At 47.3% G+C, this 288,358-nt stretch overlaps 4 protein-coding genes, 2 long non-coding RNA genes and 1 pseudogene across 23 annotated transcripts; 3 read left to right on the forward strand and 4 right to left on the reverse strand.

Annotated features, from left to right (window-relative positions):
* Positions 1-12,992: 12,992 nt before the first annotated feature.
* On the reverse strand, positions 12,993-14,807 carry LOC119086331. The gene is made up of 2 exons (XR_005089579.1): positions 14,182-14,807; positions 12,993-13,436 (listed from the first exon to the last, which is right to left on the reverse strand). It is a non-coding gene; the product is annotated as an uncharacterized LOC119086331 (long non-coding RNA).
* A 438-nt stretch (positions 14,808-15,245) lies between these two features.
* On the forward strand, positions 15,246-27,957 carry Rnf139 (ring finger protein 139). Its single transcript, XM_028871869.2, has 2 exons — positions 15,246-15,507; positions 25,879-27,957. Exons 1-2 carry the CDS (start codon positions 15,294-15,296, stop codon positions 27,702-27,704), a joined length of 2,040 nt encoding a protein of 679 aa, XP_028727702.1. The 5' UTR covers positions 15,246-15,293; the 3' UTR covers positions 27,705-27,957.
* Positions 27,958-28,549: 592 nt separating this feature from the next.
* Positions 28,550-62,364, reverse strand: Tatdn1 (TatD DNase domain containing 1). 3 transcript variants are annotated; one of them, XM_028871870.1, is made up of 12 exons: positions 62,279-62,364; positions 53,264-53,329; positions 50,552-50,601; positions 47,895-47,958; positions 45,847-45,990; positions 45,709-45,751; positions 40,152-40,237; positions 39,854-39,894; positions 37,433-37,509; positions 33,261-33,331; positions 32,135-32,261; positions 28,550-28,648 (listed from the first exon to the last, which is right to left on the reverse strand). In XM_028871870.1, the coding sequence occupies exons 1-12, from the start codon at positions 62,298-62,300 to the stop codon at positions 28,552-28,554; spliced, it is 888 nt and encodes a 295-aa protein (XP_028727703.1). In that variant the 5' UTR covers positions 62,301-62,364; the 3' UTR covers positions 28,550-28,551. The 3 variants fall into 3 exon arrangements, with proteins under 3 accessions (XP_028727703.1, XP_028727705.1, XP_028727704.1); XM_028871872.2 differs by lacking the exons at positions 50,552-50,601; positions 53,264-53,329; positions 62,279-62,364 and having other exon boundaries at positions 47,820-47,908; XM_028871871.2 differs by lacking the exons at positions 28,550-28,648; positions 32,135-32,261; positions 33,261-33,331; positions 37,433-37,509 and adding an exon at positions 37,516-38,448.
* On the reverse strand, positions 46,270-46,367 carry LOC114694861 (annotated as a pseudogene).
* Positions 62,365-62,380: 16 nt separating the features above from the next.
* Ndufb9 (NADH:ubiquinone oxidoreductase subunit B9) lies at positions 62,381-69,338 on the forward strand. Its single transcript, XM_028871875.2, has 4 exons — positions 62,381-62,543; positions 65,630-65,822; positions 66,658-66,771; positions 69,121-69,338. Exons 1-4 carry the CDS (start codon positions 62,443-62,445, stop codon positions 69,250-69,252), a joined length of 540 nt encoding a protein of 179 aa, XP_028727708.1. The 5' UTR covers positions 62,381-62,442; the 3' UTR covers positions 69,253-69,338.
* Positions 69,339-70,772: 1,434 nt separating this feature from the next.
* On the reverse strand, positions 70,773-220,656 carry Mtss1 (MTSS I-BAR domain containing 1). 16 transcript variants are annotated; one of them, XM_028871855.2, is made up of 17 exons: positions 220,005-220,656; positions 197,461-197,522; positions 193,795-193,868; positions 109,263-109,347; positions 107,793-107,884; positions 104,298-104,372; positions 98,597-98,608; positions 86,375-86,532; positions 84,719-84,826; positions 83,505-83,602; positions 81,235-81,445; positions 77,731-77,850; positions 76,720-76,914; positions 75,500-75,673; positions 74,974-75,181; positions 73,299-73,652; positions 70,773-73,190 (listed from the first exon to the last, which is right to left on the reverse strand). In XM_028871855.2, exons 1-17 carry the CDS (start codon positions 220,074-220,076, stop codon positions 72,952-72,954), a joined length of 2,337 nt encoding a protein of 778 aa, XP_028727688.1. In that variant the 5' UTR covers positions 220,077-220,656; the 3' UTR covers positions 70,773-72,951. The 16 variants fall into 16 exon arrangements, with proteins under 16 accessions (XP_028727688.1, XP_028727684.1, XP_028727687.1 ...); XM_028871851.2 differs by having other exon boundaries at positions 70,773-73,652; positions 220,005-220,655; XM_028871854.2 differs by having other exon boundaries at positions 70,773-73,652; positions 75,019-75,181; positions 220,005-220,653.
* A 57,464-nt stretch (positions 220,657-278,120) lies between these two features.
* On the forward strand, positions 278,121-279,109 carry LOC114694859. Its single transcript, XR_003734766.2, has 2 exons — positions 278,121-278,333; positions 278,784-279,109. It is a non-coding gene; the product is annotated as an uncharacterized LOC114694859 (long non-coding RNA).
* The last annotated feature ends 9,249 nt before the right edge of the window (positions 279,110-288,358 follow it).

Below are 288,358 nucleotides of genomic sequence, written 5' to 3' on the forward strand. Positions count from 1 at the left end.
GACAGGCTCCAAAGCTGCACAGAGAAACCCTGTCTCAAAAAAAAAAAAAAAAAAAAAAAAAAATAGCCTTGGGTTGGAGAGATGGCTCAGCGGCTAAGAACACCGGCTGCTCTTCCAGAGGACCTGGGTTCAATTCCCAGCACCCACATGGCAGCTCACAACTGTCTGTAACTCCAGTTCCAGGAGATCTGACACCCTCATGCCAGTGCACGTAAAATAAAGTTAAATAAATTATATTTTAAAAAAATAGCCTCTTACCAAGGTGCTTAAAACTTAGCAGCAGAAATTACACAAGTCCTCAGTGGTGGAGTAGATAACGTGCTGGAGAGGTGTAAAGGAGGGGAAGGAAAGTTCTGAGAGATAAATGGGAAGTCTGCAGAGAAGTGGTATCTGAGCTGGCTCTTGGAAACTGGGTAAGAGTTTGAAGGATGGGGGAGGAGGCAGAGCTAGGACCCAGAGTTTCAGTGCTTGGGAAATGAGCCGTTGCTGTCCGTTTGTAACAGAGGACGTGGTGATGTGTATGTTGGAGACGCGGACTGCTGTGAGCAGTGTCTTGTATGCAGAAAGCTCCCGGGGAAATGTTAGCTAGCCTGTGAGCCTGCTGCAGAGGCCTGCCTGCTAACACCCCTTTCCAGGGACCTTCCTGTCTTTACCTGAATTATGCCTCCTCTTCACTTGCTCTGTTCCTTTTCACTGGGTGCCAGCTGCTTGCTGTATTGGAACTTAAATGCCAAAGATGCCAGCCTGGGGCTTGGATGAGAACGAGGGAGATGAGTCAGAGAGCAACATCTGGGGACTGAGGAATTGGCTTTTGTCGGAAGCTGTGAACAGGCAGTTGGTGAAATGTCCCAGTAAGGCATGCTAAGATGGGACTACAGGACGTCTCACTTCTTAAGGAAATCCTGGATCAGCTATGCCAGCCCTGCGAAGTCTTTCTAATCTCCATCTTTGTCATTAAAAAAAAAAATCTGCAAACCTTCTCTCCCACCCCCCCCCCCCCCCCCGCCCCCAGCTGCCCAAATTTGTTTATGGCGAAGTTGGGATTTTTTTTCCTTATAGGCAAGAAATGTTTCTCATATTCTGAATAGTGGACTGAGTGTTAATGACATATAGGATAGATAATAATACATAACAATATAATGACACATAAATGGCAGCATGGCAGTAATAACAGCAGATCATAAATGACAGATAATCAATAAATAGCAGCATGGCAGTGCTCACATCTGAAATCGGGCTCTTGGAAATCAAGTTTTCTTCATTTGCTTTTCATGCTGCCACCTAATGGAGAAGCCATAGAAATAAAAACTCCATCTTAAACTGTGACTGGAAGGCCTTTCCCAAATATCACTGAGACCAACAAGTACTGACACTGGACTAAAACTGGACAAAAGCAGAAGCAAACCCAGACTCCATGGACTTTCTACACTAGTGAAGGGCCAAATAGTCATCAAGCAGTCACACAACACCCACACAACCTTCCATACAACTCACATTCCAGCAAATCCTGGGAGGAAAGGTTCTTGGTATAACCTATCATTAAAGGCACATGCCTTGAATTTCAGCATTTTGGAGGTAGAGGCAAGTGGGTCGCTGTGACTTCAAGGCTAGCCTGGTCTACATAGATCCAGGACAGCCAGGGCTATGTAAAGAGACACAAATGCCTTGTGGAAGATTCTGAGGGACTAAAAAGTTTGTGTGTATGGAGGGTAAAAGGGGGGGGGGCGAAGACAGGGTAATGATGGGGCAGAGTACATGTAGCGGCACGTGCCTATAGTCCCAATCCTTAGAAAGTGGAGACAGGCTGAGCAGTTGAAGGTAAGCCTTGATCATGCACAATGCTAAATGAGTTCCCGTCTTCAGAACATCTAAACAGCAATGGGACATTATTGGAGAATCTCAGAGTGAAAATGTGACATGGTTAGTATGAATTTTAAATTCACTAAAATCCTACTAAGGTTTTCCCCACCTTTTTTTTCTTTCTTCAGAGTCTCTGTGTCATCTAGACTGCTCTTAAACTCATGAGCTTCTCAGCCTTCTGAGTTCCGGGATTATAGGTATGCACCCCCACATGCCTGGCTCTCGGTGTTTTCAAATGTGCACCAAGGCTGGGGAGATGCTTCCATGGTTAAAGCTCTTGCCATGCAAGTGTAAGCTCAGATCTCTAGAAAACGCTAAAGTCAGAGTAGTGCACATCTGTTAGCCCCGTGCTCTTAGGGTGAAACACGAGGTGGAGACAGAAGATCACGGGCCACCTGGCCTGGCCTATTTGGGACATTGAGAACCATCTCAAGTAAGGTAGGAAGCAAGGGGGACATCCTAACTTGTCCCCTGATCTTCATACATGCACTGTGGCACATGTGTGCCTGCATTCACACAAACACGTCACACACACACACACACACACACACACACACACACACACACACGCAAAGAACTATGCACACTATACTCACCCCCAAGATGTGGTCCTTCCCATCTGGCCACATTTCTCACAGTTGGTAATGGGTGGGTCCTACAAAGGAACCAGCCTTTACTAGAACATGGTGGATTTTTTGTGTTAATGTTAGGGAAGTAGTGTTGACCTCATGGATGATGAGGCCAACAGTGGGATATATTCTTTCTTCCATTTTCTAGAAAAGTTTGAGTAAAATTATTTGTTTTGTTATGTTTTCGAGACAGAGTTTCTCTGTGTAGTTTTGGTGCCTGTCCTGGATCTTGAGTAAAATTATTATTCTCTACACTCTAATATTCCACCCCATGAATACAGTTGTATTGGCACCCCAGCCTGGTCAACCTGAATTCTCTAGCCCCAGGCCAGAGCTGGACACTTTTGTCCAGGCAGTAGTAACCTGGAGTAGTTTTGACTCACCTAGGTTGCTATCCACATCTCATGGACTATTGTCCTTTCACTGTCTATGACCAGTGCCTTAACAGCCATTTATGTCCAGTTTTAAAACACTAATTAGATCATAGCTTATAGTAACTTCTGTACACAAATTTTCTAGCTTTAATAATTGTGCCTGAGGAGATTCACTTCAATAATACATATATTATTATATGTGTATTATATCACTTCAATTATACACACACACACATACACACACACACACACACACACACACACACACACACACACAAATTCCGTGCTCCTCCTTATCCTGTCCCCTCTCCAGGGACTAAACCTAAACCTCTCCAGGCCAGGGCTGAGTTTACCTTCCCCCAGTTTCTCTTTACTGTATAAACCCAGCCATGTTGGCCGCATGCTATCTTGGCTCACTCTTGGCCTCTTGGTTCAAGGCTCTTCTCTTCAACTGCTCGCCAGTGCTCCTTCTTCCTCTCTCATGGCCTGGTTCAGTCTGGACCCTTCCAGATGCCTCTGGCTGCTCTCTCCCTCACAACAATACCCTTCTCAATCACTAAAAATTAAGAAAAAATTTAATTCTGTGCTCTAATCATTGAGAATGTTTATAAAGCAAACAGTGCAATATTAACAATGTGATGGCATTTTTTTTCTGGTTAGATAAACCTGCAAATTTGCTTGATCATTGATCACACAATTTCAGAGACAAAATAGATGTCTCTGGGTTTTTAAAGGTCAAACTTTGCCTTCAAGACAAAGGCAAGCATAATTCTGAATAAACATGAGGCCAACACTGAATTGTGCACTCGCATACTCCAGCACTAGGTAGCCAAATAGAAAGGGATTGGTAGAAGGTTGACCTAATTTTTATCTTTTGGTGATTTTTATTTTTAAGATCTAGGTTCACATAAGTTAAAAACTGAAGTACAGGTAACGAAGCCACTTATGAAAAGGAAAACTCCCCCCAGTCACCTCATTACGATGAAGCAGCTCCCTCAGCCTTACTCTGTGTACCGCTTCTCAGCAGCTTCCAGGGAGCCTGTATGCCGAAGGAAGCTGCAAGACGGAACCTGTATTCCCCAGCAGAAGCCATGAGGGCCCGTGTAGAACTAAGTCCCCAGGCCGCCGGAGCACAAGTGTGATTTTATGTTCAAGAAACATCAGTGCATGTGTCTAGTCTTGCCATCGAGTTATATTAACTCTCCCACCTTCTAACTAATAAAGTCTGAAGAGATTTAGGTCATCTGCGTGTGCTACGGGGTGGTATTGTGCTGACTGGGTTAGATAACAATACATGGCATATTGTATGTCAGAGCAAAGGAGATAATCCCCCATAAGACCAGCAGCCTGTTATGTCAGTGAAAGTTTCCTTGGCTCCAGAAATATCTCCCTCATAATAAAAACCAACTATTGAACATCATCCACTCATTTCACCAGAGTTATTCCACCACCAAAGAAGTATATTGAGCTCTGTAGGTCTCTGTGGTAAGCTGTAACTTGGAAATCATGGTTCTAATTCAGAAACTAGACGACAAGGAAACTTAACAGTTCTCAGTGGGACCAGGGGAATACGAAGGCTCTCTGGCATGTCCAGGCCGCAGTGTGATTTAGCCCCATTGTCTGGGACATTCAACCCAGGAGATTCTGTGGTAGATAAAGTATTTGTGATAAGAATCCATGAAAGTTCGTGGTGAGCTCTAATGGGAGAATCGTAAATGGACCACTAGTGTTCCTACAGCAAGGCCAGGCCATCTCTGCAGGAGACAGCCACACAAACAAAGAAGGCAATGTTCTATGCATGATGGTGGGAACAGTGCATCTTATGGATTATCAGTGCCTATACAGCCAGCTGCCCATGGGTTTTGTCAGACCTACCAAACAAATCCATGGAAACAAGAGGCACAAGTTCAAACTCCTGTGTCCTATCGGTAAATCTCCCAGTGTCTCTCCCTCAGTTCACAATTACAGCCATTTGGGAGGGCTCTAGCCACTCTACACACACCATTTTATTGTACTGTGTTCCATATAGATAGACCACTGTGCATTTGGGGATGGTAAGGAGATACATAACTCCCACAATGACAGGTTGAATAATGGCTCTGAACAAGTTCATATCCTACTATCTGGAACTTATAATGTTACAGTAAAGTAATGATGTCAAGATAGGGAAATTATCCTGGATGATCACCACGCTTATTTAAGAGAAGCAATGTGGTCTTTGAGTGAGAATGGTTCCCATTGGCTCCTACGTTTGATGGAACTGTTTGTGAAGGATTAGGAATCATGGCCTCGTTGAAGGTGGTGAGTCAGTGGAGATGGGATTTGAAGTTTCAAAAGCCCATGCCATTTCCAGTTACTCCCTATCTGCCTGGTGCTGTGGATCAGACGTCAGCTCTCAGCTACTGCTCCAGCACCGTGTCTACCCTGTTGGACATGGACTCATTCTCCAGAACTGTGAGTCCCAATAAACGTTTTCTTTTATAAGATGCCTTGGTGATGGAGTCTCTTTACAGCAATAGAAAAGTAACTAAGACACCCAGATGTGAGGGTAACAGAGGCAGCAACAGGGGGCAGCAGCAATAGGAAATGGACACATCCATCTCTCCTAGTAAGTCATGAGGGAAGCCTGTGATTTTCATTGTAACTTTGTGAGTCTAGAGGGCTTGATTCCTAACAGGAACTAGGTCATTAAAAGACACAATTAAAAAAAAAAAACTTTAAACCTCCTAGGGTTCCTCAGGGGCACTTCAGGTCCCTTGTGCCAAGAGACCAACAGGCAAGGAGAAACGACTGCCTAGTTGTGGTAACTCATTTGATGGGGAGGACGTAGGGCTACTGTCATACTGCAAGGATACTGTCATACTGCAAGGATACGTCTCATACCTACCACATGCATCACCAGCCTCATGCACCTTTCCTACCCAATGCCAGGAGTAAAATGTCACCTTCCAGAATAGCTGAAATATCTTCTTCATAAAAGCACATTAAAATGCTGTCCAAACTGTCAAAGTGAGCCTTTTATGAACCCTGAAGGTTACTGAAGACTCAGAATAATCTGAAGCATTTATTCAAGAAAAACAAATTATAATAAGCAAGGAAGCTTTTTAACTTACTCCACTCCCCCACCTCTAAAACAGTGCTAAAAAGTAGGGGCAACAGTGGACAGCCCCGGCATATCCCTAACTAGGGAAATTGCTCCTAGAGCAAGGCTTCTTTTTTTTTTTTTTTTTTTTTTTCTTTTTTTTTGGTTTTTTCGAGACAGGGTTTCTCTGCGTAGTTTTGTGCCTTTCCTGGAGCTCACTTGGTAGCCCAGGCTGGCCTCGAACTCACAGCGATCCACCTGGCTCTGCCTCCCAAGTGCTGGGATTAAAGGCGTGCGCCACCACCGCCCGGCAAATTTTTTTTCTTTTTTTGGTTTTTCGAGACAGGGTTTCTCTGTGTAACTTTGCGCCTTTCCTGGGACTCACTTGGTAGCCCAGGCTGGCCTCGAACTCACAGAGATCCGCCTGCCTCTGCCTCCCAAGTGCTGGGATTAAAGGCGTGCGCCACCACCGCCCGGCGAGCAAGGCTTCTTAAACTTTTCTCTTGTCATTTTCATTTTGTTTAAGAAATATTTATGTAAAGTCAGTTATATAGCAATATAAGGGTTACAGAAGTCAAACATTTACTGATAATAAATCATAAGAAATGTAAGTTTTGTTAAGTTTCATATTAATTTTGTCCTATTCTCTATATAACTTCAAGCACCTAAATTATTTCCATAGTCCTCAAGAAATGGGTAGAAGTTACAGAATGATACCCTTCCCCCCCCACACACACATACAATTTTAAAAAGTTGCATATTTTGGTGGGTCCTAGAAGTTAAAAAGTTCTTAGGAAACAGAATTTTACCATTTATTAAAGACAAAAGCAAGTCTCTGTACTAGTGTTTATTTTTACATAAAGAATTAACCCTTGGTGGGCCAGTGAGCTGGCCCAGTGGGTAAAGGCACGTGCTGCCATGCCCGAGGATACTGCAGTTCACAAACTCTTCAACGTTTTTCTCAGTTGACTGACAGTTTGACTTTGTAATTGTCAATTCAGCTTTCCACAAATACAGTATAAAATGGCAGGTGTACGTTTATAAGCATTTGAGAAATGGTTGACATTCTGTCCTAGTATCACGCCAAAATTTACCTAGTCACTGTTTATGAAACACGAGTCAGCAACTCAACAATGTTTAAAGCCAATCACTCCAACACAATACAATCCAAAGACAGACAAATTTGGTAATTCACGCTGGGGAATGACCGTGGGAGAATTATTTGTTGTTTTGTTAGTTAACTATTGTGTTCCGTAAGATAAAAACCTTTGTGTGTCCCAGTGAAAATAATGCCACTCATATTCTCAAATCTGTCTCAAATGTGAGCCCAGATGTTTCAGGCAGTGTTTGATGGTCCCACGGGGCATGTGCCACACAAAATGCACGTGTGTGCAGAGCCAAGGTTGCAGTGAAATCCTGTGATGTACAATGAGCCCTTCAAGAAACACCTTGTTTTCATTGCATGTTCCATTTTGAATTAATTTCTTGCCGAGGACAATTTCAAGAGCCATGCCATATTGCCTGCCTGAGTTAAGTTTCTGTTGTCCAGTATTGAGCCCCTAACCAGAAACTTTTGACATGCCTGGACAAGTCCTGAGTTATTAGAAAATAATTTAATTTCCTTATCTTTCTGCTACAATGACCATTAGTAACCATGTTTTGTGGTTGGGTTGCTTGGCAACTCAACAGTCCCCTGATCTTTTCCCAAAGAAAGTTTCCTGGTCTGCTTACTATAAAACCCACCTGAGAAAAATAAAATTTTGCAGCTTGATCAGAATACTGTCTTGCTGTCAATTCTTTGTGTCTCTTGTCCCTTCATTCGCCATTCCACCTTCTAGGGTCTCTGCTGAAGATCCCACTGGCTGGGGCAATTTCTGGTCCTTCCATGTTCAGGAATCTTTCACTGTGACCAAAAACTTTCACAGCCCCCTGCCTCAGTTATGTAATCTCACGTGGGATGGTGAGTCACAAGATGGACTGACTCTAGGGGCTTTTAAATGACATGCTGTCCTTCACTAGACAGGATCCACTGTCCTAGTATTCACTTGGGGGAAACCCATTCTCCATTGGACTGTAATGCACTCTCATCATGAGTTGATAACTAACCATATGTAGGGCTTTCCCTGCATATTCTGTTCCATGGGCTAGTTTCTCTAGCCACACACCATTCTTTATTGTTATAGCTTTGGACTAGGTCTTGACGGTTTATGTTTAAAAAGTTCTTTCAACTTGATTGTCTTAGCTATTGTTGGCATTGTCCATTTTCTTATGAATTTTAAAGTCAGTTTAAAACAATGAACCTATTTAGATTTGTTTTTCTAAATTGGGATTATTTTGACTTTGACTTTAAAGGGTTGAAGTCTTTGCTACATTGAAGTGTCTACCTCAAAGCTTTTATTCTACTCAGGGGCAGCTGTGAAATGAGAAGTGATTTGTCAGAAATTTGTACTCCAGGATCCCATTTATGGTGAAGGGTCCTATATGTGCATCTGAAAGTGGGTACTAGTAATATAGTAGTACATCGTGTCATATAATAATGGGCACAGTACTAGAAGAGTATACCATCTGGGTGTGGTGATGCACACCTTTGATCCCAGCACTTGGGAGACAGAGGCAGGTGGATCTCTGTGAATTTGAAGCCAGCCTAATCTACAAAGCAAGTTCCAGGACAGCTAGGGCTGTTACACAGAGAAACCCTGTTTTGAAACACACATACCCCTACATACACACACACACACACACACACACACACACACACACACACACACACACACACACACAGTCTACCACCTAGCAACAACACAGCTACCTTAGTTTGAGCTGGGTTTGCACAATCATGAAATTTCCTAGCAAAGTTTTTGAGTATGTACCCTATCATTATGGATGCATGATCATCCACTGTGAGCTTTTTGGGCCTTGACACAATTTTAAACTAAGTATCTTAGCTCACATATTATGGTTGACCATGACCCTAGACTAACATATTTTAATCACTCATTTCTATTACATTGAGCTCTACTAGATGGTTACCATCTGTAACAAACTGTCTTTACCAAAATGGAATGTTGGAAAGAGTATTGGAATAGCATAGTAGCTCCAATGAGTATTTTCCCTAAAATTTATTTTTGACATACCATTACCAAGTACTTACAATATTTGCTCTTGTTTTATTTTCAGTATTTTATGGTGGCAGTGATCATTCCCAAGGCCTGCACATGCTAGGGAAGTGGCTCTAACACACAGAGACACTCCCAAGCCTATAAATTATTCTAAATTTTGTTTGTTGACCAAGGGTCTCACTATGTAGCCCCAACTGGCCTCAAACTCACAGAGATCACTTACCTCCTTAGTTCCAGGATTAAAGGTGTGTGCCACCACACTCAGCTTGATTTAATTTTTCTTTATTTCTTTCCTTCTTTTTTTTGTTTTGTTTTTCAAGACAGGGTTTCTCTGTATAGTTTTGGTGCCCATCCTGGATCTCACTCTGTAGACCAGGCTGGCCTTGAACTCACAGAGATCCGCCTGGCTCTGCCTCCCAAGCGCTGGGATTAAAGGCGTGCAACACTGCCACCCGGCGATTTAAGTTTTTGTAAAAATAAAACATAAAATTGCGTGCAGAAGAACAACCTCATGCTGTGGAAAGAGACAAAGATAAGCTGCAAATCTGATTCTATCACAATAGTTTCCTGGGTCTGTGTCCTTCAACAAGTCAGCTAAGGACTGACCTAGACGGTGTGTGTAACGATTTCATTTCTCATCTTCATGTTCTGTCTTCCAGATGAGCATGCTGAGAATTAGACAAGTAAAGAAGAGGGATGGTAAACCGAGAGGCACATGTGAAGTTCTCAGGCAATGCCTAATGAATAACCAAATGTCAGGCAAGGGAGACTCAACATACACTCCAAACACCACTATAAACCCTGTTGTTTCCTTTGTTAACTACAAAAAGCCTGATTGGCTTGACAGAACCAGAAAAATGTGATTAGTTGCATTTTGATGGGCATATCTGAAGTCTACTTTAAAGAAAAACACCATGACCAAAAAGCAAGTTGGGGAGGAAAGGGTTTATTCAGTTTACATTTCCACATATTGCTGCTCACCACTGAAGGAAGTCAGGACAGGAACTCAAACAAGGCAAGATCCTGGAGGCAGGAGCTGATGCAGAGGCCATGGAGGGGTGCTGCTTACTGACTTGCTTCTCCTGATTTGCTCAGCCTGCTTTCTTATAGAACCCAGGATCACCAGCCCAGGTTAGTGTTCAATGGGGGAGGTCCCAGACATCTAGATTTTTAATGGGTCTGGACTCAGGAATCGGAGGCATGCAAAGAAGGTCTGAGGCATTGAGGTTGACCCACCCGTGACTTGGACAAAAGGCCAAGAGCAATAATAAGTCAGTGTGGGGAACAAGAGGCTGCCGTGGATCAGTGCCTAATACTCTTAGATGCGTCCAGCCCCGCTGGCAGCACTCAGAGTCTGAGGAGGGAGGATTCTGGATTAAGCAGTCACTGCGGAACATCTGTTCTGAGCTTCAGCTCATCCTGGACAGCGTGGCCCATCCCATAAGCTCTTGGGGCAGAGGAACCAGTAAACCACCCCCACCTGGACTGAACTGTCTCTCAGACCTGCCTGAGCAGTGACTGTGCATCCTTCACTGATCTGTGGGGTTTCCCGGTAGCTCCCCATTCAGCCCACATTCTGATTCACCCGAGCCATCCCATGCCGAGGGTATAAGAATCTATCGCTGTCCAACAGCGGAGCAGAATGGAAGGGCTCTGGTGGTAGGTTCTGCATGGTACATGTCCTTTCTTTCCTTTGGTCTTTAAATTAGTTTTGATGCAATACATGTTCATTATTGAAAAAGCAAAACATGCAGATAAAGTTGGACTAAACTCCTCCCCTGTCTTCACCATCCAGAAATAATAATAGTCTGACTGTTTTGGTTTACATCTCCTTTGGGGAGGGATGGTGCATTACGAACAGCACAGGAAGGAGAGGGAAGTTTAAGAACTCCAAGGGCCCTGTGTTTTCTGAGAGGTGGTAAAGCTGTTCTATATGAAAGTGTACTCTGTTATAGCTCTTAAATTTTGTGTGCATGAATGTGTGTGTGTGTGTGTGTGTGTGTGTGTGTGTGTGTGTACGGGCACACTCCTGCCATGTAGAAGACAGAGGACAACTCTCAAGCTGTTCTCTCCTTCTACCATGTGGGGTCCCAGGGATCAAACTCGGGTCCTCAGGCGTGGAGGCGAGCACCTTTGCCCACTAAGCTCTCTCTTCACCCTGAAAGTGTGCTCTATACTCAGAGAATGAGGGGCCGGAGAGACACTGGCTGCTCCTGCAGAAGACTCGGTTTCAGTTCCCAGCCCCCACACGGGCTCACAACTCTAGTTCCAGTTCCAAGGGGATCCAGCTCTCTTCTCTGGCCTCTTCCCCCCAAGCCAGAGACACATACATGTCTCCAACACATGGTACACATACACACTACAGGCAAAACACTCATGCCCATAAAATAAAAAAATAAACAAAACCTTTCAAAAAGAGTAAGTCATACATATTTATACCTATAAGGTAACCACAGAAAAAGTGGTTAAAAAAAGAAATCACCTATAACTACACACACTACATGAAGACTGCCAGTGAAGTAAAACAAGTAGTTACCAGAAGGATCTAAGGCTCAGAAAAAGGAAACACTGTGGCTATTTTGTGCTGGTTAGGGTTTCTATTGCTGTGATGAAACCCCATGACCAAAGCAATGTGGAGAGGAAAGGGTTCATTCCGTTTAGGCTTTCAAATCACTGAAGAAAGTCAGGACAGGAACTCTCACAGGGCAGGCACCTGGAGGCAGGAGCTGATGCAGAGGCCATGGAGGGGTGCTGCTTAGTAGCTTGCTCCCCATGGCTTGCTTAGCCTGCTTTCTTCCAGAACCCAGGACCACCAGCCCAGGGTGGCACCACCCACAATGGGCTGGGCCCTCCCTCATCAACCACTAATTAAGGAAATGCCCTCCAGGTTTGCCTACAACCCAGTCTTATGGAGTCTGCCTTAGGGTTTCTATTGCTGTAACTCGAAGCACCAAGACCAAACAGCAAGTCGGGGAGGAAAGGGCTTCCACATTGCTGCTCACCACTGAAGGAAGTCAGGACAGGAACTCACACAAGGCAAGATCCTGGAGGCAGGAGCTGATGCAGAGGCCATGGAGGGGTGATGCTTACTGGTTTGCTTTCCCTGGCTTGCTCAACCACCTTTCTTAAGGAAGCTGGGACTACAGCCCAGGAATGGCACCACCCACTATGGGCTGGCCCCTCCCCCATTGGTCACTAATTGAGAAAATGCCTTACAGCTGGATCTCATGGAGGCTGTTCCTCAACTGGGGCTCCTTCCTCTCTGATGACTCACACTTGTGTCAAGCTGACACACAAAACCAGCCAGTACAGGCTTAGAGACTATCGCTTTAAAGCAATTCTCAAGGATGTAGAAGTTACAGTATTTTAACTATCAATTCCCACTCCTCTTACCACCATTAGCATCTTCCATCTAAAGGAAATATGTCATACCTTGCCGGAAGGGGTGGGGGCCCGGGGAAGAAAGCTCAAGTGCTCATTTCTCATTGTTCCCTCCACCTAAGGAAGCGAGGGAACTCCAGCCAATTTCCTTTTGATAGCCAAGAACCTTTTTTTCCCACTTTGCTTAACAAGGCTTGACTGATGGATATCCTGAGAGAAGTTAACGTAAGTTCTACACATCCTACTTTTAAAGTACCTTAAATTTCAGAACTTGGGAGGCAGATACAGGTGGATTTTTATATAGAAAGAGTGTGAGGCCAGCCTGGTCTACATAGCCAGTTCCAACTAGCTTGAGCTATACAATGAGACCTTGACAAAAAAAAAAAAAAAAAAAAAAAAAAAAAAAAAAGAAAGAAAAGAAAAGAAAAGAAAAAGCAAGCCACTAAAAGCCTTCGGAATCGTCAATGAACACAGTTATTTTATGTACAGTTGGTGTGTCAGTGTGGAGACAGGCTCCACTGTTCTTAACCAGCGAGACCGGTGTGTATTAGAGTTTGTACTTCAAGATTATATTTTATTCTCTATTTTTACATGATCATAACATAATTCTACCTCTCTCCTACCACATTTTTACTTTAGTGTTCCTGGGTCCTTTTCTCCATACTGGCCTCACTCTTTTGACTTTAATTAGACTTAGGGCATGCTGAGAGAGGGCTGAGCAGCTAATTTACTCCCTGAGGTTCCATTCCTAAGGTCGTGTCCTTCTCTGTCTGCTTTCCCTTGGGAATGCTGTCATAGCCACGGGGTTATTCCCCAACTATGGAACCAGCGTTAGTAAGGAGACACGAGGCAACCGTAGGAGAGCATCATGGCGAACCAGAACGACGACAAAGGGGTCTTGAGTTAGGACGGTGATGGTGGCAACGAGGAGGAGGAGATCGGGGCAAAACGCTGTAAAGGCAATAGTGATAGGATCTGGCTGCAGAATTGGCTGTTGGGGAAAAGAAGAGACAAACCAAAGTTTTGAGCTTTAAGTACCACTGGGTTCAAACCCTGGTTCTGTTTTTTTTTTTTTTTTTTTTTTTTTAAATTTTTAGAGACAGGGCTTCTCTGTGGAGTTTTGGTGCCTGTTCCGGAACTCACTCTCTAGCCCAGGCTGGCCTCGAACTCACAGAGATCCGCCTGCCTCTGCCGCCCGGGTGCTGAGATGAAAGGCGTCGCCCCGTTTGGTTCTGATCCTTACTAGTCTGGGACCTACACAGCCCACCTCTTAGTACCTTTGTGATCTTGCAATTTATTTTATCGAGCCTTCAAAATTTTCATCCTCTATAAAACAGGGAGACTAATACCCATCATAATAACTGACATAGAGGCTTCGGTAGACGATAAGATCGTGGCCACAGTGCCTTGTATACAGTAAGTAGTACACAGATAGGGAATGTGAGAAAACAAAGACAAGAACAGAAGCCTGAAATAAGGACCCTGGGTGGGGGTGCAGTCTTTACTACAAATACCTTCACCCGAACGAGTTCTGTTAAAGTCTGATCATTTTACTTACAGACCTCCTCCCCGGGTGGGGCGGGGACGGGGGAGGGAGGTCCTACTTCTGGAGCCCCTCTGTAAACTAATGTAAAATGATGCACTTTGCACTAAGAGCCCAAGTCAACCACGCCTCTTGTTTGCTATTCTATGTTCCTTAAACTAAAACAGCTGAGTCTACAAGTTGAGCTTCTGACCTTCCACTCTTCATTTGCTGGAGAAGGACAGGGTAACGACAGCCAGGCCATACCAATTCCACTGACAGGCAAGAAAGTGCCAGAAAGGAATGGTCTCAGTGCGTTCTGATTAAAGGATTAACCAGAAGCGTTTACCCCAAGGACGAAGGTAAATCGAAGAACCCAGACAGGCCGGGGGTTCTTGCTCTTACGTCAGGCTCTTAAGCCACTAATAAAACGTGCTCACGACTGTCCTCAGTTCTGTCCACATGGACAGGAAGGGAGGTGTGCAAACCACAGGAGCGGCGCTTTTCTTGGCCAGTGCCAGGTCTGGCTGTGCTGGCCCTGTGCTCCCGCAGGTACGTCCCTGGCCATTCTCCAGACCCCGGCCTCTGGCGGGGACCGGGCGGGGACCGGCAGGGCGGCGTCCTCCGGCGGCGGCTTGTCATCTCTCAAGCCTTCGCAGGAAGCACGTTCCTGGGATGCTCGCTGGGCTCCATAAACATCTAATAACTACCGGTCCACAGGAGCCCAGAGTCCCCGTCGGGGTCCACGCCCACGCCGAGCGGGAGTGGGGGGGAGGGACCCACTCCGGGGCGCCAGGGCGCGGCAGTCCCGCCAGGCGAGCGCCACCCGGCGGGCGCGCACCGCCGAGGCCGGCGGGAACCATGGCAACGCACGAGGCTCGCCGCCGCCGCCGCCGCCGCCGCGCGTGCTGACGCCGACGCGGCGCGCCGGATTGTGACGCAGCCGGGTTCCGGGTTCTCGAGGGGCCGCGGGCGCTGCCTCGGGGGGCCCCCTCGCAACGGCAGCAACGGCCGAGGCAGGCGGGGTCAAGATGGTGGCTCCGCTGGCGGGGGAGGCGCTGGAGGGAGGAGGAGCCAGACCCTAGCCGGCCGGAAACACCGACGCCCGGAGGCCTCCCGGGAGCCGTTGCCGCCGCCGCCGCCGCCCCCTGCTCCATCGAGGGACGACGCGAGCGGGCGGCGGGGCGGGCCGGGACCCAGGACAGGAGGGCGGGCCGGGGGGGCGGAGTCACTCTCCTCGGTGCCCGCCCCGGCCGCGGCCCCGGGCCTCCCCCCACCCCCGCGCCGCCCTGCCCGGCCCGCCCAGCCCCGGTGTGGCAGCGGCTCATGGCGGCGGTGGGGCCCCCGCAGCAGCAGCAGCAGCAGCAGCCGCAGCCGCAGCAGCAGCAGGTGCGGATGGCCCAGCAGCAGGTCTGGGCGGCGCTCGAAGTGGCGCTCCGGGTGCCCTGCCTCTACATCATCGACGCCATCTTCAACTCCTACTACGATTCCAGCCAAAGCCGGTTCTGCATCGGGCTCCAGATCTTCCTCCGGCTCCTTGGTAAGGAAGGACAGCGGGGCTAGCCCCGCGGGGCGGGCCGAGGCGGGCCCCTGCCCCGGTCGGGACGGGCGCGGCAGGGCACACTGGTGGGTACGCGGCTTGGGGAACTGCGATTGGATGGTTCCCCATCAAGGCCTTTTGGCGGGGTGCGGGGACCCAGGGTCCTCGTGCCAGCGTTGACAGCGGAGCGGTTCTGGCGCGTCCGTGTCCTGTTCAGTTGGCACTTGGATGAGGCTGTGCGAGCATGCGGCTCCCTGCCGGCTGTTTCTCTTGGGGAATGACTGACTGCTGGCTTACCGAGCGCGTCCTATGCGACAGCCCTGGGGAAAAAACAACTGTCCCGGTCTCGCCGTCTGTGTGTGTGTGACCTTGGACTGGAGCCAGAGCTTGAGCCCCCGTGTGCCCCTTCTCACGATGGTGGAGTATGTTGTCACTTCTGTGTCTTGGCGTCCCCAGGATCGCGAAGTGTTTGGGAGAAATGGGCAATACAAGCCACGAGACAGGTTTGAATGTCAGACCTTGAAACCATTTCCGAAAGTCACCGAGAGGAAGGTTATACTTCAAACGAACCCTAAAAATCTTCCTATGAGTAAATAATAAGGTGTTGGATGTGACTTTGAAAACTTGCCCCCAGGGTGATGAGACATTTGCAAGAGACTTAGGAAAATCTTCATTTCATATGGACTGAGTACTAAGAGCATTTTATTTTTCACTTTCTATTTCCCTGTGCGCTGCATTACCAGGGTGAAAAACACTATAAAGGGATGTTTCTTCTAATGATTCGTTTGACAGATTTTGTTGATGAGGTAGTTGTTAAGTGGGTTCTTGCTTTTGAAGTATTGTGGGTTGCGGGGAGCAGGCCGGTAGTGAGGTCCTCACCAAGACTGTCCCACGTACAAGCATCTGTTGCCTATTCCCACAGAAAAGGAGTGTGAGTAAAGGCAGAATTTTGTTCTTAAGTAGTTTACTTTTGCAGAGCATTTTCACAGGTAGTCTCTAATCTGCCAGGCACCCCTCAAAGGTGGGTAGTGTTGTTGTCACTTCACAAGCGAGGGAATGGGGTTGGAGAAGTGAAGTGTGAGATTTGGTGCGCAGCTGGTAAGTGCTTGCCAAAGCCTCTGAAGCTCCTCTGGCAGCGGGGAGGATTACCGTCTTCCTCAGTGCTGAAATACAGTGCAGGGCAGTATGTTAACTGTCCGTGCTCATCTTAACAGTAGGAAGAAAAAAATGGAAGTGATGTTCTGGGAGCCTAGGACTTGGGAGTGATCTGCTGGGTACACAAGTTCAGCCAGCCTGCTCTTCTCTGTAGAAGTTCCTGCCGCCGGTCTCTGGTAAAATGAGCGCTGTATGTGAGAAGAGGCTGCATATTCATTTCAGAGATAGTCTAGCCACTGTCTTGGAGGTCTTCAGGGCATAATAACTTCAGGTTCTGGCAACTCTTTGGGGACCTGGTGATTAAATGCACAGCCCTGTTGAGTACCCACCACTAGCTAGGTCCAAGGGAAGTAGTTTTCCGTAGTTAAGTCGTTTGTAGGAAGCCTGTTAAGAAAGCAGCTGTCCCCCAGCCCCCCACCCCTCATATATGTGTGTGTGTGTGTGTATTTTTTCCTTCACTGAAGTTTCGTATTTGGGAATTTAAATAAGAACCGCTGGTGACTGTTCTATGCTTTGGCTTTGTTATCTTTACCTTTGTAGAGATGGACAGTGATGGTATTGTCAACACAATAACACAACTTTCACCTCAAATGGGATAAGAGATAGCTTAGTCTGGAACCAAATACCAGTGACTGTGGCCCAGGAACACTGATTGAGGTTACCCCAAATTCCATGGTAACAGTTTGCTCAAGTTTTTATAACAAAGCAGAGTGTCATGAATCACTTTAAAACACATTAGTGGAAACAGTAAGTAGTTGGGTCAATGCAAAGCCGAGACTCCTCTGTCTGCTATGGACCCAGGGTACTATGTGAGGGCACGCCAAGCCTGTGGTTGTTGGGAATGAAGGCTTAAGTTAATGTATTTCTGATAGTTTTTATCTGTTAGTCACTGGATGCTCACTAAGTCTCACTCTGACTTGGGCAAGGAGTGACTAAGGGCTAAACATAGTCTAAGATAAATCGTAATTAGGTTCTAGACCTGCAACATTCCAACCTCTCCACGGCCATTGAAGGTCTCATCACTCAGCCTCTCAGAAGGCACAGCTTCTTTTCGGAACTTCTATCCACAGTATCTATCACAGAGTTTAGGACAATAACACGGAGTTAGGGTAATAACCCTTTGAAACATCATTGGGCTCTTCATGTGTTCGCTGTTCGTATGATCACTTTCAAAAAAAGTTTAATGCTTCAATTAAGACTGTAATTTTTACAGATATTTCATCCTTTTGAAATCACCAAATATTTATCAGAAAAATTTTATTCCAGAATATTGAGTCAGATTTTATGAGCAATTAAAAATCAGCTTCTAAATTTATCATCCAACTATTCCCTAAATTGTAGCAGAATATTTGTGCTAATATTTTGTTTGTAAGAATGAAAAATGTGTTGGGTGGTGGTGATTACCTTTAATCCCAGCACTCAGGAGCAGAGGCAGGGGGATCTCTGTGAGTTTGAGGCCAGCCTGGGCTACAGAGTGAGTTCCAGGACAACCAAGGGATACACAGAGAAACCCTGTCTCAAAAAACCAAAATAAATAAATTTTAAAAAATGAAAAAAAATGAGTTTTTGTGATTGAAAATAAATGGCCTTAAATGAAAGTAATGACATGTTGTGTATTAAAGGTCTGCGTGGAGACTAGCTGGAACTTCCCATTATTATCAGCTGTACTGCTCAGTATTGCCCAACACACCCTTTTCAAACATTACTAACTTTATGTGCCAGTGTCTGCAGCTTGACTCCCTCTTGGTTCAGCAACTGCATTTTCATTTGGTATCCAACCAATTTGAGATCAAAAGGTCAGAAAGTAAAGCCTTTCAGTTTAGAGATATAAAGAAAACCATAGCAGTATGTACATTTTGGAACATAAAACTATTTCTTAGGAAGGATTAAAAATATTACCTGGAACTCATCCCACAGCAACATAATGCTGAATTAGCAAATTTAAACACAATAGAGAAGATGCGAGCGTAGGAGCTCGTTTTAATAGTATTACTCACATGGTGGTAATTCATTGAAGTGGCAAAGGGTTTTCTAAGCATAAAAGAAAACCCAGAAATTACAAGGAACAGTAGTAAGTCTGCGTGTTTGGAAATGAAAAATGACTTTATTGCAAATTTTTTAAAAATGACAAACAGAAGAAAATGTTTATATCATGTAGAGTAAGCCCTTAAAAAAAAAGCATCTGTTCCATAATAAAGTGGGCACTTTACAATAGATAAATTTCGGGTGGCCTGGAAAATAAAGAAATAGTTTCTAGGGACTGGAGAGATAGCTCAGAGGTTAAGAGCACTGGCTGCTTTTCCAGAGGTCCTGAGTTCAATTCCCAGCATCTGCAAGGTGGCTCACAACCATCTGTAATAGGATCTGATGCCCTCTCTCACATGCAGGTATACATACAGGGCACTCATCATTTATATATACATACATATATATGTAAAAATATATGTATAAGCTTTACTTATAATGATGGAAATACAGTTTATCTGTTAGATTAGTAAAGAATTGAAAGTATGATTTAAAATTATTTGGCAGAGGTGCTTACCTATTTGAAATGGGTAAATTTATATAATTTGGTAAGCCATCACCTCTGTGTAAAGCATTTGGCATTATCAGTTGATACTGATTGAGAGAGGCAGGGTCTCATGTAGCCTAGGCTGGCCCCAGATTGAAGAAGACCTTGAGCTTTTGATTCTCTTGCCTCCACCTCCACTGATGAGATTACAAGCATGTACCACACTGGAGCTGGTTTTACAAGATGCTAGTGATTGAACCCAGGCTGTCAAGTGTGCGAGGTAGGCAAGTATTCCTGCCATCTGCGCTATACTCCAGCCTCCCAGTGATATTTACTATATACCTTTTGACTCACAATTGCAGTTCTAAAGACTTAGATTTTAGTTATACTGCACTATGAGCAAGGATGTTTGTTAGTTACAGCATTATTGAAAGTAACAAAATGGCAGTCTTCAGACTTACTCTAAGTGTGTATTAGTTGGGAATCTGTTCATTGTAAAAGAGTGAGAATTTTCTTTGATACTGACTGAGATCATTGATTCAATAGAAAGAAACCTGTGATATGGGAAAGCAAAATGAAGCAGGAGTGATTGTGTCTGGCTGAGGACTAGACTGAGATTTCTCAGCAGTAGCTCTGTTGACATTTTGGACACATAAATATGGGGATAGGGCACTATTCTCTAAACGTACAGTTTTTAGCCTTCTGTGTCTCCTACCTACTAGATATCAGTAACACCCTTGACCTCAGTTGTTACAACCAAATTTGTCCCTAGATTCTGCCAAATGCCCCTAAGGAGGGAGGAATCTAATCCTGGTTGAGAAATGGACAAATAGACTAGGAATATAAAATACTTAGCTTAGAAACAGACACCAGTATAATAGAAACTTGATGGGTTTTGGAGGGAGAATTGAATGCAGGTCCATGGAAATAACTCTGAAGTATTTAGTGATAATTTACTTAATATGGAAAAATTGCTCATTCCCTTTCTCTTATTTGTATGAAGAATTAATTTGTAGAAAGTAAAAGATTATACATTGAATTTTTAAAGTTAAAAACCTCTTATAATAAAAGAGCATCTAAAATATAAGGCTGGATGTAAACCTGGACATTATTTATGATCAACAAATAATTTATGTTGAGAATATTTTAATTGCACATAAATAGGGAAAACTGCCAGCACCATATTGTGTTAGTCATTTTGTTGTGACAACATACCAAAGATGGACCTGTAGGAAGGAGGAAAGGGTTATTTGAACTCCAGGGTTCAGAGAGTAGTCCACGGATGCTTGGTTCATTGATTTGGGGCCTGTGGTGAAGCAGAGCATCATGACCAAAGGCCACAGCAGAGAAAGTGCTTATCTCATGGCAGACAGGAAGCACAGAGAAACAGGAAGGAGCCAAGATGACTTATACCTTTAAAAGCATCCCTTTCAAAATCCCACTATCCCCACCGCCCCTGCAAGGGACCTGCTGCCTCCAGCTAGCTAGGCCCCACCTAGTCCATTCAGCTTTGAATTCATCCTTGGATTAACCCATTGTTGGAATTAGAACTCTGATGATCCAGTCTAAACTCTCACCACTGCCAGGGACTAAGTCTGATTCAGCATAGCCTTTTGGGAGGACACTTGTCCAAACCCTAATAAATGGACAAAAGGTAAAGGGACATTCACAAAAAAAAAAAAAAAAAAAAAAAAAAAAAAAAAAAAAAAAAACCCTGAATAGTCAATAGGAATGAAAGAAATTAATCAGTGGTCAGGAAAAAGTTTATCATTTGAGGGGATAATTACCCTGATTACGCATTGTTCATAGGAACCCTTATCATAAGTACTAATGTGTGTCAATTAAAAATAATGTGGGGGACAGGTGGTGATGGCACACAGCTTCAATCCCAGCATTTGGGAAGCGGAGGCAGGCAGATCTTTTTAAGTTCAAGGCCAGCCTGATCACTTTGTAGAGTGAGTTCCTGTACAGCCAGGCTAGGACTACACAGAGAAACCTTGCCTCAAAAAAAGCCATTTCTAGAGGAAATGTTCTCAGAAATAATAGAAAAGAAATTATAAAATATTAAATAGATTCAATGTTACAAATGTAAAACCTCAAAAGGCACTGTCCGTCTGCATCTCTGTGTGCGTGTGTGTTTATACTTGTCAGGGTGTATGAGAAATAAAGTTGTTCCACTTCTTTGGTGTCAGTTAGACAGTATGATGTGATGATAGGAAAAAGGCGTTTTTCTTTCTTCTTCCACATTCAGTCCAGAATGTTTCTCCTCTGGTCAACAGAATGTGTGTGTGTGTGTGTGTGTGGGTTTCCCCCACCAACAGCCAGTTCCATGGCAAATTCTTCGGTGGGTAGCACTGCTTGTCCTGTAAATTAGTTCAACACTGATATCCCATTTTCCAGGATGAGAGTTGAGTCACACAAGACCGCCCCTCACTTCAGATGCCAGTGTTGAGGTTGTGTGGCCTGTGCCTCTAACGTGCGGTCTGCCCTTCAGGGTTTCCCTGACCTACCCTTTGTGTTCCCTTAATTACTAGAACAGCAGACAGAATCTGAGGAAATGCCATATTTGTCCATTCAGTACAAAGGACACATGTGGAAGAGGTAGATGTATGGGGTACAGTGAGGTGATGAGGGGAGGGGACTGTACGGAGTCTGTGTCCCATCAGGTTTCCAACCTCAGGAGCTGCAGGTTCCAGAGCTGTCTGGAGCTCAGAAGTCAGTCCTGCTGGGGTTTTCAATGCTTCGTTGTGTAGGCATGTTATTACATCAGCCTCTAACTTAGCTACTCAGTTCTGTCCCTCTCCATCCTCAGAAGTAGGCCTAGGAATGAGACCAAACCCTGTAACAGTTGGTCTCAGTCCCGAGGCGATCCAGAAGCTCCAAACTGTCCTCCATGGCATTCCAGTTCACGACAGTCTTATCACTGTGCCTTCCACAGCTTTTAGAAGTTGTAAGTTTGGAATCTGGATGAAGACCAGACAGATAGTTCATATTATAGATGGGGAACAACTCTTCAGAGCAGGGTATGGTGGCACATGCCACCATGGAAGCAGAGGCAGGCAGATCTCTGAGTTCAAGGACAGCTAGGGCTCTGGGGAGAGACCCTGTCTCCAAAACCAAAACCACCACCTCTTCAGGGTTTGACTTTTTAAAATCCATGTTCACATATGTTAATACAATCATACTTGTTAAAACTTTAATTTTATGAATAAAACAACCTAGGATACCATTCTTGTTTTGTTTTACCTAAGATGAAAGTTTGATAGAATTTTGTTGTTTTAAGATAGGGTCTCATGCAGCTCAGCATGGTCCTCCTGTCTCAGTTCCTCAGGGCTTGGATTAAAGGTAGGTGCCACAATGCCAAGCTTAGAAAATGTTCTCTTTGGTATAATTTACTTGTCAAGTATGCTAATAGGTTGATATCATTTTGCAATGCTTTGCTTTTTCCTGGACATTCATTGCTTTTGAAATAAGGGAGAAATGTATTTGTTAGTGTGCTGCCTTGCTGTATTTCACATTCTATAGCCTGCTTTCGAATGCTTTAAAGGTACTCCGGGATCTGCCCAGGTGTAAACGTTACTTTACTTCCTTCTAACTGTGAGTCAGAAGTTTGCAGAAGAGGTTAGGAATGAAGACACTGTAAAGGGCTTGCACTCTGGTGAGGCCCTCCCTTAATCTTAGCCCTTTGGAGACCCAGGTGGGAAGGCACAAGTTGATGGCTAGTTTGGGACACACGCAGCAAGTCCCTGTCTCAAAAACAAAGAGTTCATGTTGTCCTGTGTGAAATGCATGGAGTTACCCCTCCTCTCTTTTTTATTTCTTGGTTTTAGAAATCTAATTGAAAAAGTCCTGAACTCTTTGGTGAATTCAGTTCAAATATTAATTCAAAGCTCCTGATTGGACTTTTCTACCTTGCTAACCTTAAACACTCTAATTACAGAGTCTAGGACTGAAATTCCCAAGTTGTGGTTTAATTCAGTTCTCTTTCTGCATCCCAGGGTGATGTTTTCAAAGGAAGTGGGGTCCCTTATGAGCCCTAATGAAAACACCCCCTGGGCTTCCTTAGACTAAGAAGGGACCTCATGTCTGAAGGAATGTAAAAAACCTTAACAGTGCTCCCCAAAGATCACCAACTGAAACATTTACTTTGGAGACTTATTATTTGGGAGTTAGTATTTTTTTCTGTAAAGTGAGAGTTGGTTTCCCCATAGAAAAGATCTGTCTGTAGACTTTGGGGAGGAATGAGAACAACTGAGGGCTACTTTTGGAGTGTTTGTTAATTATACACTGAGAGTGTCATTTTCCACAGGGAAGAGACGTATCAAGCCTAGGGGTGGTGGCAGATGCAATCCCGGCATCTAGGAGGCTGAAGCAGGTATAGGTTGGAGGCCAGCCTTGAGTATATAGTGAGGCCCTGATTTGGAGGGAAGGAGGGATCAGGTTACTTGTCAGGCCATATCCAGACTTGGAGGTTGAAATGTCATTATAATACTTACCCTCTTCTGCCATTGGCACTTGTTTCTGTACAAGCATTCCTAATAGCCAAGCCAGTCCTCTATTTGTGTGTATAAATAAGATTCAGAGAAAAAGTTACTAGGTTTTAAAAAAAGACTAAAAGTTTAACTAAGGTCATGACTAGTTAGTGGTGGGGGCTGATACACTACTCTGAATAGCAGGTTGACACAAAACATTTTAGTACTTGTTTTACTTTCTCTAAGTGGCACAAAATAGAACTTAAGTTATTTTGATGTTGACTCAACTTAGAAGATCTTGCAGGCTGAAGTAGTGCCATCTTCCATTCTAGGGGAGAACTGCTAATGCTCTAGACAATCCAATCTTTTGGGGGAGCAGGCAGAACTTACTCAGATTTACATATTTTCAGGTGCGTGCGTGCGTGCGTGCGTGCGTGCGTGCGTGCGTGCGTGTTCTTTTTCACAAAGGACCTGATGTTTAGGCACAGGTAATCCCTTAAAGGAACTAACCATTGTCCCAGCCCTACATATATATGTGCATAGGCTGCGAGATACAGCCTTCTTCTTGGTGGCACACTGAAAGGAAAGCTACTCAGTGTTTATGGCTTCTTAGCTATGTCTCTCCCCTTTCCTAGATTTCAGTTTTCAGTCAGGCTCTCTCTAAGAGCATAATACATATGGTACTGAAACATTGCCCCAATAAATAAGTCTTTCTTTTGTATAAAGCATTGTGGGATCCATTTATTTATAAGGCAGGGATATAACTATGTAATAAGGTGATACCTTCTTGGATAATTACAGATTTCATTATCTGGTAGTATATACACAAAAAGTTCTGTGCGGATGCCGAATGAGCAGTATAATCTCTAGGATAGGTAGGATTTGAAAAGTCAAGGGTGAAGAAGTGTGGGGCTATCATTCTAAGGAATATACCACAGATGTAATTATGGTTGAGGAAGGAGCATTTGGCACAGTAGTGTGTGTTGGGAAGCAAAGTTTGAGGGTGTGGAGCCCAGAGCATCATCAGAAGAATAATGGTATCTTTCTTGAAATTAGGTTCTAGAAAAGGCAGATGAGGTTTGCAGTTCGAGTTTAGGAGAACTAGGTGAGCAGTTTTATTTCATTCCTGTACTTTAAACCTAGTACAGTCATGTAGTCATGGTGATTTCACTTAAAAATACATCTGTTTAGGCAGAGTACATTGGTGGCACTTGATATGGATCATCAGACCATTTCAAGTAGTTACACATGGAAGAGTGGGAGTGACGTTTAGAGCCATCCTTTAAAATGTGGTTTGGTGTTTCTGAGGGTTACTTGTGATATCTGAAGAAGTGATTCAGTAATTTGTAGGAAAGGGAAACTTGGAGGCATTTCCAAAATGTGAAGGAAAGTAGTTGGGACCTGAGTTTGGACTCTTAGAGAATACGTATGTCTAAGAAACAAGAGCCTTCTAGTTCAGTTGGAAGAAAAGGAGGTACTGGATAGAAGTAGAGAACTTCACCTGATTGCCTGAAGAACATTTTAGGAAAGGATTCTGAAGCCAGGTAGGAACAAGCCTTTCATTCTAGTCATTCTTTTTTTTTTTTTTTTTTTTCCAGAACTGAGGACCGAACCCAGGGCCTTGCACTTGCTAGGCAAGTGCTCTACCACTGAGCTAAATCCCCAACCCCTGTCATTCTTAACGGTCTTATTTTTGTGGAGTACATTAAACTTTTTAATCATTTTGAAATTTTATATGCAGTGTCCTTTTGAGTTTTAAAACTTACCAAAACATGTATATTATTACAAATTTGTCTTAAAGGTAATTTAGTAATCTCATGCTGGGATATATACCATGACAAACAGAATTACTTTAGAAACCAGAAAATATGGGGCCAGGTTTTTTTTTGTTGTTGTTTGTTTGTTTGTTTTTTCAAGACAGGGTTTCTCTGTGTAGCTTTGCGCCTTTCCTGGGACTCACTTGGTAGCCCAGGCTGGCCTCGAACTCACAGAGATCCGCCTGGCTCTGCCTCCCGAGTGCTGGGATTAAAGGCATGTGCCACCACCGCCCGGCTCGGGGCCAGGTTTTTTAAAATGACATGTTTAGTTGGTCTGGCCTTTAGAACTCTTAAGTTGCCTTGAGGTTTAACAACTATGAAAATACCATAATAATTAGGAAGAAAGTTCTAATTGCTAGTATGAGAATATGCTTAAGAATCTTTCTTTTGAACAATATTTTCTTTTTTTCTGTAGGTATAATTGTGTCCAGTATTGTTCTGATCTTGTCACAGCGATCACTTTTCAAGTTTTACATGTACAGCTCAGCCTTCCTATTAGCTGCAACTTCAGTGTTGGTGAATTACTACGCTGCTTTGCACATTGACTTCTATGGTGCCTACAACACGACAGCTTTTGGAATCGAGCTGCTTCCTCGGAAAGGGCCCTCGCTGTGGATGGCACTCATCGTCCTGCAGCTAACCTTTGGAATTGGCTATGTCACCCTACTCCAGATTCAGTCCATCTATTCACAGTTAATTATTTTGAATATCTTGGTTCCTGTAATCGGCTTAATCACAGAGCTACCATTGCACATCAGAGAGACTTTAGTTTTCACCTCTTCTTTGATCCTCATATTAAATACAGTGCTCGTCTTGGCAGTGAAACTTAAGTGGTTTTATTATTCCACACGGTACGTTTACCTGTTAGTGAGGCATATGTACCGAATTTATGGATTACAGTTATTGATGGAGGACACATGGAAGAGGATTCGTTTCCCAGATATACTTCGGGTCTTCTGGCTAACAAGAATTACAGCTCAGGCAACAGTGTTAATGTACATTTTAAAGATGGCAAATGAAACTGAGTCCTTCTTTATTTCTTGGGATGATTTCTGGGACCTCATTTGCAATCTGATAATTAGTGGATGCGATTCTACACTCACTGTACTGGGCATGAGTGCTGTAATCTCTTCAATAGCCCATTATTTGGGCCTGGGAATATTGGCCTTTATTGGATCAACTGAAGAAGATGACAGGCGGCTTGGCTTTGTAGCCCCTGTTTTATTTTTCATTTTGGCTCTTCAGACTGGTTTAAGTGGGCTGCGACCCGAAGAGAGACTTGTTCGCTTAAGTAGAAACATGTGCCTTCTATTAACTGCAGTCCTCCATTTCATCCACGGAATGACAGACCCCGTACTCATGTCTCTCAGTGCCTCCCACGTGTCCTCATTCCATAGACACTTCCCTGTGCTGTTCGTCTCTGCTTGCCTGTTTATTCTTCCTGTTTTACTCAGTTATGTTCTCTGGCATCACTATGCACTCAACACATGGTTGTTTGCAGTCACAGCCTTCTGTGTGGAACTCTGCTTGAAAGTGATAGTTTCTCTCACCGTTTATACGCTGTTCATGATTGATGGCTACTATAATGTCCTCTGGGAAAAGCTTGATGATTATGTCTACTTTGTCCGCTCGACAGGCAATATTATCGAATTTATATTTGGAGTAGTAATGTTTGGGAATGGGGCCTATACCATGATGTTTGAGTCAGGAAGTAAAATCCGGGCTTGTATGATGTGCCTACATGCATATTTTAACATCTACTTACAAGTAAAAAATGGCTGGAAGACATTCATGAATCGTAGAACTGCTGTTAAGAAAATCAATTCACTTCCTGAAATAAAAGGGAGCCACTTGCAAGAAATAGATGATGTATGTGCAATCTGCTATCATGAGTTTACAACATCTGCTCGTATTACACCGTGTAATCATTATTTCCATGCGCTCTGCCTTCGGAAATGGCTGTACATTCAAGATACTTGTCCAATGTGCCATCAAAAAGTGTACATCGAAGATGATATCAAGGATAATTCAAATATCTCTAACAACAATGGATTTATTGCACCCAATGAGAATCAGAATCCAGAGGCAGCTTTCCGAGAAGACGCTGCTGGATCTGACCGGGAGTTGCACGAGGACGACAGTACGGACTGCGAGGACGGTGATGGTCAGCGAGAAAGGAACGGAGGGACCCCGCATACAGGCGCGGCGGCGGCGGCAGAATTCAATGATGACACTGATTAAAGTAGCATTTCCTAATCACTGAGGTATTTGTTTAAAATTCAGTTCATCCAGAATGGAGTGCTATGCTTCATGTCAGTGCGTAACCAAGCACAAAAGCAGTATCGCTGTGGAAACTGTGAATGATGTTCCGTTTACTGTGATGTGCGACTGTAAATATACCTCTTTAATTACTTCTGGTCTCTTTGGTGACCTATTTAAATTTGTGTACATTATTGTACATAGAATAAAATGTTTTCACGTTTTTATGACAAAATTTGAACAAATAACTTCTTAATAGAGATAATGATCATACGGTGCGTCAGCTGTGCCAAAGATTCCTCCATGAAATTAGAGTAATCTAATGCTGGACCCTAGTTTTTCCTTAAAATGAGTGGGAAAATGAAAAGTATAAAATTACAGATAAAATAGTTTGGAGTAGAGAGGCTATTAATTTTTTTTTTTTTTAAACCAAGGAACAATAACCTGCTAGAAGCAACTGAGAAACTTTAAATCTGAGCTGCAGCTTAGAGCTGGGTTCAAAAGTCATGGGTCAGAGACCAAGAATTGAGAAATAGGCTTGTTATCAACTTAACTTTGATATAAACCAGGATGTGCTGGGTAAGTTTTAGGGAAAACATCACTGTCCTTTCAGACTTTTGATGAAATTACACAATAAAAAAGGTTGTTGTTGTTAACTAAGACATTAACAGCCTAAACAGTGTTGATCCAACTTTCTGGGTCAAAGTGAAGGGTGTAAGTTATAGTGTTAGCGTTTTAGAGAATGACGGCAAAGATTTCCTTAAGGAAGGAATCTTCAGGTTTACTATGAAATTCCACATCATCAAAAGAAAACACATACAAATAAGTATCAGGAAAAAAATACTTTAATAGTGTTGTTATATAGCGTGTTGGCTAATTCCAGCGGATCTTCTTCTCGGACTGCTGCCATTATCTCCAATATTTGACTGAAAGAGAACAAGAGGAGCAACTTTCTAAGAATATATTGTTTTAAAGATATATAATCACCTTTTCCCGTGTAAGAAGAAATCTTGTACCCTTCCTAAGGAAGTTTAAGAGTTATTAAAAGTTATTATTGTCAGTAATATCAGTAAGAAAACATGACCAATTACTGGCAATCAGAAAGCTCTGGAGCTACCTTGCAAATAAAGAAAACTGAAAACCAGGGTCATACAAGTGCAGGACTAACGGAACTGCCCAGGAGTGAGAGTCCTTTAAAACTGCAGGTCATAGCACATCTGTTCCTGGCTAATGAGCATCTTAAAAAGGAACTGTATGCTGCACATCGTACAGGTCAAGTACCTTTCTGCTTTGGGTTTAGTTGTATTTATATTGACACACATATAATGATGGTATTGGGGAGAGCCGGGCCAAAAACTTGAAAGGTACCGCTTGCTGAACTGTCTTTAACAGACAGCAAGGGATGGTTGTGTGCACAGTAAATACAAAATGGCAAGTTCAGAAGCTGTGGCGGGGGTGGGGGTGGGGGGGGCAGAGGCCTCTTTGTTTCTTTGCACAGAATGATGACCAACAGTAGTGGTTTCCTAGCACTATTATCTGTAGGTAGTTTTTAAACACGGATTAGAAAGTTGTAGTCCAAATTAAACATTGAAATGTTCCTTGTCATGAGCTTTTTGTTCCCTTGATGAGTATCCTAACTGAACACCACCCCAAATAAATAGGACAGGGCTTTAAGATGAGCTGGAACTGTAGAAATTGCTCCAGTATGACAAAAGCCAGCTTGACACAGATACCGAACAGAGGAACTCCGTCAATACTGAAATTCTAGAGTGCAGTTGTCTGCAGCCGCCAGCTTGCAGACTTGGTGCTGCTGCTGACTGCGGTGGCCCAGGCACAGCTGCTCTGCTAAGACCCGTGCAGCAGTCGTCTTACTATTCTGAAATTTGTGACAATCACTGGTGCTTAGTGAAGCGTTTTGTTTAGCGAGCCGCTAATAACATCTGGCAACCTGGCCAGGCCCTTTGTATCCAGTATATTTCTCTGTAGCTTCAGGGGCATAAAGCTGCAGTTATTTGTTTTTAAATATAGCATTTTGGGGGATTTAACTGCTTTTGCTTATTGTGACAATTTTTTTCAATTACTTGTGTGTGTGTGTGTGTGTGTGTGTGTGTGTGTGTACATAGGTGCAGGGACCTGAGGAATCAGATTTCCCTGGAGCTGGAGTTACAGGTGGTTGTGAGCTGCCCAATATGTGGTGCTGGGACACAACTCAGGCTCTCTTGTGCCCCTAATCTCTGAGCATCTCTCCAGCCCCTGCTGTGTGTGACTCCCTTACACTAGGCACAGGCATTGAAGTCTTGCAGTACCTACTCTTCACCTTTCAGTATTCCCCACAATGACAAGCAGTTAACTCTTGAAGAAAAAAAAGGATGTTGACATGGTGGTTCAAGATTAACCCCAGTAGTTGGGAGATTGAAGCAGGGGGACTAGGGATTCAAGGTCACCCTCTGCTGGATAGCAGCTTCCCAAACTGCCCAGGCTGCACGAGATTCGGACTCAAATAAAAACCTCCACTCTCCTGCTTCTAGTCTCTTTGGGTCATGATGGAGTCTACACTGCTGCCAGACAAAAGCCCCAAGGGCCTGGTCTCACTTCGCTGTCCTAGATTTCTCTTCTTCCACTCACCTCATCCTACTTTCTGCCACACTAAACTGCCAGGCTCTTCTACAGTCTACCTCTGCTCAACATGTTTGTCTGTCCGACCTGACTCCCAGTCGTGCTTCATAAACTGCTAAAATTGCTCATTAGGAAAGCACACTCCTGGGACCTCTCAGGGCAGACATGTTAACTCCAAGGCCCAGTCATCAACTGACGCCTCCGAAGCAGCTTACTATCTTGAATTGTGTTTGTTTGTTCGCTCCCTTATCCAAAACTCATGCCACAGTGACCTACTCATCCAGTGGGTGTATGATCATAAGAACTACTGATTCTTCTAGGTAGCCTCAGTAACCACACAATTCCTGACACAGCAGGAGCTCCAAAATATGTCTCAAGAAATGGATAGCCTAAAGGAAAGGAAGACCTGCATGCAAACAGTTAAAACAGGAAACTCAGTGGAGTGGAAGATTATAAGCAGCAGAGGCACCTCTATCGGAAATGTTGACCCTTTCAGCTAACAAATGCTGATTTCCCCAAGGTCTGCCACTTAGCTAACTACAGGACAGGCTAATACACAAGCTTTCAGTTCTTAAGTCTGTATTAAAAACTTGACATTTTGCCTTGCAAATTTACAGCTACCACCAGCAGCTATGATTTTACAGAGCATTAAGTACAGAAAACTAAGTTGGCACTACATCCTCCAAGTGTATGTGTATTTGCCAAGTGGTTGTGGCAAAATAACAGCTTCTTTATTGTCTTGGGATCTCTAGTGTCCCTTAGATTGTCGAATTATGAGAAATAATGTCTTCTAATTGAATCTGAAAACTCCTCCACCACCACCACCCCAGGCCAAAACAAAACAACAAAATGCAAGTGGTATTTTACAAGCAGAGTACAAAGAGCCCTCACCTGGGGGTTTAAGCATCAGTTCAGTACTGCCAGAACCAGTGTGTTAAAACAAAAGATCCGTATGCATGTGTAAAAGGACACTTTAATTGGCTTTTCTGCCTGCTGAGTTTTAGATCTGGCTTACACTCTTTATTACAAACTTGTTTAAGGCATATTTTCAAGACATTACAGTCTTAACAGAAACCCTGATAACTAATCTTTGTAAATGTCAGGGCAAGCCTACAGTGGCAAACCACATTAAACCAATATAATCTAGACTTTCTCTGAATAGGTGCCCATAAAATGATAGGACCAACCTTGTTTGCCAGGAGATTGATTCTTCTTCACAGCTCTCTACATATAGCCTATTCTGGATTGCTTTTTCTTTTCCCCAGGGGACGTTGAGGAAAGAACATCCTGTCACGTATTTCACTGTGCGGCTTAAAGAACTGTGTTACCTCCCTGGAGTTGTTGCTGTTGTCCATATTTAACTTGCAGACAACCATTAACTAAAGGTCAGCCAACAGGTTATAAACAGTAGCAGGGAATGTGCACTGGACTGATTCTGTGGCAAGCTTTAACGTCTTTTCCTTTTCCTACAAAGTGACAAACGACCAAAGCCACAGATTCTCACCAAGGCAGTCCAGTCATCTGGATGAAAGGACGTGAACCTAGGAGATGACACAGCTATTCAGATGCACATATTTCCAAACCACTGTTCAAATGGTCTTCGACCTGAACTTAAACTTGACCTTGGGTCAGGTGCCAATAGATGGCGTATCACTAACCGCAGTGCACAACTCACTTGTTTGAACTAACCTGAACCTGACTGGAATGCCAGAGGACGTTCATTCTGCCCCTCCATTCACTAAGTGGCCGTCAGTGGTCACCTCTGACAGCTGTGAAGACCAGGAAAAACAACTTACATGATATGGCAGGGCTCGTTTCTATCTTTTAAACAGTACCCGTTTTCCCATTTCTTTTTGGTAGGAAATGAAGTTTTTATGTGTTTTGATCCAGCATGTGTACTTTTAACTCCACACCAAGGTGCATCTAGAGTTGGGGGAAGAAGAAAGAAGGTGTAAGGAATTTAGATTTCTAAATCTTTTTTATGAACATTACACTAGAATATAACCTAAAATTATGAGCCATTTTCTAACTTCCAAAATGGCAAAATTAATGTAACAGAAAAGAGTTCAAAGGAAAGCATAATATAAAGTTCCAAGCTGCACCTTGGAAAAAAGACTGGTTTTTATCTATTTCATTTCCTTACTAATGTGGCTAGTGTGTGACATGTTTTGGGGGAAAAAAGACCTAAAGGTACAAGAAGTACCACTGAAAGGCTTCAACATTGAAGACTGCTCTGTGCTGCTTCTACTGCATGTAAAAGCATGGCTGAGAATCCTGTCTGTCTCCCAGGATCAGGATGCCAGGCAAACGTTCTGTCCCTGAGCCATTTCCCTCTTACTGCTTTTCGAATGGCTTGCACACTATACAGGCATTGTACTTTGAATAAAATCGTTTTCGTGACTGTCTAAGGACATAAGATTAATTTCCCTAGAGTGGCTCAGTCTACAGACTTGAACAAACAGCAATCCCTGAGTTCCCAGGTTAGGTCAGAGCCCCAGCCTTTAAACTTGTTTTAAGAGAGGACATTCTAAAATCCTCACACTGAAGCATTTGATCTCATTTGCTGCAGTTTGTTTTGAAAGGGCTATAGAATTAATCTACTCTAACAGAGGTAGAGGAGTCGCTCCAAACCCTGACATAAACTGCTTAGAGGGCTCATTAAATATTCTTAAGTACAGACTGGTTATTAGATTCTGTCACTTTTTTAAGTTTTGAGGTTTAGTCAAACTGAAAATAAAAAAATCCATGTAACTACTTGTCCATTAATAACAACCTCCAAAAATCTAAAAACAAAAAAAAAGCCACATATTGAGATTGCAACTAGAAGTCAAATGTCCTCTAATTTTTTTGGGGGTGGGGGAGCGGTTGGGAGACATATTAGAGTTTAATATGAAACTTGAATTTCTGGAAACATCTACTTACCTGTTTCAATCATTAGTTTTTCACTAGGTATTGACTTCAGAACTTCCAAGTTAGCTTCTGTTTTCAGTGAGCTTGAAAACAATATTTTAAAATGATATTTGGTGAGTAATTTCTTAATATAAGACACTTATTTTAAGAGTTAAAAAACCACAAAGAATTTTGTTCTCATTATGCTTTAGAAAGTATACATTCTTATCCTGCACAGAGCCCAGACTGTGGTCAACTTCAAATCTACCTCTACTTTTGTCCTTTTGTAACATTTACAAAATACTATTTTTACTTCTGTGTATATAGGCATGCATGCACACTGTGTGAATGTCTTGGGTATGGGTACCCCAGAGCCAGCAGATTCCTTGCAAGCCACTCAGTGTGGGTGCTGAAAACCAAACTTGGGTCCCTTGGAAGGCAGCAGGTGACCTTAACCACCGAGCCACCTGTCCAGCCCCCAGATACTTCTTCAATGTGAAGGTTTGAGGTAGCATACTGATTATTCGTGTCTTTAGGGGATATCCTTTTTCATACTTACCAGTTGAACTTTTAATAAACTTTATATATTAGCCTAAGTAAAATTTAGGTTAAGAAGTATTTGTGTAACTTAGAATGGTCATGAGGCTCTTAGCTTTGCCTTTTAAACTGATTTTCAGCCGCTGAAACAGACTTGCTGCTTCCAAGTCTTTGCTGTCCTATAATAAGACTTACATATTTGCACCCTCACTGCAAGTGGCCAAACTCCACTCCATGAATGTGCCTTTGGCCTCAAGACTTGCTTTGGAATAATGGGGTAGCATGGCTGTAAGCAATGCACTTCTGGTGGTTAGAATAGTGTCTCAGCAGCATTGCTGACAGTTACCCTTTCAACTAGGTGCCCAGAAAGAAAACCTGTCAGCCAGACCCAGCTCACCCAAGACCTGTAAGTGGGAATGGACATGCCTTTAACTTGCCAGCAAGTTTTGGAATGATTCAGTATTCAATGTGATGAGAAGTACTGTCCTTGTATTTAAAAAATATATAATCACAAATTCACTGGGAAGACATTTCAGAACATTTTTAGGTTCATAGCTAAGCTGAATAGAAAGCAGAAATCTCACACACACACACACACACACACACACACACACACACACACACACACCTCCCTCATTCCCCTCATGTAAAAGCACACACTAAAAATTCTGCCACAGTGGTTATATTTGTTAGAATTGATACACCCACACTAACACATCACCACGATCCAAAGTCCAGGTTCTAATCAAGCTCACCTTCTAATCAAGTACCTTCTATGGGAATGACGTCTCTCTTACAAACTGGTTTACTGTCTACAAGTATTGTATATTCATCCCTACCTTCTTGATCCTGGCAACTACTGCACCTCACCCACATTTTTTTGGTTAAACTAGTGGACACCTGTTACCCCAACTCTTCGTAGTAAAGCAAAACACAAAAGGAGAAACAACAGCCTTTAAGTGCTAAGTGACTTAAATGTTAAAGGCCCAGAGAAAGAGACTCGCAAACCAATTCACCCAAGCAGTACCCCAGAACTAGGTACCTAGAATGCTGAGCTAGGCCTGGAATGGGAACTGAAATGATCTGCAAAGTCTGGGCAGAAAAATGATAAGGTACATGGATTACCTGGGACTCAGGGATGCGGTTGGAAGGACTTGGGGACAGCCAGCACAGCAGGGCAGGAACATGGGATTGAAGGTGCAGATTGAACTGACAGTCCCTTCTTTTATCTTACTCTGCTCTAGAATGCTGGCCTGCACATTTATAAGTCCCTTGCCTACTTTTCTAGCAAAGATCATAGGACAGCATTCTAGAGAAAATCAACCCAGAAAAGGGTCTCTACAAAAGGACACCTGGGAATCCACTGTGGAAAAGTCCAGCTCTCATCTGAGCCTGGCAGTTGATTGACTGACTCACATAGAGCTTCCAAAGAGTTGTTTGTGACAAGATTTCATATAGCCCAGGCTGGCCTCAAACTTGCCTTCTAACTGAGGCTAGCCTTTTATAAATTCTTACTTCAGCTTCTAGGTAGGCATGTGCCACTATGTCCAGCTTTTTTTTTTCTTTCCTTCCCAAACAGCAAAAGATTGCCTGGCATTTGAAGAAAGTCCCCAACAACATTAGGGACCAGAACTGAGATAAAAGCAGCAGACCAGTGAGAAAATGACTTCCAACTATAGTGTCTTCAGACAGAAGGCACTCCATCTGTTAGGACGTTAGAGCTAGAAATGAAAGCTGAAGTATATTTCACTTTAAAAAGTTGAAAATAAAGCAAATTTTGGAAGGTGTTAAAGTAGGAATGGAAATTATAGAAAAGATGATACCAGTTACCAATTCTGAGATGTCCCCAAAAAAGAAAGAAAGGATATTCCCAAAAGTGATTTAAAAGGGGGGGGCCAGTACAGGAGTAGCAGGCTGTGTGGCAAAAATCAAGACGTGAACCCCACACCAACCAAACCCTACACAGGAAAGGACTGGGGCTCTGCTAGCAGTCACCTGTCACCAGCACTGGAGCCTCTCAGAGACTCAAAAGTGGGTCCCCTTCCTTCCGTTAACTAGCCAAGCTCACGTTATCAATATATCCACTTCCCATGAACATTTTCTCAGGAAGCAGAGAATGTGTTCACCACACCAACGAGATGACACCATGGTAGTTCACACCTGTATCTCAGCACTCCGAGGCTGAGGCAGGAGGAGCCACACAGTTCACAGCCAGCCTGGTCTACATGAGAGTTCACCTCAGAACAAAACAAAACCTACCCCAGAACACATGAGAGCTGGAGAAGTGAAGACTCGGGGTTCTATCAGAAGAGACAGGAGTCCGGATAAATAGAAGGGCCTGGAACTAACCAACTATCTAAATAGGCTTTCTCATGGAGAAAACCAAGTAAGACATTTGCATGGAGCTACAGAAAGTGCCAGAAAGCCTCAGCTTATCTTGTTTTGTGAAACAGTGACTCACTGTGTAGCTCAGGCCAGCCTCCAACTCACTATCCTCCTGCTTCAGCTTCCTGGGAGTTGAGATTACAGGCCTGTGCCGTTATGCCTGGCTGGGCTTCAAGTTTTACAATCAAGGAAATAAAAATATGAGGCCAGTTACTCAAAAGCAGAAGTGTCACATGAAAAGACAAGTGAGCAAGTCCACCACATGGGAGCAGTGACTATAGAAACAATGACAACCACATGACCCAGGTCCTGAAATAACACTGGAAGGAAGACAGGGAACAGCGGAAGCGGGGGTCAGGGTGGTGTGTATCTTAAGGACACAGACAAAGGAGGCACCAGAGCTGGAGTAGGTAACATGACATCGATGGCCAGCGCCAGAGAGCCAAGTGCTTGTAAACTGACTGGGGTGGAGGCTGCTAGGGGAGGAGCAGTAACCGCTGCTTCTGGTCTTTTAGTGCGCTTGACTTCATCACTATATGTACGTTTGACTATCAATTTATAAATGTAACCATTTCGTAGGAAAGAGTCATCCTGAGCTCTGCTCCATAGGAATAAGCAAGACCACCATTCTGTTTCCCTTAGAATTTATACCTAATGTCACCAGTGGCCACTATCAGGGCAACACTGAAGAGGGAGAGCAAGTCACACTCTAGTCTGTAACTTCACTGGCTTCCTAAGGACAACCTGTAGAAAACACTGGCAGACAGATCTGGCAGAAAACAAGGCCAGGACCTTGCTGTGCTGGCTGCCTTGTGAGGGTGTCTGAGGTTCAGTGTGGAGTTACAGAGGAAAGGTCACGGGCATGAGCCAGAGGACAGGTTCTCACACTTGGGGTAACTGTACACCTGTTGCCTGACTTGTGTGGCCTACAGAAGTACACAGATGACTGTCATAGAATACTCTTTCCCACGGCCAACATGTGAGCCTTACATAAAATGCTGTGAACTATGTATACCTATGAAAAGCAAGAGACAACCTGAGAACAGACTGGATTGCTAAAGACAGTCAGTGCTGACCTCAACACAATTGTTTCCAGTATCAGAATGCAGCACAACAGCATGTAACTTTTGAACACTGGCCCGTGATAACAACCTACTACATCATGTCTTACATAAGTAGTTGCTAAAATTCTCGGACAAGGATCACTGCAGAGCATACAAACGTTAGTAAATCTTCTCATATAATAAAAATCAGGGAAAATAGAAAACAGCCTAAGAACGTACCAACCATTAAATCCTATGTAAAGGTCCAAGTCAATCAAAGCAGCAGCTGCTTCCTTTGTACCATCAAATGAATGCACCTAGGGATATACACATATAATTTTAGTATAAAGATCTTAAAAGCTACAATAGCATTGATAGACTTTCTAAACAAAGCCAGAAATATAGGTAAGGGTTTTGAGTCACAGTTTTTTAATGTGGTAGCACATACAATCAATGCTCTTCTTTCCAACCAGACTTGGTAATCACAACCTGTCATCCTTCCCGGTGACACAAAGCAAGGAGTTAGCTGCCCAAGGTTTCTCTGCAGCTCCAGGGGTGGGGGTGGGGTGTCTCTACTTCACCCTCTCTGCAGACTCTCTCCGAAGGACACAGTAAAGGGAGCCACATTCTTACACAGGAGGAGGAAAGGTCCGAGAACACTCATTTAAAATACAAGATTTCAACAGAGTATTTAAAATATACTGAAAATCCCATTGCATTTCTCTGCTACAGGATACTTTTCTTTTAGAGGAGAAATGATTCATCCTTAAGAGGTAAGTTTTAAGAAGCTCTATACAGTGGTGAGAACGTTGCTTTTAAAATGTCACTTACTGGTCCGGAAGGGTGGCTCAGCAGTTAAGAGTGCTTGCTGCTTCTGCCGAGGGCCTGAGTTCAGTTCCCAGCGCCCACGTGGAGTCCTCTAGATCACCTGTAACTCCCGCTCCGGGATCTGATGCCCTCTCCTGACCTCAGTGAGTACCTGTGTGTGTGTGTGTGTGTGTGTGTGTGTGTACAAAATAAAAGTACATTCAAAGACAAAAATGGCAACTGTTACATTATCCACATGAGCGACACAGGCAGGAAGGGCTGAGATCTTTGTCTCCTGCTTTAGCTCTATGTATGTAATACAAAGCAATAACTAACAGTAACACTCCCTTACAGCTCAAGTCGTCACCACTGTCCAGGGAGAACATGTTCTCAGCTGTGTTATACAGCTGCCTGAATGATCTGATCCTTCCCTCAGCATTTCCAGTGAACTAAAAAAAAAAAAAAAAAAAAAAAAAAAAATCTTCCAGCAATATAAAGATAATTTAAAATGTGATTTCTTACAAGTCAGTTAGAGCACTTGTTGTTAATGCTTTATTTGGCAATTTCTTCTATTAAAGCCAGGCATTTCGGTTGGCTTTGCTGTTCCTGGTATGAACTTTTGGAAGTTACAGACTTATCAGCATAAAGTTTTACTTAGAATTGGAGGAAAGTGAGTGAGAATGGAGTCTAGAAAGTACAATAAATGCCATCAGTAATGCCTAGGTCATTAATTAAAACCTTTCTCAATTCCTAAGTAGAGCTCCCGGGGGACAATTATAGAGCACAACACACTTAGTAAACTACAGAGGAGATATGCAAAGTAACATTAACATGTCAGCAACATGGAAGAACATACACCTATCAGTGGCAGTGTGAAACACCAAGCAGAGGAAGCCTTGGAAACTATGGAGGCTCAGCAAGATGGTCCGCTGGGTGAAGGTGCTAAGCTGATGACCAGAGTTCAGTTCCTGAGACACCCACTCGGTGGGAGGAGAGAACCGACTTCTGCTGCAGGCTGTCCTCTGACCTCCACACAAACACCATGGCACATACGTGTTCATGTTCACACACACGTTAAATGTAATAAAAATGACAAGTGTGTTCCTTAAATTTTCAAAAAAGAAAATATGTAAAAGGGTCCAAGCAAAGCCCTAAGTCTTACAGTAAATGCTCAGGGTTAGGCCCTACTTCCTAGACTGGAACAACGGAACTGTGACTTAGATACCTAAGCAACAACCTTTACCTCAAGAGATGAATCTCCTGAGACTGTATTTCACATTTTGTATATGTGAGCAGTTTTTAAAGGCGGACTATCTCCTGGAGCCTATGATCCCAAACAACTAGATATCACTGTCACAGACCCCACAGCCAAGTGGTAGTAGAGAGTATTTATGGGATGTTTCAAGAGTAATGACTGAAATGAGCACATGAGGAACATATAAGAACAGAAGGCACATCGTGGTGGGGGAGCTCGAAGCAGAGTGAAGAGTGGCTACTCTCGCCTTAGGAAAGAAAACCGGAAGGGCACGGTGGACTACTTGAAGACATTGCAAACACTGGTGTGTGTCTGCCGGACCACTACACAGACGAGCCCTGAAGGACGTGGTAGGAAGAATGCAGTGATAGCACGTGTCCATTCCCATTGTTTCTCCTGAGTAGGCGTGGGTACTCACTCTTGTACTTTGACAAAAGAAGTGTAACTAAAAGTGGTGTTATAAATCTAATAGTAAATTTACACGTCTTTCAACTAAGAGACTCAGTAACCTCACTTTTGATATCCGAGTCAGCCGAAGCCAACCTTAATATCAAAGGCGTATTTGAATATCCCATATTAACACAGCTATTGATACTTACCACTCCACCTATACACCGGTCTCTATTTCTTCTCATTATGTCTGTGAATGAAAAAAACAAACCTTTCAGCTACTTTAGCCTAACTGCCACACAGTTCTTAAATTGTAAAGATATGAACTGGGTGGTGGTGGCACAGCCTTTAATCCCAGCACTCGGGAGGCAGAGGCAGGTGGATCTCTGAGTTTGAGGCCAGCCTGGGCTACAGAATGAATTCTAGGAAAGGCTCCAAAGCTACACAGAGAAACCCTGTCTCAAACCACACCCCGCAAAATTGTAAAGATATTTCATTTTTACTCACCCAAAAACTCAGCATGTGAGTTTCGACAATGAAGAAACATTGGTAATTGTGTTTGTTCTGACAGTTCAAATTGTTTTTCGAAATATCTGCACAATGTAAAAAAATTTCCACACTAAAATTTTTATGTTAGCATAAGACATATAGCAAATAATTTTTAACTGAAGGAATTTTATTATCTAGAAATGGGAATATGAAAGTGAAAATAGTGAATTCAGACATTAAAATCATCAGGTTCATTTCTGCCCCTGAACTTCTGGAAAGGGGTGCTTCATTTGCTAGGATTACACACTTATTTCTGCAACGCCCATCAGTCTCCCATCTGAAACTGGTGCTCTATGCCTTTATTAACTCATGTTTGGGTCTAAACCACCTTTTCAGATTCTGCTGCACAAGAATAAGCAAAAGTAATTTTGTTTCAGTTAAAGTGAGGACATTATGCAGGTTATGAAACAAAAACTTGGAAGAAAAGATTAAGAATTACTACCAGTAGTGGGCTGGGCTGGGGACAGAGCCGAATGGGGAGAGGCCTTGCCCGGCACGCACAAGGCCCTGGGTGGAGTCCCGGCACTGCATGAAAGTGAGTGTAGAGCATCAGGACTTGGGAGGTGGAGACAGCCGGTCAGAAGTTTAAGATCTTCAGCTACCTGATTAGTTTGAGGCCAACCTGGGCCACATGAAACCTGTTTCAAAAACCCCAATACTGCAAGCTGCCTCTTCCACAGGTACTGAAGTAGTACATGTGTCAACATCCAGTGTGCTCTGTCACTGTGTACATGTGCCAACATCCAGTGTGCTCTGTCACTGTGTACATGTGCCAACATCAGTGTGCTCTGTCACTGTGTACATGTGTCAACATCCAGTGTGCTCTGTCACTGTGTACATGTGCCAACATCAGTGTGCTCTGTCACTGTGTACATGTGCCAACATCAGTGTGCTCTGTCACTGTGTACATGTGCCAACATCAGTGTGCTCTGTCACTGTGTACATGTGCCAACATCAGTGTGCTCTGTCACTGTGTACATGTGCCAACATCAGTGTGCTCTGTCACTGTGTACATGTGCCAACATCAGTGTGCTCTGTCACTGTGTACATGTGCCAACATCCAGTGTGCTCTGTCACTGTGTACATGTGTCAACATCAGTGTGCTCTGTCACTGTGTACATGTGCCAACATCCAGTGTGCTCTGTCACTGTGTACATGTGCCAACATCAGTGTGCTCTGTCACTGTGTAAATGGGACCATGCAGGTGGCTCCAGCTATACGCTGCAGGCAATGATCTCTCCAGGGTGCTCATCATGCATAACTCCATGGTTCAGCTACACGACCAAGTCACTATCTTATAGAACTAAACAGTTTAGAAAGTCCCTTTCTGTCACCGTATAGGCAAATGTATAATTCATTAAAATAACAGAAGCCCATATAATGTGCCCAGAGAATTTTATATAATTCAAGAGAAGGAAGATCCCTGGGTTCAAGCTTAGACAGGTATCATTAAGAGGTCATGTGGGAAGCCTGGCAGTGGTGGCGGCGGCGCACGCCTTTAATCCCAGCACTCGGGAGGCAGAGCCAGGCGGATCTCTGAGTTCGAGGCAAGCCTGGGCTACCAAGTGAGTCCCAGGAAAGGTGCAAAGCTACACAGAGAAACCCTGTCTCAAAAAAACAAAAACAAACAAACAAAAACAAAACAAAACAAAAAAAAGAGGTCATGTGGTATGTGTGTGGAGGTGGGGTGTGAGGTCGGGGATCTGGAGAAATGACTCAGTGGTTCAGAGCACTGGCTGCTTCTCCAGGACACAGGTTCACTTCCCAGCACCCACACCTCACAACCATCTGTAACTCCAGTTCCAGGGGATCTGATGCCCTCTCCTGGTCTTTGCTGGTACTGCACACACATATGCAGGCAAAACACTCATAAACATAAAAATAAATGTTTGAAAGGTCAAGTGAGGGCTGGTGAGATGACTCAGCAGGTAAGGGCATCTGCTACATGATGATGAACCTGAGAACGAAGTCCACACCACCGTTGTCCCCTGCCCTCCACTGGCATGACATGGCATGCCTGCTCCCTCACAAAAATAAGAATCTTGAAAAGTAAAATTTCCACGTGGCAAAACCAAACCAAACTCCCCCAACAGTGCAAACCGAGGAGAGCAGGTGTGTAACCCCAGATAACTGGTGCCTTTACAGGAAAAACAAAACCAAGCACCAAATGACATCAGCTCTGGAGCAGGGCTGACGAGAGTCGGAAGTATGTTTCCTTTACTTAGAATGTCTTCCGGTCATAAATGAATCATCTTGATCTACATCTGCCCATCTTGTCAAAGCTCCGTTTTACTCAGGTTGAATCACTGCTTCTGACCACTTGGGGCAACACTAAGGAGAGCTTGAAAAGGTCAGCGTCATCGGAGCAGCTGTCACTAATTAGGACGGAGGCCTTCCAAAAGCCCAGTGTGCGACACTGTGGGCGGTAATCCTCTCAGCTGGCCGACAGCCTGGATGGCCTCAACTCTTCCAGGGTGCCTAAGTATCCTCGGGGTCGTTTTGAAATCTGAAATCTTTCTGATACCTGCCTTTTTTTTTTTTTGTTTTTGTTTTGGTTTTTTGGTTTTTCGAGACAGGGTTTCTCTGTGTAGCTTTGTGCCTTTCCTGGAACTGACTTGGTAGCCCAGGCTGGCCTCGAACTCACAAAGATCCACCTGGCTCTGCCTCCCGAGTGCTGGGATTAAAGGCGTGCGCCACCACCGCCCGGCAATACCTGCCTTTTAAAAAAAGACCTACATAATATTAACATTCTAAAGCACCAAGAAAAATGCCCAGAGCAAATTCCCCCGACACAAGAGAACTGAGCTCTAGTATGCAAAAGGAAAGAGTGCAGCAGGGCAGTGAAGTTAGAAATACTGCTACCACTCAAAAGAAAAACTTTCCATAGCCACGGCAGCCCTTTTCCTTGTTTCCATTCTTTGCTTCACCTTCTTGGTCTTTAGAAAAGCGTGTTCCAAGGCTAGAGAGATGGATAGTTCAGTGGTTAAGAGCTGCTTTACCTTCTTGGTCTTTAGAAAAGCGTGTTCTAAGGCTAGAGAGATGGGTAGTTCAGTGGTTAAGAGTGGTGGCTGCTCTTGCAGAGGAACCGGGTTCAGTTCCCAGCAACCCATGATGGATGATTCTCACCATCTATAACTGCAGCTGCAGGGGATCTGACGCCCTCTTCTAACTTCCTTATGCACATACATGGACACAGTGATAGCATTTTTTAAAGCACTTCTCAGAAACCCCCAGCAAAAGGCACAGCTCGTATTTTCCTTTATAAGCTGTAATTATTGAGTACTCAATCTCAGTCTGTCCAGGTATGCACTGTGGGCTTTACCCATCATATATTGAGAAGGACGGACAGTGGCACCCTCATGCTAACAATGAGGGCACTGATGTGTGTAAAGGAATGGACAGCCAGGGAATAGCAAGACTAAATCACACCTCAGCCTGCTCATTGAAGACAGTAGACTTCAACCCCATTACAGGTGCATCTACTTACTATTTCTCACACACAATACCAATTGTACTTTTTAAAAGGAAAAAAATGGTTTCTATAAAACCAACAAATCATATACTAGGTTAATATTTCACACGCTACAAAAACAGTCAGGTGTGGTGGTGCATGCCTTTAATCCCAGCACTCAGGAAGCAGAAGCAGGATTTCAGTGAGTCTACATAGTGAGTTCCAGGTCAACCAGGCTATAGGGAGACCTTGTCTCCAAAAAAAAAAAAAAAAAAAAATTCCAGAGGGGCGGAGGGAGGGAGAGAAAAAGGAAAAGAAAGGAAAAAGAGCGTAGGTCAAGGGGCTGGGGAGGTGGCTTGGCAGGGAGAGTGTTTACCATGCACTCATGTGTTCCTGAGCTTGATATCCAGCAACCATGTAATAGAAGAGTCCCAGGTCCCAGTTAGGAACTCTGTCTCAAAAAATAAGATGGACAGCTCCTGAGGAATGACACCAGGACCAACATCTGGCCTCCACATGCACACACGTGTGTATGCATGTACACACACGTACACAAAGTACAGATCAAGATCCAAATTCTTCCAACAGTAAGTTCAACAGCAAAACTCTAATTGTAGCCCTTCTATCCATATAGGAAACAGAGTGCCTCCTTCCTTAACTAGACACCAAGGGAACTACATGAGCAGACCTGCTCTATGCCTTCGACAAGCTGGAAGACACTAGTCTGCCATGTAGCTTCAACGTACTTAGGTAAGTATACTGAAATGGATGGACACAGAAGAGGTCAGCCTATGCCAGGGGAAGGCAAGATGTCCTGGGGCATCTGTCTCCTTGACAACAATCCAAACGAGATTATTACTTCTACAGACATTTTTAAATCTCAGGTTAAAAACTGCCAAGTGATCTTAATAAATATTTTCGCTTTAGTTTGTCCTCAGCCTATCCTTTTTTGAAGAGACCTATATCATGCTGTCATCTTAGCAAAGACATCCCAGATTCCTCTAAAAGGGCTGTCCATCCATCTCTTATCCATACACTTTGTTGTTTTTAGTGGTGGTGGTAGGAATTGAACACAAGTCCTCAAGTGGATACACCTTCCTGTCAGCACTTACTAGCCTACTACAATTATTTATGGGCTCTCTTGTCTATAAAGGCCAAAGAATCCAGCCTTAGTCTTAACACGCTGAAGAGGTACTCAGCAGTCATTTACAAAATAGACTGAGGTCCACTCTAGTACAGACACTTGAACATGTGTTACAGCTTAATTACATATACCCTGTTACACATACTAAGTTCTAACACTGACTGCTGATGGAAGTTTATCTTCAGAGAAGTAAATAGAACCCACACTATCAATACTTCCATGGAATCAAAATCTGGTCTGCAGTATTTAGGTGGCATAAGGGAATCACTCTGAACTCATTCTAGAAGAAAAACCATATGGGCAAGATATCCTGTGGGACTCTGCTGCAGCACTTTTCATGATACAGTCTGTGGCCCAGACAGACACTGCAGTGGAGGGATGGCCTGAGAAGCTGGTAAAGCAACCGACTTTGGTCCCAGTGTGAATTTGACTTTTCAGGTTTAGATGAACTGATTACATGGTGTTCAAGAGACAGACCTCATAGCATCTCTAACATTCTTGGAAGGTATAATGTGAGAAGTCCCTCAGGTCACCACATCAGCTGTCACAGATGATGACAAAATTTATTAAGAGGTAATTTGATCTAGATTGCCTTCATGCATAAGAAACAGTGGACCAAGGGTAGGTGGTTTGTGCCTAAATATATCTCTTGCCACCACTGCCAAAAAGTCTGTATGATATAAAATGCATCCCTTTGCTTTACCCTTCAAATCAAATCTAGTGGTTAATCAGTTGGAGATGATTAATCACATGCAAAGATGTGTGGACTTTGTTTCACTTAACTTTTGATATATGCCAGGGAAAGCAAACACACCTTGATAGCTAACCCTAAATGTTCAACTGATGTTACTTTGAAAAAAAAAAAAAAAAACCATTCTTAGGAGTTTTCAACCATTTTTAAAATCAACGAATTTCCTTACTTGAGCTGAGTTTCTTTGGGGCAAAACTGCAGCCGGTCAAAATCTTTAAAAGAGGAAGAATGATCAAAGTTATTCAGGATCTGAACATAACAAGCAGTTATTTTCAACAGGACGCTAAGTGTGCAGGTTGGCACTTACCAAGTCCACACTCCCCTACTGCTACAACTTTCCCCTTGTTATTCTCAGCAAGGTTCAGCAATCCCGCCAAGTAACCGTCAGGGCCGTTCTTGTCAAACTCATCACATCTCGTGGGATGACACCCAACTGTACTGAAAAACATGTCTAACAGAAAGCCACATCTTAGGGTTATTTTCAGAGTATTGTTCGTGTTAATAGCTAACATACAAAAATGAGAGGAAAAGGTAATTCCAACTTATGTTTGATAGCTATAAGCAATTCAAGAAATTCATATTTCTAAATATGTTAAAAGTGGGATGTGCATATGAAAGTTATCAATTCAACTCTCTCCAAAGCTGGTCATTTACCAAGCATATGAGAATGGAAAGTGAAATGATCTCTTAAAATATCATCATCTAATTTTATTTATATTTATTTATTTTTTTTAATATGGAACGCTTCAGGAATTTGCGTGGCATCCTTGCGCAGGGGCCATGCTAATCTTCTCTGTATCGTTTCCAATTTTAGTGTATGTGCTGCACGTGCTGCCAAAGCAAGCACCCAGTTTTATCTTTGATATTTACTGTTTATCTGACTTCACAATTCACGTGTTTAATAAACCACCACCACGTCCTCCCTGGCAGAGGCTGACAGCAGAGATGGAGGTGTTTAAAAGTGCCCACTGCTCCTGCAGAGGGCTAGAGCTTGGTTCCTGTCTGGTCAGACAGCTCACAACTGCCTGCAGTCCAGCTCCACAGGGATCTGGCATCTTTGGCCTCTGTGGGCACCTGCAACAGTGGGAGGGGAGGTTTCATTTACTAATAAAAAACAAAGCGCACTATTTGGAGGCCAGACTTTTAGCAGCTTCAACAGTAAGGAACACAGACCAGAAGTCTGGTGACCAGGGCTGGGAGAAGGGCTCAGGTGGAGTGCTTGGCCATCGATCACATGCCCAGTTTTGTTTGCCTTAGAACTTCAACAGGAACTTGCAGCTGCACCCATGGAAGGGTGCAGAGCCTTCCTCGGGCTCTCCCACGGGTAACGAACAGGAGGCAGGAGACATCTCTTCAAAGAGTGAGAGGAAGGACAAGAATAAAGATGGGAGAAGAATTTTAAAACCATAGCTGTTCCGGAATGCAAAGCATGGAAGAAAATCTTCCTCCATACTTCAGAAAGTCCTCGGAAGATGACTGTTTTCATGTTTTTAACATTGAGAGTCAATACAGCCTGAAGACAAGCATGCATTTTATAAAGACGTCTATTAAAAAAAAACAGCTTTTGATAAGATTTTTATACATAAAAGAAACATGGCTGCATTTTGAAAAAATTGTGTAGAATGCCTAATCTCTAGGTTTCTAGTAAAGTATACATGCAAAACAGTTATAGGAATGCCAGCTAAGCTTTTAAGATTTTAAGCAAGCAGGAAAGTATGAGCATGAAGTGAGCACTCGGAGAGCAGCACATTTTAATTTTGTTAGTGTGTGTGTGCTGAGGAGTGCCCATGGAGAGCAGAAGAGGATGCCTCATCCCCTGGGCTGCGGTGCCTTGTGGGCAGCTGCCCCTTGCTGGGCACAGAACTCGAGTCCTCTGCAAGAGCAGCAAGTGCTCTTAACTGCCACGTCATCTCTCCAGCCCTAAGAGTGGTGTATTATATTATTACTTAAACTCCTGGGGCCTTACACAAAGTCGGATTCACAAAGTAAATGGTCAATAACAATGATCCTTTACAATTTAAGAGATTTTAAAGAAAAACAATTCATACCAACCATTAAAATATGCACCTAAATTCTATATCAGAATTACTTGAAGATAAATTATGTGTGTGGGTAACTACCCTTACTTACTGAAATAATAATCTTTGTTAAGTACTACAATGTTTTATCAAACATCTCATACACCGAAGGGTACTCTAAACTTTGTTATCGTAACCATGTTCCACTGAAATCAATCTATTTTCCTGTCATTTCTACAGTCAGGATGTACTGTATTTGTACCTTAGGCAGTTCTCAGAAAGACTTCTTCATAATTAATTAATTCACATTTGCTTTGGTAAAAGTAATGAGAGGTACCATTTGTCTGTGCCAACTGCAGCGCGTCTCTGCTGTCCTGTAGACTTCCACCTGTGATCATAAACTGAAATGGGAAGAAGGGAAGAGGCTGACTTCCACAGGCCATCAGCAACTGACCCAGACGGCCACCATTCACTGAGGGCGCGTCACTCCCCCACCCTTACCCCCTCCTTCCTTACACTCTCCCCCTTAAACTCCCCCTCCTTACACCCTCCCTCCTTTACTGTTCATGGGGAAGATCATCTCTACACAGAGTGCTACCCGACTCCTGTCCACACACACCCTCCCACAGGATGCCCGTGTTAAATAGTAATGTGCATCCACATGTTTGTCTCTATTAGACCCCACGTCTCTTGAGGACATGATTTATATGTTATAGAAGACAGAATAGCTAAAGACCTGTAAATTCAAAATTCTGTTCACTGAAATCAATGATCATGTCAATCAGTAAATGAACAGTGTTGATGAATTTAACAGGTCTCCAGTATTGGCTGGAAACTCCCAGGAGGTCAAAACTACTTTTCTAAGAATATAATCGGCTTCTCATCTTTTTCAGTCTCATTCAATCTCAAGTGTTCAGGAAGGTCACCCAGATACTACCTGACGTATAGTATCACAACAGACTGACCCCAGAAAAGATATGCAAATGCAGCACTCTCCTTAGTCATTCATAGACGACACAATGTGACACAATCCCTTGCTGCTAAGGTTTGTTTAGAAAATAGGTATTTTCCATTAAAATATACTGTTTATGTTATAGTTTATCATATCCTAAAATGAGTTAATACTTAAAATATTTCTGCTTTAATTCCTAATATATATAATACACACAACCCACACAAAAGCGTTTTAGAGAGTCTGTCATTAGAAAGTAGAGGGGTTCTAAGACCAAAAACTGTGATACTGATGTAGTGACGAATCTCTGTAAAACGAATTCATGGCTCTTGAGAAATCAGCATACTTCAGACAGCCATTGGAGTGTTAAAGGTGACTACCAAGGCAGTGCTATTTAAGGTACAGTTTTGTAAAGGGTGATTTGGACACTGATGACCTACTTTTTAAAACATTGTAAAGTGTCTCTAAGCTAAAGTAAGGAATTCATTGTAGGTGCACACCAAAGAGACTGCCCACAAAACAAAGGTGGAATTGCATATGAAAAACAGATACTGTCAGACAGCCACTTAAACTTCTGGTGTGACCAGCCACCGAGCCTCTCTACAGGGAATACACGGTCACAACTAAAATCTCAAATGCCCATAGAACATAGGAGTTAAGAAAATTTTAAGATATCAGGAAAACTGTTCTTTACTAATCTTTCCTAATTCTTTAAACTTAGACCAGCTGGCCACATACAAAACTGTAGAACAGTTTCTAACCAAATCTACGTACATTACCTATACCTCCTCCAAATGGCCTACAAAAGGAAGGGCAAGCCTAGGCTATGATGTACAATGCTCCTGATCTGGCAGTGGTGATGTCACCACATACCTCATGAAGACTCGTTCATACTCAGTATTTTCTTTAACCCACATAACAACTGTCTTAAATACTTTAAAACACCCCTTGTTTATGGATGAGAAAACTGAAGTCTAGACTATTCCAAGTTTCAGAGCTAGAAAGGAGGAAGCTAGGACTGGAAGGCTCGTCTGCGATGCCAAAACCATGCTTCTAATCACCACAACGTAACTGCTGGGAAGGAGCTCATAGGTTCAAGTGAAATCTGCCTCTGTCCCGCTGTTTCTGCCCATCTCCACACATGTGTGTGCTTGAGCAAAAGTGAGCACAGTACTCCTGCTGCCATGGGGATACCTCGGCATTGCAGAGACACATTAGATGGGATGATCACCACCAGGGAGTGAACATAGGATGAGAAGTTCAATGCCTTTGCTCCTCCCTCATTGCTTCTGAATTGTCAATATACTCTTGGGCTGGAGACTGCAGAATTTGACTAGTTGTGCCGTGTTTTAGAACTGAGGGCGTTTAACTCAGAGGCAATAGTTACAAAGTGAATTGATACTATGCTCTGGAATATAACTATATCTCACATGTGTGGGCTAATCTGGCATTTGTACACTAATTTAAAGAAATCCTGGAGAATTTGACATAAGCCAGTTAATGTTCAGTTTCTTTTAGAGGAGGAGTGGATGGGGGTGGGGTGGGGGAGAGATGGGAGGAGAAGAGGGAGGGGAAACTTCAGTCGGGATATAAAATAATTAAGTAAATTAAATAATAAAAAAGCTCTAAAAACCTAAAGAATTTTATAACTATTAAAATTAAAGCATGTTCTCAGTTCTCTAATGGTATACCCACAGCTAACTAAGTATGGTAACACGTGCATGTGTTTTTGACGACTCTTTTTAACACATGCCAAGTTAGATTATAACATTTATTCAGGGTTGTCTTTTAAGTCTAGTACTTGTTAGAACTTTAATTTTTTCCTAGCACAGACATCGTCACATTTCTGACCACACACCTGAGGACTGTGCAACATGAAGAGCTGCAAACAGAATGATTATGTCTATTAACTTGCTTATTTTACGTGGAGAAACACACACTAAGGGCGTGCCACTGGCTCCTTCTCTTTTCCTTTGCAGCCTGTTAACTAAAATTTATTTTAGAAACAAAGAAATTCAACAAGAACAAAATTCAGATGTTACCTTTTTAACACCAATCTGGACAGCTCTCTCTATTACATCTTGTAAGTCATCTGTGTAAGAAAAATCATGTATTAAGAAAACCTAGTAAGTTGGGGATTTAGCTCAGTGGTAGAGCACTTGCCTAGCAAGCGCAAGGCCCTGGGTTCAGTCCTCAGCTCCGACAAAAAAGAAAGAAAGAAAGAAAGAAAGAAAGAAAGAAAGAAAGAAAGAAAGAAAGAAAGAAAACCTAGTAAATATATATATATAGATATTATCTATAATTATGCATCTGTATTTTTTCTCTCAGAGTAAAAATGCATAAAAATAATCATATATTAAAACACAGCCAAGTCAGTGCTATTTAGTTGTAATATAGTAAAACTAGAGTTGCAAAACCTTAAAAAAAAAAAAGTAGAAAACAAGAAACTGAATAATTAATAATTTAATTGCACTTTTATTTTTTTGATCACAATGGAGAAGTCCAAATTAAAGATGAACTCAATGGCTACAAATCAACTAATGTGCTGTGTATCTGAAATGTGCATTTGTGTGTACATGAGAGAGTGTGAGCGAGTGTATGCCTACGCATGTGTATAGGCTAGCGGGCAATCCCGGGTATTCCTCTATCACTGTCTAGTGCATATTTTGAGACTCTCACTGTTTCAGACGGACTGCCTGGTCAGCAAGCCCCGGGGTCTGCTTGTGTCCCTGCCACACACTGGGCTTACAGATTCACGCTGCTGCTCTTAGCCTTCACATGGGTGCCAGGGATCTGACTCGGGACTCAGTGCTTTGCAGAGCAAGCACTTCATACCCTGAGCCAGTCCCCAACCCGGTGTTAGGTCCAGAAACAAATGGGCAGCCAAGTAAATAGAAAAACTCCATTATTCAGAGAAAATGTAAATAGGATTCAATTACTGTTACTTCTAAAGTAGCTACAAAATAGGAGACAAAAGTCACCTTAGTTAATTTATACTCAACACCTAGGATGGCCAGATTATAAACTGCAGAACTGTAGTAGTGATAACTGACCACTATATAATTTCTGTCATAAACACATGTACAAACACACATGCATCTATGGTGATATTTTGATTGTGCTCTAGCAAATAAAGCTTGCCTGGAGATCAGAGTGCAGAGCTAGCCACTAGTTAACCACAGAGGCCAGGGAGTGGTGGCACACACCTTTGATCCCAGCACTTGGGGGGCACAGGCCTTTAATGTCAGTTCTAGGGAGGAGAAAACAGGAAGTGATACGGCTGAGTGGAGAGAGGAATACAAGGTGGGCGGCGACAGGAGCTCAGCCCCCCTTTCAGGCTGAGGAGTGGGCAAGGTAAGAGGTGGCTGTGGCTTGCTCCTTTGTGTCTCCGGTCTTTCAGCATTTACCCCAATACCTGGCTCCGGGTTTTTATTAGTAAGACCAATTAGAATTCACGCTACATGTATCTACACATGCAACAGCAAAACATGAATCTAAGTGCTACAAGGGCAAGGAAAGCAGAATGTAACTTACTCAGTAGCTAACTTCATTATATAAGTAACATATAAAATATCATCCAAGTGTCTAAATGGAGTAGAGTTGTTTAGTGGTGAGACCCGAGAAAACATTTATTTTCTTGTTTCAGGAAAGCTGCCCACCTCATCTAGAGAAGCACAGACTGTTTCTGACTTAGCCTTCCTTACTGCTGTACGGAACTCTCTCATACTCAACCACAAAACCAATATTCCTGTTTGCACGTACATAATGAGCACAGGCAGTCTTCTCAGGCAGTGTGCACAGACACGTCTGTTGCAGAGTCTGCTTTTAAAATGTGGTGTCACCGCCGTTTCCTGCTTAGTCATGTCTCAGCTAACCAAACAGACCTCATCAATGAACTTGCACGTGGGAGACACAGCCTAGTGATACAGCACTTGTCTAAGTTTGTATCAGCCCCTGGCTGGTATTCTTAGGACTGGAGAGGAGAATGAACTTACGTGGTAATACAAAGCACTTGCTTCTGGTGAAGCCTATGTTTAATCTCTAAGATACAACTATCTGGTCCCAACTATACACTAGGTCTCTAAATAGAGACACAGAAGGGAGGGGGAAGGGAAGACAGGGGAAGAGACAGCAGTACACCTCTCTTCTACTCTACTGCACTTTGTCCTTGGCTGGAAAATGTGTTCTTCCTTTCCAGAAGAGTTATTGTTTAATTATGTGTGTATGTGTCTATATGTGGGTATGTGCACATGAATGCACAGGCTGTCAGAAGCCAGAGGAGGGCTTCAGAGGCTTGGGAGCTGGGCTCATAGGCAGTTGTGAGCTGCCCAGTGTAGGTGTGGGTGCTGGGACCTAGACTTGGGTCCTTTGCAAGTGTAGTAAGTGCTACTGCACCATCTGCAGACCCTGAAAATGTTTCAGAACTTGATAAACTGATGCTCACAGGAAGTAACTGTTAGGTTGCATGCCCTGTTGTTCAAAGCGATGGTTTACCAATATGGCTTGCTTGACTTAGTTTCTTGTTTTATCTGACACACAACGATGAGGAGTTTTGTCTTAAAACAAGTTCTCACTATGCAGCCCAGGCTGACCACAAACTTGCTTTCTTCTTTCCTTCTGAGTGATAGACTTCTATTCAGCTGCACAGAATTCTTTAATGTTTCAATTTTAAGAGTGGATCATGCTTTTCCAGATCTACCTTGAGGCAGAAAGTGTGTCTCCATAGAAGTCACCGTAGTAAAAGAAACACTTACCTTGATGCTTCTGCACCCCCCTATAGATTCCTCTAAACATAGGATCTGTCAGGTTGATACCAATATCTGGAGAAACAAAAGCAAAGCACGGTCATTAAAACAATTTACTTGAAACATCTCTAAATAAGCTTTTCATTCACAGCTTCATTTATCCCAGCAATATCAACGGGCTAGCCGCTTGTCATCACTACTATGATAAATCTGTGGAATACAAAGATAACTAAGATGTGATTTCTGCTTTCTAAAGACTCTGGCAGAAGTGATCAAGGGAGACCTATTCACAGGAAATTATGGAGCATTCAAATGAACACTGAGGGGGAAGGAAAGTTCATTAGGAAGAGAATCAAAATGCATCATATACACATATGAAATTGTCAATATTTTTCTTCAAAATACTAAAAACCTGAAATTAAAACACTGTTATTTATGGGACACAGACAAGGAATTTCTACCAGAGTTTGGTGGCTGGCTCAGAAGAGGGTCCCAGAAAGAAAGAACCCTGAACTGAACATTACAGGATGAGTTAGAGTGGTAGTTTGAATGAGAATGGCTCCCATAGGCTCAGCTGGTGGGACTGTTTGGGAAGGACTAGGAGGTATGGCCTTGTAGGAGGAGGTGTCACTGGGAACATGCTTTCAGATTTCAAAAGCCCATGCCACTCCCAGTTAGCTTTCTCTCTCTGTTCCTTGCTTGTGGATCAAGATGTGAGCTCTCAGCCACTGCTCCAGAGCCATGCCTGCCTGTCTGCTGCCATGCTCCCCACCATGATAGTCATGGACTCACTCTCTGGAACGGTGAGCCCCAATAAACCTTTTCTTTTGGAAGTTGCCTTGGCCATGGTGCCTTTTCACAGCAACAGAAAAGTAACTAAGACTCCAAGGCTTCAGGGTATGAAAGAGAACAGTTCTTTAGAAAGGCAAAGGTTTTCCAGTTGCTGAAGAGAAGCACAGGAAAGGGTCTAACCAGAAAGGCCAGATCAATTATGGTACACACTTGTGTTTAAAAATACTGGATTCAACAGGACGCCTGATGATTTTTAACCAAAGGGCAGATGTGCATTGAAGACATTCATTCTGACATACTGGAAGCTGATCTCTGAAGGGAGTTACAGCAGTTAGAGTGTCTCATTTGGGAACTAGCAAAAGCTCATGTGCAATGAAGACAGTCTGATAAGGTAATGGAAGTGGAGATGTACAGAGGGGAATACATTACTTCCTTTATTCACCAACTACGCATGCAGGCTGACTTTTGTCAAATGCTATATGAGGAGTCAGGAAATACACATAATACTTGCCCTTACCCTATGGGAATGTACAATACTCATGAGAACTACAAATATAATGTATAACATAATAAGTTACACTGTAAGCAACATGAAGTCAAGAAATCCCATCTATTTCACTACTGCATCACTTGACCCTAGCATCAACACTGACCTGTGGGATGCATTTTGTCTGCACATAACTACTATCTGTATGGGGGCACAAAGGAGGGGCAATCAGTTTCAAGCGAGTAGTGAAAAAAGCTTCACAGAGAATCTGGGTCTTGAAGACAGAGCTTAGGCCTAAAAGCTGAAGGCAAATGGTATTCCAAGCACAGGTTTGTGTGCAGGGACATACTTTAGCTAAAACACTAAATGAGCTCCACGGTGCCGGCAGGGCAGAGATTCTCAAGGAAGAAGCATTCCGCAGCACCTCACTCCTCTCAGCCCCCCTTCTCACACCTTCAACATTTGGCGATGTCTATACATTTTGGGTTGTCACACATGAGAGGAATGTTGCTGGCATCTAGGGTTGAAGCTATGAAAACTGCCAAATATCCCCTGACAGAGAATTATCCAATCCACCAAATCAGTGCTGCTCTCGGTAAATCTTGTAGAGCATAAAAGGACAAGGGGAGTAAGATGAAAAGTTAGTCATAACCCTGCCCCAAAGTCTCCCTTATTTAGAATAAACACCCTCAGCTTCTAGCACTGGAAAGAAAACAGGCCAACTCTGGCAGTAGGGGCAGCTGCCTACCAATAGATCTCCACCCTCCTCCTGCCAAATGTCAGGTTCTGATGTTCTCTGCTTGGCGTCTGCCAAGCTGTACCTCACTCAGGATGTGCTTCTCCAACATTATGACAGACCTTGAGAAGTGAATAGGAGTTTGGAGAACCCAAGAAGTAGCAAAGAGAGAATTCTAGGCATTTGAGCAAACAGCAACAAAAAGATACAATACCGAATATTACAAATATGTGTGCACATCAGCATAGTGACAGAGATGGATGAGGTTATGAATTCCTCCTCCACAGGAGGGCTACTATGATACAATTATGATACTTCGATAGCAGTACCTTGTAGGGGGCTACTATGACAAAAGACCATCTAACACAAATGCACACCGCAAATACAATAGGTTTATGGAATGTTGAAGCTCACAGAAAATCATCTTCTAGTTTTTCTTCAACCACAGGGAGAAAATTAGATAAAGGAGACGCAGGGAGGAAAGAGTCCTTCCTGCCTAAATAACCCTGCCCGAGGTTTGGTCTATGGTTACTAGTCTCCACCCGACATCGACAATTACAAAAACAAAAATAGCCTTCATTGCTTTTGGCCTTTTCGAGCTCATTTCACTTCTTAAGAGTGTTTTTAAAAATCTTTAAGATACATTCATTAAGGCATTCATTTGTGACGCCTGTTAATGGAAGCCAGGGAGCCTTTATTCCAGAGGGATTATTGCAATGGGGGTTTGTGCTTTGTTTAGGTTTGGGTTTTTAAATCGGACTTACCCTCAGACCAGGCTAGCCGCAAACTTGTAAAGACCCTTCTGCCTGTGCGTATCAAGGTTGGGGCAGAGACATGGCCACAACGCCTGGCTGTGATGAGGGTTCTGCACTAGAGCAGAGAGCCCAGGCTCAAACCCCCAAACAAGGCTAGTGGAGATTCAGAGGCAAGAGAAGGTAGGGATCAGCGGTAAGTTTCTAAAGGCCCAGCAGGTAGAAGGAAGGAATCTAACTAAACTCAAGGTGACACATCCTTGCTGGGGGTGGACCCCAGCGACAGGAGCACTGAGGGTAAGGGATGAGGAACTGAAGGTGATAAACACCAGGGTGAGGATTTCCACTCTACTAACTCACTATAATTTTTGGTAAAACTGGACCTCTAGTCCAAGAGCTCAATGTTGGGGCCGAATCAGTAGGCCAATTCAAGGGCAGTCAGGCTCCAATTTCTTCAAGGAAGTCTTTGTCATCGGCAAAGTAACCGGAACTTTCCCAAATACAATGGAATCAAAAGCAACTAAACGCATAAACACCCTGTAATGGTTGGGTTTGTGTGTCAACTTGACACAAGCTAGTTATCAGAGAGGAAGGAGCATCAGTTGAGGAAATGCCTCCATGAGATCCAGCTTTAAGGCATTTTCTCAATTAGTGATCAATGGGGAAGGGCCCAGCCCATTGTGGGTGGTGCCCATCTCTTGGCTGATGGTCCTGGGTTCTATAAAACAGGCTGAGCAAGCCAGGGGAAGCAAGCCAGTAAGCAGCACTCCTCCATGGCCTCTGCATCAGTTCCTGCCTCCAGGTTTCTGCCCTGTTGAGTTCCTGTCCTGACTTCCTTCCGTGATGAACAGCACTGCCACTGGTGGAGGTGCAGCCTCAGTGGCAGCTGCAGGCCCAGGACTGAAGGGGTCCTGCAAAGAAGCCGAGGCTTGGCACCATGAGGACCTATGAGAGGCTCCTGGTGAAAGTGCAGCCCAGTGCTTTGGAGACGCCAGGACTGTGAAGGACCACCAAAGAGCAGCAGCAGCAGTGGGGTGGAACCGCCAGAGCCTGGAAGACAAGCTGTGTGTGCTGCAGAGGGCGGAGCTGGAGAGTGAAACAGCCCTTTGGAGGAGTCCAGAAGATCACGAGTGAATCCCAGACCTTGAACAGCTGGAGTTCGGGTCTGCTTTGATTTGATTGTAACTGTGCCCCGATTTTTCCCTCTTGAAGTAAGAAAGTTTTTTACTGGAGCCCAGAGTTGAGAGACTTTGAATTTTAAAAGAATATGGATTTTAAGAGAATGGCTATTTTAAGGGGTCTGAAATTTGAATGTGCTTGAATTTGTAAAGACTGTGGGATTTTTAAAGTTATGTTTTTAATGTGAGATCTTAGGGTTGTGGCTTTATAGTGATATGTTTGTGTATCAAGTTGACAAGGGGTCAGTTGTACTGGCTGGTTTTGTGTGTCAACTTGACACAAGCTAGAGTCGTCAGAGAGGAAGGAGCCTCAGTTGAGGAACGGCCTCCATGAGATCCAGCCCATGTGGGTAGTAGCATCCCTGACCTGATGGTTCTAAGTTCCATAAGAAAGCAGGCTGAGCAAGCAGCACTCCTGCATGGCTTCTGCATCAGCTCCTGCCCCTAGGGTCCTGTCCTGTTTGGGTTCCTGCCCTTCAGGGATGGACAGCAATGTGGATGTATAAGTCAAATAAACCCTTTCCTCCCCAACCTGCTTTTTTTGCCATGGTGTTTTGTCACAGCAACAGAAACCCTAAGACACACCCCAACTCTAGTTGAAAAGGGAACCGAAGATTAAGTGGAGGCTCAGCTTTGGAAGCCATCTTCACCCTGTCCCAATCCTAGACAGAGCAGATCTCGGCTTTTCTGTAATGCCCACCCTGCGGCAGACGGCAGAAGGCTGACTGTTTTCTCTTAAGGGTTGATCTCTAAACTCTCCGGCTTCTGGTTCTGAGACATGGTGTGTTTCAACCTGTAGATTCAGTCCTGGCTCGGGCAGACCTAGAGTGCTAATGCTCAGCCACGGCTTCCATTCCCCACAAGAATCTTCACAGCTCACAGTCCTTTGCCAGTTATTAGAACCACTGTTTCCTGGACAGACTGAGGACAGTCTCTTTATGGCCTCGCCAAGTCTAATGACAAAGGACTTCTGTCCCTCCACTCTGTGAATCACATCACTTTCCTCGAAGACCTTCTCCAGTCTCCCAGACAAAATGCTTCCAGACAGAAGCCACTTCCCAGCCCACCCGCCCACCAGAAACAGCTGTGGAAAGACTACAGTAATTCAGCTCTCGGATACAGAGGAACCAAACAAAAGTTCAGATCAATTGATTAGGAAGAGTTCGATCTGCAAACAAGGTCCAAGAAGTGCAGTAAAATGAAATGACTATAATTACAGTTATGGAAAGAAAGGGAGCTTTGGAGTCAGAATTCTTGCCACTGCCGGTTATTAGCCAAATAATCTTGGTCCCGGCTGAGCTTCCATCTTCTTGGTGGATGAGCAGAGTTATCCTCTGGCAACAGAATGACTCAAATCCAAGAATGAGGATGAAAGCATCTTGCACATCAAAAGCTCTTTAACAGGTAATTATTACCATTACCAGGCACAGTACAAACTGTAACGTGCCAACACCACATGGCATTGGAGCTGTTTTATTAGCTATTCTGTTCTAGCGTCTTCAGTACTCAGTGCTCCCAATGCAAAACTGTTATCAAAGAGTCTACTGAGTCAAGCTGTTTGACTCCCCTGCCCCCTCCCCCGTGTGTACCTGTGTATATGAATACGTGCATTAGTGGTCAGATGCATATATGGCAGATGGGTGCGCATGCGTGTGTAGCCCTGTCATTGATGTTGGGAGTCTTCCTCCCTTTACTCTTCACATCATTCATCAAGGAGGGTTTCTCAACTGAACCCAGAACTTGGCCCTACAGTGGTATCTGGCTAGCTTGGAGATCCTCTGCCTTCCAAGATCCAAAATTACAGACAGGCTGCCCTGCCCACCTGGGTGAGTTTGGGAGATCTGAATTCTGGTCCTCACTTTAACCACTGAACTATCTCCCCACACCCCTGTCTATTTTGATGGGACCTCAAAAACAAAGGCAGGCGAAATCCTATTTATTTTGCCTGTTGAAAATGTGCTGATCTAATGTAAGGGTTAGTATCTTTTAAATGAAAAGCATTCTTATCAGAAGTATGCTTATTGGCAAGTAAACTGAAACAAATACTGCCGGGCGGTGATGGTGCTCGACTTTAATCCTGGCACTCAGGAGGCAGAGGCAGGTGGATCTCTGAGTTCAAGGCCAGCCTGGTCTACAGAGTGAGTTCCAGGACACCCAGGGCTACACAGAGAGAAACACCGTCTCAAAAAACAAACAAAAGTTAAACAAATAGTATATAAAAAACCAACTTTCTAGCCAGTTCAGTCAAATATGTAAATAGCTTGAAAAGTAGGAAACCAACTGAGAAGGTTGGGAGACAGTAACATGAGTAATCACTACTTCCTTCTGACCGAAGGCCCTGCTATATAGGACAGTAATCTTTCCCTTTTGTTAGCTTTTAGGTCGAGTTCTGGGACAGCCAGGGATACACAGAGAAATCCTGTTTCGAAAGCAAACAAACAAACAAATAAATAAAAGAAAGAAAGAAAAAGGCTGTCTTCAACAAAAACTACAAGTAGTGACATGAGTTTATTTTTCAAAACCAAGTAGGGAAAGTGTTTGTACAGTTGGTCTCTCAGAGACAGCCATATCCGCAAGCTAAAGCCTCACCGACTGGGCTTAGTGAATCACGTCAAGTGATGTTACCTATGATTCAGGGACACAGAGACAGCAAACAAGGGATTTTAAATGGTTTAGGTATGGTTTCAAGGTCAGGAACTCCCCAGAACCAGAGAACAAGGGACCCATAGCACTGTTTAGCAAAGAGACAAACCCAAAAGGCGGGACAACTAGTCCTTGTTTCTTCCGAAAGTCACTGACAAAAGATGCATGAATTAACAAAAGGATGCTAGAGCAGGGGATCCTTCCCGCAGCCGCTGTCCCCTTGCCGACAGTGTCACTTGAGACAGGGTCTCTCCATGTAGGACAGGCTGTCTCCTCCCCAAAGCGTTGAAGTTGGAGGCCTGCACCACAGTACCCAGCTCTACTGCCTATTTTGTTGTCCATATATTAATAATGGTGTGCATTTTACATTGTTTTTAAAACTCAACAGACTATTTTGCTACTTGTGAAAATTATTAAAAAGAATGAGATTCAGGTGCTGGAGAGATGGCTCCGCAGTTAAGAGTACTTGCTGCTCTTCCAGAGGGCCCAGGTTGGGTTCCCAGGAACCACATCAGATGGCTCACAACTGCCTGTGACTCTAGCTCCAGGGGATCTGGCCCCCTCTTTTGGCCTTCATGGGTACCTGTACACATGTACTCACTCCCACAAAATAAAATAATCTTTTATGTTCAAGATTTAATGTCTATAAAACTTTATTGCAGTATGGACACACTGACTTGTTTATAAAATAAGACTGCTTTCGAATAACAAGGTATAAGACAAGAAAACACACACTGCTTTCTCTGCTACATATTAAATATATTTTAAACTTTATTATAAAAAACACTGCAAGTAAAAAAAAACTTCACACATTCTTTTTTAAATCTGTGTTATCACTTCACAAAAGAAAGTTTCCTTGCTACTTTTGTAAATCTGTGCAAGCCCTTCTTTTAATTCTTGGGATCAAGAGCCTGGATACACTCAGCCTAGATGCCAACAACCAGTAACAGGCATAGAGGCAGCAGAGCAAGGAGTGAGGGGCTTGTGCCCTCTCCAGGACACACTACTTCCCATCACCTCGTGTCAAGCAACCCAGAAGACCTAACTTTCACCTCAGGTTTTCTCACAGTTTTTGTTTGGTTGTTTTTAACCTGATAACATTCTCCCTCACATTTGCTTTGCCTGGTCATAGGACTTAACCTCTCTAGTGTGAAAATTAACTCACTATTAGATTTCTTACAGTTCCACCGGCTTTAATATAATGTCTTTGGAAAATGCATTGCTTAAAGTATCTCTCAGACCTTAGTGTGTAACCTTAACAACTCTGAGTGCCTGACGACATTTCTAAGTGCCTGGATGATGTTTTCACCTGGATGTCCTTTAACTCTTGAGTGGCCCTCCCACCTACTGCCAAGCCAGCCAAATTCAGGTATTTCTCAGCCTGTCATCTTTGAGTGTTCCTTCTCCACAACCAGACACGGTCAGTGCTAAACGCTGGGCACAACTGTTCCACTTCTCTTTTCTGCCCTTGCATTGTCCTGATTCAGAATCTGAAATACTTCTGCACCTCTCCTTATCTGCCACTAAATAAATCTACGTATCGTCTATCAGGGTAACCTCATCACTGTCAGCTCCCACCCCTAAGAGGCTGGAAATTCCTCAAAGATGAGGTTCATGCTGAAATTACCCCCAGCTGCATCCCGGAGGGCATGATTCTTTTCCTATAAAACTGGCGCTCAATAATGTACTGAAAAGCCTTCACTAAAACTCCACTTCATTGAGAGTGAAGCTTGAGTCATTGAGACTTCTGGGTTCCAAGTTATCCTTCCAGCCCTACCTTTTACAATGTCCCCCAAGTTTTCCAAAGTATCATTTTGAATCCCTGTCACACTCTCCAGCTGTTTTTATGGATCGTGGGTCTCGCCAGGTAACACAACTTGTTTCTTTTCCACCTGTCTATGGACTCCCATTTATCACTAGACGGCGATGCCAGCAAAGCTGGGACCAGGACTTTGCCACGTTCCTAGGACCCAATGCCCAGCCTGCTAGAGTCATCTGTGATGTGATCGGATGACTGAGCGAACCGGTACCTTGAAGGCATTGTCCGGCGGTCCATGAAGAGGAGCGAGGGTTCACCGAAAGCAAGAGAATACAGTGTTAAGCTTGGGGGCGGTGCTTTCTTTTTCTTTTTGGGGGATGGGGGACTCAGGGCCGCGGACACCCCCCACACACACTTATTCCTCTATTTTCAACTGAATAAAACACAGAAAAGGCACAAGTCACGATCACGCGCAACTCGTGCACAAATCACAATCACGCACAACAACTCGCGCGCTCTCACAAATGATTCCCCAGCCCTGATCAAGAACCCGACCACTCCTTGCTGGCGCTCGAGGCGTCCCGGAAACCTTCTGCACCCTCGAAAGGCCAAGCCGCGAACAGGGAACCCGAGACCGCCCGCAAGACCCACAGCTAAGGAAAACCACCCGCCCTTACCCACGAACTTGAAGCGACTCATGAGGACAGCGCGGCAGGCTCCTCCCCCGGCAGAAGCGGAAGTGGCCTAGAGCAGGCTCACCCTTCCGGCTCCGCCTCGCGACCGCCCCCCTTCCGGGTTCCCGGCAGCCCCCGCGGCGGCCGCTGAAGGTGAGCCGGGCGCTATGGCGTTGTGCGCGCCCCCGGCCTACCTGACCCACCAGCAGAAGGTGCTGCGGCTGTATAAGCGCGCGCTGCGCCACCTCGAGTCCTGGTGTGTCCACAGGTGGGAAGAGGGGACCCGGGGCTCGGGGGCGGAGACCGGGAAGCCCTGTGGGCCGGGCTGCTCAAGGACTTGGGACCAGGGTGGAGGGAACTCGCCCTTGAACCTGGATCCTGACGCTGTCCTCGGCTTGACCCAGCAGAGACGGTGCTGCGCGCGGGCGGGACCAGGATCCAGCGCAGGGGGTTGCATGAAGAAAAGAAGTAAAAAAAAATGCCTGGGGCTGTCATTGTTAGGGATCCAGCGCTAACGTTTTCGTGACTCTGTCGTCCCTGATGTTAGCAGTAATACGTGCATGATGTTTAGTTTGCACAGTCACTCCGAAGTTAGTGATTATTTCAGCCTTACTTTGCACATGAGCAGGCTCAGGGATTGATTTGCCCACGATTGTTCAACTTCTGCGTGGCCAAGTTAGGATTAAAATTTAGGTTTCTGACGCAAAAACATCATCAGTCTCCACCCTTTCCATCTTTTCTGTATTTAGCTTTATCTGATCGTTCCTCATTACCGTCGCGTCTTTTTTTATCTCCTACAAAAATATATTCCTTTAACCAACTGTGACTATTCTTACTGTTAAGAGCCTCACTCATATGGTGGCATATATTGGGGGAGACAGAGATAGCCTCAGTTACATAATGAGTTTGAGGGGCCAGCCTATGCTACTTAAGACGTTTTTTTAAATAAATAAATAAACAATAATACAGAGTTAAAACGTGTAGAATTTCATGGCCTAAAAGAGAGGCAGGGTGGGTAGCAACCCAAGATGTGTAAAGCTAGCCCTCCACACTCTTATCCTAAAACTTGAAGGACTTCGAAGAAAATGATGGAAAACTGAGTAGCCCTGGAAGGCCTGCAGAGGGTATCCCTGAATCCTAGAATGCAAGTTTGTGACTCTCCCTCTTTATTACGCAGGCGGGTGCTGTGTACAATGTTGTACGGTTGTTAGCTTCTTTCCTACGGTTTTCTTGTTTGTTTGACAGCACTTGCAATTCAGCTTCTATTCTGGTCCTCTTTTAAGCTGCACTCCCCATGGATTAGTGGGGAAAGTGACAGATAAATTCGTAGATCACAGAATTCTCAGTCTTCCAAAAGAATTTAAGCTTTCAAGAATTCAGGTAGTGCTGTAATACAGCTGGAAATCCTGGAGTTCATAATCAAAGGGAATGATCAAACTAGCTACTGTGACAACGCTAGCCCAGTGTATTTTAAATCTGACACCCTTTCTCAGTCCTGGCCTGAATCACTTCCTTTAAAAACAAAACCAACTACAAAGGTAGGCATCACATGTGTGAAATTAGAGGACAACCTCAAGTGTCAGTCAGTCCTCACCCTTCCACCTCACCGCCGGGTATGCCAGGCTAGCTGGCCCACAACCTTCTGGAAGTCTCCTGTCATCCTCTCATCTTTTTTTTTTTTTTTTTTTTTTTTGGTTTTTTTCGAGACAGGGTTTCTCTGCGTCGCTTTGCGCCTTTCCTGGAGCTCACTTGGTAGCCCAGGCTGGCCTTGAACTCACAGAGATTCGCCTGGCTCTGCCTCCCGAGTGCTGGGATTAAAGGCGTGCGCCACCACCACCCGGCGTCATCCTCTCATCTTAAGGAGAACGGGGACTACTGATGTGTGGACTACCGATGTGTGCTCCCATGTCCACCTTTACTTGGGTTCTGGGACTCTGTCGTCAGGTCCTGCTGCTTGCACAGTGCTTTACCCACTGAGCCGGATTCCCTCAGCCCTCATTCGCCCCCTAGGCTGTTCTTTGGTTCCATCCTAAGGCTCTGTAGCATTGTGTATCCTGTGGACATCCTCAGTGTTGGAGCTTGAGCTAGCTGTCTTTCCAGTTGTTTGTGAGGTCAGCTACTGTTCTTTCAACTGAGTTTATCCAAATTCTTGAAAACCAGGTTGGTTTTTTTTCACTTCCTCGTACTGATTGTATTCTCAAATCCCCTGTCCCCGCTAATGCCATCACTAGCAATTTAGTCGCTAGCCTGTGGTCCTAGACTTGTCCTCCAGGATTTCCTAGTTTCCCTTCTGCCTGTTAACACAGGTCCTTATGCATTGTGCCTTATTAGACCCAGCTTTCGAAAGTGATTTTCCCTAGTAATGCCTGTTACATCACTGAGCACTTGAAATTTGCCAACCACTTTGTGAAGAGTGCTTTTGAATTTCAGCTCATGGGATGTTTATGTCGGCCTTTCGATACATTAAGTAACTGACCCCAGACAGTGCAGCTAGTTTAGCAGTAGTCCAGAGAGGCTCACACTCATGACCTGGTGGTCAAGATGGGTGTTTGTTTTGTTTTCCTGTGTGTGGTCCTGCTATCACAGTTCCCTGATTTAGGCCTTGCCATCTGTGGCTTGAACTGTCACAGGCTCCTGATGTCTGCCCACAGTCTCTGCAACACCAGACTGTTACGTACCTAAGGTTTGTGAGCAGGCGTGAAAATCAGCATTGAAGGAGCACCTACATGATTTGAAAGCAAAGTTCTTTCCACTGGGTCACACCTCCCGTCCTAGTCATCTATGCATCTCCAGGATGTGGCCCAGCATCTAGCACACGATGGAAGGACCTGCAGTAGTTGTCAGTGAATGCATAGTGAATGAACCTGCAAAAGCTGTTGCCTTTCCTTCCCTTCCATGTCAAAATCCTCATTCCAGGAGGGGAGAGGAAGTGGCTAGGCTGTGCTAATACAGTGTCTGTTGTTGCTGATGAGAGGAAGTGGCTAGGCTGTGCTAATACAGTGTCTGTTGCTGATGAGAGGAAGTGCCTAGGCTGTGCTAATACAGTGTCTGTTGTTGCTGATGAGAGGAAGTGCCTAGGCTGTGCTAATACAGTGTCTGTTGTTGCTGATGAGAGGAAATGGCTAGGCTGTGCTAATACAGTGTGTCTGTTGCTGATGAGAGGAAGTGGCTAGGCTGTGCTAATACAGTGTGTCTGTTGTTGCTCTTTGGAGGGCTGCAGAGGACGCGGTCATAACGACTTGGGAGGTTGGTGAGGTGTCAGAAAGTTGCTCATCTGGCATGCGTTGGTAGGAGTGCTGATGTACCCACTCAAGTAGATAACTCTTCTGATGTCCACAATCATTTTGATTCAAGGGACAAATTCCGGTACTTTGCTTGTTTGTTGAGAGCCCGGTTTGAAGAACATAAGAATGAGAAGGATATGATGAAGGCCACACAGCTGCTGAGGGCTGCGGAAGAAGAATTCTGGCAGAATCAGCATCCTCAGCCATATATCTTCCCAGACTCTCCTGGGGGTACCTCCTACGAGAGATACGAATGCTACAAGGTAGGTGATGCTGCATAGCAGCTGTTTCTCAAGAGACCAGCTTTGTCCCCAGCCCCAGACCTCAGCTTTATACACCCTGTGCTGTTTGAGCAGTGGCTAAATTTTCCCTGACAGCTGAACTTTTTTCTCTCCTCTTTCCATAAATTCAGCTCTAAGGTTTTGCAGTACTGAAGAATTTGGTACATAACTCATTTGGGGAACTTAAAGTTAGTCAGTTTGGATCGGTGCTGAGCATTGCTGAGACACGCAGGCAATACTTCCATAGTTCTTGGCGTTTAAGAACCGCAGGCCAGAGAGGAGTGACGGCAGCGTCCTTGGACTAACTGTGACGTTTGAGCCCCACGCCCGTTTGCTCGTAGGCACCTCTCTTGCCTCCACGTCTGCTTTTCATTGCTTAGCGTCAGAAGCCGCGGTCGCATCAGTTTTACATGCACACGATACACACATGTATAGGTCTGTGTGTGTGTGATATGTCTGTGCTGGCAGGTATACTTGTAGAGGCCAGTGGTAACTTAGGATGTCTTCCTCACTTGCTCAGTCTCACGGAACCTGGAGTTCATTGTTTGGGCTAGGCTGGGTGACCAGTGAGCTCCAAGGACTCTTCTGTCTTCACTTGCCCACACTAGCATAACAGGTCCTTATCACCATGCCTGCCTTTCCAGGGCCACGGGGACTCTGAGCTCAGGTTCTCAGGCTAGAGTGGCCAGTGCTTTACCGACGGAGCCATCTCTCCTGCCGTAACTGATAAGAAAAGCCCCTTGAGTTTTGTCTTGTCTCCTGAGCAGGCCTTGTAAAGGTGGCCTGTGGAATAACACATGATTTTCTCTCCTGGCAGGCTCCAGAATGGTGCTTAGATTACTGGCATCCTTCTGAGAAGGCAATGTATCCTGATTACTTTTCCAAGAGAGAGCAGTGGAAGAAACTGAGGATGGAAAGCTGGGATCGGGAGGTGCGTCTTTTGACAGGACACAGTAGCATTGTGATTGGTCAGCATGTGGATGGAGTTGCCTCTGTGGCTGAGGTCCACATTCCAGCCACGACAGTCACTCTAGCCTTTTAACTAGACTTTAGCTTCTCGCTGTGTTCAGTGTCACATTGGTCATCTTCCCAGTGCGTCTCTCTCTAGTATGCTCTGAGTGCCTCTCTTCTCTGATTTTCTTATCCCTCCTCCCTCTTCATCTGTTCTTCCTTCTGTCCCGTTCCTTATCCCTTCCCTACTCAAGAGCCCTAGGCATTGTTCATTCAACTTAGGATGTTCAGAGTTAGGTTTTAGCGGCTCTTGCCATAGTGTGAATGATAAGCTGGAGAGGACATGAGGAAACAGGGGTCCAGTTTAGGGCTCATGTAGTTTAGTGGAAGGGCTGTGTGCCCTGCAGGAAAGTGACACAGTAGCTAGGTGGGAGGAAGTAGACACTCAGGTTGTCCCCGAGGGACGGTCATTGGTTGTGGGGGATGGGTAAGGGGTAGGAGAAACCAGCGGTGGTGGTGGAGATAGGAAAGACTGGTAAGGTGGAGGGAAGTCCCGTGCGTCCAGGGTAATCAAACACTCAGAAGGGTGAAGTTGGAGAGTCTGGCAGATGTGAATATAGATTCCAATTGGTTGGCCACTTTGGGTATAGGAATCTTGTCTAGAAATATTTGTGAGTCTTCACTTGTATGTAAAACCATAGAAATGAATGAGATCCTTGAGAGGAAAATAGAAAAAAAATCTTCCTCTCTTCTTTTGTGGACACATGTATGTAAATGCATTCAGGTTGGAAGCTTTGAAGAGAGACTTTGGAGTCTGCTTTTTAAGTCTCCTGACAAACAGCCAAGGGAGGTGGGTGTGAGGGTGTAGAGCACTCGGAAGAACTGTGTTGGGTTTGGAGAGGGTAGGCTTGCCAAGTGATAACGATGGCCCGTGTGGCATGGGGTAATTGGATAGGTCACTGGTTTGTTTTCAGTATTTTCTCCTTAGCTATACTGAGCTGCTGGGCCCGGTTTGCCCATTTAGCCGTGTCTGTAGCCAGTAAGAGAACTGCAGGACGCTTGAGGTGATTCAGAAGGGAAGGATGGTCACGACAGGTGACAGGTGTAAGCTGGATTTAAAAAGAAGTAAAGACAGAGGCTGATGTAGAGAGCTCTAGGTGGGGCAAGGGTGTGTAGGTCAGTTTCTGTAGAGTCGAAGTGGGCATTTACAAAGATGGCAGGCGGGCGGCAGTAGCCAGATAGAGGTATCTCGGGAGTCACCATTTTGGAAGTTGCACTGGTTCTAGGGGATAAAGTCCAGGTATTAGAAGTCCTTGGCCACGGGGGAATAGAAAGGCCTCTGTGGCCAAGGGACACCATGTTTTCTAAGAATTGCTACAATGCATAGAGGCTTAAAATGTTTTCATAGCTGGGTAGTGATGGTGCACACCTTTATTCCCAGCACTTGGGAGTCAGAGGCATATGGATCTCTGGGTCCAGGGCCAGCCTGGTCTACAAAGTGAGTTCCAGAGTTCCAGGACAGCCAGGGCTGTTACACAGAGAAACCCTGTCCCGAAAACCAACGACAACTGTTTTCATGGTGCGCAAGCAGTAGGCCTGTTCCACCATGGTCACCGAGCGCCTCTCCCGCATTCCTCCTCCTCTGCCTGCTCCACCTTGGCCAGTGCTGGGTGTGGAGGAACTTCCACTTTTAGGGCCTCCCCCATTAGGACAGTGGCCTTGAGAGTCCTAGCACAGGAATTGTTGGGCAACATGAGGCAGGATGGGGTCCACTTTCCATGTGACTTCACCCGAATTCTTGTCCTGGCTGTTCTCGGGAACTTAATTTCCATTCCCAATATACTGCACTGTGGCTTCCTCACTTTGGAGAGCATTTAGTTAAGACAAGAATGTTTCCCTGGGGACCAGTGGGAGACGAGGACAAGAGGAACCAGGAAGGTACCTGTGGCTTTGCTTAAGGAGAGGTAGAGTGCTCAGCTTTCCTGTGCAGAAGTGAGAACACTTGCCTGGCTCACCTGTGACTACAGCTACGGAGGGCAAGGCAAGAAGACTGAGGAGTTAGAGGCCAGCCTGGGCTACATAGCCAGTTCCAGGCCAGTAGACTCAGCTCCAGAAAAGACAGACTTCAGAGAGAAGAGTTTTTCCGATTTGTACCATCAGATGTGGAATTGTGCAGGTTTATGTGAAGTCAGTACTCGTTGGTGCTGAGACTCGGGGTGGAAGGAGACGCATCCCAGGAAGGCTGTCATCAGGAAGGCTGTCATGGGACCACGGCAGATGGCTCCTACAGTCAGAGCCCTGCTCATCATTCCTTCCTTGTCCCTTCTAGGTTAAGCAGCTGCAGGAGGAGACACCACCTAATGGTACTCTGACTGAAGCTTTGCCTCCCGCCAGAAAGGAAGGTGACTTGCCCCCACTGTGGTGGAATATTGTGACCAGACCTCGGGAACGGCCTACGTAGACACAGGACCTCACTGCTCATGCTTGCAAGTGAAAGAAGTTACAGAACATGTTCACACTTGCCCTAATAAAAATAACTGAACACGACTGGCTGTGACTAAGGTGTTCTTCCAGGGATTTCCGTAGCACCAAGTGTTGGCCTGTATTGTGGTTTGGTTTTTACCATGTATACCATGTTAAGAAACATTACATGTAGAATTAGCACGTGCTCAGTGAAGAAAAACAGTGGAACAGATGCAAGATTGTTGGGCCCAGGCTGACGTTTTACCTTAGTGTATGTGCTGCAGTCGCGCACACGTGTGCGGGGCAGGGAACAGTGCAGGTGGTCCTCACCCTCCATCTTTGAGATGAGCTCTCTCATGCGCTGCTGTACCCAGCTACATGGGTCTGGGGCTCCAAACCTAGGGCCTTGTATGGGCCTTGTCCACTGAGCCGTCTCCCTGGCCCAACTGAGCTGAGGCTTAAAGATGAAAGCTTAACTAGTAAAGGGAGGGAATAACCAGAGAACTAATGAGGACTTCCAAAGAAAAAAGCCCAAAGACTTATGCGGTTTCCCAGTGACCTTCGCATTTGCTGAGTTACAGGCATGTACAACCACCCCTAGCTAATTTCTTGGTTCTCTAAAAAAGCAGCATCTCTCTGTGAGGAGCACACAGGAGGCATGGAGCTCGGGACATTCTGGAGTGAAGGGTCTAATATGGGATGCAGGTATCCAGCTCTGTGTCCTCTGCTGAGCATGGATTGTTTCCAGTCAAAGGTAAGGCTGTATCAGACCTTTTTTAGTATTCCAAGAAGTTACTTCTTTAGAAGGTAAGCAGAGGCTCCAAAGCTACACAGAGAAACCCTGTCTCGAAAAACCACAACAACAGGTAAAGCAGAGGCGGCCAGCAGCCAAGCCTGTTGATCCCCAGGACCCATGTATGTGAAGGAGAGAACTGGTGTGCGGATAGTCCAATGACCTCCATACACACACCACGGCATACTTAGGCCAGCATTTTCGGTATTTTTTTGTTTTTCAAGACAGTTTCTCTGTGTAGTCCTGGCTGGCCTGGAACTCACTACAGGCTAGGTTGGTTTTGAACTTAGACATCAGCCTGCCTCTGCCTCTCAAGTGCTGGGATTAAAGGAGTGTATTACCACTGCCCATCATGCCAGCATTTTTAAAAAGTGCACACCTCTAATCGAGGCACTCAGGACACAGAGGCAGGTAGATCTCTGTTGAGTTCAAGACTACCCCCTGGTCTGCAATTTCAGCTCAGCCAGGGCTGCATAGTTGAAACTCTGCCTTTAAAAGAAGAAAAAAAAAAAAAAACTAAAGCAGTCCTAAATTGCCAACAAAACTAGTTGCTTTTAGGTTTTGGTTTAACTCATTTGAACTGTTTTTAAATAGTTTAGGCAACTCTTGCCCTTAAATCTCACAAGTGCCACAGAAGTAACTTCTTGATCATTCTCTAAGCTCAGTTCGAGACTCAGTTCTGACACTTGACAAGCCCTCAAACAATGTGAATGAGACTCCAGGACTGTTTTCCTTAGTGGTTCTTTATTTATAAGGTAGGCTGAAGCAATTGTTACAATGTAGAAGGGAGACACTTTACACACTGTTATTTATACAAGTTTAGAACAAAAACTGCACAGGGAGAGGTCAACTCTCAGTACAAACTAGCAACTAAAGCACAGTAATTTACCTCTGGAAAGAAGGCTTCGCTTTCAGCTGTGACACTGCTTTTACAATATGCAAAAACACAAACAGAACTACCCAAGGTGTTTGTCACATTCTCTCTACATTGAATTTGGCAACAGTTTATATTAACTTTATTCAGGTTATACTAACGTTTAAAAACTAAACAAGTGAAAAGCTGTACCAACGTACAGTTACATCCATTCCTTTCAAAGGTTTAAAATACCACTTGTATCTATTAGAATGACCTTGCAGTGATTTCTGCATCTGCAAAAACCATCTCAAGCATCATATGCACAATGCATCAGCTACTTTGAGTCATCAAGATTGGTGGGCTAAAACCACAGGCACTACTGTTTGCTTATAGTCTGTAAAAGGAGCTTGTTTTTCAAAGAAAAGAGCTTAAGTCATTTCTAATAATCATGCCTTTGCTTTAAAGCCATAACATAAAATGTCCTTTGAGCAATCACAGCAGGGTTAAATGTTAATATATAGAACAATGAATGACTAGGAACGGTACTCTCACATCCAATGTGGTTATGTATTAAAGTATAAGATTACGTCATTGGAGGCTAGAGCCAACAGAGATCTGCCAAGCACATGGGACCCACCAAGCTTCTTGTCCTAGAAAGTCAAATGTGTACAGTCAGTCAGCTTCTGGACTGCTGAGGGCCTGCCTTTTTGACACAGCTGTCTTCAACAGGATCCCTTGGAATCTACAAATGTCTCTGTTGACTTTAGGGATGTAACCAATTTAACTTCCACTTAGAAAAAAAAGACAAATCCAGTTAAAAAACAAACAAACAAACAAACATTGCCTGAATAGAGATCAGACTCCAGCGACAGTAAATAAATCCTTGCTTCGGTGTTTAGAAGCCAATCAATGCCCTTATTTAAGGAACGGAAGAAAAACAAGCCCCCTGATTGGTAAGCACATTGGCAAATTGCTAGACTTCAAGCTGGCTACCCTTGATAAATCTGTTTGAGTTTTTTTTTTTTTTTTCTTCAAAATATCTGGGCTTTTCAATGTACCCAGCCTGCTGGGCACAGTTAAGTAAAAGGCATTTTCTCTATCTAAGAATTCCCTGCTCTCGTTTTTAAATGTTTACGTTTTCTGAATTGCCTTACCCCGTTGGATGTATTTGGATTCAGTGGAAGTGAGTGTAAGAGACGAGAAAGTAAGAGGGGTCTATGTCTACCTGTGGCAGCAGCATGCGTGGGACTGGATGTGGGTGCTGTGTGCGGTCAAGAGGAATGCTGGGAGAAAGGAAGTCCTTAAGAACCCTACAGAAACAAACACTGCAATCTAGTATGGCTTATTCGGATGCGTTAACCATGAAGCTACTGGAAAGTCAACCTACGAGGCTACTCTTCAATGTAACAGGATCGGCTAAGTTGACAGTGTGCCCCTCCCACAGCCCTCCCCCCCAATCCCAACCATGTCCACCATGTCCAGGTTTCACTTCTCGGCGTATTGCTCAACCATTATTCCTGCATTTCTCATCCAGAACACAGTATATGAGAAGGAGGCTTTTACCCCTCATCCATTGCGTTTGTCCATTAAAATAACTTGAATTTGCTTCTAAACTAGACGGCTACAATGCATCTACAAAAGCCTGAGGGAGAAAAAGAAAAACTAAGAATGTAATCCTTTTGTGAAATTACTCCGAGGTTCCCAGTCCCAACCCACCCCCCTCCCCTTTATGCATTTAAAATTTTACAAAGACTTGTAAAAAAGTTAAATGGAATTTGGCACCTTCAGAAAAAATCAAAAGGGAAACTAAGATTAAAATATGCAGAAAGAAAACTGTCAATATTTACAAATTAAAAGGTCAAGATTATGTCAATTACATATGTTGCTTTTAATTCTTGTCTAAAGATGAATACTTTCAAAAGAGCAGAATTCCGAATTGCCTACAAAATCTTTTGCTTGATTAGAGACTGGAATGATCGGACAAATTAGGTTTTATTAATGAAAGAGTTCGTTCCCCACTGGCAGCATTTCCTGGGAACTATGAGAACCTAAGAGAATCGAGGGGCTGAGCGATCATTGGTGGTGGTCTTCTTCAGTTTCACACCCCTCCGGATGGCGTTCAGCATGTCTTCTCCCTGAGGACTTTCTCTTGGGCTCAGGTCTACGGGGTCACTGTCTGGAATCGGGCCTGGGGAGACAGTGGCACTTGGGGGATCCCTTTCCTGGTCTTCAGCCTCGCTCTCTGGAATCGCCTGTCTGTGCTCCTCGGGTATACAGGGCTTTGGGCCTGGAAGTGGAGGGTTGACAGAGGCTTGGCCACTCCACAAGGAAGAGGGTATGTTGGGGACACCCTGGGGTCCCTCCCCCACAGAGGGAGACTCAGGGCTGTGCTCACCCCGCTCCTCTGGCCCATCGGGAGGGGATGGCAAAACCCCCGGGAGGTCTGGGACAGTTGGGGTCTTGACAGGGATCACTGGTGTCTTGATGGGGATAGGACCAGCTCCGATGGTCCCCCGACGGACAGAAGGCTTGGTGGAAGGGGTCCGTCGAATGGTCGCAACCCCTGGCGTGACCATGGCAGGTCCGAGAGTGGTGGGAAGGCCAGCAGTTGAGGCTGGACGCTTGGCCTGGAACATCCGCCTGTAAGACTGGCTGATGTCACTGTTCCTTGGGATGGTAGAGGATTTGTCAAACTCCTGCTGCTCTGCCTCCTGGTCACCGCTTACAGAGAAATAGTCATAATCTGAAACTGAGGGTAGGATTTGATTAGACAGGTCTAGGTACAGGACGTAACTCTTCTTTTCCCACGCCATGGTGGGAATACAGGAATCACATTAGGCAGAGCACAAATCCATCCATCCATCCCCCCCCCCAACCCCTTGCCCCCCGCCTCCGGCCGGATGCTGAAACATCTTCTGCCTCAGTACCGATTTCCTACAGGAGCCCTTTGTACTAATGTACCCTGGGCACCCACAACACAGAATTGTGAGGTGGGGGAAGGACCTAAGACCGCTGGGCTGTAACAAAGCTGCCACCAACCACTTCTGGGAGGAATACAGAGGATAAAAGGAGATAAGTTTTTCCAATCCTCTGGTCCATAATTAGACACAAGAAAATTCACATAGACCAGCATTGGCCTTACCATCTCCCTGATAACTAACTGCCCAAGTGAAGGCTAGAGAGGAAAGGAGCTCCTGAAAACAACGTACAGAGGCTTGTGTGCTCACACCTGCTTTAAATGGCACTGTGCATATCTCAGGCCACTGTGGGAGGGGATGCTCACAGTAAACATCGCATGACCAAGTTTCTGAAGAGTACACGGACCACAATTTGCAGCTTGAGGACAGATAATTCCTTGTTGGGGTAAGGTCTGGGAGCGACTGTTCTAGAGAGTTTAGCGTAACTCCCAGTCTCTACCCTCTGGATACCAGTAACATCCCGGCAGTTCTGACTACTAAAGATATGTCCAGACTTTGCTCAGTGTCCCTGGGGTTGCGGGGGGACGGGGACGGGACGCCTTTACTTGAGATTCACCGGCTCGGACTCCTGAACTGCAAGTTGAAAAGTGGCTTTTGGCCGACCGTCACTGAGTGATTCCAGCTGTCAGATGTCTGTTCTGCTTGCCTTGTGCGTGTGGTGAGGTGAGGGAGAGAGGCAGGGTAGACAGGGGCTGTGACTGACGAGGTTAAGAACTTAGGTGCTGGACTCCTTCTCTTACATGGGAGCTGTGTGGATCGGGTCAAGTTCCTGAGCCTCGGTGTCCACATTTGTGAAACAGGGAGAAAGCATCTCTCCTGTGCATGATTGTCAAAATTAAATGAAAAAGCTGTGTTACACACAGAGCGCAAAAGTACCAGGAAGCTGTTATTAATTGTCTCACTTCAGGCAGGGGAGCACTATACGCTGACGGTGGAAAGTGAGCGAAGTTGCCCATGTTTGACGCAGCAGCTAGCTACCTGTCCACTACAGCTCACCGCCCCAAAGCACCCTCAGATTACAGTAATTCCAAAGCCCATCTGTAGCCAGGAGTTACGCTGCGTACAACAGCCGCCAGCTGGCTGCCTCCTCACCTGGAACCGCCCGGAAAGCCGGACAGCAAGCTGGGCGCCTCGTACCTTGGGAGGGGATGGTGTCCTCGGAACAGCACGGGGTGGTGGTCTGAGTGCTGTACCCGCTGGAGCACTGCAGTGAGTCTCGGCTACTCCTCTGCGTGTCCAGCTGGAGGCCCCGTGACAGGGCAAGGGCCAGTTCCTCACAGGCCTCCATCTCCTCACCAGGCTGCGGGACAGAGGACAGGAAGACACAAGCCATCAGGGACATGAAAACTCAGAGACCAGAGCCACCACACACACTGCTTCAGGTGGGACCCCAGATCACTCATCATCTACCACATCAGTAGACTCAGGTGGCTGCTTACACCCATATAGTTCTCATTCAGGAACTAGGCAGCTCTACATGTCTTATGGGAACACAAGGATTCTCCTGAAGAAGAATGGACCCCTACTCCTAGGCCACCTGAACCCCAAGTGCTGACAGTGGTCCCCATCTTGGCCCAACTGTGTGAACCCAACGAGATATAAAGAACTGGTGCATCACCCTGGTGGCGGCTGACATAGTCATGCTCCTTGGTCTCTGCACCTCTTCAGCAGCTGCGGGTGGACCTCCTGCAGTAGGGGGCCCTCCCCCATTGGAGTCTGGCTCGCGTTTCTCTTTGCGGCGCTGGAGGGTGTTCACCAGTGGCTGGTCGTAGGGTCCTGGCTTTGCCCAGTCCTGAGTAGAACAGTGTGGTCAGAAGCCATGGCCTCTAACCCAGATGGAGGCTGCAGCCACCTATTCACAGTCGCCCTAGCTCTAGCCGAGGCTAGCCCCTAGCTCTTCTGCCTGCCCAAACTCAATGAGGGTCCCTAGGTACCTCCCTTCCCCTCATCCCTGCCCAAAGATTAAAAACTCTCAACAACCAGGCAGGCAGAAAGCCACGTGAGAAGGGGTCGTTATAACCAAAGCATCAGCCAGGAGAGAGAGCCATCCCAAGGAGACTGGTCTGCCCTTCTGCCTGAAGGAACCACTCCCCTAGAGCAACTGAATGACGTGGCCAAGGCCACGTGGCCACCAGAGGGCACTAGAGTACCACCAGCCATGCTACAGCTGTATGCTCCACTTGTGGGGAGCTGGGCCTCTGACAGGGCTCTAAGATCTGCAGCAGGTTTTGAGAACTCTATGAAGAATGAAGTCACAATCTGCTCAAAATGCTCCTGGAGCCCCAAGTGCCCTGGTGGAAATCACTTAAAAAGCTTGGTTCTCATACGGAAGCAAACGTTTCAACCTAACCCAATCACAGCCGAAGTCGTCCTAGGCTACTGAACTAGAGCGTAAGGATGGAAAGCAGACTCCCGGCTGCAGTCCTGTTCTACAGCAGAGCAGCATTGTCCCCAGGGGCCGGGTGGGCATATGGCCAGGGAGAACAGTCTAGGCTCTGATGGAACGCACTATGTAGGTGGCCCAGGAGGCAATGAAGCCGGCAGGCTCCACCCTGATGCAGAGCCTGCCTGGCCGTCACACTCCGGCAGTGCCCTTTAAAGTCCCCTAAAGGAAGACGGGGACTCTGTCCCATGTGGACAGCATCTCCGGTTGTTTCTGTTGCCCCACCCACCCCAGGGGGCTTCCTGAGGAAGAAGGGGTGTGGGGAAGAAGGCAGAGTGTGAAGGAAAAAGGGGAGGGGAGAGTCGAGAGGAGGATGGCAGAACAGAAGAAGGGGGGGAAGGGAGGGAAGGGGGAGGGGGGGAAGGGAGAGGGGGGGAGGGAGGGGGGACACAAACCTTCCAGCTAGGGATCTGAGATGACGGGAACATGCCGGGCCCAATGGTGTGATAATGAGCGTAGTCAGGAAGGTGGACAGAGGTGACCCGAGGGAGCAGGCGGGAGGCAGGCAGGCAATAAGGGAAAGGGCCTGCACCCACGGGCCCCGCATGGGACTCACTTGATAAACTATAGTGAGAAAACCCGTTAGACAACTGGAAACAAACAAAAAGGGGAGGAGAAAAGAAAAAAAATTAATATAACAGGATGAATGTAGAGACACAAGATGGCATCGACACTGAGGGCCGGCGGGGGGTTGGGGGGGAAACCTGAATATTTACAAATGAAACCGACATCGGTGCTCTTCTGCCTGCGGATGATGCATGGTGCAGGAAGAAAGCCAGGGTGCAAAGAATGCATTGATTTAGCGCCCAGCAAGTACTCAGGGCAAGGGGCTATCTGAGCTGGGTTTTAAGATAGTTTAGAAATGGACCACTCTCCTTAATTTGCAATGTTCATGGTATTTTAATTTTTTTTTTAAACTCGTGAAGCATAATTTCACCGAGTCAGGGATTGACTCATTTCATTATGCAAATAGTTGGAGGTGTTTTCAAATGAATCTGTTCATTCTAGGTTTCCCAATAATCATCACACTGCTCAGGAGCGGATTCCAGCATCAAGGTCCGGGGTCAGGGAGACGCAAACAGAAAGGCGGGAAAGCGCATGGCCTCCAACACAGTGAGATGTCACATCCAACAGTTTCGTGGGATGGTCGGGAAGGGAGAGAGAGAACAGATGGACACAGACACCTACTCCGGGAAGAAGCCTTCACATCTCCAAATTCCCCATAGCCCTTTCCTCTCCCTCACTAACCACACTGCAGGGCAGCCAGGGAGCCCTCCACCTGCTCAGACCCTATCCCACAGAGGGCCCAGCTTTTGAGCAGATCCTGAGTTTCCAGGTTCCTACAGCTGTGATGGCGTGTGTGTCAGGAAGAACAGCCCACCCCGGCTGCGGCCCTGGCCAGTCACCTTCTCGGTGGACACCCAGGCGCCCATGGTGGAGCCTGAGCTGACCGAGGTGGGAGAGCTGCACTCGCTCACTGACTGGCAGGTCTCCGATGCTTCTGAGGAGGCCGAGCTGGAGGAGTTCTGCAGAGCGGGGAGGAGCCACGCGAGGGGGCCGACCAACCAAACCGCGGGCCACCAGCAATCAGAGTTCAGATAAAGGGAGGAGGACAGACAGGGTGGGAGGGGCACGCACAGAGAGGCAGACAGACAGACAGACAGACAGACACAGAAGAGGGAGGGATGAGAGAAGCAGAGGGTTAAGTTAAGGCTTATTTTTTCACCCACACAGGTTTTAAGAAAGCCCTGGAAAAGCAAGGTGAGATCCAGCCAAGCTCTGGCCCTGCCTGCCGACTGTGGGCCTGCGGACGTCACCCGGCACACGGCTCAACACACTGGACCTCCCAGCAAGGCTATGTGCTCTGGGGCATATGGGTACTGTACCACAAGTACTGTCCACTGCACAAAACCGTCCCCAGGCAGGCCGTGGCTGGACGGTGACACTAACTGCTCTAATTCCTACCTTCTTACGGGGCCCAACCCAGCTTCTGTTCCACATGGCGGGGCCTCCAGTCTTAAAGACACCTGTGAGGCACTCTGGCTGGGGAGCGACTGGGGTAGACTGTGGTCAGTCTGTGTTTCCAGTGGCCGGAGCACTGCAAGTGGAAGCCTCTGGAGAGGACCAGAGGATCCGGCTGGGGAAATGTCCCCCGGTGCGGACGGCACTAAGTCCGCGTGCCTGCCGGTCTCCTGCCCCTAGCCTGGCTTTCTGACACTCTGCAGTTGTAGGGACTCTGCCTTTTCGGTCACCAATACGCCTCGTTTTTTGCAGCCTGGTGTGGAGGTCTGAATGGGAACGGGTCCCACAGGTTCCTATGCTTGAGAAGTTGGTCACCAGTTGGTGAAACTGTTTGGGAAGGATTAGGAGGTGTGCCCTTGCTAGAGATGTCACTGGGGACAGGCTTTGTGGTTTCAAAAGCCCATGCCATTCCCAGTTAGCTCTCTCTCGTCCGCATGCCACCAAGCTTCTTACTCCAAGTTCCTCACTGGCTTTTTTTGGTTTTTCAAGACAGGGTGCCTGTCCTGGATCTCACACTGTAGACCAGGCTGGCCTCCAACTCAGAGATCTGCCTGCCTCTCTCTGCCTCCTGAGGGCTGGGATTAAAGGTGTGCACCACCACCGCCCGGCAAAGTTCCTCACTGTTACCCACAACCTCCAGCTTAACCCCACTTTGACTAAATAAGCCGGGCCCTTCAGCACTGTGATCTGCTCCCAGAAGTGTGCCTGGGTCAACTGTCGAGGAGACCAGATTCATGTTTCTATCCTCCCCACCCACCTCAAAAAGGATGTCTGTAAAGGGACAGAGGCTTGGCTCTCCCCATCCTGCAAGGTCAAAGGACCAAATACATACTCAGCAACTTGATGTCTGGTTTGCAACCCATGATCAGAAATGTAAAGGTTTGGATTAATGCTTCGTTCGTCTCTACCATTCCCCAGCTGTGGAACTGTGGGACGTCAAGCTCTGAGCCCCAGTGCTTTTCACCTTGAGAAGGGGGTCAACAGTATCTAACTACACCACAGGGAGGTGGAGCCCTCTGGCTGCTGTGATTCAGCAGAGGTCTTCCGAGTTCCTCTTTACTGTATGATTACAAACAGCTGTGTTGTCTGAAAAAGAATAATTCTCCTTTTAATTCTGCAACACCCTGTGGCTTATTATAAACTCCCTAAGGCTGGTGAAAAAGAATAATTCTCCTTTCAATTCTGCAACACCCTGTGGCTTATTATAAACTCCCTAAGGCTGGGGGATGTAAGACAACAGTCGATCGTTTGCCTGGCCTACTGTGTGTGTGTGTGTGTGTGTGTGTGTCCCCGTCCGTCTGTCCGTCCGTCCGTCCACCATGAGTTCCTCCTCCAGCACCAACAAAACATAGAGAAAATCTATTGACGTGTGTGGGGCCAGCCAGAGGCTGATGGTGGGTGTCCTCCTCTACTGCTACCTACCCTGCTTTTTTGAGACAGTCCCTCACCAAACCAAGAAATTGACCGGCTCCATTAACTGGCTAGCAAGGCCCCAGGGTCCTCCTGTCTCCACCTTCCCAGTGTGGACTAAGGTTACAGGCATGTACCACTTCATCTGACTTCTAAATGGGTGCTGAAGATCCAAATTCGAGTCTTCGTGCTTGACTGGCAGGTTCTCTACTGAGGCTCCCTAGTCCCAGAAACTCTACTCTTGGGTACCAGCCAGGCAGGTACAGGCTCTTAGATTTCAGAAACCCCCAATTTACTGCCTTGTTTCTCCCAACGTTACTGGGGGGTGGGGGTGGGGCAGAAACCATGATCGGACCTCCAAGAGAAGTATGAAAAGGGTGCAAGGCTTGGCTTTCTCAGGAAGGGTTACGGGGTAGAACAGTATGTTAATTTCCACTCCATTAGAAACATACACAGCTATACGCTGCACACTGACTGGCCTCCCGGGAGGCAAAGATTGTGCCCTTCTGACCACAGGCACTCAGCTTGGGAGCACAGCGGGAATGGGTTAGTGAAGCACGCAACAGGATGGAGGCCCGGGGGCCAAGCCCAAGCACCCCAGCTGAGACAGGCACACTGAAAGTCAATGTAGCCCTCGGCCCTGAGCCTGTCTGTGGGAAACTGTGTCTCTGTAGGGGAAGAGGGGAAGAGGCCACCATACCTCAGATGGCTAAATCATGCTGAAGAGCTTTGAATTACAGGTTCTGCACTTGCTAACCTTGGCTGAGCAAAAAGGTTCTCTGACCCAGCCCCCCCCCGCCCCCGCCCCCCAGCAGGTGGCGCTACGGGACCCAGTAAGTGGTGGCACCAATCATGTCCTGGCATTGTGTACCCTGTGCTAATTAATGAGTACTGAGCCGGAGGTGACAAACTGGCCCTAAGAAACAGGCACCCCGAGGGATACATACACAACACACATGAGGGGCCCCCCATGCCTGGTCCAGTCCCTGCCTGCTGTGGTGGGGACTACCCAAACTAAAACAGCTGTAGAGATCACATAGCCTTGCTTCTCCCAGGGTCAAAGTGCCGAAAGAATTGTCCACAGGGGTTCGAACCACCATCCCCATGGGCAACACAATTGGTGGTGGAGGGCCGAGAGTGTTAAGGAATCCCTGCTCAGTGACAGGGTCTCTGCCATTGGGGAGACGCTGTGAAGAGGGTGTCCCCATTGTGGATCATAATATCACACCAGACTGGACACTTACAGGGATGCAAGAGAAAGTCCAGTCTCGTTGGGGCTGTCTATTTACATGCAATAGCTTGCCAAACCAACATGGTATTTTAACTACTACTGGATGTTGAGAAAGGCTTCCAGCCCAACTCAAGAGCATCTCTCCCTTTGGGAAATATCTTAAAAGACAAGGATTCGGCTCCAACCCCTCCACAGTGGCCACAGCACCCTGTGTGCCTGCTGCTCTTTGGGTCAAGGGCATCCTTACCTGGTTGGCCGCTTCAGGTGGCATGGGGGACGGTGACTTGGACTGGAAGGCGTCCTGGGAGATGAATCCTGAGTCATGGGAGGACACGCTGGACAGCCTCACGGGTGCCTGCTGGGCCAGGTTGGAGCTGCGGTAGCGGTAATGCGAGCTGGGGGAATGGGAATGGGAACCGCTGGACCGGGAGTCGCTGCTGTTGACGCTGTTCAGGCTGCTGTAAGGGGCAAGCGGAGGGGCAGGGCATGGAGGAGAGCGGGAAGGGATGAGGAGGGAAACGGACAGCAAGGGGGCAGAGTGGAGAAAAGCACAGAGAACATCATCAGCCTCCTACCCTGGAGAAGCAGTACAATCCCCAAGACGTGCTGTCAGAGACAAATCGGGCTGGTAAATGAAAGGCTTTTTTAGGTGAACAGTAAGAGATCTAGGTCTCAGGTCTCTAAGGGTATGCTGTGACAGTCTTAGTGTACAAGCCCGTAGCTGGAAAAAAAAAAAAAAAAGCCAACGAGGCCCAACTCCACTACGCCACTTATCAGCAAAGCTGGGGGACGAACACTTGTGATATAAAGGAAGACGGGTGTGTGTGTGTGTGTGTGTGTGTGTGTGTGTGAGAGAGAGAGAGAGAGAGAGAGAGAGAGAGAGAGAGAGAGAGAGAGAGAGATCTCATCTGCCTGTGGTAACCATGACCCTGGAGCAGAACCTACTAAGTCCATAACACGTGACATGGTCACACATCCCGGGATGGACCACCTGGATGGATGACCAGAGACCACACACAGCCAAACCGCACTGGCCGACACCCTAAGCTGATTCCATCTAAGGTGGATTCCATCCACCCTGCCAAAGCACATCAGCAAATCAACTTGGTAGGACCGAGTGCAAGCCTTTTCATTTATTTTATTAACAGAGCTGGTGAGCTGACTACTGGCTGGACTCCCTCACGGGTGTTTCTCTGCTGAACAATCTGTGGGCTGGGTGTCACGGCATAGGCAGCTTTCCGTGAGGAGGGCGGATCAACGCCAAGCGGCTCACATCTTAGAATGAAGATGTGAACCAGCCAGGAGGAAGGAGAACAATGGCTCCCACCCTTGAGATGCTCTGCTTGCATTCTGTTCCCTAGTAAGAACGTCCATGCTCCTATGAAAACCAGAAACACTGAGGAGAGTCCCGGGTTCCAGGCAAGCAGAGCTAAAACGTGAAGGGTGGTTACAGAGACACCTGGGGTACAAAGCGGTCAATCAAGCCGTGGGGAAGTCTCGGGGTTTGCAAACTTGTGGTTTCTGATTTGAAACTGATGCATTAGGGGAACACAGACACAATGCGGCTGTCCTATGCTAGGGTGACTTGCAATGGATGACCTGTCAGGCACAGGGGAGCGTGACTGACTCTCGTCAGCTCCTGTCAGTCAACTGAATAAGGCTACGCAGAGAGGGAGGCAGTGTGCAGCTCATTCTACACTAATGAGACGAACCTCGCTGCGCTACTGAAAGAAAAAAACCACTGTCCTGTCTCACACTAACACAGAGCCCGGGAGAGGTGACAGGAAAGCAAGCAAGCAACATCTTTGGGGAAGACATCAGGATACAGCCTCTTGACCAGAACTGCCTGCCACGTGGACCAGACAAGCTCCAGGGTGAAATGAAACACAGCACAGTGCTGGGCGACATCTCACGGCAAACCGAGCCGAGAGACCCCTGCTCCTTCCTCTTCCGGCTACCTCACATCCCTTCGGCTTTGCAAAGTCAAGTCAAATGGTTGGCAGCAGGTGCAGTACCGCAGCACCCAGGCAGGAAGTGACGGCTGAGGACGCTTCTACCGTTCAAGAGCAAAATAAACATTTCCCAAGTGGGCCAAGAGCGGGCGGCTGCCTCGTGAAACTACGCAATGGTCCCCAGATGATTCTGTATTTCCATGAGTGACGGTGTGACTTGGCATTGGGTGGGGGTGGGGGTGGGGTGCGGGGAACAACGCCCAACAAAAACTGCACGGACCTTAAGACTACAGAAATGTGGGTGAAACATGGCCAGAAGCCACTGTGGCTTTTGTCTCAGCTCTGGCTGGGTTAACTTCTCAAAAAAGAAAAAAAATCAACTTTGGGCTTGGTGACAGAACACTTGGGGGAGGTGGGGAACAGACAGACAGACTAGAAAATGCGAACATTCTTCCCCTTACTACACCCTGTTCCAAATGGGCCCCTTTGGGAGAAAAGGCCTGGCTCTTGGTCCTTTTCACCAAGATGTCTTGGAAAGCCTGGGGAGAGCAGGGGCTTCACTCACCTGCAGACACTTGACTTTCTGGACATGGTCGTGCTGGGTGAAGAGGGTGGCGTCTGATACGACCAACTGTAATCAGAACCTTTCAAGTCCAAAATCACCTGAAGGGACAGAGCAGCTGGGTGAGGGCCAGAGGAGGGGGGCTGCACCCACACATCTCCGCACGCACGCACGGGGCAATGAGCATGCCCCCGTCACGGGGGTAGAATTAAAGGAGAAAAATGCATGTTTTAACTGAGGGGCCACGCGCCCTCGCCTGCAACGTCACAGTCCTTCTGAGACAAGCAAAAGAGGAGAGTTAAGGGGAGGAGGAGGAGTTACAAGAGGAAAACCGTGAAACACCAGGAGGAAAAGATAATTACGGCGACGGGTTAACAACTCTTTCTAAAAGCTATTTTTACCACAGGCTGAAATCAGCAGCGTTTTCATCCTGCAGCTCCATTAAGACAATAATGGTTTAGGGGCCAGTGGACTGCAGTTCAACCACTTGATGATGTTCAATAACCACTTGTCCCTCTTTGGCCAAGGCTAGAACAACCTCACAGAACCAAGAGGAAGCCAATCCTATCACAATTATTTCTGGGTGTCTCCCTTGCGACAAAGAGCTATTGAGTGTCTTGCTCACTTTAAGAGGTCCTCCACTAATGTCTACTCACTGAGTCAACGCATACTCTAGTTTAATAGAAAAATCTCATAGACAGAGGACCAAAAAGCTTCCACACGTGTCTTTCTGTGCCGACTGTCCAAGCAGACACCTGCATGCCCAGGGCTCAAAGCCGCCTGTGATTCATCTTTTGTTCCCCCAACATGTCTCTTCCCACTTGACACAGTATTAATGTCACACACATCAAAGGACTAACACATTTTAAAATAAATATGTCATCTTGTCCCCAGATGGGAAAGGTTCCCATGAATGACTCGGTTAGCTCCAGAGAGAACTACAAATCATGACACCAGAATCACATGATGCCAGGTTCCTAGGACAGTTCGTGCCTGCAGAGTGGATGAGCATAGGATCTGGCCATCAATTACCTGACTCAAATCTTAGTCTCATCACTTATTAGAGAGGAGGCCTGGGTTAAGTACCGCCTTCTCTCAGTCCCTCAGCATCTTAGTGAAGATGAACTAAGGCGGCTCACACAAGGGATGTAAACATGGCCAAGTGCCCTGAATTCCATCTTCAATTTGTCCCTGACCGCCTGGTTCACAGCTCCTACCTGTTCGCTGGAGGAGGGCAGTTTGTGAGGGTCCATGGTCAGGCTCTTCAGGTCCTCCGATATGGTCTGAAGGTGGGTAATTTCCCCCAACATGGAGATCTCTTCCTCCTAAAGGGAGGCAATTTTGTGCACATCATCGTATGGTTTCCCTCATCATCTTACTGCAAGTACTTTCATCTGGGTCACAACATGACCTTTAACCTTTCATGAAAGGCATCTGAGGTAGGAGTCTAAGATGACATGCATACCTTCTTTTTAGAAAGAGAAAAGGGAAAGGCCGTCGGGGTGACCTGTGTGCTGGGGACAGTGGAGGGATGCAGAGCATCCTCACACTTCCAGGTCTGTTGAGTCGGATGGTCTGTCCATGTGTTTTTAGGGGCTCCTTCCATGGTAGCCCTTGATGACTGACATGCTTTAGGGACATCTGGGTCCAGGTCTTTATGACAGTACAAGTGTTAAACAGCACTACCTGTCCCCTTCCTTGTCCCCTGCCCCATCTCAGTAAATAACGGGCAAATGGGAATGAAGCAAGGTCTGCAACCATTTCAGTCACCTTCCCCAAGGCCAGCAGGAACCGTGGGCCCAGTACAGGTCAGGGGACACCTCAAATCTGAGCATTCTGCCAGGGTGGGCAGAGGCGCACCGGCGCCTTCAGGCAGCCAAGACGGGCTCCTACAAACTCAGTGGCGGCGGCCACATGGTCTACATGATTTAAAGTGAGAACTCACCGGGAGCGGTGGCGCCCACCTTCAATCCCAGCACTCGGGAGGCAGAGCCAGGCGGAGCTCTGTGAGTTCGAGGCCAGCTTAGTCTACAGAGTAAATTCTAGGACAGCCAGGGCTACACAGAGAAACCCTGTCTCAAAAAACAAAACAAAAACAAACAAACAAACAAAAAATGAGAGAGAAGAAAGGAGGAGGGAGGGAGGAAGAAAGAAAAAGAAAGAAAGAAAGAAAGAAAGAAAGAAAGAAAGAAAGAAAGAAAGAAAGAAAGAAAGAAAGAAAGAAAGAGACAGAGATCAACTGAGGTGCTTCCTGATGCTTGAGGCAGATGCATGGGCCCAGGCTTAGAGTTTTAGATACAGTGAGTCTAGAGTGAGCCACAGAATTTTCCTATCTAGTTGACAGGTACTGCTGCTGACCTGGAACTCCACTTTAAGAATCTTTAAACAGGCCTTCTTTTTCGTTTTTGTGAGATGGGGGAGAGGCAGGAGGAGTGTCAAGACCAAGGCTCACTCTGTCGCTCTAGGCTGGCTCCGTCGCTCTAGGCTGGCTCCGTCGCTCTAGGCTGGCTCCGTCGCTCTAGGTAGCCTAGAACTTACTCTATAACCCAGGCTTGTCTGAAATCCACAGGCTCCTCTGGTATCAGCCTCCAAAGTGCTAGGATCACAGGCTCATGCCACCATGCCCAGATACGTCAGACCTCAACTGAGTAGAAGTAGGACATGTGTTGCTAAGAACTGTGACTGAGGAGTTCTTAGCAACATGGACATCATCAGCACCTTGATGAGAATCTCTGGTGTGAGGCCGTGACTCCACCACTGTGACTCTTGACAGCAGGAGGTGGCCAATGACACACTGGTAGATGCATAAACCAAGAAGGAAAGGCCCTCCACATGATACAGTTCAAGCCTTCTTGAGGTTTCCATCAACTTACGATCACTGGCCGCAGCATAGAGATGAAAGCACAGAACCGGCCACGCTCTTCGATCAGCGCTTTGCGCACGGCCTGCTTCTCTGTTTCTTCCAAGAGCAGATACTTATCGTTGACGTCCTGGAGAGCGCTGTCCAACTGAGGCTGGATGTCACCTCTCCCTGGGAACAAAACAAAGCCACAAGGTCACCTCGCTGAAACGCCAGCTTCTGGGGGGAAAAAAATCCCTTCTCTGAAGTCCTTCTTGGAGGTGAAGGCACCCCTCTTCCAGGACTTAAAACCATTACTTGTTCGTGGCTCCCATAAGACTGAAAATGGTTGGTTTTCTAGGAGCATCTCCTTCCAGTTTCTAAGGTTGGCAGGGCCATGTTTATCTGGCTTATCTGTGACGAGCGAGGAGCATCTCCTGGGATGACTTCCTGGCTTGCATCTCTGCCTTGTGCAACCCTGCAGAGCCCAGGGCCAGCAAGCCCTCGGGAACCACAGCAACAGCATTCTTTTCTTTAGAGGCCCCGAAAAAGGCTAGGGATGGGAGCTAGGTGAGAGGCTAGGGGTGTTTCCAAAAACGGACACAGGCAGGCTCTGTCAGGTCCACCCCAATCAAAAAGCCTGTTTGGGCAGAAGTCTCAGTCCCTAAAGACAAAGGTAGGTTCTTCAGCTCCTGGCCCCAGGGCCTAGGAATCCTTGGCAGCTCATCTAACTCCCTAGTCTAAAGCTCCAATGTCTTCAGGGCAGAAGGAGCCTGGCAGCCAGATTTCTACAGTTAGGTCTTTGCTGGTGACAACATCAAGGACGAAGCTACACTGAGAAGAGTCTGTATTATTTACTTATCTGGCCACACCACCAGACCCTAGTTATCCAGACAACCTTTGACAGTTTCAGACAGAGTCTATTAAACAATTAAACAACTCTGGAACTGGAATAGCTATCTGTGCAAATAAGAACCTGTGTTATTAGAACACAGCCATATCCACTCATTTACATGCTGTCTGCAACTTCTCTAGCTGCCCGTGCGGCCCAGAGACCAAAAATACTTGGCCTTTTGCGGAAGTTGCCTGATGCACTAGACAGTATTAAGTAAAGACAGTATTAAGTCCAGAGGAGCAACCACTGTGGCTCTGACCTGTTGATGGGGACACTGGGGTCACACACAAGAAACCAGCTCTCACGCTTCCATGCTGGACTTTCGGCAAATGAGCTTTACCCGCACCCAAGCCAGAGAAAGAATTTCTAAACTCCTACAGAGCAAAGTTTTAACCTTTCCTGATATCCCTCAGGATAGCTACGTGTGTATACAGCAAGCTCTCCATAAGTATTTGCCTCATAATTTTAAACACAGACAGAATGGGAAGAGGCTTTAGGGGTTATCCTAACTGCTTGTGTTGAAGAGGAGGCCAAAGCTTAGAAGTCAAAGGGTTCATCAGGGACAGAGCCTACACAGCCTATCCTCTCTGTCCGCTGTCTCAGGTTGAATGACAAGTTCATCGACCATGTAGGCAACTGCTGGACCAATTACCAACCTGCCCCCTTACAAGCAACACGTAAAACAGTACATGGGATGCATCATCTGACTCAAAGACAGACAAAGTCAGGCAAGAATGCCCCGGCTATAGGGGTGAGAAAGCTTAATTAGGACCAATAAGCTCAATAGAACTTAGTAAAACTCCAGATGTTATAAAATTCCTAGAGAAAAGTAGCGATATTTTAGTAAGGAGGAGCCATTTGTACAGAAGACCTAAATTAGTACATAATGGGAAAATCATATGCAATCAATTAGAAATGCTTTGGATGGGTTTAGTAAGCTCAGTACACACAATTTTGTACATAACTGACCCTCACTAGTTCAAGAAAGTACATAAGGTGTCTACAACACATTGTATCTAAGGACCTTAAGTGGCTATTATCCAACAGTTACTGTGTGTATGAAACCTGCTTTGTGGAAAATTTCCAACATTCTTGAGGACCCATTCACCTAGCCTTCCACTTAATCACTCCCTACCCCTCCAGATAATCCTCTACCACATCTTTAATTTCTTCATCCAGCACAACGGGGCAAGAGCCGTACATACGCCCCGGTCACCTGCACTTACTGGTTCTGAGTGTACTTAGCAGACAGAAAACAGTGAAGCCATGTCCCCAGTCTCTCCTGAGATGTTGCAAGCACTCCCTCTCACGATGTCTACCTGCTGGGGCCTGACTCAAGGAGGAAAAGCAGAAGCCATCAGAGCTATGACAAGTACGGGTTTTCCCGGGTCCTGGGGAAAGGCTGAAGTGTGCAAACAAACCCAGGCATGCTGAGTATGCTCATCATACGACTCAATGACAGCCAAGCTCTGGAGCTTGTGAACGCCTGCTCACTTTCTCTCTCTCTAGGCTGTGGGGCAACATGGCCCAGCACAGGGTGGGTGGGGGCCCTTCCTTAATGGCTCATTCTCTTCTGAGATGTCCTAATAGCAAAACACAGCAGACTAGAATGTTCTGAATTCGGTGGGAGAGTGGGGGGGTGGGTAGGAGGAGGAGCTGAAGCATGCTGGGAGAGCGAGCAGGTCTCTGTGTGTTGATTACTTTTTGTTTTTGGAGACAGGGTTTCTGTGTGGTCTTGGCTGTCCTAGCACTTGCTCTGTAGACCAGGCTGGCCTCAAACCCACAACGATCCACCTGCCTCTGCCTCCTGAGTGCTAGGATTAAAGGTGTGGGCCACCATGCACCCTTTTTGTTGTTGTTATTATGATTTTTGACCAAACATACTTTGATATATTTTGATTACAAGAAAAATTATATTTTTTATTTTTTAAAGATTTATTTTATTTTTAAATTGTTTTGTTTTTTTGAGGCAGTTTCCTCTGTATAACAGCACTGGCTGTCCTGGAACTCACTTTGTAGACCAGGCTGGCCTCAAACTCACAGAGATCCACCTGCCTCTGCCTCCCGAGTGCTGTGATGACTTATTTATGTTAATTGTATGCATGTGAGGATTTTGCCTGTGTGTATAGGTGTACCATACAAATGCAGTACCCATTTCTGACAAAAGTGGGAGGGCTTCAGAACCCCTGGAACTAGAGTTACTGTTGGTGTGAGCTGCTTTGTGGGTGCTGGGAACTGAATCCAGGCTCTCTGCTGACTTACCTCTCCAGCTTCTGCAGAAGAAAAACTTTAAAATGACAGACTAGGACTGGGGAGATGTCTCAGTGATTAAAGTGCTTGTCATATAAGTAAGAAGATCAGAGTTAAAATCCCCAATAAGCTACTTCCATGATGGGTGGGCATAGCAGCCCACCTCTAGTTCCAGCCTCAGAAGAGAGGGACAGGATCCTGAGTGAGCTCTTCGTAAAACTAACTGCAGAGACTAGGTCCAGGTTTGACTCATGGGTCTTACTTTAAAAAAAAAAAAATACAATGGAAGAGCAATCAGAAAGACTCCCGAAGACAACCTTGAGCCTCTCCACACATGCATACATATATGCACACACATACAAACACACATGAAGAGCGTGCCTATAATTCTAAGGTAAGATTGCATCTTGACTTCCTGTCACAAGTTGTAATGCATGCATCCGGTTGTCATTAATAACAGTTCCAGCTGTGAAGGTGTGGGTCTGTAATCCTAGCCCTCAGATGGCTGAAGTGGGAGGCTCTGGAGTTTAAGGCCAGCCTGGGCTACATAACTCCTCTCAGAAAACTTATGGAAAATAAAGAATAATAGGTTTTAAAAATAACGTATCTACCTAGAAAAGCAAAATGAGTGTATGATCAAATTTGGTAAATACATATCTAAATTACTCTACAATTATAGTGAAGTTGTTTTAAATATGTATTATGTTATAATTAAAGGACTTTAAAATTACAGCATTCTAAAGTAAGTACATGCTGTAAAGACTGCTCTAATTATGGTTATAGTGGCAACATTTCTATTTAGGACATATCAGACCAAAACACAGTGATTATTTTTTAAATTCTCTAACATACCATATAATTATATTTTTATATTCATACATGGTATATTAAACATTAATAGATAATATACATTATCTATCAAGCACACATATATAATATATACATATGCAGAAAATAATTGCTTAAGAAATTGTTTCAAGTCCCAGTTGGAGGTACTGACTTTAAGTTGTCTGATTTTAGGTGTGCTGATTTGAGCACACCTGTCTCTTGGTGTCCCCAGGGCACTGGCTGCAGCATCTCCCCTTACAAGCTTAAGTCCCTAAGTCTATATATGAGTAGACTCACAGCCTCCCATAAGCTTCAAACCATCTCTAGATTACATCATGCCTGATACAAAGTCCATGTATCAACAGTTACTATAATAGGAACTAGTGACAAGGAAAGTCTGCATAGCATAGATGCAAATCTTCAGAACATTTCCACTGTGTGATGACCTGGAATCTGCGGGTCCAGGGGGTTATCTACAAAAGCCATCACTTCCCTCCAGTGAGCACTGGTGGGCGTCCACACTGCCACCCCAAGCACAGGCAGTGCAGGGTGGTTTTTCTTTTTAAGGCTTATTTATTTTCATTTTGTATGTATGAGTGTTTTGTCCACATGCATGCCTGAACACCATTTGCGTGTGCCTACAGAGAGGCCAGAAGAGGACGTCGGAACTCCTGGAACAGGAGTCAGAGAAGGCTGTGTGCCGCCATGGGGCTTGAACCCGAGTCCTCTAGAAGAGGAGCCAGTGCTCTTAACTGCCGAGTCATCTCTCCAGTCCCCAGGCACAGACCGTTTCTGCTCCCACACAAACTCCTTGTCCCACACCTCTGCTCCCTCCACCCTGGCTGAGAGCTTCCAAAGTGTCTCTCCAGTCACACCGGAGCCAGCCTGCCCAGAACGGCCTGCGCTGCTTTCCACAGGCAAATAACATCCTCTTTCTCAGCAGCTCCCACTGTTCTCCAGAAAAGCGCAGCGTCCAAAGTCCGAGATCCTTAGCAAAGCCTGCCCCCTGCCGGACCTGCAAGGGTCACTCCCGTCCACTCACAAGCGTGGCCTTCTCAGGCCACTCTCTCCTCTTCCCCAGGGCTGGGCACTGTCCATCTTCCTGCGTGCACTTCCTCTTCCCCGCCTGTTCAACATCATCCTGTGACCCTGGTTAGTTCTCCAGTCTTCAGGTAGCTCTGCCCCCGACCAGATTCTCCTCCTTGGTCTCAGAAGTTCTTTTTTCTTGTCCTCCACCACAGGGCTCTCCTTCAGATTCCCTGTGTTACTTCCCTGATTTATTAACTCAAGCTCAGTCTATCCTGCTGGTGGGAGAACTGGTAAAAACCGTATGTTCTCGCCAGTGCCGTCTGAAGCTTCTCAGTTAGCACACTTGCCTGGCAGTCAGCAGGTACTCTTGAATCTCTCCAAAGGAATGAGATGCCGACATAACGCCACCGAGTGTGGACTCGACCACCGTGTTCTAAATGGCCTGAGAGCCAGCAAATTCTAGGACCAAGGAGCGGCCAACACGGGCAGCTTGGATGCCCTGGATGGCTTTCCAGACAAAATTCTCCAGCAAGGAACTACATTTGGCCTTTTCTGTAAAATAGAAGTCATCCGTAGCCTCCAGACAACCAACCCCCCGGAGCCCCCCGGCTACTCCAGTTTCAGGTCTTGACTTTACTCATGCTGGGGAATCCTGACCAGCAGTCAGGGGGCCCTTAGGAGTCCCCAGTGAGAAGTCGTTACTTTCTGCAGAAAATGCTCCTGAGCCACCACATTACAATACATGGGAGCACACGGTGGGCCACAGAAGGGAGCAGTTCGCACTGGGACTGACTGGGGTTCACGGGAGAGCTCGCAAGGCTTTCCGGAATGAAATCCCAGCAGCACCTACACTTTCCTCCCCTTCTTCACATGAACGGTCACGGCAGGAATCGGTAGCTTTGCCATGGGGAAGCTGGAGCAAAGTGGTTTGCACAGGAACACCATTACCAGTGCCGAGTTACTGAGGGACCCAGCTGGACTCTAACCCGGGACCTGCTCCGTCAGAACCCACACCCACTGTGCTTCCCGACCACAGCTCCTGGTGACGTCCAGAGCTCCACACCCTTCACCTAAGCAACTGGATCAAAAAGCCAGGTGGTTACCTGGGACCTCCCCACCCCCCCACGCGGCAGCCCACAATGTTCAAGGGAAGCTCAGAGTTGCAAGGGGCCTTCGAAGAAACAACCTGAGGCCAACTCAGCTACCGCACGCTAGTGAAATGGCCAAAGGACTTTCTTCTTCCTGAGACAGACACTGAAGAAGCCATCAGAGTCCCACAAAACACCTTCCATCTGCCTGACACACATAAACGCTCCACTTCGTCCTAACGCCTACCCTCCCACGTTTCCACCCCTCACAAACCAGAATGTGGCTTACAACCTGTTAACAACGGTCCTTTTGCTCTCCGTTTCAGTGGTCCAGGAAAACACTGGTACATCTATCTAACAACGGGTAGCATCGTACAGCCAATGAAATATGGGATATAAACACCGGCACTCGGGACACATCTGACAGAATGGAGGATACTGACGCGGGCATTCAAGGCGACACTGGGAATTCCCCTTGCCATCCTACACAAATCATCATCTACTCTCAATGCTCATAGCAGGTTTGACGATTACCAAAAGAAGAGGTGCCTAAAAATAAGGAATGCTACATATGTAGCCCACAGACAATGTGAATAGAATCTAACAGGGCCCCGTTCTGTCCATGGGCTTCTATCTAATAAAACATCAACAAAAGAGCCGGTCTCTCCCCATGTCTTCATATTTTTCATTCAGAAGGTGCTGGGTCGTCATCTAAGACTAACAGTGACTTCTCTCTTTTTAACCTGTATGAGTGTCACAGGGCACCAACTGGCCAGCCGCCTTAGCTCCTGATCCCCCCACGCCACCTCCCCAGTGCTGTAGTCTAAGTGGGCACGACCATGCCATCTTCCAGAAGGACATGGCTAGGCATCAGCCATTGTGGCTGACACCTCCCAGACACCCAAAAGACACAAATGAAGGCAACGGCAATGCACACCGAGCCCAGCTTCCAGCCACAGATGCCCCCTGGGCCCTCTGCACTACCTCATCCTTCTGGAAGGAACACTTACTGGCCATCCACCCACCCATCCCTTCGTAGTTTACCCTCCAGCATTTTCTAAGCACTGCCTCCTCCCGGAAGCCCAGACAATTCCTTCTCTGTCCTCACACAGAACACTTCCTCCATAGCAAGCTGGAGCACGGATATCACAGTTTGTAAGATGTCACAGTGCTGTCGTTTCTTAGAAAATGACACACATACTCAACCTGGTATCCGTCCCAGTGCCTAGCACAGAGAGAGAGCTTCAAAAGCCCTCGGGGTTTCCTCAGTGACTGGTGATACGAGTTGTCGGAAAAGGGGCCTCAACAGCTCAGACTGAGGGGGCTGACTGCCAGGAAAAACCAGCCCCTTCATTAGAAGGTTGGGGCACTCAGCTCCAACCCCTGACCTCAGGAAAGGAGGGCCAGAGAATGACTTCAGCCAATGGTGCCCAATCCCGCCTCTACACAAAAGCTTCTCCCAAACCTCCACAAAACACCTGGGGGCCCTCTTAGCATGTGAATGTCCTAATAAGCTGGGAGGAAACACCAAAGCTTTGTGGCCACCCATGCCGTCCTCACTGTCAATCACTTCACCGAGGCTGTTCATGGGTCTCAAAGAGTGAGCATTTCTCCGTGGGAAAAGCGCTTGCTCTGTCAGTCCGAGAACTTGAGTTGGGAATGATGGCACACACCTGAAACCTCAGCGCTGGGGGAGGGGGAGGGCGTGGGGGGGGGGGACGACGATGACAGAGACAGGTGAATCCCGGGACTGGCTGGGAAGTCAATCCAGCTGAAACAAGTTCAGTGAGAGACTGTCTCCAAAAGTGGAACATGACAGGAAAAGAACCTGGCATTGACCTGTGACAGGTGCGCACACCAGCAAGAAAACCTGCGCGCACACGGACACACACCATGCATGGAGTTAGTAATCCATGCATGTGGGAAAAGCATCCAACTCCTCTTATGGCTCCACACAGTAAACACACATTCCTGGCCTCTGAATGCAGCCACCAGAGAGTAGGTTACAAGGAACTTCTCCAACAGTCTCCCAGAGTCACAGGTAGCACTCAAGGGACCATGTCACGGTGATACTGCAGGGAAAGGGACATCACAGCTCTGGGCTCCCACTAGGTTGAGTCTGGCTTGTCTCTCCCTAGGGGCTCAGCTGTTCAACATATCCCACAAGCGCCTAGGCCTCAGGACAGCACACTACACCTGACACGCTCCTGGCCTATGCTCTTCACTTTGCATTTCTGCATAAGAATGAAGGCACCAGGTCAGGTCTAAAGGAGGGGCTAAGATCCATCCCTAAGTGGCTCCTCCATCCCCCTCCAGGAAGTACGCTCCCAGCATCACACTCCCCAAAAGATCACTGGTGAACTCAAGACCCCTTCATCCAGCTGTGCACCACTGAGGCACAGCTAGCCATCCTGATCATAGGTTTCAGGGTCACTCTGGGCATGACACCTGTGCACAGGTGTGCAGGAGAAATGATCATGTGGACGCATGCCTGTGCTGGGTGTAATGGGGTAGGACTCACTGCTGGCATCGGGAAGAGGTAAGCGGGCAGGGGTCTTTTTCAGGAAAGGAAGGATGCTACCGGATGGCACACAGTCCAGTCTGGAGTCTGATAGGAAATGAAGCCCAGAGAGGGAGCTAGGCTAGAGGCAGGTCAATTAGTATGGCAGAAGCCAGGACGCCATCAGGAGCCATTGATACTTTTGTTGTTGTTGTTGTTTGTTTGTTTTGTTTTTTAAGACAGGGTTTCTATGTGTAACAGCTCCGGTTGTCCTGGAACTTGCTTCATAGTCCTGGCCTCGAACTCACAGAGATCCACCTGCCTCTGCCTCCTGAGTGCTGGGATTAAAGGCGTGTGCCAACACCTGCCACTGATGTTCTTACCTATATTCAGAGAACTCTGGTTAGGACTACAGCTTGCCTCAAAGGTACCCTTGAGGTATGACACACAGTTGCACCCCCACCCAGGACACCCCTCTGAGACATGTCTAGCCTGTACCAGTGTCCCAAGACCCTAACTACATGGTCACAGCCTTGTCTGCATCCATTTGGTCCCCTGAGCCTAAAAATACCTCTCTTGCTCCCTTCCCCTCTGGTCCATTATACCTGTTGCTTACATCATCACAGCATTGAGCATATCACCAGCTCAAATGCTGCCTTGAGGGAGAGCTTGAGTGTTTCTCCTCCCAGGACAAACTCACTTGTAATGAGGCAATCCCTTCCAATGTGAAGGTTCCTACAGTAGTTCATAATTATGTAGGGACCTGAGGTTCAAGACAGTCAGTGTCACACACAGACACAGACACAGACACACACACACACACACACACACACACACAACTCAAGCCAACCCTCCTATGAGCTCCATATGCATACGGAACGTTAAGTATAGAAAATGTGTGTGTCCCTCTATTGTGGTTCCCAATTTTACATGTCTAGGTATTTTGACTAGGTATGCGAATGTGTGTGTTTCTGCATCTGTTTCTTGTGCTTTTTCTTTGGCTGTTTTGTTTGTTGTTTGTACTAAAACGTGTCTGTTTTTACTTTATTTTATTTTTAGATGCCTGGTTGTGTTTTAATGAGAGAGAGAAAGGACTCTGCAGCCAGGCAGTGGTGGCACCACACTTTTAAGCCCAGGACTCCAGAGGCAGAGGCAGGTGGATCTCTATGAGTTCGAGGTCAGCCTGGTCTACAGAGTGAGCTCCAGGACAGCCAGGGCTTTTACACAGAGAAACTTTAATGTCTCAAAAGGGGTGTGTGTGTCAATTTTCAATTAAAAAAACAAAACAAAGCTGGTCCGCGGTGACACACGCCTTTAATCCCAGCACTCGGGAGGCAGAGGCAGGCGGATCTCTGTGAGTTCAAGGCCAGCCTGGGCTATCAAGTGAGTTCCAGGAAAGGCACAAAGCTACACAGAGAAACCCTGTCTCAAAAAAAAAAAAAAAAAAAAGAAACAAAAATCAAAACTGAAGCTCTTGGGTTTTTTTTTTTCCCCTTGTTTACTGAGCGGTGGCAAAGGGTTAGGGGACAGAGCCAGGGCTTAGCGTACGCTAAGCAAATGCTCTACCACTGCGCAACACTGACAAACCCCAAGGACTTGCAATTGTCATGAAACTGCTAAAATGAAGATAGTTTTACCTTCCAACGTGCCTTAAGACTCACGTGGTCTTTCCTTGTCTCTGTGCCCAGACACTGTGACTGATACACTGAGCTCCCTTTCCCTAGGAACTGCCCGTACCAGACAAGGAACTAACAAGGGTTGCAGAGCTATCCCTCCAAGTGAGCCAAATCTCATCCGTGGTTTCTTCATTCCAGACTTACCTTTTATCAATTCAAACAAAATGTTGTTTACCCCATGTACTGATTACACCAGGCTGGAAAGCTTATAAAACTAGATGATCCAGCTGGGCGCTGGAGGCATACGCCTTTATTCCCAGCACTCGGGAGGCAGAGGCAGGAACTCGAGGCCAGCCTGGACTACAGAGTAAGTTCCAGGACAGCCAGGACTACACAGGGAAACCCTGTCTCAAAACAAAAAAAAGAAAACTTGATAGTCAATCAGGAGATCCATGTGTTGTGATTCAGTTTATACGAAATGTCCAGAAGGGGTAAACACAGACAGAAAGCAGGTGGGTGGCCATCAGGCACTGGAAAGCTGGAGAGCGTGGCAGAGGAGTGAGGAGAAAGCATGAAGTGTCTGTGGGAATGGCAAAACTGTCCTGAAATTAGACAGTGGGGTTGGCTGCACAGCACTGTGGATACATAAATGCCACCGAGAGAGATTGTTACCGAAATAAGCAAAAATACGGCTGTGTCATACTTTGCTTCTCTCCAAAGGTTAATTAAAAATCTGTTTATCATGTTTTCATAGTCACAATACTGACACCAGGAAGAGATTATCCTTTTTAAACTAACCCAATGGCACCACAAAATGACCAAGAGGTGAGTTCCTGTCCCCACCAAGAGCTACCTGTCAAGGAGACTGTTAGAATTCCTAGCCACTCCCCTAGCTTCATGACTGCCCGGTGGGCTGGTGAAGATGCTTAGTCATCCCAGGGCCTTACCATGTGCTGCGTGATCACATAATGTGCATGCAATGTGATCACGTAATCTATGTGCATTCGTAGCGTAGGTATGTAAGCCCATATGCGCATGTGTGGGGGGAATCTATAAAAGTGGGTTCCACATATTCCTCCCCTCTCTTCCTGCACAATCTTTCCACAAGCCTAAGCACACCCCTTCTGTTCCTTCTTTTAATAACCTCTTATAGTGGGTTTTGTTGTACCTCGTGGCTTTTCTCACACAGTAAACAGCGCTGCTTAATGAATAACATTGTGCCGCTTGATAAATAACAGACTCACGTAGATGGAGTTTATAGATGACAGAATTCAATGCAGATGCTTCTTGGGAGCTCAGAGAACAGTGGGACACTCCAGAAAGAGAGCCATACAGACACCTCATGGATACTTTCCCAAGATGGAGTGAAACCAGTGAGATGCCAAAGTAGTTTAGTATCATGTTCACCCACAGGAAGGTTCACATTTGACCAAGAAAATCACTTAGAAGATCGGGTTTAAAAATACAAAGCCTTAGAAAGGAGGCATTTTACAAACTGCCAAAATAAGAAAGACTTCTGTTCTTATTGTTGTTGTAAGACAATTGGTTTTAGAAAGGGTTGTATTGTATGGTCCGGGGTAGACAAGACAATTCTGTAAGCAAAACAATACCACATCTGACTCGGGAATTCTTTGGAGGTGGTATTTCGTGTCACATTTGTTTTGCATATGGAATCAACAAATATACTCTACTCAGGCACATATGCGTGGATATAGAAATATATTGACTTCCTATGCAAGGGTGTATTTAAAGAACTTAGTAGGTTCTTTCTTAGAAGAATCTAATACTGACTTACAAAGACCTAATAGATCATATGGTGCTGACAGTGTCAATGGCCAAGCACTGATGCGAGGAAATAATTAAAACACACACACACACACACACACACACACAATTTCCTTCAAGATATGAGAAATTAAATTAGGCACAAGTGATTATTCTGAGCCAGCAGGAAAACATGGATAGCTAGCATAGGTCTGAACAACAGTTAAAGGCTCACAGCAAGGACCACACCATAACCAGCCACCAGAGATCTGGGATGTCGACTTACCCTGAGCATCCACTGGCGGGGGCACACGGTGAGGAAGTGCAGGACACACAATTGACACGGAAAGGAAAACAATAATGTCAAACTGGTATCGGAGCAGCGCCCGCCTGACCTTCTGCTCATGGTCAACAGCTGTTGGCTGGCACATTTTCATTCTAACGATCAGACCCACCACCTCCAGAAGCTACAGGCCCAAGCCCCCCTTCTCCTGCCTGGCCAATAGCCTTCCTTCTCAGTCACTCCTTCTCAAGTCCTCCTCGCCTTCCTACTTGGTACTTTCCACAACCAGAGGATAAGGGTTAACAAGAGAGAAAGAATACATGCTCAGCAAGAAAACCTTTCACGTGGGAGTTATCAAAATTTGGGAGGGAGGGGGGGGGACTATAGCGTTCTAACATCACAGTGGGATGATAAAAAAAAAATAAGGAATGTAAGTTTTGAATACAATAGTAAACATTCTAATTGTGTGGAACTCTGTGCCCCCCCCAACTCCCCATCCCAGAATTCCCAGTATTTATAACCTTGGCTTTGCAGATGCTGGTGGGGAAAAAAAGCAAAACAAAAAACAAGAATCCACCTATTTAAAGGGCTATTATCAGCTGGGCTGTGGTAGCAAACACCTTTAATCCCAGCACTTGGGAGGCAGAGGCAGGCAGATCTCTATGAATCCGTGGCCAGCCTGATCTACAAAGTGAGTTCCAGGACAGCCACGGACAAACCATTTCTGGTTACAGCTGGAAACAAGGACTCACCATAAGTCAGTCTTTAATTTTACTTTTATTGTTTTGCCATGCTTAAGACTGAACGCAGGGCCTTCCGCTAGCCAACCGCTCCCCTCCTAAGCTACATTCTCAAATCGATTTTTAAATTCAAATTAATAAAACATGTGCTGCGGGAAATTTGCCTGCATGTGGGTTTGACTCAGAAACACCCCTACACACACACACACACACACACACACACACACACACACACACACACACACAAAATGATAGTAACATGAAGGTTAGTGGATGAGAAGTAAGGATACCAGTTTCACACAGTAACACATTAGAAGCAGATACGCAGCTTAACGCACCCTGTTTCAGATCCTGTTACTTCTCAGTTGGGATCCTAAAGACTTGAGCAGGAAGTGTATACAAGTTACCCCACTCGGAGGTCAAGACCCCTGGGCCAGCTCCACATCACTTCTCCAGCTTCCTGGGGCCTGGTCTCCTTCACGTTTTATGAAGGCTGGCTCTGCCCTACGCCCTTGACCCAGTGCCTTAGCCGGGAACTTCCCTGAAGTGAAGGTCAAGCCACCTTTCTCTGGACCCTTGCTCTTGGCTTTGTGGGCACTTGACAAGCCTGCCTTTGAGGAGGAGAAGAAAGCCTGGCACACTTATCCGTAGATGGAGCAGATCCCAAGTCTGTGTAAAATGATGTCACCTAACAGAAGACATACCACTTAAAGTGTCTGCAACAGAAATATTGAGACACTGTTAGATCATAATCACCAAGCTCTACAGTTCAAAGAGAGCCAAATAAAAAACCGTGGTAAACAATTATGTTTGCCGAGTAAGAAGCAGGGGGATAGAGTTGTTTACAAGCCACATCTGTATCAAGTGTCTGCCTCTGTCAACGACAAGGCTAATGCCAGGCTGATCTGTACAAAGGCATTTGAAATCTCCCAATGGAACCTAAGAAGAACTACCGGATCACAGATCAGCTTCTGAAAAACATGCACAGGAAAGCTGCCTGACGGCATCGGAGAGCAGCCAGGGACGCTGACTGCATGAGTCGGGCTCAGTTCTATCAGGACACACAGAGCCTTCTCAACTCAAGGGGTTTTGACCAGAATGGGAAACTTCAGCTGACCAGAACCTCCACACAACTAGCCTCAGATTTCCTCCCGCCCTTAAACAATGGCTCTTCCATCCTATCCTCCGCTCAGACACCTGCTAGGAGAGCACCCCTCAAGATCCCGACAGAATCATGACCCTAGATCCTTTTGGAAGGCTGTGCTACCCCCAATCATTCAAACGTAAGTCTAAAAATATACTTAGATGATTTGGGGGGGGGGGGCGGCGTGACAAAGAATCAAACTTGTGTTCTGATTGTCCTTGAGGCAACTAGGAAATCATCCAGAACGCTGCAAGCAGCTGGGCCCGCTGGTTCTGAGGACACCTCATCTGGAGAGGAGACCTTGTTAGGACTTTAAAGGCAGTGCTTCAGAAGCCCTGATCACAGCCTCCACTCTCTCAGCCTCAGGCCCAAATGCCTCAAGAAACCTCGTAATTCGATGCCAATTATCCCCAAGTCCCAAGGCCAGGCACAATTCATGTTTGGCGCAGCCCAGCACCCTGAGTCCTGAATCACCTTCTCTAGCCTGGATGTACAGCTCATTAGTGCCCAGGCAGCCTGCACCAGCTAGCACTGGGCAGGTCTAACTGCCACAACCTCCTCTAATGGTCCACTGTGACCAAGTCATCAGGCTGCACCCGGAGGTCCAAATTCTGCTAATTGGACAATGCCAGTGACTTTGAGCGGCAGTCGAAAACCCTCTCAGCCCTATGCAGGGCTTAGAGAAGAAGGATTCTCTCTACATCCAGGAACTTGAGGCCTCTGACAAGAGAATTCTGAAAGAGATGAGGGGAACAGCTACCTCTTCCTTGTCCTTTCAACAGGCTCCCAAACCTTCTCTAAGGCTAAGGCTCACTCCTGGACCACCTCTTCGAGATCATGACCACTCCTATTTCAGAGCTGCCAAGCTGAAACCAGGTGGACAGTCTGCTCTTCCAGGGGCCTCAGCCTGATGGACTACAGTAGTCACGACTGTCTCCTGCAGACTCATTCAAACAGCATGGGCTGTAAGTCCTAGGACTCGTCAAATGCCAGCTGCCCTCAGGAGAGAGAATAAGAAGTTGAGACACACAAGCCCCACAACACACATCGCAGAGAAACTACAGCAGCCAAGAAGGACAGAAAACCTTGAGTGTCTCAGAAAACGCCACCGCACTCGTCTTGAAGTGGGCACAGGGTATTTGTGACAAATGAAGGGAAGGACCCTTTAAAAAAAAGTCAAGAGTTTCATGTAGCCATCACCTCCTCCCACAGCTGCCCCCCCTTCTCACCTGTGGAAACGGGTTTTGTTTTCATTCTAAATAATCACTGCTTAGTGAGGAAAGAGAAAATTGAGGGTTGGTTGGGGGATCTCTCCCTAAAAAGGTTGCTTTGAACAACCTTTAGCACTCACTATCGCCCATGAAGCAGCCTGCAAAGAAGAGCCCATCTCATCAGCTGAGATACAACAAACTAAAAAAAAAGGAACAAGAATTGCTGCTCTCTCCTGTAGATGTAACAGTCTTATTAATAAGAAACACAGAACCAAATGCAGAGTTAAAAGCCCAAGAAGCCAGAGCAGTAGCTAAGAGCTGATAGTAAAAACCCTTTCTTACCCCCTTGCTGCCGCTGCCGTCCGTTCCCGCTGAAAGAGACTACTTCCTGTGTATCTGTCTTTTAATTGATTTTCTGTTCTGCCTTCTCATTGGTTGTAAACCCAACCACATGACCTCCTCCTCACTGCCCGTCTATACAGACCTTCAGATCTTCTATGGTTGGTATTGAGATTAAAGGCGTATCTCCATGCTGGTGGTGTCCTTGAACACACAGAGATCTGCCTGTCATGTGATTGGGATTAAGGGCGTGTGCTACCACTGCCAGACTTCTGCTATGGCTTGCTATAGCTTGCTTTATTGCTAACTTCTGACTCCCAGGTAACTTTATTTATTAACATACAAATAAAATCACATTTCAGTACAAATAAAATATCACCATATTTCCCCCTTTCTATTTTAATAAATGGAAAAAGGGGAAATGTGGTGGTATTGTGTTCTCCAAAATATTGTGCACTCTAATAAACTTATCTGGGGTCAGAGAACAGAACAGCCACAATATTAAACAGAGGTTAGGCAGTGGTAGCACATGCCTTTAATCCTAGCATTCCAAAGGCAGAGATCCGCCTGGATCTCTGTGAGTTCAAGGCCATATGGGGAAACAGCCAAGCATGGTGACTCACGCCTTTAATCCCAAGAAGTGATGGCAGAAAGCAGAAAGGTATTTAAGGCGTGAGGACAAGGAACCTAAAGCTGGTTGAGCTTTTAGGCTTTTAAGCAGCACAGTTCAGCTGCGATCGATCTGGATGAGGACTTAGAGGCTTCCAGTCTGAGGAAACAGGATCTGCTGAGGAATTGGTAAGGTGAGGTGGCTGTGGGTTGTTCTGTTCTCTGATCTTCCAGCATTGACCCCAGTACCTGGCTCTGGGTTTGTTTTTATCAATAAATCCTGTTAAGATTCCTGCTACATCTTCCTACTCCAGAGCAATTTCCCACATTGTCGGACTCCGGGAAATGTTACAAATGCGTGCAAACCAGATACCGCTAGACCTTTTCTCTTCAAACCCCACCTGATCCGGAGAGGCGAAGAAGGCTCCTGGATGGTGACAAATCTAGGGGCAGGGGTGGGAAGAGACGGCTCACACCTGCCTGGCTTCCCTTGGTGGTGAACCCTTGCACTCCGCCCTCACAAGCACATTAAAAATCCCCTAGAGAGCGGAGCCTACGTGTGGAGGGGCCACTGCAGCCACTGCTCATGTACTTGGAAGACTCGAGGGAGGATGCCAGAGATGATGGGCTGTGAAAGAGGAGGCGGACGCCATCATTTCTGTAGTAATTCCTACAGGACATGTGCATAATGGCTCCTGTGCACTATCTCAGGGCCTCCAAGAACTCTATTATAAAGCACAGAGGGCAAGGAACTGCCCTATTTTGAAGATTGAGGCAGGGGAATGACAAAGACTACCTGGCAAGGGCTTCACACTCATCCATGTCCTGCACTTTAATGCATAGACTGAAGAGATGGCTCAGCGGTTAAGAACGCTGACTGCTCTTCCAGAGGACCCGGGTTCAATTCCCAGCACCCACATGGCAGCTCACAATTGTCTGCAACTCCAGTGCCAGGGGATCTGACGCCCTCTTCTGGTCTCTATGGGTACCACGCACACATGTGGTGTGCAGATGTATAAGGCAAAACACTAATACACATAAAATAATGAAGTAGTTTTTAAAAAAGAACTTTAGCCCAGGTAGGTAGAGCTTGCTCCTACCCCTTCTCCAGACCACCGTATCTCTCTAAGGAAGCCTATGCATCACATGGCCTCTGGTTTACACACAGCACACTCTGATCACATGGCCTCCGGGTCACACACCAGCACACTCTGATCACATGGCCTCTGGTTTATACACCAGCACACTCTGATCACATGGCCTCCGGGTCACACACCAGCACACTCTGATCACATGGCCTCTGGTTCACACACAGCACACTCTGATCACATGGCCTCTGGTTCACACACAGCACACTCTGATCACATGGCCTCTGGTTTACACACAGCACACTCTGATCACATGGCCTCCGGGTCACACACCAGCACACTCTGATCACATGGCCTCTGGTTCACACACAGCACACTCTGATCACATGGCCTCCAGGTCACACACCAGCACACTCTGATCACATGGCCTCTGGTTTATACACCAGCACACTCTGATCACATGGCCTCTGGTTCACACACAGCACACTCTGATCACATGGCCTCTGGTTCACACACAGCACACTTTCACTTACTCTTACAAAGTCACACTACTGTTGCAGACTTCTCCGTTACCTTTTTTTGCCTTCTTCTGCAGTTTCAGGGTGTCAGAGGACTTCTTCTTTATCTCTTGGCGAGCTTTCTTATATTCTAAGAGGAAGCAGAACATTGAAGAATGTCACCACTCTGCTCAACCTTTATCCCAGAAAGCATGATCTCAGACACACGGTAAACAGCCATCTCCAGTACGCAATGATAAAAATCACAGTGACATTTCACAACAAAGGAGCTGTTTACATGAAAAACCACAAAGTGCACTACAGTCCTTCCCTGTCCTGCCCACACCAAGAGAGGATGTCACTGGGGACTGCTTTCATTTAAAAAAAAAAATCACATTATGTCTGTTAGAATTCAGGAAAGATCGGCCCTTGGGATCCTGAGATGCATTTGCTGAAGGCATAAGGAAGCCAGGGTCAGAACGGTTCTCCTCCAGCCCAATGTTGTCCCGCTCACTCTCACATTCAAGCCCAGACACGTGGGGTTGGGGAGAGGGCTCGCTGGATAAAGTGCTTTGCCATGGAAGCATGAGGACCCGAGTTCTGATCCTCAGCACCTGTAACCCAGGGCAGCTGGGAAGGAAACAGGAGGGTCCCTAGAGGTCCCTGGAGGTCCCTGGAGCTCACTGACCGCCAGCCTAGCTGAAATGGCAAGTTCCATTACTGTCAAAAGAACCTTTCTCCAATCATAAATGGAGAGCTACTGACACTGAACTCTGACCTCCAGGATGCTTGGCCTCCACGGGTACTCACCCCTACAGGTGTACACACACGTGAACACACATAATGCAACACACACGCACAAGTATTCCTGCAATTCCTCTTGGGGGAGGAGGAAACCCGTGGGGGTGGGGTCCAACTTTCTATCTAGCTCACCTCCCACTGCCCCACACTCACTTGGATGAGACAGGACACTCTTCGAATGGCACCTGGCTTTCTAACTCAACAAACTTGTGCTCACCTACACCACTGCGGACCTCTGGCTTCCTTGTGCCCCTGCCTGCACCCTGCCTGCAATGTAGTTCTGTCCACGACCCCGAGGGCAGTGACAGTGTCCTGGGCCCTGCTGCACACCCTGAGATGCTGGGGGCCGGTAGCACACATGGCCACTGAAGGTGACGTGAAGGAAGTACTCTCTCACTGTGCCTGGACAGGCTGGCACTCCGAATCCCTGTGGCCTGTCCAGACAGAGGTCACCCCAGCAGATATGCCGAGACCGACAAGGGCCTAACTCTGCGGAGACTTGGGCTGTCTCCGTTTCACTGGGGATATCAGGAAAGAAGGAACTGATGAGTGTTTTGGTGCATGCACCGGGGATGGGCAGGAGGGGAGTACCAAGTGCCAACCGAGGGACTCTGCCCGACCGCACAGGCCAAGCAGAGCTCTTCGCTACTTTCTCTCCATGATGCGGCTCAGAAAAATCACTCGTAGACAAGCTTTACACATCAGTCTTCATGTCTCTGTCACAGTCAGCTCTGCTGTGGAGTCACATAGTTCTAGTTTCTTTTCTCCTCATGAAACGATGGCTGGACACACGTGAAGAACCAAGGAGGAGTGGGAGAATAAATCCCACCAATCTGCCCTCCTCCTTGATGGTACACGAAAAGCCGAAGGTTTAAGTATTGTTTCAAACATGGGAGCCAGATCCCAGAAACATCACCAGGGCGTGAAACTTTAAGAAGAGACACAGATTCAAGGTGCCATTTTTCCCTATTGAAGGTAAAATATAACAAAAAAAAAAAAAAAAAAAAAAAAAAAAAAATGGGAATAGGGGCTGGTGATATGGTTCAGCAAATAAAAGTATTAGCTGCTCTTCCAGAGGACCCGGGTTGAATTCCCAGCACCGACATGGCGGCTCACACCTGTCTGTAACTCCTCGGTGCACACAGCCTTCATTATTTTACAACATCCTCTTATCTAAATGCTTCACTGAAGGCCCCCGAAGCTCTCTAGTGACATGGCTCCTAGTGAAAAGGAACTCTTTTGTTCCACTAGAGAGAGCCGGTGATCAGCTTTAGAGGAACAGTCACCCAAAGAAAAGAGAAAGAGGAAAAAAAAAGAAAAGAAAAAGAGATGAATTCATGAATTCTCTGACACCACTGCATGCCCATACATGGAACACGGGAATTCAATCACTCCGGGTGCCTGAACATAAAGAATGAGTGATCTGGATGGATGCCAAGTGCCCAGTGGTTACAGAACAGCATCTGGACATGTGGAATAGTCTTCGCTGTCCAGCCTCCAGGAAGCACAGTCAACCGTCCCAAAGACCAGAGAGTGGCCCGTCTCAGGAGCCACCTTACAGGGTGCACCCACCCAGCACAGGCTGTCCTCACTGTCCATCCTTGGGCTTAGTCTTGTCCAAGGGCCCTTCATTCCTGTACTAGCGGACAACACAACTATCTTCCTACACATTCCACAACAACCTGCAAGAAATGCACCTCACAATCAGCCAGCCGCAGTGGCACATGTTCTGTTACCTCAATTGGAAGGCTGAGGCAGGAGGATCATTGAGCTCAGGAGGAGTTCAAGAGCTGCCTAGGCAATGTAGTGAGACCTCATCTCAAAACCAAGCCACCAATGAACCAGAATGATCTAAAAAAGGGCCTTATTATGCCACTATGGCTAGGCCTGTGTGATAGAACTAAAACACGCCATCACTCGACAGTTATCAGTGCTACTTCCTCTGCAGATAACACCTGGCTCCATCTCATGCCACCAAGATCCCCAATGACTAGCAAAAGGAGTCCACAAAGACTTCTTACCCAACACAACCCACAAAGAAAATGGCCAGTACCGAGCAGGTGACCCAAGGTCTTTATGTCATGAGGGTCCAGGCCTTCAAAATGTTCTAAAATGTCTTAAGTATGCATGTTCGGCATTGAACCCACCACTACTCTGGTAATTTGAACATAAATGCCTCTCAAAATTCCACGGTAATGGCACTATTAGGAGGCGAGGCTTTGTTGGAGTGGGTGTGGCCTTCTTGGAGGAAGCATGTCACTGTGGGGGAGGGGTCTGAGGCTTCCTACGCTCAGGATACCGCCCAGTGTCTCAGCTGACTTCCTGTTGCCTGCAAGATGTAGCACTCTCAGCTCCAGCACCAAATCTGCCTTCGCGCCACCATGCTCCCTGCCGTGATGAAAATGGACTGAACCTCTGAAACTGTAAGCAAGCCTCCCCAATGAAATGTTTTCTTTATAAGAGTTGCCATGGTCATGGTGTCTCTTCACAGCAATGAAAACCCCGACTAAGACAACTACAGTTCATGTTAAATTCGGTGAGGGGAAAACCACAGAGGGGTAAGACAGAGGACCAGGTGCTCAGCAGTGCCCCATGCCCAGGCAACAGCAGTGATTAACAACGTCAGGGGGAACACTTGGGGGCCCTCGTCCCCCCAACGCTGAGTCGGAGAGGGCTCTGAGCCATTCTGGCGACAGGAGTAACCCAGGAAACCAGCGGCAGCAGCCGCGGCAGCACTCACAGCTACCATGTCCCACGCCTCCTGCTGTACCTTTTGCGTGGTCCTTGTCCAGCTGGTTGGCCACTTTCTTCCACTCTTCCATCTGTTCTTGAAGTGGGTTTATCAGGCAATCAATCAAAGCACTTTTGCCAAAAGATAAAGAAGAGATAAAGATTAAAGGGTCCGTCCTGTGTGAGATGCACTCTGGGGGGTGGGGGGGGGTGGGGCTCGCCTCTCATCAATTCCAGCACTTCAGGGGTGAGAAAGAAGGATCGGCAGTTTGAGGCCAGCCTGGGCTACACAGCAAGACGCTCCAAAGGATTCACACTCAGTGGTCCAAACATACTTAAATCATTTCCTGGAAGCAGGTAAAGGCAGCACGATGAACCACCATTGCCTCAAAAGCCCCACTTTAGAACAGCCCTGGTCTCAGGATACTTTTGATGACAACTAAGAAGTTTTATAAATATATAAACCAAGGTGATGGCGCATGACTTCACACCATTAATCCAAGCGACCCAAAAAAAGAGGAGGGTAGATCTTTGTGAGTTCAAGACCAACTTGGTCCACACAGTGAGTTCTAGGCCAGCCAGGGATATCTTATGAGCCCTTATTTTAAAAAATAAATAAATAAAATATTAAAATAACCACATAAAAAAGACATAAGTATGCTGAGCTGGAGAGATCTCTTCTCATACCCTCTGTTATCTTCCAGGCCACATTAAAAGCCAGGTTGCAGAAACCTGGGGTCACTCCTCTGGCCACACAGTGGAAACCATCAAGAGGCAGAGACACCCGAGCTTAACTTGGTGCCTTCTAAAATTCAGGGGACGAGGAAAGCATTATCTTTTTTTTTTTAAGACCCCAGGTGCTACAGGTACTCCGGACCTAAAATAATAAAGACATGGTAACTGTACAACCTGTACAAGGAGAAAGATGGAAGAGACCCAGAACATTGTCACGTTGCAGGTGCCAGTTTCTAATCAAAGGCAGAGAATTCTGGGTACACTCTTGCACTCTATGCATCCCCTCAAAGAAAATGGCAGGGCAGTGCTGAATTCCGCTGATCGGCTTGGGACACAAGGGCTATTTGTATTTGGCTGGTGACTCCAAATCCCTGAACCAGCCACTGCCATTTCACCCTATTCCTGGTGCCTCATAACTGAAGTAAAGAGGGCTCTGAGGCACCACTCCCTCTTGGTGGCTTTGTCCTCAGCACATGGACCTGGGGGACAGGGCGGGGGGCAGACAATCCCACTCCTTCCAAGAGGCTCCTGTGGGGAGGGACCTCAGCAGTGCGCAGCATCTCCACCACTGGGCAGGCTCCTGAGGGCAGGGGCAGGACTAATGGTCTCCACGGCAACCCCAGCGCCAGCCTCATTCCCAGCACACAGCGAGCGGATGCCCAGCGCACTCCGCACTCTGTGAATGAGCAGTCGAGGAAAGAACGGGTTGTGGAGACTTAGAGACTACTGCACCACGAACCGAAGCCTCTGGAACAGGGGCAAGGACGCTCCTCACCTGGAGAACTGCCGCAGCTTGGCCTCGATGCTTCTGTGCCGCATGCACATTCTGGTGAGCGCTGAGCCGATCTCCCGGGTACCACCTGGAAAACAAAGGGGGCTCAGTTGAGGGACGGGGGATGAGCAGGAATTCAATATTAAACACAAGTCAGGTCTCATCACACCACAGAACCTAAGCCACTACCTTCAGAACTTCTCACTGTGCGTGTTCGTATATACAAATATCCATATGTAAATCTATGTAATATGGCCTGTTGGCATATCACCAAAACTAAGGTTACTCTTACTGTGTTTTTTATTCTAAGTTTTCTTGTTCGTTTTGTACTATTGGTCGTGAGTCAGAAATCACCCTTACAAAGCCATTACTGGGACCTGTGGTTTGAAAGGCACTGCTCCAGGCTGAGGCCGACAAGATGGCACCATGCGTTAAGGGACTAGTGGCCAAGGCCAGTGACCTGAGATCCAGAGAAAGGACTCCTGGAGATTGCGGTCTGACACACATTCACACAATAAAAAATATTTCTCTCGCCAGACAGTGGTGCCACACACCTTTAATCCCAGCTCTTGGGAGGCAGAGGCAGGTGGATCTCTGTTGAGTTCAAGGCCAGTCTGGTCTGAAGAGTGAGATCCAGGGAAGGCACAAAGCTACACACAGAGAAACTCTGTCTCAAAAAAACAAAACAAAGCAAACAATTCCCCCACCCACTCATCCCATCCCATCCATCTGCCCAAATAACCCTCAAGGTTGTTTTGGAATAATTAAGGGCCTCTGGATCATTATTTGAGGATGCATGAAATTCTACAGCAAAGCTACAGCAAAACGAAGTCACGGAATATTTTTTAATTGGACACTGGTGACCGAGACCTCTGAGTTCAGCGATTGAGGGTGGAAGCTAAAACATGGACTGATTTTCCCAAGATTCCTGGTGTTCCTTCCCTTCAGGCACACCCTTCCTGATATTGGTTTTGAAGTTCTTCTGTTCCTCCCTCTTTACGGAAGTACTGAATCAGTATTTACTGGGATGTGTGGAGACCAAATTGTAACTTCAGATCCTAACTGCATAAGGACTCTGGAAGGTGCAGGCAAAAATATTAGGAAAACACCAACATGTTGCTTGTGAAACCAGGGGAAGTGTCAAATCAAATCAGTTTTCTAACCATCAAAACATCCAATAGAAAGCCATGGCATGTTTAACCAAGCCACCAAGAAAACAAACAAACAAACAAACAAAAAATCCCTCTTATTAACACACGACATCATATGGGTTACATTTTGTTTTGTCCTCTCCACAGAAATGTTTACCTTTTGGTTCCATTCTCCACTTATTCTGCAAGCTAAGAGCTCTCTAGCAAGCAAATAACAATAAAAAGTGGCTACCAATTAGTAATAGTTCAGCTGGGCGTAGGGGCCAGAGCGTTTAGTCCCAGCACTTGGGAAGGAGAGGCAAGTGGTCCGCCAGAAGTTCAAAGCCAGCTGGAGCTAGCACCATCTCAAAAATACACAAACCAAGAGAGTTTCCACTCTAGAGGCAAAGGCCAGCATATCCTAGGAGCTCCAGGCCAGTCTGATCTACACAGCAAGCTCTAGACCTGCCAGGGCTCCATAGTGAGACCTTTTCTCAACAACAACAACAACAATTCTAGATATTTTAGCTCCCAAAAAGGCTGCTTTTCCAGTCCTCTCAGGCAGGGCTTCTGACAAGAATACTATTCACACTCGTTGTGAAGCTGTCCTGCGTACTGCCAGTTAACAACACCTCGGTCTGGACCCACCTGGAAGCCAGCAGCAGGATCCCCCTACTATATACTCAGACTTGAATATCCGAGAACATCTCCAGATGGTAACAGGTTTTCCCTGAAGAATAAAACTAACACTCCGCCGGGCGTTGGTGGCGCATGCCTTTAATCCCAGCACTTGGGAGGCAGAGCCAGGCGGATCTCTGTGAGTTCGAGGCCAGCCTGGGCTACCAAGTGAGCTCCAGGAAAGGCGCAAAGCTACACAGAGAAACCCTGTCTCCAAAAACCAAAAAAAAAAAAAAAAAAAAAAAAAAAACTAACACTCCACTGCGAAGCTGTGTCGAAGCTGTGTCGTAGCAAATGTAATCCCAAGGCTGGTTTAACATCTAAATGGTGCCTCTGGGGGCTGAGGCCATAGGTGGGTTGGAAGAGCGCTTGGCTGGCAGGTAAGGAGCCCTCTGGGCTCTGGGAAACTGCCAGGGTGGCACACACCTGTAATCCTAGCACTCCAGAAATGGAGGCAAGGGGGCCAAAAATTCAACGCCATTTTCAACTATATAGCAAGTTCAAGGCCAGTGCAGGATACGTGAGACTCTGCGTCTCCCATCCATTACGACCACCACCCAAAAAAAACCGATACCCCTGCCCCAACTAACATTCTACAAAGTGTTCGTGCCTTCCCAGGGATCACCATTAGAGGGCGCAATTCTCACGCGCTCCACTTGTCTTCCCATCCTCTGCGGCGGGTTTTAGGGTTTTTATTGCTCAGGACCGAAGGAAGGTGAGGAACACTTTATCCCCAGGAAAAGATTTCTTTTTTCCTGCACCTTCATTTGATTAAAAATTAATAACGTGGCCACACAAGATATTGGCCCACTTATTCACTGCTGCTAGGAAGGTAGACTAAGGCCTTCCTGGAGGGAAATCAGAAGCAGCTATCAAGAAATAACCTAAAAATAACTCTCTTTTGAGCCAGCCACTCTAATCCTAAGAATTCAACCCGAGGAAGTAATTAAGAAAAATGGCGAATCCTCACCTATGAGGACAATGACTGAAATGTTTACAACATCAAGAAGTCCCATTATAATGATCTAGTTAAATGAACCATGGAGGCACAAACACCCAACTGAACAGGACCCAGCTGTTTAAAAACAGAATTATGTGTCACTCGGGTGCTGCTTAGAATGTTTAGGTACCAGCCTAAGTACTTTCCGCATAGTAAATCATTCAATCCTCACAATATTCCCAGTTGTGCTGATAATGTTGCCATGCCCGCTTCACAGGCAGAAGAAGTACTTTAAGCGGTATGTCCAAGGCTACAGGAATAGTTTAAAAAAACCAAAAACACCACCAGGTAGAAAGGGGCAGAGCCCAGCAGAAACCCAACTTCCTCATTTACCCACTAGCATGGATGGAAAGGTTTTGTTCAGTCAGCTCTCCAAGCTTGGTTCTGGAGTCTAGAACTGTAGTGAATGGGTGCCTGAATGGCTACGTACAGACAGCTGGGGTGGGTGACGGGGGTGGGGTGGGGGGGGTGGTCTACTCCAGACCTACAGTTCCATTTCCTTGAGGTAGAATTAGGAGATGGAAAAGATCATGGCAAAGGCCAGTCCCCAAGTGTGTCGTCCGTCCGTCCCCGTCCCCCCCCACCTGTTTTTTCTGTCCTGTTATTTCAGTACCTCCCCAATATCATCCACAGATTTATTTCCCAGAGGCAGCCGAGCCATGGGTTGATTGAAACTGAGCCGTTTCGGAACATAATGCCCGTGTCCCACCACTGTGCCTCTGCACAGGAGCCCCAGAGAAGACAGGAAATGAAGAAACAAATGAAAACTTCCTACCAGCAATCTCTCTGTCCCTGGCACAGGGGACCCCAGGACCCTGTGTTGGAACTTGCTGATCCCAGCACTAAGGGTCACCCTAAAAATAGATCTCTCTGTGTAAGTGCTTAGCAACAGCTGATGCTTTCCCGACCTCTCCTAGGACATTAAAAAAAAAAACAAAACACCTCAGCAGGTTTGAATGGGAGGAAACTGGCTGGAGCTACAAAGACAGAAGACATCTGGAAGAGGTCCAACATGACAATGAGAGTATTTATAGAATCACAAATGGCTGGTTCAGGCACCTGGCCACCTGCAAGGGCAGATGAGAGCTTACTCCTTGAATGAGGGAATATTTATCATTTGGAGGCTGGTCCAACAATCAGTTTGGTTTTTTTTTTTTTCTCTACTGTGTGTGTGTGTGTGTGTGTGTGTGTGTGTGTGTGTGTGTGTGTGTGTATACACAAGAGGCCAGCATCTGGAACCTTCCTCAAGTTGTTCTCTGCATTATTTTTTAAAATTACTTTGTGAGGCTGGCTGGTCAGTGGGCCCCAGGGATCCTCGCATCTTCTCCTCAGAGTTGGGGTTACAGGCATGTGCCACCACACCCAGCATGTTTACATGGGTTTACATGGAGACTCGATTCAGGGCCATGCTCCAGTTCCAGGGGTTACAAGTTCACAATGGGTGTCGCTGGGCTAACCTCGAATACTAGCAGAGTTGAATTCCCTCTGGAGATCCATTTCCTGCCCTTTCCACCTTCTCGAGGTTGCGTGTGTCCCTTGACTCACAGAGGTCTCTTCCCCCATCTTCAGAGTCAGAGGTGAGACAAGGTCGTCCGTGAACCTCTACTTCCGTCCTTGTATCTTTTCTCTCTGACGCCACTTCTCCCTCTTTCCTATAGGAAACCTTGTCATTATGTGGAGCCTGGATACAGGACAATTTCCCTGTCACAAAATCCTTAATGAAATCACACCTGCAGGCAGCCTTTTCCAGTGCAGCTTGGACCATCTTCCTAGGTCCTGGGGATTCGGGTGTGGACATCGTTAGAGCGTGTTATTACATGTATCAAAGGTGGGTAAGAGCTGTGCATTTGCAGCATGTGAAGGGCACACGTGAGAGTCCCCAGAGCGGACTCTAACATCCATGCTTAAATGATGTAAGTTCTTTCTTCTTCGCAATGGCTGGTTCAAGGATGAGAAAGAGACACGGAGAAAAAGGATACTGAGATAACATCAGGAGATGTTATTATCAAAGAAACCTGGAAGACATGAACACAGACTGCCCAGGCACTGGGGTACACCACCATGGCTCTGGGGCTGCTTGTCTGAGGGTGAGGCTCATCCTACCTACAGAAGTCAGAAAACCCCCAAGTCTTTGGCAACTTCCCTAGCCGGCTCTGGGCTGAGCCTGCCACTCGCTGAACCTGGGCTCCCATTCTACCAAGGCCATACACATCTTCATCTGTAAATCACTTTGATTTGGTTCCATGTCTTAGGAATGGAGCCAAGTCCTGTAAAATACGTCATGGCCCAAATCTCAGTTCTTCTCCATGTGGCACACTGAGCCTTCTCCCCTAACAGGCAAATACATATTTCAATGGCACAAAGTCAGCCAACCATGACAGACAACAGGCAACAAATGAAGAACACAAACATCCCTGGATGTGGAAGAGTGAATGTTTTACACAGGAAGACGGACACTCCCTGAGTGTGCTATTAGCTTCCTCCCCGCATAACAAAGGGCCCGGGTCGGCTGGCTTCAATGCAATCCTCACAGTGCTGGAGGTAAAAAGTCCGAGCTCAAGGTATTAGCAGGGCCAAGCTCTCTCCGCGGCCCAGCAACCCAACCCGGAAGGGAAACCTCTTCTATGCCTCTTTCTTGTTCCTGGTGGCTCTGGCCAGCCCCGGACCACAGGAGCATCACTTAAGTCTTTGCCTCCATGGATACACAGCCCTGCTCTTCAGTCTTTCAACCCATGAGACATATGTAAAGACTGTACCCCTTCCCTCTGCAACCCTGAATTTCTCCCTCCCTTTAACAAAGCCAGTGTTACTCTCCCCCCACACACACCGACGACCTGATTTTGCCTTGATTATGTCCGCAATGATTCAACGTCCAAAGAGCCCCATCCAAAGGAACCTCAGCCTATTTTGGGGGGGACCCAAAGCAACCCTGAACAAGATCTACCCTAGAGAAAGGGGTGACGAGATGCCAAGGCTACCAAAGACAAGGTTCAGCCCTTGAAAGCTCACACTGAGGATATGGATTAAATGGTACAAAGTAGGGAAAGAGACATGAAAGAAACACCTGACAGGGGCTGGAGAGATGGCTCAGCGGTTAAGAGCACTGGCTGCTCTTCCAGAGGTCCTGAGTTCAATTCCCAGCAACCACGTGGTGGCTCACAACCATCTGTAATGAGATCTGGTGCTGTCTTCTGGTGTGCAGGCACACAAACATGCAGGCAGGGCACTGTATACATACTAAATTAAAAACTTAAAGGAAAAACTGCTGAGAGTTATTAGGGACTCGGAATGGAGGGTAGGGACACAGGAGCCGAGATAAGAAAGAGTACCAGATAAGGTAGGTATAAGCGACGTGCATCCAAGGCGAGTTCCAAAAGTCCTAGTGAGACCTGCCACTGTGCTGTGAATGCAAGCGAACTAAAAACTGGAACTGGGGCACTGGTCCAGTCAGAAGGTGATTGTGGTACAAGCGTGAGGACCTGAGTTTGATCCCCAGAATCCACGTCCAAAGTGGCGCATGCCTGTGACCCCAGCAGGGCTGGGGAGGCAGAGACATGGTTCTAGAGCTTAGTGGCTAGCCAGTGTAGGCTACCAATGAACATCAGGCTCGGTAAGAAACTCTTCTCTCTAATTAAATAATGAAGAGTGAGTACAGAAGCAACTGAGAAAGAAACCCGATATTGATCTCTGGTCTCCACATAGTTTACCCACAAACATGCACAGTACAGATGCGTGAGCACATGCATGCACGCACACACACACACACACACACACACACACACACACACACACACACACACACAGTGTACCATGGCACACACCCTTCACAGCAACCCCAGGAGAAAGGCACCTTCCTTGCACCTCAGCAGGGCTTGCTAACAGGCCACCCAGCCGCTAAGCAGAACAGCCAATACCCAAACCCTGCTTTGTTTAACTGGTATCAGAAGACTTCTTCCTGCTCTGACAAGCTGCAGACATCCCCAACTGAGGACAAAGAGGAGCATTTAACGTCACAAACAGAATACAAATTGTTTTATGACTGCTTCTCAGAGGGTGGGAAGGAAACGGAGCAGGCAAAGGCAGTGGAACCACTGTTCCTTCCTCCACACAGCAGCCCACGTGGCCAAGGCCTTCCGACAGCCACTAGAAAGGTGATGTCTATCAAGTGGCATTGTCACATCCCTCCAAGCTGCCTCATTTGCAGGCGCCTCCATCTCCCAGCACAGCAGGGGCTGCATGGGCAGGCGGCCTGGGCCTGCAGTGTGGGCAGGTGGCAGGCAGGGACTGAGAGCTGTTTTGTCGGGCTGCATTCTGCAGTGGGGCAGGCAGGGAAGAGCTGGAGAATAGATTTAGGGACTGCTCTGGCGGGGGCGTGAGGGTGCAGTAAGTTACTGTGTGTTTTGGCTGTCCTGCCAAAGGCGCACTTGGAAGGCTCACTGGAGCCCGAGTCTCTGGAACCTCCCAGGAGCAGGGCTCAGGACAGGATCGTTTCTCCACCTCTGGACTGGGTTAGTATTTATTGTTCAGAACACCCTCCTGCCCAGCTTTTCTTTTAAGACAGGCTCTGCTATAGCTTAGGCTAGACTCAAGCTTGCTAAGTAACCAAGGATGATCTTGAACTCCCAACCCTCTTGCATCCACTTCCCAAATGTTAGGATTACAGGCCTGTGTCAATATACCTAGTTTTGGAAGTCAAACCCAGGGCCTTCATGCATGCTAGGCATCCACAGTCCTAAATGGTTGTTTTTCATCCGGAGCATTAGAGACTGTTTCATGGCCTCCTGGCCTCTCCATGAGATGTCAGCATCACTTGCCCATCTCCCCCCTGACAATGAGAAATGTCCCTCCAACAATCTCTCCTCACCAAAGCCACGAAAGCCGCCCCAGCTCCTTAAGCACAGAAGTCATAGGTAACTTGCATCCCATAATAAAGAAAACAACCCACCTGCCACGAAGGAAACATTAATTTAGAAACACACAACGGGCATTCTTCACAAAGTCAATAGGCCCGTAATCCCTGCCCACAGACTTAGGGACTCGTTAATTCAACTAGAGGCTGCTTCTGTGCAAGACAAAATATCGGGAAAAGCCAAAGAACTATGAAAGAGATACAAGAATCCATGATGGGCAGGATCTGAGTCAGCAGAAACCCACCTTCCAGGGAGTTGGAAAAGGTCTATTGTAAAACTCAAAACCTTGGGAGAGGGGGGTTTAAGAAACAGGTTCCAGTCACCATCCACACACTTAGCCAGCCCCAAATTGTCTCTCTGAGGATCCTGACGCTGGACCAAAACGGAGGCCATGCAAGCCTAACCCTGCATGCTTCAAAGGTAGATCACCCATCACACGGGTAGGTCTGCCTCCTTGGCAGTAAGTTTAGAAAGATCTAAGAGAGGTATAACTACATCAGAGTGTCTGGTACATAGGTACCACATACCCCAAAAACACCAATCCCGAGGGTGAGGCCACTTGTGACATATCTCCCACGCCAACCCCTCATAGGGTTTCTCTGTATAACAACTCTGGCTGTCCTGGAACTAGCTCTGTAGACCAGGCTGGCCTCGAACTCACAGAGATCCGCCTGCCTCTGCTCCCTGAGTGCTGGGATTAAAGGCGTGTGCCACCAGGCTTCACCTGAGACATATCTTACCAAAATTATTTTCTCAAATCTGTTTCATCCTTACCAAAATGTACCTGTTGATGTAAATACTGCCCTTCCCTGTTGACCTCCAGGAGTCTGCGGTTTTCTCAGAAGCCCCCCCCCCCCCATCCTTGCCAAATCCTGGGTGATCTACTAGGCCCATGGCCACAGGATTTCCACAGCACTCTTCACAATGCTCGATCCCCAGTCTGGGTACTAATTCCCTGCCATCTCCTGAGCTAAGCCAGAGAGGATAAACCACACAAAGGATGAGGAGCTCTGAAGTCAGTCAACACTATATAGCTTCAGAGCCCTTGCCTCCCATTCTGTAGACACGTGGCATTGGTAAGGGTCTGACTTGTTTCAACTCAAATGCTGACCAGTTGTATTTAAAAAACAAGACGCAGTATGCCCACTCCTGCTGGTTCAATGTTATTCTGACTCCCACACCCTAATATCAGCCATAATTTCAATTTTATGCCTCTTGTAAAACATCTTGAGTAACCTGAATTTTTACATTTTTTTCGGTTTTCCCAATGCGTGCTTGCATGTGCAATTGAACCTGGCGGGCCCTCATGCAAGCTTTTCACGCCCTCTGCCACTGAGCTCCGCCCTCATTCCCATCAGCCCCCCTTAACCATTGCCTCATGCATGTCACTTTGGTGACACATGCCGTTTCTGGGAGGAACTTGCTTTATAATCCTCTTTTTAAACACTCTGCTTATTTTGTAGAAGAAGCAAATCTTGACTTTACATCATATTCCCACCACTTATGTACTTTGTATTTCAGTTAACTGAACAACAGTCGTACAACTGGTACATACAGGTGTGGGAGTTTGGGACTCTTCATTAAGCCTGCAACTCAGGTCAGAGAAGCTGAGACGCGGGAGCCAAGACCCCAGCTGAGTGCAGGAAAGGGAAGCAATGGTGTATTTTATAGAGAAAATAAGGTACACTGGCTTCTTTCAGGGGCCGATTATGCAGAGCTCTGCTGGAACACTAACAGCCAAGCCCTCTGGAGGAGGAAGACAGGGCAATTAGCTTTGGTAAGGCGGCTGCAAGTCCATTCCAAGGCACTAGCCAGCCTGTAAGCAGCCTCTCTCTTCCCGAATGTAATATTCTTCTTCTCCAAGGAGCTGGTAAACCTAGGCAAGGAAGGGAAATGACTAGCAGAGGGCTGGTTCCCAGGGAAGCCAGAATCATTCCTTCAGGCCACACACCTCCCTACCTGCAGCACCTGCTGGGAAAAGACACCCCCATGCACTCACTCACAGAGACACTGTCTGGCAGCATCCTAAGCTATCACCATCAACCTACTCTAGACCATCTTGCTCCTCCTGCCCTACCCCCTAAACAGGCAGGTGGGCTGCCTTCAGCTACCCAGCAAGAATCCCCGTATCTCCTTGGCTGTTCATTTCATACTGCAGAGCTCCAAACCATGACATCACCAGCTTCCTTCCAGCCGAGAAGGGAAAGGAAAGCTCCTCAAATGAACGCTGGAGCTATCAAGGGACACACATTCAGGCCCAAGTCTGCAACAGCCTGGCAGGTTGTAATACTTTGGTCTCTTACACACACACACACACACACACACACACACACACACACACACACACACACAAGCATGCACAAGCCTGTTCTCAGAGAGCACCAGAGACTCAAAATGTCAGGTGTCTTTTCACCTTGGCAGCGGCTGGAGGCTTGCCCACTGCCACACCACAGAAGCTGCCTCAGTGTGCGTCAGCTGCCACTCTGGCTGGGCAGGCAGAGCATGGCTGGCTATACCATCTGCCACCCAAGGGGATGCCTGGAGGCCAGCTCTCCACTTGGCTGGAACAGCTCTGAATGAGTGCACACACACACACATACGCACACACATGTACAAACACTCATTCAAAGAGTGAAGCCTCAGACTCGACCATGAAGCTGGGTGTATGCTCCTCCCGGTCCCTGAACTCTTTGCGGCATCTTTCACCAGACAACGAGTGACCGTTTCTGACAGAGTCAAGGGTGCCGCAGAATGGCAGCCAAAGGTGAGTCTGAATTCTAACAGCAACAAAGAAGGCAGCCCCGTGCCCGTGCCTGCAGAGGTGTACCTTTGGCACTCCAGCAAGCAAAGGGCATCCTTGGCCTACAGACTGAGCACAAAGAGCAAAACCTCCAGGCAGTGGGAGAATGACAGGCGCAGACCGATGGCTTCCCAAGAATGGCTCTGTCGGGGCGACTTCAGTACTCCAGGCAGAGCCCAGCCAGACCTCAGCTGGTGGTGGGCACACCTGCCAGAGGCTCGCTCTATAAAGCCCCTCCGATGGCCTCCAAACCAGGCTAGGTGACCCCTCTCCCACACAACGGCATTCCTACACTTGGTCATTGTTTAGGAAATGTACCTTAGTACAGTGATGTGATGTGAAACTCTAACCACAAAGATCCCATCCCCACAGATGTTTCTTCTGGATTCATCCACACTTTGGTTTTCAGCCTTGTGATAGAGGATGGATCAGCGGACACCCTTGATTCAGGGGAGGAGAGAGAGCCAGCTTCTAGTATTCCAGATTATCATACAGATCCTGTACCCTCTACCTTAGACTAGGCTCCCCACAGCAGAAGCAGCCACACGTGAGTCACTGCAGGGTACCCAGGACCCATGTCAGCCCTGACAAGGGGGCTTTAAAACCGTCCACGCTCTTCCCTATGTACCGGTATAGCCTAGAATGTTCCTGCAACAGCAGATTCAAGGAAATGAGCACTTAAGACACACGAGTGTGTCTTTAACTTACAGAGAAAGGCTATCCTTAGGTCAAAACTTAAAAAAAAAAAAAAAAAAATCCTAAAGCAGGTTTTCAAAAATAAACCATGACAGCCCCTCACAAAGGAACTGCTACTTCCTGTTGACCACAATGGTGATCCCAAGGAGCCGTTTCAATCTTTAAGGAAGAGGGACACATGTGGAATTTCCCGTTTTCTTATTTTTTTTAAACTGTTATTCAGCAACTGTACATAGCTGAGTGTGGATGGGGACCCAGCTGGTGTTTAGGGACAGCTAATACTGTGCATTCAGCAAATGCCAGGGAGGGTCAGCGTCTCATTTCTTGAAGACGCCGTGGTGCCCCCACACAGGCTGGGCAAGCTGTTATCAGATGACAATTATTCAGCTGGTCCCCCCACTTCTCGGGTGTCTCCTACTTCACAACTTCTCAGAAAACAAAACCACACAGTCCCACCACCATCTGGTGCCTTTAGACCAATATGCACGAGATTTTGGCATGCGTGGTACTGGCAGCCACGAAGACCAATATTCCGCTTTCTTTGTTGCTGTTTAAAAGCGAAGCAAGAGCGGTATGACGGAACCATGAGCCATGGACACGTTCACACTGTGGAAAACCAGGACAGGAGCAAGCATGGTCACGTGGGACTGCCTCCCCAGTACACCTGTGAGGGTGACACCCGGGATGTGCTGGAGGCTCCCTGACATCTGCCACCATGAAGAACCCCCACTGCCATGGCCAGCCTCTACCACATGGGCACAGGAAGAGGCTCCTTCTGGAGCCAGGAGGGCTTAGCCAGTGAAGCAGATGTGGCCTGATGCATGAACCACATGTCATTTTCTTAGATGCCAAAATGGAACTGTCGGGGAGGCTCACAGTAGCCAGCTCTAGGTTTATTTCCCAGGCAGCCTGCATGCCATGTCAGATCAGATGGATCATTTAGAAGGTAGCTAGAAGATGTGTCATCAAAACAAGAGTTCGGGACCAGTGAAAAGCTCAAACATCCACATCCCATGACAACATGGGCCCTTGAAACCTCCCACAGGTCTCCTTCATGTGCTCCTAGCGAAAAGCAACTCTCCTCGCTTACGGGGCTTCTGTTCATCCACGAACTAAGCCAGAGAGTGTAAGGCTTCGTCATCTCTCTTCTAACTTACTAGAAATCACTGTTTCCTGAGTGTTGGCACTGTGACAGGCTCTGGCAGGAATACCGACCGCGGTTATTATTCTAAAAAACCGTCACGAGAGCGATGGCTGGGTGGGTAGGAGCCCTCGTGCAAGCAGGAGGCCCTGAGTTCAACTCCCTGGTGCTCACATTTTAAAAAGCTAGGCATGGCTGTGTAAGCTTACAGCCCCAGCATTGGAGGGCACACAGAGGGAGATGCCCAGGGCTCGCTGGCAAGTCAACCTAGTCAACGTGGTGAGCTTCAGGCTCAGGGAGAGACTCTGTCGAACAACTTAGGCAGAGAGCAATCGATGTAGGCACCCAATGTCCTCCTCAGGTATAACCAACACATGCGAGCGCGCGCGCGCGCGCGCGCGCGCGCGCACACACACACACACACACATAAAATGCTACCAATACAAATAAAAACCTCATAATACAAATAAAAACCTCACTGTACTCCCTGTAGCCACCACCTGTTGAAGCAGGTATTGGCCTCATGTTGCTGATGTTGACAGAGCAGGTGCAGAGAGGCTGAAGGTAAGCTACCTCCAACTCTGGCTCTCGCCACAGGGCACAGGAGGCAGGCATGATGCATAGGAAGGAGAAAGCATCCCGTGTCCTGACACCCCGCCCTCCCCTCTCCTCTCTTCCGGTTCCAGGGCTTGAAACCAGTTTCAGTGTTCAGTTCCCCAGATGAGTCTCGAGGTCAAGAGGCAATCCAAAACCCAGCCTGAGAATTCCTAAAAGCCTCTTTGATCAAGTCCATGCTAACTAATGCATTTCATGTTTGCTTTGGTATCAGACCTGGACGGACGGACGGACGGACGGACGGACACACACACACACACACACCCTCTTAAGTTACTACATGTCTAAAGAAAAAGGGAGAGTTAATTATTACTTGAAAATATAATCCTAGCTGGGCAGTGGTAGCGCACACCTTTAATCCCTGCACTCGGGAGGCAGAGGAAGGCGTAATCTCTAAATTTGAGACCAGCCTGGTCTACAAAGGGAGTTCCAGGATAGGTACACAGAGAAACTCTGCCTCGAAATAAATAAATAAACAAATAAAACGAAACAAAACAATATAATCTGAGGCCTGGGTGTGGCGGTACACTTTAATTCAAGGCCAGTTTCATCTAGACAGTAAGTTCCAGGCTAACAAGGGCTGCACAGTGAGACTGCCTCAATGACGACGACGATACTTAGGAGCTAGAGACTGGTAGGCCATTAAGTGCAAGCACTGGCCTTACAGCCCTGAGTTCAGTTCCCAGCACTCACATCTGGTGGCTTACAACCACCTATCACTAACTCCAGGGGAGCCTCTGGCCTTCAAGGTCACCTGCATTCACAGACAGACAGACAGACACACACACACACACACACACATTCACACACTCACACATTCACATACATTAAGTAAAAATGATAAAAATAAGTCCTTTAAATCCTTTAAAATGTATTTGATAAGAGCTTACAAAATTTAAGAGGGGTCCACCACAGAGGTGAGAAAAATTCCACCTTCAACTCCTGAAATGTCCACCCGGTTCCCATGACCGTGGAGCAGAGAGGCTGGTCCTTTTCTAGGGAGCCACATTTGCCCTTCCTCTTCAGCCTCCCCCTGACACCCACTCAGCAACCTGCCCTCCTAAGAGGATGCAAACGAAGAAAACAACTCCCCCACCCACCCAGAGTGATTTAAAGCTCCGCCCGCCATCAATTACAGGGCAGGAAGCTGCCAGAAGCAGCACAGGGATTGAGGGAAAGACCGGCTGGCCTGGCGTCCTGAGGGGAAGCACACCGACCAGGCTAACACAAACGGCCTGTGCTGCTCTGTCAAGGTCATGGCCTGACCCTAGGGACCAGTTGGGTCTGATTTATGGCCACTGAACGGTGTGTGGAGCGGTTGCCAACAGCTGTACTGGCAGGGAGTCTGACTGCTTCCTGCCTCTACCGGAAGAAAGATCAGGGTCTGGGGGAGGGGACCAACCTACCTGGACTGATTAAGTTAAACACAGATAAAAGCAGGGCTGACAAATGTGTTTCATGTCTTGGGTTAATTATCATCAGGCAGTAATGGCTGCAACTGGGCCCGATGAAGAATAGAAGTTCAGGTGGCTGGCGGAGCCAGCACAGATGCACCAACACTACAAGGCTGCTCCCCAGGCTTGCTACCCTATCCCTAAAGTCATAGACTGCCATTCCTCAGTCGTCGTCATCGTCGGGCTGGAGAAGGCATGTGGGTCAGCATTTCCCCAAAGATGGCACCTGGCCCTAGACCATCCGCACACTGTGACGGGAAGGGGCCAGGGGATTTCATCGGTCGCCATGTTTTGCCAATTCTGAGAGCACTGAAGTGTCCAGATGAGTGCGGGTGGACCAGATGTTCTAGACATGGCATACAAACACAGCGAACGTGACTCATCACCAGGCTGTGATCCTTAAGACATCGGGTCTGCTGCTGGGAGGAGGGGGGCTCCTGCCTTAGCTCCCCCACCCTCACTTTGGGGTCCTATTCTAAACAAGACTCCTCCTCTGAGCAGGGGTCCTCCTACCAATGGGTGAAATTACAACTGGTCTAGAGAAAACAAGTTAGGGGTACCAGATAAGCCCGATAGCAAAGTGGTGTCCAATGGAGGACAGGCATTGTGTCCTGTGGGCCCCCCCCATCTCATTTCAGTGGTCTTTAGAGTGATGCAGAGATGGGACTTTTCTCTCCTGTCTAGCAGAGGATTAGGGTAGCTCAGAGGCCTCCAGCCCTTACACATAATGCGGAGGATGGAGGAAGAGGTGCATTACAACATTTCACATTGCTATAATCAAGTATCTGACGGACTAATTTGGTTCACGTTTTGAGGGTACAGTCCACTGAGGCCAGGAAGTAGTGGCAACAGATGCTTGAGGCAGCTGGTCACACTGTCCAATCAGGAAGCAGAGGGTGAGTGCCAGTGTTCAGCTCACTCTTTTTTTTTTTCCCCTCTAACAATGTGAGTCTTCTCACTGCAATTTAGCTAATCAAGAAAACCCTCACAGTGGTGCCCAGAGATCTGTCTCCAAGATGATTCTAGACCTCGTCAAGCTGACAATACCAACCATTTCAGGAGAAAAGGGTGAATCCAGAGACCAGGAAGGCTGCTGCTCTACCTCCTCCTCCTTCCTCTTGAGGATGTCTGCACTGTCACGGTTCTCATGTTGTCCTGGACTTCTGCTCCATGGGCCCACGCCCTCCATCACACGGTGACCTCCTATGGACGGCAACTACTTCCAAGCCATCCTTGAAATCTGAGCGTCTCCCAAGGTGTAGGATCTGGGGTGAAGGCTCAATAGGTATTTGCTAATGAAGGAGAAACTGAGCAAAGCAAGCGGGTGGGGAAATCAGCTACATGGAAAGCAGGTGCCCCCCCCCCCAACACTCTGGCAGCTCAGATAAATGTGAACTACTGGAGAGAGAAACAAATACAGGTTAGGCTCACCCGTGAGGCCCTTCTGTCTGCTTGTAGGAAGACCAAGGAGGCAGAATTTCAAGACCCTCAGCTGTAAGCTCTGCCTCCGAGAGTCAAGGTCATGGAAAATGTGCACACCTAACAGCTAATCTAATTACAGACACGTGATACAGGCTTTTCCGCCTGCCTTTCAAATAAAGTTAAGGATTTACACACCCGCTAAGAGCAAAGAATTAACAAGAGAATAACAGTTCTTCCTAAAAGAACACGCACAAAAGGAAAATGGGAGCCGAGAATCCAGTCTTTTGAAGACATGAAGCTGACAGAGACTTCAAAGTGTCCCCCTAAAGGATAGAACCAGGCCCATTAACATGTTCCCAATAATCAGAACTTATTTTTTGAGAAGATAATTACCAACAACCTCAGGAAGAAGTGTCAAGTCCCCTTCCACGCTATTAGAAAGCCTGCAGCTCGGGAGCAGATCTGTTGCCATGACAACAACCGCTTGCCAGAGGATAAGGACGGACAAGGGACCTACCAAATGGTATTCTCAGCAACGAGCCTGCAATTTCTTGCAGCCACTTTGGAAAGAGCCTTCAGTATCTAGAGTTGGAGTAGCTAACAGCTGGGTGAGGCTGCTTTAGCATGACATCAGAATTTCTTCTTCAGCATCCTTGAGAGGTGTTACCTGGCTCTGATGGGGGGCTTACTCCCAGGGCTGGTGACTGAGGACAAAAGGGAGGTGTCGAAATATGGAAAGGTAGATGGAGCTCCAGGGCTCACTGGCCAGCCAGGCTAGCCCAGATTGTGAGCTCCAGATTCAGAGGAAGACCCATCTCAAGAAAATAAGGTGGAAGGCAATAGAGAGAGACACTTGCCATGAACCTCTGGCCTCCACATCCACATACAGGTAAGTGTACATGTACGTGTGTACACACACACACACACACACACTGGGTGTGTGTGTGAAAGGCCTAGTCTCCAGGTCTCATACACATCACACCACTGGGTTCTAGTTATCCACGCTAACTAAGGACTTCACAACTGTCACAGCTACTCTAAAGAGAAAGACCACCAACTTTGGTGGTATTCTGTGAACGAACAGAAGGACAGACGGGAAGACAATGTAACTGTGTACCTCTTATCTACATGCGACAGAGCACACCTATGTGCACACACAGCTACAGAGACCCAGCCGCACAGAGCTTGTGGCATGATGTCACCTCTGCAGAGTCTCGTAGGTGATATCTGTGATAAGCATTCGGCCTCAAGGAGGGAGATAGAGGTTGCTGATGAAGCCTTAAAGATGAGGACAGTCTGTTAGTGAAATAAGCTGCTCACTACGGGACAAATACTACACTGTGTGTGTTCTGCTCATGTGAGTCATGCTGCGTCGTCAGAGCCACAGACTCAGAAAGGAGAATAGTGGCCACCAGGGCCTGTGTGTGGAGTGGGGGCCGTGGGGTGGGAGAGGTGGGGGAGCAGAGTTTGATTCTGCAAGATGAAAAGTTCTGGAGGTGTGTGGCTGGCTCCCCACCATGAATACACCAAACACTTCTGACTGGATGACGAGGGATGGCTGATATGTAAATTTAATCATATGCGAACCTGCAATTAAAAAGTCAATGTTAAAACCTCCAAGAATCCCAGGGATGTTAACACAGCTTTGGTCTCTATTCTGGGGGCAGCTTTGAAGGAGAAACTGAGGGGTAACAAGAAGAAGGTGCCTGGTCAGCCTGGAACCTAATACTCAGAGTCGTAGGAGGCTCTACGGATACTGGCCCTTCTCCAGTGTTCCAGATGCTTAGGCAGGCTGGTCACAGGGCCTCAGCCCCAGGCCTTTCCACACTCCGTGGACTCTCACTCCCCTCTGCTACTAACAGAAGTGACAGTACCAAGGTCTTCGTGGTCCTATGCCACACCTGCCCCCATCGTGCAGATGATCTGCCATGAAGAGAGAAGCATTGCGAGATCCCTGCGATAGAGCCTGTGATGGTCTGCACGGCTCTGCTGTAAGTGCTGGGGGATGGACACTGGCTCAGGTATCCGCTCACTGTGCTTCTTGTTGCTGGTGTTTCCGTGGCTGCCGTCAGTCTCCTGCTCCAGGCAGTAAAAAGACCCCATCTGCTTTGCCTTCCACTGCCTGAGCTCAGCCCACCAATATGTTTCCGTTCATTCTGACATCCGGCCCTTGGCAGGATGATGTGACTTGATCTCAGCCTGTCCGTGCCACACACGGAAGGGACAGAAGCCAATGTGGCCACCCCTGCCGTCAGGTGCGGTCCAGGTGCAAAGGAGCATCCTCTAGTGTCATGGACATTAAGGCAGACGGAGGAACAGGATGGTCTGAGCTCCACATCATCCTTCCACGACGCCCCTTTCTGAGTCTGAAGGGATTTCTGCAGTTACGACCTAGAATCAGCCATAGGATCGGGGATAGAATAAAGCCCTTCTCAATTCACTCCTTGAGCAAGGGTGCACTTAGCTGGTGAAAAGGGAATCATGATTGCTTTGTCACTTTGAGTTCTGAAATCCTTTATGAGAACAGGGATCGGCTGGCAAACAATCAGATTAACCAGCAGAAATCCATGCCCCAGGACGAGCATTTCTGCTGACCTCTGCTCCAAAGCAAATCCTAACATTTCCCCATCGGGATTATGTAAGCGTGGAGCTAAGCAACAGCTGGAAAGGTTGTCTGGTCAGAGTGCAGGCAGGGTGGCTGCCGCTGCCGCTGCCTCGCAGGACAGGTCGGGCGCCACAAGCAGAGTGAAGCTCTTCCCACAGTCATTTCCAAAATGCCAGGGACAAGAAAGTGATCTTCAGGGAGGCTGGCAGCCCGTGAAGGAAGTCAGGAGCAGCTTCAAGGGGCGGGGTCCCTCTCTGCCTCTGCTCTTCCATCCCACAGATCAAGTCCCCACCAAAGAACCACTAGGTCCCAGGCGTTCTGCATTCAAATCCTTGGCAAGCCAATAATCATTCCCTCCTTGAATTCATTAACCTTGATTATCCCAGCCAGCTAAGTATGAAAGGCATATGATCCACAGTTCTTACTTCTTATGGGGACCTATGGCAGCTCGGAAAGTTCTGGAAAAGTCATCTGGGTATTGCAGAAGGGATCTCATCTAAACCAGAAATCTTCAAGAGAGTAATGCTTTAAACAGGTTCTGATCTGAGGCATTCCAGATAGAGGGGAAAGGAGAGGCTCTGTACAGCCTTCGACTCCCCGACTCCAAGGCCCTGGGGACTACCGAAGATCCCTGGACATAGACACACAGAAAAAAGCCTCTAAATACCTGAACTGGCCAGAAGTTTAGCGACCTCAAAGGTCTGAGAAAGCCGTGTGGCAACTGGGGAATAAGGGACTAGCACTTAGATCCCTGACGAGCAGACAGACAGGGAAAGCTATATAAAGATGGTAGACATAAAATAAAGATGGCAATCTTCAAGCTTCTTCATCCCGCCCCGCTGAACGGAGAAAAAGTCTCTGCAGCTTTACCACTGTGTTAAACTCATTTTCTTTGCATCGACTTATGCCAAGCAATCTAGACACACTAGTTCAATGTGTGCGAGAAATCCTGTGGGGGATGAATGATCCCCTTCACAAGGAAGACAACCAGGTAGAGAGACAGTAAGTAGTGTGGTCCTTCCCGTGGACCCGAGTGGCTTCCCAGTCTTGTGTAAAGCATTCCATCCAGGTACGCCTGCTGCAGAGGCTGGACCTGAACTCTTCCTACAACAGCATTCTCAACTGTCTTAAACCACCCTACTCACGTAGCTACCCCAGAAGGAGATGATGGACTTTCAACAGGCTCCTGTGTTTCCAAAGCCCCTGGGTCAGACCTCCTGTGCTTAGCTTAAGTCCGTGAAGCTGCTGTTGGCCTCTATGGTGGCAGTGCAGAACTGGCCACCACCCTCCATGTACCCACTCTGCAAACAGTAGAGTGCCCCCAATACATTCCCTTCTCTGCTACTCTGGCGTGCGTTCGTGCCATGAGTGAACACTGGCCACATGGCTCAACATGATCACACAACCGATTTCCACCACACAGTGTTGTCGTGATCTACAACTGACTAAACGAAGGCTTGGGCATGCGGCAGAGGAGGCATGTGTGGTGAGTTGCTCCAAGTCTCACTTGCCTTTCCTGCCCCATGGCTGAGCCATGATTGAAGAGGACCAGAAATTCCAAACTATTTCTTTCCATCTAAAAATGATGCCCAGTCTGGGGCTCTTCCCCACAGGGGCAGCTCTGTTAACAAAGCTGCCTGCTTGTACGTGGCAGAGGCAAACACAAGAGGAGCCTTTCCAGACACGAGACGAGAAAGGAAAAGACAAACAGTACGATCATCTCCTAACGAGCTCGCTGATGTATTGGTTCGGAGGAACAAAGGGAGCAGATGCCACCCCAGTCAGCCTTAATGACGTTCACACACCCTCAACGGCGCTCCACAGTCACGGTATGTGGCAGTTTCGGGTATGACGGCTGCGAGATCTGAAGATGAAGTGCTTCGCTACAAATGATGGAGACAGATGTTTGCTAAGTTTGCTCTTCTCATTTTCTTTGTATGTGCTTAACGGGGGTAATATTTGCGCCGGGTAGATTTCACCCCAATTTCACGGAGTAGGCATCTACTGCAGGTAACAGACAACAGGGCAGAGCTGTAAGACGTTCTTGTAAGCTGGCACCTGAGTCTTTGCAGGGAACGAAGTTGTCATCAACTGCCAACGCATGCTACAGCACCCTGTCAGTTTCCTAAACTGCCTCTCTCGTTGGCCTCCAGACATCTGGAATGCACTGGCCCTCTTGAGAGGACGCTGTCTATTTTGCTGGCTCGCAGGCCCTTCGGGGGGCCTCGTGGGGTGCCGCCCAGACTGAGCAGCACCCCTGAACTCTGCCTGCAGAGACCTTACTCTTATCTGAGCCAGCTCTCTGTGCTCCATGTCACCCGGGGCCGACCCACTGCCTCCATCTCTTTTCTCCGCCGCGAGGACGAGGCTTTCCACAGGCGGGGCTCCCATTCTCTGTACGGGGCCTGGCACGGAACAGCACTCGGAAGATATTTGCTGAGTGTTGGGGGAAAAGCAAATCACTAGGAAGGATGGGGGGAGGATCCCTGAGGCCAAGGGAATGCCACAAATTTACACAAAATAGAGCTGGCTTGTCCTTTCAGACTTTGTGGGTTTTTTTGTTGTTTTTTTTTTGTTTTGTTTTGTTTTTGTTAGTAGCCTTTGGCATCGCTTGCTGGTTGACTGATGGGATCACCAACTCTGACTCCCGGGAACAGAGGGCTCGTAGGTCACGTGGCCTCACCGCCATACCACACAGGAAGCATGCATCTGGTCCAGGACGAGTCATACCCATGCTGACGCTCTGTCATCTTGGCGGCTGCTTCCCCCTGAAGGGTCATAAGCTTTGGGTTGTTTTCCAGAAGGACAGCAGGACACAGGTGTCAGCAGCATTCTTTCCTCCTGATGCTTGGTTATGTCCCCCACTCCTCACCTCCAGCAGATGCAAAGACACTTAGGGATGGTGGCCCCTACCCAAGATGGTCCCTGTTGTCTCTGGCAAATGGAAGGTTGCTCCCCTCTAGAAAACCCGAGGTGTTCAAAGAGGGCAATGAACTAACTGTAAATCCCGATGATGCCGAGTCAGGTCATGGCATGTAGGGATGTAGGAATGCAGGGATGTACAATGATTCAGTCTCAGGCTTTGACCCACATAAACCCCACTAGGTTTTTGTGTTAGGTCTGTATACCTACTGGCCTCAATTCTGCCCTCCTGAAAACACAGACCCAGTGGTTCTGAGAGGAGCGTAGGCCAGTCACCTAAAACACTAAGGGTCAGGATCTGTATGCTCCCTAGAGAAACTGAGCGAGACTCCCCAATGGCATCTGAGGAAAGACAAGAGTTGGTGAGGACGGCTGTGCAGTTTAACAGCACTATCAGACTGAAGAGAGAAAGGACCCAGAATTTTAAAAGACCTTTGGTTCTTCTTGCACAAAAAAATAAAAAATTAAAGTGAAATATATAAAGCCTTGAAGTTCAAACATAAATGAAAGCAGAATCCTGAAATTCCATTGCTCCCAGGAGCTCTCAAAAGATCAAGGCATTCTAGCTAGAAAGACCTAAGGCAGTGAGTGGTTCAAGGTACATGTCAACCAGAGTCCAGCCCTCCCAAGTACCTCTCAGGGAAGCAAGACTCGGGAGGGCCTGGAAGGATAGCCCCCCATCACCTGGAACCACCAGCAAACCCTTCCCACTCCCCACCCAAACCCACAAAGCAAGGGAAACAATAACAGCCATCCCGGGGACTCTGACCTTTAAATACTTAACCGGGGATCGACTTAAGTGCTGGATAAAAAGGGCAGGTGATTGATTTCCACCATGCATCCCAATAGCCCTTCAGTGAAACAATTCAATTAAATATTTAATGCCTCAGGTCCTGTGTGAGATGTCATGGAGACAGCCTGATGAGCCCTGGCCAAGGCCTCTGGTGAAGGCAGAAGAGGACTCCCAACTCTCAAAGGGGAAGAACAGCTTTGGGACCCAAAAGTCAGCCTAATGGGAACCGCAGTGACTCTCCATTCACCTGCAAGCTAAGACCTTGGCCTCATCGGACTATTCTGGTCACCTTTCCATGAAAAGTCCTGACTAACCTCGCAGGGGTCAGAAAGATTCTCAAGTACACGTCAACAGTGGACATCAGGCCTGGACTCATCTTGTTCTCCCGAGGAACGTGTTACTGGGTGCTGGCTCTCCTCTCTCAGCTAAGACAACCCTCCTCCACCAGTGAGGAGGAAACCTAGGCACACATGTAACTACGGGAGAAGGTGGATAGGTTAACTGGGCATAACTTCATTACATCTAGGCAGAGCTTCCTGTGGCGCACCTTAGAGGGGTGTGTGTGTGTGTGTGTGTGTGTGTGTGTGTGTGTCTGCGTGTTGTTCATAACTACATTTCTGTTTTGTTGAGACAGTGTCTCACACTGTAGCCAAAGCTGGTCTTGAACTTGCTGCAACCTTCTTCTTTCAACTGCCTTAGTAATAAGATTATTAGGCATGGACTACCATGCCCAGATCACTTTTGTTCCTCCCTCCCTCCCTCCCTCCCTCCCTCCCTCCCTCCCTCCCTCCCTCCCTCCCTCTCCTTCAAAAGACAACACTTCTCAACTTGAGTAAAGAAAACGGAGAGGCCTATGGCAAGGTCAGAGGACCGAGAACCCTCCCCTACATGAGGAAGAATAAGGCAACCTCCTTGGCCTTTGCCAGCCCTTCCAGGAGGCTTAAGTGAAGCATTCAAGTGATAGCTAATCCCCAAAATTAGATTATTCAAAACCCTCTGAAGGACTGTGATAATAATATAAGAATCCCCGTCCTTCTTAACGTGGCTGTTTCAAAATATGCTCACCCTGCTGCAAATGCTTAACTCCAACTTTCTTTGTTGTCATGGGAACCCCCCCCAAATGTGCAGCTTCTTACAAAGACCCCATGCAATGCCACAGCGTGTGCTCACACTCGTGCACACACATTAAACCTGCCCTACGTCCCCAGATGTTTCCTATTAACGGACTGATCAATCACCTTTGCAAGCAGCCACGTGGAAAGGCTGGCGTGACTGGAAAATGCCACATTCTAGTTCTGTGTCCTGACCTTCCCCCTAAAACCTCTCAGCTGCAAACTGGACATTTGCTGAATCCACAAATGGGCTCAAATGATGAAATTTAATAGACTCAACCATTCACATTTGGCTTAAAAACAAACAAAGCCAAACACATAGCACCTAATATTCAAAGCACCCCCTAAAACACATGGCCAACGTGCACTTCTGGGCAAAAATGGAAAGGGTCGCCTATCGTCCACATATCAAAGACATCACCCATTGTTTCCTGGGGGCAGACTGAAAGGAGCTGGTTATGCAAGCTGAAAACCAGAGTTTATCTGCAAGTGTATCGAGTCATGCACATAGTCAAGGAGACCTGCCACTGTCGCCAAGCAGGACTTGCACAGGCTAAAGACAAAGACAGCCCCGCTCTCAACAGCCAGACCGGAGTGGGTGAGGTGGCGGCATGCACACACTACTGTCTCCCACCGTGAAAGTGCTCTAAACCAAACAGAGGGCAGAAGCACGCAGTAGTTTTGAGCAGGGCATGGGCCTCTAGAGAATTCTCAGCCCAGACTGTGAAAGCAAAAATCGGGGAAGGCATGGATGGGATAAAAAGAGAACAGGTGACTGGAAGGGGTCTGGATCCAGGTAACAAGGACAGAGAAGAAGAAATGGAAGCGCTGGCTGAGGAGAGACCTTGGGAATCTCTCAGGCAGTGTGGTAGGTAGCTGGAGAGTGATGCAACAGAGTGAGAGAGAAGCAAGCCGGCCACTGGAGGCCCACACAACCTCCACCAGATGTCCCCCCCAACCCCGCCCCCAACGGATGCCAAAATCTGGAGGAGGCAGTTTGGGTTGGCTGCACCTCAGGTGCCATAAGGACCGCCAAACATCCCCCAAACCGCGCCAGCCACACGACGGTACTGACACAAATGTCTGCTCAGATGAATGGAGAGCAATCGGGAAGCCCTGGAAAGAGAAGCCTGAAGCTAACGTGACGAGGTGCGTGTGCCCAGAGCAGGGAGGACGGGCAGGAATGAATCGGGTCTCTCTCTACACAGCTGTTCCTCTACATTCAAACAGCAGAAGTCTGCCAGGTACCTGAAAAATCTCCCGACACTCACCGCAGCTATTTCACAGATTAACGTCCCACACCCCATGCCTGTATTTTCCCAGCGACAGACAGACTTTGGCAGTTGTAACAACAACACGGCCCTGCGTCTGTCAGGCCCTCGGTGCCTGGATTTCTGATCTAAAAATGCCAATCTACCCTTTTCAGGGAAATGGCTTTCTAGGCAGGGCGCTGAGCTTCAGAACCTCAAACGGGAGTGAGGGAGGAGACATCGTGCAAAGAGCCCTCATCTATCAGCGTCACTCTTGTCCTGGATCCCCCTCTCAATCACGGCACAATGCTGGCAAAGAAGAGCTTTCTGTGCCTCGGTGGGCTCATCTGTAAAAGGGGGACTCTCAACCGACGTTGTCTGCTCCAGGGAAGGAGCGCTGAGCTCGGGCACAGGGGCTGCGTCCAATGCAAAGCAGCCCACGCAGGACGTGCTGAAGGCTGGGAGCCGGACCCTTCTCACCAAGGCTTTGAACCGACCCCAAATCACCCAGGCTTATTCTTGAAGGCAAAACTACCGCCTGGAGACATGAGCGCACAGTTGAGAATGTAAGGATTACAAAACTTTAGACAGGCCGGGCGGTGGTGGCGCACGCCTTTAATCCCAGCACTCGGGAGGCAGAGGCAGGTGGATCTCTGTGAGTTTGAGACCAGCCTGGGCTACCAAGTGAGTTCCAGGAAAGGCGCAAAGCTACACAGAGAAACCCTGTCTCGAAAAAAAATAAATAATAATAATTTAGACAGACGGGGGTTCTGAGCACCGACCCCCAGTTCTCTGATGGCTTTCTGGCAAAGACCAAAGGGTGCACAATGTCACCTAGCATGGCAACTCTCCCCCAACAGTTTGGGCTCTGACAGAAATGGCCAGCAAGGACAACCAACCCTGCTACAGCCCTGGGCACAGCTGCACCCTCTTCCCATGCATCAGGCTACCTTCCTTTTTTTTCCTCAACAGCAGACTCCCAGGCACAGCTGCAAAGAAAGCTACACATCTGCCTCCAGAACGGCACCCTCCTCACCACCACACAGCCATGTATGTTTCCAGCCGGGAAACCCAAACATCAGAATCAGCATCCAGGCGACCTTGCCTCCTCTTGGGGGCACAATTCCACTGAAGTCCAACCTGGGGAGAGAATGCTCTTTATTGGGCTTATTTAGGCATAGGTGAGAGAGAGGTTACTTACGGGAGTGGAGGGGACCCCCCCAAAGCAGCTGGACTACCAGAAAGTCTCACTCCGGTCTCATGATGACTCCCCCATAGCCGCGTAAAGCACCCCCATCTCCATTAACCTTCCATATACCATACACTCCACAAGGCCAGGGGTATCGAGTGCAGAGACACGCACAGCTGGGTTTGGGAGGCAAAGGAGGGAGATGTCGGAATTTCAGATGGGAATCCGATGACACTCCCCAGCTCCTCTTCCTACGAGGGAAGGTCAGGAGTCAACAGCCCGGATCTTGGGAAGGTCTTGCGAGTCAACAGAGCTGCTTTCACCGTGAAACGCCTCCTACTTCGCATCCTGGTTGGCTCGAGGGCCAATCCAGTTCCAAAGCAGTCTATGGCTTCAGCTTAAGTGTGCTGAGCATCTACTGCAGGGTTCAGGAAACCAGCATCTGAGGTAAACAGCAAAGGTGAGGATGTAAATTCAGAAAGGGAAAGTGTCGGGACCAGGTCACTTAACCAAAGCCCCATACTGAAAAGGACGAGGATAACATGAAAGGACAAAGCAAAAGAGAGACCACAGGGATACGGTGATACAGAGGGCCGGGGGTCAGGTACGGGAGCATTTATTGCAGAGCACAGTGGGAGTGTGGAGGTCAGAGGACAACTTAAAGGAGCAGGATTTCCCTTTCACACATAGGTTTCAAGAATCGAACTCAGGTCATCAGGCTTGGCAGCAAGCGCCTTGAACCCCTGAACCATCTCACCAGCCCCCAGATATTGGGCTTCTTCAAGATTGGGATTCTTTCTCACTACACCAAAGCATTCTAAGGTCTCATTAGCTCTCTATGGGATGTTCTGCGGGCATGCTATAGAGCACTGATAAAAGATTCTGCCAGAATGTTGAGCTCAAGAATGACCCCACAGTTAAGGTGGCCCCAGTCCAGAGCATCTCGTAAAACGTGACGTCTGGAAATGGAGCAGGACTAGAGCAACAATCCATTAACAGGAGGTTTGGTGGGAGGCATTCAGCTGGCCTATGGGAGCAGTCAGGAGATCTGTGGCTGGGATGGCAAAGACCAAAAGAGGATCCGATGGAGAGGCCTGGGTAAGTTCTGTGCAGGGACTCCTGACTGCAGACTTCACCCTCCGGGCGTCACCTTAGCAGCGGCAGACAGGAGGAGGGCAAAGCAGAAGGATCCCATCTCCATGGTGACAGTCCTAGGCCGAGGCATGCTGACCCAGCTCAAAGCAAGGTCTCTCCAGGGGACAGGGCACAGTGACTCCTGAGTCAAGAGTCTGGTCCTGGCCGGCACAGCCTGCATACAGATGTGGTAGGATATTGCTCCATTTGGGGGATCCTTCCTTCACACACAGCCACCTACTGAGAAGCATCTGGGTGGCCCGTGCCGAGATCCATGGAGAAACCTTTCCAGGACCTGCGGCGGCTCCCTCCAGTGAGCATAGGAGAAAGAGAAGCCATCTTGTCGCCCCCACCCCCACCCCCACCCATGACACTGAACATGAGGCTCTGACACAGGTATCTCCTGAAGACCAAGAGCCATAGTGCTTTGTTTAAAATGGCTCAACTATGTAGCACTTAGAGAGAACTGCTGAGAGAACACAGGTCCGATTGACACATTAGCACACATTTATTTTCCACCACACTGAAAAGCTTATCCCTACGGTACAAAGTGGGAGCAGAGGCTCATGGAGGACAGGTCATCAGTGCATGGTCACAGGAGGAGAATGTGTCAGGGTCGGGGCTCAAATCAGGACCGTCAGGTTCCTTAACCCAGAGCCACAGGCAGGAGGAGGAAGTGACGGGACCCAGAGAAGTAGATGAAGAGAGCGGGAAGTAGTCACTGAGTGTGTGTGGGGGGGGGGGGGCGGGGGGGGGGTGTTGAAGAGATCCGCAGTGCACTGGAGTTGGGGTTATCCTGTCCTTGGGGTTGAGTGAGGTAACTCAAGAGCAGGAAGCACAGGTGGGAAGTGAAAGGCCCTGGGTGCCAGCGCGAGGTGTCTGAACCTCCACAGGCCACTGGGAGCACAGCAAGCCCTCACTCCAGAAAAAGAGCTATTTCCTGGGACAAGGACAGAGGAGTAGCCAAGGGGAGAGAGAGGATGTAGAACAGGTTACCAAAGGGTGCAGAAGCTGGCATCCAGCGGTACGGGTGGTGTTCCCATCCCCTGGGAGACTTGAGTGTCAGGACATCTACCACCCCTGGACTTCTCACTCCAGATCACAGTCCCCAGGACACAGCACTAATTATCTCTGCCAATTAAGCCACCACCGCAGGATGCTAAATCTGATGGCATACACCAGCAGTGGGAGGCTTCCTAGCCCCGGTTGGCATTTATGGCCTTATTAGTGGGAAGGCTTGTCTCCTGCTCCCTGTGGCTCACCTGCGGATGTGCCCTCCCCCACCCGCCCCAGGCCATCGTGGCAGGCGGGGGATACGCAGGAAGGGTAGTAAGAACAGTAGAGCCTGGAGAGACTAGGGTGTGGTGTGCTCACCTTCAAGCCCACTGTGCTGGATGCTAAAGTCAATGGAGGACGGCATTAACCCAACACCAGCAGCACAGCCATTTTATCAGCTAAGTAATAGCGGCTGCTAACCACCAAGGGCATGGGATGGGCCACACCCTGCAAGAAGCACTGCATGAAATCTCTTTTAATCTTCACAGCAACCCTCCGTGACAACTGCTGTCAGCCACTCCTCTTTTAGAAGACCCAGAAGGACAGGCTGTAAACAGGGAGACACAGACCTCAGACCCATCTGATACGGCAACTCTCTTGCTATTCCACAACAGGCTCTGGACTTGACAGATACGTGCCTTATATAATCCTAAATTATCTACAGTGGGCAGTAGCATTTCTTCCCTTCCTTAGGAGTGGTTTAAGTTATGGAGGCCAATGTGGCCCCAAAGCATTGTTCTAATACAGGGACGGAGGGAGGGAGGGAGGGAATAACACTTCACAGAACTTTTATGACAGTGTATTGTGTGATAACTATTTTATTTTATTATTAGTCGTTGAACTCTTACTGTGCCTAATTTGCAAACTGGACTTTATCATCAGTATGTATGTATAGGAAAAAAACACACAGTTCAGTGCTTTCCTATGGTTTCTATAGGTCTTGGCATGAACAGGAGGAGGGGTCTTGTTGTATTTACCAAGAAGGTCATACAAGGAAGGAAATGAGTTAATAATGTGAGCTCACATATACAACCCTGTGCCTTGTGGTGAGATTTTGGTCAACAACAGACCAAAACTATAATGGTGGTCTCATAAAATGTTATCACCCAGAGACATTATAAACATCTTAGTCTGTGTAAGTATACCCTGATGTTCACACAATGACAACCCTACTAACAACATTTTCCTCTGATATATACCCATCCCCATCCTGGGGCAATGCATGCAGTAATTAGCACTCAAAAGCCAGGCCCAGACTGAACACTGTATGCATGGTCATTTGTTTTCTTTAACAGTTTTTTTTTTATTTTATTTTATTTATTTATTTATTTTTTGGTTTTTCAAGACAGGGTTTCTCTGTGTAGCTTTTCTCCTTTCCTGGATCTCGCTCTGTAGACCAGGCTGACCTTGAACTCACAGAGATCCTCCTGGCTCTGCCTCCCGAGTGCTGGGATTAAAGGGGTGCACCACCACCGCCTGGCCCTTGTTTTCATTCTTTTAACAACCATGTGAGTAGGGACTAGTGTGATATCCATTATATACAAATGAAGACCTTGACTCAAGATGACATCACTTAAGTTCATTGCCACGGAATTATAGAGCTAGATACTGAGCTCTGTGGGTACCTGACATTGCAGCCCAAGATCTGAGTAGTGACTATAGCTGGTTTGGTAGATGCCTCCGCCTCCACCAGAGCCAAGTCACCGATTGTGGAGGTAGGCAAGTGCCCCCCAAGTAAGTGGCTTCTGGGCCTGTGGGAGACTGACTGGGCAGGTACTCAACACACAGTAGGCCAGGGTGGTCCTGTCTTCATCTAACTAGAAAGCACGTTGCTGTTTTCTTCCCCAGACATCATACAACAAGGCCTCCCCTTGAACTCTGGGAGAGCAAGGGGTCTTCCCGAAGGAAAACACCTTATTCATTAATAACACTCATCGTATTAATTGCACTCTTTTAAATGCACATTATGAAGTCCTAAACAGAGCCTATTGCCCCAAGGGCTGCTGACTCAGCCTTCAGATAGCGAGTCAGTGAGGACAGAGGTGGGAAGGCCAAGCTAAGTGCAGCAGGCCCTATTCATTCAGTTCCGCCTGAGGCTCCCTTAAGGGTTGCTTCATCTGTGTCCCGGAATAAGGGGCCTCTTTTAAAATTGTTCCAACCTTCTCACATGCATCAATAATTATCCCAGAAATAATAACCGAGAGGAGGAAGCCACCCTGCACCTCTTCAGAGAGGCCACTGTATGAGCCCTGGTTCCAAAAGGACTGTGGACCCTGCAGGCTCCAATCTAACGCACCTGGGGCGGTGGAATTAAATGAGAGCCACTGTCCTCTTGACAAGCCATCATGTGCCAGCGAAGCCATCAAGAGATGACTTTGGGCCTGGGCTACCCCCTCCGGCTATCAACCATATGGGGACAAAGTTGAGGTGGGGTTGGCGAAGAAATAGAGATATAAAAAATTGGAATTCCCGTAGGAAGGGCAGGGAGGCGACAGAGAAAGAGAGACCACTGGTGTTTCTCTCTAGTCTCATCAATCTTCTCACAGCAGCTCGAAGGAAGGAAAGGGTGTAGATCAATGACGGAGAAGGGGCAAACATGTGCATGTCAGGGAAACGGGGCCTGTAGCAAGGCAAGAAAGCTCCTCAGACCTAGACATTGTGGCCGGAGTTTTATCAAGGCCCAGGGCACTCACAGGCGCTTGAAAAGTGACTGGTGCGGAACCAAAAACACAGGCTTCGGGACACTGTGGGCCCAGACCCAGCAAGTACACAGCGTACTTGCTCTGGGACCCAGGTAGCCCCGACCTGCGCAGTCCCTGTTTACAAGGTGTGGGGCACAAGGCAACGCATACCCAGCACGGAATCTGATAGGAAAGACTAGAGCAGGAGACCTGGATGTCATCACTTACAACGGGACTCAAACTGCCAATTCCCACCTCTCTCTTCTTTCATAATCCTGGCAACCTTTAGCCCTGGTGTCCTGGGACTTGCCTGGTGTTGTAATGCTCAGCTGCCCACCAACGTGCTCCTAAACCAAGCAGAACCACGAAGTAAAGCTCCTAACCCATGCCGAGAGCCAATAGCACACTTGAGCAAGAAAAAACGACTCCGGGTAGAGTGTAAATATTTCATCAGCAGATGTACTATGGTCTCAGCCCACACTCCAAGGTCTTACCCTTGCTTCTAAAACACACATGCATGCGCGCACACACACACACACACACACATGCACACACACACACCAACCACTGAAGTCAGAGGCAGGGCTTCTGGACCTAGGTTCCGGGCAGGCTTGGTGTCCCCGAGGACAGCTAAGACCAAAGGTTACTCCCTTGACCAGACGGTCTCTCCAGCGACACAAAATGTCCTTTCCTTCCAGAGTAAGCAAACCCAGCAAGCTGCTTTCATAGCGGCGCTCTGCCAGACCTGAAGCGCACGTACCTAGCCAGGCGTGCAGAAGCCCCGGCACGCGTGTCCAGGCCGGATCAGGTCCTGCTGGCACAGCATTACCCTTCTCCTGACCTTGCTGTCTGGTCTCCCCATGTTCCCAGACTTGGATGACAGCCTCACTGCACACCTGACCTCAAGTCGTGGTCAACTACCTCTACCCTGCACCTCAACCCAAACCTGAGTGTATCTATCACGGTGTCTTGACGTCACTGTACTCCAGAGTCATCATCATCATCATCCAGGCTCTTGTCATGGAAGCTCACGGCCTTCTGGCTCCCATCTATCCACAACCAGAGCTGTTTTCAGCATGTGTCCTCTGCCAACTTCCCCCAGGGACCCTCTCTCCTCAGGGCCTCAGGTGGCTCTCTACTGCTCACATGGCCCTCTCAAAGTGAGGATGGCAAAGCTAAGGCCCCCTGCGTGGGCCAGCCATGAGGCCAGCTCTCCACCTGTAGCGACTGGGACATCAGGGCCGAGTCCTGGAACGCTCTGGTGGTTGTGGCTTCTGCTTTGCTTTTAATGAAAAACAACCAGAGAAAAGGTAATGAGCAGCTCTCCTAAGGTCGGTTTTTCAAAAAAGATATGTTTCCTTATTTTCTGTGTTTGTGTGGGTGCCTGTGTGTATGTATGTATACCACATGCATGCCTGGTATCCTGAAAGGGACAGCCTGTGTAACTGCTGATCTGTCTCTCATGTATGTCTGTCATGTATGTTTATCTTTATTTTTGTTTTTTGGTTTTTTTTTAGGGTGATGGTAAGTTAAACAGCTTCATTTGAAGGAGGAGGACAACTGAGTCCTGCCAATCCTCACAGACCTGGCAGCATCAGCCTCCAATTCCTGGGAGAGAAGGGGGCACTCAAGGATACCCCCAGGAGACTTAGTAAAACACAAGAAAACCTTGCTACAAACTGGAAATTTCTTGAGTCTGGCTCTTTAGACCACTCGACCATCTTGATACTCTCAACCTGTAGATTTCTTCTACCAAATGGTTTCTCTAGATTTTGGTGATCAGTGTCTCAATATTCCTGTTGATAGTCAAAACGTTTTTGGAAACCTGGGTTCATCTCCCATTTATTCCATCAAGCAAGGATGGAAAAGACAGGGAATAAATGAACTTCCTATGCTGTTGACCTGTTAGTTCCTACGTCACTGGGACCTTGAGACCAATGTTCTGGATGTGGGGGCTACAGTGCAGGGGGTAGTGTGCTCGCCTGGCTTACACGAGACTGTGGGTTCATTCTCTAGCACCACACAGCCGGACAGGTGCCTATAATCCCAGTGCTTGGGAGATGGAGGCAGGAGGATCAGAAGTTCAGCGTTATCCTCCACTATTACACAGGGAGTTCAAGACCAGCCTGGGCTAGAGATACCCGCCCCCAAAATAATAATAGCCTCCAGACCTACTTTTTTAAGTAACGTAAGAAAAGTAAACCACCCCCCTTCACCACCAAATCCTTTTTCTGACCTTGAACAGCACGGAATGGCTTTGTCACCCAAGTTGGTCCGGGACTCAGCTTTAATTCCTATTTCTAGAAGGGAAAATCCGGTTCACTTCAGTAGGAAAAAACATGTCACAACAAATGGTTTCTAAAACAGTGTTGCTTGATTCCAGTTCAACGCTGTTTAAATGTCTGATGATGACTCTGGAAGGGACTCCCTAGCAGGTCTGGGATGGCTACCCTGACGGAGTGGGTGGAGCTGGCTTCCAAGGGTAACTGATCCAAGTATTTCTTTTACACTTCATGCTGTGGTCCAGACCCAGGTTTCTGTTTGATGGTGAAAATCCATCAGGATGACAACGAGCAACGTCTTCCTCCAGGAAGCTTTCCGTAGACAGTAAGAAAGCCAAGATTGAAATGAGGATGGTACCAACTCTCCTGTTTCTCCCTGCCTTTCTTCATCCTGAGAACCCCACCACATAAAGATTTACGGAAACAACTAGAACTCTGTCTGTTAACCGCTGACAGGCCGGCATTCTGACAGATGGAGGGTAAGGGCCACTGGAGCACAGCCTTCCCATTTCTTGACCCAAGTATTTTTTATTCCTCTTGTCGCTTTCTAAAAAATAAAATCAAACAATAACAACAACGAAAACCCTAGCCAAAAACAACAACAAAAAACCCAGCATGGCCCCCAGAATTCAGGAGACAGACATACCATTTGGGGCCCCACCCAGGCCTTCTGGCTCTGAACCTGACAAAATCCCAAACGAGCATTCTATGTTCTCCAAAGGAAAGGAGCTGGTTTGAAAGATTCTTAGACAGCTTCTTGTTTTGTGCCCTGTGAATCTCCTTCCTCACCTCTTCCATAAAAGGCAGAAGTACATTCCTGCCCCAATCTCTATGAGAGCCAAAGCCGAATGCCTAGCCCAAAGTCTGGTGCATCAAAGGTGCGCACTTCGATTTCTTCACCCTCCAAAGACCACTCCTTCCTCTCCCTTTCTTCCATAAGTAAACCTCACTTGTGGCTAAAAATACAAAAGGAGAACATCCTGTAAGAGAAAAAGAAGGAACAGACAAATAAGGAGGGAACCGGAGATAACCTGGGAATATAAACTTTTTTTTTTTTTTATTTTTTCACAGTGAAGAGTGTACACACAGCCTGCTGGTGTGACTCACCTTTCAAGTGACACTTAAACCTTTGGTCACAGAACTACATGGGCATGGTCACAAGCATCTTACAGACTTGGGATTTCTTTGGCACCAAACTTGGCTATAAATTATGGGTAAATGGCAGAGAGGAGGTTAAAATGCTTAAGGGAGCCCAGCCACTGCCTGAATGGTTCTGTTCCCATAAGCCCCTACCCCTCACCTAGGGCAATCACCGTCTTGACAGCACTCATCTGTTCTAATTAGAGTGGTTATTTCCCCAGCGCTAAGCCAAGTAGCTGGAGGCTGAGGAGGGTGGCTTGTGTCTTATTCTCCTCGGCACTGTGACAGACAGAACTCAATGGCGCCTCTGTCAGAGAGTCCTCAGTGACTGTCTCTGATGCAACTAATCTGCTTCTACACAGAATCACCTTCTTTTATGGTCCTGGCTCCTAATTTCATTAGCCGGCTGCTAAACAAAACAGTGAGAAAGATTACCTTTCTCAGGAGTCCTACCTGGGTCAAAGAAAGTGCCCAGAGATAGATACCGAGTGCCCAGATGACTCCAGGATGGTCTCCAGTACTTCGCTAACATTCCACAAGGAAAAGGCAAAAAGGAAGCTGACCACCCAACTCAGGCTCTAGGGAGTGTGTGTGTGTGTGTGTGTGTGTGTGTGTGTGTGTGTGTGTGTGTGTGTAGGTGTGTGTAGGTGTAAACCATGTGGATGCAGTGTCCAAGGAGGCCAGAAGAGGCAGTCAGATGCTATGAAACTATAGTTACAGGTGATTATGAGCTGCCAACGTGGGTCCTGGCAGTGAACCCAGGTCCTCTGGAAGTGCAGCCCATGCTCTCAACAGCGGAACCACCTTTCTAGCCCCCTTTCTAGCCTTGTGAATCTATACACTAGGAAGATGTAACGATGTAAAGATTAGCAGAGGGAGCTTATCTTCAAAAGTTTCAAAGCACAGGGAACATGACGGGATCTTTCTGACAGCTGCAACACATAAGGCTTTCTTTGCCTGGAAGCCTCGTTTGTCCCACAGCTGCGGTCACTGTGGCCTCATGACTCCACTGAGGAAACAGAGCCAACCAACTGCCCAGTCACAGCCTCAGCAGGGTTGATTTCAAAGTCACTGTGTGGGGGAGGACGGCCTTGAACTCCCGATTCTCTGGTCTCCACAGACCCGGTCTGAAGTTCCTTTACAAACTTGAGAAAACACCCGAGGGCCCATTGACATTGGCCAGGGCTGGCGCGGGGGTTATTTTCCTCATCATAACCTTGCACAATGACCTTAAATCTCAGCAAAGGAGCTAAAGGTCAGTACTTGAGCATGAGCAGAAGCCAAAAGCAACGACTGGGCGGAGGACAATGCCTTTGCCTTTCGGGGCTCGTGTGTAAAGCGGAACTAAGCAGCAGCTTCCTCTGCATCCAAGGAAATGGATAGAGGAGGGAAGAATTAACTTCCAACTTTCTGTTTGCCTGCACCTTCCATGTTCATGATTCACGGTCCTACCACACTCAGGGAGCTGGAGCATCAGGAAATCTGGTCCTGCCCAGGGGAGGGGAAGAAGCAGTGGGCCAGGACCAGCTGTGTCTGGCTCTCTTCCAAAGAGACGGACCATCTTTCAATAAACTTATGTTTTAATTTAACTCCACCCTGTGAAAGGGAGTCGGGACGGTGATTAGACACGGAGATGGAATCAGGGGAAGCGTCTAGGATGGCCATAAAGAACACACGTACTCACCTCCTCTGTGGAGTGAGGAATCGGGAGTGAAATGGCTGACCAGGACGGGGTGGGGGGGGGTGAACCCTAAGAAGGCCATTCTCCAGGGGAGGAGGAAGGAAGCCCAGCACAGCTGGTGGTGGGCTTGGCATCTGTCATCGGAACAGTAAACCCTTGCAGAAATGCAGGTGGGTGGGGCTTGGGTCACTTGCAAAGTCTTGGCCTTGGCCTAGCTGCCATGGGAAACAGGTGGCTAGTCACCACCCTTCACCACCCTGGAAGGGATGAGATTTATGTCACACTGGAGTCCTGGGCAGGACAGCATGTTTCTGTGGGGTCTCTGATGTACGGGGGAGTGATCTGCTCCCCAGAGCTAGTAGGCTCCTTTGCAGGGGTACATTTGGGATGAACACACAGCTCCCAGTCTTCCATTCTGTGCAGTCTAATATAAACTCAGGTGTGAGGACTGCCATGGGAACATGAGAATAATGAGGCTGAACTTGGGCCTACCCTACCTGAGGACATGTTCTCCTGGGTGCGCCGCGCCACCCCCCTTACATACACACATACACACACACACACACACACACACACACACACACACACACACACACACACACACACACACGGGTAAATGAAGGAGGCAGCTGTAGTCTAGCAGTCAGGGGAGTCCAGTCGGGAGTAGGAGACTAGAGGAATGCTCCTCAAAAGCCAGTGCACTGGGTGGGATATGGTCCAGGTAGGGGTCTCTCCCTTTCCAGAAGGTCCTGCAATTCCCAGGTCTTTTCAGACCAGAGGAGCATGACGTTGCTGGTGGTGGTGTCCTTGAAGGTGGAGAAAGGATCTGGCAGCAGGTCTAAATGTTTGGTAGTTACTATCCCTTCACCTTAACATACAGAACCAAGCACATCTCAGATTTCTTGATGGCACAAGGCTTCTGGCTGTGACCTTGCTACTTGGTAGAAGAGAGGTCTCCTTGACATCCAAGAAGATGCCACCAACACCCTATCTCCGAATTAATAATGCTGAGCGGAGCTGCAAGGGAATACGAAATCATCAAAAAATAAGCTTGAAATGAGTCAAGTCGTATCTGAAACAGGAAGAGGATGCTGTTTCCCAATCTCCCTCCACAGAGCAGATCCACATCCTCAGGTCCCCCGCGTGTGTGTGTGTTGGGGGGGGGGGGGGCAGAAGGGGGCTGAGATGTGATGTACAGTCAGTCACCTGCTTCCCTCACAGCTCCTGGCCCCTCTGTTCCCTGGAGCTCCAAAACAACAGGCGGGGGCCACAGAGCTCATCACTACCAGTCAAGCGTGAAGTCAACCGAGCTCTTCCATGTAGCCCAGCTAATAACCTGCTGGTCCTTTGAGGACCACACATCCCAGTCTATCAATGGTCATGTCACAGGAGGGGGGCGGAACCCAGAGGCCACCAGGAAGTACATGCAGAGAGGGCAGGCGCTTTTCCTTATCACTGGTCATTATCACGCTAACATCAAAACATAAACAAATGGGAAATGTCATTGTGGAAATGCACAGGATTGAATCCCCATGAGGTAAAGAATTTTAATTAACCAGGAAAGCTCATTTGAACTGATCAAAAGGCCGAACTCTCAAGTATTTACTATACTTTTTACACACACACACACACACACACACACACACCCTATTTTTTAAATGCATAAATACCAAGAAGCTAGGCTTAAAGGGTACTGACAAGCAGACGTCTTGGAAACCTGCTTACTGAAGACGTAACAGAAGAGCATCAACAGACTCCTGGGAAGTGTTCTAGAAACATATGCTGTCAAACACTCTCCAGTATCAATTGGCTTACATTCCTTTTCGTATATATTGTCATGTATGTTACTGCCTGCTCATGCACTTGGATCTTGAAAGTCTAAACCTAATGTATTTGTGTGTGTGTGTGTGTGTGTGTGTGTGTGTGTGTGTGTGTACACGTGCGTGAATGCATGTGTACACATTCGAATGCATTTGTACATGTGTGAAGGTCCAAAAACCCCTTGAAATAGTGTGTTCTCTCCTCCTATTGTGGATGCTTCAGCAACTTAGCTCAGGTCATCAGTTTTGGTGGCAAGCACCTTTAATGCCATCCCACTGACCTGATTGATTTACTTACTCACTCATGTACTTACTTATTTTTGCTGTTTCTGGCCCCCAAAATGAAGCCATGTAACAGTGTGTAAAATAAACAATGTAATGACAGACCAGTATAACACGTCAATGACAACCTTTACTAGGCACACAACTACATGAAAGGTGCTTCCTGGGCTGGGGAGAGAACTCAAAGTTCCCTCCATGCAAGCGTGGGGACCCAGGTTTGATCCCCATATCGACATTTTTTTTCAAAGCCAGACATGGCAGCGGGCACTTGCATTATCAGGGCTGGGTAAGTAGTAACAGGAGGGTTCCTGAAGCTCCCTGGCCGGCCAGCTGATCTGAACTGGGGAACCCCAGGACTCAGAGACATGCTGTCTCCAAAAAGCAAGGTGGTGGACAACTCCTGAGGAACCACACCGAAGACTGACTTCCAGTCTCCCCACCCACACCAACACCTGACTGCGTGTCCGCACACACAGGTGTACCGGCGCATACACAAATGTAATTTTAAAACTTTTGGAGATCTTTACTTAGCATACATGGGTCGTTTTGCCTGCATGTGCGTCTGTCTGTGCACTGCCTGCAGAGGCTGGAGAGGGGTGTCAGGCCCCTGAGACTGGATTACAGATCACTGTTAGCCACTACATGAATGCTGGAAATTAAGCCAGGATCCTCTGCAAGAGCAGTCAGGACTCTTAACAGCTGAACCATCTCTCCAGCCCAAATAACGGCCGTTTGGCTTTTTGCTTTGTTTTCTAACGTTCCTCTGTGTGCACTGGCGTACTCGCTGGAGCTGCTGTGCTGGGTGGAAGCCACAATTCCCCTGGGCCTCACAGCTGTAAGGCCGTTCAAGTGCAAGCAGAACCAGGGGCTGGTCCTCAGCTCAGTCTTCCGTCGCCCTGCCCTACTCCCTACCGAACAGCTGAGTTGGCCGGGTTCACTCTAGCTCAACACAAAACCGCCCTCCGGTTGTGTGGTTATTTTAAACCCAAACCTGGAAGGACTCATAAATGGTATCTGTGCACCCTAAACAGTTTACTTTACTTAAGTTTTAACAATTTACCTTAGCACAACCATTCATTCCTCAGTCATGTAAACTAAAGTGCAGGACCTTTCTCTCCAGTATGGGTCTTCTTCCGGCTTTTGAGATCTCTCTGGGCAAAACCACACCCAAGGCCAATGTCAAGTTCCATCTGGGAGGCTCTTTCCAGGTGGTGATCCACCACCACCCCAGCTGTTTGTACCAAGCCTCAGCCACACCTAAAGCAACAGACTTTTAGAACATGTTGTTTTCAAGTCTCTACAAACCATGTAATTGAGCTTTCAGAAAACATCTCCCCATTCAGCGTCTCTTACCAGCTTACTCAATGCTTCATAAAACACAACCAAGGGAGCTCATGCGTCCCAACAAGCTGAGAGGAGCTACAGCTGACCAGTAGGCACGGGAACTCAACCGCCGAGGCAGAAGGAGCAGGGGAACGGGACAGGGAATCACAGCCCCTTTATGCCTCAAGTGGACCTCTTGGATAGAGAGGCAGTCACTTTAGTCAGTAGCCCCCGTAGAGGCAATTAAAAGCAATACATCATATCCTGCCCCCAACACACACCTGTAAGTACTCTGGGGAAAACGGTAGGTTTGCCTACCACAAAGCAAAGCAGTATTAAACAGGACAAAAGGACCGAGATATGACAGATATGATTGAAGTCACCACAGCCCTCTCAAGTCCCAAGACGCCAATTTTTTTTTTTTTTTTTTTGCCCATAATAAAGTCAAAATAGCCCAAGGATTAGATTAAAATGTATAGAAAGTACAGGCCCAGGCCTTCAGACATGGAGCCCACTCAGTGAACAAGAAGTCTCAGGTGTGTATTGTTGTTACCTCTCCATTGTTAGCTTAGCAACGTGCAGAAAGCTCCCGTGGACGGACGGACGGACGGACGGACGCACGCATGAAAAGACTAATGATGTAGCAGAAATGAATCCTTCAGTCAAGTGACTTATTTGGCTCCAGTGGCCTCCACAAATGAATCGAGAGTCTGTACCCTTAGAGTTTTCCTCCCCTGAAGATGAATGAACTCTACTTCTGCCAAGAATTACAGAGAGCCCAGAGTGAAGACAAAATGTCGGAAGACAGGCAGAAGGGACCTTAGCAAGCATCAGCCCTGGTGTCAAACAGAAACACCGGCCCCTCTGTAGGGAAATCCTTTCCACGTCCCCCTCCACTGTGGTCACTGCAAAGGAGACTCAAGTGTGGATTCTTTGTTAAGACGCAGAGAAAACTGGGCATTCAATCCAGCAGGAAGATAAAATGGCTACCTTCAGTTTTCAATACACAGGTAAAAGGAAAAACGTCTCCAGACTGGTGGCCGCACATGCTGAACCGAGGCAGGTGCAGAACGCATACATGTATGGATGTGATGGAGCTGAGCAGGAAGGCAAGCCCTGAGTTGGGCACAGCCGTGGTGTGGCTCCTCCTGACACATCCGTCAGCAGACCCAGCTTCCACTTACTCTGTTCTGATTACAAAAGCTACAAGGTACCTGAGAGAAGACACACCCAGATCCAAGGGAACAGACAACACTCCACAAAGAAAAACTATCGTTTTTAAACAGAGGAGCCCGACAGTCCAATTTGGTCTCGCTTACTTCCTCCCCAAAGCCCACCTTCAGTCCGACCGACCTTCAAATGGTCAAGCCTTGACTCTCCCCCAGGCTGCTGACATGCCCTCTTGCCCTGACAATTTGGAAACATGTATCTTAAGATATGTAAGATAACCCCATTTCTTTCCTGATTTTTTTAGTGGTTTTTTTTTTTTTTTTTTTTTTTTTTTGGAGACAGGACCATAAGAAGCCCAGGTTGACCTTGAACTCACTACATAGCCAAGTCTGGACTTAAACTACTGATCTTCCAAACCTCAGTCTCAACACTGGGATCCTCAATGCTCTTTTTAAAAAACGTGTAGAAAGTCAGTGATTTTGCTTTCTCAGAGCCTCGGTTTTGTTGTCTGTGAAACGGAAGCATGAGATCCAGTTTCAGAGAGTCGTGAGGACCAAAGATATTTAATGGATTTATACATCCTACATATGGCAACTCTCCAACCACAGTAGCTGCTTTTTCCACTCTTCCATATGGGGGGGGGGGGCTGGTATCTTTGATTTATAAAAGTGGCAGAGTGAAAAGTTTTAACACCTAGTGTTAATGAGATACCTCCTCCATCTGGCAGGATGCTGTGTGGCCGGACCTTTCCTGGGAAAACTGGGCCCTAGACAGCCACGGCCCTTAAAGCGAACCTGAGGAGTCTATTCTGCCCAGGAACCAAGGGATGCAAACAGGGCACAGGAATGCCTCCATCAGTGCTGATACTGTGACACTAGAAACAAGAAGTGGCCAGCAGTGGGGGAAACGGCTGAGCAATAATCTCCATAACTGTGTTAGTTAATGTTTCCGCAGCCACAGAAAACCAGTGACAACATGATCACTTAAAACCCCACCACCGGAGAGGCCGAGGCAGGAAGACTGTGAGTTCAAGGCCAGCCCGGTCAACTTTCACATGGCCATGTTTCAAAACACTTAAAACATAAAAGTTACAATTTTTACCCAAAACTATGGTTTTCAGGTTGTGACCAATATTCTTAACATATGCACTCACACAGCTAAATTGTACGTGCTCATATCTAAACACAAGGAAAGATGTAACGAGTCATGGTTGGTACTTCCAGATAGTGAGGCTATAGGTTAAGTGCACTTAAAAAAAAAAAAAAAACAAGAGTAATCTTTGTGCTTTTGCAGTTTGGAATGATGAATCTGTTTACTTTGAAATCAGAGAAAGTGCTATAGTTGAAAAGTTTGGCTAGACCCTGTGGTACAGGCTTCTTAAGTCCGGCTACTGGAAGGCTGAAGCAGGAAGAGAGCAAGTTCAAGACCAACCCGGGCTGCAGATCAAGTTCGAGGCCAGCCTGGGCAACTTAGCAGGGTCATATTTAAAAAGGAGAAAAGGTGGGCTCGGGTACAGCCTAAAGTGACTGAAGCCCTAGGCTCAATCTCCAATACCACGGAAGAGTTGTTTGGGGATGAGAATGCAGTGGAGATGGAGCCTGGGGTGGTACCACACAGGTGCTCACAAGTCCATTTCCATGAAGGCCAACAGGAAGCTCACCCTTCCATCAGCAGACGCTGCCACATACAAAGGAGGGCCAGAGTACAGTACCCTCAGCCCTACAGCTGGCATGACATTCAGCCTGCAGCCATTTCCTTACGGCCTGGGCACAAGAGCAAGGCTCCTTTTCATGTCCCAACATTTGCATTAAAAAGGGCGCCCAAACCTCAAACCACATTTAAATTCAAGAACAGCATGGGATCCTGTAGCATTTCTGTTTCCCTGGCAACCTTATCTCCTTCGTCTTTCATCTCAGCCCCAGATGAAAGAGTCTAGGTGCTCCCAAGTCCCTGAAATCAACGGGTATGCTGGAGAGGAGCAGCCCCTGGCAGAAAGCTTGCTAACGGAGAGACAAGCTCTAGCTAATCTGCTCACACCAACTCCACTCCACAGGCGTGCACAGGGCAGACGTTCTCAGCTGTCAGGTTTTCCTTTCCCCAAATCTTAATTTTAGCATCATATACACATAATTAATCTTTTTCATTAAGTGAAAGGAGGAAAGGAAATTACATTGAAGATTGCTATTTTGCTACCTAGCATCAATGTCTAAATATTTACCTGTTCTTTGCATCTCAGGTTCCCTTGAACCTGAGGTGGGGACGGGGGCATGTGGGCCTTAATTGTCATGGGTGAACATCAAGCCACAAAATGACCTTCCAAGGCCAACACTTAATGCCTGGATGCTATGGACTGAATATAAACAAATCAGCGAACAGGGACAGGCTGTTCGAGCCTGGTAACCCAAATTTGAACCCCAAAACTCATATAAAGGTAGAAGAGGAAAACTAACTCTACAAGTATTTTATCCACTGACCTACACACACACACTGTAGCTCATATGCCCGCGAGTGTGTGTGTGTGTGTGTGTGTGTGTGTGTGTGTGTGCGCGCGCGCGCGCGCGCAAGTAATACATTTAAAAAGAAATAAATAGGTTGGGCATAGTGGCAGGCAGATCTACAGCGTATTCCAGGCAGCCTGGTGCTACATCATGAGCCCTGTTTGAATCAGTAAGTAATTAGTAGACAATTTCCAAGAGGATGCAAAGATTTAAGTCATCCATTCTTGATTCCCAGAAGTACACAGGGACTTAAAACTTTCGGTGGCGCTCGCTCATGTCCACCCCTCATGTCATTGTTCTAAGAAAATGTCTGACTAGAGAAATAGGAAGATGGGGTGCATTTAACATGCCCCTTAACATCACCGAACTATAAACATAATGGAGACTTACCACACAAACTCGGCAGTGGGGGGTCTCAGAGCTCAAGGGGAACACGAATGTTGACTCAGGTTAATGGGTCCAAACCACAGGCTGCAGTGTCTAGACCGAAACGGGGAGTTCTGGGGCCTGTCTGGACTACAGAGTGAGTTCAAGAGGCTCTGTCTATAGCTGTGTGTGTAACTACAGAGAAAGACACACAGACAGACAGACACAGAGACAGGCACCATCTGCCTAGCATGAACAAGGCTCTGAGTTTGATTCCCAACACTATGGAAGGTAGAAGGGAGGGAGGGAAGGAAGGAGAGGGAGGGGAGGGGAGGGGAGAGGAGAGGGATAAGGAAGTTAAGGGTTTTTGTTGTTGTTGTTGTTGTTGTATTTTGTCCTCTTTATGCCAGGAGAGGCTAATACCTACCTAGGCCAGGCTTCAGGGGCTTTAAGCCCCTGGGTGCCTTTTGCCATCTCACTGTCAGTCAATTGCCTATCCTAAGAATATATTAGCCCCGGCAGCCATGCCTCCTCCCCTCCTCTCAGGTTCCTCCTCCCTACCCCACCTGCCCTGGCATTTGCAAACCAAAGTCATGAGGAACTTTCCTGCCTTCACATTACATTTCCCTGGGTCAAAGCAACTGATCCCGCCAAACAAACCTCAGGGTACACAGGGCAGGGTTTGGTGCCCTTTCCAGGTTCAAAAAGGAGGCATGTCCCTCAGAGAGAGTCAACACGGACCTGTCCATAGCTCCCTACCTATCCCCAAGGGCCAGTGAGTACACCATAGTCAACACAGGTACAAGTTAACACCGCATAAGTCTGGGTTCAACCCCTCCACTTAGGAGCTGTTGGCCAAGCACATGACTTTCTTTCTGCCCAAATCCAACCACCAATGAAACGGAAACAGTAGCGACCTCCGCCACAGGACTGTCATGAAGGCGAAATGATTAATAGATTTCAAGTACTAAGAACAGCGCCGGGCACAAAGCAACGGTTCATTAAATGTTAGCTTTTGCTCTGTGTGGGTCAGATCTACCTGACTTCCCCACCCAGTCTCTCGACCATCTTTATCCTTCTCATCCACACAGTCAATTCACAAACACAGACTGCAGCAATTTTTAAAATTATGACCTAAGAAATGCCACCTCCTAGGAAGTCAGCATGGAGGCCTCAGCTAGCAACAGCTTTTTTCTAAAGGACATCTGGCTTCAGCTGATAACATGCCAGAGCAAACTGACACCGGTCACATGCAGAAGTCTAAAAGGAGAACTTGAGCATGGCATGCCCACTCGGAGGGTGGTTCTTCCACATTCAGAGACAGCGCCAGCCTGCTCTCCCTTCTTCCAGCCACCAAGTACAGTTCACGTGGCCACTTTTGGACACAGATTTCTATAACTGGGAATGTGTTATATTGAAACCTTATCCCTAGAGTCTTGTCATCTAAATAAAGACGGCAGACCATTCCAGGACGCAGAGAGTCCTTCCCCCAAACGGCGAGCAGATAGATAAGGACTCTGGGAAAAGAGCAGTCATCTCAGCAACATCAATTCCTTCTGGTCACATAGGCCCAACTGACAATCAGGAAACCCCGCCCCTTGCTCAAAAAGGATCCCTGACTGGAAAGGAGTGAGCCTAAGGGGGGAACCTAGTGGCTTATATTACAGCAGAGCTGCCCCCACCCCATCTCCGTGAGAGACCTTCCATACCTCTCCCAGGGTCCCAGACTCCCTCAGAAACAGAGAAGCCAGTCAGCACCCACCCATGCAACCCTGTCCCTTCCTTTGTCCTCCACCTCTCCCAGGGGGCCATTGTCTGCCTAGATTCACCTATTTCAACCCAGGGGTTCCCTCCTCCTAGTCACTCAGATCATTAACTCTTTCATAAGTAGACGGGACCCAGCGAACATCTCAGATTCATAGCTCTTATGGGAATGCATTCTCCACGGTAACAATGTCTCAGTGGAAACACAATGTTGGTGTGGATGAGCCACAGTGTAAGCCACGCTAGTTGTTTGCATTTTTCTAGTGGCCAGTCTATGTAAAAAGAAACAAGAAAAAGTAATTTTTTTTGGGGGGGGGGGCTGGGTGTGGCAGAGAACGAACGCCCATAATCCCAGCACTCAAGAGGCAAAGGCAGGTGGATCTCCTTGAGTTTGAGACTGGCCTGGTCTACATAGTGAGTTCCAGGCCAGCCAGAGCTACACAATAAGAAATAAAACTCTAGCCAGGTGTGGTGGTGCACACCTTTAATCCCAGCACTATGGATGCAGAGGGAGGCAGATCTCAGTGAGTTCGAGGCCAGTCTGGTCTTCACAGTGAGTTCTAGGACAACCAGGGCTACACAGAGAAACCCTGTCTTGAAAAACAAAACAAAAACAAAAAGTAGGAGAGGCTCTGGGAGGAGGTGAGAAAGAGGAAAGGAGGGTCAGAATATATTGTTATGAAAATATTTTTCAATAAAGAGAAAAAGAATAACGATCCTATTATAGCAACTTAATATTTTTAAAAAGTAAAATATCTTAGTAGTGCAATCCACTGAACCCAATGCATGCAGAGTGTAGTCCTGTCCGTGTGAAACCAGCATCAAATTTAGTAATGAGATGTCTTCACTCTGTTGTTTATGGTGAGTCTGTGGAACCAATGTCCTTCCCACTGGAAGACAGATCTTAAGTGAGAGCAGTCGTGTTGTGAGCCGTAAAGAGCTGTGGCTAGAGAACTGGCCATGGTCTCCTATGCTGTGACTAGAATTCCCCAGAACCCACGGTTCCTCCCTACACAGTATCTTAGTGTGCATGCACGAGACACCAGCTATCCGCAGATCGCCAGATCTGCTGTCAGAGCTGATTGGACACACTGCCGTGGAGAGCAGCACAGCTCTGCTTCATCCAAATCTCTGAGATCTAGGGGAAGTCAGCAGAGCCTCCCCCTGCTCAATATAACACGCCCCTTCCCACCCCTACCCGAGAGAAGCAGAATAGAACACGAAAACAATCACAAAGTGTTCACAGCATCTTTGTAGGAAACAAAGTACAAATTAGTGTAATTTCTCAGCTTCACAGGAGGATGGGCAAAAGCGTTCTGAGCAGAGTCTCTGTAAAGTATTAACCTCCTTTCTCCCCACTGTGTGTGTGTGTGTGTGTGTGTGTGTGTGTGTGTGTGTGTGTGTGTTACATACAAGCAGATGTGTGGTTCGTGTGTTGGATGCCTGGTCCTTAGTATGGCAATAGAGAAGTGTTAGGTCCTTTAAAGGGCAGACCCTGTGGGGGGTGCTGCCTCTCAGATGGCTTAGGATTAAGGCAGCCTTCACCTGGACCTCAGGGAGAACATGTCTTATAGATGGCTGGACCTACCCAAGGCTTCCTGTCTGTCATTGTCTATCATCCGCCAAGATCTCACCAGAGCTGAACTGAACTTGACCTCCAGAGAACTATGAGCAAAATAAAACTTACTTTCCATAACGTTACGGGCCTTGAGGGCTTCGTTACAATGAAAGGTAAGTTAACAAGCCAACTCTGCTAAACGATGGCCAGCTGGACGAGGAGAACAGCACTTCTGGATCCCTTGAGCTTCAGGCTTCCCTGAGCTGGATCTCACTTTGCTTTAAACAAAACGGGAGAGGAGGCATGTCTGGAACACCGGCCATCTACAGGCCAGCAACCGTCGAAACTGGGTAACGGGCAGATGACAGTTCCCCATGATGGTCTCCTTCTGCCTGTGTTTAAAACTTTCCATAATCAAGTTTGAAATACTGAAGCCACAAAAAGGAGAACAGCTCTGTTTCCTTCCTCTCGGCACCTCTCGGCACACGTGTCCTCGGAGGCCGCGTCAGCAGATCCATTACTTAGTCACAGTTGGACCGACGTGAAGGAAGCTGCTTTCTTCTACAGAGAACGACATGCAGACCCAGTAGCCACACTGTGCTGCGGGGCAGCCCCGGGCTCCCTGCGTATCTGTCCATCACAAGCCAGGGCAGATCCACAAAGCCCTTTCCTGAGTTCACACTGACCTCTCTTCACAAGGCATGATGAGCTTGCTGCTGCTCAGTTTTCTTTAAAGAATATAATGATTGAGTCTTTGAGAAGGTCATACGTACACGCAACATATTTCAATCACGTTCACCGTCACCCTTCGGCCTCAACCCCTCCCTAATCCTCCACCTAAGCCCCAATCCTGCATGTCATTTTTTTTTAAATAACCTACAGAGTTCAATTAGCGTTGCCCATAGACTCACGGGTGGCGCCATTCACTGTCAGGTGGTCAACCTATCAGAGACTATGCCCCCAGTGAAAATGGCCACCAGCCCCTGTCAATGCTCCTGGGCTAGGGGTAGTGGCTTGCGAGCCCCTCCCCACCCATGCTGGAATGCTGACTGGCTTGCTCTTGCTCACGCACAGGCTACAATCCTGTCAGAGCTCCCACACACAACTCATCTGAAGACCCCCGAACCTCTGACTGTTACCACCTTCCCGCCCTGGGAAGAAGGGGAGTGATGCAGAGGTCCCATAGCTGAGACCTCCACGGACACTTACTCCCTGCACGTTGACCAATTTTGAGTCTCTGCATTAATCATCATCATCCGGGGCACAAAGAAAATCCTCTAATGAGGACGAAGGCAGCTCACCTTTCACCCAGCAGGTGACCCATTCCAAGTTATTAAATGACAACAAGCTTTATGATAGGAGGTCCCTCCCCGCCGGTCTGGATGTGTCTCCTTTAAACTCACAAACCGAAATCCTAACTTCCAGTGTTATGGTTCTTGAGCTCAGAGTCTATATAAGAAAAGGCACGAGGAAGATGATCTCTCTCCACCATGGAAGGACACAGCTAAGCCAATGCCTGCAAACCAGAAGTGGTCCTCACCAGCAACAGAAGATCCTGGTAGCTTCTTCTTAAGACTCCCATCTTCCCAAACTTTGAGAGATGATCTTTTTTGTTGCTGCAGCTTAAATTAACACAGCATCTTCGCATTGTTTCAAATGAGTGTGAACAAGCCCTTGCAATTTTGAGCTTTGTTAAGCATGACACTAATAATGCCTAAAGGGAAACCCTGATGAGCAACCATTTAACACCACCGAAGATCCTGAGATACACCAGAACCACGGACCATCCAAGATGAAATGGGTGAGTCACAATGAAAATCACCTTCCTGCCCATTTACAACAGCTCTTTCCAACATTAATAGTAGCTAAAAAATAACAACTAAATGGTACAAACCATGCCGATAACAAAGAGCTCAGATTCTGCATTTGAACACTTAAGATTGCCCCATGAATTTCTCCCAATTTCCAATTTGCACCCTCATGAATGGTGTGTGCACATGTGTACATGCCTTGCTTCATGGCATCTAGAAAACTGCCCTTTAATAAAATGAAGTACTTGGATTGCAACAGGCTTGAAATCCGGGCTTGGATTCCAGAAAACCTTTCCAAAGTCACAGAGAGTCGCCTGGCTTTTTCTCAAGGGATGAAGGACCGAGAACTATAACAGGACCTAGAGTAGCAAACAGCGCATCTACTTCAACTGCATCAGCTCCACTGGTTCAATTCCACGGGAATTCTTGAGAGGAAAGCGTCTAAGTTAGGTTGTTATCCCATCTACAGCCTCGCCTTCATCCTGGATTCCCTTTTCCTACCCGGGCTGTTCTATTCCAATCCGGGTAACATGAAGTCTTTAAGGAAAGAAATGGATATCACTATGACCAGCAACAAAGTCAACTTCAGGCCAGAAGAGCTGTCCTGAACATAATAAAATAGAGGTCACACAAATCAACTCGTTAGGAATAAAGACACGCATGCCCAACTGTAAGGAAAATCCCTCTTCCTGTGTGCGGCTTTAAAGCAGACCCTGTGATTCACGTCCAAGGAATCCAAACAAGAGCCTGAGTACCAGAGGTCTCTATTTGCACACACTCCAAGGCACCACCCCCCAAATCATGGCAGCTGGAGGGCTATTCTAATCAGGTGGGTATCAAAGTCACACCCCTGTCCCAAAAACATCTTTGGGCTTCAAGACAATACACATATGCACAGAAGGCCCAGAAGGCCGCCTCTGGCTCTGAGCTCAGCTATGGGTGATGGGCGCCCTGCAGCCTAGAGTTGGGTTTCAGAACTCCACAATCATCTGAGTGACATTAGCTGGGCCACAGAAACAGGAGCCCAGAAAAGGCAGCTTTCTATCCCCAAAAAAGTAAACAAGGAAAGAGGGGACAGGAAATCGCTGACACAGGACATAATGTATATTTACTTGGGTATTGAGAAAGATATGTGCATAGATATGCACGTGTATGTACACACACACACACACACACACACACACACACCCTCACCCTCGGGTGGGCTGGGTAAAAGCAAAAGCAAAGCAAAGCCTCGGCCAAGCTTTCCCCCACAATTGCACAGATCACTCACCCACGGCTCCAAAAGGAAGCCGAAAAGGAAGTCGTTGGGTTGTAGCTAAAACTCTTCCTCCCACTTGCCTCCCATCCAGTGCTAAATTTGAGTCTCTGGCTTAGTGAAGGAATCAGCGCAGCCACAATAAGTCTATGGAGCGCGTACGGAAAGCCTACGATGTGGATGTTGGAAGATTTGAATGTGGGATGGCTCTGTGCTCGCTCAGTAGAGCTCCCCCTCCCCCTTCCCATCCCTCCTTTCTGCTGGGTATCTCCTGTGCTGGGCTGGTCCCCCTCTCCATTCAGGGGCTTTCTGATGCTGTCTCCTCGCCTCTGGGGGAGGGGCACTGATTTCCTGAAGGAACAGTACACCCATATTCTCTCTGTCTCTGTCTCAACACAAATCCCACGTTTGGATCACTCTCAGACCTCTGGACCGGAGGCTGTTTTCAATTCTACAGAGACAAACCGAATATCCAGTAAACAGTACAGCCCATACCCAGCTGGTAGCAAGATGCCAGAGGGCATCAGGAAGTGCCTGGCCATTCTTCAAGAGTTTATCTCTCCGAATCCTCATCCCTTAAGGGGTTCAGTAAGGGAAACTTACCAACCTTTTAGGTATTAAAAAAAAAAAAAAATCAAAATAAAAAGATCATCAGTTTCTAAAATACAAGAGTCATTCAGAAAAATAAGAAGCCTACGAAACCAACAGCTATAAAACCCACTATCCAGAAACACCACCAAAAATGTCAGTTTATTTCCCTCCAGGATTTTTTTTCTTCCCATAAACAGATGGATTATTACAAACAGCCCATGCCTGCTCAACCCAGTAGTCCCAGCATCTAGACCAGCGGCTCTCAACCTTCCTAACACTGCAACCCTTTAACACAGTTCCTTGTGCTGTGGTGACCCCCAACCATAAAATTACTTTTGTGCTACTTTATAACTGAATTTGCTACTGTTATGAATCATAACGTAAACATCTGATGTGCAGATGGTCTTGGGCGACACCTGTGAAAGGGTAGTTCGACCCACCAACCAGTCATTATCCACAGATTGAAAACCACTGATCTGGACAAAAAGCAAGCTTCATGGCCCAGGTTTCCCATCAAGGCACTTGCTCTTAGAAACAGAAACTACCATTGGCTCAGGCTGACTTGAAAAGAAACGATGTCTGGGGAACCGGATGGACTGGAGCGTCAGGGAATGGGGTCCTAGCAAAGCCAGGGCAGACACTGCTAACAGAGGCCCAGATCAGAGCCCCTCGGCCTCAGCGAAGGACAGCTAGGCTACCTTTCTAGACCAAATGACCCCTACCCAGACCCCTTGGAAGGCCAGGCCAAGGAGACACCAGAGAAGTAGAGTCAGCAATGCTGCATGCATAAAGCATTCCCCCACTCACCCAAACCCGCCGAAGCCTCCTCGGCACGGAGCCCTTCACATGCTGCTTACCACACTGACATATCTGAATCTGTCACGCTTTGCTGCACACAGCTGCTGGCCTCTGACCCCACTCTTAGACTTCTCCATCTGTAAGGGGAGGCCCTGTTCACTCGTCATGAGGCCTAGGTGAGCATACAGTAGGTGCTCAAGAAAATGCTGGCTGAACAAATGGGCTAACCTTTACTCATTAGGAGGAAAAGGCAGCCGCCCTCACTTTCTTCTATTAAATTTCTTCTCTTACTGAATAGGCAGAAAGGGACAGCTCCCTCCTGGGCCTGTCTACACTCTCCTGCTGAGTGGCCAAGTCAAGGGAAATGGTAAGGTATCGGATCTATATACCGCTTGCTCGGTCTGTTATAATATTCCAGGGACCTAAGTTTGGCAAGCCACGTTCAACTTGGGAAAGGGGAGGAGGTCAACACTTTAATAATGAGCGCCTATCTGATTTGAACACACACTTTCACACTTCAGAACCACGGCCCGGGACAGCCAAGCAGGGCCCAGCAGGAACCAGGAGCTGGTTCTGCGGGAGAGAACTGCACACTTCACTGCAGCACACTTCACTGCGGGTGAGCAGGTGCGGTGCAGGTGGGGACCTCCCGGGAGGCCAGCTGAACCGGAAAGCAGAGAGAGAGCAGCAGCAGCCCCCCGTGGGGCCACGCCCTCTGGAGTCTCTGGGGTGCCACCCACAGTCCTGCCCGGCTTTTCCCAGGCATGCTTTCGTGACTTAGAGCCACAGGCGCAGGCTCAACCCATCATCACCCGGCCACCAAGTCACTGGCCCTAATTAAGGTTGCCCGAGACACAGGCGTGCCCAGCTCCTTCCAGCAAGGCCTGCCTCTAGATAAAGGCCTCTCCACCACAAACGCCAGGGGCTGGGCTCTCCAGGCAGCTCTCCGCTGGCCTTTAATTTGGTGGTACCCGAATGGTCTCATCTGAACCCAGCCATTTAAGATTGCCAAACCTCTCTCTAATCGTTGGGAATACCCACATCGGGATTGAGGGACACACAGGATTAGAGGCTACACTCTGCAAACGAGCCCTTCATTTCCCCTCGGGTTTGGAAAAGGCCTATGACCACTGGGTTGTGTCCTGACTGGAAGCGCACACACTCACAACCCCTGGGGGCTCAAAGGAATTACAGGCCGCCCGGAGACCTTGCCTTTGTCAGGACACCCAGCTCATCTGAAATCTGCAAAATCTGGAGCGAGCACTCTTTCATCTTGAAAGCCATTAGTCACTGAGCTCCAAGGCCTGCTTCCTTCCCTCGGTAAACACCCCCACCCTCGCGGACTGAGTGGCTGCCATGTCCCACATGCCTGATGCTGCTCACCACCACCTCAAAGCAGCCACTCCCAAAACCCTGCAAATCCTTCACAGATCCCAGAACTGAGTCCAGTCAACACTTTTCTGCAGCATACACTACATCACTGAGACACACTGTCACTTGGGTGACAGGATTTTACTTCACTCAGTGCCACAGAAAACGAAGGGGATTTGAGGACACTAGTATTTTCAGAGCCCCACCTCACAGACAGGGACACTTATCTTTAAGGCCAACGGTGGTGACACCCGGGGAATCGGCTCTTAGGTGTCTTAACTGTGTCTAGGGAGCAGAGATGGCTTCTAACATCGTGAGCAAAAAGTTAGACCTGGAGTGTCTAAGACAGTTCTGTCTCTGGGATTCTCCAAAGATTTCTCTGCTCAATTCAGTAATCCCTGCGGTGGCGAATTCTACCCCCACCCCACCCCCTTTATTTATTAATTAACCTTGTCTTCTCCCCTTTTTCTACCTCTACCGACATTAGTTCACACACTTATGCAAAGCTCACTCACTCTATTGCATCCTTGGCCTGTTGCTTGATTTAATCTCCTCTCCCATTTCCCACCCTCCTCCTCCAGGAAGCCGGCTGGGATTTCCTCAATCTCCCACAGGGTGCCGGTTTTGCCAGACCGATGTTAGGAAGTAAAATGTAGGCTGCGCAGACCCACGGCGGAGATACAGTCTGTCCTGCTCTACCACACATCAGCCTTGTGATTTGAAGGAGAGTCACCGCGCCTCTGTGTGTTTCCATTATTTCATCTGTCAGATGGAAGAACCTACCTCCAGGAGCTTTTGTGAGACTTTGGAGATGACACACATAACGTGCTCATCAGCACCGCCCCCCCCCCTGCACACAACAAATGTTCAATAAACATAAGCTACTATCATGTTCCCCCTGCATTTTAACAACATGCTTGTAGGCATTCACCCTCCACTCCGCTTGGGCACTGGATCATGTTCCCTGGGATATCATCTGAGCCAAGAACTACAGCTACCTCATCAGAGCTAAAATAATAAGGAGGAGGATGGTGATGATGATGACGACGACGACGACGATGATGATGATGATGATGATGATGTGGGATGAACAGATAAATGAATGTGTGACCATGGAACTGTGTGTCACACTCTGGGACTCCATGCAACTCCATTACACATGCTAAATAGATGTTCTCATAATATGCTGGACAAGCACAACCAGAGGAAAATTAATTCTAGCAGGAAAGGGCATTGAAGAAAACTACAAACGGAAGAAGAGAAACCAAAGGACAAAGACAAGGAAATGGCAGAAGCGGAACCAGGTGGGATCACAGCACACGGCGTCCTGGCGCTGGCTCCCCAGAGGACGAGTGCTCTAGCATGGGAGGAAGGGTCTCATGTGTGGGGGTGAATGGTCTAGAATGGAAGCAACAACCTAGAATTCGAAGAATGGTCTAAGGAACGGTCCAGCTGGGGAGGAAGGAGCACAGAGGGAATGGGAAAAACGATCTAGCATGAGCAGACATGGTCTGCCATGGAAGAACGGTCTGGCGTGTGTAAGTATTCTCTAGCATAATTATCAGAGAGGATTCTGGGACACACAGACACCTGGAAACTGAGTGGAAAAAGGAGGCTGACAGGGCATCACTAGTTCCTTGAAGGGTTCTAAAGATTAAGGAGATGAAAAGCCCCCAAGGCTGTCTGACTAGGGGTGAAGGAATATAATGCATTCAACTGTCCACTTAGAAATGATTCAGATTACTACAATAAAAAAGGTGATATACAGATGAGGAAAGAAGTTTGCGTGTCCATAATTAGCAAGGCTGTCAGTTGCAACACACTGAGCTAGGATCCTAAAGTCTCCAGGGCATTCACCGCCACAGCTAGACTCTAAATCCAAGATGGTGTCTGAACAGCCTCAGGAAACTGGCCACATGTGTTCCCACCAAACAGGAAGACAGTATTTATATCCATTTTTGTTTTCTTACAGGCATAATAAACTCCACATGCTCCATTTTGTCAGACACGCTGTATTCCAGCCCACAACCTACAAATGGCTTCATGAAGGATGACCGGGAGGCAGGGGTGTGGCCAGATCAGTCTGATCCAAATGACACACCACTGGCCTTCCACGCTCAGCTCACAGTTACTGTCGGGACTGCCCCCCTCATCTCCATTCTTTGAACTGCCCTTCCTTCTCTTTCATGCCCCTCCAGTGGGTCTGCAAAAGGGTTCTCAGTCTTATGACCACAGCCAGCTAAAAAACATACAAAGCGGCCATTTTGTTTCAAAATGGTAAATAGACCTACACGGTTAACATCACATACCTCCTGACACTGTCTAATGGCGTGCCGGGCTTGAGGAAAGAGAATGGAAAAATCAATACCGCTGGATGTGACCAGAAAACAAATGAAAAAGTGTAAGCAGTCATGCTAAAATGGAGGTCCCAGGGTATCTAGCCGCCAGCCAAAGCAGACTGCCATTCCGAAATAACCTTCTCCCTTCTTCGCTCTTTCTGAGGGTCTCACCCAACACAAGCAAATTCCACAAAGCTTATCTATCAAGGTTTGACTCACTCCATTCCTGAGCCGTGAAAGGGACCACGTTTTTTGACACATGGGCCCTTTCCCACACATCTATGTGCCTTCGATGATGAATGAACACTCCGGATTTAGATAGATAATTTGATTGTGTCTGGCTTTGGAACCCTCGCTGGCAAGTGAGGTTCCCGCCAGTGGATTTCCTTTTGTTCTGTTTGAAATGTTAGCTGAAGGGAGGGAGCCCCGCAGTAAACAGCAGCAGGAAAATAAGACCTGCCGCCCCCACACGCCGAAAGTGCAGTCCTCAGCAGACTGTGATTGCACCACACAATCAGAGGAGGTCTCATCCCCACAGCTTTGGGTTCTACTTTCTCTATAAATACTTACTCATTTTCTAATTAAACAAACAATTAGTAGAAAGCACAGCCTGAGAAACTGCGGAGGCGTCACCCTCTTGCTAAGGAAGGTATTATGGCAAATGATGCCAAGCAAGGGCGAACAAAGGGTGCTGGGTTCCTATCGCTGGCACGAACTGGGAGGTCCAGACAGCCTAGCACGTAGACGACCTCTGACTCTAACCCCGAAATGCACATTCTGAAGAGCTGGCTCTGGAACACAGTCAAGGTGGTTTTGTTTTGTTTTTAATTTATTTGCTTTACAAGGGCTCATCAACAATGAGCTATGTGTTTTGGTTGGTTTCCAGTAAGGCTCAGCATCTTCGTCAACAGCATATTCAAAGACTCAAGAGACACAAGGCAAGCAGTGACCTTCATAGATCGCACACTAAAAATCTCCTGACTCCATGTGACTAAACAAAATTAATGTTTACTCTCCGGGGCTTAGAACTGGTAAAAGAAACGGCTGTAACACGAGAGACTCCCTACACACTCTAACAGCAGGCAGTACCAGCACCTTGTTCCGAGTATTTGCAGACCACAATTCTGCAGGCACAGGCCATGTTTAAATTCACTAATTATGGTGGCCGGAAGGAGAAACGTCCTCCACAGCCTCAGCTATGTGAACACCTGATCCCAGTTGTTAGCTCTGTTTGAGGTTGTCAGAGAACCTTTAGAAGCTACTATCCTCACTGGAGGAAGTACATCACTAGGGGGTGGGCTTTGAGAGCGTACAGCCCCGCCCCATTTCTAGCTGGCTCTGTGCTCTGTGTTCAGTTGAGATGTGATCGCCCAGCTTCCTGCTCCTGCTTCTAGCCTACTTCCGCGACCACGCCTCTCCACTAGGATGCACTCTTCTCCCTGGGAGCTCTGAAGCCACAGTCAATGCTTGAATCTATGAGTTGCTTTTGGTCACGGTATTTTGTCAGAGCAGTAGAAATATAACTGATAGACTAATTTAAAACTTGCAGGGATTCATTCCCTCACTGATTATTGACTGAGCATCAGTTGCCATGGAGATAAATAATACAAAGTCTGCTCTCCTGGAGCTTCCAAACCATAGGGAGGGGACACAGGTAAAAGGAAAATAAAGTAGAACAAACAGCAACAGAGAAAGGGAAGGGAACAGGGATGCAGAGGGATGAGGGCTGAAGTACCCTGGCTGGGACTGCTGGAGAAGGGTCCCCAAGCTGGAGCTGGAACCACCCAAAGGTCCGGAGAATATCGCCTCCAGCACAGGGAATAGCAAGCACATTCATTCTGGGATGGGCAGGAATCTGTGGAGGTAAACCCCACAAACAGTTGGTGAAGAGAAGTAAAGAGCTGGGAAACGGGCGGCCCCTGCGAGCTTGCAGGCCATGGTCAGAGATTTCTAATGTTCTGCTACCCAAGACGATGGAATTGAACAAGTAAGACGATGGAACGGAACAAGTCCACAAGTAGCCAGTCATTAAAATACAAACGAAGGCAGGCGCTGGGCAAGTTTGTACACTTCGAAGAGACCCCCTGAGAGTCAGGAGACACCCTGAGAGGCAAGGCACCCCCCCCCCACGAAGCAGGAGACCCCCTGAGAGGCAGGCTTCATGGTCAGCACCAAGTGTACAGCACCTAGAACTTGGTTTTTTGTTTTTTGTTTTGTTTTGTTTTGGTTTTTGGTTTTTCAAGACAGGGTTTCTCTGTGTAGCTTTGCACCTTTCCTGGAACTCGCTTTGTAGGACCAGGCTGGCCTCGAACTTACAGAGATCCTGCTGTCTCTGCCTCCTGAGTGCTGGGATTAAAGACGTGTGCCACCACTGCCCAGCTCAGCACCTGGAATTTACCAAGAACTCTTCATTGCGTCCTTCTTAGTCATTAACTCAAGAGACAGTGAAGCCAGAGGTTAAGGACAGGCCATGAAAAGAACTCCTCGCTCCTAATTACTTAGAAGTAATTCTTCCCATTTCTAAGGTTAAGGAGGAAAAGTTAGTCTAGAAGACGGGACTTAAGTGTTCCTCCCTCTCTGAAGACTCCAAAGTACCACTTTAAAATGGCTTAGGACCTGGACACGTGAGTGCCCAAAGGCCTGGTCACCCAAGAAAGCCCAAATATGCCTTATTAAAGTAAGAGACGTGGGCCTCCCTGAGTCTCCATCAGAATCAGCTCAGAACATCCAGAACTCCAGATCATGTCTCAGACCTGCCACACTCATCCCTGGGTGTTGCATGGATGCAACATTCTATTTCAGCTGTAGTAAGCTCACTGGTCATGGATGGGTTCTAGTCCACATTACTAGATGAGGCTCCTTCAGTTATTTCTAACACTTCTAAACTGCAAGTTCTCTCCAGAACCAAGCATTCACCTGATCTGACCATGGTCTAACCCGAGCACGGCCTAACACGAGCACGGCCTAACCCGAGCACGGCCTAACCTGAGCACGGCCTAACCCGACCACGGCCTAAGCCGACCACGGCCAGCCTATGCACCAAGTCCCCTTCTCTCTCCTCTCGATGTTTCTTACCCACCGGCCCTCACGTAACCAGTGCCAAGCCTGCCACCCACCCACGGTACCTTAAAGACCTTTCACTGGGCTATCCCATCTTTCTAACCAAACTCACGTGGTCCTCGGGTGTCAGAAAACACCTTGTTGCTTCTCCCAACCCTCTGCTCTCCAGGTGCAGACCCGCTCGTTACCTGCTCTTCCGAAGCTCACATGCCTGCGACTGGGGTTGGCAGCTCTCCACAGAGGAAGGTCACTTTGCAGAGGAGGACCCGAGTGAGGACAGTGTTCTGAGACTTGCTTACTCTAACCAGATGACTCCGACTTTACAGAAAGACTCACTGCAGTGCACCAGTTCGAGTACAGGCCCAGAAGGGCCATCAAATCCCCCACCGCCCTGTCTGATGTCTAGACCCCTTGTGAAACCAACCAACCAACCCTGGAACAAGAGAAGGGGATTTTCCAAAGCTCGGACGAAATCCTCAAAAACCTGTTAGGACCAGCAGTACTACTCTGTAAGGCAACAGAAGGACAAACACGTTCCGGTTCGCCGGTGATGGACGAGGAAAAGTCCCAACCGGTGTAACGACACACTAAGGACACGTGTGTCCAGGTACAGGAGGCCGCATTCTGTACAAGTCTGAAGGGAAATCGGGAAGTTGCAATCTTTGGAGAGTCATCTGGAATACATACATCATAATTCTCTCCAAGGACAGCAATGAATCTGGGGTGTTCCTTCCTGCAGCAAGAGTGAAGTGAAATAGTCCCAGACTGTGGGGAACACAAAGGCTGTAGTAATAATAATAATAATAATAATAATAATAATAATAATAATAATAGACACCAATGCACCCCTTATCTGCCTGTAAATGTGAAGCAGGAAGAGGGCACGATGGAAGAACTCTGCCTTCCACTTACCGCCAGGAAAGAGACCAGGGCTGACTTCTACTTCCTTTCCCATTTAGCTAAACTCCAAGAATAAAACCGGAGCCCTTGGCTCCGTGCCAAGCAAGCAAGGATTTCTTCAGGGTTACCTCAAGCTTGGAAAGGAAGTCTCTGAACTCTACCCAGTGCTCTGGCCTGGGTACGGTGAACGGTGTGTGAGTGGCACCCAAACGCATAGTGACGGGGGGAGAGACAAAGCTCGGAAAATAAAACGACAAGAGGGGACCACACGCGTACCCAAAGGGGCCCTTCTTCTCGAAAGGCATCATTCTCAGAAGGGCTGTGCACGAAGCAAAGCTGGGCACACGCATGGCCCAGATGTGGGCCCTCCAAGGAAAGCCGACACCCAGGCCAGGATTCCAAAATCCGCTGTGAAAGTCCCCAAGGGGAAGAGGGAGCGAGGACCGCTCCAGTCTCTGTGCTATTTTAAGCACTCTGACTTCACCCTGTTTGCTGAGGCAGACAGATGGGCCCCATCAATTCATGTCACTCCACGGGAGGGAGACCCAGACTGGAAGCCACACGTTTGTCCTGCCTCGTGTTGGGGCATCCTGAAGCTGGGGTCCCGGCACGGGGACAGGAAGCACTGTTTCTTTTATTTCTTTCGATTTCTTGCCTTTCCCACACATCCTGCCCCCAAACCACCGAAGGGTATCTGACAAGGAACGTATTTCATGGAAGCCACCACCAGACCTACCCGGACAATGGCACCGGGGATGCTGTTGTGGAAGCCAGGAAACCTTACCGCTGGGATCAGTACCACCCACCATGACCTCTCTTCCCCTCCAAACACAGAGGCTAAGGATTTGAGCAGAGCGGGTAGACTGAGGCCCCGGTACCCGCACACCACTGTGGAACACAGGGCTTCCTCCCGCCATCCAGAGGACTGACCGTGTATACGTGTACTAAGCTGCTCCCAGGCACTTGCCAATCTTATTAAAAACTCCCCACCATCCTATGAGGTGAGAGCGCTATCGTTCTTGTTTTTAATTCCCAACAGAGTGAAGGAAGCCAGAGTTGGAACAAGAGCCACCTGAGAAGACACCGCTGGAAAGACTCCAAGCGAGCTAGCCCTCTACCACCACAGGGTGACAGGAAGGTGGCGGGAGGCTTACAGAAGACACCGACTGCGCGCCAGTCTACTTGACACATCATTAGCCAGCATCAGGAGGGAGCAATGAATGAATCTGCAAAGACAGGCCAGGAACCAGGCAGGCCAGGACTGCCCACTTCCTCACGGCTTCACCTAGGGCAAACTCCTGAGCCCTGGGTCTCTCTCCACCCCAGGGTTGGAGACCAACTATGTCAAAGACTGACAAGTCCTGCAAGTGTGGCAGGTATACGGATGGGGTCGCTGAGGCAGAGTGCGGGTGCACAGACTAGTTACATTAACACGAAGCTGACGTAACATCAAATCAACCCCTTTCAAGTGACGAGGTCAATGTCACTTGGGACGTGGGATGCAGCTTGCGGATCACCTCTGAATGACTCCAAAACATCCTCCCTGACTCACTCTGCAGTGAGTCTCCATTTTGCCCTCCCCCCAGACCCAACAACTATGACTCTTCCTAGCTCCTTGTCCACCTATTTAAGAGACTGCTTCACATACAGGGAACTGTGTGACCAGAGGGTGCGGAGTTGAAGGGGTTTTGAGATTCGTCTACACTGCAATGTGCTTCTGCACTTCATTCTTCCTAAGCCTGGATAATATTCTCTTATCTAGATACCCCCGTCAGCTCCTGAATTCAGCCAACGAGGGCAGGCTGGCCGGCTTCCACCCTCCGCCTATTGTGTACAGCCCCGCTGTCAGCATCCACGTAGCAAGCCGTAACTTTTGAAGCACTTTTGCATTCGATTCTAAGCGGTCTACGAGCCCCTGGTGCTGCGGTGGATGGTATTCGGGGGGCGATCTGCCTTCCTCATTAACCTATCACGTTCCAAACCTTCCACCCTTCTGCTAAGAAAAAAAAAAATGGCAAAGAATTTCCACGGCAGAGTCAGACACAAAGGCATGAAAAGGTGACTGCCAATTATTGGACTTTTAAAAAATGACTCAGAACTGGGAATGTGTGGCAAGGGCTTTTATAGATAGGCATGGAAAAATGCAAAGATGGCATGTGAGGTTAAAAAAAAAAAAGACACTGAAGGAATGCAGGGGTTGGCTGGGAATGATGCAGGAGCGGCAGGACAGCGTGCTCATCTCTGGCACTTCCCTTCCCCGATGCCCAAGTCATGACCTCAGAAGAGCCTGGCTGCTCTTCATCAAAGCCAGCTTTCCTCCACCACCCAGCCATGATGCCTGGCTCAAAACGCCACGCGCAGACACCCAGCAAACCTCTGCCCCAATCCTAAACATCTTAGCAAATGTCTGAAGAACAATACACTCAATATCAAATCCCCATCCACGGAAAAGGCTGATATCATCGTTAAAATCACCCATGTGTGGCTTCCAAGACCATCCCTCACCAAAACAAAGAGGAAGAACCAATCAATCCTCTCTCCACACAGAGTCTTAAGTCATCATGAAAAATGCCCCAGTTCCCTCAGATCCGTTTCCCGTCTAAAGTCTGGGTTTCAGATTTGGTATTAGAGCGAATTCAATCACAATGGGTGTGTCAAAGGGGCAAAATGCAACCTCACTCTGGGAGACAAGCCTTTGGGGACCCAGCCCCTGGGCGTCAGCCAGCACAGTGCCAAATGCACGCTGATTAAAGAACCAGGCCGCCACATGTCACTTCAAATATTCTTCACCATCCATGGAATCGAGTAGGGCAGATGAACATTCTCATACTGTGCTCCCTATGGGGTGCCAAGGCAAAAAGCAGACTACTGGAAACTGGAAAGATAGGAAGGGTATGGGGTAGGGGGTGGAGGGAGAGAGAGCATCATGCTTCCAAGGGACAACATGGAAGTCTCCCCCTTTAAAGTCAGCGTGAGCATCTGTTGGTAATTTTCTTCTTTTGTGTTCTCCAATCAAGCCTCTCAATTGAGGAATAAACAGAGAGGGGGCTCCTTAAAAGACAGATTCGTCCCAAAGGTTTCCACTTACCGGACACAGGGAAAGGAAGGACTTACCTTGTTCCCTCTCTGCTCCCACCTCTACCCTCCCCTCCCTCCCAAGGCACTCGGCTTGAAATGCAATCAGGAGAATGTTTCCAGAAAAGGTCATTTTCTCCCCCGCCCTACCTAAAAACAACTCAACTCTGTCAGGGTACAAGGGGGACCATAGACAAGCCCCCTGGGCGAGCGAGCCAGCCAGGTACATTCCCAGAAATGGGCACACATTTCTGCTTAAATTCCATGCCATTTTCGCCTGCCACAAAGTATCACTGTCTTCATTCCAACTATCTGGAAACCTTGCTCAGCCTGGGGGCAAGCAGCAAGCTGATTTTATGGGGTATAGCCTATGAAGCCCTGCTTTAAATTACTGGTGCTGATGCTTCGGGATATAGTTTACCTAGGGTTCCTCTTTTTTATAGGAGAGGGAAATTTCAAGGTTTGCCTAAACCAAGAGAACCAGGTGAGGGCAAAACAGCATCCCAGCAGAGACAAAGAGCCCGCAGTCTATTGCACGAACCCCAACAATGTTCAGAGAGCCCTTTAAACGCCTCTTCCCTGAGGACCACAAGTTTGAAGATAGGCTGGCTTAACGCTAAAAGTTAAAAGACTAGTTACATTACTAGTTACTAGTGCCATTTGGTCAGTGGGTATCCTCTAGACACCTCATGTGTTTAGTACTGGTCACACTGCCAGAAATAACAGATGCCAAAATGCATCTTGTCCCACAAAGGTTTTGAACCCTGAAAGCTTCCAAGAGCTCTAACAGCTTTGGTGTGGACGTGAAAGATTTGGACTATGATGTCCCTCACACCAGGATCATAACTGATCCACACTTTTGTAACAAGGAAGTCTGCCTGTTCTCACAGGAACGATTCCACACTAGAAGCCCAGCACTGCTGTTGAGTTCTAGAACCTAATCTCTGCAAGCCTTCCGTCCACAAGAACAGACCTAAAAACACCTTTCCCAAACAACCCCAATACACCAACTCCCCGTCAGCCCCTACGCTACAACGGCACTCACAGGCCGGATCACTGGCTTTTTCACTAAAGACATGCATGCCCAGCATGCTCCTCCTGCTATTAATGACTCCTCCCTATCTCCCCTGACTTTCTTTACTCCTCAGTCCACCTCTATGGAAATCTGAGATGGTGGTGGTCTCAGAGTCTCGCAAACCCACCTCGACTCACGGCAGCTGCCAACGCTGCCCCAGCACATGACCTTAAGAACCCCTTGGGCAGGCGGCACACGGGGTCAAGTGAACGCCTTTGATCCCAGCACTCGGGAAGCAGAGGCAGGCGGATCTCGGAGTTAAGAAAAACAAAACAAAGAACTCCCTTAGGCATGCCAAGGTTTAACCTCTTCTGGCCGACTTGTTCACAGGAAATTCTCTAGTCTATGTCAAGTACTAACTCACGGTTCTGCCTCCACAGGGTCTGACTCGAGTGGGTGGTTTGTGAAAGCAAGTCCTTTAAGGAGAAATTCAGAACCTGTGCCTGATCTCGACTCACGTTTGTTCCTTCAGCGGCAGATATGACCAGCCTTACTGCCACGTGCAGAACCATCTACGGTAATGATTCCCCGGCATGTGAGAATTCAAAAGGACCACGCGTGGTCACCCTCCAAAGCTGAGGGTCTGGATTCCTCTCCAGATACACTGATATTCAACTTAGGAGCTCCAGAAACAAATGTCCACCTCAGATGAGCCAGTCTGACTGTGTGCAACAAGGCTGTGTGGCAAAACCTTCATGCCCCGTGAGGCTCCAGTCCTGACATCTGTCTCTGTCACACCTGTGGGGCTCGACTTCTGAGGGATCACCTACCTATCTACCCTGAGCGAAGAGACGGCTTAGAGGATAGGCCTGTGCCCTCTGGACCCCACAAGGAGACAGTGTGGGGGTGTGGGAGGGGAGTACGCAGCCTGAGGAAGGTTGCTGAGGATAGTGATGAGCACAGGCGCTGATAAACAGCCCCTGCCCGGGTTTATTCTGCTTAAAAGCAACCACAGAAATCCTTGTGTGCCGAAGCCTTGCTGTGTAAAGTGGAAACACTGAGGACCTGAGACGCCAGGGGACACTCTGGCCCTGAGATGTGGAACAAGCCGCAGCTGGGCAGGCAGGGGTCCAGCCACAGGGTGGAAAGCAAAAGCCAAGGCCAGCTTGGAACGGCTGGACTGACACAGTTTCTGAATGGAGCCAGGGGGATGGGAAATGACCCGGGTGGACATTCTCCTTAAAGCAGTAGATGACCACATGACCACATGCATGTGTGAGTGCGTGCATACACACACACACACACACACTCACACGATAGGGTACATACATCTGAATAGCATTTCAAGCCAAATCATACCCTCCCCACATTCCTAAAGCAGACAAACGGTAAAGGGGTGTAAACAGGGACAACTTGGTTTGCTGCTGGACCCCTGGTCCCTGGTCCCGGGTGCAGGGCTTCTGGAGCCGGTACCGAGGCTGCTCTTGATGTTCTCTAAAGGAGTGAATGGACAGTGTGAACTGTCTGGCTTCATATTACTTCCATAGAATTTGAGCCCGGGGTTCAGCATTTTTCTTTTAAGTAAGAAGAAAAGTTTCTCACACACAAATGCATTCCACTCACAGGGAACTTCCACAATTCAAACAAAAAAATAAATTTGACTATAAAAAGCAAAGAGTGAAACTGAACTCTTCATTCAAGAAACTAGAAGCAGAAATAAAGCCTTCCGACAGCCTGCGGCATGTAACACAGAGAGATCGAGCATTCATAATCAAAACTCAAAAACACAAAAATGCTACAAAGTAAGAAACCCTGTGACCTGACGTAAGTGAAAAACTCCACACCATGGACCTTCCTCGCGTGAACACAATTACAGAGTCAACCTGTACACAGACACATACATATTGTGTGTATATACATACATACATACACATACACATACATATTGTGTGTATACATACATACATACATACACATCCACATACATATTGTGTGTGTATACATACATACATACATACATACATACACATCCACATACATATGAGCCCCTGGGCTCTCAGCTCCGTAGGGAATTCTCAAAAGTGCTGGCTTCTGGCACCCTGGAAAAGGACATAACAAGGCAGGTCCATCTGTAGCCTAATAAACCCCAGCTGTATGTAGCACACAGGCAGGACACCCCCCCAGGACAACATGGCCTTTCAGGATGAGAAAACCAATATGCCATATCTGGGTTGCCTTCTCTGTCAGCGGAGCCTGCAGGGGTACAGGAGAATAGAAAAGACCAGACGCTACCTTAAAGTCGGATGAGAGCGGAGTGGGCACACTCAGGGTCCAGATACTGGGACAACGCCCCAAGGCTCTGGAACCTGAGCCCAGTACATCAGCCCCAGATGGCAACAACAGACTGTGCTATGTGCACACAGTGTGACCACATATGGGAGTGCTCAGCACGTAGTGGTGGCTGGCATTACTCCCACCCATCACCAAACCAAGAGTGAGCTCAGGGTTCTCTGGAGAGCCAAAAGGAGATCCAGGGCCTGGGGATTTCTAAATACTGGTCATCTGTATAGATGGACTTGTGAAGGACACAGCTGGACACTGGTTTGCAGCCCGCCCCAAACCTGAAGACCACAAAAGCATCTCATGAATAGAAACAGAGGATGAAAAAAAAAAAGCAAAAAGATCTTTTTTTTCTTTCTCTGCAGAAACCAATGATAAACTATCTGCATTCTCTTCAACATCTTTTTTTTTTTTTTTTAGGATCTGATACCATGGCCACAAAAAATAATCTCTACAGCGCCTTTGTTGAGCAGCAGAATGAGACAGCTGGTGGCTGGCAAGAGGAAGTGTTCAATCTTGTCACTTCCAAAAGGAATTCATATTCATCATTAATGATGCTTTTGTCCATGCCAGAAGAAAAACTTAAAGGCTCAACTACGCTTAAGTAAATTCTCCTCAAGCCAACTGCAATACAATTTTATAAATTATAGAGTGGAGGAAAAGAACAACATCTTGTCAGCTGTGAACAAGACAAAAAGAGACAGGAAGAAAAAAAACAGATAAACAAAGCAGCCATGTTTCAAGAACAAATCTAGGCTAGAAACACTAATTTCTGGAAAAAATAAAGTGCTGAACTTTCATTCTTCCCATGAAATAAACATTAATAAAAAACTACCATCCTAAAGGATATGTGTGACCACCACTACAGTACCTCAAAGATTCAATTCTTTATGCTTAAGTGTGCCAGGCAGAAGCACCAGAGGACCCTAGTTCGATTCCCACCACCCACGTTGTGGCTCACAATCATCTGTAACTCCAGTTCCAGGGGATCCAACATTCTCTTCTGATCCCCAAGGCACCAGGTAAAGCATGTTGTGAACAGACACATACACACAAGCAAAATATACATACAGATAAAATCAGTTTGCTTCGTTTTGTTTCTGTTTTTTTTTTTAATTAAAAAACAAAACACGTGGGGCTGAAAAGATGGCTCTGCAGTTAAGAGTACTAGTTACTGGCTACTCCTCGAGAGGACTATGGTTTGATTCCCAGCACCCACAGGGCAGCTCAGACACCAGTCATACATATGCATCACAGACATACATACGGGCAAAACATCCAAACAGAAACAATTAAATAACAACAATAATAAAAAAATACGCCCTGATTTCAGAGTCATTTCTATGGACCAGGTGTGGTGTCAAATGCCTTTCATCCCAGCACTCAGGAGGTAGAGGTGGGTTGATCTCTGAGTTCCAGGACAGTCAGGACTACACAGAGAAACCCTGTCTAGAAAACAACAACAAAAAGCCAAAAACAAAAAACAAAACCAGCTCGTAAACTCTAAAAGCACCCCTAATACACAGCCTTCAAATGGGCATCAGGAATAAATGTAAAGGCAAAACCTGTTTCATTTGCTCAACGAAGTTTAAAATAAAGTACAGATTTAAAATATATATATATTATATATCTCATAATGAAACCAAGTATTCCGTGTGCTTCTTAAGAAATCAAGTTTTATTCAGCAACTATGTTAAGTAATCAGGGGTGAGATTATGGCTAAAACATAAAACTACGCTAGAAGGCAGGGGGACAGCAGGAAGAAGAAATGGCTGCTTTGTGGTATGAGCTTTTGTCTGTTATAAAATTCATGTAACAAAATCGATCTTTCAACATTCCGAAGGGTGCCAGTCTGTGGTATGAAGCACATTCATGAGGTTGTGTAAACTTTACCGCAATCCAGCCCTAGAGCCTTCTGGTCATCTTGGGTTCAGAGTTTTGTTCACAGAGGTGAAATGTTTCCCGACCAGAGGGCACGGCGCTACACCCACGGCACGTGTATTTAAGTGCGACTGAGAATCTTCACCTTAAAATGGTTAATTCACCCCATTTTAAAAAGAAAAAAAAAAAACAGTTGTGTCACTCTTCTTTAACGGATGAGTTCTCACCCTGAAGCAGCTCTCAGCTCTCAGGCAAGAGACGGGAGCGGTGACCTTAGGACCATGACATGACAGAAAGCCTGGGTTCAGGTGAAGCTGGCGGGAGACCCTAGACCCTTTAGCGGGGAAGGTCTAGAGGGTTTAGAGGGTGCAAGGGAGGAAAGCCGGGGCCTATGCTGATGCACAGCAGGGGGTCAGAACACAGTCAGTAATTGAGGGGAGACGAACACAAACCCCAAGTTCAGTCACATAGATGCGCGGTACCTAGATCTGACCACAAATACCACTAACTAGAAGGCTACCTCACTTACAAGATGTAAATGTGTATTTATGATCACTATAAACTGTGTATTACAAACTGGAATCATCATAACCCTAACAGTCACCGAGCCCACGGAAGGGAGGGGGGATTTACCACTGTCCAAGTCAGTCAGGGGTCGGGGGCTGTAAGACAAGAACTACAATGCCAATGCACACAGAAGTCGGAGAAGAGCCAGGGTAGGAAGGGCAGAATGGGATCAGGAAAAAAAAAACCCACACAAGGCATCTCTAAGAGACCGGAAGATGCCTATGGTCTGATGGTGGGCAGTGAGCCCGGAAGTCATGTGGCATGAGAGCACCAATGTCCAGTTAGAGCTGTTCAAGCTTGACCAGTTAGGAAACTCTTTCACAGTCATGACCTTATTTGAGTTCCGGGGTCACCATGACAAGGAGGCATGGCCAATCTGACAGTCATCTCGTGGACAGCAAAGCTTAGGTATGCGAGACTGGACTCGGCGCCCATGGCCACCTAGTGAGGAACCAGGAGGGGCCTGGAGCAGCTGCGACCCAGACTGTCACAGAGGCAGCTCCATAGCCTTACAGTGCCAAGTCTTCCGTCTGAGCTACTTTTCTATGACTGTGACAAAACACCATGACCAAGGCAAGTCATAAAACAAAGTGTTCGATTGGGCTGCGGTTTCAAAAGCTTAGAGTTCATGATAACCGAGCAACGGCATGGGGACAAGAACAGCTGAGAGAAGGCATCTTGCTCCACAACCTTACGAAACAGAGAGAAGGGCACACTGAGAAGATCAGGAGTCTTTGGGGACCTCAAAGCCCACCCCCAGTGACACACCTCCTCCCAGGCCACGCCTCCTAATCCTTCCCAAACAGTTCCACCAACTAGGGACCAGATATTCAAAGGAGTCTATGGCGGGGGTGGGGGGTGGGGGGGGTGGGGGGGGGATTCTCACTCAAACCACCACAGTCTCTTCATACTCTGTCACTGCTGTCCTTTTGCTTAATCCTTTACATATTCGAACACGTGACTGGTTTTAGTATGATGTGGAATTTTTTTTTTTATTTTTTTATTGGTGTTTTGTTTGCATGTCTGTCTGTGTGAGAGTGTTGGTCGAGTCCTCATGAGCATCCTCTCTTCCATGTTAGCATGTCTCTTGGCACCATTCAAGCCATGTTTAGGCTGCCACATTAGTGTGTGGCTTCCTTGACATTTCTTTTCTTTTTTGCTTTAAAAAAAAAATTGGGGGGTGAGGGACAGAGCCTTTATGTATGTCTGTGTGAGGGTGTTGGATCCTGGCATTACAGACAGTTCTGAGCTGCCATGTGGGTGCTGGGAATTGAACCTGGATCCTCTGGAAAAGCAGGCAGTGCTCTTAACTGCTGAGCTATCTCTCCAGCCCCCGTGATGTGGAATTTTGACAGTGGTGTTTTCTCAGATGAAATACTTACTGCCTTAGACAGTCAAATTTCTAGAACTGTAACTTAGCTACGCACAACTAAAATTCCAGCTTAAGGGCCAGCAAGATGGCTGGGGGGGGGTGGTAAAGACACCTCCCACTCAGCCAGACAACCTGAGTTTGATCCCCAGGACCCATCTGACAGAAGGAGAGAATCAGCTCCCCTAAGCTGCCCTCTGACCTAAACAGTGCGCTCTGCAGCCATGTTCCCGCTCAAAAAAATTAAATAAAATGTAAAAAACAAAACAAACCCCCCAAAACAGGCCTAGCATAATGACCCAACCTATCTGCAAATGCTTTGAAGAAGGCTTAGCCTTTGTCCATTAAATTGCCCAATAACAACACTTCAAAGGTCCGGCTGAGTGGTTTTCAACCAGGGGTGTTTTCCACTCTCGACAAACACTTGACGCTGAAGGAAGGAAGAAGCGGATACTCTGAGCACCCTGTGAAGCACAGGACGAGCTCTCAAGCCACCGGAGCCGAAGCCGAGAAGCCCCGTCTAAATGCTAATGAAGTGGTTCTGCATGACTCGCCCCAAAGGTGGGAAGAACATAGGGCCACGATACCCCACAGACCCAGACACCCCAAGCTGTGCAGCTTCACCATTACCGAGACAGTTTCCTCGTCTACAAACTGGGGCTCCTGCCACCTGAGCTGGCTAGGAAACTCCCAGGTTCAAGACCCATGGTCAACGCTCAAAGCCAAGGCTGGGCTGGACTCTTACCACCCGTGATAGGCACAGGCTCCAGGCACCTGTTCCCAGGTCGACTCTCCAAATGTGCTTTCTACAAACCCATTTGGAAAGGCAAACACCAGAGCAATGGGCATCAATCTAAACCAGGATGGAGGTAACGTTACTCTTCCTCAGTCATTAGCTAGAGGATATGCAAGGCGCCTGGGACTCAGGGTCACTGTTATCTTCCATGCAGACACCCCGCCCCCATCCCCAAGCCCATCTGGATCCAGTGTCCACTAGAACTACCACCCCCCAGGAGGTCAGGGCTGTGTTTACACAGCCCATTATTCCCTCCAGTCCCAGTACGAGGAAGGCATGCTGCACTGGGGTTTAAATCATATCATCCGAATGAAGTGCCGCTCTCATAATTGGCATCCGCCTCTCCACAGCACAGATGGTGATCACGTGACGAAACCACAAACCAAGGGCTGAGGTCCTGGTCCTCAGACCCTGGTACAAGAGCCTGGGCTCTGGTTCTGAGCAGTTGGGGTGAGGGGTCAGGAAACTTGGGCTGGCCACATCTTTTGTCTGCCACCAAGGCCTCTGGCACCGAGTGAGGCAGAACCAGCTGGAGTCAGCAGGTCGATGTCAGGCGTCAGTCCTCTCCTCATCGAGCAGTCCAGGGAGAGGGACCATCATGGTCCCCTTCACAACTCTTTGTACTACATCAGGTCTCTCTGGGGAACTGTCCCACCCCACTTCAAAGGATCGCAATGGCATGGTGTGTGTTAAGGGTTTCCTCTAGCCTTAGCAGATCTGTGGGGCTTTGTTTTGGTTTGGTTTTTACTGTTTTCTCCATCTCTTTTATAACCTCCATCTTCCCCTTCCCCTTGTTTTAACGGGAGGAAGAAGCACTATTGTACTGAACTGTGAAATGCACTCCAATGCAGCTCTGAACAGAAGTACCATACAGTGGCTGGATATTAGTTTCCATGGTAACCTAGGTCCCTAGGCCTTGGCACACGCAGCAGGAAATGCTGCAGATTTCCAGAACTGTATCCTTTACTAGAATGAAGAGTTCCACAGTGAGTGTCAACATTTGGGAATATCTCTCTCTCTCTCTCTCTCTCTCTCTCTCTCTCTCTCTCTCTCTCTCTCTGTCTCTGTCTCTGTCTCTCTCTCCCCCTCCCTCCCTCCCCTCCCTTCATTCTACTAAGACAATACAAACTTAAAAGCCAAGCTATTCTTACTGTTAATAAGCTTATGTCAAATGTAATAACCAAATAAACGATAAGCAAAACTAGTCTTTTGCCCTCCAAAAAAGCTCAAAATACAAAAGTTGTTTCTGTAAAAAGGGATTAGAATGGAAGCAGAACACTGCTCTGTAACACCAGATGACCAAGAATTCCTTATCAACAGCGAGGGGGAGTTCCTAAGTAACACTCGGTGGAAAACACAGGACAGTCTTCTTTCCATTGCCCTGTCACTTCCTCCTTTTACACCCTCACCACGAAACCAGCCAGGCAAATCAAAACAAGTACTCAGTAAGTACAGCGGTGAGGAGAAGCCCGGAGCTCCCATCTCTACCTCCACACAGGCCCTGGTGGCGCAGGGCAAGTGATTTCACAGCTAAGACAGGGTCTGCTCTATCAAAGCACGCACGGGATACTACACAAGGTAGGAAGTTTGGAAGGGGTGGAGACGGAGTTCAGTTGGGAGAGGGCTTGCCTAGCCTGCGCAGGGCCCTGGGTTCCACCCCTGCCAGGCAGTGTATAAATCAGACACCTGTTAATGCCAGCACTCAGGAGGTACAGGGAGGAGGATTAGGAGAGTCCGAGGCCATCCTCGGCTGCAAGGTGAGTCTGAAAACAGCGTGGAAGCTACCTGAGACCCTACCTGTACTCGGTACCTTCAAATTGGAAGAACACACAGACAGGCTTTAAACAATTAAACAAAAGCAACCTCTCCAGCTAAGTTGTTTTTGTTTTGTTTTTGTTTTTTTTCGAGACAGGGTTTGTCTGTGTAGCTTTGCGCCTTTCCTGGATCTCGCTCTGGAGACCAGGCTGGCCTCGAACTCACAAAGATCTGCCTGCCTCTGCCTCCCAAGTGCTGGGATTAAAGGCGTGTGCCACCACCGCCCGGCCCGGCTAAGTTTTAAGCTATCAAAAGTTAGTACATCAACATCAAATTTCTATTAAAGATCAGTAGAGTATTATAAAGCCCTAGGTTCAATTTAAAAAAAAAAAAAGCCGGGCGTTGGCGCACGCCTTTAATCCCAGCACTCGGGAGGCAGAGGCAGGCGGATCTCTGTGAGTTCAAGGCTTGCCTGGGCTACCAAGTGAGTTCCAGGAAACACGCAAAGCTACACAGAGAAACCCTGTCTCGAAAAACCAAAAAAAAAGGGAGGCTGGAGAGATATCTCAGTGTTTAAAATCACTTGTTGCTCTTGCAGAGGACTTGGGTTTGATTTCCAGCACCCACACAGTGGCTCACAAGCATCTCTTAACTCCAGTCCTAGGGGACCCAATACCCTCTCTTTTGACCTCCACAGGCACTGGGCATGCACGTGGTACACATACCTTTTTTAAGAAATATTTTTTTTTTTAATGATGGGCTGGTGTGATGGTTCAGTGGGTAAAGGAGCTTGAATCAAGCTGCTGGAAGCCAGGGCCCTGTAACCTGGAAGAGGTCACCAGTTGAGTAAACTATTTCATTATGTAAACTGCCTAACACAGATAACCACGCGCATGGACTGAATCAGTCACCCAGAAAGATCCACATCCTTTCCCTGTTCAGACCTTCCTCCTCCCTCCCTACTACAGCTGGGACTAAAGCCCATAATTCACCAACCCCGACCATGACCACGACCAAAATCAGAGAGTACAGCACACATGCTAACAGGTGTCACCTGGATAAACACTCAGGCAGACGGGAGGCGGCATTAAACTGAGCAAGGGCAAATGCCGCTCCTGGTTAGTGCTGATGCTGTCCTCAGCAGGACCACAGCACAAACTTGGCTGCCATCCATCGTAGGCTTTGTTTGGTAAAGGGAGAGCGAGATTTCAGGTGAGTTCCTTCCAGTGTAACAGACCACTGCTCTCTCAAGCGTTACTTCAGGAAAACACAGTTCAAAGCCAAATGCCAAGCAAGCAAGGACACTGGTTAACCACACTGAACACTGTGTCTCTGGCAACTGTTACTTCCCAACCAAGGATCAATAATAAAGGCCACGTGTGGAACAAGCCCAGGTGCTGTGCTCAGCCACCCGTTAAGTATCGGGGAAAGATGGGGAGGGGAGGTAAGAGGGATGCCACCTGACTGCTAGAAGTCACTGCTTTCCAGAAGATACACATTTGCCCTTCAGAAATAATCAAACACATAATTAACCAACTCCAAACTCATTAATCACAAACAACTGAACAAAACCTAAGATTCTACATGCGTGTGGTTAATAAAAGCATCATCAATAAAGCAATTTCAAAATTTCTAGTCTGTGGGTATAGTGTGATTTTAGTGATTTATAAAAATGCCAAAATTCACATGTCATTTCCTATTGTCCAGACTCAACACCAACTCTGAATTTCATAGAACATAAGCCAAAGAACAACAACAAAAAAGAAAAAGAAAGAAAAAAGATAGTTTTCTAGTCACAGGCCATGTTTTAAAAGTTGTGGGTCCTAAGCCAAATGTGCATGACTTACTGCAGTGTGCCAATGAGTCAAAATGGCTCCAGGAATCACGGAGAAGCATCAAAACCATGGGACACACCTGTAGGGACGCCACTCAGCCTGGTACCATGGCAGAGTCCTGCAGCCGCAGCTCTCAAGTTGGAAAACTCAGGACCTGGGGCGTTTACCTTGAATCTGTGTCTACATATTAATGGCCACAGGTTTTAGCTATCACTATAAATAGCAACAACTTGTACAAGATTTTACACAGCCTTTAGAGACATTCTTTATTGACACTGTATATGAAATTGAGACTATAGCAATCTCTAATATAAAAATATACGGACATGAATACACACATATATGTGTGTACGTATACACACGCACAAAGTTAGGAAGGTGTGAGGGTCAGACACGGGTCCATGAAGCCACTGTAACTCTTTCCCGAGTCATGACAGCATCATAGCCCTCAGCAAAAGGCTGGGAATGAAAACCGGTCGGTCATCCTGGAAGCGATCTGAGTTCAGCATTTTAGACAAGACTCTAAGTCCAAGTCCGAAGCTTTAGTCCTTTCATCCGGCAACCGACAACGAATCACATTAAAGGGACTACAGCTATAAAGTCCAATCGACAAAGGGCTGTTTGTTTGGTAGGACCCAACGCTGACGTCACTCTTGGTGTTCATGTGACTCAACGGTAGTTATGAACGTCCAATGCATATGGATTCGAAGGCATGCTTCCCTCTCATCCAGTTACCATCAAAGAAGGTACCTGCAGGGCATTTCTGCAGAGCCCAACAACATGGATGCACACTGCCAACTTCCTTACTCTAGATAAAACATCTCGCAGAAACCACTCTCCTCTGGGTCATGGACATTCTCTTCCTGTACCTAGAAGGGACAAGCCAAGGCTGACCTGGCTCAGAAGCTGGGCCTGCTTCCCCTTACTGCATCTGCAAGCCGTCTGGGGCACATCTCTCCCCTAAGCATTACCGTCTCATCAAGGTTTAATTGTATAGGTATACATGTGTTTGCCCAGCACTGGATGCTTGTCCCCAGTTTACAGTGACTGAATGCAATACTTGGGGTTAGAAGTGTTTGCAGATGGTGATTTCTCCCCCGGCTTTTAGAATGTACATAGTGAGATATCTTAGAGATGGGACCCCAAGTCTAAACACAAAATTCCTTTGTTTCAAACACAAAATTCCTTTGTTTCATATACTATATATATATATATATATATATATATATATATATATATATATATATATATATATATAGTTTGAAGGTAATTGTATAATTTATTTTTAATAGTCTTGAACATGAAACAAAATTGTATAGTATGGAATTTCCCACTGCAGTATCATATTCACTCAAAAAAAGCTTTAGAGCATTTTGGATTTCAGACTCACCAAGTAGAGATGCTTGGCCTGTATTTTAACAGAGTAAAACTGGATCCCTCAACACACAAATGGACATACTCTAAAAAGAAGGGGGAAGCTGCTGGGCGTTGGTGGCGCACGCCTTTAATCCCAGCACTCGGGAGGCAGAGCCAGGTGGATCGCTGTGAGTTCGAGGCCAGCCTGGGCTACCAAGTGAGCTCCAGGAAAGGCGCAAAGCTACACAGAGAAACCCTGTCTCGAAAAAACCAAAAAAAAAAAAAAAAAAAAAAAAAGAAGGGGGAAGCCAGGTGTGGTGGTGCATGCCTGTAATCCCAGCATTTAGGAAGCAGAAGCAGGAGAGTCAAGGCCAGCCTGGTCTACATAGTTATTCTTGGCTAAATGGGATTAGACTACATAGTAAGACTGTGTCTCATAAAGACAGAGAGACATAGAGAGAAACAGAAAGACAGAGGGGTGGGGTACATTAGGAATCACCATTTACATGAACCTCTCTCCCTAGTCCCCCACTGCCCACATGCCTGTCCAAATCTATCACACACTAACTCCCCAAATGCCTGAGAAACAAAGGCTCTAACTGACCTTAGCATTCCAACAGCTTGAGCTGCAAAGTAAACTCCCAACAAATCTGATGAAAAATGGCATCCATCAGAGGGCTCGTGACACATACAGGCACTGTGAAAACTAAACAGGCCTCTCCTGTGGGCACAGCTGTACCAACACAACCTCTGCTGCATAATGGGAGCTGCTAGTTCATCAAATGTTTGGATCACTTTTTGTTTGTTTGTTTGTTTGTTTGTTTGTTTACTGGGGATGCAGGTGGTGGGCACAAGTGCAGAAGCCAATGAACAACCTGAAGTCATCAGTTCTCGCCTTCAGCCATGTGATGCATAGGAACTGAACTCAGAAAGTCAGTCTTGGTAGCCGGTGCCCTTACCCACTGAGCCTTCTTGCCCGCCTCCACTGAAATTTGTTAAGTTAAAAATTCAATCACTCGGTCAGACACGGTGGTACAGGTTTTTAATCCCAGCTCTGGGAAAACTGAGGCAGGAAAATCATGAGGTTAAGGACAGCATGGATTAGGAAACTATCTCAAAGCTGAAAGCAAATATCAAGCATGGTGGTTTCATCCCAGCACTCGGAAGCCAGAGGCAGGCAGATCTCTGAGTTCGAGGCTAGCCTGGTCTACAGAGTGAGTTCCAGGATAGCCAGGGCTACACAGTGAGGTCCTGTCTCAAAGCGGGGTGGGGGAATCAAAACAAACACAATTAGATCTTCAGACCTGCTGGCTACGTGCAGTCAGTGACTACCATATTGAACAGTGTATCTCACACACACACACTCATATGCACACAGACTAGATCTACCGTGGAAGAAAGTATACAGCACAGAATGAGCCTGCCTAGACGACATTAGCTACTGTGGTGACATAGTTCCATCAAGTCCTAACACAGGGGGCTGCAATTTAAGGCAAACAAACAAACAAAGTACAAGAGAAAAATAAAATAACTATTCTGACTTTGCCCAGCCCATTTCCTCTTTCACTAAACACGGCATGAAAATTCTTGTTTTTTATAGCTTTGTTCTTCCGCCTCACACCCACATACAATACAGCAATGAAACGTTTCAAAGCAAAACTACTCAAGAGCAAGGCATGCTCAAGGCTTCCTGAGTGTAACTCATGCGAATCAAAATTGAGGTCAAGTTTAAAACAGCAAAGCAAACTCAATGGTGTTTTCCAAAACATCTCCGATCTAGTGTTCCTACACACACACACACACACACACACATACCACACAGACCACATACAGACACACCATACACACACACACACACACCATACACACACACCACATACACACACCATACATACCATACACACCCCACATACACACCATACACCCACCACATACACACACCACACACACACACACCTTCCCCCTCCCTCATTAAGAGACTGACCCATCCCTCTGTGAGCAAACTGAAGTGCCTCACATCATAAATGTTTCAGCAAATCACCAATCCTCCCCTAGACACCCGTGATGTCCCACCAGAGTTCCAGCGACCACCACAGCCACTCTCAAGACTGCAGGGAAACAAACCACTGTCTTTCCTCGGCTTCAGACGTGTTTCACACTAAATTCCTCCTTCCTGAATTTTCACGTTACATCTTAAGCCCTGGCTGATCATCAGAAAAATCAATGTGTCAACCTTGAGCTTGAGGTCTTGCTAAGTTTGGCTCGTAAAGAGAAATTACAATTGAACCTTTCTCAAATACTCATGAGAAACTGAAAATAACTAAGGACACAGACGTGGCCTAACAGAGCAAAGCCAGCTCCCAACAATGGCCACAGGTTGACACCCAGGTTGAGAGAAGGCAGTTTTAAACCTTTTGTGTTTAATCACATTCCTTTAAGGCAGCCTCTTATTTTGTTTGTTTGTTTGTTTGTTTGTTTGTTTGTTTGAATTCAGCTCTGGGCCTGCAAGAAAGACCTTTTAATTTTCTAATTTAAAAAAATTTTGCCAGCCGGTCGGTGGTGGTGCACACCTTTAATCCCAGCACTCGGGAGACAGAGCCAAGCTTGAACTCTGTGAGTTCAAGGCCAGCCTGGTCTGCAGAGCAAGATCTAGGACAGGCACCAAAACTACACAGAGAAACCCTGTCTCAAAAACAAAACAAAACAAAACAAAAATCAGTTTGAGGCTGACGTGCTTTGTAGGTAGTGGTCAAAAGTCTCTATTACATAAAAGAAAGTTCTAGAGTCCAACACTAACGTCAATACAGAAGTTAAAGGCTACTGAAATGTCACTCAAACAATCTGGTTAAAGTAAAACTCTGGAGCAAACAAGAGCAGTCTGGCTGGAGCTTGGAAATTTCCTGGCACCATCTGCCCAGCAAGGGAAGATTCCCTCCCTCCCCCAACCAGCCAAGTGCAGGTGGCCACCTTTCCCTGAACCATGATCTCCTCCTGGGGGCAGGGGTCTTCCAGCCACAGTGAAATGTGAAGACGCACGGGAACCCTCAGAGAGGGGTCACCAAACTTCAAACTTCGAACTCTCAAGGGCACTCTGTCCAGATGTCCATCCCAGCTGTCTCCTGTGCCCAGAAGAATCTAGCCTCCTCATCAAGATCCACCAAGGCCCACGGGTGGTCGAGTGTTGTCGGAAGTTTCTCCAGTCCTGCCCGGCCCTGCGGTCAGGACGAATCTCTCCCACCTGGGCATCCCTGAAGCCAATTGGTCCCAAGTGAACACACAGAGGCTTATATTAGTTACCAACTGTATGTCCTATGGTCAGGCCTCTCGGTAGCTAGCTATTAACTCAACCCATTTCTATTCATCTATATGTTGCCATGTGGCCGTGGCTTTACCAGTCTGCTGGCACGCTGCTCCTTGGGCGGCGGGCTGGCATCTCTCCCACCTCTCCTTTCTTCTTCCTATCTCGTTCTTTTGGATTTCCTGCCTGTCTATAACCTGACTCACCATAGGCCAGAGTAGCCTCTTTATTAACCAGTCATAGTAACACATATTCACAACAGGCGAGCAGGCTGTGTGTACACTCATTTGTTCAACCCTGTCAGCAGCTCATAAATGATCATTGGGGACTCTGGGCTCCCCCAAAAGGAGGACGACACAGGTCTCAAGCTGGAGGCAATGGTGACAGCAAGGCTCCAATAGCAACACGTGCCCTTGGGGCCCTCAGTGTTCCTGTCTGAGAGATGAAGGGTTCCAAGGCAGTGGGACTCAAATGATTCAAGGGAGACCAGCAGGCCCTCAGCAGACACGGAGGCCCAGGGAAGCCTGGAAGAATGTGCAGGCACAGGCAGAGGGGCCAAAGGTCATGACAGTCTAGGAAGAGGGAGCTGTTCTCTGTGGGTGGAGATGCCAGGGAATGGCTTGTGGGCAGATGGTAAGAGCCCTCACGTGACCACATAAATGAAATCTCACCAGGAAGCGAAGTCTCCTGGGAGGCTTTAAACAGATTCCAGAGTCCCATCTGACGGTCCGCCACAGCCCTGAAGACCTCGCCTGAACACAAACATCTTCAGTGATGACGATTCACGCCCATGAAGTGCAGAGGGTGGCAGTTAGCAAAAAAAAAAAAAAAAAAAAAAAAAAAAAAAAAAAATCCTAAAAATATGCACTGTGCACTGAAGTCACAGGACACTTTCTAGAGGAGCAAGCTTGCTACCAAACCCAAGCCACGAAGACTTTCCTCACCTGCCTTGGAGGCCCAGGCTCACTAATTAAAGCACACACTTGGTCCCAGCTTCACCTATCCCCACCGCACACAACTCAAGCCAGCCCGGATGCCCACTCCTGGCACCCACTTTTCTGGCGCTAGTCCCCCATTTCCTTCTCGTTAGTGCGGGCTTCCTTTGCTCCTTTCTTGCCTGAGCGAAAGCTCAAGCGGAAAGATCAATTAGAAAAGGAAACTGACACCCTCCAACTTCATCCAGACTTAGCCGACGGAGCAAGACATATGCAGCATGTAAAATCAGGGATTACGGGAGAAGGAAGGTTCTCGGGTCCTATCTTGGCATGCCCTGTCCCCCTCCGTTCTTGTTACTGTAAGGAAATTAAAAACTTAGGGTCACACAGCTCCAACAGCCAGCGATCCAACCCAGACATGCCAGCTCCCAACCAGGGTGCTACTTGTTTTTGTAGGGGTTGTCGTTTTTAATGCCTTTGGGATGGAGTCACTTTAAAACCACACAGAAGCAAACGTGAAGGCCAGACGTTCCTTACGTGAGGAATCCTGACTTACGGGGTCAGGCCCAGGCTCAGGGAGGGGCTCCAGTTCACTGGCCACATGACCGGTGTCGGTGTCTCTACCCTCCCTGTCTTCCCTCCATCCCATAATATCTACCACACAGAGTGTTGTGAGAACAAAAAGGCAACACACTGGGGCCTCTTACCCAGTTTTACTTCTTATCAAGTCAACCACGATCCAAAAACATTATACGGGAAGTTCTAGAAATAAACAATTCCCAAGTTTTAGATAGCTTTTATCAGAGTATCACTGTTGTAACTGTTCTCATTGTTAGATGTTAATCTCACTGTGCCTTATCACATGTATGTATGTATGTATGTATGTATGTATGTATGTATATGAAAAAACATAGACACCACACATCCAATGTGGGCCTTAGAAAGGATCCCCAATAACAACAAAGGGACAATTCTACATGTAAACTGTAGGGAGCCGCCATTCAAAGATGGCGCTGGCCTCCTGGTAGCCTAGCTGTAAACAACTCCATATTTGGCTATGATGCACGAGTATGGTAATTGGCCTTATGTCCTCAGCCTATCCCGTGGCTCCCCGTGTTCGCATTCTGGCGGGACCCAATCACAGTATGGCACGTTTACCTGATTCCCTATATAAGCAGCTGCAGTTTAGTCCTCGGGGCCCCTCACCTCCCGCTCTCCCTTAATCAAGAGGCGCTCCAATAACGTGTGATCTGAGAAGAATCCTCAGTGGTGGTCGTTCTTCCTTGCTGGCCGAGGAGCGCGCCGCAGTAAACCACTCAGAACACGGGACATAGTCAGAAGACTATAGTAATCATGATTTTCAATATTAAAGGCACTCTCATTTTTAAACATAATCTAGTCTACCTGGTACCCATTTTTTTTCTTTTTGAAAACCTTGAACTCAAATGAATGGGCCTGGCATATTACCATCTGCACGTCCCCCAAGATGGGTTTTCAAAGATTTAAAAGTAATTACAGAGGCAAACAAAAACACACAAAACTGAAAGTCAGCCAGCACCGTGCTCTTCAAAGGCCCTGCTGACCTAACCAAACAACGTCACGGCCATAAAGGGCCCATGCTAGGAGGCTGCATGCAGTACGCCCCAATCAGAGGAGCTTACATGTGTAAAGATGCTCTCCCCAACACACGGTCCTCTGTCTCTTCATTCACTTCCTTTACTTTTCTTTCCTTAGGTTTTAAGTAACTGACCCAGACACAGGCATACCCGCCAACTCAAAGATTTCCCAACTCCAGTGACAGCCAGAAAATCTGAGATGCTATGGACAGTTAATGCCTACAAACTGATTTTTTTCTTACGGCCATTGAATCCAGAGAGAGTATGTTTCCATATTTAACATGTATGACATGTTAATTCCAGAGTATAAACTAAACATACAGATTTGTGCCTAGTAACACTACATTCAAATTCCATTATTGTTTCATTATTAATCAATATATACCTGAAAATAGTCAAGTTATGATTTTATTTAGAAAAAGAGGATCAAAATAGTTCAGATTTCAGCATATTATAAAAGATAAGTAAGTGTATTACAAATAGATTGATTTAGCCTCATAGTAACTAGTTGTAAAAAATTTTTTTAAATCAATCTTGTTAATAACTCAAGCTAAAGATTTTGGGAAAATGACGAAAGTCTTTCCAAGCTGTTTCCTTTGGGAAATATCATCAAATGTTTAGTATGCTTAAATCAGAAACCTAGTTAAAATCATCTTGAAATTTTGGACACTGGCCCAACAGAAATGTGTTTTTATGATTAACTTCAAAGACAAGCTGTAAATGGCCACAGGTGTGTGAGAAGCACACAGATAATTTCCAGGGAAATGCAAAACATAACAAGGAGCCATCATGGCTCAGCTCAGTGGAATGGCCTACTGAAAAGACAAAGAACAGGCCGGGCGGTGCTGGTGCATACCTTTAATCCCAACACTCAGGAGGCAGAGGCAGGTGGATCTCTGAGTTCAAGGCCAGCCTGATCTACAGTGAGAATTCCAGAACAGTCAGAGCTACACAGAGAAACCCTGTCTCAAAAGAAAAAAGAAAAAGGGAAAGGAAGGAAGGATGGACGGATGGACAAGTGCTGACAGAAATGTGGGGAAAGGGAACTCCTCTCTATATACTGTTGTAGAAACATCAATTAGTACAGTCACTTAGAGGACCACAGAGGTTCCCCAAAAATTAAAAATAGAGCTAGCACATGATCCAGCAGGGCAGCTTCTGAGTGATGGTTATTTAAAGGGAAGGAAACGGCATGTGGAAGACACATCCGCAACTCTGTTTATAGCAATACTGTTCTCAACCGGCAAGAAATGGAGCCCATCAACAGAAGAATAAAGAAAACACAGATATTCAACGGAGCCCTTATCGACTGTGAGAAAGGAAACTCTGGTGTTGACCACAATCCGGATGGAACTGGAAATCGCCATGTGAGTGAAATCATCAGGAGCAGAAGTGTCACGTGATCTTACTCCTGTGGACTCTAAACCGTTGGTCCTGGAGCAGTGGTTACCCGAGGCTGGGGAGGGTAGCGGGGAAGGAAGATGGGCTAACGGTGCCAAGTGACGCTGAGACAGGAATATGACGATGTGATGTGCCACTGCACAGGATGGTGGCGGGAGACGGCACAGATTCTGCACCTCGAAAAGCTAAAGAGGAAAAGAGGGAAGAAGGGGAAGACACAGGGAGGAGGAAGGAAGAGGAGAAGGGGGGCAGAGAGGGAAAGAGGAAGGGAGGAGGCAGTAGTAATTCTTTTACCAACTATTGAGGCTTTAAAATACGACACTGAAGGCCTCCAAGCCAACAAAAAAAATAAAGGATGAGGATACTCTTTCAGCAGAATAAGTAGCAGCGACCCACCCTGAAGCCCACGTGCACAACCATGAGGACCTGAGTCTGGATCCCCAGCAGCCACAGAAAAGCTGAGTGCAATGGCAGGCCCCTGGAACCCCAGAGCTGGAGCACAGGCCGAGACAGACGGGCGGATCCCCAAAGCCCAGGGGCCAGAAAGTCAGGTGGAAGTGATGAGACCCAGGTTCAGTGAGAGATCCTCAAAATATAAGGTGGAGAGGGGCGACAAAGACACCCAGCATCAACCTCTGACCTCCACGTGCCTGTACACCCACATGCACACCTTTATACATGAGTATGTAGAGACATCCCATTCACACACATAAATAACATGGAGAGCAATGAAGGAAGATGCCCAGCATCAACCTCTGGCTTCCACATATATATCCACGCACGCACGCACGCACGCACACACGTGCATGCACACCCACACCTACATCAATGGGGTCACCTTTCCATTTGCTCCTTTATGACCCATGCAGTAAGTAATTTAACAGTAAAATCTAAAAACAGACTCTGAATCCTAGAGCCTCAGAAATCCAATCCCATGCTGGGCATGATGGCTCACTCCAGTAATGCCAGCACTTGGGAGGTAGAAGCAGGAGGATCAGGAGTTCAAGGTTATCCTCAGCTACATAATGGCTTCAAGGGCAACCTTGGCTACATAAGACCATGTCTCAAAAAAAAAAAAAAAAAAAAAAGAAGGCTCTCAGCAGGTAACAACACTTGCTGCCAAGACTGAAGATGTGCGTTTGACCCCTGAACTCACGGGCCAGGAATAGAGAACCAGCTCCTGCAAGCTGTCTTCTGACCTGTGCACACATCCCCACAGCACGCACACAAAATAATATACGTGGCTGACAATTACGGAACGCTTTCACGATGACAGACATGGCTGAGGTGAGGAAGAGCCACACCGTGGATGGATGGTCACATTCCACAGTGGCAAACACTGGCTTGAATGTCAAGGTCTTTCGAGCAGCAGTCCCCCAAGTTCTTACAAGAGGTACATGTAAGTGAGGTAATAATTAGGAAGGAATTTAAATTTTATACAGGTTAAGAGCCCCACCTCACAGACGAACCAGATCAAGGAAGCTCAGTGCTGACTGAGTCATTGTCACATTTCTGGGGGAACTTTTTTGCAATATTGCTGGCATCTCAGAAAGGAGGAGAAATAATAGCTCCCCCGGGGAAATGTCCCTGATTCCCCGAGCTGGGCTAATTGCTCACTTTCCCATATTCCCCTGTTGCTCTGGGCTTCGGCTATGACCGTACACACATATTATTTCTACACCGGCGTTGTCATTTACACATCTCAGGCTCCCTACCCAGACTGTGTGCGCTTTGGGGACAGGGGGGAAACATATTGATCCTCGTGGTCTCACGGCAGTACAGCAATTAAAGGGTTTGGAGTTTCGATCTATTTGAATATTTAATTAAAAGCCTATGGTCAATGGCTGTGGGAACAAACCCCTGCACTGTCCTCAACACCCAAGGTTCCCAATGTCACAGTGACGATGAGTGAGGAGGCACACAGCTATGCATGGCACGAGGGAGCCCAGAGCCACCAGGCAAGGAAGGGGCAGGAGAGTGGGGCTGCATGGGCACCAGGGGGGGTACCCTCGCAAAGATCAGCCCGAGAGCATCCACCTTCTCACGCATTATGAACATCCCCGTATTCTCTGAAACCATTAAATCTTTCCAAAAGATGTCCCCCTTTTGATCACTGCTTTCATAAACGCGTATTAACTCTCCATGAGGCTCCGGACACTGTCTTGCGGGATACCGTTAGGACTAGGTCGGTGTCTCGTTCATGGGGTCCTCCGCCTAACACTAGAGCTGCGGAGATGGATATGGCACGTGGGATGCTGTGCCTGTCATAAAAGGATTCCGTGTTTGTTGAGAACTTAAGACAGGAGCCATGCAAACATCTCCAGGACTTCCCATTCCACAAGGGAACCAGGAGGGACGCAGGGTAGCCTGTGCTGGAGCGGAACGAGCACAACCAGAGGCGTGGCTTGGGCTCTATACTGAGTACATCCCTCCAGCAGCCACCCCCTCCGCAGGCCACCTCGCGTAGGAACCGCGGCTCCTTTCCCTCCTTGCCTAGTGGTCACGTGTGCTCCACTATCTGGAGAACCGGTTACAACCGCTAGTATGTGCTACCCCACGGTGTTAAAAATACACGGAAAACGGTGAGTCAGCCAAGCGCTGATAACTCAAGCCGTATCTTCTCGAGAAGCCGCCCAGAGGGAGAGCCCACGTGCTGGATTCAGTCAGTGCTGGAAGGCAGCCTTCCATCTGCTCACCACGTGTGTTGGTAGCCATGTCAGCCACTTTCTGAAAGGCGTCCAAGAAGGCAGCTGCTGCTACTACTGTTGTCCTAAAATGCAAACAGATAACAAAAGCATGAGGAATGTCTCACACTGGCAAATCCATCGCAGCTCTCGGGCTAAAACCTCTGCTACAGTGAACAGAACCTTCCAGAGAAACAATCCAGCAGTCGATGGTGTATTACTGGGCTTTTTTTTCCCCTAGCACTCAACCCCGATAATGGCCTCACTGTGTGAACTATCAAGAAAAATTGTGCAAAGAAAGAAAACAGAGGTGTTTCTACCCCAAAGAAGAAGAAAGCATCCTTAAAAGTATAGATAACACAGGTGATGTCAGCTTTAGTATAGGAAAACAGTATACACATTCATGAACTGGCAGGGAACCAAATCCTGGAGAGCAGAAAGTTCAACAATGAATTCATTGCCGAAAAGGAAAACTGAGGCCACACGTTGAAAGCCGTTTTGGAGATCACCTGATGCTCCAGCACTGTAAATCAAGGCACAGCTTCACCAGTGGGCTGAGCTCACAGGGTGCTAGGTAGACACATACAGCTTTCCTCCCTAAATCCCAACTACCATGAGACTAAGATACTGTGTTTTGGTTCCGTTTGGTTTTGTTATGTTCAGCCTCAGGATGCTCTCTCAACTGCATCTTTTGAAGTCCTAAAAGTAACAACAGGAAGAATTCAGACTCATTTCATTTCCTAAGAATTTTTGAATGCTAACCCATTCCCTTAAGCGCTACCAGATGGATGGATGCACCGGGCACTTTGTGGCCGGCTGGTTCCTAGCACTCTGGCCTACAACACCATGAACTCGGGAATGACCAGCATCCCAGGCTGCTCTGGGACAAACCAACAAGCCGTGTACCCATCACGCAAGGACTTAAAACCAAACTCAAAGACTGATGCTAATCTTCAAGCGTTTATTACATGACTCGAGTCTACTGAGCCTTCCTAAGAAGGCAGTCACCAAAAGAAGAGTAAGTTCTAGAAAACAGAGTTCGGGAGGCAGAAAAGGAAATGGTCTATCTTAAAGGTAACAACAGTGCCTTTGGAACAAAATGTTTCTGAAAGGCTCTGGATTCGGTCCCTTAAGGCCAAATTTCAAAATGAGGCAGCCTGACAGTTTCTAGTAGATCAAGAAGATATCTGCTCAAGCCAGATGTGCACGCCTTTAATCCCAGCATTTGGGAGGCAGAGGCAGGCAGATCTCTGTGAGTTCGAGACCAGCCTGATTGATCTACAGTGAGTTCTAGGACAGCTAAGGATACACAGAGAAACCCTGTCTTGAAAAAAAAAGAAAACAAAAGACTATCTGCTCAGTTCTAAACACTAGCCCTCCCCCACTATACACACACACACTTCGAAGCGTATTTTGAAAGTGTTGGCATCAAACGCAAACACTGGAAAGTTATCTTTATCAAACATCCTGAGACGTATAAATAGCTCATCCTGACTTACGCTGTGTATCTGACAAGCCAGCTTGATTTAGTCTCCTTCAACTCAGTGCCAATCAACCACACTTTACGAGCCAGCTGCAGGCAAGCTTTGGCCATTAGAGTCGCTGGAGCCCCACTGCAAATTGCGACGCTGGTCAATACTAAGGAATTAAGAGCTTTTAATGACTGTCACCCTGCGCTTTCTGACGTCATGGTCGAAACCACTAAGAGCTAAGGGAGTGACTGGCTTAAACGCCCAGGATGGAAGTACTGCCTCTGCAGGGGTAACTGCAGCCTTTCTCCAGGACACAAAATCCACTCTCAGAAGATGCTACTAATCTGATAAACTGATAAAGCAATGTCCCTGATCTCGGAAGACCTAAGGAGGGGGCCGTTGTGTGTGTGTGTGGTGTGTGTGTGTGTGTGTGTGTGTGTGTGTGTGTGTGTGTGCGCGCGCGCGCGTGCGCGCGCGCGTGCGCGCGCGTTTCCTTGAGTTTTACTTTCTATGGTCAGGACAGGTGGTGAGCTCATTACTTCAAGCTCCTCACCAGCAAAAGGGAAAAGAGAACACTTTTTTCTTCAGGCCTATACTGAAGGCCCACCCTACCATCTGAGAGTGGACAAGAAAAATGAAGGGGAAATTCAAATGCTTTAGTTCAGGAGGAGACCTCCAACAGAGGGAGACTGACTAACCTATGTGAAATGAGAGCAGTGGATGAGCTAGCGCCAGAAGGCCAGGGTAGCTCCATGAGGAGGCAGTGAGGACCTCAGATGAAGACCCAGACACCACCCAGCAAGCCAGAAAACAGGGAGATGGTCAAGGACCCGACAACTGGAGAAGGCACACATTCTGAGTCCAGCGTCTACTTGGGGTGTCACATACAAGGCTGCAGAGATCCCCAACAAGGGAAGCTGAAGGAAATCCATGCACTCCTGCCCAGTCTTGAACCACAGGGGAGCCGGGTACCTCCAGTCCCCATGGCAAGAGCGAGCAGTGGCCTCTGGTATGCACCGGCAGAGACTCAGGAATGTCCCTCATCTATTACCCATATGGCTTTTTCCTAGAACAGCCCTACCTACTGCTCTGTCCTCTCTTCCATTCTCATCCATCTCAGGCCAACCAGTCATCCCCCAAACTTCACGAGTGAGGATTATCCAAACGGTCATTTTCAAGTGTCCCATGCTTCTTGGAGCACCCACTCAGCCCAGCGGCATCTCTTCCCACACTGACTTCAAAAGGGTGGAGCTGCAGCATGTGGGTATTCCATCTGTCACAGCAAATGAAAACGGAACAGGCAACTAGGCGATACGGGGTTCCTAGAGGAAATCCGCAGCAGAGCCTGTTTAAGCAGCTTTTTGAGGCCTTGTTTTTGTTTTTTCAAGACAGGGTTTCTCTGTGTAGCCTTGGCTGTCCTGGAACTCGCTCTGTAGACCAGGCTGGCTTTGAACTCACAGAGACCCGCCCATCTCTGCCTCCCAAGTGCCACCACTGCCCAGCTTAGGCATAACGTTCACACTGTAAAATTTACTTCTTCTAAATGTCGGTAAGATAAAGGGCTTATCTCCGTGGCTTTTAGTAAACGGAGAATTGTGCAGGGAGCCACACTCCAACTTGAGAACATTCCCACCGTCTCATAAAGACCCCTCCCACCCATCTGGGGTCAGTCTCCTTTTAAACCCCTAGCCCAGCCGACCACTGCTAAGACTTATCTCTATAGATGGCCTTTTCTAGATAACTTCATGTCAATGGATCTGTGCACCAGTCCACACTGGGATTTCAACTCTGCATGTGGGAAGAAAATACAGAGAAGAACCTGGGACTCTGGAAGCAGAAAGCTCGTGTGCAGTCTCCACTCTGTCACTGGTGGCATCTCGGTGATCACGCTCTTACCTGTGCCTCGACTCCTTCAGTCAAACTCAGCTGAACTGAACCTTGTGGGGGTGAGATTGTTGACAAGTTCACGTATGCTTGGCACACAGTGGGTGCCACATAAACAGTATCTGTTACTACTCTATCTAATCAACTCTGAAAGAGCAGAAATGAGTCGATTTCACACATGGGGGGGGCAGGATAATATGAATTGATACTGATTAAACAGAGCCCACTGCATGCCCTATCTGCGGACATTTCTAAATGTACCCCAGATGTGTGTGCTGACCCACACCTCCCTGCCTGAAGGACAACACACGTGTCTACTTACCGCAGCTGCGACTGCAGCTTTCCGGCTTTGTTTATGAAATCTTCCCAAACTGGATAGCTCCCCTACGACAGAACAAAGGCAGCAATCAGTCACAGTGCGACGAGCCACACACCCATTTCTAACCACGCAAGGAACAATCTGCAGATGTGACCCTCCTTTGTAGGATATCTACGACACACACAGGCTCGGGAGCTCTTTCAGGGGTGCCCTACCCCTATAATCTTGCAAATAACCATGGACACCAATGGGAACGAGTTTCACAGACTCTAAACACCTACACCACGGAGTCAATGCGTGTACACAGTGGGTGCAAAATTAAAAAATACAGAACATTCAAGGCTCTCTCCTGGGTCACCTGTGCATGCAACATGGCTCTGTTTGTTCTCATCTTTGTCCCACACAGCAGGAGGAGGGAGCTGGGTGCCTGAAACTCCTCCCTGGGACAGGTGGCTATCGGGAAGTCATATCAGCCTATCAGACTCTCAAGGCTGGAAAATAACCTAAATATAGCCACCCAGCTGATATTTAACTCTATGTATACTATGTAGACTATGGCAACAGGCGGTTCCCGAGCAAACTTCAGCCAGCAGGAGACTCATCCCATTCCTCGGTGCCTACGTCAAGCCATCTGTCCTTAATGTTCACACGGCTCTAGTTTTAACCTCCCAGAAGCCCTTAGAATCAACACTGATCATCTTTCCTCCGTACTGAACTCTGAAGTCCAATCCCACTTCTCTAAGGGGCCCACAGTGTCCTAGAGGCAGCGCAAGGGGTCTCCTCCTCCTCCTCCTCCTGGGTACAGGACTGGCATGCAGTCTGCCCCCTCCCTTCCCATACACGTTACATACAGACTGAGCTGAAGCAGCTGTCCACCAAGAGGGTGGTTTACCTTTCCTCCAGTCAAACCCAGTAAAGGTAAAGCATGGGTGAGGGTGTGCTGTACGGCACTGTATCCTGCACCTGGGGGTCACAGTCCCAGAACAGAATACAAACGAGGGACATCCTGACAAGGTAAGAATAATATCATGCCCCCTCTTGTTTCTGTTGCTAAGAGGAGAAAGGAGTAACAAGAATTAAAGTAATCATTGCATCTTTCATTACAGATGCCAAACCCAAACTGTCTGAGACTGCAGGGGGCACGTCCTTGCTGCCTGCCACCTTCCTCGTGGCTCTGGTGGACCATTTCTCCTAACCTCACTGCTCGCCTCTCAGCCTTGTCACGCCCAGCACTCTGGCTGTGTGGGTCTCTACCGTGGTACTGCTGTGGCCATCACAGAACAGCGAGCAGCATCTCTGCTCACCACAGACACGCCAGAGGCCCCCAACACCTCGCTACGACAAATGAAACCATCTCTAGTCCTTGGTAAGAACAGTGTCTTAAAGAACACCAGAAAACCCATTTCTTCTGGTAAAGAAAGAGCTACTGGAAGTCCAGCCGTTTGCTCGGGGTCACTTCTCCAATCACTTCCTTCTAATATGTGAGAGGACAAACGTTTATTTTGAAACTTATATGCGTAAGAGTTAATACCTTGTTTAAGAATTACCCTTTTATATATTTCTCTAGCCATCAATTCTGTCTGAAAATGTACATACAGGTCACACGGAAAGCTGCCTTATGATTAAAATGGGTTACTTCTGGGAGCTAAGATTTGGACCAATATATTGCTTTCTTCTTTGTACTTTTCTGTGTGGTATGTTGTTTTGCTTTGTTTTTATAAGGGTCGTGTATCATTTTAATGAAAACAATAAAGTCATTACATTAAAAAAATTTAAGACCAAATTAGAGGTTCTGGCAACAGTCACCCCATGACTTTTCCACCAGGCCACGCCCGCAGACTGTTTTGCGTGTGCTGCTAGCTCCCACCCAGCTGCTCTGCAATGGTGCATCTGGGTCCTGCTGGGTCTCATCTCAGCCATTTGCTCCCACACAACACTGAGCTACACCAGGGCTCTTGGTAGAAGCCCTTTGGCATCTACATCTGAGTCACGCCAACCAACATCTAGACGTGGTTCTTGACACAGGATGCTTATCCTATGTTTATCCCCTGGGGGCATCTTCAACCCAACAACAGAAACTGGAATATTAACAAACGAGCCTGCCCTGGCAGTGTACAATTACAACCCCAGCACTCAGCCTTGGCTACTTACCAAGTTCAAGGCTAGCCTGCACTACAAAAGATGATGTCTCCAAAAAAATCAAGGGCCAAGGGGACTGGAAAGACAGCAAGCAAGCTTGAGGACCTGAGTTGGATCCCTAGAACTCTAATGAAAATTCAGGGTATGGTGGTGTGTGCTTATAATACCAGCACTGAAGAGGCAGAAACAGGCTCATCTCCAGGGCTTACTGGCAGCCAGTCTAACCTAATTGGTGAGCACCCAACCAATGATAGACCCTGTCTCCAACAAGGCAGAGAGCATCCCTGAGGATGGTATCTTAGGACAGTGGTTCTCAGCCTGTGGGTTTCGATCCATCTGGAGTGGAACAACTCTTTCATAGGAGTCACACAGCAGATATTTACATCACTATTCATAACAGTAGCAAAAGTACAGTTATGAAGTAGAAAGGAAATAATTTTATGGTTGGGGGATCACCACAACATGAGGATGACAATATTAGGAAAGTTGGGAACCGATGCCTGAGGATGTCCTCTGGCCCACCTATGCACTCGCACGCACGCACGCACAAGCACGTACGCACCCACATAAGCAAGCAAGAGGGAAGGAAGGAGAGAAGAAGGGAGGGAGGAAGGGAGAGAGGAGAGATTGATTGAGCCCAGTCTACCTTGAGAGTACTCAGACCAGCATTGCAGGCCCATCAAGACACCATAAAGACCTGCTTTGACTCCTCTGTGTTCACTATTTCTCTATCAAGTCTGTATAGGAATTACTCTTCCCAGAAACAACAGCGTTCAGGGTAACTCAGAGTCCTCTGGCTGGCCTCCAGAGACCTATCCAGATGGAGGTACCTTCTGAGGGCACTGAGGATGGAGGCTCATTAGGGTCTGTCTAGCCAGACCCTCCTGACAGGAAGCTTCTGGAGAAACCCGAGGACATTTAGAAAAGAGCCATCCTGCTTCTGGCTGGAGGTGCTACAGTCATCTACAGTACGGCACAGCCCTTCCCACCCCAGCACCGAGTTGGTCAAGATGTATGACGCTGAATCAGGCCAGGTGTGGCTGTTTATGCTCATAACCCCAGCACCTGGAAAAGAGTCAAGGAGTGCCGGGAATTCAAAGCCAGCCTCAGCCCACTGTGACTTCACTGGGCTATATGAGATGCTATCTACCAAAAAAAAGGGGGGGGAAAAAAGGAAGAAGAAGAATTTGAAGCATACTAAGTGACAACAGGCTGGATGAGCCAGAGGCCTCCGCGCATCACCTAACAGCCAGACCAGCAATTTACCATGGGAAATCACTGGGCCCTTCAGGGCCCATTTCCCGATAATGATAATAATTAAAACAAGTCAGTCACATCGCTGCCTTTTGGTTAAGATCGGGAGTAGGACATTTCCACCACCCTGAGGAGTAGGCACCACCACCCATCAACACGGAAAGACTGGGAGGGAAACAGGGAAGGGAAACCTGGGAGCCGCCTCGATTGAACCGACTACTTCTGCCCTTCGCTCTGTGACATCAGAGTCACTGGACCTCTTGCATGGCGACACCATGAACTCAGGGGTGGTTTGGGGAACTGAGATCACGGAGACATCTGCACCCCTGTGCTTACTGCAGCACGACTCACAGCGGCTGACACAAGGCATCCGCCCGAGTGCCCATCAGCTGACGGTGGGCTCCAGAAAACGTGCATCTGCACCACGGAACGCTGCTCACCCCGCCGCTCCAACGACGGAGGGCAGTCCTACACGAAACGGGCTAGACACAGAAAGACAAACCCCACCACGAGCTCTTAGCAGTATGGAACCCAAAACATCTGACCCACCCAGCGGTGGGAGGCACAGGGGTGCAGGGGAGGCTGGTCAAGGACATTTAACTATCACTTAGGAGGGGAACAGAACTGGAAGGCACTGGGGGGACTGCCTGGAACGGTGGGGAGGGGCGGCACTGAGGGAGAAATCGGGAATGACAGCGAACAGGAAGTTTCAGTCCTGGGTGATGAACGTTCTCAAGAACAGCGTGGTAAGGACATGTGTGACTCTAAGAACAGGCTACAAACCTGTCGGCTTTCTATGGGCACGCTGTATGATACATACAGCTTTTCTGTACAAATAAAGATGGCCACACCAAAAGGGGGTCAGTACAGCGACTGGCACACAGAAAAGCCCATGTTTGAGGTGACGGGTCCTGGCACTTCAGGTTCTGAGAAATCTCCTTCAGGATGCTCACTGGGAGCCACGCTGCAAACAGGCTGTGCCCGGCTGGGATCCCTCCTCCCTAGTCCCAGCTGCAGAATCCGAATCAGGCAAGGTGGGAGGTAAAAGGAGGCCCAACCTACCTTACTTGAGAAGAACAGATCAAGGCAGCTAGCTCTACAGTGTCAGCAGACTGTCTGCTGATCCTGAACAATGAAGTAGTCAGCCCCCACCCAGATCAGTGTGCCTGAAGACCACAACAGCTCAAATCACTTACAGAACTGGGGGGGGGGGGACTGCAAATAGCCCAGTGACAGAGAGTACACCTAGTGTGTGTGAGGTTCTAGGTTCAATTCCCAGGGCTGCTGTCAGAAAAAAAAAAAAAAAAGGACCTTTTTATCTGCCCCTACCTGGAGCCTCACTTCAACTGTTCCCAAATTAGAAAAAGGAAAAGAAAGAAAAAAGGGAGGGTCCCCTTTCTCATCAAGGGATAGAGCACACAGCTTCCCACCCACGAACGCCCACCCAGCCACAAGAAGACTGCCAACCTCTCCTGACTGAATGCTATTTGAGGAGCTATCAGAGTGTCAAACCCACCTGTTTTAGGTAATCTGTAATTTAATGGAGTAAAAAAAAAAAAAAGACAGACTTCTAGGAACAGGAAACAAAAACCTAATTGTTGGAAAATGATAAAAAAAAAAAAAAGGTGTAAATGTTATTAAAACTTGAAAGCAAGGTGACCCAGGTTGTACCAATTTTTTTTTTTTAATGTTTCTTTCAAGGAAAAAAGTCTATGCCCACCCGAAAGGCGTCTTACTACAGACAGCCAAAGACTTGGAGGATGTGTGCAGGGAATAACTGTAGAAAGATCGAAAGACAATTATTAAAAAGCCATGGGGTGTTAACTACTGGAAGATTTGTTGAAGGTGGTCCTCAGGCGTCCCGAGACCCTGGGGGCACTCAGAACCCTTTGGAGAGCAACGCCAACCCAAGCTTGCATTTTCTAGGCTACACCAAGAAGTGGATATGAATGATCCTGAGTGTCACATGTCTTCGCTGGTGTCCTGGGCACAGTGGAAAACCCTGAGGAATGCCTCCCAAAGCTGTGAGAAGGACACACGCACACCCACACGCTATGGGGCTCATCAGAGAACACACGTAGGTTTCCGAACTCTACAGACACACCACAATCAAAGAAAACAAGACTCCACCCAGCACCGTTTCTGCTTCATCCAGAGTCACAGGCAAAACCAGACACTCCTCCCCAGGAGCCACCCGAGGGCAAAAGGCAAGGGCAGAAGGGGAGGTTTTAGAATCCTTGAACACTGAACTCAGATCACACCAGAGTTGAGAAAGAGGAAAGCACCCTGCTTAGGAAAAGAAGAGAAAACCTGGTTATTCATCAAACTGCACCAGACGGGACAGGGTCTTTCCTGATCACATGACTTCATGCAGCCGCCTAGTGGGGTCCCCACCATGCTCCACAAACACGACCCCAATGGCTGTCTTCTCTTCAAAACTCAAGGTGGAAGGTGGGGCTCAATCATTTTGCAAACTTCACTCGCTGCCCAACACAAATACTGCTTCTTCCAGAACACTCTGAGCCGCTCCTCGTCATCACCTACCCTCCCAGATTAGCTGTGTCCATTCCCTCGACGTAGTACATCATACGATCCATGTATGAGCCACGAGCCAGGGTCTCTCCCTTCTAAACCAGGAGACAAGGATAGAGAACAGGCTAGTGGAAGGGAATGTCTGTCAGGTTAGAGAGGCTTCGCTGGTGCAAGACGAGGGAGTGGCAGCCACAGCTGGCATGGGGGGGCACGACCCAGGGGACACTGAGGTGCTACAGTTTTGCTGAACTGGGAGCAAAACCGGGCAGGGTAGACAAGGTTGCCAAGGCCAGTCGTCAAGGGCAAAGTCCAGAGCTGAACCACAAAACGGGACAGCAGAGGGAGCCAGGGTGGCCTTCCTTCTGATGACAGGTGACATCAATTCCAGGCTGGCCAGGTGATATGCAAACCCGGCTTGTGGGTCACATACCTGGCGGCTGCCTGGTCCCTTTGGGAAAGAAGAGAAGAATAAAGTCCTATTCTTTCGTTTTTTTTAGGGAGAGGGCTTCCTAAATCTCCTTCCCCTTCAAGAATTTGATGGCCCCTAGCCAGTCTGTAAACCTCCTTCCCCACATCCACCCTTAAGGTGGAGTCTCTCCTCTCCCCTCTCCTCCCCTCCCCTCCCCTCCCTTCCCCTTCCCTCCTCTCCTCTCTCTTCTCCTCCCTCCTCTGCCTCCATTTGTCCCAAGCCAGGAGCCAAGCATTCACCCAATGCAGGGGCAGGACACAGATGTCAGCCAACAGACAGTGAGTTTTGGGGTGGCCTCACTTGATTTTGTTCTACATTAAACAAATGATGGCATCCTACACTCGGTGTGGGACAAACCGTGTAACTCCTCGGCATGGCTGGTAACTGGTGCTCCATAAATAATGTACCAACTGCTTCTCCCACACTCGCCCCACTGCGACAGCCGAGATCCAGGGACAGCTGAAGGAATTCGATAGCACATCACAGCCTCAAGGGACACAGAAGGGCAGGGGGACTGTGGCTAGAAAACCCACAACCTAAGAGGAACCAGGAGGGCTAGGGAGGGCTCTCATGAGGACGAGGATCAGTTCAATGGGGAAGAAAATCGGGATTAGCAGGGACAAGCTATAGGGAATGGGTTTCCAGCTCAAAGACCTTTGTCCTGCCGAGAAGGGGCCAGACAGCGGCTGGCTGACTAGCAGTTAAAGCTCGGACAATGCAAGGCAGGTAGGACCAGATAGGTCCTGTATTCCTTTGGAGGAGATGGCTGGCGAGGGTCGCATCAGACATCAGCACTTTCTAAACAGTTGCTAGGTACCAGGCATCTATCTGGATCTCAAGTATTAACTGATGCGCCTGACCCTGGAGATCTGGCAAAAAATGCAGACTTTGCTTTCCCTGCTCAGGTGGGGAGGGGGGAGGGGGAACACGACACAGGACCCTGGGCGGTAGCATGTACAATCTGAGCTGAGCGCTGCTGACTGCTGTGGAGCACTTCCTGAGGAGTCCAGCCTAGAACACATTCACATTCCATGTCTGCAACAAAGCCTCTGATGCTATGATTTTGTCTATGAGAAAACTGAGGCCCAGAATCACAGAGAAAAGTAAACAAACAAACAAACAAACCTGACCTCAGATCTTTCTGACTGCAGATGTGCGTGACCCTGGTTCTGGGGAGTCAAAGCAGCCTGAGGGACAGACCCAGACTCAGGTCCCAGTCCAGCGTGACAAAGTGACTCAGCCGGCCATTAGGTTATGCTTTAGTTTTGTGTCCTGCAGGAACTAAGGCAGAACAGAGGCGAAACTCCAGAAACATGATGATATCTGCACAGGACTGTGTGACATTCTAGAAATGGTCAGGTCAGCCATGGAAAAAGCATGCACGAAACAAAGAAAACCCCTTTGTACAGAAAAAAGCCTAAATCACACTGGAACACACAGTTGCTGGCACTTGTATGAATGGGGGGGGGGGTGATTTTATTCCCTCATCTTCGGATTTTCCTCGGGCACTAGAATGGATCTCTGTAGCATCTCTGGGCTGGTCATCACCACAGCATCCTTCCCAAGGCCTCCTGGTGAGCCCAGCCTCCAGGGAGATAAAAAACGAAGAAGAGGCGTGGAGAGGGATCTGGCCCTTCTGACCCAAGCTGAGCATCTCTGGGTTCAGGAATGCATTCAGCTTCCAGAAGTGGGTGTGCATAATTAGGGCCGGAGCCCAGGAATGCCTGCCAGAGCTCTGTCCCCCAAACTAAACTTCCCCACCCTGGTCTGCATGCAAGATACAGGTCTCACAAGAGCCTCAGATGAAAGGCACCCGGTGAACCCATCCATCATAAATACCAGTCCCGGGCTTTTATTTTCTGATTGGGACTTGCCTAATCCACTAATTATCCCTGTCCATCAGGTGGATGACAGCCTGGGGATAATCAATGGTTGTTGCGTCCTTGCCCGCCCACCCTCACACACTTGCCCAAGTACACCCGCAATAAATACGCCTGTGAAAGGGAAGCACACCCACAAAAGGTGGTCCCCATCCAGCTGCCCCTCACAGACTGCTCCCTCTCAAGCTCCTCCACACTCTAATTAAAGCAAGGGCACTGAGCTTCTCTTTTACCCACATGGCCAGGTCAGATGCTCAGGATGTTTTCAAACATATGGGTACGTCTCCATTACACAATTAAAAAAAAAAAAAAAAAAAAAAAAAAAAACATGTAAACTGTACCTTCAAATTTGCTTTGGGTTTTAGGTCCTTTACCAGAAAGCAAGCAAGCCATCTGTCTGTCTGTCATGAGCTATCCAACAGGGCTGCCACTAGGGATTGGGTGTTATTTAAATTGAAATTATGAGGAAATAAAAGGTACAATGTCTACACACTTGGAAAGATCTAGAACAGCTTTCGCTATGGAAGCTTCCCTTGGCCAGACCAGGGCATCTGTACTGTGCTTCTCACCTGCAAAGGACGTTCGGGATTTCATTTATTTGTTTGTTTTCCTTTTGAGACGGGGTTTCACTATGTATCCCAGGCTAGCCTGGAACTTGTTTGCAAGACTAGGCTGGCGAGCCTGTGATGTTTCTGCCTCCCCCTCTTGAGGGATGGGATTACGGTGGCCTGCACTGTGGGTCTTTCCTTTTCTACCCTTTTAAGTATGTGTTTCCACACTCTAGATTTCTCTGCAAACAGAACTCCTTTTCCTCTCCTTTCCCATTCTCCAAATTCACCTTTATGTACACACACACACACACACACACACACACACCTACCTAGATTCTCACTGCCTTGCTACTTTTTCAATGATTATTGAAAACAGTACCTCCCACCAGAGGATAAGTAAGTGGCTGCCTGTGCACCTTATACTGCCTGAGGAAGTTTTCAAAGGGGTCACCCACCCTAACCACCTCGGAGTCCAAACAGACCCAAGAGCAACATCAGACCACCACAGTCCGTGGATAGTGCCAAAGGAACCACAAAGGACGTCACGGTAACCTTAGGGAGGCATGTGCTTGTGCGTGTATTCAACACGTCCTTCCCATGAGAAATCAGGTGCAGAAAGAGCCAATGATTTGTGCAAAGTGAGAGAGGACCTGCCCTCACTCCCACTTCATTATATGAATTGCTGCTAAATTTGCTCGGTTCCTCGGACAGTGAAATTGGCCTGGCTGACTCTCCAACTCAGGAAACATGAGAACTCATTCTTTAAGCACCTCACGCAGGGTTTCAATGTTCTTACCTAAGGCTCCTACGAAATGTGTGTGCGCCCTTAAGCCTTCCCAGGATAATGCCTGCTTCATGGAGCCTTCACTGTGCAGAGTCCAGAGCTGCTGCTCCATTCCTGTGTTCCTGTCTGTCAATACCCATGAGACGACAAGCAACACACACCACAACTCGGGTGCCCCACGAAGTTCAAAGTCTGCACCTCATGACTTTGCACCCGCACACGCATGCTCATCCAACTCTTTCCAGCATGGACCTACCAACTCCAAAATGACTTTCACTTTGAGATCCCGCTTCCATCAGTAGCTTCCATTTATGTTCCCCCAACCCTCGCAGAGGCAGGCACAGGTTCCTGAACTCATCAAACCCACCCCAGGGACTAGCCTTGGCCACACTATGTGCTGCATCAGTTTCCATTGGGAGCCGACAGCACCTCATCCATCACCCAACTCCCACCCCAAGCTTCCAGGAAAGATGCCCTGGTGGACCACAAAAGGTGCTACAGTTCTTTTTACAACGCTTGTGCATGCAAGGGTGTGTGTGTGTGTGTGTCTGTCTGTCTGTCCGTCCACTGGCTATCATCCATCCATCGTGGACAGAGAACTTTGACAGACAAATACATTCAAGAGTCTGAGCGTGACTAGAGTCAGCTGGCCCAACTTCAGATCTGTTCACAGAGTGACCTTAGAGGCAAGTGACTTCATCACCTGGTGCCACACCGGCTCCATCTGTAAAAGATGCTAATGGCTAGTTCCTGCCCCCAGAGGATGATTGCGAAGTTCACCAAACAATCCGAGTGCTTGAAGGGATGAGTAGCACAAAGAGCTCGACTCTGCTTTAGTGAATCAGCATTCAATGGCACCCTTCCTGAACAGGACATTAAATGAGTGCCTACTATGCACAGGCACTTAGTGAAGGTATAGCCTTGAAGAGAGAAGAGGTCAATATGCTTAAAAAAAAAAAAAAAAAAAAAAAAACAGTCTTTTTGGAAGGCTGAAGAGGAAACCATTGATCCCAAAGCCTCGAAGGACAGTGTTCTCCAAGCTGGAAAAACTGGAGCGCAGCGGGCGGGAGTTCCTCAAATGGGGTAACGCCTCACCAGGCTCTCAAAGAGGAAGAAGAAACTGTTCTGGCAAAAAGGGAAAGAAAGCAGCAAGACGGGAAATGTTTCCCCAAAGTCACGGCTAGCATGACTCAGTACGTCCACCTGGACTGTATTCCAGCTATAACCGGGGTGGAATGAAACACATAAAAAGAGAGAAGCCCTTGCTTCCTGAACAACAGAGGAAGCCTCTGGTAGCTCAGGGTGGCCTGGGCGCCTCTCCCACCGACCGCTGGCGCAAACCCTGCAAAACCTAGAGAGACGCGGCAAGGGTGTGCTAAAAGGGCGAATTCCTGAGCCCCACCCGAGATCAACCAAGAATTTTAAGGGTGGGCCTAGGGATTCGCACGGGAAGACTCTCTTGCTTTCTCAAAACCACCCAGACAGCGAAGACTGGAAGACCCCAGCAAGAGATAAGATGGCAAGTCCTCCCCCAAGCCCTTGGAAACTGGGAACTCAGCAACCTCCTGGCACTCATGTCCACATCCAACATCTTTCGAAATCATCCAGAAGATGAGCGCTCACACACAGGAATGTAAGCAGAGACGTGCTTTGCGAGACATTCAGGTTCCAGAAGCTTTGAGAAGTGCATTCCTTTAGGCCACAGATAAATCCTTCAAGGAAGGCCATAAAGCTGCAAAAATGTACTTCCTGCAGTGTTTCTTCAATTAGTGAAAAACTGCCCTAGCCCAAACACAGTTAAGGGGCTCGCTCCCCACCTCCGGGCCTTTGCACAAACTGAGCCATGCTTCCACTGGTCACTAGCTGTCACTCAATGTCCCCTTCCATGAGACTCTTCCCTCACCACTCTTGGAGACACGGATTCCTTTTAGCATTTAAGAGAATTGAGAGACGGCTCAAGGGTTAAAAGTACTTGTTGCCCTTACAGAAGATCCAGTTTCAGTTTCCAGCACCCACCCAGGGGCTCTCAACTGTCTACAAGTCCCATCCCGTGGGAGTCCAATGCCCTCTTCTGGCCTCCCAGGACACCAGGCATGCGAAACATCCATACACACAAAATAAATAATAATAAAAAATAAATAGTTTTGAGAATTGATCCATGCCACTTATCCATCCCTCATCTGTCACCACTCCATGAGGTTCCAGAGGCAGGAAATCATGTCCATCGTTTGCTGTTCTATATCCCCAGCACTTCCAGCTCGACCTGGCACACAGTAGGTGTGTGGACTTTACTATAGACAGACAAAACACAGTCACGTGGCCATCACGGAAACTGGCATAGCTTATGTAACTCCACACATGGGAAAGGGAAGACCGGATGAAAAGGAGGTTTCATGGTCCCTTTAATTGTCTGGGCTTTTGTGAGCCTGAACAACATAACCCACTTTGTAATTGGTGCTTATGGGGAACTTCACTTAATTGAAGTTTCTAGGTTTTCTTCCATTAATTTTATATAACTTATATAATCTTTCAGAAGTAATCCCCCATGAAATGTTCTCAAAACATTTGCTTTTTTTTTTTAAAGGAAAAAAACTCTGCCTCCTCTGACTTAATTAGGGTATCCCTAATTAGGGCCAGCACAACATCAAACGGCCAGGTTCCCTAGGAACCAGGTTCCATGGGACCGCAGGTCTCCTTCTAGTTGCAGAACGACCTCAGTCCCGGCTCGGGACGCAATGGCTCTGGCTCCGGGCTTGGCCATGGGCTACTCCTGGCGAGGCTCCTTACTACCTGCTTCCTATTGGGGTGTCTGATGCAATTATTCAGGCCCCATATCACATCCTGCTGTGGCACTGGCTTTGAAGGTTCAGTAAACAGTCATTTCAAAACAAAGAACGACCATTAAACCCAACTCAAAGACTTCCTTAATGGCAGCATGCTCGGCTGCAAGGAGCCTGGCTCCAGAATGCAATCGTGGTCTCCCTGGAAACCAATCCACCACATTGCCAGCCCCCAACGGCAAGGGTCTCCCCACTCCGGGCTGGCACTCCGTCTTCTGAAGTGGGTTCAAATACAGCTTGTGTCCTGAGGTGGGCCACACTGGACTCCATCCCTCTCCACCTATACCTCTCTGTTAATAAGGTAGAGGCACCGACAGGTCAACTGTTTGACCATTTCAGGCCAATTATTGGGCCCTGTCCCTCCCTTGAGACCTCTCAAAGTTTCTTGGGTGGGTAGGGTTCTGTGCATGTATGCATGTGGGTACACATGCCCATGAACACAAGCAGGCCAGAGGTGGATCTGGGGTGTCTGCCTCTCTCTGCCTCCAATAGTTCTGGGGTTACAGGAATGTGCAGACACGCCCCATGTTTTATGTAGTGCCAGGATTTGAACTCTGGGCCTCATGCTGGCACAGCAAACATTCTCCCCTGATGAGCTATCTCCTCACCCCACCACCCCGCCACCCTACCCCACAAAGCCTCCTGAAGCAGTCCAGAGGCAAATCTAGATTCTGTGTGTGATATATCCAGAATCCCGATGACGACTGAATTTCATCTTACTTGTGCAATAACGTTTCTGTGGTCAGAACTACCAGGCTCTAAGTGTTTGACACTCAGAAGCTGATTTAATTTCCCAGCAACCCAGTTGGGTAGACCCTGCTTTCATTCCTATTTTACAGATGGGGGAACAGAGGTGCAGAGAGGTTTGGCCATTTGTGGAGCCCAAAGTTAGGCCCAGGCCATGTGACATCAGCTCCACGACCATGCTCTAACGTGCCACTCAGGTTGTCCCTCAGAGTGTGGCATTTCAGAATTTTCTGTTCATGTTCTGTGGTGGGTGCATTTCATCCATCCCTTTGATGATTTCAGCTGTATCATCGGGATTCTGGATATGTGTATAAATGCTTGAGACCAGGTACTATCAGCAAGGAATTGTGGGGTGGCTGTGTGTGTGTGTGTGTGTGTGTGTGTGTATGTATGTATGTGTATACTTGAGACCAGGCTTGTTTCCAAATGTCAGAGTTTTCATTTAAATTTGCATAGACTTCCCCAATCTGAAAGTCTCAAGTCTAAAATGACCAGAAATCTGGGATTTGGGGAGTGTCATCACACTGATGCCCAGTAAAGTTGCAGAGTTTGGACTTGACTGTGAGAAACAACCTAAGGTAGCTCGGACAGACACCAAAGGACACTCACTTGCCAGGTATTTCACACCAAATCATTTACACCTACCTCCTCGTTTAATCCTCGGGGTAACTACTGTCCCCTCGCCCCATTATGTAGGGGGGAAGAAATCAAGGCTCAGGAAAAGTAATGATTTGCCCAGAATAATGAGGCCAAGAAATGGCAGAACCAGGCTTTAAAGTTCAAAGAAAACCCACTTGTGAGGATAGAAATTAGTTAACTATTTGGTAGACTATAAAGGATGCCCTCACAGAACCCCTCTTAGGAGGAGTGGCCTGAGAAGAAGACCCTTCCCCGTGGTACCTGGAAATGTGAGAATGATTTCAACAGGCAGAGATGAGGCAGGAAAGTGAGGAGCCATGGAGTGAGGCATCCTGGACACACACCAATCAGCTGGAGCCAAGTGTAGGGGGCCTAGCTGCCAACCAAGCTGAGGCCAGAGGCAGCTTTGGGCAGACAGGCAGGGAAGTCCAATAGGACCAGCTCTCAGGAGGGGGTGGAGGCTCCATGTGTCTTCAATACTGGAGACAGGCAGGGCCAGAGGCGATGAGAAACGGGTGGTGTTCACTCAGAAAACCAAGAGGGCCACCAAAGATAGCCCAGCAACGCGAGTCCTGCCTCCCCTCCCCTGTTCAGTGTCTCCGAAGGGCTTTTCTTCTCTCAGCCCATCCTCCCCTTATGAACAGTTGGGGTCTGCAAGTGGAGAAACGGAATGAAGCAGACCCCGCTAGGCAGAGGACTATTATGAACTCAGGGCTACTTTATTTGGCAAGAATGAAAAACCAAAAACACTGACCCTCTTCACTTCCAGAAGCTCCGCCACAGGCTCTACTGTGGCTCCCCAAAGGGTGAGTGAGATGGTGTTTGCCTGAAGCAGCAGGGAGATAAGGACTACCTAGATCTTAATTCCCTTCCCAATCTCCAGCATACAGCACCTAACACCTGGGCACATGTGCACCAGGCAAGAGGGGAGCCTTCCACAAGAAACACCCCATTTCAGAACATTCATGAGGAACCTACAAGGCAGGCATATTATCATACCCACTTTACAGAAAAGAAAACTGAGACTCCTAGAGACCGAGAAACTGGCTGCAGGGTTTCCTCTAGCTCCCTGTGTTCCGGGTCAGCAGGACTGCAGAGTGTCTACAGGGATTATTAAATATACCCTGACCACCAAGGGATAGGAGGTGAGCAGGAGGCTTAGTGTCTGTGAGATCGTTGCTGGTCAGTACTGGAGCCACTAGTCACCCATGGCTATTTAAACTCAAACAACTGAAAGAATCCATTCGTTCCTGTTACTTTTATTTGTGGGGTTTCTTTTCATTTTGTGAGACAGAGTCTCATACCACTCAAGCAGACCACAAAGTAGTCGAGAATGATCCTGAACTTCTGGCCCTCCTCCTCCTCCTCCACCTCCCAAACACCAGGGTTACAGTATTGGACCACTTTGCTTGGTTAAGAGTACGTAAAATTAAAAACTCAGTTCCTTGGCCATACTAGCAATGTGTGGCCAGTAGCTAATGTATCTAACAATTTTCATACTGTAGAAGAGCATATTACAGATCAGTAAAAATCTGCCAAGAATTCTAGATATGCTCCTGTTGACTTTTACTGGAATTATTTAGCATTTCGAAGTATTTTTATTGTAATTTTTAATAGTGATGAAAACTTTGATAGCAAAACTTACCATTTTGACTATCTGGAGAACTAAATTAGGTGATATCAAGATCATTCACATCCTAATACAAGTATCTAAATGGGCTCTTCTCATGCTCGGGTGAGATCACGAATGCGCTGTGGCGGAGCTGTACCTCTGTGTCGCTCAATCCTGGTGACCCTCAATCCTGGTGACCCTCAATCCTGGTGACCCTCAATCCTGGTGACCCTCAATCCTGGTGACCCAGTGCTTTCAAAATCCTATCAACTAAGGTGCTACCCGAACACTGACTCAGAGATGCTGGGAGCAGGGCCCAGGCATTCAATCTCCCAGGGTCCTCAGTGGGTCTTGACTGTAACCATGGCCATCACCCAAAGGGCACACATGCCCAGACCTCCTACCCGGGCCAGACCCACTATCCGGCCCTGCAGAGCTCCGTCATGTGGTGAGTTGGCAGGAAGAGAGTCAGAGTCAGTATCTGCTGCCCACCTCCGGCACTCTTAGCACGGAGCTCTCAGCACTGAGCAAGCCAGTATTTCCACTCCTGTCCGTTCTTGGAGGCAAAGAAATCAAATAAAAATACACACAGCTCAAAAGGCACTCGACTGATCTTTTTTTTCCCCACTTAAACAAGACAGGAAAAGAAAAGCCCCTTAAGGACTCTGACCAAGGCCATATATACCAAGAATTAGAGCAGGAAGGTGGTTTTTCTGGGGACCCCATCTGAACATGTTTCCAAGGCCTCTACCAACTCAGCCCAAACTGGAGGGCTACCAGGACATAATTAAACACAGAAAGCTCTTTTTACAGGCGTGTTCCAGGGCTGGACACAAAATGAGTTTGAGGTAAGGAGTTCGCTCCGAGGAGTCATGTGAACTTCGGGTGAACCTGACTAATCCATATGATTATGAGAGTACAGCCCAGCCTCAGACACCTTGACTCCAGACCCAAGCCCAGCACAGAGATCCCAGGGAAAGGACAAAAGGAGCCTGGTCCCCAAGGCACCCACAGAACCACGAGGAAAAGGACCTGGCAAAGCTGTCTGTCGGTAGGACTGATGAGTGGGGGGAAAAGAGGTCAGCCACGACCTCTTCATATTCTATAAATTAAACATTTTCCCCAGGGGTAACAGTGACATTAGAGACATCCACCCCTGAGTATCTCGATTCAAGTCCACTCCTCCAGGTCAGAGAAGGTCCTAGTTCTGTCTGTGACCCTCCTGTGGGCTTAGACGAATGAAGCACCAGCTTCTAGAAATATACCCATGCCCCTCCCCATACCTTCAGTTCTTAGCTCCACTCTCTGAATATCAATTCCACCTCATCTCAGACAAGTCACTGCATCTCTCCAAGCCTGGGTTGTCTCATCTGCAGAGTGTGTACCGTGAGTGTAAGGGTGAACATACAATCATCACACCTGACACTTAGTACAAGCCTGGCACATAGTAAGTCCTTCTCCAAGTCCCCCGCTGCCCACTATGCACCACATGCAATCAATAATGAGCACCTACTATGTGCCAGGTGGCATGCCACAGCATCAAAAACCTCACAACTGGGCTGAGGTAGAGAAGAATGAGTCACCCCGAGGCCTTCCCAGGGGGCTTAGAGATGGGGATGTAGCTTCAGGATAGTTTCCGTCCTGGGGCTGGCTGGGGGTGGTGGGGCTTGTTGTATTTTTGTGGCACAGACTCAAATGAAACCTGCAGTCTGCCGCTAATGTAGGGGAGAGCCTCAGCAATCCAACACAATAGGCTTCCTGAACGCTCCGCCAATTAATTTACTGTTTGTCTCTCCGTCTACTATTTAATAAGGCCGTATCAGCAATACAATCTGCAAATCTGAATTAAAATGCTTAAGGCATCAGCCAGTTCCAGTGAAGGGCCCCAACTATGTCCTCCTGGGGTTCTGAATGCCCAAATCCAAAAACCTGTCCTGTGGCTTCCGCTTAAGGCTGGGGAAAGGCGTTTTTTCATTTTCGCAGAGGTGTGGGTTTGGTGGGAAAGTGTCCTGAAGGCGATTTCAAGAAGTAATGGGGAACTCATCAAAATGATCTCATTTTTCCATTTCCCAATGGGAACCTCTAAATGGTCTCATCACAGAAGGAACCCTGCCAGCTCTCACCCATCCTTGCAAAGATGGAAACAGCTTGGATATAGACGATAAAGCATCTAATGGATCAATAGTTTCAACCTTCCCACCCTCCCAGCATTTCAGAAACCTCAAATGAGCTAGCCAAACTGATGGGTATTATTTTTTTTTTTTCCTTACAGCCCAAGATAAGACAGAAGAGGTCAAAGAGCAAAGGCAGCCAGCAGCTGTGAAGACCGGGCCTGTGGAAGGCACGCCAGGCCTATACTTTGTCAAAGTGTCCCTGTTTATGTGGGGCCCAAACGCAGCTGGAGAGGCTGGATTTGACTTGCTGACATGGTATTGTTGACACTGTAGCAGAGTTTGGTGATCCAACACAGCCGATAATAAAATACCACAGAAGAGACTACACGTACGTACGTGACTCTAGAAGGGTGATGCTGATCCCAGAGCTCAACTCAGCCTTCCTCCCATGAAAGCTATAACCTGGAAACAGCCTCCTCCTCCATTGGGGCCCTTACGAATTATGGAATTCCAAGCAGAAAGGTTTCAGGAAATCAAGCAACAAGTTCTAAATGATTTTATCTAATAGAATATGTAAGGAAACGCTAAGGTAAGCCCCAAAATGACATGTTTCCAAAGGAAGACAAGATCCACACCCCCAAACTCCCACAAGACTGCTGTTCCCCATAGAAGAAACCCTAAAGCTCCGAATGAGGCACCCACTCTGGGCAGGCTCCCTCTGCCAATTTTATGACATCTTTACTCTGCCTTCTTCTCCCACAGGCCCGAGATGAGGAAGCTGTAAAACCCTGGCCAAACACAACCATTTGCCAAGAGAAAAGCCAACATGGGGTCCATCTGTGACTCTGCTCATCTCACCTTGTGTCTGTCAGCCTCTACCCAGAGTGCCCCACTTCCCTCCCAGGACCAGGTTAGCCTGGATGGGTTTGTTTTTTTTTTTTGTTTTTTTTTTGTTTGTTTTTTTTCGTTATCTTAGTACAGACAATCTTTTTATTCGGAAGCATTCTGAAAGAGAAGCCCAAAAAGACTGAAGCCCTTCCCCTGACCGAAGGGCAGCCCATTCTTCCTCACTTGCGGCCATATTGCATCCGCATAAAGAGCAAGGGCACGACCTAACAGGAGGCCTTCTACCTAGGAGGCCTCAGTAAAGACCTAGGGAGTGAACCCCTCTTACTACAGGAACCCACGGCAGCTAAAGGGGCAGCCCTGAAGTCACTACACAGCCTTAGACCCGATAACCACACTGTCACCTCATGGTAAGTGAAGGGAAATGTCCCCGTGTGCCTCTGAACCACGGACAGATTTCCACGGAATTCAAGATGTCCCTTTAGCCGCTCTAATTTTAGATAGACCCTCAGACAGAGGATACTGGTGGCAGGCAGAGGTGGGCGGGGGCAGTCGGGAGGAACTGAACAAGGCCTCTATTCTGCTCCGCACAGGTGCCTGTAACAGGACACCCCTGTCTAAGACAACACATGGAAGGGCGGCATTCAGGTGCAGTTGGGTATTTTTTAGCTTAGCCATATTACATAAACCTGAACCCAGGGCAAAGTTCTCCCTGCAGCAGGGCCAACTCGGCTCCTAGCATCCTGGTGCTTGAGCAACAAGGACAAAGAAATATTTGATTCCAGCATCCAACTTTAAAAAAAAAAGTTAATTATTAAAAGACCGCTATCCCTGGGGAGAGATACTCTCAATTTTGGCTAGCAAAGCCTCTAGGACTTAGCAACTACGGGAAACATGGTCAAACTCTGGTTTAATGATTCAAAACAAACAACACTAATCTGTTTACCTTACTAAGAGCCAATTCTGCCCAGAACTTGGATAGAAATGAAAAGGATCCTAGGACCTCTTCGATAGTAACAGTCACCTGCAGACCACTGTCCCCCAGAAACACCAACCACAGCCCCTCCTCAGAGGCTACACGAAAAGCTGAGTTCCCTTTCCTTCTGGGTCTAACTCACACCAGGCAGCTAGCTCTAAGGGTGATTTACGTGGATCCGAGGGAAGACCGCCGGTAAGTGATTTTGCACACGGCCATTCATTAGTGACCACCACCACAGCAGGGTGGAAGGAAGGGGAAAACAGAGATTTCCTCTCATCAAGGGAGCCGTAAGTTTTCTAGCAGCTGCGGCCAGCTTCCCTTGGAGCCCCATCCCAATGGGAGCAAAGTGAGGCCTTCTTCTCCACCCTACCCCTGAAGAGGATAAACACTGCGTCCTGACAGCCCAGGACTCGGTCCAACGGAGAACCTTTGCAGAGAGCAAAGAATTCGCCCAGGCTTTTCCGTGTCTTGAGGTTCGGGGTGGCACCAGGCATGGAAATTATTCCACTTTCTGTTATCTTTTTATTTTCTCCAAAGAGGAAACTGACTCCCTTCCTGTGTTACTGCGCATTATGAAGTCTCAAATGCTCCTCAAAAAAACCCCATGTTCTTCGCCTTTTTCTCACCCCAGTTCAACATCACGTGAAAAAAAACAACTAAAACATGGTATGAAGATGGCACTCCAAATGGCTTCTCCAAACAAACAGGGGACCGAAATGACAATAAGCTGGTCATGAGTTTAAAGAGGAGAAGAGAAGGACAAGGTCATCAGAATGCCAGCTGACATTAAAAGCTGGCTTTCTTGCTGACAAGGCCACATATCATACGCTGCTTATCCTATTGAGCCCAATTTAATCTTGTCACTTTTGAAGCGTCACTGCGGCCCAAGCCAAAGAGAAGTCTTCCAAAGAAAACTCGGTGAAAATATTTAGTGGTTCCCTGTCGCATAAACAATCTCAGAAAGAAATCAGACAACCTGCATGCGATCCCTGATCCCTCTACTCCCCCAAAGAGTCTAAAATTCTTCAGAACCCAAAGCACAGTGTAATCTTCCACTGGTCCTTGATTTTGAAAGTATTGTGGGGGGGACGAAATGTTTACCCACAGGATAGTGAACACATCAAACACAAAGAGACAGAAGCTAGAGTCAACACCGAGGAAGCAGTGCATAAGAGATTTTCCAACTGAAGCCACCTTAAACACCTACGAATGTCTAGGCAGAGCCCACCCCAGGCAGCCAGCTGGCAGGTGGAATGTGGCGCAGTCATCTTGGGGAAGGAGTACCTTCTGAAGGGCTTTAGGTTCAAACCACCTACTGGAAAGAACTGAGCCCTGGTTCTAGATTTAAAAAAAAGAAAAAGAAAAAGAAAACTCCAGGTGTGATTACTCAGGGACTGAAGTCAGTAATCAGTTTAGATCCCTGGATTCCTTGTTTCTATTCAGGGACTGGAAACATCATTATCTCCTCCCAAAAAAAACCACAAGCGGCTTTACTGACCCATCTAAAATACCTCCTCTGCACATCACAACATACAGTGTGTGCCTCACACCAAAGCTTGTTTTGACTGTAATAAGGTGGGTGAAATTTAAGTTAACAATAAATACCAGAGCCCAAGGAGGGGCATCAATCTTTGTTCAAAAGAACACTTCGATAATTCAATGCGGATTGAGGGCAAAGGAATGAAAGGACTGTCTTTGAAGAGACTAATCCATCTAATTCCAAGCGACTGGATTAGAGGCATTCCTGGGCGAGCAGGCTCTGGCTACAGATTAGGCTACACGGATTTCTGACAAAAGGCACGAGCTTGGTAGGACTGCAAAACAGACATGAGCACCAGGAGGAGGCACCTTGGCAAAGTTCACCCTGGGTGAGGTGGCAGTTGGTTCTAAAAGGAGGTGGCAGGCGTGACAGCTGAGCATTCCTACCCAAAGTCCATGTCGGAGGCCCAAGGCCTCTCCAAACCTTACACTTCACCAGACAAAAGCTTCCCCAGGCGCCAGGCAGCGGCTGAAGAGGGGCTGTCCACACCCACTCGCCAGCACAGCTTTCCAAACCTGCCCACTCTTTTGGAAGCCGAGCTTTTAATTAAACACCACCTCCCCGGATCTGTTGAGGCAGACTAGGGCTGGCCTCGAGCCAAAGAGAAGCTCCCTAAATACACTTGGAAAAAAAAAATCCCCCCCTACCGCCCCCAATTCCCACCTCCAGCCAGCTCCTGAAACAGGTTCTATTTTATTAGTGTGAGTAACATAAGTCCCGGTGTACCTCGGTGCCCCAGAAAACCCACATTCGAGGATCAGGTTATCTCCAGTCCCACCCTTTGCAGGAAAAAGCAAAGGGTGTTGTTCCCCGCCCCCAACACACACGCGCGCGCGCACACGCACACGCGCACACACACACACACACACACACACACAATCTTTTCGAGAGAAGAGTGGGGTGTGGGTGTGTGTTTGCGGGAGCCGGGTATAGTTGTTTGGGAAACCTCAACCTTGCGTTCCCGCTGTGAGCCTCTCAGCTTCGGGGTCCCTCATTGACTACTCTGGGAACTTCTGCACCCTGGCCCGGGGGAGGGTGCGGGGAAGGCACGGCACACCCTCAGCAGCTCCAGAACAGACTAATTAATAACTAATTTGTTCAGATTCCCCTACTCCAGGTAGACCTGAAAGCCAAGCTTGTAACAAGCCTGCCACCCGATCTCCCACGCCGGGAGATTCCTTTCTGCATCCAGGCAGGCAGGGCCCCCACTCCTGACCCACCACCGCGCCAAGCACCCCACCCCAAACCCAGGGAGTCAGGTGTCCGCCCGGGCGTCCAGCTTCCATGGGTCGCAGACACTCAAGTCCAGGGACAGACAATGGGAAACTTAGAACTAGGGCCCTAAGCCCCCAAAGGAACAAGATGGTGTCGCCCCCTGGGATAATGAACGCAGGGGTTGGCAAGGGGCATCAGACTGCACCCCCTCTCCCTAGCCCCCGGGAAGTCGCCCGCCCAGTGACCCAGCACAGCCGGAGCAGCGCGGCGGGCGAGCAGGTGACACCCGGGTCTCCGGAGCTCCCGCAGGTGGCCGGCGGCCACGGTGCAGGCGTAGGCTAGGCGGGCTGCGGGAGAGAGGAAGCCCCGCGGCGAGGTCAGAGCAGCCGCGCCCCCGGCGTCCTACCTTCATGTCGCTGATGATGGTCTGGAAGAGGCCGCCAAGCGCGCTGCATTCCTTCTCGATCACAGCCTCCATTTTCCCGGCGCGGCGGGGACAGGACGGGCTCTCGGGGCCGCTGCACTGCGCACGGGGCCGGGCTCGCTCAGCCCGGGAACGGTTTCACCCTGGGAGCGACCCGCCTCCGGCTCGCCGCCGGTTTTGCAGAGAGCACGCGGTGCTCGCGATCCACGGCGCTCTGCCCCGCAAGTCCCAACCCGAAACGCCCAGCGGCTCCGGAGGGCGAGTCGCCTACGTGCAGCGCTCGGCTCCTGGCCTCAAAAATGCCCAGAGAAGACTGACAATCAAGCCACCACGGGTGCCCACGACGGAAACAGCAAAGCCCATCTTGGTGCAAAGAAAACCGCCCGCTGACCCGCGGCCAGCGCCATTTAAAAAAAAAAAAAAGAAAGATTTTTTCCCCCCCCAAAAAAAAATGTAAAAATTTTTTCCTGAAATTCAAAAAGAAAGGAAAGAGAGAACGAAACGGGCCAGCGGCAGACGAGGTCAGCTCGCGGCGCCCGGATCTGTTGCTCGCAGACGCGGCCGCCGCCTCCTTTTCACTCGTGCGCGCCCGGCCTCCGCGCTCGCTCTGGCGGAGCTCCCGGGAACGTTCGAGGGGCGCACGCGCGCTCGCGGCCGGGAGGCGAGCGCGGGAGCGCGGGGGCGGGGGGAGGCGCGCGCTCGCGGCCCGTGCGTAAGCCGCCCGAGGGCGGGGCTGGGAGCGTGCTCCGGCGAGGAGCGGTGTGGGGCGCCTGCTGCAGGGAGGAGCCGATGGGAGGGTAGGCGAGCCCCGGTGTGCATCTCCCGGACGCTCCGAGCACCTCGTGTTGGGGTGGGGGGGTGTCTCAGCGTGGGGAGGGCGAGTCAGCGCCCATCCGCCCACAATGGCCGCTAGCGTGCCGTGAAGCCGGCCCCGCCCCTCGGGGGGGACCTGCAAGGTCGGCACGTTCAAGTCCTAAGCCCAGCACCTGGTGAGCGCCCAGCGGGGCGGGAAAGCTGCAGCTGCAGCTGCAGCCTTAGGAGGAGGAGAAGCCTCTTGGGTGATGTCAGGACTGCAGCGCCGAGTCACGGTTGCAGTAGAGCCAGCTACAAGATGAAGGAGAGTTCGGGAAGAGCCTCCTGCAGTGGGATGCGGAGTTCGATCAAGTTGCAGGATGCTGGATTGATCTGCTGTGGCAGAGTAAATGCAAAGCGCATCAGGGTTCCTATCGCCTACTCATCTGTCTGTAGAGATCGCTGGCGGCGTGTGGCTTGAATGTTGATGGTTTTCAAGCCTGTGTTGCCGTAACTGCAGAAAAAGCCCCCTCGAGAGGTTTAACACAGGGCACCAAAAATTAAGGTAGACCTGGGGCCTGGTGATTGTGTCCCTAGCTCCACTTTCAGGAACACTCACTCTGACGTCTTCAGTGTCTGATAGGGGGTCACATGGGCAACTTGTAAGCAAAATTAAAGCACCTAACTGAACTTTGACGCTTAAGCGTTTGAAGAACGAGAGTAAATGGAGCCCGTGTCGAGCTTGACCGAAAGAATCTTGAGTCAAATGCTGTGGTCCCGTTGACTCGGCTTAGTAAGTCCTAATTTAACACTGCCTGGTTAGAAGGATGTAGGGAATTGTATCGCAACAAAAAACGATGATGTTTCATTTTCCTTCAGGCCAAGAGTGGAACTCAACTCAGCTGCCCAACCTAATCTCCCTGACATCAGAAGGAGAGGCCTGACCTTCTGTAAGTCACTGGTCTCTTAGGCAACCCTGCCGCATCCAGTCCCCAAGGACATTCAGTTGCAAATGTCTCATCCTCACCTTGCCGGTATTAGTACCTGACACGTGGTTTGTTCTCCCGAATTACCATTATTTTGATGTTAATGATCCAGATGACTGGAGAGCCCGATTGCCTGGTTCAAGCTCCGTGTTACAACCTATGAACCCTGTGGCCTTGAATAAGTTACCGAAGCCCTCGGGGCCTCGGTTTCCTCCTCCATAACTGGAACTGATGATGCCACTGGCCTGATTAGCTGTTCTAAGCACTGAAGGGCTAATAAATAAAAATACTTAGAGTAGTATCTGATAGATGGGAAGTGAACACTCAGGAAATGCTCAATAAAAGTAGAAGCCCGGCCAAGGCTCATGTACAATCTGGCTCCAGAGCACCTATTGCCAGCCTGCAGTAATGGCATGCAATCCCATGCCTACCCAGTGAAGTCTGCGTTTTATACAATACCTCTCACCTAAGGTAGGTCCTTGTGTTACTGATGGAAGAGGTCCGACCTGGTTTTCCGCCAAACCCCAGTGATTAAAGGTCCCTGCCTTGACCCAAACAATACCCCTCAACTGCCTCCCACCCACCTTGGTCCAAACTTAGCGGTGTCTGTCTGCCAAAGCACACTGCTCTTGTAGCTTCCTTTTCCCCTAGACTTCAAGCAGGTTCCGTACTAACTCAGCTGCCCTCTCTTGAGACCAACATGTCAGGGTGCTCTTTGAAAAGGTCTCCTTGGAAGCTTTCCCAGAGAGGGTGACAGATATGCCCCTCCAGCAGACTATTCAGTTTTATGGAATGCTGGGGGGAAGGGAGGGGGAAGCACGGGATTTGCAGCCTTGGTGTTAGGCAAGTGCTCTCCCAACTGAGAGTTCCATACCCAGCCCCCGGTTTTGTGTTTGTTTTTTGAGGCAGGCTTTCACTCCGAACTTTACAGTCTAAAGCCACCCTAGCCTGGCAGTTCACTTGCCTCTACCTCCGGAGCGCTGGGATTATAGATACACAGTATCACACCTGGCCTTTGGCAGTTTTAGATTGGAATCCAGCTGCCCTGGATTGGAGAGGCGTTGGAAAGGGGGCCATGGCAGCATCATATTAGTACTACGCTGTATTCTGCTGTACTTGAGGATCTTGCTGACTTACTCCTTCCTTCAAGAACTGAATGGACAGATGGAGTATTTACTTCTTCTTTGGTGGTGGTGGCGTGTGTGTGTGTGTGTGTGTGTGTGTGTGTGTGTGTGTGTACACAGGTGAATTTGGAGAATGGAAAAGGACATGGGCAGCAGAGGGCGACCTCAGGTATCATTCTTTAGGCTATATACTTTTTTTTTTAAGTCATGTGCTCTTACAGGCCTCGATTTCTCCAAGCAAGTAAGCTAGGCTGTCGGGCCGGGCCAGTGATCCCCAGAGATCTGCCTGTCTCACCCTCCCCAGTGCTGGGATTCCAAACTTAGCATTTTTATTGTGTTGTCTGGGGATCTAACTCAGGGCTCCCTACCTGCAAGGTAAGCACTTTGCTGACAGCTGTCTCTCAGGCACGACCCTTTGTTGTCACCCTTTTTCTAACTTTTTTATTCTCAGTGCTAGGAATTGAGCCCAGGCCCTTGTACAATGTAACAGTTTGTAATGACCCCTACGAGTTCCAGAACTAACCTGAGGAATTTCAACCCCTCTGGTCAAGAGTCAACATGGCTCAGAATGTGCACTCCCTGTCCAACTCTCGACCTCTGGCCCTGAGGCTATTTGATCTGGGGAGCCAGCCTGTTTCCCCAGGGCTCCCCACGCCCTGGCTATCCCAAGGACTGGCATGGCCGTCTGTGCCTGAGACTTAATACACTACACCTGTAGGTTGGCTTCCCAGCCTTGATCCTCAGCGCTGGCCCTCCAGAGGGGTCTGCCCAGCTGGTCCCCAAACGGCTGCGTATTGAAAGTTACTGAGGGAATGTTAAGCCACCCACGCCCGGACTCTCGTGCTAGGAGTCTGATTTAGTTGGTCTAGGCTGTGGCCTGACCTTAGGACTTGTCAGAACCTCCCAGGCTATTCTTCCCCACCACCCCCTCCCACCCTACCCCCACCCCCAAGACAGGGTTTCCCTGTGCAGCTGTGCAGCCCTGGCTGTCCTGGAACTCACTCGGTAGCCCAGGCTGGCCTCAAACTCACAGAGCTCCACCTGCCTCTGCCTCCCCAGGCATGTGACACCGCCGTCCCACCCAGGCTGTTCTAATCTGTGGTAAAGTTAGAGGCAGTTGTGAGAGCTGGTTAAGATAGCAGCCCGAACCTGACACAGTTGGGTTAGTTTGGGCTGTCACCTCACAGCTCACTCACTGGTGCTGGTGCTTGCACTAGCCCCCACGTGTGTGTGTGTGTGTGTGTGTGTGTGTGTGTGTGTGTGTGTGTGTGTGTAGGTGCTAGTTCGTGCACATTCTTGTGGAGGCCTGCAGATAACCTCAGGTGCCATCTGATAAGTTTTTAGGCCTCCTGAAGGCCTCTCCACCCACACAGCAAACTGAATCAGCCCGAGATGGAAAAGCCCAGGTTTAATGGATAAAGCGTTCCCAGGTGACCCCTGCCCCCTGCCCCCCACCCCCCAGACGGGAAGAGAGACCAGAAGAAACACGTGTCTATTTTGGGGGGGGAATGCAGCTTATATACCCTGTGGGGGTGGTCTTGAGCCTCTCTGGGGGAGGAGCTGTATTTGGCGGGCTTTGAAGGGGCGGGTTAAAGGAAAGAGATGGGGGCGGGGGAGTTGAGGTGGATCTTCCACCAGACTCCTTCCAAACATTCCAGACTCTGGGTATAGGGATGCCAAGGTGCCAGGGGCTGAGATGGAGCTCCCACCCAAACACCATCCAATCCACATTGAGTTGTTTTGTTTGTTAAGTTGTTTTGTTTGAAGAGTGTGTTTACCTGCATGTATGTCTGTGTGACAAACTTTTCCAGCGGAGACGTGGTGCACACATGTCTACTCATCCCAAATAAGGATCCCACAACAAACCTAAGTACGGATACCACCAAAGTCCAATTTGGTAAACCAATGAGTTTTATTGGGGTTACTTATAGCAATATGGGTGGAGGGTCATTTACAGAAGCAGAAATGACAGCTGCATCACCAAGGCCCACCCCAGCATGGGTGACAGCGCACAAAGCTGGGAACCTGGAGCACACTGCATAGCCTGAAAGCAGCATAATAGGTTGGAGAGTGTCCTTCCCACGTGCCTCAATTGGTCTGAGCCTCTTCCGGGCAGCCCAGCTGGTTTCTCTTCTTCTAGTCAGCTGGTCTTTTCCGAAACTCTCCTTTACAGCTTAGTTCTTTTGGCCTGAGAGGTAAGCTTTTATTGCTTACTCTGGCACAGTGGGGCCTAGTGAATCTAGTCAGTTTCAGGGACTTCCTGAAGCTGTTTTGAGTTGTTTATCTCCCTGCTTTAAGGGGCTTTCCTGCAGGATGGAATGTTTCCATCTCAGAAACTGCTAGACAACAGCACCATGTATGTGCCTGGTGCCCCTGAAAGCAGGATGTGGACTTGGGGTCCCTCTGGAGCTGGAGTTATAGAAATTGCAAATTGCCATATGGGTGCTGGTAACCAAACTTGGGTCCTCTGCAAGAGCTCTTAACCACTGAGCTCTCTCTCCAGCCCCAAACCTTGTTTTTTGACTCAGGGCCTTTCGCTGGCCTGGCGCTCGCCAAGTGACTGGTTCATCTAGCTGGCCAGTAAGTCCCAGGAATCCACCTGTCTCTGTCTTCCCAGCACTGGGGGTGCAAGCATGTGCCACCTGACATCTTTGTCATGGGTTCTGACAATCAAACTTGGGCTTGCAAAGCCAACGCTCTACCTACCAAGCTGTCTTCTCAGCCTTCAGCGATTCCATGTCTGCATCTTTAAAATCAAGATAATAGGCCGGGCATAGTGGTGCGTGTCTTTAGACCCAGCACTGGGGAGCCAGGGGCAGAGGGGTCTCTGCGAGTTTGAGGCCAGCCTGCTCTACATAGTGAGTTCCAGGACAGCCAGATCTATATAGTAAGTCCCTGTCTTGACAAAAAAATAAATAAATAAATACAAGTAAAAAATAAAATAAAGATAATAGACATATTGGGTGGGCATTGAATGCCTTAGACTAGTACTTGGCACAGTGGCTACTCACTAAAGATTAGGTTGTTGGGCTGGCCAAAGATTCAGTGGGTAAGGTCACTTGCTGCCAAGCCTGGTGACCTGATTTTGATTCCTGGGTCCAACATAATGTTGGGAGAAAACCAACTCCTAGACATTGTCACACACACACACACACACACACACACACACACACACATTGAATAAATAAAAACAAAGATTACATTGTCACTATGGCTCACTTATAAGTTGGTTTAAGCTTACCCTGGTGACCTATAAGCAGAATTCTTTATGAACCAACAATAGCCACCGAATCCCTTAGATAACGGGGCAGTTCCCAGTATATAAAAGGTTTGAGTTAGAAACAGACCCATTTTGAAAATGAAATTAGCAAAAACCTGCTCAAAATCTCTCTCACAATGACTCACCCTAAGAGATGTTTTGCATGTGTTTTGTGGATGGTGGCCTAGGAAATGCCCCAATCTAACATATATGTTTAACTTGGATGTCCAGAATGTGTCATTGAGGCAGAAAGCTAATGAAGAGGGTGACAGATTAGTGGCAGGCTGAAGTAACACTGGACCATCAACAGGCCCACAAAGACCATGTTTAGACATTGGGCAGAGGCCTGCTTCTGGAGTCAGCGGCCCCAGGGCCAAACACAGGCAGAAATGTGAGCTTTAATCGATGCCATTTTATAGTGGCTAAAACTTAGTGCCATGATGTCATGTTTTCCAATTTTTATGTTCTCTTTTAGCTTTCTCAACTCGAAAACATTCATCCTCTGCTAGCCATGGGAGTAAAGTGAGTGGGGTTGGTTCACAGGAAGCCACGGAAAGAATCTACATTTTTCTGGGACTGTCAAAAAAAAAAAGCTGTATTTGAGGGTTCTAAGTCCCCAGGACATGTGTCTTCTCTGTGGTGAGGTGAGAAGAGTTCCATTCATAGCCTGTCATGTTTTTTTTTAGACCTACTGTGTGCCAAGCCACACCTGCTCCCATGGGAGCATCGGTTTCATTCACTTTCAGGCCTGGCCAACCTTTTGACATTGTGATGTGATGCTGTTATATACACAGTTCATGAAAGAGAACCTTACAGTCCAGTTATAAAAAAAAAAAAAAAAAAAAAAGTCTCTCTCTCTCTCTCTCTCTCTCTCTCACACACACACACACACACACACACACACACACACACACACACACACACACCCTGCTCATAAATGTTTAAGCACATTTCTAATTTTGTGGTGGGTCACATTCATGGCTATCCTTTGGTCCAGACATACCTGAATACCTGAATGTTCCCATGATAACTACTGATCTAGCTGCTTACTTGGGTATTAAGAATGAGGTTCTTGGGGAGCCTAGATCCCTGCTACAAAATAAGGAAAGGAGGTTTTTTAGGACCTGACCCCTCCTCACCGACAGTATTTCCGGGGCCTGGCTCTTTTATGCTCCCTGTGAGCTCCCTAATAGCTGTGAGGGAGACACTGGAGCAAGCTACAGTGGTGACCACAAGGCACGAAATGTGCGTTCTTTTGGAAACCGTGCATTCACATATTGAGAAACACGCAATTATTTCAAATCTATCAGCAGTAACTGAGTTGGTTTTAAAGTGAAAAGTATGGGCAGAGCCAGAGGGCTCGGCGGGTGAAGCTGCCATCAAGGCTAGGAATCTGAGTTTGGTCCCTAGGGCCCGCATGATGGAAGGAGAGAACCAACCCCCACAAATTGTCCCTGATCTCCACAAGCTGATTGAGGCATGTGCGTTCCCATGAGAGCTGATGTTTCAGTGCCCCAGGGAAGAGTCCGTGGTTTGGGGAATCCAGAGGTCTGGTTGTTCATCCACCAAGGGACCAGAAAAGCAATTTTGCTCTCATGTAAGGCAAGGACATGCAGTTGATCCAGGACCCCACAACTACACTGTATCAAGGACAAAGGGGACCAAAAAGCAGGAAGCTGATGCAGACACCTGATGGTGTGGCTGAGCGGAGACGAAAAGCATCCAGTGAGAATCTGCAACCAGAAGCCTCGCTACAGCTGTGTCTGAGTTTTAAATTTGCCTTATCTTGCATGGACCCAAAATAACCAAGATTTAAATTAATGTGAAAACTTGTTACTGGCCTAAAGTAAGGGTAGGCAAACTGAAAGGATCAGAGTTAGCATAAGACACCCAAAAACCGAGTTCTCAGCACAAAGATTTGTTCCAGAGGGACAAAGGGCAGGGCGTAAGAGATAAGACAGGAGATAGGGGATGAGGGAGAAGAGGGAAAGGAATGAGAGGAGGAAGGGATATTTGCCCTGAGGGACAAAGGACAGCCTCTGGACAGAGAGGAGACAGATGTGGCCCATAGGCAAATGGCAGTTTATAAAAAGAAAGGGAGAAAACCCCAGTTAGGAAGAGTTGGTTCATTTTAATTGGGCATGTTAATTAGGGCAGCCAAAGGAAGGCTTGTGATTGCAGGACTTCAGTACTTTGATAGCTGGACCTTGGTGGTCAGCCTCGGGGGAGGAAGTGGCCAAATAAGGGACTAGACCTTGGTGGCCGGCTTTAGGACTGGAATTTTAACAAGGTAGAGGGGATGGGGAGAAGGGTAAAAGGCAAAACCTGTGGGCAACGTGTTTGCCGGCTTGGGCCTGCTAGAGCCCTTCACAAACCAGTAAAAGCAAATGAGAACCAGCCCTGGGGCTTGGGGAAAAGCTCACTGGGTAGAATGATTGCCTTGCATACACAGAGTCCTAGGTTCAGTCCTCAAGAGCCGATAGACTGGGCATACGGGGAGTCAGGAAGATCAGAAGTTCAAGGTCATCCTTGGCTATATTGTGGAATCCAGGCCATCTGGAGAGACTTGAGACCCTATCACAAAAAATAAAAGAAAAAAACAAACAAAATGAAACAACAACAACAACAACAACACAGACACACACACACACACACACACACACACACACACACACACAAACAACAACAGCAACAACAAAAATCCTCTACTTGAAAGGCATGGTGACTTGAAAGAAAATGACCCCCAAAGGGAGAGGCACTATTGGGAGGTGTGGCCTTATTGGAGAAAGTATGTCACTGTGGGGGTGAGCTTCGAGGTCTGCTATGTTCATGATACACCCAGTGAAACATTTCACTTCCTGTTGCCTGCTAGTCAAGATGTAGGACACTCGACGACTTCTTCAGCACCAGGTCTGCCTGCACGCCACCACGTGGCCCCGTGATGATAATGGACTAACCCTCTGAAAGTGAAAGCTACCCCAATTAAATGTTTTTCCTTTGTAAGAGTTGCCGTGGTCATGGTGTCTCTCCACAGCACTAGAAACCCTAACTAAGACAAAAGGCATCTACCATCATTCAAGTCCTCCTCAGAATTTCGCAGACAACCCCCCTGAAATGAGTTCACAATTCAAAATTATTAAATATAGAAGCAAAAAGTAAGCCCGTGGGACCTGGAAATAGTGGAACAGTTTGAAAGAAGGAGGTTTAAAATGGTTCGCCTAGGCTGATGAGATGGTTCATTGAGTAAAGGCATTTGCCAGCAAGCCTGGCAAACTGAGTTCAGTTTCCAGGGCCCACACAGGAGAGAACCAATTCCTAAAAATGACCGATACATACAATGAAATGTGCACTACCCCACCCCTGCACAATCTAAATAAATAGATAAATGACATTAATTTAAAATGCTAAGTGACTCACCTATCAAGGAGGCAAAAGTTTAAGGTACTTTGAAAGAGACATGCATTGTGTCTTAGTTAGGGTTTCTGTTGCTGTGAAGAGACGCCATGACCATAGCAACTCTTATAAGGAAAACATTTAATGGGGTGGCTCACTTACAGTTCAGAGGTTCAGTCCATTATCACCACGGGTGGGACATGGTGGCGGGCAGGCAGACATGGTGCCAGAGTTGAGAGTTCTACTTCTGGATCGGCCGACAACCGGAAGTGAACTAAGACGCTGGGCTTGGCACACCTCCTGATAGTACCACTCCCTTTGGGGGCCATTTTCTGTCAGACCGCCGCACATTATGGAAAAAGGAATCAACCAGAAAGTTTAGAAATGGAGAATGCAGTTGTTGAGCTTAGCACTGATACTGAGTTCTGCAGAGAGTCAAGAGAAACTGATAAGATGGGACTGAAAAGAGAATCCTTGACCAGAAAAGAAAACGTTCGGAAGTAAATAGAAAATAGGACGGGAAGAAGTAGGAGACGAGGCAGACATCATAGAGGAGCGGCTGTTCTCATAAAATTTGACTGCGAATTCTCCAGAGATGATGAAGGGCATGACTCTCCAGTTTCTGGGAGCACAGCGGAGTCTGCGCAAGGAAAACCAAATGAGTATGTGTGCCCACACCGGAAGTTACAAATCGCACTGCATGCTCGAAGTCAGAACAGAAAGAACGTTTACAAAGACAAGATGAAAAGTGTGTGCCACTGGGGCGCGACAGTCTTGCCCGTGGCTTGAGGTCATGGCAAAGTATGTCCCCGGAGACTCGGTGGGATACTTCGCTATCGGGACTTGGTGTAGCTGACACCAGCATGAGCTGGTGCAATGTCTCTTTGGAAGAGATCTAGCTGTGCCGCGGCCATGTGACGGAGCCCGCCCTTCCCAAGTGTCTCCCTGGGGCTGTTTATTTGAAGTTTGGTGTCAGGGTGGTACTAACAGGAAACAGATGGTTGACTCAAACAGAGTCATGGAGGAAGTTTAAGAGAGAGACCGCTTGAAAGAATATGAGCAGGTTTAAGGAAGCCAAGGGACCATCCTGTCCCAGGGGCCATCTGCGATAAGAAGCCGCCACCACCACGCTGGGCCTGAAAAGCAAGGAGGCAGGAAGCATGGAACTCAAAGGCAGCTAGCTACCTGAGCTGCAGGTTCTCCATAGAACCACACCCCTGCTCTCCCCCCACCCCAGCCCTACAGCAGCTAGACCCCACAATATTAGCCCAAGCTTTTCCCCAACTCTCCTCAAATGCATTCCAGTTTGGACAATACATGGCTTTATCATTTGGGCATCTGATGCTGTGGTCCTTATGGAAGAGCTTCCTGAGAAATGAAGCTATGCAAAGAAAATGGAATGTAAACTGGAGGCCGGGAAAGCAGCACCATGTACTGAGTAGTTCCTGCTCAATGGTAGACTATTTTTTTTGTGTGTGTAAGCGTTATAATTCACATCTCATAAAACTCACCCCTTTAAATTCCACAATTCCATTTTTTTTCATATTTACAGCATTGTATAACCACACCAGAACCAACTTTAGAATATTTTCATCATTCTTCCTCTTGATCCTCTGCCTACTAGTAATCACTCCCCAGCCAACTTCCCAGCCCCTAGACCTAAGCAACCATGAATCTACTTTCTGTCTCTCTGATTTCCTATTCAGACACTGTATTGATGAATCTTACACTGCACGGCTGCTTTCACTTAGCACGGTGTTTTCAGAGTTCATTCATGTTATAGTAAGGGATGTATACTTTATTCCTGTTTATATGAGTGTATGTTTGCCCGCTTGTCTCTTTGTGTACAACATGCATGCAAGTGCCCACAATGGCCAGAAGAGGGTGTTGGGACCCCTGGAACTGAAACTATAGATGATGTGGGTGCTGGAACTCCAAACCTGGGTCTTCTGCAAGAGCAGCTGTTAACTGTGGAGTCGTCTCTCCAGCCCCTCATACATAGTTTTTGTGTGGGTGTGCTTCCTGTGTGTGTGTGTATGTGTGTGTGTGTGTGTGTGTGTGTGTGTGTGTGTGTAGTATCTGTGTGCATGTAAGTGTATGTACACATGTGTGCATGTACATGTGGAGACCACAGTTTGATGGTGGGTGACATCCTCAATGACTTTCCATCTTATCCTTTGAACAGACCCTTCACTGAATCCAGGGCTCACAAATTAGCTAGAGTGGCTGACCAGCAAGCTCTAGGAATCCATCTGTCTCTGAACTAAGATCATACAGAGTCACCTAGATTTTTCTGTGAGTGCTGGGATAGGAACTTGGATCTGTAAGGATCCAGCATGGTAAAGTGCATGGCAGGCAATTTACCGACTGAGCCATTTCCTCAGGACCTGGATGTGTGTTTTCAGTTCTCTTGGATGTGTGTCTACTATTGGAATTGTTGGTCATATGGAAAAAGCTATGTGTAACCTTCTGGAGAATGGCCAGGCTATTTTTTTAATAATTTTTTTATTACACATAATTCACAAGGCTTTTGTACCGTGAAATTACTATGGGAACCATTGTCAAACAATTTGTGACAGTTGACACCAGCCTTATCAAAAGATCTCTCTGCTCTGTTAGCCCTAGCTAGTCACCGGAGGCACAGTAACCTCTCCATTCCCTAGCCTTCCACCCATATCAAATTGTTAACTGATTCTTTCGACAACTTGACTTTTTTTGTTGTGGTGGTGGTGGTGGTTGGTACTAGGGAAGGAACCTGAGGCCTCTTACATGCTAGGTTAGCCACTGAACTAGCTATATCCCAAGCCTTCCTTTTAAATTTTGGTTCGTTTTTTATTTTGAGACGGTCTCACTAAGTTGACCAGCCTGGCCTTGAACTCACACTGCACCTGGAGCTAGCCTGGCCCATGCCGTCTTCCTGCCTCAGCCTCCCGTATAGCTTGGATTACAGGGAGATGCCACAAGGTCCAGCCAAACATCATCTTTAAAAAAAAAAAAAAGGTTTAATTCACTTTAGAATGTGCTAGGCATTTCTAGCTTAAACTCCATGATTAATAGAATTCTACAGCAGTCATTCATACTCTGACTGTTCACTCTCTTAGATGTCTGATTGTAGTCATTCATGTTCTGGCCACACATCTGTCTCTGGCTGTAAACTTCACCTACTTTACATGTTTAAGTTAACAGAGAGGCTTGGGGTTTTCTCTTGACACCCCCAAAACCCAAGCAGAATGACTGCAGTTTCAAGAGGTTTTACCTAGGCTAAGGCAGGCTGCTTTCCCTTAGCTTGTTAGCTTTTCCTTGAAATTAACACTAGAAATAAAGGCATCCAAGGCAGTGTTCATGACAGCTGCATGCTGGAGTGGGCCGGGTGTGGGCTTAGGAGTCAGACTTGAGTTCAGCTTCTGGTGATTACCTGTTTCACCCCAGGCCCTGAGTAAATGAGTTGCCCCGCCCATGACGCCACTGGGAAATAAGATGCTGCTTAGTTACTTGGGGGAAGGCATCCCTTATCTAGGGTGGTGCGGTTGTTTGGGACAGCAGGGTAAATTTAGGACTTTGGGCCAGGAGAGATTTCGTTAATTGTTTTAAAGCAGCCCCGCCCTGTTTGCTTTTAATAATGGGCTTGTTTGCTTTTAATAAGAAGAACCAGATCAGCTCTCCTGTTCGGCTGGGGGGAGGGGGGGACAACACACACAAACGGATGCTTATGAGCTGAATAATCTTTGCACCATCCATGGCCACCGGCAACAAATGCAAACAGGTGGAGGTAGGACCCATTTCGTTTGCAGAGGGTAATGATGCCTGTCTGAGATCCTACCTAGCAGCTTCAGAGGCATTGGCAACCATAGCTCAACCAAGGGGAGCGCCAGGCCCTGGCTCCCTGTCCCCAAGGCAGGAGGGAAATGATGATAACCAGTTGTCTCCTGGGCTGAGTGAAGCGGTGAGCCACCCACTGTAGTGACAAGGGAGTCAGTGACAGGGTCGGTCCCTTCCAGGTGATGTCACAGGTGTCTTCTGTCCTTTGCTGGCTTCCTGGAAGTTTTCAGGTTCTCTGCATCATCTGTGACAGATATGCAGCTGTACACATCTGTCCATCTGTCTCGGTCTGTCTGTCTCTCTGTGTGCCCCTGTCTCTGACTGTCTGTCTCTGTCTCTCTCTGTGTGTGTGTGTGTGTGTGTGTGTGTGTGTGTGTGTGTGTATGTGTGTGTGTGTGTTGACCGAATTTCAGATGCAGCTGGAAATGGAAGTTAGGGAAGACATGAGGCCGCTTGCTCCAGGCAGCGAGCGGAAGGAAGTCTTCTCAGAAGACACCGAGCATAGTAGCCCATTTTCTAGCCCTGACCTTGATGGATATGCAAACACAAAGATCTTAGAATACCCCCAACGCTGGATAAATCACACTGACCTTGACTCGTTCATCTTTTCCAACTTCATTCCCTACTGAACACATCCTCTCTCAGCCCCAAACTTTTTACATGTATTTGTTTTTGTTTTTGTTTTTGTTTTTTGTTTGTTTAGGTTTTGGTTTGTTTTTGGTTTTTTTCGAGACAGGGTTTCTCTGTGTAGCTTTGGAGCCTGTCCTGGAACTCACTCTGTAGCCCAGGCTGGCCTCGAACTCACAGAGATCTGCCTGCCTCTGCCTCCTGAGTGCTGGGATTAAAGGCGTGCGCTGCCACCGCCGCCGCCACCCCCCCACCCCACCCCCCGGCTTTTACATGTACTTTACCCCTAAAGCTGAGTTAGCCTAGCCCTGTTGAAGCGGGAGAGATCTCCTCTAGTCTCATACCCGCTATAGACAGATGTGTGCTTTAGAATAAATTCATACCTGATTTGAAAATAAAATCGTATTTCCACAAAGTAGGTCCCTAATCTAAATTATTCTTAAAGGGAGTCTATTACTCCACATGGCAACTGCTTTACTGATGTTACTGGCGAGAACTAAATACTTGAAATTCACTCTCTATCCAGAACTGAAATCTTCCTTTCTTGCTAAAGTGAATTTTATGTAAGCCCTACACTATGTAACCCTGGGCTGATATATATATATATATATATATATATATATATATATATATATATATATATATATATATATCAACCAACAAGTGAGCCCATATTGAATATACACAGGCCTTTTCCCTTGTCATTATGCCCCAATTAATACAGCATAAAGACTGTGTCCACAGCACTTACATCCTAAGTCACCCATATGTACTTTAGGTCTACAGAAACGTGTGTAGGTTACATGCAAACAGTGGGCTGTTTTATGCTGCAGGTTGAACAACCTTGGATTTAGGCATTTGTGGACATTCACAGACAGCAAGGTCAGCCTGTATTTTTTTTGTTACTGGGTCTGTATGGCCACCGTCATAGAAGCTATCCTTTAAAGTAAGTTGAACACTCAATTATAAAAATTTAAATTTTGAAAGAGCAGCTCTATCAGGGGACCCATTCGTGAAAATGGAAAGATCTTTTATCAAGTAATTTACCCCAGGGCCTTTTAAATAGCCATCTCCCCGTTTGGATTCAATTGGTGGGAGGCCCGTGCAGCCACGCGACTGGCCCAGCTCATTGTGTGAGGGAAGGGAACTGTGGTGGGTAGCTGGGTAACCATTTGGGGCTCTCATCTCCTGACTTGCTACTAATTCATTCTGCCATTAATCGTACTTTTCCCCTGAGGTCGTTTGATCTGTGTGTGTGTTTGTGTGTGACGGGGGTGCTCAGGGCAACCCCTCCAGACGATGGCCTTCAATAAGCGTGCAATCCAAAAGGGACATTGTCCTCATGACAGAGATGATTAATTGAATAACTCACTTGAAAATCGTGTGCCTCTTTAAAGTCTTGGTAGCTGATCCAGGAAGACGCCTCTGCTGTAGCCCGGCTGAGGACACCACCAGCAGGGGGGGAAAATTAAAGTGCATTCCATGAACAGATTCCTTAAAATACCAGACTCCAGGCAATAACAGGTCTGTCCTCCTGATAACACCTCATTTGCATGATGCTGCGCCATTCCTGAAGGATTTTCGCAGAGGCTGTCGCGGGTCCCATAGTGACCTGTGATGTTGGCTGGAAAAGAGCTGTCTTGGATTCAGGTTCCAGAAGGAGATGTGGGCTTGGAGCAGCTGCCCTCCCCAAGAGCACACAGTGAGCTAGAGACAGAAATAGTGTCATAACTCATGTCTTTTATACTTCTAACGCTGTTTCCCTCCCTCTTTTATGTAGCCCAGGCTAGTCCCAAACTTACTCTATACCTGAAGAGGATGCGCTTGAACTTGTGATCCTGCCTCTACCCTCCAACTATAGAGCTACACACTTGCATATTTATTCAGGACCTAGAGTGGAACCCAGGGTCTTGTCCATATTAGGGAAGCATCCTACCAAATGAGTGACAGCTCCAGCCCCAGATCTCTTTCTTAACAATACCATGCCAGCTCCCCGGAACGCTACACTGAAGTCACCTTCGTGACTCTTTTTCGTTTTGCCCAGGACAGAAGCATGCGCCAACTGAGTATTTCCCACCTGGCAAAATATGTAAAATTAAGGTCAAACGAAGTCAACACAGACTGCTACTACAGAAGACATCTAAGTCTCCGGGTCCAGGACAGCATGTGCGGTGGCTGTGCCACCCACCATGTTACAGAGAATTCCAGTAGTGAAGACTTCGTGGCTTGTCGCCCATCCTGGGGCGGGCTGTTCAATGGGGCAGCTATAGGAGTCACCATCTGCTGAAAGTAATCCCAGTCAACTTGCTGCTTTACCAAGCTAGACTCGGATGAAATGGTTTGCGGAGCTCTGTCACTGCCCTCTAGGTCTGGGGTGAATAGAAGCAGACTCCTCAGGAAAAGTACTGTGACATCACCTGTGAAAACTTTCTTCCACTACGAGGCGCTAAGAAGACAGCCACTTAATCCAGTTACTTATGGAGGTGGGACCTTCTGGCAGTACTTGGGGTTTGGTGTATTGTAGACATAAAGGGGTGGGGACCATGATTCAAGGGACTGCGGCTCTAGGAAGAGGGGAGGTCTGAGCAAGGCTATCCTGTCCCTCCAGGTGATGGCCTGTGTCACCTTGGGTCTTTGCAACTCTGCAGTGTCTTCATTGGTAAGAAGAACTTACCAGATACAGCCACTCGACCTTGGGCCTCCAGAACTGGGTGCTGAATGAACCTTTATTCTGTATAAATTACCCAGTCTGGAATAGTCATTCACCCATGGCAACAAAAATAGCTTAAGAGCCCTTCTATATTCACTATAAAAATAATGATGGCCAGACCACGTGTAAAATGGATTTTTTTTTTACCCTCCCTTGCAGCAGCCTGCCTGGGGACACCATGCCATTATCTACAATTGTCACTTTGGGAGGATCAGTCTGCTGTCATTCAGCTCTTCGGGGAACCCCATGACATCTCTCATGACAGCCCAGGAAATGAAGCAATAGCATTTGTGATAACAGTCCCACGTGGCCGGGACTTAATAACTGACAACCTCTCTAACTTTTGTCCTCGCTTCCGACATGGCACGAAGCAGACAAAGCCAGATGTACACCCTTACCAGTCTGATAGGTGCCCAGCCAGAAGCTGGTGCCCAGCTTCTCGGTTGCCACCGAATTCCCAAGGCCAACAGCTTCCAATCGGGGAAACCCCAGGCCTCTCTAACTACGATGAATCTCTCCTTGGCCTTCGTTGAAGGCTCTGCCAGAGGACAAGTATTGGTGGCCAACTCCCTGGGTCTGGCAAAGTAAAAGACAGTGGTTTTGAAGCCAGGCGGTGGTGGCGCACACCTTTAATCCCAGCGCTCGGGAGGCAGAGCCAGGCAGATCTCTGTGAGTTTGAGGCCAGCATGGTCTGCAGAGTGAGATCCAGGACAGGCACCAAAACTACCTACCCAAAGAAACCCTGTCTCAAAAAACCAAAAAAGGAAAGTGGTTTTGCTTTTTCTCCTTTGGATGGTCTTTATTTCTATGGTATAAATCAGAGAAACACTGTGGTTCATTTATATACTGACTACTCTTTTCAAATATTTGTAGCTTCTGTGGTGATGGGGCAAAACACATTCCTTTGGAATACACAGTGCCAGGCAGGGAGGTGGCTCAGACTATAAAGAGCTCAAGCATTTTGGACGTGAGTCTGACATTCAGAATCCATATTAAAAAAAAAAAAAAAAAAAAAAAAGCTGGGTGTGCTAGCACACAGTTGTAAGTGCCAGGGAGACAGAGGGAGACAGGGGGATCCCTGGGTCCCACCAACCAGCTAGCCTGGCCTACCTGCTGATTCCCAGGTCAGTGAGAAACTTTGTCTCCTAAGATGTGGAACTGGGCTGGGGAGAGAGCTCAGTCAGCCGTAAAGTGCTTCCTGGATAACCACAAGGACCTGAGTTCACATCTCCAGAGCTCCTGTAAAAGCTGGGTATGATGGCATGTACCTAGCGCCCAAGTGCTGGGAGGGGCAGGGGTGGTAGAGACTGTGGATCCCTGGAGCTCCTCAGCCAGCTAGCCTAGTCAAATCTACGAGCTTCAGGTTCCGTAAGAGACCCTGGTACAAGAACCAAACTGTTTGAGAAAAGACTGGAAGTCTGCTGCTGGCCTCCACATGCCTGCGCACACAAATACATGGGAACCCTCCTGCACACATGCACATCCTAAAAGTACATCACACACACACACACACACACACACACACACACACACACACACACACAAGTAGATATAGTATCTGAAGAATGACATCTGAGGTTGTTCTCTGGCCTCCACTCCCACAAGTACACACAAGCATGCACATCTGTCTGGACACACCCATGCACCTGCAGTCACACAAACGCATGCACACACACACACACACACACACACACATACACACAAGAATGCACACTGCCCATTATGTGAGACTTCTGGTTCTCTTGCAGTGTGTGTGATAATAACCCCACTTCATTCAAAAAGTGCACCAAGAAGCAGTAGTTTAAGAAGACATGAAATTCAAAAGCTGGTTGCAAAGCAGTGTGCATATTACCACCTCCAGATTTCAGGCACAGTAGGAAGTATTGAGGTGGCAGAGAAAGTGAGCTCTGGGGACATCTGCTGAGATTTGGACTCTGTCCCACCACCTGTTGGTTTGGATCCTGCTCACCGATCCTCAGTTTCCTCTGCTGTCAAAAGGAATCTAAGAACCTACGCCACGATCATTGTGGTGATTTCATGAGATAATACGATAAAGATTGTAAACTGCTTAAATGATTATAACACTCAGATAGGTGCTGTTATCGCACACATAGAGAGCATCCTGGGAGACCTCACAAAGCAACCTTCTCTGTGATACATTCACACACGAATACAGTTATCCTAACAAGTATATGTTAGCGTTACATAGGACAAAGAAAAATTTAAGTGGAGAAAGAGCCCCTCACATATCCAAAGCACGGTGAACACAGCCATGATAGTGTTAGATTGCAAAGGGCAGACTGTGTGATAGGAATCCTGTCAATCAGGATAAGATATTTCTAGGAAAGGAGCGATCTGGTTGAGCTCAGCTTGGAATCAAGCTGGAAAGGTTAGGGAAAGACTGATCGGGAATTCAAGGAAACTGGACATAGGCTCCATTTTGTCTAGAACATTCCCTCTCTTATCTCTACAGCCCCCCCAGGCACCAGTCCCTCCAGTCCCTGTAGTCTGTGTCCTCAGGAGGCCTGAGGACTAAAAGCAGACTTCTCAGGAGATAAGAGGCTGTCGCACTGGCCTCCACACCCCCTCTCATTCCATTCCCACCGCCTTGCATTTCTCTGCGAGGATGTGCTCAAGTGAGCTTTCCCAGGGAGAGAAAAGATGTTTGGAAAGTTGTCCCCCACTCCCCCTCCCTTCCTGCTGACACAGAGAAGCAGCCGGGGATTCCTAAATGGCATGCTAAAAATTTCTTTTAGTCTCATGTCTTCAGGCTTACTCCACTACACACACACACACACACACACACACACACACACACACACAAGAACAGTTCTGACCCCTTACTGTTTTCAGTAAGATGCTAAGTCCCGCACTAAAGCTCCTCCAGATACATGGTGAGGACACTGGAAACATTCAGAAGCAGGATAAGGACCAGATTGTTAGGCCCTCAACTGATGAGTCTAGTTGCCGTAAGAGGCTCAGGTCCAGTCCTTGCTTCAAAGACATCTAGATTTGAGGTGGGAACTTCTGGGAAAGGTAATGGTGGGGCATTGAGGAACACAGACCCTCATCAAATTCTGACCATTTGACATTGGACTGTCATAATGGAGTTAGTGGTCTTTGTTGCTCAACCCCCTTTTTCCTCTTCACTTTATTTTAGTTTGTAAGCAACGAGGCTTAAAGAGCATTGTTCAGAAGCAGGTCAGCCTCTCAGGAAAATTATCCGTAGATATGAAACCCAAACAGGATCCTGGGATTCACTCCGGTATTGGAATAGTCAATTTTGTGTAGAGAGTTGGAGGGTAATGCTGATGTTAAGTAAAGGTTATTCCTCCAGAGTCTGACATGGCCTCACCTGATCCTTGGAAGGCTTGACTAGAACAAGAAATAATGATCTGTGGAGGTGAGAAGCGAAGTGACCGTGTCCATGATGTTGATTCTCCTGGGTCTGTAACCTGCCACCCACACGCCAGGTTTAAACATGGGAGCCTCTAGCTTCTAGAATTACATCGGCCAGTTTCTCTCAGGAAATGTATTCTATTGTTTTCATTTCTCTAGATAACTTCAATATGGGTATTTTTTTCTGTCTGCCCTCTTTATCCAATCATGTCTCCATCTGGGATTCTGAAAAGCCTTGCCAAATAAGTATTCCATCCCCCTAACTTGCTAAATATAGTTCTAGTATTTAACAGTAGAGGAAGCCGACTGTCCAGTAGTTTGGTACATTCTTCTGTTTCCACTATGGGACCTATTAGGTGAGCCAAGCCAATAATAATTATAGAGGCTGTGTGGAAACATCAGGGTACTTTAAATTTTATTGATGGGGAGGGGGACTGTGTAAGTAAACACAGCTCTAACTCTGTGAGATGTGTGTGCTGTTGGTGATCTATACAGGGATGAGGGAAAATGGAAGCACTCACACGGGGATGACAAAAGTATTCATTCCTTTATGTAACGGTTGCATACTGAGTGTCTGCTGAGTGCCAGGCACAGTCCTAATCATTGCAAAGATAGAATTGTGAGATTAGTTTTTTCTTTCTAAAGACCCATCGGCACAACAATAATCAAGAAGACAGGCAATAATAAATATTGACAAGGATGCAAGAAGCCTGAATCCTCATGTGTTGGCGGTAGGAAGAAAAATGTCAACAGTCTTTGGGAAACAGCTTGGCAGTTTCTCAGAGGGCTGAGCACAGAATGACTACATGATGTACTGAAGTGCACTGTACTCGGCTCCTTGTGGAATTAGCTGGTAACACCACCATTAATGTTAGATATGCACCAAATCATTTGGAAGAATTCACAGAATCAGTTATCGACAGTTACCCCAAGAAACAAGTCCCAGTGTTTGATCTATGGACAAAGAACTGGACAGATAGAAAATCATACATGAATGTTAAAATCAGTGTTATTTGTAATAGCCAGAAAACGCCCATCAGTTGACCAATGAATGAACAAACTATTAGTTGCCTACAGTAGAATATAATTCGGCCATTAAAAGGACTAAGCGTTAGTCCTGTGCTACTACCCAGATCAACCTTAAAAATATTCTACCACAGAAAAGGAACCAAATACAAAATGCCAGGTAGGTTATCATCCCATTTACACAAACTGTCCGGAGAAGGCAAATCTCCAGACAGAAAGCAACTTCATAATTGCTTGGAGCAGGAGAGGAGGGGGCGGGGGAGAGGTGAGGGGGTGGGAGGGGAGGGCACTCTTCTTGAGGAAGTGTGAAAAATACTCTGATGGAGATGGTTTCAGGACCCAGTGACTACAACCCACACTGGATTGCCCTCTGCAGAAGGGTGAATTTCATGGTGGTAAATTACATGGCAATAAAGCGGTTATTAAACATTACCTAATATGTTGTCATGTTGTTTTTGTAAATAAAATGTGTGATTAATGTTTTCTTTCATAAGCGGACCGCCCTTTTGTTAAGGGGGTCACGTCTGGTTCCTTAAAGACAACACCATGCCTTCCGTTTACTTCACGAAGATTCTGGGGAGAACGTCCCGGCAGCTGTTAGGTGCAGACAAGAGGCCCACAGCAGAAGAAAGGGGACCCCAGCCACCTCATCCGAGCCAGACTGTAAGACCACAGTGAACCTTGCCTTACCTCAGTCAGTCCTGACCAGGCCCATGAGAAAGTCAACAACCGGAACTGAGGAATTCATACAGGAGTTAGATTTCCACCACAGAACAGCCGAAGCAGCGACATAAGAGGAAAAAGCCCGACTTTAGCTCATAGTTTTAGAGATCTCAGTCTATTTCCTGTAGGACCATGGTAAGGTAAAAACATGGCAGAAGGGCATGTAAAGGAGAGTTGATCATCTCGTGGTATAGCAAGTGAGGAGCCAGGACCCGGGCATAGCCCTCAAGAGTACCACACACCACTGGTGTGTTGGGGGGTAACCACCAGAGAAGACTAGTCCGACATGGGTTTAAGCCAACAGAAAGTCTTTATTAGCTGGCTAGTGACTACATTGGGTGTTTGAGATCCCAGTGTAACCTCAAGCCTTTCTCAGGGTGAGCTTTTAAGCACAAAAACCATATCCTGGGTTGACATACTTCAGTTGACAGGAACAGTTAGCCAGAAGCGGAACTACAGAAGCCAAAAAGAAAGGCCAGTACATTTAGAGACTTTCTTAGAACTATGGACTTTGATAGATTAGTTCTTTGTTTTCATTTTGGCAGGTGGTGATGTCTACCTGCTGAGTTCTATGGCCTGAATGATATGTCCACCATGGAGTCATTTATGATAAGGTCTGTTACGAGTTCCACCTCCCGCTTTCCATTGCCTCCCAAGAATGCCATCCGACTGTGAATCCATCAATAGGGTAACCCATTGATATCAGAGTCCTCATAATCAAGTCACTCCCCCCAAATCCCATCTCTGAACACAACATTGGGAACTCTTAACACATGAGCATTTGGGAGAAACACTTTATACCCAAATCATAACAGCTAGTAAATGCCCACAGTAAACTGGGCATGAGATTAAGCAAGAATGACCACAAGAATGACTTTTTTTTTTGAACATCCACTCTTCATATGAAGCCTGAGATGGGTTTTTATTATTAAACTCTTTTTGACAAGTTAAGAGAAGCCAAGTCATTTGCTGAAAGTCAGGAAGCTATAAAGGTAGAGGGAGGTGCAGTGCCTGTGTGTTCCACTGGAAATCACTGGGAATCCACTGGACATCTTGGTGGCCTGGTGCCTCTACAAGCTCTGTTCTGTTTGCCCGAGGAGAAGGTTCTGATGGAACCTTGCTTTATATTTGGGTCTGTGCCCCCATGGCACTGTTAAGTAGATTCCAATGGATGTGGGGGAAGGAGGTTAGATCAGATCCTAGGAGCCTGGGTCCGAGTCCAGACAAAGGCTGCATCCCTGGCATTCACGGTGTTTCTGGTAGCAGCTCTGTCCTTCGCTTCCCGGTTCTCTGGGCTCTTGTCGTTACTAGCGCAAGGCTGTCCGGCACTGAGAACAAAACCACCACCATGATGGCAAAAACTCAGCAGCTGCCCTCGGTCGTGGTGCGTCCCTGCAGTTGACATGAGCCTCGGTCTCACCCATTTTCTGTGGACGAGGGAACCGAAACTGTGAGTCACTTGTCCAACCTCATCACGGTGTGATGGATCCAAGACTCTACAGCGGCCCTGTCCCTCGAGAACCTGGGCTGCGGCAGGGTCAGGCCACAGTGCCGTTTGGGTAGGGACACAGGCGCGGGCACCTCGCCACAATGAGTCCTGTAGCTTGCCTAGACGCTGTGTTATAGCACTACTCAACAGAGGCTCCACAGGGACCATCCGCTGAGTGAACTGACCGCTCCTGCCAGCCCCGGCAGGCTCTGCGGTCGATTCTCTAGCACCTGGAAAGCCACTTTCGTTTAGTCTCCCTGGTAGCGTTCATCCAGGGTCCCAGGCTGAGAAAGGCTGTGCACAACACAAGGCTGTTGTTTGCTCGGCTTCACCTGGCTTTTGTTCATTTTTGCCTGATGCCTAAAAGTGTTTTTTTTTTTTTTTTTTTTTTTTTTTTTTTTTAAATTGGGTTTGGATGTGCTGTCGGGTGAAAAGGAAGTTTTTGTTTTACTGGGTTCTGGGGTGGGGTGGGGAGAGGGCTTATTTGCCTCTTTCCCACCCAGAGCTAGATGTGTGCCGGGCTTGACTTGTACTTCATTTAGGCTGCCTTTACTGATGACCCCCCCATAACGGTCCCTCCCCATGAAGGCTTCCCAACAGGTCCTTTCCACTCAGCCCTCTCTCCAGAGGTCATCCACTTCTCCCTGACACCGTTTTCAGGAAGCCGCCGCAGCAACCCCCCCCCCCATACCCCCAACAGCAGCTCTATGGAACCCAGCTCATACGCTGAATGCTGTGGGATCCAGTGTAACCGCTGGTGGTTGTTTCTTGGGTCGTTCATTTTCCGGCTTGGCACCTGATAGCTTATGCAGACCTCTCCTGGGATGTGGACTATTTTGTATTTGTAAGTCATCTTTCCAAAAGAGACCATCAGGTTCCAGGTACCCTGTGACCCCTTGTTCCGTTAAGACAACTGACCAGGTCTTTGGCTTCATCCGCCAGAAAGTGTGACCAGTAGTGTGACCTTGAGAAGGTCCTTGTGACTCAGGAAGTTCACGCAGGACTCCGCTGAGGCTGGTTATGAAACTGTGGCAGGTGTGGGGGTGTTGACTGATTCTAGGGATTGGTCTGCTGTCATTAAAAAGTAGGATGGAATAATAAGAAGGAAATGCAATTGAGCAGGGGAACAGGCTAAGAGAAGAGGAAAGGAAGGAAGGATTTAGGCTAACGGGGAGAAGATTTTGCTCTCCCATAGCGGTGGCTGGGCATCCACCCAAAGCCCAGGTGGTCATTCTGCCACACCTTGGTCCTGACTGGCAGCATAGGCAGGCAGAGAGAAGATTCTAGAAGGGTAACTTGAGCTCCTCCTCTTCCACTATTTATCCCTGCTGCAAGAATTTTTTCTGGGGACTTTGTTTCTCTTGACCCCATCTCCTAGTTAGCTTCCTGTTGCTGTGATAAACATCATGGCCAAACAACTTGGGGAGGAAAGGGCTTGTTTGGCTTCCATGTCCCAGGTCACAGTTCATCACTGATGGAAGTCAGGGCAGGAGCCTGGAGACAGAAACTAAAGACTAGAGAAGAACGCTGTGTGCCGGCATTCTCTCCGTGGCTTGCTCAACCAGATTTTTCTTTCTCTTCTTTCTTTTTTTGGTTTTGTTTTTCGAGACAGGGTTTCTCTGTGTAGCACCTGTCCTGGATCTCACTCTGTAGACCAGGCTGGCCTCAGACTCACAGAGATCCGCCTGCCTCTGCCTCCTGAGTGCTGGGATTAAAGGCGTGTGCCACCACTGCCCGGCCACCCTGATTTTTTTTTCCCCAGATAACCCAGGATCATCCACTCAGAGGCGGCCCCACCCACAGTGGATGGGGCCCTCCCACACCAACTGTTAATGGAGAAAATGCCCCACAGGCTTGCCGACAGACCCATCTGATGGAGGCATTTTCTCAACTGAAGTTCCCTTTTCCCAGATGACCGGGGCTTGTGTCAAGTTGACAAAAAACTAACCAGGACACCCCAGATAGGGAATGGTCAATAGAAAAAAAAAGTTTCCACTCAAATCAACTGGGCCAATAAGTTTTTTTTTTTTTTGGGGGGGGGGCTACTTAGGAGCTTAAAAGCAGGTTGATCAAAAGCTCACGAATGGGGACTCTCTAGAGTTCCAGATTCCACACCCCTGATGATCCCATGTAGTTGAACTGGGGCAGGGGAGAGGGTGGCTGAAATCTCAGGTTGGGGGCGGGAGCAGGGACCTTTCCCCGACTTGTTCTACAAGGGAATGTCAATAGCCTGATCTTGTGAGGGCCTCACGAGTATCATCACAGCTTCTCCACTTGTAAGATGGTACCAGCTCATCAGCCCAGAGAAGAGTATTCTGCAACAGCGGCCCAGAACGAGGCTACAGAAAGTTATTACTGATTCACTTTGTACGTTTGTACCAGCACGCCATGAACCCAGATGACTTGGCCAATGGCACACTAAGGGACATTGTTCAATTCCAGGGTTTTTTTTTTTTTTTTTGGTTTTTCGAGACAGGGTTTCTCTGTGTAGCTTTGCGCCTTTCCTGGAGCTCACTTGGTAGCCCAGGCTGGCCTCGAACTCACAGAGATCCGCCTGGCTCTGCCTCCCGAGTGCTGGGATTAAAGGCGTGCGCCACCAACGCCCGGCCAATTCCAGGGTTTTTAGCCAGAGCCAGGCCTCTTGGTCTGTCTACCTGCAGGCTGACAAGGCATGCAGATCATCTGCCGTTGTTTGCTGTTGTTTTGGGGATTTTCTCAGCTCCCACCTCTTGGTGTCTCATCACTAAAACTCCTTTCAAATGACAATCTAGCATGCACCCTGAGAAGACGGAGTCTCCATGGCAGATCTTGATGCCTCTGAAGAAAGAAGAGCAGACGGTGGGCACACTACTCGGAAGAAAGAGGACAGGAGTCATGAGTCATCCTGGGTGCTTAACCACGGAGTGCCCGAGGAGGCTGCGCTGTTTGTGCGTTTCCATGGCTCCTCGCCCACTGGGGGTGTTCATTTCCTCTGTGGCAGTGTACACTCTGGGCATTCCTTTCAAATATTTGCTGAGTGTTTCCATGGGCAGATGGACAGTTAAGATTAGGCTCATCCGCACAGAATGATGTAAACACGCCCCGAGGGCGAAGACAAAATTTCACTTTTCTCTTACGTAAAAGTTTATAGGTGGCCGTGTGGGAGACACATGTCGGCTCCATGGTGCAGTTGGGGACTCGGGCTCCTGACTGCTAACTTCTTGTTTGTGGTTTGTCTCCTTTAAGTCACCTCATGGTCTAGGATGACTACCAAAGGCCTGAGAAGGAGGACAGAAAATAGGAGGAGAAAAAGGGGCTTCTCCCAGCTGCTTCTTTCGTACAGACTTCTAAGGTATCCTGGATAACTCTGCCCTCTGCTTCTGGTTCAGTCATATGCCCATATTTGGCTACAGAGGTTCCTAGGGTGGGGTTGAGTGAGAAATGTCCCCTATACACTCCCGTATTTGAACTCTTGGTCCCCAGTTGGCGGCACCGTTTGGGGGAGGTTATGGAATGTTTAGGATGTAGGTATTTCACTGTGGGGATATTGAAGTGTCGACAGTTTATAGCTCCCTCCCACTTCCATTTTATTTGCTTCTTGTGTGTGGGTGGAGATGTGATTGCTCAGCTTCCTGTGTGGCCACGCCTCTCCCAACGTTATGGATTATTCCCCTGGAGCCATAAGCCCAAATAAGCTCTTCTTTCTCTCAGTTGCTTTTGGTCACGGCATTTTCTCACAACAACAGAAGAGTATCTAATACATTAGGAAATATCGCTGTGTTTAGGAGATTGTTGGGCAGCAACCACCTAAAAATGTCCATCTAAAAATGGGGACTTACTAATGGAAGAATGTTTATTCTAATAGCAAACTATGGTCCATAGGCCAAATGTGGTCTGCTAGATGGTTTGTCAAGAAAGTTTTATTGGTACAAAGCTAAGCTCATTCATTTATATATCTCCTATGACCTTTTTTTTTTAAATTATAACAAATGACATTTGGTTTACGAAGCCTAAACGACTTACTATTAGCCGACACAGCAAAGGTATTCTAACTTCTGGAACAGATAAGCAGCAAGTTGTACTTTGTGTGCTCAGCCCATGCCAGGAATTGAGCTTAACAAGGCTTCTGAGTGTGATTCCATTATCAAGCGGCTTATAGTCCAGGAGACCCGACAGTCAAGCAATTGCGAATTGTCATATTGTGTGATGAGTAGGATCACAGTGCGGTCTTCAAGGTTCTATGGGACCACATAGGCAGACCGTGGAAAGAGAAGTTTCCAGGTGAGCTTAAAAGACGAGAAGCCTCACACCTGTATCCACAGCGCTTGAGAGACTGAGACAGGACTGCTGTGTGCTTGAGACCAGCCTGGGCTACCCTGGGAGTGCCAGGCTAGACTGTGCTGCAGAATAAGGGTCTGTCTCCAAAAAAGCAAAATAAAACAACGAAACAAAACACAATACCGAAAATTCAGTTTATTGTGTATTCACCCCACTGCATGTCACGGTCACCCATGAGTGTCCCTCAAAGAGCACTCTAATGGGGGTGGGTGGGAACTTTGTCTCAAGGCTGTCCAAAACACCATCTGTGCTCCTGATAAACCCGCTCCTGAGACCCTCATCCCACGGAACCAGGATACGGAGTGGGTGGAATGGGATAGCGGCACACTGAGGTCTAATCCCAGGCTTCAAAATCAACAGCTACTAGCAGGGCCTTTGGATGAACATTCCAACCCACCCCTTCCTGTCTCCCAGAAGCCCGGTCCCACTGCATATCTTTGGCGAGCTTCATCTGTGTCCCTCATCAAAATGAGAAGAGCATCACCAGCCTGGTCGGGGGTTCTGCATCTCGGCACAATCAACCTTCCAGGCTGGGTGACTTTTTTTCTGGGGTTGCTCTCCTGTGCACCACAGGGTGTTTCAGCATCAGAGGCCTCTGCCTGGTAGAGGCCAGAAGCACCGCCAGGTCTTGACAACCTGAACTATCTCTGGACATTTTTACATGCTCCTTGGAGAATGGAGTCACCTCTGCTTAAGAACCAATGAGCTAGACAGTGGTATAGATGAAGTGAGGTGTCGTGCATGCCACACGAGTGGTGTTTCTTGAGTGTGTTACCGGCTGTCACTATCTTATTTATGCTCTGATTTATTGAAAGATTGTGTAGACTCCTTGAAGAAGAACAAGACCTTACAGAAACCGTTTCAGCCTGGCAAACACAACAAAGGAATTTTCAGTCACTATAAACAACCTCTCCTGTGGACCCCACCTGTTCTGAATGCACACAATGCTAAGAATGTTGGTTGGGACATTCCCAAGCAAGCTGTGGGGCACATCTGTTGTCCGGTTGCCCACTTCCTGTTGCCTGATTTAGCTCTGGAGGAATTGCCTACCCTACTTTCAGCCATGTGTTTCACCTAATGCTGACCTCTGTGTTGGTTCTGGTGGTGAATCACAAGAGTCAGGCCCAAGTCCCCTGGGGGAAGTCCTGGTGTCTGGTGGCACTGTCAAGTTAGGGAATGGCAACAGGGCTTGAGCCAAAGTCGGCCCGCTAAACCCCGGGGCTTTTCTTTGGTTATTGTCATGATGGAGTTGTTGGTCCCTCTAGATGGGAATGTGAGAAGTCACAAGATCTGGGCTGACTGAGAAGAGAGGTCAGATCTGAGAATAAGGCTCACACGTGATGGACTACAGAACTGAGCCGAGATAGAAGCAGGACGCTGACGGTTTCTCTGCCCTTCGGCTATGGCTTGAAGCTCAACCCATTCTCCAACTGATCCTGTTTTTAAGTGATAAATGCCATTGTTTGCTTACATAGTGGGGGGTATGGGCTAGATTTTCTGTTTTACGAAACCAGAAGATCCCACCCCTACCCCTACCAATCCATACACCTGATCCTAATGATATCAAGAGGAAAACACTTAGCTCGGTACAGCGGAGCATTCCTGTAATCTCAATCCCTGGGAGACAGAAGCAAGAGGATCAAGAATTTGTAGCCATACCCAGTCACATAGTCAACCCCCAGGCCAACCTGGGCTGCACGATACCCGTCTCAAACAGATGCTCGTCCACGTCTAGCTTTATGCGGGTTCTGAGGATCCAAGCTCGGGTCTTCATGTTGCGCCTCAAGCGCTTTACTCACTGAGCCATTTCCTCGGCCCTCATCATGTATTTTTGGAAACAGACTTGGGGAAACCGTAAGATGACTCAGTGGATAAAGGCGCTCTGGCAAGCTTCACGACCTGAGCTGGATCTGCAGGACCCATACGGTTCAAAGACAGACTCCACTCCCGTGAGTGGTCCTCTGACTGCATTTGCACAATGTGACATGCAACTCCTACCCCTACTAAATAAACATTGAAAATTCAAAAAAATAGGGCCTGGAGAGATAGCTCGGCGGTTAAGAGCACTGCCTGCTTTGCAGAGGAGCCAGGTTTGACTCCCATCACCCACATAGTGGCCCACAGTTATCTGTGACCCCAGTTCCAGGGTATCTGAAACTTCCTAGGCACTGTACACATGTGATGTATAGACATACATGTAGGCAAAACAACTCATACATACCAAATACATACATACATACATACATACATACATACATACATATACATACTAATATAGTATATATGTATAATATATATATAAAATTTTTAAAAGGACTTTAGGTCATGAGATACTTTAGTTGACAACGGAAAACCTGTTCCTAGATGGCTAAAGGGATAAAGGAAACTCTTTAGCTGTTCTTGAGAATGTCCCAAAGTCGCTTGGCCTGAAGCCCTGGGCTTGGCTCCATCTCTCTGTAGCTCTTCTGGCCACACTGTCCCTTTTGCTTCAGTTCAGCCCGTAGGGTGGCTTTCCTGGTAGTCAAACCATGGCCAAGGTTCAGTCCTCATGAACAGATGGCACCCAGGGAAGATAATTAGAAACCACTGAACTGGAGTCCTGGCCTTCACTGTGGTTAGACCAGTGCAGATCACGTGCTCATGGTAAGAGGAGAGTCTCCCTGACCCATAGCCAAAACCAGAGGCCAGACCAGTGACAGTCAGAGCGCCCAGCTGGGACACAGAGGGGCAGGTGCATTGCAACGTGCTGGAAGGCTCCCTCATGACCCACTGTAAAACGAAATAATATTAAATATTAACAAGGTATATGTCACCATCTAGGGACACCTTTCTCTTTCTTCCATTGGATGTCAGAGTTCCTACTGCCTCCTTTAGGATTTTGCTCATATATGCATTAGCAGCCATGTGGCTGCTGTTTCAATGGCTTGTCTGGCAGCCATTTTTCTTCCTAGATAACAAGAGCACAGAACAAATCTAATACCTACATTAATTTCCATTCATGTAGCCTTACATTTAGAGAGAGATTCTAATTGTTGTCTAATTGTTGTTTTGAGAGTGTGTCACATAGCTCTGGCTGACCTTGAACTTGCTGTGTAGACAAGGACGACCTTGACCTCTTGACCTTGCTCTCTCCACCTCGGGTGCTCAGTGCTAGGATTACACTATGCTTCCTTACGTCTAGTTCTATTTTTTCAGTCCAGTTACATTTTCGTCCTCACAGAGGACAAAGAGAAGGGCTTCAAGGGTCTGAATTGTAGTTTCCCTACTAGGCATGGCCTGGACAAATGATTTAGCTTTCCAAACCTCCAATTCCTCCTCTGTGAAATGGAGGTCACACGATTACCCACTAATGCGGGACACTGGCCTCCAAGCATGGCAACCCATTAGCACCTTAAACAGAACCTCGGTCACTCCCCCAGAAGACCCTCTGGATCTGGCTTATTGATTTCCCTTCACAGAACCTGAGGTTCTATCAACTCTTTCCTATGCTCCCCTCCCAGATGCCTATAATTCTGCCCCAGCTGCACATAGTCTCAGTAATGCTAGAGCGCCTAGAGCAGTGGTTCTCAACCCGTGGGTCACGACCCCTCTGGGAGTCGCATATCAGCTATCCTGTATATCAGATATTTACATTATGGTTAATAACAGTAGCTAAGTTACAGTTATGCAGTAGTGACAAAATAAACATGACTGGGGGTCACCACAGCATGAGGAACTGTATTAAAGGGCCACAGCATTAGGGAGGTTGGGAACCACTGCCACAGAGAGCGGAAACTCAAGGGGTCGAGGGATGATGCCATATGTGCAGCTCTGAGGGAGCTGACATCCATTCTGGGCTGAGGCTTTCGGAGGAATGCACCCACTTTGCAGTTACTCATGCTCCTACAGGTAAGACAAAGAAGTTCATTGGTTCCCCAAGGTAGACTTGGGTTGAATAGTTACGTTGTCTTGTCACTGGTGTCCTTTCAGGGGCAGAGGCAACAGACAATTTGTCTAGCGTCCCTGGAACAATGTATGTATGCAATGCCCACCTTCTAAGGTGGTCCAGAAAAATAAACAAAATAACGCTGTCAGAGTGAGTGCTCAGCCACAGACCCATCTCAGGAGACATGCTTGCCAATTATTGCCACGGAGCAATAGCTCTTCATACATGGGGTGTAAAAGTCTCTATGTGTGCATATCTGCCTTTTCTACATTTACTGAGCCTCTACAGCACACACTGGTTTCTAGCAGGGATTTGCCTGGTCATCTTGCTCTGGAGTTTTCCTAGGTTTTCATGTATTTTCTCATTTCCTTCTCAAAGCAAACCCATAGGGGAAGCCAAACCTTTATTTCACTGTCCTTGAGTAAAGGGCTAAATCCCAGAAGCTAGGGGTCAAAGTCTGGGGAGATGGCCAGTGGCTAGCAGTGTTTGCTGTCCAGGCATGAGGATCCCTAGATAGAGCAGGACAACATAGCTTCCTCCCCTGGCCTCCGTGCATATGTGGTACACACATCACACATCCACATGTGCACATACATTCTCTCTCTCTCTCTCTCTCTCTCTCTCTCTCTCTCTCTCACACACACACACACACACACACACACACACACACACACACACACATACCAGAAGAATAAGAAGGAGGAGGAATCCAAGTCCATGTCTACACAACATTGATGCTTATTCTCACCCCGAATGTGGTCCATGAGGGCCCCTCCTTGGAACCAGGGGATGCAACTAGAAGTATAGATTCCTGGGCTATATATCATATCTGTTATGTCAGAATTTCTGGCTTCGTGACCAGAAATGTATTTTCTGTTCAGTGTCCCAGGGGCTCTTAAACATATTCAATTAAAAAATAAAATATTTATTTATTTTATACATATGAGTGTTTGCCTGCATGTAAGTATGTACACTACGTGCATGCCTGCTGCTTGTGAAGGCCAGATAAGGTTATCAGATCCCTTGGAACTAAAGTTACAGTTATAAACCACCATCTGGGTACTGGGAACTCAAGTTGGATCCTCTGCAAGAGCAACACAGTACTCTTAACCACTGAGCCATCTCCTAGTCCTGTATACTCACATTTAAAACCCATTTCTGAACTGGCATGGTAGAGCACTCCGAGGCAAGAGGATCATGAATTGAGGCCAGCCTGAGTTATATAGGAAGATTCTGTCTCAAAAAATAAAATAATAATAAAAAAAAAAATCTCACTTCCCTGTCTAGGTACTAATGAGGTACATGTATTTGCCTTTTCAAAATCCAGTCATAATTTCTTTTTTTTTTTTCTATGATCCATTTATTTGTTTGTTTGGGATAGATCTCACTATATAGCTCAGGCTAGGCTTGAACTCATTATGTATCCCAGACTGGCTTTATACTTCCAGTATATCTTCCAGTATATCTCCAGTAATCTCCTGCCTCATTTTTGACTGAGTGCACATTTATTATATCTTGAGTTCATTTAAGAAATCTGCTGCAACAAAGACTATGGACTGCTTGCTAGTAATGCCTCCTAGCCATTGCTGGTCTATCTCAGGGCAACACACACTGTTAGCCTTGCCACATTCATTTGGACTAACCCTGTGGAACATCAGGCCTGCAGAACTAGGCTATGAGGCTGTCCCGGAATCACCCTGTCCCTGAATAACAGGGACACACACAAAGTTCTTATTTCGTTTTCTCCAGAGAATTCTTCAAAATAGATCACCTCAGTGTCTTACTCTAAAAACTTCCATCATGTCCTTTCAGCCCAGAAGCCCAAATCAGGGCTAAGCAGTCCCATGGGCTGATCCCCAAAGTGTCCCCCTCCAATGCCCAGATGGTCCTGTCCCCCAGTCTCTTCTGTGTAGGAGGCACTTGCTGACTGTTGTCTCCATCCACACTCTTGGTTTCCTTCCTTGTCTGTCACCTTTCTTTTCTGGATCGTGCATTGAACCTCAGAACAGTCATTCCTGTTCTTCTGTCTCATCCACTGATTCATCAGTCCTCTCATCTGGTAAGCACACGTGTCAACCAGGAACTCTGCTGGGGACTAGAACATGGACAATCACTTGGAATATACGTCCTCTCCTTGGGAAGCAAGAAGCATACCTTTCCATGTGGCTTTTGGCAAGTATTTCCAAAGCTTGTTGTTTTAGTAATGATAACCCTGTTTTGGAATGGAAGGAGAGTTTAAGGAGATGAAGAGGGGATGAACTTTTGGGCCCTTTCTCCATGGCAGGGCCTTTAATGATCATTTTAAATGAGTTATCTAATCCCCCCGCAAGCTCATAGAGTGTTATCATCTCCATTTCATGATGCAAACATATAGGTCCAGAGATGTTGGGTGATTTTTTTCAGGGCCAAGCTGCTGGTCCAGGCTGGCCTGGAGTAGGATCTTGGAGGAGACCCATTTGTTCTCTTTGGATCTTTAAATCCATCCAACAAGAAGGGTCAAAAGTGCAGGACAATAAACTGCAAGGGAGGAAGAAAAATTGAGAAAGAAGAGCCTAGAGAGAAAGTATTTTTGTCTTCATTGGCTCTGGACATAGAGAATTTGAGAGTGTGTTGTTTATAAAAGTGTGGTCCTTGCTAGAGTGGGACTGTCCTATCTAAAAGATGGCATTTCCCCACAGAGCTGAACTCTCAGGGTTGGGAGGGAATCTTGACATGCTATTATCCATTCAAAGACGAGAATGCCTGTACAGTCTCATCATCATGTGCTTACCAGCCCTGGCATACCTGTGAGGACTTGAGAGACAACTTATGACATTTACTATAAACAAATGTGCATATCTAGATTTTGCCTGACCAATGTCCTTTCTTCCTTTAGGTAACAACATTCTAAGTGTTCTTGGGGGAACCATCTGCCCCTGTTTTAGTGAGAAAATTAGATATGATCCCATTTGTCCAATTAGTCTGGGTCTCTTGGGGGACTTAAGTCGAGAGCCAAGTGACCCAGAATAGGAAAGGCAGAGCCAAGTTGTAGCAAAAAACAGACTATTAGGCCACCAGGCAGTTCAGGGACCCCTGTGGCCTTGTTCAGCCACTCCTCCATTCTGAGAAAAACCACATGCTTCTGGACAAATCCTTCATGATTTGTTCTGTGTGTTAGCCAGGGCTACCACCAAATCTTAGCCCATCAATTCCAGTTGGTTTTGTTTCTCCATCATAGAAGGAATTTACACTTGTGGTTTAAAAACATTTTCAAGTGACACACAAGGGTAATTCCCCATGGTGAATCTCCCTGGCCCAAACCCCTTCAGGCAGAGCCACTGCCCTAGCCTTCTTAGATCTGTTGAGAAACTTCTATCCCATTTATAAAGGGCATTTGAAGGTCATTACGAAGGGCATTGTGCAATTCTCTCTTAGATGCAATGGAAATTTGACGTGTGGTTTCCATCACCGTGCCTACTCAGAGTTAGGGAATCCCTGACTATATGTCAACAGATAACCTTATAGTGAGGTGACAGTAGTCATACCACGTCCCTTAGGCTCCTTTCTAGGACCGGTTACTCTTGGCCTGTCAGCCATCATGCACAGGTCACAATTAGAAGGGCCTCCCCACAATAGCCCTATCCCCCAATACTCTCCAGTTAGCCGTATCTTCCCCAACCAGGGATGCTTAGAACTGAATGAAGTCTGTCACTGTGACCTGAGTCAGGCAAAGTGCTTACTGCTCTGTCCTTGTCTCCTGATACCTGTAACCTGAGATTCTCTGAGTGACTTGTATGCAGCCTCGTAACATAGATGACATTTTCCAGTAATGCAAAGTTAGCCTGTAGCTGAACATAGCTCCTTGGTTTGCAATGTCTACAATTGTTTTGACGCAATTGCTAGAACCCATATGTGTTTGTACCACATCAATGAGCAGGAGGATGACACTCCAGCTTTTACTCATCAGTAATTCCCATAAGGCTCCTGAAGGGGATATTCTCTCTTGGATTATCAGGAATTCCTGCCCACATGAATACGGCACCAGGTTTTCACATATTCTAAAGTTTCCCAATTCTGCTTCTAGGATATTCTTTGAAGCCTGGTTCAATATAACCCAAAACTGCAAAGATCTTAGGACCTGACCAGCAAGGACTCGGGTAATTAAATTGAGGTACAGACATCTAATACAACGCTCCATGGTTACTGAAGTTGTCCTATAGAGGATGCTTTGTCCTCTTTGCATAGATGTGACCAAAATACCCAAGAAAATGAAGGAGGAATGATTTATTTTGGTTCACAGTTCCAGAGGAGTCCATCCATTTTTTTTGGCCCCATGCATTTGGGCAGAACACTACTATAAGACCATGTGATGGAGGGGATTCTTTAGCTCATACATGGTTGATAAGAAGCAGAAATCCTGGAAGTGACCTCCTGTGTTTTGCTTTTTATACCTAAGTCCTCTCTCCTAAGGTCCCCAACATCTTCCAAAACAGCTCTGCCAGCTTGGACACAAGATATTCAAGGTATGAGGCTGTGGAAGATGTCCCATTATCAAACCCCAACAGAGAAACAATTCATAATGAAACAAGCCACTGGTACGACATTGATGAGTTTTGAAAAAGACTATGAAACACAGGGCAATTCAACCTTTACTTTCCTATGTATCTAACAAGAATGCAAACAAAATTGTTAACCAGGGACCTCTGCATTGAGCACTTTTATTTCCTACCCTTTGTCAATGTTCATTTTCAGGTACCATGTTTCTAATAAAAATTACTTTAACAGGGGTTTATTTTTATTTTTATTTTTATGTGTATGGAAGTTGCTTGCATGAATGTATGTGCATTGTGTGTGTGTAGGTGTGTAGTACCTGTGGAGGACAGAAGAGAGCATCAGCTTCCCTGGAACTGGAGCTACCAATGGTTGTTAGCCTCCATGTGGGTGCTAGGAACAGAACCCAGGTCCTCTCTAAGAGCAACAAGTGCTTTTAACTGTGGGGCCATCTCTCCAATCCTACATATTATTTGTAATTAAAAAGAAATATTTTATGTATTTGATTGCTTTGTCTGCAATAGTCTGTGGACTATGTTGTCTGGTGCCTGTGGAGACTAGAAGAGGCCATTAAATACCCTCCCTGGAAGTAGAATTGCAGATGTTTGTGAGCCATCAATCATGTGGGTGCTGGGAATCAAGCCCAGATCCTCGGGAAGAATAGCCAGTGCTCTTAACAGCTGAGCTATCTCTCCAGCTCCCAAACATTATTTTATAATGAAATATTTATTGTTGTTTTTTTTTTTTTTTTTTGAGACAGGGTTTCTCTATGTAGTCCTGGCTGTCCTGGAAGTCACTCTGTAGACTAGGCTGGCCTCAAACTCAGATCCATCGGCCTCTGCCTCTTAAGTGCTGTGATTAAAGGCATACACCACCACTGCCTGGCTTTATAATGAAATTCTTTAAAAGTAAAAAAAATAAATATATCATTGACATCTCAAGGAATGATCCAGAGCATAAAGCTCAAATTAAAGAATTTTCCAGAAGTGTGGCATTGTTTGCATAGCCAAAGGTCAAGCTTGTAGGTAGGACCTAAGTAAGTTCTGGACACGTGATATACAGCGTGGGGACTCGGTTTAGTAACTGACATTTGCTGAAATGTTCTTTCAAGAAATCCTTTTGGAAAAGAATACTTTGATTAATTCTTTGAGAATTTCGTACAATGTATTTTGATCATATTAATCTCTTTCCCAACTCCTTCCAGATCCATCCCCACCTTCCTACTCTCCTAACCTTATGTTCTCTCTATTTCTTTTAAAACCCATTGAGTCCACTCGGTGCTGGCCAACAGCCCAATGGTATGAAGCTGCCCTGGAGTGTGACTGACCTACCAAAGGTCACACCCTTAAAGGACACTCACTCTCCTTTTCACAGTAGCTATCATTGCCAAGAGCTTCTTAGCTAAGGATGAGGTTTTGTGTCCAACTTTGTGGCCCACTCCCAAATCTCCATGTTGGGATTTTGTATAGTTTGTGCTTGTGAAGGTCTTGAGTATGCTGTCCCCATGGCTGTGGGTCCATCTGTGCATCTGTCTTGTTGCGTCTGGAAAGAACAATTTCATCATATTCTGTAGTTACCCACCACCTCTTACACTCTTCCTGAACTCTCTTCTGTGTTCCTGATCCCTGAGCCCTGGGTGGAAGGGTGTAATACAAATGTCCCATTCAAGATGGGGCACTCCACAGTCCCCTATCCTGCACCTTGACAAGTTGTGGGTCTCTGTATTCATCATCATCTCCTGCAAAAAGAAGCTTCTCTGATGAGGGTTGAGAGACGCGCCATCTGTGGGTACAGCAACAAGCCATCAGAGTTGGTTAAACACTATGTCTGTTTAGCAGAGCGATGGGAGCAGGTGAGGAGATCCTTATTATTCTCACTACAAAACAAGAAGGCATCCGAGGGAGGTGATTTCATGTTCATTAAACTGATTATGATAATCATTTCACAACGAAAACACAAGTCAAAACTTCATGTTAGACACTTGAATATATACAGTTTTTACTGTCAATTATACCTTATAAAGCAGAAAAACATCACAGTCCCTGGAAACTGGAATGATACCTGGTTCGCATGTCTATTCCTAAGTCAAATTCATTTGTGCATCAGTCCAATCATTTAAAAAAAAGGTGCATACTGTGAACTGTCTGGTTCCCTATGAATGCAGGAGCTTCAATGTGGGCAGGTACGGGTATCTGCCTCCAGGTTGCAAACCACAGTGTCTGAGATCCAGGTCAGTCATGTGATGAGTGAAGGGCGGGGGGAGCCCACAGTGAAATGATTGCACATTCCCAGGCCCGTTACTGCCACGTGCCGCTTGGCCCGCTTGGCCAAACCTTCCTATGGTCAAGAGAAGCCAGAAACTTAGATTTTTTTAAAAAAGAACTTTTTCTTTTTTTTTTTTTAAATTTATTTTCATTTTTTTGTTTTTTGTTTTTTTGTTTTTGTTTTTGTTTTTGTTTTTTTCAAGACAGGGTTTCTCTGTGTAGCTTTGCGCCTTTCCTGGAACTCACTCTGTAGACCAGGCTGGCCTCGAACTCACAATGATTCACCTGGCTCTGCCTCTCGAGTGCTGGGATTAAAGGCGTGTGCCGCCACTGCCTGGCTTATTTTCATTTTTAATGATGCATAGCCCTTTGTATCTGTCTGTGTGTGGGTGTGGGCATGTGAATTTGAGTGCAGCTGCCCAAGGAGGCCATCAGGGTCAGACCCCTGGAGCTGGAGTGACAGGTGGGTTGTGAGCCGCTTGTTGTGGTTGCTAGGAATCAAATTCAGATCCTCTGGAAGTGTAGGAAGTGTCCTTAGCCACTGAGACATCTCTCCAGTCCCAACTTTTCTAGGTTTTAAATGATGAAAATGAATCCAAATTTTCTGAAACAGGATGTAGGACAAACATCATGATGTGGGTTGTACTGTCCAGTTTTGGACTCTTACTTCTGGTGTCTGGGAAGCCTTGAAAAGGACTATAGGAGGTCTCTCAGTTAGCATCACTATTGCTGTGATGAAACGCCATGACCAAAAGCAAGTTGGGGAGGAAAGGATTTATTTGGCTTACTCTTCTTCCACAGTGTAGTTGATCTTTGAAAGAAGCCGGGACAGGGACCTGAAGGCAGGAGCTGATGCAGAGGTCACAGAGGACCTGGCTTCCTGGCTTGCTCACTTTGCTTTCTTTTTTTTTTTTTTTTTTTTTTTTTTTTTGGTTTTTCGAGACAGGGTTTCTCTTGTGTAGCTTTGCGCCTTTCCTGAAACTCACTTGGTAGTCCAGGCTGGCCTCGAACTCACAGAGATCCGCCTGCCTCTGCCTCCCGAGTGCTGGGATTAAAGGCGTGCGCCACCACCGCCCGGCTGCTCACTTTGCTTTCTTAATAGAACCCAGGACCAACAGCCCAGGGGTGGCCCCACCCACAATGGGCTGGGTCCTCCTACATCAATCACTAATTAAGAAAACGCCTTACAGGCCTGCATACCGCCTGATCTTACAGCATTTTCTCAGTTGGGGTTCCCACCTCTCAGATGACTCTAAGCTGTGTCCAGTTGACTCAAAATTAGCCAGAAAAGGGGCAAATACGCAGAATAAGAAATGCTATTGCCAGGTGGTGGTGGCACACATCTTTAATCCCAGCACTCGGGAAGCAGAAGCAGGTGGATCTCTGTGAGTTCAAGGCCAGCTTGGTCTACAGAGTGAATTCCAGAACAGCCAGGACTACTACACAGAGAAACCCTGTTTCAGAAAGAAAAAAAAAGAAAAAAAGAAAGGAAGGAAGAAAGAGAAAAAAGAAAGAAAGAAAGGAAGGAAGGAAGAAGGGAAGAAAGAAAGAAAGAAAGAAAGAAAGAAAGAAAGAAAGAAAGAAAGAAAGAAAGAAAGAAAGAAAGAAAGAAAGAGAAAAGAAATGCTGAGTGGTGAGCAAGAAGCATTCAGCCTTGGCATTAGGCACTTTGGATCCCAAGTTTGTCCTCCAAATGTCCACATGGTAAAGACTTGGTTCCCAGAGGGGCACTATTGGAAGGTGAAGCCCTTAAGAGGTGGGTCCCATAAGTGGGAAGTTGTGATGGCTGATCTTCTCCGTTGTCACCTTGGCTGGCTTTTAGTCACCTAAGAAACACACCTCGCGGCATGTATGTGGGGACATTTCCATAGAGGTTTAACTATGGAGAGAAGACTCACACTAAATGTGTGCAGCACCATTCCATGGGCCGCTGACCCAGACTGAATAAAAAAAGAGAAAGAGAACTGAGCTCCATGGCAAAAGTATTTCCCTTGCAAAACATAGTTTTATTTATATGAGACCCCTCCCAAACCAGGAAGGATTTTACATTGCCTTCTTTTGCCCCTCCCCCAAGTGTGTGTGTGTGTGTGTGTGTGTGTGTGTGTGTGTGTGTGTGTGTGTATTCATTCTGGTTTGAAGCCCTTAAATAAACCTTAAAAATAAAAAAGGAATCTTATATAGAGATAGCTTTTACATGGCAATAATCTTTGGATACTCTATGTACATGTAGTATCTCATGTGTGATTTTATTGTGTATACAGTTGCCAACATACATTTAATGATGCTGCAGAGACCCTGGTCTCTTAATGGCAGTGGGCATGGGCTCCATACCTAGCTCTGTCACGTTCAGGCTGTGTGACCTTGAACAATGACTTTCCCTTAAGAGGTTTCACTTAGCAGTCCTTATCTGTAAAACGAGAGCGTCTTGAAGATTCTATCAGGAATGAAGAGAGAAAGCGCTTTTTAAGCTCGAGGCTTCATTACTCTCAGGGCTGCCGATGAGGCCCGGCGGTGGCCCAAGGGAGCCGTCCCAGTCGGTGCTGCCACTGAAGGGAACGCACAGTCCTGATGCTCTGGGGTGGGTAATGGCCTCAGCACGCTCCGAGAAAGGAGCGCACACGGTACAGTCGTTTTCTCTAGCAAAACGTATTTTATTGAGATGGGATTTAGAGACATGACTTACCAGAGCTTCCTCAGAAATACTCCTCAAATACTCCGTGGTTCAGCCTGAACTTTTTTTCTGGTCTCCCAGACTTGTCTCTCCTTGTGGGGAAGAGTCATATTTCTAAAAAACAAACAAACAAATCGTTCTAATGAAAACTGAGTTGACAAGCTGGTGCCCACAGAAGCGTGAGGATGGGATTTCAAATCATGCTTCCTCCACGTTGATTCCTCGTTTGCATCTTGGCAAAACCTACTTATCTTTCCAGGTATGGAGCTGCTGTGGTGTGTACAGGAGCTTGTCAGCACCTGATGTGGTAGTGAGAAGGGACTCCATGAATGCTGTTTTGCTCCATGAATGCTGTTTTGATGAAGGACTGCATACATGAGTAGACAGATGGATCCTTGAATAGGTTAGTGAACCATGAGTGGGTAATAGAATGGATCAATAAATGCATGTCTGGAAAGAAAAATGAAAGAGTAATAATGAAAAGGTAAATGGATGAACCAATGAATAGGCACATGAACGGAGGCAATAAATTCATCGTGAGAGTAAAGGCCAAATTCAGCTGCCAGAAAGGAAAACAAATGTAAGATAGGAGACAAATCAAAACCAGGACTGTGTGCTGCCAGCCCTCATGTGTGGTGCCAGCCTTCTTGTGTGGTGCCCGCCCTCATGTGTGGTGCCCGCCCTTTTTGTTTCTCTGATGGAACCAGAATGAGTGTCACCTTCTCCTTTATGGCTCCTCTTCCTCCTTTTTTGGCCTAGGTGACTATGATAGCCAATCTTTTTGTTTGTTTGTTTGTTTGTTAGAAACAGGGTTTCTCTGTGGAGCTTTGGAGCCTGTCCTGGAATTCACTCTGTAGCCCAGGCTGGCCTCGCACTCACAGAGATCCACCTGCCTCTGCCTCCTGAGTGCTGGGATTAAAGGCGTGCGCTGCGGTAGCCAATCTTGATTGGCATTTTGATGGGATTTGGAGTTGCCTAGGAGACACCCCTGGGCACGTCTGTGAGGGTGTTCCCAGAGAGGCTCAGCTCAAATGGGAAGCCCCACCTTCGATGTGGGCAGCCCTCGCGCGGGCTGACGGAATGAAGAGGAGAAAAAGAACAGTGCGCCCACGTTCACCATTCTCTGCTTCCTGACTGTGCACGTGACTCGACCAGCCGCCTCGGTCCTCTGCAGCCAGGACTTCTCCGTCGTGATGGCCTGTCCCTCGGACAGCGAGCCAAAATAGGCTCTTCCTCCCTCCCGTTACCTTTGCCTGGGCATTGAATCACAGCAACAGGAAATGAAGCCTGGACGAGGGTGCGAGGTGGGGGAAGAGATGCGGAGGTAACCGGGTGACGCACAGCTGAGTGCTGAGCTCAAGTCTCATTTCTCTGGAGACTATTTCTGAGTCTTACACGGGACAGCATAAAGCTTTTCTTGACAGGGTCTCACTGTGCAGCCCTGGGCTGGCCCGGAACTCACAGTGATTTACCTACCTACCTGCACCTCCGGAGTGTTGGGATTAAAGGTGTGTGCCGCCACTGCCTGGAAGAATACAACATTTTGAATTCCCAGAATAGATGTTAGTGTTAGCTGCTTTTTGTCATTTCATGACAAATTCTTGAGAAAACAACTTTGTTATGATATATTATTATGCAGGGGTGGGGGCGGGGTGGCGGGGGGGGCTGCGGCGGGGGCAAGGGTATCCTGCACGTGCAGGGAAACATGCTGGCATGCTGGGCAGATGCAGAGGCGAGTTGCGGGCATGGTGGCTGCAGCGGCCAGTAATACACAACCCAGACTCTGCATCCACCTGGAGAGTTTATTATCATAGAGAGATGAGGCAGAAAGAGGGAGGCGGGGGGGGGGGGGGGGGGGGGGGGAAGAGAGAGAGAGGTGCACACCTCGTGGGAGGAAAAGCAGAAGGAGAAAGAGAGGAAGGGGAGGTTTTCCTTAAAAAGAGACTTCTACGTGAAGACACAGGGCAGCCCCATGGGGATCAGAATGTTAACAAACTTAAAGAAAGCAAGTTGTTTTTTGTTTTTGTTTTCTCACAGTTCAGAGGTTTCATTCCATGATCACGGGCTCTGTGGCTTCTGGGACTGTGTGCAGTGAGGCAGAACATCATGGCAGGGAAACATGCTGTAGAACAAAGGGCCTCACCTCATGACAAGCAGGAAGGAGAAAGAGAAGGAGGCACCAGAAACAAGATTCATCTTCAAAGTCATACCGTCAGTGACCTACTCCTCTAGCTGGGCCCCACCTCCTGACAGCACGTTCAGCATGGTCATCAATGGGTTAATCCACTCATTCCTAATAGTGCTACCAGGTAGAGACCAAACCCTGGATGTGTAAGTATTGGTGAAATTATTAAGGCCACTCCACGTAGTTAAAAGGGAGGTTTATTAGTGGTGTAACTTACAAATGAAGGGATAGGTAGGTTGCAAGGTCTGGGGAAGACGTAGCACAGTCCAGCGGTGTTCTCTGGAGAACTCTGCTCGGTCTACCTCTAGCGTCCAGGATCCAGGAACCAAGAGAGGGCTGCGCGTCCGGATCTCATGTCTTCAGGGTCCTCTCTTGCCCCGCCTTGTAGGCATGACAGTTACTGAAGCCTCAATGGGGGTTGGAACTTCCAGATCAAAGCTGGAATGGCTACCCACTACATGTAAGCCTTCACTAAACCACCACAGTGTCCCTGTACCTGTAGTCACTAGAAATTTCCTTCTGGTCCCTTTTCCTATTGGCTGTTTGAGTATGTGTGTGTCCGTACTAGGGGCCAGGATGCTCACCATCATCTCCAGCGTCTAGCCACCTCTCTCTCCACCTCCACCCTCACCCCACCCCCTGTCAGTGCAGAGCCCAGGACTTTGTGAATCTGCAGAATGACTGTTTGGATTTGCGGAGTGCCCCAGCATTACACAGGGGGTTTTCTGTGGACAAGGGAGGTTTGTTCAAGCGTTTTTTATTGTGCTAACTTGATAGGTTGCATCACACGCTTCCTGCTCTTGTAAAGTTTTACAGCATGCAAGCCAGAGCTAATAGCTTTAATTACTTAACTAAAGGCTTCTCGGCTTCCTTGTAAAGGCTCCGGGATTTTGCATCTTACAGCTTCCATACACTTCGTTCGCCCACAAAAGTCAGAGTTGGGGGCTGACATTACACTCAGAAGTATTTTGACTCTTCCTCCAACAAACTAGAAACATCAGAGATCGACTGTCAGATATTCATTCTCTCACTACCCATTGATTGGCAGATGACTGCGGTGGTTTGAATGATAATGCCTCCCATAGGTTCACGTATTTGAATACTTGATCCCCGATTGGTGGACTGTTTGGGAAGGATTGGGAGGCATGGCCTTGCTGGAGGAGGTGAGTCATTGGGGGTGGGCTTTAAAACCTCAAAGCCCGTATCATTCCTGGTTAGCTCTCACTGCCTCTGCCTCATGGTAGTGTCTCAAGGTGTAAGCTCTCAGCTACTGCTCCAGCACCATGCCTGCCTGCTGTCATGTTACCCACCATGGCAGACAGGTGCTCAATCCCTCAGAAATTATAATCCCCAAATAAACTCTTTCTTCTTTAAATTTGGCTTTGTCATGGCATCTTATCACAGCAATAGAAAAGTAACCAAGCCTGTGGCCAAACTTCTTTCAACTTCAGTTGTCTCAGCTGTGAAATGGGAAGAAGAATTAAATGAGAAGATCCATTGGGAGTCTGCACATTAACACACATAAAGGGGACTATGATTTCTGACTATGGAGGAAGGAAGACGATTTTAGTGACTCAGATCGGTCAGTGTGTTTCTAGAGATACAGTGAAAGGCTATTGTAGGAAGGCAGAGGGCTTGGAGCTGCGCTGCCACAGAGAAAGCATGGATTATCACTTTCAACAGACATCTAAGTAATTCGTTATTTTTACTATAAGTTAATTCATCTAGTGCCAAGTAAATGGAGTTATAGCAAAACCAAAAGAAAAAGCTAGGTGGGAATTTGGAAATAAAATTTTATAACTGTGTTCTGGGTCAGAAATGGTCAAACATCACTTTGCAGGGGCAGATGATGACTGTTTTAGGCCCCATATGCCTCTGATATATGACCATAAGAGAACTATGTGGCTGTGTTCCAGGAAAACATCTGTAAAAAAACAAATGGCAGTTTAGGTTTGGTCTATGACCATAATTTCCAATCCTTGTTGGAGACAACCCAATTTCCTAATACTGGTACTGTGTCTTCTATGTCCAGCTAGATTGTAGGAGAAAGGATTAGCCTTTATCAGCACTTCCTAGGCACAAGGCTGTGTATGCACTCCACATGTAATATTCCTGTGAAGGAAGTGCTTGTCAAATCTCCGCTGTACTCTTAAGAAAACATACACGGCCAAGCTGGCAACCAAGGGTAGGCTGGACTTACTTTAAATCCCAAACTCTGTCCACTTCGCATTATATAATGGGTAAGTTGGTCCTTATGTATTTTTATTTCATGTGTGCTGGTAAAACTCTCTCTCTCTCTCTCTCTCTCTCTCTCTCTCTCTCTCTCTCTCTCTCTGTGTGTGTGTGTGTGTGTGTGTGTGTGTGTGTATGTGTGAGCCTGTGTGCATGTATGTGTGTAGTGCAGACATGCTTGTGCCACAGCACATGTATGGAATCCAGAGGACAACCTCGGGTGTTGATCCTTGCCTTCCACCTTGAGACAGGGGCTCTTCTGATGTTGTTTGCCTCTGCTTACACCAGGCTGGCTGACCTGTGAGCATTCCAGGACTCTCTTGTCTCTGCCTCTCACCTCTCTGTAGGAACCCTGGGATCTCAGGTGCACGGTCTTGTGTTCAGCTTTACCGTGGTTCAGGTCCTCAGGCTTGGGCTGTCTACCCAGTCCTGGGTTGATTCTTTCAGCATCGTGTTCAGCCCATTACTCTGTAGTCTAATTGTTGATATGCTCGGAGTGAGACCTACTATTTTAACACAATCATACATAATGATGGGTTGATCAAAGGCCGACCACATGTACCAAATTGGTCCCATAACATTCCGTTGCCTAGTGATGCTATGGCTGCCCAAGTCTGTGTAAGTACTCTGATGTTTAGATATCAGTGAAGTTGCCTAATGACGTATTTCTCAGACATGTCCTAACCACACATTACTCAGAACGTGTCTCTGTTGCCTAGCAATGCATGAATTGTCTTCTGTGCTTCTCATCTTTAAATTAATTTATTGTCCCTAGGTTCTGTCATTTTGTTTTCTTTTGGATAAATTCAGTGTTCCTCACCTCCACCCCATTATCATCCCCTTGCCCTTGATCTCAGATAAAAGGCTAAAACATGATTAATTATCACCTTTCTAATGAGGTATTTAGAGATGATTTTCCCCCAGTCTTAAGTTTTAACGCCACAGGTACACTGAACATGTGTTTGTGCACTCTGTCTAATCTATGCTTCAGACCTGGAGTTGTCTTTAAGTGGGGCTGATAGTTCTGTCCTGTTATCTAGGCAGGGGGCTAAGGAAGGAGGATTGCAAGTTCAAGGCTGGTGTAAGCAACTTTGAGAGACCGTCTCAAAATTAAAAAAAGAAAAAAGAAAGAAAAGAAAAGAAGGACTAGGAATGTACCTCCTAACATTCCTAGTTAGAGTGCACTTAACCTAACATGCACTAGGCCCCACATTCAAAGCCTAGTACCATTTAAAAAAGAGAAAAGATTCAGATTATTTTATTATGAAGAGCCAATTTTCGAATTCTGTTGAGAGAGCGTAGTTTAAATCTGTGTATGAGCATTTTAGCTATGCCTCTCCCTGGCATTTTGGTGGATGCTCTAAGGATAAAATATACATCCTTAACTTTTTCTGGTGCATTCAGTGTCATACCGTTTCATATACAATGTAGGACCTTCATGTTTATGTACATCCATTTCCGCTCAACTCACACTCTTTGCTGTCATTTGCAATGTATCCATTTAAGTGATAAGTCTGTAACTATATTTTTATTAAGTTAGCACTTGTATTTTAAACAAATTAACAGAAAAGGACAACCATTTATATTTACCGACCGACTTAGCATTTCTGGTCCTGTTTTATTCCTTCCTGAAGATGAGCTTATGATTTGTACCTTTTTATTTATTGCAATGTGGGTCACTTAAAGGAAATTTTCAACCGGGTGTGAAATCCCATGTTGGCAGGGTTTCCTTCCTTCCCTTTCAGCACTTCCAAGATGTTATTTTACTTTGAGCTTTATTATATTTTTTAATGAAAATACAGGAGTTATTCAAATCAATGTTGCTTAGTTGTCAGTTTGTTAGTTTGTTTTTGGTTTTTGGAGACAAGGTTTCTCTGTACACATAAAACAGCTCTGACTGTCTTGGACCTCACTCTGTAGACCAGGCTGGCCTTGAATTCACAGAGATCTGCCTGCCTCTGCCTCCTGAGTACTGGGATTAAAGGTGTGCATCACCACCACCCAGCCCAATGATCAGGCTTTTTTAATAGAAAAATTTCCATAAAAATTTACAGTTTTGTTTTGTTTTTAGTTTTCAGCAGTCTGGCAGATTTTACTGTTCTGCACTTTTCTCCAGTGGTATTTGCAGAGTTTCTTGAATCTGTAAATTATGCCTCCTAGCAAATTGCAGAATAGTGGCCTCAGTTAAGGTACTATTTTTCTCCCTTATTTCCTCTTTCTGGGAATGCCACTACACACACACACACACACACACACACACACACACACACACACACACACAGTTGATAGAGGTCTCTGTTCATTCATATTTCTTCAGCCTTTTCTCTCTTCAGATTGGATAATTTTATCAACCTATTTTCAATTCATCCAATTAGTTTTAAATTTTGGATATTTTATTTTTACAGAATAATTGGTTCTTTTTGTTAATTTTACTTCTCTTCTGAGAACTCTATTCTCTTCACTCATTGCAATTATGTTTCTCTTATGTCTTTGAACACAGTTTCCTTAAAAATCTTTGTCTGCTAACTTCAACATCTGACCTTCCCCTTTAGACAGCATAACCTTTTTTTAGCTAGTGTGCTGGGTATTTTGAATAGAATGCTGCAGAAATCAACACCTTAAATCAAGTATTTAGTCAAATAGACTGAACTAAAAGTTATGTCTTCCAGGTGGTCAGTGGGAGCTCAGATTTCTTTTAGTCTTAGCTGGGCTATCCTTCTCTGTACATAAGCTATGGTTGTCTGAACTCTGGGCTAGATAAACCCTGCAGATTGTCTAAGAGAGTTAGCTGCCTTATATGGGATGATACAAATTGGGGCTTAGTTTCAGGCCCCAAAACACACAAATGTGAAATAGCTGTGCTAGATACTTTGATGTCAACCTGACACAAGCTGACGTCATCTGAGAGGAGGGAACCTCAATTCAGAAAAAGCCTTTGTACTGGCTGGTTTTGTGTGTCAACTTGACACAAGCTAGAGTCATCAGAGAGGAAGGAGCCCCAGTTGAGGAACAGCCTCCATGAGACCCAGCTGTAAGGCATTTTCTCAACTAGTGATCAATGGGGGAGGGGCCAGCCCATAGTGGGTGGTGCCATTCCCGGGCTGTAGTCCAAGCTTCCTTAAGAAAGTGGGCTGAGCAAGCCAGGGAAAGTAAACCAGTAAGCAGCACCCCTCCATGGCCTCTACATCAGCTCCTGCCTCCAGGATCTTGCCTTGTGTGAGTTCCTGTCCTGACTTCCTTCAGTGGTGAGCAGCAATGTGGAAGCCCTTTCCTCCCCGACTTGCTGTTTGGTCTTGGTGCTTCGAGTTACAGCAATAGAAACCCTAAGACAGACTCCATAAGATTGGGTTGTAGGCAAACCTGGAGGGCATTTCCTTAATTAGTGGTTGATGGGGGAGGGCCCAGCCCATTGTGGGTGGTGCCACCCTGGGCTGGTGGTCCTGGGTTCTGGAAGAAAGCAGGCTAAGCAAGTCATGGGGAACAAGCCAGTAAGCAGCACCCCTCCATGGCCTCTGCATCAGCTCCTGCCTCCAGGTGCCTGCCCTGTGAGAGTTCCTGTCCTGACTTTCTTCAGTGATTTGAAAGCCTAAACGGAATAAACCCTTTCCTCTCCACATTGCTTTGGTCATGGGGTTTCATCACAGCAATAGAAACCCTAACCAGCACAGTAGCCACAGTGTTCCCTTTTTCTGAGCCTTAGATCCTTCTGGTAACTACTTGCTTGACTTCCCTGGCAGTCTTCATGTAGTGTGTGTAGTTATAGGTGATTTCTTTTTTTAACCACTTTTTCTGTGGTTACCTTATAGGTATAAATATGTATGACTTACTCTTTTTGAAAGGTTTTGTTTGTTTTTTTATTTTATGGGCATGAGTGTTTTGCCTGTAGTGTGTATGTGTACCATGTGTTGGAGACTTGTATGTGTCTCTGGCTTGGAGGGAGGAGGCCAGAGAAGAGAGCTGGATCCCCTTGGAACTGGAACTAGAGTTGTGAGCCCGTGTGGGGGCTGGGAACTGAATCCGGGTCTTCTGCAGGAGCAGCCAGTGTCTCTCCGGACCCCCATGCTCTGAGTACAGAGCACACTTTTAGGCTGGGGAGAGAGCTTAGTGGGCAAAGGTGCTCGCCTCCAGGCCTGAGGACCCGAGTTTGATCCCTGGGACCCCACATGGTAGAAGGAGAGAACAGCTTGGGAGTTGTCCTCTGTCTTCTACATGGCAGGAGTGTGCCCGTATTATACACACACACACACACACACACACACACACACACACACACACACACATTCATGCACACAAAATTTAAGAGCTATAACAGAGTACACTTTCATATAAAACAGCTTTACCACTTCTCAGAAAACACAGGGCCCTTGGAGTTCTTAAACTCTACTTCCCTCTCCTTCCTGTGCTGTTCGTAATGCACCATCCCTCCCCAAAGGAGATGTAAACCAAAACATTCAGACTATTATTATTTCTGGATGTTGAAGACAGAGGAGTTTAGTCCAACTTTATCTGCATGTTTTGCTTTTTCAATAATGAACATGTATTGCATCAAAACTAACTTAAAGACCAAAGGAAAGAAAGGACATGTACCATGCAGAACCTACCACCAGAGCCCTTCCATTCTGCTCCGCTGTTGGACAGCGATAGATTCTTATACCCTCGGCATGGGATGGCTCGGGTGAATCGGAATGTGGGCTGAATGGGGAGCTACCGGGAAACCCCACAGATCAGTGAAGGATGCACAGTCACTGCTCAGGCAGGTCTGAGAGACAGTTCAGTCCAGGTGGGGGTGGTTTACTGGTTCCTCTGCCCCAAGAGCTCATGGGATGGGCCACGCTGTCCAGGATGAGCTGAAGCTCAGAACAGATGTTCCGCAGTGACTGCTTAATCCAGAATCCTCCCTCCTCAGATTCTGAGTGCTGCCAGCAGGGCTAGACGCATCTAAGAGTATTAGGCACTGATCCACGGTAGCCTCTTGTTCCCCACACTGACTTATTATTGCTCTTGGCCTTTTGTCCAAGTCACGGGTGGGTCAAGCTCAATGCCTCAGACCTTCTCTGCATGCCTCTGATTCCTGAGTCCAGGCCCATTAAAAATCTAGCTGTCTGGGACCTCGTTTATGCAAGCTCTACTCTCTGCAAGGCAGATTAAGTGAAAACACTGCTTTGCATTTTTCTAATGCTTTTGAACTGTGTCTATCAGGATTTTCTTTCTGCGGCTCCCAGCAAGGGTGCACCAGAATCGATGCTCTGTTTCTCTCACTAGACTAATAGAAAAACCTGTGTGTATGTCTCTTTTCTTAGCTTTATAGTTTTAATACAAAAAGGAATCATTTAAAATCTCTTTGATCTATTATATTAGTACTTCAAGGGCATAAAATCATAGCTATGAGGTCCTCGGAAATGGCCTTGTACTTTGTATGTGCTGTATGAAGTGGCGCATACTAGACCCTCAGTAATTGAATGATGACACAATGATTTGGTCAGTCTTGGCATCCTCACTGCAGGATATTACTCACTATAAAACTTAAGATGATGCATTTTGATGCTGATGCTCAAAGCAAGCCCAGCATCTCTCTCCTTATTTATTATATTAAAAATATTTCTCTTTCAACTAAACAATCACATTTTTAAACAAGTGTTATGATTCAAGAGCATTCTTAGGGAATTTAAAAAAATATGATCTGGTTGGATACACATTGGGTCTTTCCTAGGTAACTTAAATTCTCTCATTATATCATCGTCTTTTCTTACAACCACAAAAATGATAAATAGTTATGATGAAGGGCTGTCCACGCCTTGTACGAGCTCATTTGCTCTTCCCCAGGAACTCTGAAGTAAGATCTATTAATAGCTCCCTTCAAAGACACAGGATCCAAGGTTTTGACATGAAGCAAATGTCTCTCCCAGAAGCTTACAGTCAGAGAATTGTGAAATCTAATGTCAAGGCCTCAGTTGATACTCAATCATTTCTATTTACCTCCTTCATTAGTTTATGACAGAAACTCTGTACTTTTTAGAGGTATTTACATATATGAATGTTTTGCCTGCTGGGTATGTGTGTTGGACACATGCATGCCTGGTGCCTGCAGAAGTCAGAAGAGGACATTGGTCTCCGGGTACTACAGTCACAGGTGGTTGGGAGCCACTTTGTGGGAGCTGGGGACTGAACCGGGGTCCTCTGCAAGAGTAGTAAGTACTCTTAACCACTGAACTCTCTCTCCAGTCCCATGTATATTCACTTACTGAATTTAGGTCAAGAGTAAATTTTCAATGATTTGCCTTTGAGCTCATCCAAATCCAATTCATATTTATTAAATACTGACTGTGGAAAGCACTGTGAAAGATATAACATTGTAGAAGACACAAATATGCAAAGACTGGAGTCCTTTATGTTTGGACTTTATTTCTGTGTGTGTGTGTGTGTGTGTGTGTGTGTGTATGTGTGCGCGCGCGTGCATGCATGTGGGGGTGCATGTGAGTGGCAGCCAAAGGTTCCCCTTGCTTTTTAAGACAGCGTCTATTCACTGGTCTGAAACTCACCAGTTAGGCTGGACCAGCTGGTCAGCCCTAGGGATTTACATGCCTCTCTCTCTCCAGTGCTGGAATTACAAGTATGTGCCGCCATGTCTGGCATTTTTAGGTTCTGGGGCTTGAGCTGGGGGTCTCATGCTTGTAAGGTAAATGCTTTATCAGCTAAGCTATCTCCCCAGTTTCTAGTCAGGACTTTCTAGAGAAGGAAGGATGTTAGGAAGTCCCGACTGGAACATTGGGTGAACATTGGACACACATTATACTATGAGATAAGATAAAATGAGGAAGAAACAGTTTTTAACGTTCTATTGTGTCAGGAACTGTGGATGAATTAAGTGACTTATTTAGTTTAATGTCATGGTTTTTCTTTTTTTTTCTTTCTTTTTTTTTTTTGAGACAGGGTTTCTCTGTGTAGCTTTGGAGCCTGTTCTTGAACTTGCTTTGTATACCAGGCTAGCCTCGAACTCAGAGAGATCTGCCTGTTATGAATTTGCGCAGGGAAACATGTTGGCATGCTGGGCAGGTGCAGCAGCAGCAGGCTGGCAGAAGACCCACACCAAGCAGGCATGGCAGTGTGTGTGTGTGTGTGTGTGTGTGTGTGTGTGTGTGTGTAAATAGCCGTGGCCAGTCATTCACGCTCTAGATGCTGCATCCGTGTGTGGAAATGGTTTATTATGATAGAGAGTCGAAGAGAAAGATAGGAAAGAAGGAGAGAAGAGAGAGGAGGAGAGAGGTTGAGGATGTACACCTCATGGGAGGAAAAATGGAAGAGAGAGAGGAAAGGGAGGGGGTTTTCCTTAAAATGAGGCTTTTATGTCAGGACGCAGGTCAATGCCAAGGGGTAGGTCAGAATACTGACACCACCTGCCTCTGCCTCATGAGTGCTGGGATTAAAGGCATGCGCCACCACTGCCTGGCCTAATGTAATAGTTTTTGTTTTGTTTTGTTTTGTTTTGTTTTAGAGAGAAGGGGGGGGGGTTATAGAGCAGTGGTTTCTCAACCTGTGGGTCTGAACCCCTTTGGGGGGGTCACATATCAGATATCCTGCATATCAGAGATTTACACTATGATTGATAACAGTAGAAAAATTACAGTTATGAAGTAGCAACAAAAATAAATTTATGGTTGGAGGTATGTTCCACAACATGAGGAAGTGTATTAAAAGGTCCCAAGTCACTAAGTTCAATCTCCATTACAAGAAATATACATATTTTATTACACACACACACACACACACACACACACACACACACACACACACGGCTAGAGAGATGACTTAATGGTTAAGAGCACTTGCTTCTCTTCCAGAGGACAAGAGTTCAGTTCCCACCCAGCATCTATATCTGGCAGCTCGTACTTGCATACCTAAAGACAAAATCTTTAAAAAGAGAGAAGGGGCATTTTAATAGTGCCATTGAGGTAGGACTCAGCTGTATTTGTAGAGTGACAAAGAATCTGTTGGGAAGATGTAGGGACATTCTTGAGAAGGTGGGGGAGGCTTCCATGGCAGAGAATTCTCCCCCAGGCTATGGGAGACAGTGCGAATGTGGGACAAGCATGTGCTGGAGCAAGCGCCGCATGGGAGGAAGATTAATTTTATGAGCTTTGGGCTGAGTCAGGACCAGTGTCACGTATATGTCCTGCTTCCTGCTGGCCCCAAATGCTTTTTCTAAGCTCCTCTCTGTCCTGAGCAGTGGGAAAAAGAAAACCTCAAGGGGGAAAAGAAAACCCTTGTTCAACGTGACTTTCTATTTCTTCCTCCCATAAGAACTTCTTCCTTTAAAGGACAAGGAAAATGCTTGCCTCAGGGAAGTGGTTAATGACTACACTTTAAAAAGTTTCAAAGAGGTGACTCAGTGGACAAAGGTACCTGTCACCAAGCTTGATGGTCTAAATTCCATTTCTGAGACCTACATGGTGAGAGGAGAGAACCAATTCCAGCAAGGTGTCCGCTGACCGCCACATGCCCTCCATGGCATATTTGCATATATACACGAACACACACACACACACACACACACACACACACACAAATTTAACTCTGCTCATAACAGAGACATACTCATGAAAACAATTGATTCTGTATCAAATTAGTGAAACTCACAAAGCTGACGGCGCTGGTTGCTGTGTGGATGGGCAGCCCAGACACTAGCAGGTGGCACTCAGAGGAGTGTTAACAGATGAACGCCATCTGAGAATGCTGGAACCCACTAGAGGAAATCACCAACGACTAACACAGAGAGCTGTAGCAGAATAAGGTCACTAGGGAATTATTTAGACTAGCTACAAGTTTGGAAAAGAGAAAATGGCCCTTGGTCCAATAGTGTAATAGTAATAATATCTAATTATGATTTAGCAAAGTTTAGATCTTAAAAAACAAGTTCAACCATTGACTTCAAACTTGAGAACTTAAATCTTCCCCTCTGAGCTGTAGCACGAATCTTAAAGGGCTTTATTAATAAAAACAAACCCAGAGCCAGGTATTGGGGTGAACACTGAAAGATCAGAGAGACAGAACCAGCCACAGCTAACCTAGCCTAGCCAATTCCTCAGCTGATCTCATTTCCTCAAACTGGAAGCCTCTGTGTTTTCATCCAAATGACTATCAGCTGAACTGCTGCTAAAAGCCTAAAAGTTTAACTGACTCTAGTTCCTGATTTTCACACTTTATGTACCTTTCTGCTTCTTGCCATCACTTCCTGGGATTAAAGGCATGTGTCACCACGCCTGGCTGTTTCCAGTGTGGCCTTGAACTCACAGAGATCTGGATGGATCTCTGCCCCCCAAGTGATAGGATTAAAGGTGTGTGTGACAACATTTTCTGGCCTCTATGTCTATCTAGCGGCTGTTCTGTTCTCTGACCCCAGATAAGTTTATTAAGGTGCACAGTATATTGGGACACAGAGAGCTTTGCAGCTAAAGCGAATATCCTTATTGTCTTCCTGTGCCAACCATGTTCTTGTCAATTCTTCTAGAGAGATCCCATTATTTTTTTGTGTACAAATCTGGCAATCAAACCCAGGACCTGACCATGCTGGGCAAGCCCTCTAACACTGAGTTACAGCCCTAACCCAATGCCCTGCGCTTTGGTTTGTAATCCTTCTATGCAGAGCCTTACAAAGACGTTTCCCATGTGTTTGCAGAAAGCTCACATTTACTATTTTGGTGGGTTTTTTTTTTTCCCCTTTGAATCAGACTTCATGAATAATTCTGAAAAATTAATTCATCACTTATGAAACATGTCTAACCATGAGGGAAAATACTTGTGGCACACCAAGAAATATCAGTCTCTCCCTGTCCTCCATTCTCCCTGTCCTCCCCTCCCAGAGAAGTATTTTTATACTTCATTTTGCAGAAGAGGAGGGATCCTCCCTTCCCTCCATTTCCATGTGTCTCATAGACAGAGTGGCAGATGTCATCTTTTTACCCAGAACAGCTTTAGTGACTTTGCCATAATAACTTCAGATGGCTAGATCTATATCAAGTAGAACATTCTAGATTAGAAACCATCACATAATTCCACCACACACATCGTGCTTAGCATGGAACCCCAGCTCCTATGTGCTTTTGTAGACATGTTTCACAATGCCAGGTCAAGGCAGAAAGGGCTTAGATGGAGAGGACGCACTTTGCTGCACTTTGCTGGATCCTGACTCTCCTCTAGGGGTTATCAGGACCCTGTATTGTATTGTCCTGCTTGTATTCCTAGTGCCCAGAATGATGTGTGATATCTAGTGTGCATTCACTGTTTTATGTGGGGTGGGAGAAGGGAGGCAATGAAATCAGCTGAGAGAAGAGGAAGAGAGAATATTCTGGAAGTTGTCACTCTCTTCAAGAGGCTCCCAGGGAAGAGGTGGAGGAGAGGTGTCCTTCATCTAGTATGCAAGCTATAAGGTGGCTGAAAGCAAGGCCTTAAGGATAAATATGAGCACTCGAAAGGAAAGAGAGTCCTTCCCTCTCTCCTTCTTCTGACCCAGCAAGTGCCTACTGTGTGTCTCATCTACTAGGGCTTGAGTAGTCTATGTGTCTCCTCTACTGAGGCTTGTGTAGACTGTGTGTCTCATCTACTGGGGCTTATGTAGACTATGTGTCTCCTCTACTGAGGCTTGTGTAGACTGTGTCTCATCTACTGGGGCTTGAGTAGTCTATGTGTCTCCTCTATTGAGGCTTGTGTAGACTGTGTCTCATCTACTGGGGCTTGAGTAGTCTATGTGTCTCCTCTACTGAGGCTTGTGTAGACTGTGTCTCATCTACTAGGGCTTGAGTAGACTATGTGTCTCCTCTACTGAGGCTTGTGTAGACTGTGTCTCATCTACTGGGGCTTGAGTAGTCTATGTGTCTCCTCTACTGAGGCTTGTGTAGACTGTGTCTCATCTACTAGGGCTTGAGTAGACTATGTGTCTCCTCTACTGAGGCTTGTGTAGACTGTGTCTCATCTACTGGGGCTTATGTAGACTATGTGTCTACTGAGGCTTGTGTAGACTGTCTCATCTACTGGGGCTTATGTAGACTATGTGTCTCCTCTACTGAGGCTTGTGTAGACTGTGTGTCTCATCTGCTGGGGCTTATGTAGACTATGTGTCTACTCTACTGAGGCTTGTGTAGACTGTCTCATCTACTGGGGCTTATGTAGACTATGTGTCTCCTCTACTGAGGCTTGTGTAGACTGTGTGTCTCATCTGCTGGGGCTTGTGTAGACTATGTGTCTCCTCTACTGAGGCTTGTGTAGACTGTCTCATCTACTGGGGCTTATGTAGACTATGTGTCTCCTCTACTGAGGCTTGTGTAGACTGTGTGTCTCATCTGCTGGGGCTTGTGTAGTCTATGTGTCTCCTCTACTGAGGCTTGTGTAGACTGTGTGTCTCATCTGCTGGTGCTTGTGTAGAGCTGAAAGCAGGGAGAAAACAGGCTCCTCTATGCTATTATGGAATAGTTGAGACAACAGAACAAGGTTGAAGATAGAAAATAAAAGCAAGTATACAAATAAATATCATTCTAGACAGTGCAAACAAAACTGAGGTGGTGGTGGCTGTGGGCAGAGATCCGGCTGGGAGGGTAGTCACTTGGGCTGTGTGGTAGTGACTAAGGGTCTAGGATTGAGCCTAGGGCCTCACATCCTGCTAAGACAGCAGTCTATCACTGAGCTCCATCCCGTCTACTAAGCTCTGTCTCAAAACAAATCACTGTGTCCCGATATCCTTTTACCAACACTGGCTTTAGTCAGCCTCAGTTACAGCTGTGATGAGAGAGAGAGAGAGAGAGAGAGAGAGAGAGAGAGAGAGAGAGAGAGAGAGAGAGAAAACGCACACACACAATATGCACAGGCAGGTAGAGGTCAGAGGTCAACCTTAAGTATCATTCCTCTGGGGCTGTCTGTCTCTCTCCACCCCCGACAGAACCTCTCACCAGCTGGAACTCTCCAAAAGGGTGGACTTGCTCACGGAGAAGTCCTCAAGCTTGCGCTGTGAACATGCCCTGACTGAGCAATCTGCCTAGCTCATCCCCTCCTGCCCCTCCCCCTTGTCTCTCTCCTTCTCCCTCCCTTCCCGGTGCATACTGAACTTTATCACGAAGTCTGTTTTAGCAGAAAGGCAATAGGAATGAAAAGCCACAGCGTTCTCTTCCTTAGCTCACAGAGAAGCTAGGGGAGAGGGCTACGAGACCAGATCTCTCAATAGGAACCCAGGCAGAGTTCTGCAGCAGAGGTTTTCATAAGAAGAGAGAGGGGTTCCACATCGGATAAAGTTTCTATAAGAAAAAAGTCACACACACACACACACACACACACACACACACACCCGCCCCCACCCCGGAACTGAGGACTGAACCCAGGACCTTGCACTTGCTAGGCTAGCATTCTACCACTGAGCTGAATCGCTAACCTTAAGGAAAAGTTTTATATGAGGAAAAAAAAATGAGGATGTGCAGAGTGTACTGTTCATCTTAAGGCAGCGACTGTAAGGTACAGGGGGGACAGGCTTCCTTAGTGACCCCTCCCGCAGCTGCGATGGCTCCCTCAGAAGTTACTGATGCTGCAGCCTCCCTGCCCCCACCCACCGGATTCTCCCGTGACCTTGGCCTCAGACGGTTCCGAAGTGGGGCTTCCCTCAGGTCCACAGGGAGACTCCTGGTGGAGAGGTCACTGCAGGCCTAGCAGGGCTGCTTCGGGAGCGAAGGCAGAGGTCCCAGCAGTTGCTCTTAGTAAACAAGGGGGGTTGGTCACGTGACTGGCATATCAGAATTAATCGGAACAGTTAAGGGAGACAGGAGCATCCGCAGCCCCTGGACAACAGGTCTTTCTTTCTTACAGGTCAGTTTGGTTCTCGGGGCAAGGATAGATGGGCAGTTTGGGGGGATAGAAAGATGAGAGGGGGTGCCAGGCTGCTTGTCAGGTTTCAGTAGAAGTCGGGGTGGACTGGGAGCCCCTGACCTATCATCTCCTGTGGGCAGTGGGTTAAGACCTGTTGTCGTCTCTGTGAGGCCATCTGTCTGGGTCTTTACCCGGAGCCTGCTGTTCCTCCCCAGCAGATGGACACTGTTCTGCCCTCCTTGCCCTCTGAGGATGAAGGACAGCTCCCCCTGCCCCCACCCTGTGACCCCCTTCAGGAACTTCCTGGGCCAGCCTCTGTTGGGGAGCTACTTCCTCTGGCATTTCAAAAGCTGGCAAATGGATTTTTTTTCTTCCAGGGCCAAGGAATTTTGGCTCCTTGGGGGATCTGTGACAGGCCACCCTCCTTGAGTTGTTTTTCTTCTCTTGAAGGCAAAAAAGAATCCTTGTGTATCGTGAAGGCATGCCTGTTTGATTATTTTGAAGAAGAAGACCCAGATAACTGAGAAGAAAAATGAAGCACCCCTATGTAACCCTGAGCTTGGCTTCTGAGGAGCTTTATCCAGCAGAGGCAACCAGGCCCCTTGGAGAAATGGTCGATAAGTCTGGAATGTCTCGCTATGCCAAAGAAATGGGAGAAGCAGAAGGGAAAGGAGATTATGGAGCATTTCAAAAAGGCACAGAAGCCAGCTTGAGTGGAACCCCAGGGCCAAACCTAGAACGACTTTGAGCGTGGAGATAAATGTAGATGACAATGAATTATGGCCTGTGGTGTGAAAATAAGATTCTGGCATCTGTTTTAGAAATAAACCAAGATGTGTGGAGATTTTTCTTATAACTAATAAACATACAAGGAATGAAAAGGTTATTCCATTAGAAATTAGACTACTGCCTGCAGTGGTGGCGCACGCCTTTAATCCCAGCACCCTGGAGGCAGAGGCAGGCGGATCTCTGTGAGTTCAAGGCCACCCTGGTCTACAGAGTGAGTTCCAGGACAGCCAGGGCTGTTACACAGAGAAACCCTGTCTCAAAACAAACAAACAAACAAAAACCAGAAAACAAAGAACAAAACAAAACAGCAATAAAAAAGAAACGAGACTATGTAGTAAATATACATTATACAGTACAATTGGATACAAGCGAGATTCATCATTGACTTCTAGTAGGAGGCTTCCCACCTAGACACTCAGGCACAGTACAAATGATTAGTAGTGACAGAAGTTAAGGGACAAACGGGCATTGTGTGTCTCTGGATGTGATGCCCTGAGAAGGGGACATTGTTACCTGGGTGATATTGGCTCCAAATGTACGAGCTGAAGTAGACTATGAGGAAAGCACCACACCATCCGAGCTGAAGGTGGACTGTGAAAATTATTCATGTCAAGAAAGGCTGACGAATCCTTGCAGATTAAGACAACAAAAGCCGGGCTCTCTGGGGACACTAGTCTCAGAACAGGGACAGAGGCTTAGATGAGAGTACGGTACCAATGCCAAGCTTCTCAGATTTGCTTGTGGTTCTTAAGAAATGCATACAGGAGCTGGGCGGTGGTGGTGCACGCCTTTAATCCCAGCCCCTGGGAGGCAGAGGCAAGTGGATCTCTGAGTTGGAGGCCAGCCTGGTCTACAGAGCGAGTTCCAGGACAGAGGAACCCTTTTTACAGAGAGAGAGAGAGAGACAGAGAGAGAGACAGAGAGAGAGACAGAGAGAAATTCATGCTGGCTCTCAAGATGGCCCAGGATATAAAAAGGCTTTCTGCCATGACTGCTGACCTGGATCCTTGGTGCACACATGGTAGCAGAGAACCAACTCTAATCTTACTTAACTCTAATTTTCACTATATAATTTAATTTATATTTTACTATATACTTGTCCTCTGACATGCACACACACACACACACACACAAATATAATTTAAAATTAAAAAGAATTGCATTAAATATTAAAGGCTAAGATGACATACTTTATATAACTTAATCTCAAATGGTTCATAACCATAGCCATGTGATTGTTATTGTTAATTGTTAAGTGGACAGAATCTAGAATCATCTGGAAGGTGAGCCTCTGGGCATCTTGGTTACATTAACTGATTCCCTAGGCAGGGGATTTTGGACCTGGAGAAAGTGAGCTGAGGGTTGGCATTTGTCATTCTCTGTTCCTGATTGTGGATGTCACATAAAACCAGCTGCTTCAAGCTTCTGCTGCCTGGCTGTTTCTCGCTGATCAAGTGTGGGAGGCCACAAAAGCGTCCTAGTGAGACCTGAGCTTGCTTTACACAGGAGAGCTGCATTAGGGGATGGCCTGACCACGTGCATGGTCACCAGGTGTCTGGGGGGGTCGGCCATTGGCTGTGCTGGGGGGGGGGAGGTCTTTTGCTCCACCCCTTGGCATTCCTTTAAAAGCCCTTTAGTATCGACAGAAGGGGCTGGTGGGTTTGGATCCAGGCCCTCCCAAGGCTGTCCTGTGTTTTCTATCCGTCTCTCTCTCCTCTCTATTTCTATCTACATAGTCCTTATTTCTCCCTGCTCAACAGTACCCTGGGGGCAAAAGAGGGGGCTGGTCCCTCGGTCAACTCTCCTTGATCTGTGAGCCAGAACAAGACCTTCTCCTTCAGGTGGTTTTTGTCAGAGGACTTTATCACAATAACAGAAACTAAGACCGTGTGCGCGGGCACGAACAGATAAAGAGAGAAAGCAGGACTGTGCATGGGACAGGAATGACCAACACGGCTCCGTCAAAGCTGGGAGCTGAGGGCCAGTGAGAGGGGTCAGTGGATAAAGAGGCTTGCTGCCAAGCTGGACGGTCCGAGTTCAGTCTCTGGACCCACATGGATGGATGTGTGTGTGTGTGTGTGTGTGTGTGTGTGTGTGTGTGTGTGAGAGAGAGAGAGAGAGAGAACCCACTCCCCATACTGTTTTCTGACCCCCACACCACGCTGTGGTGCTCACAAGACCCACAAGTAAATAAATAAATGTTGTAAAATCCAGAGATCTGGGTAACATGCAGAGTTGTTTGCATCGTTTTTGAAACTTAGACATTATGATAATTAGAAATTATTTCAAAATAATCTCATTTAAAGAACAAAGCAATAACACTGGAAATGGCCTGTTTTTAGACGTTAACTCAGCTGTGAAAACAGAACACCTGCAATTTTATTAACCTCGATCTTCCTCATTAACACCATGGTGCTTTTCAATCTGGAATTGTTTTTAAAGGGAAAATTGAATCAGAATGAGACCAAGTTTTGTTGTTAAAGTGGAGTCTTGCAAATGGCCATTCTTGTACATACACACACACAGATGCATGTTTACAATGACTTGTAATTATTATTAACAGTATTGTATATTGTCCAACAACATAAAACCACCTTTGTGTATTTAGTCAACAGCTACTAAATACGGTTTGCTCAGAGTCCTGTTGCTACCAACCAGGCTTCTGAGAAGATGCTTGCTAGAGAATACCTGAGCACAAGCAGGAGTTTGGTCCAGGATGAATTCCTTGAAGTGGAATATGAGGTCAAAGGGCAAGAATATTTTTGGTCCTTTGGATGTGTCAAAAGTTTTCAAACACCCCCCGCCCCCCACCTCCCTCAACGTTTACAGCAGCAGAGCGCTTCAGTGATCTTGTGAGGAGGGGTCTGTTTCTGTCCTTGTGTCTCTAATCACATCCTTTTTCATCATCCGGTCGCTGTCGCATGTAATAGGGAGGCCGTGTTCTCTCCTTCACAGCTCTTGTTTGCATTCCTTTGATTATGAATGAGGGTGAACTTGACCACTTGTGCCTTTTTCTAGTTATGGCTGGTGATGTGTTCCTTCCAGTCTAAGGACACATTGGTTAAAAAATACGTCACATCATTTTTTGTTTGTTTGTTTGTTTTGTTTTTGGTTTTTGTACCATTCAAGAAAGAAAAATGCACTCCCCTTTCTGACATGTTGGATATTTGCATTTAGAATCTGTGAAACAAAGCTGTTTGGAAATGCCTAGGAGGGCTCTGGGTTGACAGCTCTGATGCAGGGAGGGACTGAGGCTGCCTTGGGCCCAGGGCAGCTGAGCCCCAGGTTGCTCAATCTCCTTGCCTGGCCCAGAAGGCCTCCGGGAATTCTTAGAGCCTAAGCCGCATTATTAAAACAAAGACGGTAATACCTATCCGGACCAACTTGCTTTTCACTTTTCCTACTGTTTACCAACCTCTCACGCTCTGTGTCACCCACATGCCTCCACATGAGGCTTTTGCAGTTTAATGAGAGAGACAAGTCATTCTCCGGCCTGGGCTATGAAGTCAAGCTAAGAGAGTGGGGGAGAGGGATCTTGATCTTAAAGAGAGATCTTGATCTTGAAGAAAACAAAACTGGGATTTACCCATTCAGCAAACATTTATTCATCCTCTAATACGAGTTGAGGCTGTGCTGGGTTCTGGGTTTGACTGGGTATGGGGGGGGGGCTTGGGGAGGAAGGGACACCCCAGACAGAGGGAAGACTGAGAATAGTGAAGTAAAGAGACATGACCCAAGAGATGTGTTTGGGAAAGAGAAAGTGGTCCACAGGGTGTGAGAAGCTGCAGAAGGTGAAGCCAAAGAGGAAACTGAGGCTTCAAAGGCCATCTTAAAGAAATCCTGCACCTGCTTGATCACTGGAAGCGGAGCCATTTTCTCCCTATCCTTTTAACTGTGTGTGTGTGTGTGTGTGTGCGCGCGCGCGCGCGCGCGCGCGCGCGTGCTTGCGCAAGAGATCGAGTATATGTGTGAATTTTACCATGCTTGTGGCCGGTACTCCTGAACTGGCTGCATGCTTTTGTTAGCAGGGGTCTGAGACATGGCAGGCTCTGTTTATGAACGCATGAGTTCATCAGGGCGGGTGGGAGGGCACAGTACCCGTGGGGAAAGAGCGAAGGATATAGATTCAGACAAACCTGCGTTTTGAAAAAGCCTGGCTCCACCATTAGCTGTCCGTCACTGGACTCCACTCCTCTCCTTGTCTTCCAGGGCTCTCCTCATCCCTCCCCAAGGCCACGTGCAGTGAGAGCAGAGATGCCTGCCTGCAACAAGGGACGGCGAGTGACTGGATACTCCGGTAAGGGTCTTGGGACCCTCCCTACCCCTGTCTGAGGGGATGTGCACAGTCAACAAGCCCAGAAGGGGCGAACGGTTGGAAGGGAACACAGCTGAACTTCCAGAACGCAGCTGTTTGGCTGGGGGAGCGGATAGTCTGTACAACACTGCACCTCCCCAGTTCCTGCTTAGACCCTGCTCCACCCCGACTCTTAGCAGTGCTGAGCTCAGTCACCAGTAAATGCCCTGCTGGGGGGGGGCCTTCCTTAAACCCTGCCCCAGGAGAGTAACCGTGAACTTCCTTTTCCAAGAAGGGAGCCACACACCCTTTGCTGGAGGCTTCTTACGGAAGAGCGTCAGCTTTTTGTTGGCCTTAAATGCGGGATCTCTGACGCATGTGTGAGGCTCTGTGCTGGTGTTCCTGTGAACAAAGGAACGGGCTGGGGGTAGGAGAATTCATTTTGAGAACTCAAGGGGGCTTCACTGCTAAGCTCCACTGTTGGCCTAAAAAAAAAATGAGATCCAGCCAGTAGGTCATCATGATGGTCACTTAGCCAGCAGAGCTGTGGAGCGAGACACACACACACACACACACACACACACACACACTGCACCCCCACAGCACTAAGATGTTTTTGTATATAGAAAAACAAGGAAGAAACCTACATGTATGTATTTTGAAGAATTACAAGTGATTTTTTTTTTTTACTGTCCTAAGATTTTTCTGGTTTTATTTATTTGTTTCTTCTTCTTCTTCTTCTTCTTCTCCTTCTTCTTCTTCTTCTTCTTCTTCTTCTTCTTCTTCTTCTTCTTATTATTATTATTATTATTATTATTATTATTATTATTATTGGTTTTTCAAAACAGGGCTTCTCTGTGTAGCTTTGTGCCTTTCCTGGAACTCACTCTGTAGCCCAGGCTGGCCTCGAACTCACAGAGATCCACCTGCCTCTGCCTCCCGAGTGCTGGGATTAAAGGCGTGTGCCACCACCGCCTGGCTTATTTATTTGTTTCTAAAAATTATTACAAGGAGATTTATTTATTTATTTATTTGGTTTTTGGAGACAGAGTTTCTCTGTGTAACAGCCCTGGCTGTCCTGGATCTTGCCCTGTAGACCAGGCTGGCCTCCAACTCACAGAGATCCGGCCTACCTTGCCTCCGGAGTGTGGGGGATTAAAGGTAAGTGCCACCACTGCCTGGCGATATGTTTTAATAAAAATAATTTGCTGTGGATATTGCTCTATATAAATAAAACACTGATGGCCAGTGACCAGGCAGGAAGTAAGTTGCCAGGCAGGAAGTAGGTGGGACAAGGAGAGAGGAGAATTCTGGGAAGTAGAAGGTTGAGGAGGGAGACACTGCAGCCACCAGCAGGACAAGCAGCATGTAAAGACTCTGGTAAGCGACCAGCCACGTGACAAGGTATAGATTTATAAAAATGGGTTAATTTAAGATAAAAGAACAGTTAGCAAGAAGCCTGCCACGGCCATACAGTTTGTAAGCAATATAAGTCTCTGTGTTTACTTGGTCGGGTCTGAGTGGTTGTGGGACTGGCGGGTGACAAAGATTTGTCCTGACTGTGGCAAGGCAGGAAAACTCTAGCTACAATAATTAGTGATTAAAAATAAAACTCACAGGCTGATGAGGTGGCTCATGGGTAAAGATGCATGCTACTAGGACTGATGACCTGGGTCTCATAAGACAGAAGGAGAGCTTGCTTTCCTGAAGTTGCCCTCTGACCTTCATAGGCTCACTGTGACATATGTGTGACACACTCACAGGTAAAATAACATATATTAATTATATAATACATAACACACACACACACACACACACACACACACACACACACACACACACACACATCAGTTAAGCGAACTTGCAGTGAGGATCTCCGTGCCCGGCTCTGTCCCAGATGCTAGCGTTTAGCGTTAAGGCGGATGTGTGGGGGCAGGATTTAATCCTCAGGAAAAGGTGAAGAAAGGGTGGGGGAAATCCGGGAGCAGGGAGGGAGGTGAGCTCTCAGCAGGCCATTCCAGGAAGACAGCTGGGCTGAATCCTCCAGGACTAACAGGGCTTGCCCCTTGAGAAGGAGCTGATGGCGAGGGAAGTGAGGTGGTGGGGTGAGCAGAGAACGGACCAGAGGAAATTGGGGTTCTGAGGCTGAAAGGACAGTGCAGGGCTTTAGGAGCTTAGTGTGCACCGCTGAAAATGCTTGGATTTGACTTTGAAGGCAATGGGACTTTGTTTGTTTTGTTGCTTTGGCGAGATGGAGTCTCACTATGTAGCCCAGGCTGGCCTTGAACTTACAATCCTCCTGCCTCAGCCTCCCCACTAAGACCAGCAGCAAGAAGTTTTACTTTATTTTAATTTTGTGTGTGTGTGGTACAATGATGATTTGCACAACATTCGAACCAAGAGGATAACTGAACTGGTGATGGTGAGGATCCTGAGTACCAGGGTTTGGGTATCTCAGCATGAACTGGAACTCATCCTCCGTGGATGCTGAGGAATGACTGCTGATCATTGGCAAGTTTCTAAACCTCTCTGTGCCTTGAATGTCTCTCAGTAAAGGAAGGTGGTGGTGATGGTGATGATGGTGATGATTGATGATGATGATGAAATACACTTTGAAGTGTTACTCTGCTCAGTGAGTAAGTATATGTGGTGTCCATTCCGAGACCCAGGGAGTGGTGAATTCTGTACTTGTTACTTGCTTGCATCCCAGGGTCCCATGGCTAGGTGCCCAATAGGAAGGCTGTAGGCACATTCAGGGTGTTGCCATCCACACCCCCTCAGCATCTCATCTTGTCCCCATGGGCATGTGCCTAGCAACCTTGCTGGGCTTGTTCACTGAGCTAGCGCAGCTGAGTAACCCAAGCTGCTCCAGTCAGATGCTATCTCCTGGGAAGCTGGCGCTTCTGGAACACAGTCATTCTATCAGCCCGGGCAAGTCCTTAAATCGAGGACATGTAAATTTGGGAACTACGAGGTGGAAATGAGAAAGACCAAAGCAGAAAGAGGGGAAACCAAGTAAGCCTTGGGGGAACGGGAGCTAAACTGTCATGTGGCGAGCGAGAGGGGGAGGTGGACTGAGACATGAACATGGAGACTGCAGAGATGATGGCCACCTCAGTCCTAAGAGGATCTGAATGTGGATAAATGTGTTGGCTGTGGGGCCGGAAGTGTTGGCTTTAACCCACTGTCTTTCTCCTTAATAATTATGTAATTTTGGACAAATACCATCAACCGCCGCTCTGTGCTGAATTTTCTTGTCTCCACACCCTACTGTCTGCACAGGATGACAACAGTCGCACCCCACTGTCTGTGCATTGATCGTTCTACGGCACCTCTGTGCAGGTGGATTTGTGGGTGCCTCATCCCTGTCCCAAGACAGACAACTGTGTGAAGAGAAAAGGCTAACTTAGTCCACAGTTTTAGAAGTTCAAAACCCAAGTGTCAGCACCGTGGGTGTGGTATCTGGTGAGACTGGGAAGTGACGGCACATCGTAGCCGGAACTCATGGAGTAGCAAGCAGGCAAATCCAGAACCAGAGCAGAGATAAATGGCACATGTTCAGCCAGGTTTACTTTTTAATAATAGCCTTCTCCGGAGGAGTCACATGGTAATACCCAGAGAGTCATATGAGAACTACCACACATGTCCCTTCCCACCAATGGTCTAAGAACCTCCGAAAACGTTTCACATCTAGGAGGTTCTGCTTCCTCCAAACAGTGTCACTCTGGAGATCAGCCCTTAATCCCAACGGTCCCTTGAGGGATTGACATGAGTGCGGGTAGCCTGTATCTTTTCAGGAGTTTAACGAGTTAAGAGTTGCGGTCTTGGCTCTCTACCTTCGGCTTTCCGATTAGCTTTGAGGTTTGGAATATGTCTCTCCTCCAAACCCCCTCTTTTTCATCTGTCAGATGAGAAAGCACCGGTCTGTAGGGATGGTGCGAGGATCAAGCGATCAGTGTTTAACATTGGCTCTCGGGACAGAACTCAATTTGCAGCACCTGCTCATTTCCACAGAGCAAATGCTCCCACTGCAAGGTAGCGTTGCAGTGTCTCTGAAGGTGGGGTTGGGAAGATCTGTGCATCGTTATCCAGCATCCCCGCTGCACAGATAAGACATTACCTGAGCCTAGATAACAGTTAAGGGCAGTGAAGTAATTAGGAACTGATGGGCTTTTATTGCATTTGTTTTTTTAATGTAATTTATTTAATTGCGAGCTTACATAATATAGTTTTTTAATAACTGCTGTTCATAACTGGCTTGCAAAGTTCTTGAAAATTTAATAAGCAGCTCTTGCAAGCTGGTCCAAGCTGGCTGCACATACTGTCGGATGTGCTAAAGCTCTAACGAGGCCTAGGAGAGAACATCGCCCATACGCAGTGCCCCGTCATCGGTAGCCTATACGATTCTTGGTGTGTATTTTATGATGCAATCTATGATTCTAGTAGTTAAAAACAAATAAAAAAGGCCATGGGGAAACAAGTCTTCAGTGGCTGCCCTTTTCACTCCTACATCAAAGGACTCAAAAGAGCAAGTTTGGGCAGAGAGAGCTCTTTGGGTTCACGGCTTCAGATGTTAGTGTGTGATGGTGCTGTGGCCCTGATGGAGATGGACATGTGGCAGAGGCTCCTCCTACCTTGGCGATCAAGGAGCTGGCACCGGGCTGGAAGCAGGGCAGGCTGCAGCCTTCAGTATCCATCTCTAGTGAGTGGCCTACTTCTGGAGGCCAGGATACATTGTCTCAAGGTCTCACCACCTCCCCACAAATAGCATCCTGGCTGGGAACCAGGTATTCAAAGTAAGAGCCTTTGGGGGATATTTCTGACTCAAATCCTAACAGCTTAAAGGCACCTCTTATGAAGTTAGGGTCATTCTGTTGAATTGAGGAATGTGGGCCTGCGACATGGTTTGCTTGTGATATTATTGTCCTGAGTATTCATTCAG

Source organism: Peromyscus leucopus, chromosome 20 (genome assembly GCF_004664715.2).
Source record: "Peromyscus leucopus breed LL Stock chromosome 20, UCI_PerLeu_2.1, whole genome shotgun sequence".
NCBI classification, from domain to species: Eukaryota; Metazoa; Chordata; class Mammalia; order Rodentia; family Cricetidae; genus Peromyscus; species Peromyscus leucopus.

Excerpts from the sequence above, each read along its gene's own strand:
- Ndufb9 (XM_028871875.2), top strand. The coding sequence starts at position 62,443 with ATGGCGTTGTGCGCGCCCCCGGCCTACCTGACCCACCAGCAGAAGGTG. Across the intron at positions 62,544-65,629 it reads GAGTCCTGGTGTGTCCACAG|GGACAAATTCCGGTACTTTG; the intron begins GTGGGAAGAGGG and ends TTTTGATTCAAG. Across the intron at positions 65,823-66,657 it reads AGAGATACGAATGCTACAAG|GCTCCAGAATGGTGCTTAGA; the intron begins GTAGGTGATGCT and ends CTCTCCTGGCAG.
- Mtss1 (XM_028871851.2), bottom strand. The coding sequence starts at position 220,076 with ATGGAGGCTGTGATCGAGAAGGAATGCAGCGCGCTTGGCGGCCTCTTC. Across the intron at positions 83,603-84,718 it reads TGCCCTCCTCCAGCGAACAG|GTGATTTTGGACTTGAAAGG; the intron begins GTAGGAGCTGTG and ends CTGTCCCTTCAG. Across the intron at positions 76,915-77,730 it reads CCTGGGTGTCCACCGAGAAG|TTGTCTAACGGGTTTTCTCA; the intron begins GTGACTGGCCAG and ends GTTTGTTTCCAG.
- Tatdn1 (XM_028871870.1), bottom strand. The coding sequence starts at position 62,300 with ATGAGTCGCTTCAAGTTCGTGG. Across the intron at positions 50,602-53,263 it reads GGGGGTGCAGAAGCATCAAG|ATGACTTACAAGATGTAATA; the intron begins GTAAGTGTTTCT and ends TTTCTTACACAG. Across the intron at positions 33,332-37,432 it reads TACATAGGATTTAATGGTTG|CTCACTGAAAACAGAAGCTA; the intron begins GTACGTTCTTAG and ends ATTGTTTTCAAG.
- Rnf139 (XM_028871869.2), top strand. The coding sequence starts at position 15,294 with ATGGCGGCGGTGGGGCCCCCGCAGCAGCAGCAGCAGCAGCAGCCGCAG. Across the intron at positions 15,508-25,878 it reads GATCTTCCTCCGGCTCCTTG|GTATAATTGTGTCCAGTATT; the intron begins GTAAGGAAGGAC and ends TTTTTTCTGTAG.